The sequence below is a fragment of the Pantherophis guttatus genome, chromosome 3 (genome assembly GCF_059756535.1).
Source record: "Pantherophis guttatus breed Tessera chromosome 3, ASM5975653v1, whole genome shotgun sequence".
Classification (NCBI taxonomy): Eukaryota; Metazoa; Chordata; class Lepidosauria; order Squamata; family Colubridae; genus Pantherophis; species Pantherophis guttatus.
In genome coordinates this window covers 150,298,872-150,587,229 of record NC_142065.1, presented here as the reverse complement: position 1 = coordinate 150,587,229, position 288,358 = coordinate 150,298,872, and the positions used below count along the sequence as shown (strand labels likewise).

The 288,358-nt window shown below is 38.1% G+C and overlaps 6 protein-coding genes across 21 annotated transcripts; 4 read left to right on the top strand and 2 right to left on the bottom strand.

Annotated features, from left to right (window-relative positions):
• Nucleotides 1–65,366: 65,366 nt before the first annotated feature.
• Nucleotides 65,367–135,735, bottom strand: RNF144B (ring finger protein 144B). Of its 3 annotated transcripts, none has more exons than XM_087890351.1 (8): nucleotides 135,649–135,735; nucleotides 99,284–99,471; nucleotides 85,212–85,316; nucleotides 72,608–72,668; nucleotides 70,243–70,447; nucleotides 68,888–69,032; nucleotides 68,302–68,391; nucleotides 65,367–67,931 (listed from the first exon to the last, which is right to left on the bottom strand). In XM_087890351.1, exons 1-8 carry the CDS (start codon nucleotides 135,731–135,733, stop codon nucleotides 67,791–67,793), a joined length of 1,020 nt encoding a protein of 339 aa, XP_087746477.1. In that variant the 5' UTR covers nucleotides 135,734–135,735; the 3' UTR covers nucleotides 65,367–67,790. The 3 variants fall into 3 exon arrangements, with proteins under 3 accessions (XP_087746477.1, XP_034285133.2, XP_034285134.2); XM_034429242.3 differs by lacking the exon at nucleotides 135,649–135,735 and adding an exon at nucleotides 117,704–118,089; XM_034429243.3 differs by lacking the exon at nucleotides 135,649–135,735 and adding an exon at nucleotides 110,694–110,713.
• A 67-nt stretch (nucleotides 135,736–135,802) lies between these two features.
• Nucleotides 135,803–157,128, top strand: DEK (DEK proto-oncogene). Of its 2 annotated transcripts, XM_087890350.1 has the most exons (11): nucleotides 135,803–136,000; nucleotides 141,785–141,909; nucleotides 145,644–145,745; nucleotides 146,020–146,129; nucleotides 148,231–148,325; nucleotides 149,407–149,527; nucleotides 151,409–151,594; nucleotides 152,074–152,209; nucleotides 153,106–153,254; nucleotides 154,425–154,493; nucleotides 155,704–157,128. In XM_087890350.1, exons 2-11 carry the CDS (start codon nucleotides 141,798–141,800, stop codon nucleotides 155,713–155,715), a joined length of 1,092 nt encoding a protein of 363 aa, XP_087746476.1. In that variant the 5' UTR covers nucleotides 135,803–136,000; nucleotides 141,785–141,797; the 3' UTR covers nucleotides 155,716–157,128. The 2 variants fall into 2 exon arrangements, with proteins under 2 accessions (XP_087746476.1, XP_034285132.2); XM_034429241.3 differs by lacking the exon at nucleotides 155,704–157,128 and having other exon boundaries at nucleotides 135,867–136,000; nucleotides 154,425–154,505.
• A 1,644-nt stretch (nucleotides 157,129–158,772) lies between these two features.
• On the bottom strand, nucleotides 158,773–186,192 carry KDM1B (lysine demethylase 1B). Of its 4 annotated transcripts, none has more exons than XM_034429232.2 (22): nucleotides 186,031–186,192; nucleotides 185,110–185,154; nucleotides 182,842–182,935; nucleotides 180,909–181,033; nucleotides 178,246–178,335; nucleotides 176,855–176,966; nucleotides 176,123–176,239; nucleotides 174,868–174,906; nucleotides 172,532–172,736; nucleotides 172,081–172,259; nucleotides 170,145–170,321; nucleotides 169,731–169,805; nucleotides 168,874–169,011; nucleotides 167,666–167,837; nucleotides 166,644–166,771; nucleotides 165,650–165,781; nucleotides 164,030–164,104; nucleotides 162,158–162,274; nucleotides 161,388–161,513; nucleotides 160,923–161,045; nucleotides 160,130–160,282; nucleotides 158,773–159,887 (listed from the first exon to the last, which is right to left on the bottom strand). In XM_034429232.2, exons 3-22 carry the CDS (start codon nucleotides 182,929–182,931, stop codon nucleotides 159,804–159,806), a joined length of 2,457 nt encoding a protein of 818 aa, XP_034285123.1. In that variant the 5' UTR covers nucleotides 182,932–182,935; nucleotides 185,110–185,154; nucleotides 186,031–186,192; the 3' UTR covers nucleotides 158,773–159,803. The 4 variants fall into 4 exon arrangements, with proteins under 4 accessions (XP_034285123.1, XP_034285124.1, XP_034285126.1 ...); XM_034429233.3 differs by lacking the exon at nucleotides 186,031–186,192 and adding an exon at nucleotides 185,367–185,384; XM_034429235.2 differs by lacking the exon at nucleotides 168,874–169,011.
• TPMT (thiopurine S-methyltransferase) lies at nucleotides 186,061–199,742 on the top strand. Of its 2 annotated transcripts, none has more exons than XM_034429237.3 (9): nucleotides 186,061–186,288; nucleotides 188,459–188,620; nucleotides 189,090–189,182; nucleotides 191,173–191,305; nucleotides 192,011–192,063; nucleotides 193,903–193,977; nucleotides 195,932–196,017; nucleotides 196,855–196,899; nucleotides 199,052–199,742. In XM_034429237.3, exons 1-9 carry the CDS (start codon nucleotides 186,134–186,136, stop codon nucleotides 199,171–199,173), a joined length of 924 nt encoding a protein of 307 aa, XP_034285128.2. In that variant the 5' UTR covers nucleotides 186,061–186,133; the 3' UTR covers nucleotides 199,174–199,742. The 2 variants fall into 2 exon arrangements, with proteins under 2 accessions (XP_034285128.2, XP_034285129.2); XM_034429238.3 differs by having other exon boundaries at nucleotides 186,172–186,431.
• Nucleotides 199,743–202,948: 3,206 nt separating this feature from the next.
• NHLRC1 (NHL repeat containing E3 ubiquitin protein ligase 1) lies at nucleotides 202,949–204,697 on the top strand. Its single transcript, XM_034429236.3, has one exon. It carries the CDS (start codon nucleotides 203,084–203,086, stop codon nucleotides 204,284–204,286), a length of 1,203 nt encoding a protein of 400 aa, XP_034285127.1. The 5' UTR covers nucleotides 202,949–203,083; the 3' UTR covers nucleotides 204,287–204,697.
• A 9,012-nt stretch (nucleotides 204,698–213,709) lies between these two features.
• Nucleotides 213,710–286,792, top strand: KIF13A (kinesin family member 13A). 9 transcript variants are annotated; one of them, XM_060682089.2, is made up of 40 exons: nucleotides 213,710–214,417; nucleotides 215,012–215,105; nucleotides 225,369–225,381; nucleotides 226,899–226,959; nucleotides 228,443–228,535; nucleotides 229,475–229,655; nucleotides 230,494–230,581; nucleotides 231,622–231,756; nucleotides 233,487–233,599; nucleotides 242,158–242,269; nucleotides 242,661–242,873; nucleotides 243,310–243,420; nucleotides 244,010–244,144; nucleotides 245,000–245,130; nucleotides 247,722–247,808; nucleotides 249,015–249,178; nucleotides 249,689–249,899; nucleotides 251,114–251,276; nucleotides 252,312–252,452; nucleotides 253,671–253,820; nucleotides 254,831–254,995; nucleotides 256,725–256,898; nucleotides 258,793–258,944; nucleotides 259,035–259,167; nucleotides 259,264–259,410; nucleotides 261,708–261,746; nucleotides 263,487–263,586; nucleotides 264,394–264,520; nucleotides 266,711–266,766; nucleotides 267,498–267,622; nucleotides 268,713–268,889; nucleotides 269,371–269,463; nucleotides 269,605–269,757; nucleotides 271,859–271,936; nucleotides 273,248–273,292; nucleotides 274,102–274,210; nucleotides 276,574–276,710; nucleotides 277,173–277,280; nucleotides 283,284–284,319; nucleotides 285,161–286,792. In XM_060682089.2, the coding sequence occupies exons 1-40, from the start codon at nucleotides 214,363–214,365 to the stop codon at nucleotides 285,436–285,438; spliced, it is 5,883 nt and encodes a 1,960-aa protein (XP_060538072.2). In that variant the 5' UTR covers nucleotides 213,710–214,362; the 3' UTR covers nucleotides 285,439–286,792. The 9 variants fall into 9 exon arrangements, with proteins under 9 accessions (XP_060538072.2, XP_060538071.2, XP_087746472.1 ...); XM_060682088.2 differs by having other exon boundaries at nucleotides 283,281–284,319; XM_087890347.1 differs by having other exon boundaries at nucleotides 213,743–214,417; nucleotides 214,867–215,105; nucleotides 283,281–284,319.
• The last annotated feature ends 1,566 nt before the right edge of the window (nucleotides 286,793–288,358 follow it).

Here is a 288,358-nt window from a genome sequence, read left to right as displayed (position 1 = left end):
GAAGTCATGTGTTTGTGTTCACATGAATTTCATTTTTCCCCCCACAGTAACATAATCAGTGATTTATTAGAACTCCACTCCCTTATATCAGGCTTCCAAGAAAAAAAACGTCTGTTGAGGAAAGGGAACAACAGTAATGTAGTCATAGATAAATCTACCAGTTTAACTTTTTAAAAAAAATCATTTCTTTTACTATCTACCTACTTATGCTGTTAACTTTTAAAAAAAAATATTTTGCTAATGAACATGCTTTAGATATGCTTTTTATTGATAGTCCTCAACTTATGACCACTCATTCAGCAACCATTCAAAATTGCAATGACATTGAAGGAAAAGGACTTGCAACTGTTCTACAAAGTTGAGGCTGTAGTAGCCTCCCCACAGTCACGTGATCCCGAGCTCCGTTTTCACTGGCAGAGGGTTGCAGGAGGAGATTGGGAGCCCATTTTCGCTGGCAGAGCACTCGGGCCACCACAGGCGCCCCTGACATGAGTGACGTCAAGCTGGCAAGCCCACCCCGACCATGCCCACCCTGACCTGCCCCCCTGAGGTCAAAGACAATCCTGATGCAGCCCTCGATGAAATCGAGTTTGACACCCCCGCCCTAAAGCACCCATGTGGTCCTGAGATTAGCCCAACAATGGGGATGGCTGGCATTGCCATTGCTAAGCAATGTGGTCACATGACATCATGCTAAAGAATAGCACTGTCACACATGGATGGATGTAGTAAAGGTTACAATAATCAAGAGTAACAGGAGGATTGCCATGAATTACCTATCTCTGTGCCAAGCAAGGTTTGACATACCCTTCACCCCCAAAATTAGCATCCTTGCCATTCTTATCAGTCTATGATGCATATGTTCTGCCAAAAATAAAATGAAGTTGTAATTCTAGAGATCTTAGCTGTCACCCTGGCCACCAATGCATAACAGGGATTTTGCTTTTAATTAGTATTTGAAGATCCTGGGAGCCATTCCTCATTCTGCCTAGTAATAGTTCTGGTCATACTGGCTTAATTGATTCCTTCATGACTGAAAGGCATATATAGAACTGCATGGACATTCAAGTCTTACTCCCATTCCTATTTGAATATGACTTTGCATATAACTGGCTATAAAGACCAGAAACAATACACATTCGTTTCTGTTTGTGGTACAACATTCCAGAGCAGCTCATGAAGCCACCTGTAAATGACAACGTTCCACCAGCCTTTGTTACACACCTTCATCTGCCAGTACAAATTCTGCCCCGCCAGTACCATGGTTCTGCCTGAATCAGTCTTGCTTCTGTCTTTTCTTGCTTACGAAGACCTATTTCATCGTTGCATCTGTCAGCTTCTGTGCTTCTTAAAAGCCAAACTGCAGTGGATCCAATATTCTCAGAAGCCTCAGCCAGGCCCTCTCCATGCCTTCTGGTCTTCACTGCTTCTGTCGCAGTGATTATGAAGGCAGCAGTTGTACTGCAATTAGGATCCTCATGGGCTGCCCAGTCCGCATCAGCCCTTAATGCCAGCTGCTCCATCGCCAGAAACATCTTCTTGGCATACCTTCCTTGGAGGCACTTGTCCTTCCTGGAATCCATCTCCTTTTCCAGAACACTGCCTTTATTCCTCTAGGCCTCTGGCCAGCTATACCACCTTTCCCTATTGCAGACTTGATTCACTCAAGCAATTCTTTTTAAATGCCACCTGTGCTTAGGACCACAGCCTGTACTTCAGGCTCTGACAGCGGAAATTCATCCTCCAAGCATCCTCACTGTTAGTTTTTTCGTTCCCTCCTGCTCTCTTCAAGAAAACAGATGTTTGCAGGGAATGAACCATCTTTTATGCCCCATCTAAGGCGCTTCTTGTGTTAACCTTCATCTTCATACTCAGATGATATGTAGTCTTCAGATTTTCTGCCTATTGTTATATATAAAGTGTTTTTCTGTTGAGATACCTGGTCTACCCCAGCATGTGGGAGGGAGCGTACTGCATCCCTTTTGCCTTTCAGCTCCAATCCAGGAGCCCTCAAGCAGTTGCATTCACGACAAATCATTTTATACCAAATTTATATTTTGCTGATAAAGAAATAAAAAGAGACTAGTATAGATCTATTCTATCCAAGTAAGTTCGAATCCAAGTACTAGATCATGTTTGGAAAGAATCTTATACAAACATTTTGAATTTTAAAAAAATTTATTTGCTTCATTTGTGCTGAGGATGAAAATGTAAAAAATATACCCGAAGAAAATGGAAAATGTAAGATTTTCCATTTTAATTTTTAAAAGAACATCTAAAAGTGTGAAAAACTCATTAGGCCTGTTTAGACAATCTAATTTATGTTGATTGAATGCTTATCCAGGAAGATTTGCAGTCTTGTTTGGGGGTCCCCTACCTTATACATAACTTCTGAATAGATATGGTACAAATGCAAATAATACTTGCGTCTTATCTAGGCAATACAGAACTTTGAACATAGGAATGTAAGATTAGAAGTAGAGACCAAGATTGTAGGACCATCTAATCCTGCATTCTGCATTACCTAAGGCTGAAAGCATTTTTTTTTTCAAAAAAAAAAAAACACCTTCTGGGATTAGAAAGCAATAGCCCCCTTCCATTAGCATATCTCAGCCATCAGTATTTAAGGCCTGCTGCCTTTGATTCAGTACGTCGAAAAGAGTTGTCAATATTAGTAGCCACAGCTGACCTGATCTTCAGCGAGACTCTCAACTTTGTGACCAGACAAAAAGCACATCTAGAAATACCAGTGCTAGTACTAATTTTATGGTAATGTGACATTAACAGAATCTTGCAAGTCTAAAAGTACATCTCTATCCCACACTCAGCTTTACAGTGCAAGAAACTAAGGAGGGTCCCTTCTGAGACATTTGCCATTGAGGAGGAAGCTTCTCTCTCCAGGTTATGCATGATTTGATATACTCCTACTATGTTTGCAATAGTGGCAAATATCTGTAGCTCAGGTATAGGATGAGGGCAGGGGTGGGTTACACATACCTTTACTACCGGTTCGCAGCAGGAGCATGCACGATGACGTTGTGGTGGGTGGGCGGAGCCTCCTGCCAGTTTTACTACCAGTTCTATAGAACCGGACCGGACCAGGAGCAACCCACCACTGGATGAGGGTGAAGGTTCGTTCTCTGAGCTTGTAGATTGGTTTTGGAACATTTCGTTACCAGCAGAGGTGGTATTCAGCAGGTTCTGACCAGTTCTGGAGAACCAATAGTGGAAATTTTGAGTAGTTCAGAGAACCGGTAAATACCACCTCTGGCTGGCTCCACACCCATCTATTCTCTGCCTCCCGAGTCCCCCTGGAGGAAATGGGGTTTTTGAAGTAACCTTCCCCTGGAGTGGGGTGGGAATGGAGATTTTACAGTATCCTTCCCTGCCACACCCACCAAGCCATGCCCACAGAATCAGTAGTAAGAAAATTTGAATCCCACCACTGATTACCAGGTTAGGTAACATCTTCAGCGGAGTTTAGGGAATGTCAGTGTCAGTGTTTTTCTGTTCTGAAGCCTTTATAAGTAGGACACTGGCACTGACATCCCCTAAACTCCACTGAAGATGTTACCTAGCCTGGCAACAAAACGTTCAGAAACCAACACAAAAGCTCAGAGAACAAGCCTTCACCCTCACTTCTACTACATCTCTCCTTGCTGTCAGCCACAGCCAAATTCAGTTCTTTATTTCTCACACCCAATAGACAGAATCTTGCCAGACTAAACCAATACTACTCTCAGCCTAGAGCTATACCCTGGGATAGTCTAAGGATTGCTATCTTAGCTGTGGGCTGTATTGCTTCTTATCTTACCCTTCTTCTTACAATATACTCCCACCTTCCTGGGAATCTGCTGCTAACCGTAGTCTAATTATCCTTCTTCATTCCAAGTTCTTTTTTTATCCCCATAGGGCTAAACCTCAACAGCTTTAAAATGTGCAGACTCCCAGAATCCAGCATCCCACAGAAGAATGTTCTAGGTCTCTAATCATTCCCCATTTTTTATTGCACCTTGTCTAGCTTTGCAGTATCCTTTTTAAGAATCAGTAATCAATACTGTCTACATTCCTTTTGGTGTGGTCTTACCACAGATTTGCATAAGGGTGTGCTTCAAGTTTGGGGAGATACTTCTGGATCTTTACTACGTTGAAGGACTTGATATCACCAACAAACATCCCTTCGCTCTTCAGTCCAGCATCAGACCATTTATACAAATTTTAAAAACACCAGTCCCAAAGCCAATTCCTGCAGGCACCTCGTTTTACATATCTTACCATATGAGAATTGTCTATTTGTTTAACTGTGAAAAAGCCTGTAAATCCTATATACCTGTTCTCATAGAGCAGATTACTGACATGTACACTCTTTCAGGAGTTACGCATGAGGTGAATGGCAGCATGGATGTAGCAAGGTTCCTGTCTTGCTCTGTTTACTTTATTAGATAATTTACTTCCGAGCACAAGAATTAGATGGCTTCAATATATAATCCAAGCATAGCATTACTGCAGTGGTAGGCATGTTTGTTTATTGAGTTCTACATCACTTATATTCTGATAGGTATACTGAGATTTGCAGCCTTCTGTCTACCTGGATATGACTCCATTATAAGCTTCAGAGAAACATAAACAAGCTTGTATCATTTCTGTAGATTTTTAAAAAATCCTTCTACAATATGTCTTTAGTATCGTCCTCTGTAACCGAAGCACATACCATTAATTTTGGATTATAGATTTTTTATAAATTAAAACTTGCTCATTCTAGATAAATGTATATTAAGTGCATAAATGAATAATCATGACTTCATCAAAAGTAAGTTTTATTTCCCTGAAAATGAAGAAGTAGTAGAAATAGACAACAAATAAATAGGTTTTAGGAATAATCCAGCAAACATTCTGAAAAGTTTTTGATAAAATAACTTGTCAAAGTGCACTGAAAATTGGATAATCATAAGATAAGAGAGGCTTCCTCACGCCTTAGTAACTGAGTAAAAAGAAATATTAAATGGACAATCCTCAGAATGAAAGAACTACATTTGATAAGAAAGCTGAACTATTTAGAATAGTTAAAAACTAAAAAAGGAAATCTCTAGAAATGATCTGTATAAACAAGAACAGTGACATTAAAATGTAAGCAAGTGTCATGTAAAATAACATACTTAAGATTATAATAATAGCAATTTACCATTTAAATCAGTAAGCTGATGGTAACACACACACACACACACATATACATATACATACACATATACATATACATACATATACATATATATATGAATCACTAAATATCCTGTCTTCTATACTATCCATATTTTACAGCAATATTTCAGTTTGCTAACGATTGCAAAAAAAATATTATTTATATTTTACAATATAATGGAGACTTTCTAATCATCTTCCCTTTACGGTTAAAATGAATCAACTTAATGCTTTTATTCTTTGAACTGTACATTTCCTTGATATAAGTTTTTAAAATGCAAATCTTCCAAGAAATAAGCTCTTTTTTAATTGTAGTAACTGATATTTGCATGGTGTTAGCATACCAATGTATTTTTTTAATAGCTTATTGATCAGAGAAAAGCTATATTGCTGAAAGAATTCAGGACAGATGAAAAGAAGTATTTTTTTCCCCATGGCACATGTTTAAATTATGAAATTTGCATTTGAAGATAAAAGTTAAGAGAAGACCATCAAGCAGAAGAACAAGTAGAAGCTACTCTGGGAAACAGTATCAGGGCACTGATAAAATAAAATCAGATTTTATTAAATTCTCCTCATGTCTTTTCTCATTGTGAACATTGGTGTTTCAGATTATGGTATAGCAGATATTTGACAGTGCTTTATACAATGAGATATATTTTAGCCTCCTTAAGAATGCCATCATGTACAATCTGACATGACCATTTTGCCATGCTTGAAAAGGAGTTCAAAGATCGTCTTAGATGTTTCCAGATAAAACTCTTATTATCTCATCTCATTGATGAAATTCCATGGGTGGTGCAGAAAAATGAAGTCTTTCTTTTGTTTTCTTCAGTCTTAACTATTTTTTTCATTTAAGGAAGGAAAGTTAGAATAACTGTACCAATGACTTTTGATTGACAGTATAGGGAGCTGGAAGCATCTTTTCAGAGAGCTAAATGGAGGGTCCTTGAGTTTAAATTTCCCATCACATTCCAAATTAGAAGCAGGAATTTTCCTTCTATAATAAGGGTGCTGTTTAGCTACTAAATTCTAGTTTTTGCACAGCATTCAGACAAGACCAGAATAAAAAGTCTTCAGTGATTTTTTTGCTTTACATAGAAGGTGAGTATTTAATTCTATGTAGTTGCCCTCCCTCTAGTGACAGATGTGAACATTACAGTAAATGAAAGCATTTTATATTATATTTTTTATTCCAAGGTTGGGGCTAACAGTCAGAATGAAGTACTCAGAGGCCCAACGCATGTGAAAATATTCATCTGCTTGTGGATCCTATTTATAATGATTATATTGCTTCCAAGGAAAGGGAGCTCAATTCAGATGTGAACAAATCTTCCCATTGTATTATTTCTTTGGGATTGGATACACTAAGCAGGACAACAAATACTATTATCTGGCTGTCCTTCCTTGGACTTGAAGGCTAAGAAAGAGTCCTAATATTTAGGTTAGACTAGGAAGTTTTTAAAAGTTTTTACTCTTCTAGAGGAAGAGTAATCCATTTTTACATTGTTGTCACAAAATCTATGTGCATATGTCCATTAAATCATCAGGAATCAGTTTCGACTCAAAGGAGACTTAATGATAAGAAAGTTCAAATATGAAAATTATATTTAACTACAGCTCAATGGGGCATATATCCCCTTTTTTGCCAGAGACGATAGAACAATAACTGTATTTATTTATTTATTTATTTATTTATTTATTTATTTATTTATTTTTCATACTTTTATGCCACCCTTCTCCCAAAGGACTCGGGGCAGCTCACAGAAATTAAAAACAATAAAAACAATGAAATAGCTGCTAAAATAATCAATTAAAATCTCCCAATTAAAATCACCCATCAGATCAGCAAATTTGTTGGAAAAGCCATGTCTTCAGGTCACGGCAGAAAGAGGTGAGATCAGGGGCCGTCCGGAGCCCCGTGGGTAACCCATTCCAGAGGGTCGGTGCGCCCACAGAGAATGCCCTCATCCTGGGCACTACCAGCCGACATTGTCTGGTCGATGGCACCCAGAAGAGGGCAATCCTATGTGAGGGCACAGGACGGTGGGAGGCAGGCAGGAGGTGGTCCTGCAAGTACCTCGGGTCCATGCCATGTAGGGCTCTATAGGTAAGTACCAGCACCTTGAAGCGAATCCGAAGGACCACCGGTAACCAGTGCAGCTCACACAGGAGAGGTATAACACGGGAGTAATGAGAAGCTCCCGTAACAACCCGCACAGCCGCATTCTGGACCAGCTGGAGCCTCCAGGTACACCCCAAGGGCAGCCCCATGTAGAGGCCATTGCAGTAGTCCAAACGAGAGATAACGAGAGCTTGGGTGACTGTACGGAAGGCATCCCTGTCTAGGAAAGGGCGTAACTGGCGCACCAGGTGAACCTGTGCAAAAGCCCCTCTGGTCATGGCTGTCAGATGGTCCACTAAGGACAGCCACAAATCCAGGAGGACACCTAGATTACGAGCCCTTTCAGAGGGAGTAAGCAACTCCCCTCCCATCAAAAGTGATGGGACCACTAGACCATGAGATGCCGTCAACCACAGCCACTCGGTCTTGGAGAGGTTGAGTCTGAGCCTGTTCCTACCTATCCAAACCCACACTGCCTCCAGGCACTTAGACATCACAGAAAGGGCATCTATGGGTTGGTCCGGGGTGGAGATGTAAAGCTGGGTATCATCAGCATACTGATGATACCTCACCCCAAAGCTGCGAATGATCTCACCCAGCGGCTTCATATAGATGTTAAAGAGCAAGGGGGAGAGAACTGACCCCTGAGGTACCCCACAAGTGAGGGGCTTCGGGGAGGATCTCTGTCCCCCCACCCGGACAAACTGCGTACAACCCGAGAGGTAGGAGGAGAACCACTGCAAAACTGTGCCCCCCCACCCCCAACCCCCCAAGTCGTTGCAGTAGGATACCATGGTCGATGGTATCGAAAGCCGCTGAGATGTCAAGTAGGACCAGGATGGAGGAATAACCCCCATCCCGGGCCCGCCAGAGATCATTCATCATCATTTACCATTAGATTTGTCTGCTTGCTTCTGCATCCCAAGGTTAGCAAACTACTATTGCCCTTCTCTAGAATGCAGTGTGCCAATTCCATACACAAAACTAACCGTCTTGTTAGAAACATCAGTAGATTAAATAAATGGGTTAAATTTGGGTAGGCAGGATAAGCAGAAAATGGGAAAAAGAGCAAATCCAGAACACGCCAGTTCAAACAAAGACACAGGTAGTTCAGGACAAGTGAAGGGACTTGTTAGTTTTTATGTATGAAATTTGATATGGCTGCATATTCTTCCAGACCAGTAAAGTCTGGTTGGCTAACAACAGTTAACAAAACCAATGGAATACTAAAACCTCCATAAATCAAGCTAAAAACAGAATTAAAATAATCACAATACAATAGCCAAAAATAAAAGTAAAAGGTAAAGGTTTCCCCTTCCAGTCATGTCTGACTCTAGGGGCTGGTGCTCATCTCCGTTTCCTAGCTGAAAGAACCACTGTTGTCCAAAGACCTTTCCATGGTCAAGGCGCTGTATAAACAGACTCAATGAACAAAACAAACCATCTAGCATCCTGACTCTTCACAGCCTCTTAGCATAGAATAACAGAGTTGGAAGGGACCGTGGAGGTCTTACAGTCCAACCCCCTGCATGGCAGGAAGCCCTATAGCATTTCAGACAAATTGTTATCCAACCTCTTCTTCAAAACTTCCAGTGTTGGAGCATTTACAACTTCTGGAGGCAAGTTGTTCCACTGATGAATTGTTCTAATTGTAGGAAATTTCTCCTTAGTTCTAGGTTGCTTCCCTCCTTGATTAATTTCCACCCGTTGCTTCTTGTCCTGCCCTCTGCGCAAGACCCTCCAGATCTCAGAGGCGAGGTTATTCCACAGGGCAAGTGTCATGACTGAGAAGGCCTTGTTTAATAGAGGGGACCAGCACTGTAAGATCTGGTGAGATGGGCAGAGATCTTTAGAGGATCTTTAAAGAGCAAGTGCCCATTCAGATATTGTAACTTCTCAGGAAGAAGATACGCTTTGGAGTTTTTGCCTGGTGCTCAGATAGCTTGGCTGCTTTTCAATATTATACACTGAATTTGACAGGGGATGCCCTATTCTGTCCTGATTAAAGCAGCAAAATAATTCAGGCTAACCTTAATACTGCTGTTGCCACAGTTGTTGTTTGACAAAACCAATATTGCTGAATAGGCTTTTCTGAATAGGCTGATAAAAATGATTAAAAACTATTTATGTGCTCCATGCCCTTGGTTAAAATGCAAATGTAAACTTTTCTATCCCTCACCTGTGCAGGTAGCTACCAAGCTAATTCTCTGTATCAGGAACTTAATTAATTAAAAAAAGTATTTATAGAATCTATAAAAATGCAGCAATGGATGTTTCTTTAGAAAATGCTAGAGGTCCGATTGCTTTTGCCTGTGCTACTGTTTGCTGGAACAAACACCAGCTATTGCATTTTCTGTAATTTGATACAATTTCACACATGCAAAAAACCAAGATGTAACTTATACATTAGAGTCTAAAACACTTCCTACTGCTGTCAAACTCTGATGAAAGCTGTTTTTTATGCTGGACTAAGCTTGATTGTTTTTGGTTCCTATAGGCCAGGGGTCTCCAACCCCCGGCCCGTGGACCAGCCAGCATCTGGGCTGCGCAAACATGCAAAGCCCCATCCATAGGATGCAGGCAGCACACAAAACCATACCCCCTCCGGTCCGTGGAAAAACCTTTCTCCACAGAACCAGTCCCTGGTGCCCCAAATGTTTGGGGCCGCTGCTTTAGGTGGACAAATCACCATGTGTTATTTTTTTCCCTCCAATTTTAATCCAGGAAAATGACACAGTGAACATCTGATAAGAACTCACAAAATGAGATTGGCACTCATTTCATTCTCTTGTAATCCTAAATTCTTTTTAAAAATTTGTCTTTTCCATAATTCCAGGCTCATTTTATCTTTTATTTTGTCTGAATATTGATCTTACATATTTCACTTAGGTACCTGATCCCAGAAATATCCATGTTTGTAATGAAATAATTACTGTTTTGACATACAGCCAAGTTAGCTCCTAAAATACAAAAATAAAGGAATAGAATGCATTCAGCATGTTTGTTTGTTTGTTTATGTAGGCAAAACTCCAGCAATGAAGCAGGTTGGTGTCGCAGTCATTAAAAGGAAAAAGTGCAAGATGTCTGCCAAGATTTCAACAAGATCAAAATAAATAAATCAAGAAATTGATCTAGTATTGTTGTATCTTTTGCCAAAAAAAGCAGAAGGCATCACAAAAGGGATATAATGTAATAAAATCTGCATAGAATAATTAATATGTAGAAATGCTGATTTAGAACTAAGTTTGTGGTATCCTTGGTGCTTTCTGAGTTTGGTTGCTTTCTTGCAGATTTTTCATTACCAAACTAGGTAAGATCATCAGTGCTAGTGCGGAGTGAGATTTTCTCATATTTTATATACTAGCGGTTCCCTGTCAGTGGTCTTAGTGGTTCCACCAATACTCCTACCAACACTGACAGGGCAAGCCACTAGTATATAAAATGAGAGCAAAGCCCACTCCCTACTAACACTGATTATCTTACCTAGTTTGGTAATAAAATGTCTGCAAGAAAACAGCCAAGCTCAGAGAGCACCAAGAACCCCACAGTTCAGCCCTAAACTACATATATTTTTATTTATTTATTAAATTCCTATGCCACCAATCTCCCCTACCAGGTATCAGAACTAAGTTTAACTGTGATTTGTGACCTGTGTTTCTGCACCATCCTGTTCAGAGATGTAGAGTTAATATGAGATTCTCCCTTCTCAGCATTCTCTATGTTTCAAAAATCTCAAAGTAGATAGATCTTCAAAGGAAGTGTGTGCCTGAGTAAGTAGGGGGAAATGCCTTCTTTTTCTACTTATTTTTTTGTTTTCTACTGGCTCCTTCATTGGCCCTCTGAATCTTATGACTGTGGAGATTAATTTTTCTACTTCCTGTGAGAGAAATGTTGGAACAAAATTTGTTGTTCACAAATAAGGACCATTCACCAACTAATATCTACTTTGTTTTGGAACTCTTGCAGAGGTTCATTGAGTGACAGTATAGAATGGCACCATTTCTATGATGGTACTGGGAAAATGGGGTTGGGGGAATGCTTCTCAGCAAGAGTAGAAGAAAACCAGCACCAAATATGTTCACCCTACAATCTTCTTACAGAACTAAGGCAACTCTAATACGATATGTCTATCACCCCAGCAAGCATGGACTAAAACTGGCAGAATTGTGCCTCGTTTCATTTTTCGAGAACAATCTAGCTGTCATTTTAAGAATGCTTTTTAATATGCTTTTTTAAAAAAAAAAAAACAACAACCCCATATCTGGCAGGAGAATGCCTTCTTCATATCTGAAGTTTATAATGTTATTATTTCATCTTTAGGTTTATCAATCCGTGTTTGGTTTCTATGGAAGAATACAAGAATGTTTGGAGAATCTCATTTTGGTAATCAAAGGGATTCTAAGGAGGGATTTAGTGAGAAGATATTGCTCATTTTTCAGAATTGCTTTCTGAACTGAAAGAAAATATATGGAAAGGGGGGGGATGGGAAAGTAGAAAAAGAATTATCTGTTTGATGAAACTGTGGTGACCAGGCTGGATTAAGGCAGAAATTGATTCATCAATCTTTTTTAATTTAGCACCTCCCAGAAATATTGGAGAATAGCTTTCTAATTGTTAGCTCCCTTGTCCACTGGCCAGTCAAGGTGAAAATTGAGGGGTCCTGGTCTCCGAGCTTGGTTGTTTCCTTTGCAGATGTTTTATTACCGAAACTAGTAACATCACCAGTGCTAGTTAAGGAGTGGGGTTTGTTAAGGATATTGTTGTTGTGTTACCAACCAGCAGAGTGTAGAGCACAGAGAAACGTTGCTGAGAGCAATGAATAAGAGATGTGCAAACTGGTTTATCAAAAGTTTACTTTATAGTGAAAAAACAATCTCATAGTCTTTAAATCAATCCAAGTCTTTGCCAGTTAAATCAGTCCAGTGATACAAAATCTTCTTACCACACAAACAGTAGTTGGTTAGAATAACAAACTCACTCTGGTTCACAAACCACAATGGTATCACAATGATAGCAACTCCACACACTATGGTAGCATATCATCAACTGAATACGTTACAGTACCTTTCTTAAATACGTTCACAACTAATTACAGCATGAATCAGTATTACAATGAATCAGCAAGAAAACTTTAAAGTCACACAATACATATTTATATTAAAGTCACAGAACACATATATTGCCTGGACAACTTGTTAGGCTCAAACCATATCCTAACAGGGTTTGCTCTCAGTTTATGTTCTACTGGCTTGCCCTGTCAGTGTTGGTGGGGGTGGTCTTAGAAGTTCTTTGGTTGGGCTGTTTAGTGTTGACTTGCTTGGTAGTTCCTTCATTGGGGTATTGTTTACTTCTTGATTGTTGGTCTGATGTTAATATTGAAGTTAATCTTTACTCATCTGGGTGCTGATTGCTGGTGGGGAGGTGCTTTGGGTTTTTTGTTCCCCTTTTGGCCCATTGATTGTCTCTTTTGCATAGTATGTAGACATCATTTATGTCTATGTGTCTATTGATGGCTAATTTGTCAGAGTGTTAGGCTTCTAGAAATTTCCTAGCTTTTTGGACTTGGCCTGGTCTAGGATGGTGACAGTTTCCCAGTTGAAATTATGTCTGGAGTTATGGAGTTATTCTCATCTGGAAAACATTAGATCGAGAAATGATGACATCAACACTGATATGGGAATCATTCATATTGATCAGAGTGTAGATTATTTTTGAGTAGGCACTTTAAATTAATATTTGAAAGGAAAATTTGTCAAAAGATCAGTGCCACCATACATTTTAGTCTTTCTACAACGAACTAGCCAAAGATACCTATCCAATATCCAGTGGTGTGAACTGAACAAAGAGAGAATATTGCTGGTTATATATCTTTTTTTAATTTGAGAGATACTATAGCACTAGAGAAATAGGACATAAAGCCTTCATAAAATCTAAATAATAATAATAATTAATAATCCTGATCAACAGCACCTTCAACTCAGCAACTCAGGAAAAACCCAGCAAATAATGCAACTCCCATCATATTGATGTTATATGTCAATACTGATTTGTCTTGCTTAATATGTAAGCTATTGTGTGTACATCTGGGTGATCTTCCCAATGGAGAAATGTATAGTAGTCTCTTCATGAGGCAACAAAGGCAGTAGCAATTTTGCTGGGGCCTTCTATTCCAGGAAAGGTTGCACCTGACTAGCAGTCAAAGCTGGGGAATGGCCCTGCTGGCCATAGTTCCCACCTGCTTTGAAATGAGAATCCAGAAGCATCACTAGTTTGGGCAACAGCTCTTTCTCGCAGAGCAAAACCTCATCAACAACCAAAGTTGGTATCATCCCAGGATCATTTGGTTTCCAAACCTGCAGCCATTTCATTTTGGTAGGGTTGAATATCAACTTGTTTCTGCCCATCCAGACACTTAAAGAACCCTTCCAGGTACTAATGTGTTTGCTTTATTTATCTTGCCACCCAGATTCACATACCTTTTGCTTAGAAAGGACTGAGTCAGTGAATACATTAACAAAGCATTAAGTATGATGTGCCTGTAGCCAATACACAAAAATTTACCTAAACTACATTCAAAAGAGCCTTCAGGCTTCTTGTAGATATAAATTGATTTTGCATTCTGCTATGATTCAACATCCTTTTTTCTGCTTCCATTTCTTTAAAAAAATTAAACAGCATTAACCTCATAGCCAGAGATAGACAAAAACTGTGTATGTTTGCTCCAAAAATTCCTCCCAATTGATTAATGCAATTGGTTAATGTTAAACGCAACTGCATTTTACATAATGGTCCTTTAATTAATGTTATATTTACTATGTGTATTAGGATTCCCCACCCATTTGCTCCTTCTGCTGACCGCATCTCTGCGCTCACGTAATGCATGAGAGAGAAGTACAAAAAGTTAGTGACAGAATTAGAGGAGCCCTAAATAAGTTGTAGATGGTGACTCATCCCCAGATCACTGCCGTTGACATTTGAGCTTCAGTCAACTGTTCATCTGTACTGGCCATCTGGACAGAGTAGGAATGTTTTGTTCTTAACTGAGACCAGAAAAAGAAAATGCTTTCATGCATTTGTGGATTTATGTCATTGTGGTATGAATTTATCCATTTTTACTCCCAAAAAACTGTGCAGGGACATGTCATACACACAGTCAACCACTCTGCTTGTCCTATATGCACCTTTAGGTTGCCTGGTCAATCATAGAAAGGACCCTAATATGGGGGTCCCCAATCCCCCGGGCCACAGCCCACTACCGGGCCACAGCCCATTCAGAACCAGGCCACAGAAGCAGGCGTGCACAGTTCCATTTGTGGGAGCGCCAAACACAAGTGCCTGCTACTTGCCTAAGTGGAGCTGCTTTGAGTGCATGCGCCTGCCGCTCCCATGGAACCAACCCCTTTCCCCCCCTTCCGCCAGTCCACAAAGCCAGAAAGATTGGTGGCTGCTGCTCTAATTAGCTAAGCAATAATTATATTTAAAATAGATTCCACAGCAGAAGCCAGTTGTTTAATTCTACAAAGGATGTAAGACCAACTTCATGAAAATGTCTTCCTTCCTGAAGGAAACATGGTAAATTGTTGAAAGAAGCACTCATTTTTATAAGCCTGGAGTTTCCCCATTAATCAGAGAACAGCAGTTATCCTTACCTACACATTTTAAAATTCATTTTATCTATGAAGACAAAGCAAAAACCAATAAAATAAAAATAATTCTAAATGTGGAAAATTTGTAAAGGGCATGTATAAACAATTTATTCACTCTAAAAAATAAAAAGAGCAAATTCAAAAGCAAAAAGGTTTTAAACTGTTGATTGGAATATTTGCATGCAGAGTATTGTTTTCTTCTCCTTGTTCCCTGAATAGCAAAACAGAAAAATTATATGTAATTAAAATGGAAAAAAGTATCAATTAGCAGTGATTCTCAAGAGCTGGGAAAAGTGTTGACTAATGAGAAAAACAGAACTCATCTTTTAGCAGTCTCTTCACAGCAAGATTATCCTGGAGAAAACAGACATTTTCTCTCCAGTTAAAATTTAAATTAAAAAAGAAATAGGAAAATGTTGTTTATAATTTAGAAATGCTTCATACTTTTTAAAGACACTGACTTGCAAAAATTGCTGCATGTTGGCCAAACTAGGTGCCAATAATTTTTTTTTAAAAACAAACAAACTTTTTTTAGTACCGTATATTGAGACATCAGCGAGAAAGAACATACCTGAATGTGACCAAAAAAAATTGCATAAGAAAACAGGATTCCAAGTACGTGTTTGACATGGCAGGAATTTAATTATAACTGACTTAATTATCTTGCTTTGTCTGACTTTCCAATAAAATGTTAAATTGTTTACTTTGATTAAAGAATAGAACGATCCACTCTGGATTCACATATCACACTAAACCAGTATTTCTCAACCTTGGCAACTTTGAGATGAACTTCAATTCCCAGAATTCCCTAGCCAGAAAGTAAAAGAAGTGGCTACTCAGACTTTAGGTATGACATAATTAGAAACAAAATATGGAGTATATCCATCCAAGGCCCAAACTTCAGATAATAGCCTTGCAGCAGGTATTGACATAGCTGAAGAAATAACTTCAATATTTATCCTCTCTTAAATCTAATGAATTTGGAGTTGCTCACATGTAGGAGCTTTTAAGAAGAATCTCTACAAGAAATAAAGGCCTGTGGTTTGCAGCTGAGAGACAAGGCCATCATCAATCCATTTTGCTTCTCAACTTTGATGTTCTAAGTCACAGCAAAACATATGATCCGTTCCTATGGATAGAGTCTTAGGGACAGGGCCGCATGTGTTGCATCATGTCCATCCTCTTCCTCGCAGTTCTGGGAAATAAATGATGGATGTGGATAGTTCTGCAAAAAGCCAACGATTGTGGTGAAATGAAGAACAGCAAAGATCAGCTCTTGGATAATTCCTCTCCAGACAAGGAGAGGACTTGAGAATGCCCATAAGTGTTCAAGACAGCACATTAGAGCTCTGGTATATGAGGAAGTAGCCATCTTGCTCTAACTGCAGTTGGGGCTTTGAAAGGACAGGGGTATTGGGGAGCATTTTTTATTTAAAACAGAACAGAGAGTAAGGGAGAGAGAAAAAGAGAGAGAAGGGGGGCAGGAGTGGAAAGGAGAGAGGAGATAGGGGGAGAGGGGAGGGAGGAGAGGAGAGGGGGGAGAGGGGAAAGGGAAGGGAAGGGAAGGGAAGGGAAGGGAAGGAAAGGAAAGGAAAGGAAAGGAAAGGAAAGGAAAGGAAAGGAAAGGAAAGGAAAGGAAAGGATACACACATGTATCAGTGGTGGGTTTCAAAAATTTTTACTACCGATTCTGTGGCTTGGTGGTGTGGCATGGTGGGCATGGCAGGGGAAGGATACTGTAAAATCTCCATTCCCTCCCCAATTCAGGGGAAGGTTACTGCAAAATCCCCATTTCCTCCTGATCAGCTGGGACTTGGGAGACAGAGAATAGATTGGGGCAGGGCCAGTCAGAATTTTTATTAACGGTTCTCCGAACTACCCAAAATTTCCACTACCAGTTCTCCAGAACTGGTCAGAACCTGCTGAAACCCACCTCTGACATGTATGTGTGTGTGATACAGAGATGGAGATACATACATATATGAGCTGTTTCACTAAACTATCACCATATTTCACTCTACTGTAATTGACAATGTAGTCCATAATTCATTCTTATTATAGCATTATTCTCTCAATATTAAGTCACATTATTCACAACATAAAATTGTAATGATACAAAGTATTCCTCCTTTTTTGATGGGTAAATAAAAATAGAATGTTGAAGATAAGGCATTATTACTTATTAGCAGCACTCCTTGTTGACACCAGATTTATTTTTCTTCTCAATGTATAAATGAGTACAAGGATTGGTGGAGGAAAAATAAAGCAAGTATCCAGCTAAATAGAATATGCTATAATCATAACATTATTTGATAATGGTTGATGGTTTGAAGTGCATTCCAGAAGTGTCAAAAAAAAGTTCCCAGGGCCTATTTAAGGCAAATGTGTGTTGTCTAAACAAGGACAACAGAAATCTGCCAAGGCTTGAAAACTGACACTACACTTCATAATTTAATGAGGTCTCTTGAGCTCCCATTAAAGGCCCTCCTTTTAATGGTCCACACACTTTGAATAGAGCACGGCTTATGAAGCAAGCACAACCTTGGATTCAGAAAAATTATGATGGAGCTGCCAGATCTTGAAAACCAAACCTGTAGTACCACAGACCTGCAATGACATCCTTCTACAATGGATTAACTCATGAGGAAAAGCAACCATCTCTATTTCATAGCATAGCATAAAATCAGTCTACCATTTAAGAAACAAGCAGCCAATTGGGTGTAGAAATTGATGGGTTGGACTAGAAACTGGAAAACTGAATTCTAATCCTCTCTTAGGCATGGACATGGTCTGGGTGATTTTGACTCACTCACTCATTCAGCCAACCCACCTTAAGGAATTCTTGTTGTGAGGAAAATAGAAGTCAGGCATATTATATAAGATAGAAATATAATAATAATAACAGCAACAACTTGGCATGAAAGAACAATGCCAGCCTTCCCTAATCCCCAAAGTCTCCGTGATGCCATATTGGCCTGGGAACTTGGAGTCCGAAGCCAATGCACCTGGAAGACATTTACACTGGGGCAGTGGTGGGTTTCAAAAAATTTTACTACCGGTTCTGTAGGTGTGGCTTGGTGGGCGTGGCAGGGGAAGGATACTGTAAAATTTCCATTCCCACTCCAATCCAGGGGAAGGTTACTGCAAAATCCCCATTTCTTCCCGATCAGCTGGGACTTGGGAGGCAGAGAAGAGATGGGGGTGGGACCAGTCAGAATTTTTACTACAGGTTCTCCGAACTACCCAAAAGTTCCACTACCGGTTCTCCAGAACTAGTCAGAACCTGCTGAAACCCACCTCTACACTGGGGATGGTAAATTACACTGTATTTGGGGATAATATGACTACAGCATCTTCATTAATGGTACAAATGTGAAAGAGCCTTGTCCCTTTGAAAAAAACTGGGAATTGCAACTGGAGGGGACAGGTCTTAAAACATCATAGATTCATTGTGACAAGCTTTTGTGTCCACTCCCACCCACCAACTGCCTCCAGACAACATTTTAAATTGTAAGTGGTTATATAAACCAATGATCAATTCAAACGGTTGGAGTCACATAACTGCACTAATTCTAAATATGGATGTTTATCGTTGGCTAGATGTTTGGGGAACCCATCCTTTGTGAAGTAAGGTGATCTTAAAGTCTGATGCTAAGCTAGGCAGGAGCATCTCAAAGACCTGGGAAGAAATGTCCGTATCATTTCTGTCCTATAACATCAGACTTAGAAGGAACAAAATATGAATCTCAGATGCAAACACAGATACAACTGCAAGGACGTGCTGAGAGTTAAGGCTAAGTTTCAACTTCTTCATGCCTTCAAAACTGGCTTTGAGGGAGTTTCTTTTTAAAGAAGATGTTGCAGAAGCTTTAAAAATATGATAGAAGTTCAGCCAAACTGTAGGGAAAGGGCCCTTCCTTCCCGTTGACCTCTGATAACATCTGCCCAAGGTTTTCTTTAACCAGCACAGTTAGAAATGTGTAGGAAAACATGATCAGCAAACTTCCAAGGCTTCTGTGTTGTGCTATCCTGATATCCAGACATCTGATCTTCACCAGTTGCACAGTGCACCCTTTTAAATCTTTCTCTTTTTTTAGTCAATTTGGCATCCCCACAATAGACAGCAAATCGCTGTGGGATGGTTTTCTGATTTTATTTTAATATTTTTTTTTAGAAGGGAGAGGAAGATCTCTTACAGACAAGCTAAGCAATTGTTTCCTGCTTCTCGTGTTCAGATGTGCCCTGCGGTAACCTTTGTGCTCCGAAATGCTCATATTAGTTATTTCAAAGTTGGGTGCAGAGCTGTGCTTTCCCATGTCTGCCACTAATGACTTGCAGCTGTTGCTAATCTGTGCCTCTGATTTCCTTTGATTACTATGTGTATTGATGCCTCTGGTAAATAGGCATCTGCCAGGTGCCAACACAATTGGGGAGGGGAGATATAAAAAGTTCCCTGTTTCAAACTCAATGTGACATTGTGTGAGCTGAGCTAGAGAGAGGAAAAAGGGGCACATCTGTCTCTTTAACTATTGAAGGGCAAGCAGTTATGGGGATTCTTGTTCCATGCTTGGGCAGGGAAATTCCTCTATCCCAGGGGAATAAAATCCTACACACACATTTTTATTTTATTTTTTTTTAGGAAAGGATGATAATAAAGCAACAAATGCACAATCAGAAGAGCCGGGGCTTCCAAGGAGGCTTTGCACCAGCATGCAGCAACCATTAACAAAGCTTCCAGATAACCTTTAAGTGAAAGCTCATAAAAATGATATCCCATGGTTTAAAGAAATATATTGTGGAGCAGACAACTCCCATGGCTTGTGACTGCTAACTCTACTTTGCACTTTCAGCAAACAGACATAATTTTTGGACTGCAGTGTACAGCAGTAGTAGGTTGCCCCTGGTTCACACCGGTTCTATAGAACCGGTAGTAAAACCGGCGGGAGGCTTTGCCCACCGACCCCGACATCACTAAAATGCTTCTGCACATGTGCAGAAGAGCGTGCGCACAGCCCCGCTGTGAACTGGTAGTAAAGGTAAATAGAACCCACCCCTGGTGTACAGTGCTGTAAATCCTAGACTTACAACAATTCATTTACAACAATTCATTTGAAGTTACAATGGCACTCAAAAAAGAGACTTATGACCAGTTTTCACACTTAATGACCATTACATGATCAAAATTTGGGCACTTGGCACTTGTATTTATGAAAGTTGCACTGTCTTTTGGTCATGCAATCACCTTTTGTAACCTTCCCAGATGGCTTCTGACAAGCAGAATCAAAGGAGGAAGTCGAATTCGCTTAACAACTGCATGACTCACTTAACATCTGTAGTGATTCACTTAATATCTGTGGCGAAAAAGGTCATAAAATGGGTCAAAACTCAATTAACAACTGCTTTGCTTAACGGTAGTAATTTAGGTCTCAATTATGATTGTAAGACGAGGACCACCTGTAATGTGGTTTGTGCATATTGAACCCATATATTGGCTTCTGTTTTAAAATGTAAAATAAACCACACACACACACACACACTCCAGCCACTGCAATCCTAAAATTATGTTTTGAGTTTATCACTGCAAGGAAATAATCTGTGGCTTTCACTAAATCAGAAGCCCAGATGTGGGCCTGGGGCCATATAACACATTAAGATAAAATAAGTTTGATGACTTTGTGGTTTAGTAGGTCCCACCACTGAAGCCATCTTGTTTTTCCTGTTGTGATGAGGCAGCCCACCTGACAGTCCCTGGCTGTCCCCATCACTCCTGTTTCCAGAGCCAGCCAGGGACTTCCATCTGCTAATTATCCCAGATGGGAACACCTGTCCACTGACTTTGTCTTCCATTAAAGATGCCAACCTGTATTACAGCATTGAAAAGTTTAGAGACAAAGAAATGGGAGCCAATTAACTTACCCAACACCCAGGAGAGACATCTAACTGCCAAATCCTGAAAGAATTATCTGATTTTTAAAAATTGCTGCCTCTCTGATCTGACTGATTTTTTTTGCTACCAGAATATGTTTGAACTTTAACATTAAAATGGATCTTGGAAAAGTCTACCTCAAAACATAAAACTGATATTCAAGCTTGTTCAGAATACCCAGATTGGGGTCATAGAATAAGCTAAACTGCATAGAGTCGGATGAATAAACCGCCATATGCTGGCTTCCCACAATACACTGAGGCAACACCAGATAAACTGTATTTTATTTAAGCACAATATGTGAATTTAGCACTAATTGTCTTGGCATGAACTGCTTTATTGGGCTTGCTTCTGAGCAGAAGTATCCAGGATGTTGCGGGGATAATAGAAGGAAGGAGTACAAGGTATATTTGCTGCCTTGAATTAGTTATAAAAATAATAAAGGTGGGATCAAAAAAATCATACATATGTAAAGTGGTAAGCCAAAGTGGTACCAGTGGTGGTAGGAGTATTTGGGGCTGTGACTCCTGAGCTGGGAAAGTGACTCCAACTGCCCAGCATTGAGACCAGAGTACCAGGTGACGATGAACATTTGTCCTTGCTCCCATTCCTGCCCCTCTAGCAGTTGAAAAGTATGCAAATGCGAATAGATAAATAGGTTCCACTTTGGTGGTGGAAGTTAACGGTGTTCCGTGTGCCTCAGTAGATAGTCATGATGGTCACATGACCATGGAAATGTCCTTTCATGGTCAACCATTTTTATTCAATTTTCATTCCCAGTCCTATGCCTGCAAAATATAGAATTCAAGGCTGATTTCCCCCACTACCTTTCTTGTTTCTCTTGCAACACTTCCAAGCATTTATTATCGATGTGATTTGGAAAACTCCCCTGGTGAAACTTAACATCACTCCATCTGTAGTTAGAACTCCATCTGCTAAATGTCTGTTTATTGAGTTGTTGCAAAACACCTCTCTCTCCCCCCCCTCCTCCCTCCCTCCCTCTCTATTTTCAGACATGGAAATAGGAAATTAGGAATATTTTAATGCCTAACACAATTAAAGCCTACAAATGAATGACCACAAGGAAACAACAAGGCAGGGTTTTTTTTCCTAAATAATGCATGCTTATTTAACAAGTTCTGCTGCATTCAGAGAGTCCTTTTCTTCCATACATGCCCTGATAATTTCAGACTTTTTCGCTCTCGTTAAAGAAAATCAGGTATCACAATTTAATTCAGATTCCAGATTATTATATCCTGCGAATAAAATTCCTTTGCTCTAGTCTAGTGGAATTTAGTGGTTTAGTAGTAGTAGTTTCCTCAACAATGGCTAAATTACCAATTAATAAGGTTAATAATGTGGATAACTAAAATGGAAGGCTTAAAAAAAAACTTGTTCCTTTCACTGACAAGGAATGGATAAAGTACCTGGATGTGTTATCTTTCACTTCCGAGACTCCCAAAGGTTCTTTAAAGAGCCTGAAGTTGTTTAATACTACAAAAGGACAGAAAGAGAAAAAAAAATGGAATTCCCACTCAGGTTTATCTCTTGCTACTGGCAAGATTTGTGTCCACAAGCAAAGAGTAACCTGCCAGGGGGAAATGTTTCTCTTTTTAATAGCATGAAGGAGACAGGAAATTTATGTTATCTCCCCAATGGCATATCTTGTTACCAGAAACTTGCATGCTGTAACTTACTAAGCAGAACTCTGTGTCACAAAGCAGAGACTGAAGGGAGTACAAGGAAATGTTAGGTCAGAAATAAAAATGAGACAGTTGAGTGTTTGGGTCCCAGGAAGCATCTCATAATGCTTGCCTCTTCTATAATTGCTACATTCAAGAAAGAAAGCATAGAGAGCATATTAAAAAGATTTGTTTGAGTGATAGACTGTATAAATATTCCTTCAAAACCACATTGTCAAGAGGTTTGATTCAATGTATATCTTCTGAGATTTTGAACCTATTTTATGGACACTCCTTCTTTTAAGGAACTCCTACTCCTATTTTTTTATTATGGAAATAATGTAGTGAAGAAAGTTAGCACCCACCCCTCTTAGAAGAATGAGCTATTCTAGGAAATATTAAAAAGGCAGAATAATACATTTCCCTGGATGAGAAAAGGAGAAACATGTTTTTAAAGACAAAGCAGCTCCCTGCAGCTCCCTGCCCTCCACTTCAGCTCCAGGGTGATGGGATTAAGACCTTCACACCAGTGGTGAAATTAAAAAAAATTCCCTACCGGTTCTGTGGGGGTGGCTTGGTGGGCATGTGACTGGGAAAACCAACTATCACACTTTACACAAAAATAACACAAAAGCTGTTATGGAATGATGAGACCAAACAACATTCCTGGTCAGCCAGAGACAGTTTATTGCGCAGTTTCAGAATCAGATTTGTATCTGCAATTCTGAACCAAGAAGAGCTCTGATACAATTGCTTTTATACTTTAACATGACAAAGGATTTGATATGAGCACAGCAGCTTTCCATATATGGTTAACATATATTTGTTAGGTGATGATTGATACTTTCATCAGTTTTCTATAATACTAAATTCCTACATTAATTTCTAGTACATGAGATCATCTTAGCTAAACATCCTTTATTAATTTTGTGATTGCTGATGCGTAGGTTAATGGCTGCTTTGGTTAATAAGTGACTCTTGCTTCATATGGATTTCCTTGCAACCGTGACAGCTTGGTCTCTCAGACGTTATGTATTAACAAAAATGGAATTTAGTTGACTTGGTGAAATCTCCAAACAAGCATATTTCTTTCTTATGATCAGGAGATAAAGAGGGCCCTTCAATGTTCATGTAGCTGACCCTGTATTATCCCCACATTAAAGCTACACAACTGACTCACACAGAATGCAAAAGCAGCTGGAGTTCACACAAAATGGCCCCTGCAACAAGCAGGAACCTCACAGAGTCCCAGAGAGCTCAAAAACAAACTATCACACTTTACACAAAAATACCGGTTCGGGCAATAGGTAGTTAAAAAATGCTTTAAAAAGTAAAAAAAAAAAGTTCTGACAATTGCACGACATAGCTGATTGTCACAGTTAATTGTCGGAACCTTTTTAAAAACATTTTTTTAGCATTTTTTTACTACCTATTGCCCGAACCAGTAGTAAAAAAAATGCTAAAAAAAGTTTTTAAAAAGTTCCGAGTATCAGGTGTGCTGCGCGATCGTGGGAACTTTTGTTTTTACTTTTTAAAGCATTTTTTTATTATTATCGGTTTGGGCAAACCAGAGCATTTTCACTACAGGTTGGAGCGAACCACCCCGAACCGGTAGCATCTCTCTTCCATGTGTTCAGCTACTAAGGACTTCAAACCCATGTGGTCCTCTTCACCATTAAACCATCCTTCCAAGCAGTCTCCACGGGTCTTTCTTCCCACTTGGAACTGAACTGAATCCAGAGGGACATGGAGATTTCTTCCAAGAGTAGACAAATATTCATCTTAGAGTAATGGTTTCATGTATTTTTACTTATAACTGTAATAAAGAAAGTTAGAAGTCATTCTTTTTCTAGTTTTCTGCTTATCATTTAATTTTGTAATTTTTTTTTAAAATCCTAGATTTTCAAACCTTCTATGAGGATTCTCAGTCATACAGGTCATGGTTGTCCCAAATATGCTTTTCAAAAGGCAACTGGAGTTTCTTGGTTTTTTCTGTGAAGACGTTTCGCTTCTCATCCAAGAAGTTTCTTCAGTTCTGACTGAATGGTGTGGGGGAATGGAAGGATTTATATTCCTTGCAGTCATCTGGTCATCGCAGTCCTTTCAGCAGTTCCAAGAAGATTCCACACCTATTTGCATTCTGATTCAGGTGATCCTGAGAGACCAAGTGGCCTCAGTTATTCTCAGAGAGAGTACTAATGACCAGATGACTGCAAGGAATATAAATCCTTCCATTCCCCACCCCACCCATCATTCAGTCAGAACTGAAGAAGCTTCTTGGATGAGAAGCGAAACGTCTTCATGGAAAAAACGTTCAGTTACCTTTTGAAATTTATTTCAACTTTATTTTTCAGTAACCTTTGTCCTAATGAATATCTTTTATATCTTTTTTAAAAAAAACTTTTTATTAAAGAGTTTTACAAAACTGGAAGATAATACAAAATCAGAAGAAAAAAGAAAAATGAAAGCAAGTAGAAAAAAAAACTATTTAAAGCTACTCTCAATCTTCCTTGCAACAAGTACAGGAAAATTAATAGTTCCCTGCCACCTATGAAATTATTTGCATGATTCACTTCTTACTATAGACCCTAGCCCCCTCACACACACACACACTCATCCATTCACAAATCCAACAATCATTGTCATTTCTGTCCAGGAGTCAGCAAAAAGTCCTGTAAAGGGTTGTAGGAAGTTAGCACCCACCCCTTTCCTGGAAGAATGAAATATTTTAGGAAATATTAAAAAGGCAGAATATTATGTTTCCTTGCATAAGAAATGGAGAAGCATGTTTTAAAGACAAAGCAGCTCCCACCTTCCTGCTTCCCCCCTTTTGTCAATGGGCCAGAGGCAGAAACTCAATCTTTGTTAATAGGCCATAATCTGCAACACAATAGGACCCATCTAGGACAGAAACTCATCACATGGCACCTAAGAAGATTACATCAGCCAGCAAGGCTAGTTAAGACCCCCACCCCTTGGGAATCTGACAACCAATCAGGATACTCTTTTGGAGCCCCAGGAAGTTCAAAGCCAGAGAGAGCATAAAACCCGGGGACTCGCTGTATCTCACCCTTTTTCTGTTCAGGAACTCAAACCATGTGATCCTGTCCACCATTAAACCATCTTTCCAAGCAGTCTCCATGTTTCCAGTGTCTTTTTCCCCACTTGGAGCTGAACCCAGAAGGATATTTCTTCCAACAGGGTTTCCAGTATTTTATAAAAATATTTCTTATTTTAGCACCGATCAAACAAAACTGGCAGGAAAGTAGTGAGTGGTTAATGCATCAGCCTAGAAACCAGGAGACCTTCAATTCCAATCTCACTTTAGGAATGAAAGTCATTTGGATGACTTGGAGCAGTCACTCTCTCTTGTCCAACCCACCTCACAGGGTTGTCGTGAGGAAAATAGGAGGTGGAAAATATATAAAGTATGTTTGCCACCTTGAGTTGCTTATAAAAATAATAAAGGAGGGATTTAAAAACTCTTTTAAAAGGCAACTTTACCTTCCTTTCTTATGCTTCTGTCAGTCTGAATGTTTAATTCATCAAACTGCAGGAGTGAATCTCCATTCAGACTTTCTTTCATCTCAAACATTTCTTCAAGGTTTTAGAAACCATTTTTGGTCAATCCAAAACTGTCTTCGCCCAAGTTCTATTCCAGGGACACCCCACTCCCTCAAAAAAAAAAAAAAAAACCCTTAAGGGCGTTGATTACAGTTGATTACTGTATTTTATTTACTAGAAAACAAATTTGTGTCCATGACAGAGGTTAAAAAAGTCAAGATGGCAGCTGTGAGGCCTGCTGCTTTTTAACCAGGATACAAAAGAGAAAGAGAGAGAGAGAGAAAAGCACAATTACTTTTAACCTCTGTAAATCCTGCTAAAATGCTTTTATAAATGGTGTTGTTTTGTTGTATATAAAGAAGAGGGTGGCCCCTTTAAAAGCCTATGGACTACAACTCCCAGTATTCCTGAGCCAGCATGCAGCCTCCTTATTTAAAAAGGTCATAATTGTGATATACTGTTTTGAGGAGGGTTAGAGACAAATGTTGACAAGGGAACACAGATCAGATTTTGGACAAGGGATCGATTCTCGGTAGCATGAATGCCTCCATTCTATTCCCAAACTATTTTGTAATCTAGCAACTATACCTTCTAATGTAAATAAGCTACAAAATAGTTTGAAGAATTCACTGCAAGGTATACACTGCAATATTATCACAGAATAATCTGCAACATCAGTCCTTGGTTCTGACTCATAGCAAAGCAGAGGGGGAGGAGGGGGTCCCCATGACAAAGCTTGATAGTGCATTAATCATTTAATATGGCTTTTGAAAATAGCTGAAACAAATGATGATCAGCCATATTGCATCTCTTGGCTTTCCCTCCATGGCCCTTCATCCGTAAGTGATAATCCACAGAGTGAAGAGAACATATTTCACTCTAATTAGGGAGGAGCTAATTATCTCTCATCAATTAGATCCTACAACAGTTATCTGTAAACAGTTGTTGGAGATACACATAAACAGATTAGGGACTGAAAGCCTAATTAATAAGAAATAATGAGCTCCTTCCTGTACAAGGTAGAAAAGGCATATTCTTCCTCTGCCAAGGCCACTGCAGAAGCTGCACGGAGGGATGTTGAATGACATTTCACTAGTTATCACTACTTAAGCAAGATTTTTTTTCCCCCTTATACTCATCTCATTATTACTAGTACTATTTAGAATTTAAATTACCACCCCTGGCAATGGCATATTACAAAAACAGCAAAAGATAGGAAGAGAATAATATAGCCAGGTGCAGAGGAAATTGTTGCAGTTCCGTACAATATTGTATGGAAAATGTTAGTAGAAAAGGTTGTCGTTGAAAGGAAGCAACTGATACAGTCCATCAAGGTCCTTGTCCAGCCCTTGAATTTCATGTTGTCTGCACAGCTGGCCTGCAAGATATAAAATATCCATCATGACTTTCCAAAACCCCATGCCATCCAAACATCTTGCAAGGGGAAGGAAAGAAAATAATTCCTAGTCAGCTGGAGGAAAGGTTGTTTTTCCCAGTCAGCATTCGGAAAGATTGCTCTTATCAAATATTGGCCCTGGGATCAATAGCATCATTTTTTACAAAGGATGAACCACTCCAAATACTGATGTACTGATCTTCCTCAGGATGAACAGGTGAAGATTTTCAAGGGCATTAATATTGTTACAAGAAAGCAATGAGATACTCAATAGGTGTATTGTTAGATGGTAGGGATCACTGAAGAACAGATCCCCTGAATTTTAATATAGATTATTTATTTGTTAATTTATATCCCCAACTTTTCTTCAAAAGTTCAAGATAGCTATATAAAATTCCCTGCTCCAATAATCTATTGGTAGACTAGACCTGTGGTTCTCAACCTTGGCAAACTTAAAGATGGGTGGACTTCAACTCCCAGAATTCCCCAGGTAGTATGGACTGATTGTGGAATTCTGGGAGTTGAAGTCCACCCATTTTCAAGTTGCCAAGATTGAGAAACAGTGGACTAGACAAAGAAATCGTGTTTGGCCCTTAATAACCCAACACACTTTCTAGATTTCTCTGGGACTACTCTAATCCCTCAACCACCATAAATCATAACCCAATTTCACACATTGTGCACAGTGCCCATAAAGCAATAGACTTTGGGTACTCTTTTTTTGCTGAAAAGTAATCATACATAAATAGAATCTCATCTGGTATTCTGAACTAGAAAATAATTCCTCAGTGATATAACATTCTTAATACTGTCCACCTTTTGAGCTATACAAATTAATAAAGTGATTTAAGACCATATAATCACTGACAGCAACCCTGCAATTGATTTCATTCATGGATATGTCTCTGACTTTTAAGAATGTTTAATGTTAAATATGTTCTTTAAGGAATTCTATTTTATTCCATTCCAAAATAAATTATAACAGTCTGTCCTGGCTGGTATTTAAATCTCAGAACATTAGGCCTCTCATGATATATTTTTAATATATTAGCCTAATTAGCCTAATATATATTTTAGGCTTACCATGAGAGGGATAGCGGTTAAAGGCTAGAAACTGGGAGACAGTGAGTTCTAGTCCTGCCTTAGGCTCAAAGGCAACTGGGAGACCTTTAGCCAGTCACTCTCTCTTGGCCTTAGCAAGAAACCACTGGCAAAACTAAAATTTATTAAAACTGCAGGAATTTGTGCTTTCAAAAAACCAGATAAAAGAGATAGAATCATTGTCCTGTTATATGATCAAGTAAAGAACAAATTTGGAAATGGACAGTAAAGTCCACACTGAATACATTTATATTTGGTTTTTCCTGCAGAAAAAAAAATCATTTTTGTATGGAAAAGCAACCATAAATTAGTCTCTCTCACACAGAGAGATAAATCATAAAAACATAAAGCTCTGTTTGCATCAAGTACAACAGTTTAAAGAGTTTTTTAAAGATATAGCATGTCTTGTTATGTAAGTATGAATAATACAATCATGACAGATTTTATCACTGCTTTTTTTCTTTAGTGTCGTATGATATACAAGATATACATTTGTATTGTTGTAGAATTTAATCCTATACAAAGGGTGATCTTTCACAATTTTTTTAAAGTCACCTTTTTCAGACTTTTAACTCACACATTACTAGGGCTGAAAACATTTTACAGCTGCTAACAACTTTTGAACTTTGGAAATTACATTGCGGCATCTTACAAAAAATGAAACAAAACATTGGGGGCTTAAGGAATCACAATATTACTTCCATAGTTAACATGGCCAACCAATAACCATATTTACCAGTAAACAAACTGGTGAGATTACATCTTCCTTGAGGTTCCCAGGTGGCTGTCTGCCACACCAGTTTTTCTTTCCACACACACTCTTTCTTTAGGCACGTTTCCAACAAACCATAAGGCTGCAGTTTCCTGTCACTTTTTGTTATAAGACACCATGGGACTCCTTCTTGAAAGAGAGAGAGAGAATGCTAAAAACTAGTCCTTGCTTCAAGGACTTGCTTCATTGCTTAGCCTGCTCATCACTAGTAGTTGGAAGAAATTGTTGGCTTTGCGGGTCCTAGAAGGACTCTACAAAGTTACAGTCAGGGGTGGGATTCAGCCAGTTCAGACATTTTACATCTGATTTGCCGAGCCGGTAGTTGCAAGGACTGGCTGGCCCCTCCCGCCCCGCCCCTCCCAGAAGTCTCCATGCAGCCCGTTTTGGATGCCAAGTAAATGCAGGGCCTGCACGGAGGCTCTGATAGGCTGAAAAATCGGCCTCCCAGAAGTTCCGGAAGTCTGCAAATGGGCCCGTTTCCGGCCTCCAGAGGGCTTCCGGAGGCCAGGGAAGGCCATTTTCGCCCTCCTGGAGGTTCAAGGAAAGTCTCCAGAGCCTGGGGAGGGCAAAAATCCCCCCCCCGCCATGGTTCAGGAGGCCGAGTAAGCCACGCCTGCTATGGCCATGCCCACCCAGCAACCAGACAGAAAACCGATTGCTAAAATTTTTGAATCCCACCCCTGGTTACAGTATATCAAAAACAAGAATGAGAGATAGGGAATGGCAGACTAGGAACTGGTGATCTGCTCAAGAGATGGTTGGTATTTTCTAAGAAATCATGGCATCCTCTGGGCTTTGCTAATCCACACAGAGAACAAGTGCAGTATAGGTAGTCCTTGACTTACAACAGTTCATTTAATAACCGTTCAAAGTTACAATAGCACTGAAAAAAGTGACTTATGGCTATTTTTTACACTTACGAAAGTTGTAGCATTCCCACGGTCACATGATCAAAAGCTTGGAAACTGGCATGTATTTGTGACACTTGCAGTGTTCCAGGGTCATGTGATCCCCTTTTGCGACCTTTTGAAAAAACGAAGTCAATGGGGAAGCCAGATTCACTTAACAACTGTTACTAACTTAACAGTTCCAGGGATTCACTTAACAACAGTGGCAAAAAAGGTCGTAAAACGGGGCAAAATTCACTTAACAAATGTCTTGCTTAGCAACAGAATTTTGGGCTCAGTTGTGGTCATACATCGAGGGCTACCTGTAGTACTTTTTCAACATTGCCCAATGACTTCCCTGCAATTCCCTTATAGTCCACTCCCTGGCTTTACAGACTATTAAATGTTTGGGTTTTTTTATGATTGGGAACAAATGTTCTCAAAATACATACAATTTGCGGGCTGTAGGGCAATAACTGCATTTTAGATCGACATGCCTAAATCCAGCAGAGAGAGTAACTGCTATTGCACTCTCCTCCCAGCGTCCTTCCTCCTGGTACCCATCTCTCATCCCTCTCAGCCATCTCCGAATGGCAAAACTCAGATTCTGCTTGCTTAATTGGGCCCCTTTGGGGACACCATACGTACACGCTCAGTCAACTGTATTTGGCAAGGCACTTAATGTTCCAGGGTTGTCGGAATCAAGGAAGACAGCCTTCCATTAAAAATGCGTCTGTTTTCCCTTTGTGAGAAAGGGCTCTGAGAATATATGAGTCAACTAAGATGTCAGCACCATAACTCACCGATCATGAGGGTTTAGGCTCATCAGGCATAGTCATTCTGAGCTGAACCATCTCTTCATCCAAATAAGTCACCTTCATTACTGTGGAGCATATTAATGTTGTTACAGCTGTTAAGTCCTTGTTTTCGAAGTCATTAGGCTTTGTGCCAGAAAGAATTCCTGGGCATTCTTTCCTCATCAACATCTAACATGTTCCTAGGTTTTCAGAGCTGCTCGGCAGCCAAATCACGCTTATTTAATCCAGATGGATAGCTCATTAAATTATCTCAGGGATGCCCTTTCCTTTTCCAGGGTTTAATTTGAGGGTTAAAACATATTTTGCTCTTGTGGCGGATAGGGGCTGAAGAGGAGATGAGGGTCCATCATTCACAGGGCTTTGATTTACGCTTATTTTAACCATTTCATAATTGTCTGAATTAACAGTTGGAAGCGACGAACTAATTTACTTAAATGTGCTGTTTTATTCAGGGCAGAGGTTTGTCTGTGATAAGAAATCTGATCTAATAAGATTGGTTTTTATACAGCCATGCTTGGTAAAATTAGCATTCCTTTAAGGAGAGAGGGAGCTCGTATTTAGGTGACTGAGCAATGATGCAGCACGGGTAAATCTGTACCATATAAAGATTATGATTTTTATTTCCTTTCTGTCTCTTTATGTGGGGAGAAGGTGATTCCTTTACAGATAGTCCTTGACTTACAATAATTTATTCAGTGACCATTCAAAGTTACAACATCACTGAAAAAAGTGACTTACGACCATTTTTCACACATAGAACCGTTGCAGCATTCCCATGATCATGTGATAAAATTCAGACACCAGGCAATGTATTTCTTTATTTATTTATTTACTTAGCATATGGTATACAATGCCAAGGAAATCTACACATGCTAGATACAATGCAGTATTAACAGCCTAGATTGCTAGTCCATTCTGTTGCGTTGTCTATCCTTGGTACATCATGGGGGCAGTGGTGAAATCCAAATTTTTTAACTACCGGTTCTGTGGGCGTGGCTTGGTGGGCATGGTGCGACTTGTGGGCATGGCAGGGGAAGGATATTGCAAAATCTCCATTCCCACCCCACTCTGGGGCCAGCCAGAAGTGGTATTTGCCGGTTCTCCAAACTACTCAAAATTTCTGCTACCAGTTCTCCAGAACCTGTCAAAACCTGCTGGATTTCACCCTGCATTGGCAGTTGAACTAACCTTACACCAGTTAGCTAGAGGTGCTCATGTCCTGGCTCTTCCATCCTCCTTCGCTGGCCTCACCTTACCTCATGTCACAATGCCTTGCATACAGCCAGGTCCAGCCTCAGCTTTCCCCTCCAGGCACATGAACGCAGCTAGATTTTTTCCCACAGAAGTGGTATTCATTTATCTACTCACAATATTGCATGCTTTCAAACTATCGGGTGGGCAAGAGCTAGAGATCAAGTGGAATGAGCTCATTAATGATGCTTGAACTGCCAGAATGCAGACCAAATTTCTGGCCAGTAGTTCCAACGTCATTAAGCCACTGGGCCACCCCATCCCTACTTGGCAACTGGCATGTATTTATGATGGTTGCAATGTCCTGGGGTCATGTGATCACCTTTTGCAACCTTTTGACAAGCAAAGTCAATGGGGAAACCGAATTCATTTTATAACCGTGTTACTAATTTAATAGCTGCAATGATTCACTTAACAACTGCGGCAAGAAAAGTCGTAAAATGGAGCAAAATTAACTTAGCAACCAAAATTTTGGGCTCAATTGTGGTAATCCTAAGTCAAGGACTACCTGTACTTTTCACAGTATGTTAAGAATATTTTGTAGTACACATAATCGTTTGTCCTTATACAGCAGAAAATAGCACTGATTCTCAGCAAGAATAGTTGGCAGAATTTAAGTTGAACGGCTTTATGCAGCTGAGAGCCTTCTGGCTGCGCAGTTCTGCTTTAAAGAAAATACAAGATAGTCCTCAAATTACAACCACAATTGAGCCAAAACCTTTGTTGCTAAGTGAAACATTTCTTAAGTGAGTTTTGCCCCATTTTACAATCTTGCTTGCCACAGTTGTTAAGTGAATCACTGTAATTGTTAATTTAGCAACATGGCTGTTAAGTGAATCTGGCTTCCCCATTCACTTTGCTTGTCAGCTGTTCACAAAAAGTGATCACATGACCCTGGGACACTGCAATCGTCATAAATATGAACCAGTTGCCAAGCATCTGAGTTTTGGTCATGTGACCAAGGGGGTGCCCCAATGGTCATAAGTATGAAAAACGGTCATAAGTCACTTTTTTCAGTGCCTTTGTAACTTTGAATGGTCAATAAATGAAGTGTTGTAAGTTGAGGTCTACCTGTATAGAATTGATAGAATCTGTCTCCAAAACATTTTAGAATAGCTTTTTTTCAGCGTGGTTTCTCCAACTGTGTATTGTCATCTCCTGTAATTCCCAATAAGCACAACTTTGGATGCATTAAAAGACTGCAGATTCTCTGCCATATCGCTGCTGCTGCCCCATATAATTACTGATTTTAATGTTATTGACTACCTGAAAAGGAGGGAATGGTTATCATGTCCTGCTCCATTTCTCAGAAAGGTGGGCAAACCAGAGCAATGTAGGAATGCATTCTGAACATCCTTGTCTACTTGTATTTTGCTTTGACTGGATGGATATCATCCACAGGAGAGAACAAGGACACTTTGACTCTTCCTAACAAAAAGCAAATAGATCCAGAATGAAGAATAATATAAATGATAATAACCATGAGGGGGACATATTAGACGTTAGGGACAGCGCGCGTCAACTAACTCTGCTTTAACCACCTGGGGGAATATAAAAATTGTATAGAAAAGTTTGACTTTGAGAATGTATTAATGTGTTGCAAATTCCCAGGATCCAAATTCTTTTAGAAATCCCCCATGAAGAAGATGGATACACCTTTAGAGACCCTCAGAAATGTTTTTACTGTCTTGTTTTGAAGTTATTCACTCAAAGAACATCCCTGATTCATGACTCTCAAATCCACTGAAGTGTCTTATAAATTCCCTCAAGAAACAGGCATGTGTCTGGCATATGTGAAAAAATACCCCCTAGTGCCCAGTTCTCTAAAGGGACTAATGTTGATTTGGCAATAATCCTTTTAAAAAAAAAAAAAAACTAAAAAACCCTGCATATTGTTTTAAAGCAAATTCTTTGACCTTGTTTCAATATGATAACAAAGTGTATTGTGCTGCAATGCAGTTTCCTGTAATTGCTCCGATTAAATTAAAGAGGTAGGACTGGGATAGGAAGAAGCTGAAATGGGAGACATACACTTGTCTACATAGGTGGAGATCCAAACACAAGATTATTAGTGTCACTTAGAACAATTACTTTTGTGGAAGAGAAGATTGGATTAATAGAATCTAGCTGTTTATTTGGATAAGTAAGTAAATGAATTATACAGAGGAATGTACATTCCATAAAAAAAGCTATGAGATGAGTTTTGAGTAAAATGTTTGACTTGATATTCAACTCTTTGTTTTTAAGCTGATAGAAAGACTAGATTTTAGATGGCGGATTTTAAACTGTGGACTAGGGTCTGTAGAATTAGCTTCTCTCAAAAGAGCTCATAGGATCATCTCTATCATATAAGATCCTGAGGCCTGTTTATGGGATACATGGATAAGTTTCCAGACAGATTACATGCCTTTCTAAGCAAATTTAGATCCCAGTTCAGTAATAGGCCTCCTAACATATTATCTTGATACTTTTTGTTGATTGTATTAGAAGGGTTTTAATTGGAGATTAAAATAATAATAATTTTTTAAAAAGTCTCAAATGCATCTTGGACTCTTAGATATTTTATTGTCTGGACTAAGAAAAACTGTTGGCTTCATCTTTAAACTGGAGTGTAGCTACGTTGTTTTCTGAACTTCGGACATCACCTCTATTTACTACAGTAAAAACATAAATGAATACCTGCGGTAATCTTTGTAATTTAATATTCTCTTTTTTAATGGCAACAATAAAGAATATGGAGGGATGATGACAATCACATTTCAGACAAATAGACATATACACTTTATGTCTATTTGTTAATATTTGTTTTTAAGGGATGATTTTTTTTCTCTGCAGTTGTTTCAATGAATATGAAGTATAGTATATGATAAAAATGAGTCTTGGTAAATTCACTGCAAATTTCACAAAAATTAGAAGTTTGCATAAGGTCAATTTTTATAGTTCAGATTTCTTTTAAATGTTACCTTTCCCTCCTCAAATAGACAATTTCTTCAGAGGGAGGGAGGGAGGAATTTCAATACTGCTGCCTTTCCTAAAATCCTCAGAACATCAGTATTTCCAGAGTAACAAGAAACCCCAGATCACAATTGTGTCTTTGCTTGTTAAAGCCACAGGAGAGGAGATACCAGACATGGCAAAACCATCTCCAATCACCCCAGCCAAAACATCTGGCTAAAACTGGCTGCCTTGATAGCATGAATAATTTGTTGCTGTTTTAACCATCTTCTTGACTTTATAGGCAAGTGCTTTCCATGCTACCCTGTCAAGCACAGCTTCTTTCAATTGTTGGATGTTCAACTTTCTATCAGATTTGATGTTATCAAGCCAACATGTTCTTTGCTTGCCCCTTTTCTTCTTGTTCCACTAACCATTCCTAGCATCATTGCCTCATCCAATGAATTTGCAGACATGACATGGCCAAAGTAAATCCAACATAATCTGATGATTTTAGCTTCTAGTGATGTGTCTGGTTTTATACGATTTACCACCTCTCTGTTAGTAACTCTGGTTGTCTATGGTATATACAATACCAGGGGTGTCAAACTCAAGGTTTGGGTGCCAGATCTGGCCTACGGGGTACATAGACCTGGCCTGCAGGGCCGCCCTGGAAACAGCAAAGGACCAGCCTGCAGTGCCTCTGCCAACATAAACGGAGCTCGGAAGAGCTGCATGCAGAGGATTTTTGCTGGCAGAGGATTGCAGGAGGCTGTTGCAGCTGAAAAGGAGCTCGGGAGCCCGTTTTTTCTGGCAGAGCGCTCAAGTCACCACAGTGACATCGAGTTGGCCACACCCACCCTGGCCACATACACCTCAAGGTCAAACACAACCCTGATGCGGCCCTCAATGAAATTGAGTTTGACACTCCTGCACAATACCATGTCTTTGGTAAATTATGCCAGCACCACCGTTCAAAGGCATCATGTCTTCTTCAATCAGCCATTCTTAGTGTCCAACTCATGAGCAATTTACAGGGATTTAATAGCAAAGTGCTGCCCTGCTTTTTACTAAACTGACACAGTAAGGAGGAGGCGAGATCAGATTACGGAACTATGGTGAAGATTCACATATATGACTGAGGAATTCATTGGCCCTGAAACATTGACCTGGACATCTCCTGTATGATGCATTGCTGAGGCTGCATTTTCCGTCCACAATAACCAACACATGATAAACTCCTTCCCTTCACTTATTTGGTAATATAAATGTTTTGGGTTTTTAAAATAAATTTTATTAATCATATATAAATGTTTTGGATTACCCATGAAATCTGATAGTTGCATAATAATTAAATAAGGTTGTGTCATGGATACCCTTTGATTATTTATTTTTTACATCAAAGCTGAATTTCATCCCCCTTCCCTGGTTGGTAAACCAATCTCCATGTATTCTGGTGATGTGCTAATCTCATCCGTTTCTCAAGCAAGACTGCAATTCCTTCATGCTTTAACATCCCACTGTCAAGTGGTAATGCTAGAAATTAATTGCACAAAAATCAAGGTGGCCGTATTCATTAAGCAAAGCACTAATCGTGCCCCATATTTGGAACATGGATAACTACCAACCTGAGCAGGAGAAGGCTTTCAAATGCCTTGGCATCTATATCCAGTCATCGTCTTCCTGGAAGCTTTACTTTCCAAATCTTTCTTTGTGAGCCTCTAATGCAATCATTAGAGATTCAACCCATCAGGGTAAGAAATATATGCCTACAGCAATTAAAAGTTTTTAAAGCCCAAACGCTAAGTGTTCTAATGCATGGTGCTTAATGTTCCACTTACAAGAACACTCGTGCATTAGAAGCTGTACAATCTAAACTTCTGAGTCCTTCAGTTTTCCTGCTCTGCCACTAATGCACTTCTCCATCTAGAATTTGGCTTTATTTCAATCAAAGCTTAATTACAATTCTGCCAGGGGAAGTATTGGCTCAAAAAAGGTAAGTGGGGGGAAGGAAGAATGAAATTTTTAGCTGAACTAATTTTGACTCTTCTTGGAACTGATGGCTTGGCTAATGTGGGATCGCCTCCCACTCTATATCTTTGCTAGGCTTGGGTAAAACTGGGAATATGGAATAGAGAATTAGAATATTCATGAATGAAGGCAAATATATGTGTCCCAGGATAATGTTGCAGGAGCCAATCTGGGTGGGTCCCTGGGACCAGAGGTTTAGTCTTCCAAGCTTTCAGACTCATGCTGGAGCCCATCCTCAGGGAATTTCTCTATCACCAGAATACCAAGATCAGGGATATGGCAAAGCCCAGTTGAGAAAAGGAGGAAGGCTGGTGAACTTCTCTCTCACCACATTCTGGTGAGAGAGAAGTTCCCTGTGGAGCGGCTCCAGTACAAGTCCAAATTCCCGGAAGACTAAACCTCTGGTCCCGCTTATAAAAGTTATTAGAATATTCTATATTGCAAAGCCAATGGTTTCAGCTTTTAAGAAATGTTAAGTAAGTGTTGTTATATTTAAAACATAGGTAATCTAACCAAAGTAAAAATTGCATTTGTGTTAATTGGGCACCTAAAAGCATGTGACTGGCTCTTGTTTTGTAATCAGTTTGAAGGATCTTTAGTGACATGCTAGGAAAATGTCCCCTGGCAGTTCCTATCAGTTAAACATTGTTGTTGTTAGTCATGAAGTCATGTCCGACCCATCGCGACCCCATAGACAACGTTCCTCCAGGCCTTCCTGTCCTCTACCATCTCGCAGAGTCCATTTAAACTCACACCGACTGCTTCAGTGACTCCATCCAGCCACCTCATTCTCTGTCGTCCCCTTCTTCTTTTGCCTTCAATCGTTCCCAGTGAGTCCTTCCTTCTCTTTGGGGGCCAAAGTATTTGAGTTTCATCTTCAGGATCTGGCCTTCTAAAGAGCAGTCAGGGTTGATCTCCTCTAGGACTGACCAGTTTGATCACCTTGCAGTCCAAGGGACTCGCAGGAGTCTTCTCCAGCACCATAGTTCAAAGGCCTTAATTCTTTGGCGCTCAACCTTTCTTTTTTTTTTCCCAATAATTTTTTATTTTAAACAAAAATAAAACATAAAAACATCATCATTCCATAGAGTTACAGACAGTATATCAATCGGTTTGTATCCTTTTGTGCTCCCTCCTCTCTTCAAAATATCACTATACATCCCAAGGTTATTTTCATATAATAAAAAAAAAAGAAATTCACTTAATTTATCTCAGCATTCACATATTTCCATGTTTATCTCTATTTTTTATTGTCCATCCATTGATAAAATAAATCCCATATCAAATAATATTGTTTATCTTCCTGCTCTTATTTCAAATGTCAATTTACTCATTTCAGCACAGTCCATCATTTTCTTAATAATTTCTTCATCAGTAGGTGTCCTTTCTCCTTTCCAATTTTCTGCAAATACAATTCTAGCTGCTGTTAAAAGGTTCACAATTAAATATTGCAATTCTTTATTACAGTATATGTCTCTGGTAAGAGCCCTAACAAAAATATCTCTGGTTTAAAATCAATATGTCTCTTAGTCATTTTTTCCAACCACGTGTGTATCTTGGTCCAATATCTCTTTGCAGCTCCACATGTCCACCACATGTGGTAATAGGATCCTGGAGTCTGATGACACTTCCAACACTTCTCCAATTTATTCTGGAACATTCTGGCTATCCTCGTCAGGGGTAAATGCCACATCTTATACAAATTCTTCTTATAAGCTGTAGACATTGTCATTTTATAATTATGTGACCACAATTTTTGCCATTTCTCTAAATCAATATCATAACCAAAAATTTTCCCCCATGCTATCATTGTTTCTTTAACTTGTTCTTCTTCCAGTTTTACTTCTAACAAATATCCATACAACTTTTTAATTATATGATCATCAGAGCCCATTAAAATCTTATCTAAATTAGTCAAGACATTATAAAAACCTTCTTGTTTGAGATCTTCTCGATATCTAGAAAATATTTGCATATATGAAAACCAATCCATTTTATATCCCTGATCTTCTAATTCCTGCTTTAATTTAAGTTCACCCTTTTCATCCAACAATTCACTATACCTAATAATTTGTTCCCTTTTAAGTATTACTGGCTATGAAAAAGCTTCAGTTGTGGATATCCAGGTTGGAATCTTCAAATAATGATATTTTTTCACTCTCTCCCAATTCAACCATAAAGATTCACGTATCTGATGTCTTCTAAAATACCCTTGTATTTTTGTGCGTTTGTACCATAAAAAGGTGTGCCACCCCATCAAAAAATCATGTCCCTCCAAATTCAATAATCTAGAATTTCTTAAAGTTATCCATTCTTTAGTCCACATTAAACTTGCTGCTTGATAATACAATTCAAAATTAGGCAAACCAAAACCACCCCTGAGTTTAACATCTTGTAACAATTTTAATTTTATTCTCGTCTTTTTTCCTTGCCAAATATATTTCAGTATCATTTTGTTTAAATCTACAAAAAATTCCTTACCCAACTTGATTGGAATTGTCTGAAATAGGTACAAAATTCTAGGTAGAATATTCATCTTAATAGTTGAGATCCTACCAATCAAAAATAACTGCAAATTACCCCATTTCACCAAGTCTGTTGTTTCACCTATCTGTTGTTTAAGCTTATTATAGTTATTTTCTTTAAGTGCACTGCACCTTGGTGTTAAATATATCCCCAAATATTTTACTTTGTTTGTAACCTGCATTTTTGAAACCTCCATCAATTCTTCTTTTTGCTTTTTCAACATATTTCTAGTCATTATCTTCGTTTTATCTTTATTAATTTTCAAGCCAGCTACTTTGCCAAATTCTCCAACAGTTTCTATCAGTTTATTTATTTTGTTAATGGTTCTTCAATGATAAAGATCAGATCATCTGCAAAGGCTTGAAATTTATATTCTTCTTTTCGAATTTTCATGCCTTTTATCTCTTTTTCTTCTCTGATGCGTCTATTTAAAACTTCTAAAATCAATATAAACAACAATGGGGACAGCGGGCATCCTTGTCTAGTGCCTTTTTCTATTTCAATGGGATCAGTCAGTTCTCCATTTATCATTACTTTTGCCGTCTGTTTAAAATAAATAGCTTCAATTGCCTGTATAAATTTCCTACCAAAGCCCATCTTTTCCATTTGGAGTATCATAAATCGCCAATTAACGTTGTCAAAAGCTTTTTGTGCATCTAAAAATACCAAAGCCATCTGTTTTTCAGGATGTGCTTCATAATACTCTAAAGTATCCAAAATTATTCTTATATTATCTCTAATTTGTCTTTTTGGAGGAATCCATTTTGATCCGCATGTATAAAATTGTTCAAATATCTCTTAAGTCTCTCCGCCAATATTGAAGCAAAAAATTTTGTAGTCCGAATTTAGCAAGGATATAGGCCTGTAGTTTTTGATTTGTTGTGGGTCTGTGTCTTCTTTGTGAATCAATGTAATATACACCTCAGTCCATGATTTAGATATTTGCTTCTATGTCATCACTTCATTCATCACCTCCAATAGTGGAAGGGTCAAAGATTCTTGTAGTGTCCTGTAGTATTCAACTGGTAGACCGTCTGGCCCTGGCGCCTTCCCATTCTTTTGCTTCTTGATTGCTTCTGTTACTCCAGTACTGTTAGGATATGGTTTGAGCCTAACTAGTTGTCCAGGCAATATATGTGTACTCTAACTTTAAGCTGGATATGTATTATGTTACTTTAAAAGGTTTTCTTGCTGATTCATTGTACTGCTGAGTCATGCTGTAATTAGGTAATGACTGGTTATGAGAGTATTTAAGCAAGGTATTGTAACATGTTCAGTTGCTGCTATGATATGCTGCCATTGTGTATGAAGCTGATGTGATATGCTACCAGAGTATGATATGCTACCATAGTGAGGAGTTGCTATCTGTTACCATCATGGTTTGTGAACCAGAGTGAGTTTGTTAGTCTAACCAACTACTGTTTGTGTGGTAAGAAGATTTTTGTATCACTGGACTGATTTAACTGGCAAAGACTTGGAATTTGTTTAAAGACTATGAGATTGTTTTTTCACTATAAAGTAAACTTTTGATAAAACAGTTTGCATATCTCTTATTCATTGCTCTCAGCAACGTTTCCTTGTGCATTTACTCTGCTGGTTGGTAACACAACACCAATATCCTTAACAAGTACGCTCCCACAGAGAGGGGTCCTCCGGGTGCCGTCGGCCAAACAATGTCGATTGGCGGTGCCCAGCGGGAAAGCTTTCTCTGTGGGAGCACCTGCCCTCTGGAACGAGCTCCCCCCAGAGATTTGGACGATTTCGAATCTACGTACTTTCCGTTGGACCCTCAAAACTTTTTTATTTCATCAAGCCAGGCTGGCCTAACTCTCCAATGGTGTAATTTTAAATTTGAATTTTAAATGGGGGATTTTAACTGTTGGGCCAAATTGCTTAATATATTTTTAAATTGTTTTTAAATTTTGTATTCTATGTTTTTTATCTATGGCTGTTCACCGCCCTGAGTCCTTCGGGAGAAGGGCAGTATATAAATTTAAATATTAAATTAAATTAAATTAAACTCCATCATCATTATGTTTCTTTCCAACATCTCCTCCACATCTTTACAAATCCGAGGTAGTTTTGCTTCTTGTAGATACTTTAGCACTTTTTCCTCCTCTATTGTCTCTCTTTTACCGTATTTTCCGGCGTATAAGACGACTTTTTAACACATGAAAATCTTCTCAAAAGTCGGGGGTCGTCTTATACGCCGGGTGTAGCTCTCCTGTAACCAGGCAGACCAGCCCGAAAGGCTCTGACGAGCCTTAAATGGCTCTGGCGATCCCAGCTCTGGCGATCCCAGCTCTGACAATCCCAGCTGAGTTCCCTGCAACTCAGCTGGGATCGCCAGAAACCACGTAAAAGGGAAAAAGTTTTTTCCCTTTTACTCTGAGGATCCCAGCTCTGACGATCCCAGCTGAGTTCCCTGCAACTCAGCTGGGATGGCCAGAGCCATGTAAAAGGGAAAAAGTTTTCCCCCTCCAGCTTGCTTACCTCAGCTGCTAATCGCAACGCTTGCCTTGCTTTGCTTGCTTGAATCTATTCAGGCAAGCAAGCAACTCCCTGCCTGCAATCAAGCAAGGAGTTAGTTGTGGACTTCAACTCCCAGAATTCCTCAGCCAGCAAAGCAAAGCTGGCTGAGGAATTCTGGGAGTTGAAGTCTACAAGTCTTAAAGTTGCCAAGGTTGGAGACCCCTGTTCTATTGGGTAAGATTTTTCCCCTTTGGGAGCTTTAAAAAAAATAGTCAATTGGGGTTTTTTTAGTTGTTCTTTTTTAGACCTAGCCATTTAGGAAGCCCTTTAGGAAGTTTTAAATTTAGCTTTCATATAAAAATAAAAATAAAATAAAATAAAATAATATTGTGCAGCTTTCTGAGATTTAGTGTGTTTCTGTAGTGTTTCACTCCAACTACACAAACACACAAAATCTCACAAAGCTGTATGTGGAATTTTGTGTGTGTAAAGTGTGAAAGTTGGTTTTTTGGACTTTTTGTGGCTGTGTGAGGTTCCTGCTTGTTGCAGGGGCCATTTTGGGTCTAGCACAGCTGCTTTTACATTGTGGGTGAGCCAGTTGTGTTGTGTTGTGTGTGTTTAGAGTGTGAAAGTTTTTGGGGGGGGCTTTTTGTGGCTGTGTGAGGTTCCTGCTTGTTACAGGGGCCATTTTGGGTCTAGCACAGCTGCTTTTACATTGTAGGTGAGCCAGTTGATGTTTTTTTAATTTTTATTTGGTGTGCATTGGAAGAGGGGCAGTCTTATATGGCAAGTATAGCCCAAACCCTATATTTTAACAGGAAAAGTTGGGGGTCGTCTTATATGCCCAGTCGTCTTATACGCCGGAAAATACGGTATATAGATGTCTATAAAACTCTTGTATTATCTTCCCCATTTCTTTATTTCCAAATTTACTTTGCACTTGTGCATCAACTAAGTGTGTTATTTTCCTCAATTCTCTTTCCTTTTTCAATTTATAAGCTAACCATCTGCCTGGTTTATTCGCATTTTCAAAGTAGTTTTGTTTGGTGCTCAGCCTTTCTTATGGTCCAACTTTCACAGCCATACATTGCAACTAGGAAAACCATAGCCTTGACTATATGCACTTTTGTTGACAGGGTGATGTCTCTGCTTTTTAGTATGTTGTCTAGATTTTCCATAGCTTTTCTCCCCAGGAGCAAGCGTCTTTTAATTTCTTGGCTGTAGTTCCCATCTGCGATGATCTTGGAGCCCAGAAAAATAAAATCTGTCACTATCTCCATTTCTTCCCCTGCTATTTGCCAGGAATTGAGAGGGCCAGATGCCATGATCTTAGTTTTCTTAATGTTGAGTTTCAAGCCAACTTTTGCACTCTCCTCCTTCACCCGCATCAAGAGGCTCTTTAGTTCCTCTTCACTTTCTGCCATTAGAATGGTATCATCTATATATCTGAGGTTGTTGATATTTCACATGTGCTGCCCCATTGCAAACCAGTAGTAAAGGTAAGTAGAACACACACCTGGGAAGGATACTGTAAAATCTCCATTCCCTCCCCACTCCAGGGGAAGGTTACTGCAAAATCCCCATTTTCTCCCAATCAGCTGGGACTCAGGAGGCAGAGAAAAGATGGGGGCGGGGCCAATCAGAGGTAGTATTAACCGATTCTCCGAACTACTCAAAATTTTCACTACCGGTTCTCCAGAACTGGTCAGAACCTGCTGAAACCCACCTCTGATGTGAAATGAATGCAATGGTGCAGTAGTTTGAACATTCTTTGGCATTGCCCTTCTTTGGAATTGGAATGTAAACTGACCTTTTCCAATCCTGTGGCCACTACTATGGTAAACCAGGTTCTTAGAAATGGAAGTTTCAATGTATCATTAACTTGCACTCCAGAAACCTGAAATTGATCAATTTATAAGAACTTTAGATTTCTTATGCCTGCACTATTGAGAAGAGCATGACTGTGTATTCTTGAAAAGATATTTATGTATCCAGATTCTGAAAACTGGCACAGTGACAAACTTTAAATTTGCTTTGAATGGATAGGTAAAATTGATTATATCGCAGGTGGGCAGTTGGTTGTTTAAAAAACTGAATTGCAATAATTTGTTTAAATATGAAATTAAAATTTCAAAATACAAAATAGCAAATTTTTGAAATTTTATGTGATATTATTGGATTTTTCCTTTTTGATGTCATTTTCTTTTTGGTTTTTTAATATATTATTTTTTTTCTCTGACTTTTTTAGTTAGCTTTGTATAGTTTATTTTATGTGTATCGTTTTTCTTATAAAAGTTTTATAGCTTAATTATAAACTTATTACTAATTGCTACTAATTAATACACTTGTAAGAAAAAACATGTAATATAAGTTTCATATTATATATTATACATATATTAAAGATTTCTATTTATTTATATTTAATACATATTGTCATTTTAGCCATTGTCTATCAGCTGCAGGATGAAGGCCTCTTCCACATGTTTTATATATTAAAATGCAAAACACAAAACAAAATTACTTAGACTATGGCACCACTAGGTGGTGCACAAATACTGCACTACAGCCTGTTGTAGCTGTTCCACTTTTATAAATTGCAAAAATGATCACTATGTACAAATAAAATTTGCAAAAAATAATCCATAACTGGTTTGTTGTGAGTCGGAATATCCAGATTGTCTAGCTGAATATTGGTACTTCTGGCATATTTTAAAGTCAACAAAGATACTGCTCAATCCATTAGAAGATTGGCTTTGCTCATAATTAACAATACATTTCTACATGCATTAACTTACAAAGCATAATCGTTTGGTACAAAACTGCTAATATTTGTAAATTAAGATTATAATAATTTTACAGGAAGTGTATAGTATATGTTATCATCAAAACTGGGATGCAATACTGATGCATAAAGAATCAGCTCTGATCAGCATACTCCATTAGCGTTTTTATGCCCATTTCTCAAATCTAGATATTTTGCGCTGTGTGGTTTTTGTTCACTAAGCCAGAGAAGGGCAATTTTTATTTATTTATTTATTTGTTTGTTTGTTTGTTTGTTTGTTTGTTTCAATTTGTATACCGCCCTTCTCCAACAGGACTCAGGGCGGTGAACAGCCAGAATAAAAAACAAAACATACAAAATTTAAAAACAGTTTAAAATAATTAAATATTTTTGGCCGCAGTTTAAAACAAACCCAATTTAAAATCAATTAAATTTAACCCAAAACTGTGGGATCAAGCCAGCCTGGCTAGTTGAAATAAATAATTTTTCAGGGCCCGACAAAAAATCCGGAGGTCTGATATTGTACGTATCTCTGGGGGGAGGTTATTCCAGAGGGCAGGCGCCGCCACAGAGAAGGCTCTCCCCCTGGGGGTCGCCAGTTGACATTGTCTGGCGGACAGCACCCTGAGGAGGCCCACTCTGTGCGAGCGTACTGGCCGGTGGGAGGCTATTGGTGGCAGAAGGCGGTCTCGTAAATTTTAGGTCAAGAGGCATGATTTTTCAGCAAAAATGCATAGGCTATATATTTTTTTAAATGAACATACTTCTGCCCTTTGTCTCTATCTACATCATAGCTCATGGAAACTAAATTCTCTTCTTTCTCACCCATATAATTGCAGGGGCACATCAAATATCATACAAAGAACATTCCTATAATTCCATAATAATTCTCAACTGAGATAACCTACTTGTGCAGGCAGTTTGGCAAGGCACAAAATGGCCAGGTGAATTGAGAAGGATATAAAGTAGTCTTAAGCAAGATGGATAGGGGATGGATATGGGATGGCTATCCATTATACGTATGGAGTTCATCTCCCAGAATTCCAAATAATGAAATTTGTATACACATTTGCAAGGCAGCCAAATTTGGGGAAATAAATGTAAAACTCTGTAACTTGAAAAAACAAATCTAGTAACCATGGTGAAAATTTTGATGCAGATTCATTCCTCAGTCATTTCCACTTCCCAATCTACCTACCTAGTAGCTTCTAGATTCTTGTTGCAATATTTTCAGGATCAGACTCAATAATAATAATAAGAGTTAGAGGTTTAAATATATTTCTCTTTAATTATAATAGGCATTCTATATTCACTGAATATTCACAGATAGAAGCAAAGAAAATGGTGAAGGTGGCTCCTTATATATACAAAGGGTGGAGCCAAGAGTGGGAGTGGTGAATTGTGAATACATTAAGAGTCAAAGAATAAGTTAACCCCTGATATCCCATATATACATTATTTACACATTAGGGAATAAGGCATTTACATCTGACAAATCCCCCTCTAAATGCCGGTTCGCTATACAACACCAATTACATTCAGATTCAGGACAATATAAGACATACAATTTGGAAGTTAAGTATTTGTGCTGTTTAGAAGGTAAAGGCTTCATCAATATGTCAGCTAATTGTTCAGAGGTATCACAATGCACTGCTTTGATAAATCCATCTTGAGACAATTGTCTCACATGCTTAAATTTTATATCTATATGCCTGGATCTTTGTCCAATGGCATCGGATCTAGATATTTCAATGGCTGCTTTATTGTCTTCATGCATAACAAAAGGCAAAGCAGGTTTTTTCCAAACATCTGAAATTAAATCATTAAACCATACAAGGTTATTTGCAGCTTTGGATAAACAAACATATTCCGCTTCTGTGGTTGAAGTGGCTACCAGTTCTTGTTTACCAGTGTACCAGTAAACTGGACAGTCATTTAACAGAAAAATATAACCAGAAGTACTTTTTCTGCATGATATATCTCCAGCCCAATCCGCATCTGCGTAACATGTAAGTTTTGGTTCTTTATTATCACTAGGTTCTAATACTAGGCAAAAGTCTAATGTACTTTTCAGATATCTTAAAATTCTTTTGACAGCTTCCCAGTGATACACTGTTGGTTTGCTAACGTGCCTTGATAATAAATTGAGTGGTAATGCAATATCTGGCCTAGTCCAATTAGATATATAAAGAAGTGAACCTATGACTGATCTATAAAATGTATTATCCTTGAATTCAGGGGAAGATTCATCAGTATTTCTAAGGAAATCAGTTTGCATAGGAGTGTCACAGGGTTTGGCATTGTTTAAATTGCATTTGTTTAGAAGTTCAATAATCTTATCTTTCTGAGTAAGTTTGAATCCCCTTCTAGTTTTGTTAATTTGTACACCAAGATATTTGTTTACTTTACCTAGAGATTTCAACGAGAAATGTTCATTTAGCTTGTTTACAAAGATTTCTCTTCTCTCTTTGTGTTTTCCTATATATAAAATATCATCTACATAAATCAATACAAATTCAATGTAATCATCACTCTTTTTGACAAAGAAACAGTTATCAGCAGTGGTAGCGTTGAAATCCATGGTCTTAAGTACTTTTACCAAGCAATCGTACCATCTTTTGCCAGATTGCTTTAATCCGTATAAACTCTTGTTCAATAGCCAAATTTCATTTTTATTAGTGTACTGACTGCGAGGTGCTCTTACATATATTTCCTTATCTAGTTTTGCGTGTAGATACGCAGTCTGTATGTCATATTGAAATACATCAAGATTGAGTGCGGATGCTACTACTAGAGCTGTTTTAACACTCTCTGTTCTTACTGTGGGGGAGTACGTGTCAGTATAGTCCTCCGGATATTTTTGTGCATAACCTTGTGCAACCAATCTAGCTTTGTATAGGGTATTGCCTCCTTCTAGGTTCTTAATTTTATAAATCCACCTGGTACCAATAATTGTTTTATCTTTAGGTGCAATCGCAGGTGTGAATACATTTAATCCTTGCAAACTTTCCATCTCTTTTTTCATAGCTAGTTCCCATTTTTCCTTTTCTTCACGAGGGAGTTTTAATACTTCCTCATATGTATTAGGTGTTATTTGTTCACCATCCATATGCATTATGTAATCTCTGTATTTATTTGGTATTTGATTTCTGTTGTTCCTAATAGCTCTTTCAGGTTTGCTATGGTAGTCATGCAAATATCTTGCTTCCTTTTTTGTTAATGTGTCTGTCTTTATTTTGTGTTGACTATTTGTCCATGTTTTGGTTTTGTTTTTATTTTTGTTGATATTTTGATTTTCTATTGTCCCTTCCTCACGAGATTTTGTATCTTTGCATTTATTTGGAAATATTTCATTAAGATGTAATTTAGACCAGTTGGCCTGTTCATGGAACACAGCTGTTCTGGAAACTATAAATTTGTTATTATTATCAATGAATCTGTACCCTTTGGTGCCAGTTTCATATCCCATAAATCTTAGTCTTCTGGATACGTTTTCTCCCTTTCTTCTCAACTGTTTAGGTATGTGTACGTCTGCAGTGACCCCAAATATGTGCATGTGTGCTAATTTTGGTTTCCTATTATACATCACCTCATATGGTGTCTTATTCACAATACTGGACCAGGTTCTATTTTGAGTGTAATTTGAATAATGTAAGGCTTCTGACCAAAATTGTTTGCCTAAACCAGCATCCTCTAATGTGCATCTAATCATGGTTTGTAATGTGGAATTCTTTCTCTCTGCAATCCCGTTCTGGAACGCAGAAAATGGACTAGACGTGTAATGTAGCATTCCTCTATCCTTTAACCATTGGGAGAATTCTTTAGACATGAATTCACATCCCCTATCTGTCATAATTTGTTTTATTCTGATATTATGTTGTGTTTCTATGCGTTTGTAAAATTCCTTAAATTTTTGAAAGGTTTCATCCTTGTGTTTTAATGTGTAAACAAAACCATAGCGACTGTAGTCGTCTACTATTGTTAGGAAGTAACGTTTTCTATAAGTGATTGATGGAGTTAATGGGCCAACTAAGTCCATGTGTACTAAGTCAAAAATTTTGTTAGTTGATCTGGTGGATTTTTTTGGCCTGGGACTAGTTTTTAGTTTAGTAGATTTACATACTGAGCATTCCAAATAATTTTCACAATTTTTTATTTTGACACCTTCTGCGTGTTCAGTCATTTTTTGTACTACAGGAAAACTTGCATGTCCTAACTTCCTATGTAAGATATGAGCACACTCGTCATGAATTGGTTTACCTATTTTTGGTTTCTTCTCATTGTGTGTATCTGTGTGATCATGAGATATTTTACATTCATCATTGTCACTGTTACTAATATTTTCATCATCTGCCTCAATACAATCTTCCATATTTGAATCAATGTTATGTAACCATCTTTCTTTTGTTATCAGATAGGGTAGGCCTCCTTTAATCATCACAGTGCCTACATTTGTTTTATTCTTCTCTAAAGTTGCTTTTCCCTTTGAGAAAACTATATTGATGTCAGAATCTCTGCTTAGTTTTATGGCACTTAGTATATTATGAGGTATTTCTGGTATTAACAATACCCCCTCTATTTTTCCTAGACCAGGCAAGGTCACATTCCCTCTGCCTAATACTTGAACTTTTTCTTGATTAGCTACCTTTATTACAAACTTATCTTCTGTAAATGAAGACAATATATTTTTGTTATTAGTGGTGTGATTAGTTGCCCCAGAATCAATAAGCCAATTATTGTTCTCATTTTGTTGCGTTTTTGTGCTGTCTTGTTTATTTAGTCCATTCAGTGAACCAGATTTTCTCTCTTTTGAATTTTCTCTGCCCCCTCTACTTTCTCTGTAATTTGGTGGGCTTCTATATTTATGTCTATCTGTGGAAGACTGTCTATAATTGTATTTATTCCTATATTCTGACCTATGTCTTTCCTTTGAAATTTTGGGACAATCTCTTCTATTGTGTTCCCTGGACCCACAATTGTGGCATTTAAAGGTTTCATTATATTTTTCTTGGAAAGCTACCTTTCTAAAAGATTTGTGTTCTGTGTGATTGCTATAACGATTTTTTCTTGAATTGTCTTCTGCTATCAATTTGTTAGACAGACTTTCTATTGATAAATATCCTAGATTGATGGTGTCTAAGTGTGACATAAAACTATCCCATGATGAATCAAGTGAGTTGATAATAACACTTTTCATTGTTTGATCTGAAATCACTTCCCCCCTCAAATGCAGTTCAGCTCTTATTTTGTTTAAAGATATTAAATGCTCACTTATGGAAACCCCTGGTTTTACTCTGGAAGAAAAGAAGTCCTTAGACATTCTTGTGGTGGTAGCTACACTATCGCTGTGAAACAAATTAAACATGCATTGAATTATTTCTGAAACAGTTAGATTTGGTTTGATGCTATGATACATTGCAGGAGACACGCTAGATATTATTAAGAAAAATGCCTTATGGTGTAAACAATCTATTTTTAAAGTCCAAGGTCTTCTTGGGGGACTAGTGATAAAAAATAGTAAATTTTCTTTCATAAAGACAACCTGGAGTTGTTGATACCATTCTTGCAAATTAATGCCATCAACCCTAAGTTTTGGGAAGTCACTGGGTAAGTTTCCCACATTATTTTGTCCATTACTTACAACCTGAGGTAGTCCGTGGTCTCGCAAGTGTAGGAAATTGCAAAACGGCATGGGGATGCTCGCAACGAGTCTGCGCGGTTCTCTGGCCAGTTCAAGTCTTTCCGGACTGTCTACGTAGTTTCGCACATGCGCGTTGTTCATTTCTTCTTTGGCGTCGTCGTGGAAGGTTCTCTCCATTGTAGCTCGCTCGCTCCGCTCCTCTTCAGACGAGTCGGTCTCTGGCTCGGTCTTAGGAGTTCTGATGGCGGCGACTGTTCTTCTCTTTCTTTTGGGTGCGTTGGCACTTGCTTCGGTTTGCGGTGTAGGGCGGAATCGACATGGCTCTCTGGGCTCGGGCGTCGTCGCTCTCGAAGTCAGGATGGGAGCGTGCATGTCTTGAAGTATCGGCTTGTTCGCTTGCTTCTTCGTTGGCGCTTTGGAAATTTTTAATTTTGGCCCAAATGCAGCAAAAAGCGTCTTTATTGCTGACTTTACTTGGGATTTCGTTAAGTCGTCTTCATTTTCTGATTCTGGCTCTTCCGAAGAGTTTGAATCCTCCTTTTCACTTTCGTTGTCTGATAACGTTTTTCGCGCCAGAAATTTTGAACTGAGCATTTTGATTGGCTCTGCTTCGCTCACTTTGGAGGCTTGTTGAAACCAAGATGGCTGCCATTCAAAATTTCGCGCGGGATCACATTTTTTCTTTTTCATAACGACTTTCTCTGTAGTCATATCACTCACAGTTTTTTGTTCTTTGGGTTTCTCTTTAGCGATGTTTTTCTCTCTCGCTGCTCCGCTGTTCTTCAGCATTTCTTGGAGGTTCGCGATGAGGCTTTCATCATTCTTCTGGCTTTTTAATAACTTCAATATCTCTGACCTGAGTTCGTTATTTTCTATTTCGATTTCCTCCTGGCCATCATTTTCATTTATTAATTCTTCTTCTTCAGTGGTGTATTCTTCGGATTCTCTCGAAATCGCGTTTGTGGATTCGTTGATTATTTCTTGTTCAGTTTCTATTTCTTTGCTGTAGGCCCTGGTGTTGGGCCTATCTTTCTTAGACATTTTTAGGTATTTATTGAGTCAATTAACCATCCTCTGCTACCAGCTTTTTGCAATATTTTCAGGATCAGACTCAATAATAATAATAAGAGTTAGAGGTTTAAATATATTTCTCTTTAATTATAATAGGCATTCTATATTCACTGAATATTCACAGATAGAAGCAAAGAAAATGGTGAAGGTGGCTCCTTATATATACAAAGGGTGGAGCCAAGAGTGGGAGTGGTGAATTGTGAATACATTAAGAGTCAAAGAATAAGTTAACCCCTGATATCCCATATATACATTATTTACACATTAGGGAATAAGGCATTTACATCTGACAATTCTATTGCATTCTGTGGCTGGAGAGTCCAAATGGATTCCATAGTCATTTCCAAAAGGAAAAGGAATAGAATTACAGGGTTTGCTTGTTTGTTTTAAAGAAGGAAAGATTATACCATTGGTTGGAGGATTTAGCATACACCTTTTTTTCCCAATCTTTTTTTTTTCTTTTCATATTCAAGGCTGCAAATAGAAACAAGGAATGCTGTTTTGTTTTTTTTTTAAATGTGAACACATATTGGAAGAAATATCCATTTGGTTCTGTTCCAAGCTGGGAGAAAGATACTGGAGACATGGAGGCTGATTGGAAAGATGGTTTAATGATGAACAGAACCACCAGTGTTCATGGTTCTGGTGCAGCTGACAAAATGAAGTTGGGGGGGAGGGTTTATACCTTCTTTGGGCTTTGTATTTGAGCTTCCTGTTCCTGTGCAAGAACATGTCCTTTAATATTCTATTGGCTGTTGTCAGATTCCTATGGGGGGTCTTGTAGAGATTATGTAGTGGTCATAGCTAGCTCTATAGGCAAAAGAGAAAATGCAAATCCTAGATTTTTGTCTGGAGCTCAGGGCTGATCTGGTCAACCTCTGGCTTATTGTTTATCTGAGCTCCCAGGTTTTTGTGACTTTGAAGTTTGGACTAGAGTGAAGGGGCTTGTGTTCTGAAAGGATGTTGGGCAGGGGTGGGTTCTAAACTTTTTTATTACCGGTTCTGTGGGCATGGCTTATTTTGTGGGCGTGGCTTGGTGATCATGTGACAATTATTTAGGATTTAGCAGAGGTATTGGTCTACCAGACTTTTAACTGCTTGCAGAGCTGTACCAATCTACCCATTTATTTTTTGCAGGCACTGGTCTACCCATTTATTTTTGCAAACACTTATCTATTCATGTATTTTTGCAGGCACCGGTCTACTCATTTGTTTTCTTTTAACACTGATCAGCTGCAGGACAGCCCTTTGAAGTCCTGCCGCAAGAGTTTAAACAGTTTTTTTCCCTCTAGCCATCAGCTGGGACTCAGGCGGCAGCAATAGACTGGGGGTGGGGCCAAATAAAAGGTAAGAATAATGCGGGGGGGCACAGGGGGTGGGGGCGGGAGGGCAGGGGGGGCAGAACCAGGTCGGTGACATCATATCGTCACCGCTACTGGCTCGGGAGAACCGGGCCGAACCGGGAGGAACCCACCACTGACGTTGGGCTATTCCTATTGTGGCTAATTGGCTTTCGTCCTGTGTTGGATCTTGGGTGAGGGGATCCTTCTAATCCTACCATTATGCCTTTGTTCAGACTTTGCTGCAGGGAGTTTCAAAATATTCTGTCTTGAATGGATTTCTGCCTGCAGTATTTGCTTCACTTATGAATAGAGCTATTTAGATAGGTGGCTTCTTCTTTCAATAAGCTCTTTATCTCTTAAGTGCTGATATCTGCTGTGGGCTATTAAGAAAAAGTGGGGACTGCTTTCTTCCTCTAAAAAAACATGTTTCTCCATTTCTCCTTTTGGAGAATTATAATATTCTGCCTTTTTAATATTCCTCAAAATATTTCATTCTTCTAGGAGAGGGTGGGGCTTCTCAAACACACATGGTTAGTATGATTTTTTTCCTTACTAAGAAACAGTAGTTAGTTACTCAAGGCTTTCTCCTGGCAAAAGTCTTATACACTTAGAAGCATTTGTGGGAAGCTTATAATTGGGGGAGGGGTGATGATATGGGATCTATTCTGGGAGTACAGTTCCTAAAGGCAGGAAAGACTTACTCGGAAAAAGGTAAGAACCTTTGTTCGCATAAAGTAGATTTTCCAAACTATTCGACATTCTCAGGGAGAAAGAACTTGAGTCAGGGGTTAGTCAACAACATTATTTTGAAAAAGAAAATATAGCTTATACAGCTGTGTTGATATGACCACAATTTACAGCTAATGGCCATGTCAAATTATAGGGGAGTCTGTATGCCAACAATCAAAACAAATCAAAGCTTCAGTGACCTTAGTTTCAAACATTATTCTTTGATGGAGGAAATACTTTAAAAAGATCAGATGCATAATTAGCCCAATGTCATTTTGTCACATTGCTCTTGATCTGTATTTTGAATCTGTCACCTCTCTCAGGAGAGAACTATATTGCTTGTTTCACTTGAAATAAAAGTGCCAACCATTAATATTAGTGACAGGCTTGAATTCTCTTGAAATATAAATTCTGTTAAAAAATTCTGTTATCAAATTCTGTTTTTGAAGCAATTTGGATTTTGTACTGCATACACGAAGGGATAGAAAAACTGGGCCTGCGTTTCTCAATATGATATAGAGTGTTTGGGGTCTTTTTTTCTTTTCCATTTTGTATCCATATAGCAGCTAAATGTTGGCTGTGAATTGTAGTTCACCTCATCAGCAATACAAAGTTAGGGAAACCTGTATTGCCGTGATGGCAAACCTATGGCACGCATGCCAGACATGGCACACAGAACCCTCTCTGTGGGCATGCACGCCGTCACCCCAGCCCAGCTCCAATCGCATTTCTCTATCACGTTTCACTCAATCAATTCCAAAGTCTCGCAAAAGAAAAATATCTCGCAAAGTTGGAATTCATTGAGTGAACTTTTTCACTCGCATGCTTCACATCCTCCTCCTGAAGCCCATTATGACACGGAGTCACAATGCGACCCATTTGGTGCTTTCATCCCTCTGCTGCGGCTCCTTGTCACTCTGTCGCAGCAGGGGGATGAAAGAGCTGTCGCCCTGTCACGGCGGTGGCAATGGGTGGAGCCTTAGTGCAGGAGCAAAGTGCTCCTGCACTTGTCTTTGCACAGCAACAGCATTCCGCCTTCATCATGGTACATTTGCTGTTGCCGCCAGCAAAGAGAGCTATGAAAGAATGGCAGGGGTGGATCTTGTGGGGTGAGGGCCATCCCCCAAGTCTGGCCTTCCTCTTCCCTCATTGGCGGGGCCAAGAGAAAGAAGGGGACGGTGTGGGGAAGCATTCCCCTCCCCCAGCTGAGCGCTGAGCACAAAAGCCCAGCAGGAGGGGGGCAGCTAGTCCCACAGAAGCGCCCCCATTGGTGAATCAGACGGTGGAGAAGCCTGGCCCGGTTCTTGCAGCAGGACACTCTTTGGCACCTCCAGACATGAGCTGCTGCCTTTGAAATGTGCCATGCCTTTGAGGAAACTGGGCAGCGATGGCTGGGACCCTGGGGGGGGGACAGCAAAGGCATCAGGGCTACTCCCCCCCTCCTCAGCAAGCTGGGCCTGGAGGAGCACGGCTAGTTGCGGGCCGAGCGCCAGAGGGTCAGAAGCCGCGCTCCCACATTGTCCCAATACACATTTTCAGTGCACGCTCCTCTGTCCTGAAGTGGGATTGAGTGGCGGGAAAGGAACAGGGAGCAGGGGGAAGGGTAGGGGGGCTTCTAGGAGAAGCCTGGATGGCTTTCCTTTTGGCATGGGGCAGGGAAAGACCCAATAAAAATCTAATTTCCCCCAATAAATGAGGAAAATAAAGGCCCGGCAGTTCAGAGTCCAAAAAGGGAGGTGGGGTCTTTTTGTTGGAGGATCGGAGAGGAAATCAGTTGAAATCTGGGCAGGAGGCTATTCAGAGAGGGATCAGCCTGGGTCTCTTCTTCCCTCCCCATTAGATTCCCCCCTCCCAGCTTTCTTCCCTAGCCTTGTTTTAAGGGGAGGGGGAAACAAGGTGGGACAATAGTAGCTAAAAGACTGCAATGGGGGTTAGGGTTTATTAAGGACGGTGATGGGGGCCGACTTCCGGTTTCCCTGTCTTCGGCGACGGCGGTGCCTTTTGAAGCTCCGCCAGCCCCGCCGCCCGTAGAGCCGCTTCGAGACGAAGAAGCGGCTCGAAAACTTCCAAATCCGTAGGATTGAGGAAGAAGAGATCGCAGGGCACAGGTCGAGCCCCTGCAACCCCCCAGGGAAGTTTCTGGGGGAGAGAACAGGCGTGGCTCCCTCCCAACCTGCTGAAACTCCGGGCGACGTGGGACGATTCTGCTTTCGCAGAACAAGCCGGCTGCAGGAAACTCAAAGCGAAAAGAACCAGCTTTAATAAACAGCGAAATTACCTGAATCCTGAAACTTGGAAACGCAAGTATTAGCGCTTTGTTGACTTTTTAAACTGAGAAAAATGCAAATGCGTGAAAGTGTTTTGAAAAAACATGGCGCTCAGCTCTAGAGTTAACGAGCCAGCGAGTGTGGATTGGTGAAGTTATCTTGTTTTGTTACAAAGTTTCCAAGTTGCTACAAAGTTGCCTTGCTTGTAATAAGAGAAACAAGTGGAAAATTTCTCCCTTTTCAATACTTGACTTTGCTTTACTTCAACCTTTATTTGATCAAATCTGGGGGACTTTTTTAGAAGTCTTTGTGCAGGAGGGAAAGGAAAAGGAACTTCCCTCTTTAGAAAAACTAGATCACGTGGCAGGATGGCTTCAAAGAAGCAGGAAGGGAAGGCAACAGGGGGGGGATCACCCACACACAAACATGAAACGCAGCTTCCCCCTGCTCAACAGCTACAGACTCAGAAAAAAGAAATTGATGTGGGAGATTTAAAAGAATTTATTTCTAGAACTTTGGATGACAAATTTCAAAAATCTCAACAGGAGATAGATGATAAACTTCAAAAATCACATCAGGAGTTTATGCAGGAAATTAATGAAGTTAAAGATATGGTGAAACAGAATCAAAACAAGGTGACCAAAAAAATATCAGAAGTGGCATCTGGCCTGGCAGAATTTATTGGGAAAGTTGATTTTAAAGTTGAAGAATTTAAATCAGAAGTTAATGTTAAGATGAAAGACAATGATTATAAAATTGCTGATGTTGACAATAAAATGCAAAGAGTCGAAAATGAGATTGTTATGATACAATTCAGGGCAATGGAGTTTGCTATACGGCTTCGAGGAATTCGAGAGGAGGAAAGACAGGATTTGAGACAAGTTTGTTCTGAGGCCCTGGCTAAGATTTTACAAGTTAATCCAGATGTGGTTTTTCACAAAATAGACAAAATTTACAGAGTGAACTCTTGGGTGGCCAGACAAAAACAATTACCTAGAGATGTGGTCATATACTTTACAGATAGAGAAATAAGAAACGATATCCTGCAAAAATCCTTTTACACTTCTGTACAAGTGGGGGGCTCACGAATTGGAATTTATAAAGAATTGCCTCCTAAAATGCTGAAAGCTAGAAAAGAATTTGGCTTTCTTGTTAAGGAATTGCAAAATTTACAGATACCTTTCCGGTGGGATGCACCAGTTGGCATAATTTTCAGATACAAGGGAGAAAGATACCGTTTGAATACCGTGGAGAAGGCATAGCACTTCTATACTACTATTCTTAAGGAAAGAACACCATCTCCACGTACATCTACAGTTTTGGAGATTAAAGAGAGTGAAGAGAAGCAACCTCAACGAGAACTGCAAGAACAGTCTAAGCAGGAATTAGAAGAAGTGCAAGGTGCAGAAGGAGGTTTTCTGGATGAGCCCTTGCTGGAATCTTCTCCAATCTTGGACCCGGTTCGGATGATTGAAGTTAAGGATCAACGTATAACTCGAGCTCAAGCTAAGTTACTTAAACAAAAGCAACAACAACAACAGGAAAGACGAGACAAGGAGGCAGATAAGAGTACTGCACAAGAGACTGGAGCTATGGGAGGAGCGAGATCGAAGCTTTCGGATGATCTTCAATTATTTTGCTCTTTGCTCCAGAAAGAGGCTGATGATGTTTAAGTGTTTATCCTGGAATGTTAATGGGTTGAATTCAGCACAGAAAAGGAAGAAATTATTTACATATTTGAAACAATTTAATAATGATATAATTTGTTTACAAGAAACGCATATCACAACTCAAGATCAAAAATATTTGATAAACTCCAAACTAGGAACACATTTTATATCTTCAACTTCGCAAAAAAAGAATGGTGTGGTAATTTATGTAAATAAAAAGTTAACAGCTAAAGTTATAGAAACAGATGAAGATGGTAGGTTTGTAGCAATTGAATTGTCTACAGCAAATGGCCAAATTCTTCTGATTGGGATTTATGCTCCCAATCAACAACAGGACTATTTCTATAAGATGTTACATACTAAAATATTGCAATGGGATTACAGATCTATTTTAATTATGGGAGACTGGAATGGAGTAATCGACTCTAAATTAGATAAAAAGAGTTTGGCAAAGTCTAGAATCAGATTACCACAGACCTTTTTTGACATGAAAGAAGATATGGAACTAAAAGATGTTTGGAGAATACATAATCCAAAAGAATTGGACTACACTTTTTTTTCTGATAGACACAGATCCTTCTCTAGGATTGACTTTATTTTGTTGACAGATGATTTACTTGTTAAGACAAAAAGAACAAAGATTTTTCCAAGAACTTTGACTGACCATAGCCCAGTATGGATAGAAATTGAGATGGACAAGGTTGAGAGACGTTCTTGGAGATTAAATGAGAATTTGTTTAGATATGAAAAAAATACAACAGAACTTAAAAAGCATTTGAAAGAATTTTTTGAAATAAATTTGAATAAAGGTACCCCAATTGAAATTGTGTGGGATGCAAGTAAAGCTTATATGAGAGGGGTACTTATCTACATGAACTCTAAACATAGACTGTTCCGACAAAAGAAAAGATCTGAACTGGAAATAGAAATAAAGAATAAAGAACAGTTACTTATTAAAAATCCAACAGATGAAAGAATACGTAGTGCTATAAAACTTTTGAAAGACCAATTTCAAATGCTTATGGCGGAACAAGTTGCAACAAATTTACAATATGCGAAGCATAACACATTTTGTAACGCTAATAAACCGGGCAGATGGTTGGCTTACACATTGAGGAAAAAACAAAGTATACGGACTATTGATAGTATTGATATTGGAGGGAAAGAAATCTTTCAACAAAAATTAATTAAAGAAGCTTTTGTGGACTATTATACTAAATTATATGCTAAAGAGGAGGTGCAGAATGGACTTATAGAAAAATATTTAAACGATAAAAGAGTTACAAAAATTACTAATCAACAAAAGGAAAGAATGAATTATCCTATAACAGAGGAGGAGATAATAGTAGCAATTAAACAGTTAAAAACAGCCAAAGCTCCTGGCACGGATGGCTTGACTGCAGTGTATTATAAAACTTTGCAAGCTGAAATGGTGGAACAACTTAGAGATTTATTTTGCAATATTCAGCAAGGGGGTAAAATACCCCCATCATGGACAACAGCTTACATATCTTTGATACCAAAAGAACAAATCGGTCCTAAAAAACCAGAGAACTATAGACCAATATCTCTTTTGAATACAGATTATAAAATTTTTGCGAAAGTACTAGCCAACAGGTTGATGCCAGTAATTCAAAAGGTGATTCATGATGATCAAGCGGGATTTATCGAGGGCAGATATATGAAGGACAATGTAAGGCAAGTAATAGATTTATTGGAATATCTTGAGAAGAATAAACAGATCCCTGCAGTGCTGGTCTTTTTGGATGCAGAGAAGGCCTTTGATAGAGTGGATTGGAATTTTCTATTAAAGACTTTGAAAAAGATGGACTTTGGGGATCAATTTATACAGGCGATTTCGGCAATTTACCAAGAGCAAAAGGCACAGATCATTATTAATGGAAGTCTGACAACAGAGTTTAAAATTGAAAAAGGAACAAGACAGGGATGTCCGTTGTCCCCACTTTTATTTATTTTAACACTAGAAGTCTTGCTAAATACAATACGGGACTCTAATATCTTGAAAGGTATAAAGATTAGGCAAGAGGATTACAGAATAAAGGCATTTGCAGATGATCTGGTTGTTACCCTATCACAACCAATGGAATCAATAATCTTGATGAAGGACATTATACAAGACTATGGTAAAGTTTCAGGTTTTAGATTGAATCCAAAAAAGACTAAAATGATAGCTAAAAACATGACACAAGATCGTAAACATGAGCTTGAAAGGAGGGCAGGTTTTGAGACTGTACCTAAGGTAAAATATCTAGGAGTTCAGGTTGCAGAATCAAATATGAAATTGTTTCAAAATAACTATGAGGTGTTGTGGCGAGAGGTGCAGAAAGATATGGAGACTTGGAAAAAACTGCAGCTGTCTCTACTTGGAAGAATAGCAGCAGTTAAGATGAATATTTTGCCAAGATTTCTTTTTTTGTTTCAAATGATTCCGGTGCTTAAAAGTGATAAACAATTGAAAGTTTGGCAATCTGGAGTGAATAAATTCGTCTGGAACGAGAAGAAGCCGAGAGTGAAATTGAAAATTATGCAAGATGTTCCAGAAAGAGGAGGTCTTAAACTTCCAAACCTACAGCTATATTATGATGCAGCAGCTTTAACTTTAACAAGTGATTGGTTTGGAAGTAAAAAGGCTGGAATATTGAATGCAGAAAGTTTTGATCTTGAATTTGGATGGCATGCTTACTTATTTTATGATGACAAAGTTGATAAAGTATTTAAAAGTCATATACTTAGAGACTCTTTGATGAGAGTTTGGAAGAAGCATCGACTCAAATGGGATTATAAAATACCGCTATGGCTGGATCTTGGTCATACTTTGTGGAATACAAATATAATGTCACTCGGGGGGTTTTTATACAAAGAGGTTCTTTTTACAGATGTGGGCAGATGGCAGCTGAAGACATTGCAGACACTGTTGGACGAAGGGATTAATTTAACTTGGTTACAATATAATCAATTACAATTGAGATGGAAAGAGGACCAAAAAACTGGTATTATGTTGCATGAGGAAGAATTGGTTAGACATATAAGAGAGAAAGGTCCAATGCATATCAAAAGGCTTTATAATGTTTTGCTAGAAAGGGATTCAGAAACCGAATTAGTTAAAGATTGTATGATTAAGTGGGCACAAAATTTTGAAGAACCAGTGATGTTGGAAACATGGGAAAAAATTTGGGTTCAGAATGTTAAATTTACACAGTCGCAGAACCTGAGGGAAAATTTCTATAAAATGTTTTATAGATGGCATTTAGATCCCAAAAAGTTGTCATGTATGTACCCTAATGTTCAGCCAAAATGTTGGAGATGTGAATGTTTGGATGCTACGTATTATCATGTTTGGTGGACCTGTAGGAAAGTTAAGGCTTTTTGGATAAAAATTTGGTGGGTCATGCAGAATGTTTTGAAGAAAAAAATTCAATTTTCTCCACAACTGTTTTTATTGGGTATAGTTAAGGGTTTTACATTGGGTGAAACAAAATTGATATTGTATATGATAACAGCAGCAAGACTGTTGATAGGTAAATACTGGAAGAATGAAGCTTTGCCCACTATCGAGGAATGGACTTTGAAGATGGCCAGTTTTGCAGAGATGGCGAAGATTTCAGCATATTTAAAAGATTGTTCACAAGAGACTTATGAATGGGAATGGAAAAGGTGGATAGAATATGTTCAGAACAAATATCAAACTAGAAAGTATCAAATAGCTTTTATTTGAAAATAATGTATTGGAAATATTTTAATGTAATGAGGTAAAGAGAAAAATTATACAGGGGAGGGAGGGGTTCAAGTTTATATATAAGTGTTGTATTAAGGGTTTTTTATGAGTATGAGTATATTATAGGGAAGTCTGGGGGGAGGGGAGGGTTAGGGAGGGTTAGGGAGGTTGGGAAGTTTGGGGGGGAGGTGGGGGGGGAAAGGGGTGAAAATGTAATTGTAAAACTTTTGCAATAAAAAAAAAAAAAGGACGGTGATGGGGAAAAATGCCATTCCTTTCCCAAGGACCCAGGGAAAGTGGAATAAAAATAGGTGTGTATGTGTGTGTGTGTAAATAACAGCTCAGGATAGCTTCAGCCACAAACAGCTGCTGTTATCTTTGCTGAGAGCTTCTAAGCTACACAGCATTCTTTAATAAATACTAACAATAACGAACCATAATATACAGGATTAAAGGAAGGCAGGTGAAATCAGAGGAGGGGGGAAGGAAGGAAAGGAAGGAAGGAAGGAAGGAAGGAAGGAAGGAAGGAAGGAAGGAAGGAAGGAAGGAAGGAAGGAAGGAAGGAAGGAAAGGTTGTTTCTCTGCTTGATTAGTTTCCACCCATTGCTTCTTGTTCTGCCCTCAGGTGCTTTGGAGAATAGTTTGACTCCCTCTTCTTTGTGGCAACCCCTGAGATATCGGAACACTGCTATCATGTCACCCCGTCCTTCTTTTCATAAGACTAGACATATCCAGTTCCAGCAACCGTTCTTCATATGTTTTATCCTTGAGTCCCCTAATCATCTTTGTTGCTCTTCTCTGCACTCTTTCTAGAGTCTCAACATCTCTTTTACATCGTGGTGACCAAAATTGGATGCAGTATTCAAAGTGTGGCCTTACCAAGGCATGATAAAGTGGTATTAACACTTCACATGATCTTGATTCTATCCCACTGATAATGCAGCCTAGAACTGTGTTGGCTTTTTTGGCAGCTGCAGCACACTGCTGGCTCATATTTAAGTGATTGTCCACTAGAACTCCAAGATCCCTCTTACAGTCACCACTATTGAGCAAAGTACCACATATACTGTACCTGTGCATTTTGTTTTTCTTGCCTAAATGTAGAACCTTGCTTTTTTCACTGTTGAATTTCATTTTGTTAGATAGCGCCCAATGTTCAAGTCTGTTAAGATCTTTCTGTATCTTAAGCCTATCTTCTGGAGTGTTGGCTATTCCTGCTAGCTTGGTGTCGTCTGCAAATTTGATGAGTTCCCCATCTATCCCCTCATCCAAATCATTGATGAATATGTTGAAGAGTACTGGGCCTAAAACAGAGCCCTGGGCTACCCCACTACATACCTCCCTCCATATAGATGCAGTTCCATTGAGGACTACACATTGAGTGTGGTTGGTCGCTCAGTTATGAATCCATCTGGTAGTGATGCTGTCTAATGCACATTTTTCCATTTTATCAAGTAGTAAGTTATGGTCTACTTTGTTAAATGCCTTACTGAAGTCCAAGTAAATTATATCGACAGCATTCCTCTGGTCCACTAGTTTTGTTACTTTGTCAAAGAATGCAATAAGATTAGTCTGGCATGATCTGTTTTTGACAAACCCATATTGGCTTTTGGTTATTACTTGGTTTGCTTCTAGGTATTCACTGATTAGTTGCTTGATTACCTGTTCCAAAATCTTCTCTGGTATTGAGGTCAGGCTGATGGGTTTGTAGTTTCCTGGCTCTTTTATATATATATATAAAAGATAAAAGTTGATAAAAGGTAGCCCTCAACTTACAACCACAATGAAGACCAGAATTTCTGTTGCTACACAAAGTGGTTCTTAAGGGAGTCACACCCAAATGTACAACCATTTTTGCATCTGATGTTAAGTCAATCACTGCCGTTGTTAAGGCAATCATACAGTTAAGTGGATCTGGGTTCCATCATTGACATTGCTTGTGGGAAGCCAGTTGGGAAGGTTGCAAATGGCAATCATGTGACACTCCCCCCCCCCCAGGATGCTGCAACCATTATAAAAATATGCCAATTGCCAAGCACCCAAATTGTGATCACATGACCATAGCATGTTGCAAGAGTTGCAAGGACTGATCATAAGTAACTTTTTTCAATGCTGCTCTAAGCTTGAATGGTTGCTAACAAATGGTTTTAAGTCAAGGACTATCTGTACCTAAAGCATATCAATGAGCAATCTTCCATTCTACCAATTGACATGAATTACTCAGTCAAGAAATCATAAATAGGTTCCTCTTGCTGATTGTCTTGACTAGGGTTGGAATATGGAGTTGGGTCCCAATGCTTTTAAAGTATTGAGGTATAAAGCAGTAGTGAAATACAAATTTTTTTACTACTGGTTCTGTGGGCGTGGCTTGGTGGGCATGGCTTGGTGGGAGTGGCAGCAGAAGGATACTGCAAAATCTCCATTCCCACCCCATTCTGGGACCAGCCAGGGGTGGTATTTGCCGGTTCTCTGAACTACTCAAATTTTCCGCTACCGCTTCTCCGAACTGCTCAAAATTTCCGCTACCGGTTCTCCAGAACCTGTCAGAACCTGCTGGATTTCACCCCTGGTATAAAGCCACAAGACAAATGTTACTTTCCCTCTTTTCTGGATTCCTCTCTTGGTGATACCTATATGTGACCATACTGAAATGTCTTGGAATAACAAAGCTAAGTATTTACAGTCTCTTTTAAAAGCAGCTTGCTGAAGACAAGCTTTGCTGAATTTTTGATTTTGCCCATATTGCATGCTCTGACTTTAAAAGTAGGGGAAAGAAAGAAAATACACTCATGTATATTTCTATTTTTAAAATCTCCTAATGCTGAACCATTAAATAACTTAGAACATTGCACTTTCTTCCTGCACAGTTTCTAATGAATCTTTTTTTTAAATAAATTATAGCCTTGCACCTTCAGTTACACTAAGAGAGTAATAAAATTCTATCAGTTTAAACAAACATCAACAGACAATGATCTCCTTTTTTAAATACTTGATTAGCATGATAACGTCTGCGAATGTTTATAAGATGTCTATTTTTTTTTTCCAAACCTAAAATACATTTTCTATAATAATATCCATTTGCCATCCACCTGAGAGATTGCACAGTAGAAATGAAAGCCCACGCTTTGGGCCATTATTTCCTGTTCTTTTCCACTTAATGCTGAATGTATAGAAAAATTATTGAGATGTCTATTGAAAATAGTGATAGATTTTAAAAAGTGGTGGAATTCAATTTTTTTTACTACCCGTTCTGTGGGTGTAGCTTGGTGGGCGTGAAATCTCTATTACCACCCCATTCCAGGGGAAGGATACTGCAAAATCTCCATTCCCACCCCACTCCAGGGGAAGGTTACTGCAAAATCTCCATTCCCACCACACTCTGAGGCCAGCCAGAGGTGGTATTTGCTGGTTCTCCGAACTACTCAAAATTTCCGCTACCGGTTCTCCAGAACCTGTCAGAACCTGCTAAATAGCACCCCTGCTTTAAAACATTAAAAAACCCTTTCCTGTAGTGGATCAACAGCTTTTTGTCAAAATAAGTTTTATTTATTCATGTTAACAAGTTTTACACAAAGAAAAAATAATAAAAAAAATACACATCCTTAATCTGATCGGCTACTGTTTTCTGGTAAACATTTTGTCATAGTGATTTCCTACAAAGTTCATCAATTTTAATTTGAAAAAGAACTGGGGACCTGGAAAGATTTGGGGTTGGGTAGAGAAATTTACAGTAGGAGAACTGGTCCTTCTTTGTGGTTCCTCCTACGTCCTCCCCCTTTTCATTCAGACACTAAAGATTCAAGTTCTAATTATTATTTATTAAAATTTTACACCAGCCAAGGTTCCTAAGGCTTATACTATCAAACTAGATATCAGAAAATTAGACACATACAAGTAAGATAATTCTAGGTCAGTGGTTCTCAACTTCAGCAACCTTAAGATATGTGGATTTCAACTCCCAGAATTCCCCATCCATCATGCTAGATACTGTAGATAGAAGATTGCTGTTTCATAAGCAATATGAGGGATAATATAAACACAAAGGTATTCTGTTAACTAAAACATTCCTTAATGATATGGCAATTTATTTCTACAGTAATTGATCCAATAATTTAAGCTTATTAAAAGATTTTTTTTGTAAAAGTCCAGACAATTTTATGAGATTAGACAACATTTTGAGCATTATGAAACATATATGGCTTTCTTTGATGTATTCAACTACATACAATAGAATACATAAATTTAATTGTTCAAGAAACAATTGAATGCCTTATTTATGTAATGCCACCTTTTACTATAGAATGGGGTGGTATGGATGAATGCATGATCAGAATAGAGAATTCTTTTCTTGTAACCAAGATTGCAGAGCTGTATATTCTCCATCATCCTTTGTTCTTTTCCAATATTTTCAAGGCTCTTTTTTTTTTATTTCACACTAGCTGAGGATCTGAGGATTAACTATGCTTGCACATGTACCTTGTTTTGAGCTGTATGTTATCTTCACAGTTTTGTTGTACAGTCCACAACTTGCAAACATTTGTTCAGAGAACATTGTGTTATTTTCAGTCTCTCCCTAGCTCAACAAAATGGATATTATTTGTTGCAACAATGTGTATTAGGCCAGGGGTGAAATCTAAAATTTGTTACTACCAGTTCTGTGGGCGTGGCTTGGTGGTGGTGGGGGGGAGGTAATGTGACTGGGTAGGCGTGGCCAACTTTTTTTTTTTTTTACTTTTAAAAGCATTTTTTCTACAACCTCTTCGGGCAAAGAGGTTGCAGAAAAAAATGCTTTTAAAAGCCTCTGATGATCACACGGCTCAGCTGGGATTGTCAGAGGCTTTTAAAGGCATTTTTTTTTCTACAGCCTCTTCGGCCGAAGAGGTTGTAGAAAAAATGCTTTTAAAAGCCTCTGATGATCCCAGCTGAGCCGTGTGATCATCAGAGGCTTTTTTTTTTACTTTTAAAAGCATTTTTTCAGCTGAAGAGGTTGTAGAAAAAATGCTTTTAAAAGTAAAAAAAAAAGCCTCTGATGATCGCGCGGCTCAGCTGGGCATGGGGGGGGGAGGGATTTTCTCTGAACCACCCGCCACGATCGCTACCAGATCGGGCGATCTGGTCCGAACTGGGAGCATTTCACCCCTGTATTAGGAGCACGTTCTTGGTTTTTTAAGTATTTACTATTCTTTACTGAACAGTATGTCTACAAAGGCAAACCTTTTGGCAAGTTCAGTTGTTCCCACTGATGACCAAAGTCCTTATGTCTCAATATCATTTTCACTCCTCTGCTAAACTTCAACCATGAGGAATAAGACAGTAATAATGAAAATTAAAGAAAAATAAATAAAGGCCCAGTTATGTCATATTCAGGTCAGTTATGCTACACTTCCGACTTCTGGACCAAAGCTAGCTTCTCAACTAGCACTCAGGATTTATCTACTGCTTGGAAATAATTAATTTATAGGCCATATAAATGATACAAATAGGGTGATCTGCTCAGCATTTTATGCTTACAATGTAAGGCCAGACTCATATTATTGGTTTTGGTGCTGTAGCAAGGTAGAACTTATTTTAAATAAATTATTTGACCTGACTTGCCTTTGAAAAAAGTGTAAATTAGCAAGATGGTCTATCAATGATGTTCAACACTTGAGTGTTATAGTTTTCCCCCTTTTCAGCTGTAGATTTTTTTTTAAAAAAGTTGTACAATAACTTAAAGAGTTGGTTTTTTTTTAAATTGCCACTAAATCTGCACTAGAAATCTAAAATTTAAAGTAACCAATATTTTCTTTTAAAAGTGCTGAATTACCCATTTTATTTTCTTACTCAACTGTACGACGTCTTCAGGAGATACAGCATCAAGGTGCTCTGAAAATCAATAGTCATTCAGAATCTGGTGAACGGCTGCAGTTTCATCTGCCAATTTCAACAAAGCAGTCATTTTGAAGCACCTTAAAATACCTTACAAGTCCGGCTCCGTTAAAAAAAATGAAAAAAAAAAACAGAATTAACTCAGATCACAACAAATAGCCCCACCCTATCCCCGCCCCTGCTGAACTGCAGCTTGCAAATAAAGTGGCAACCTGTGAACCAGTAGGCACTTTTTACAGAAGTTGGCAAAACCAAGGAGAATCGGTTGGTAAAGCACAGTGTAAGACGTCAACCGTTAGTCTTCTCCCTGACAAACACGATAAGACATTCACATCCAAAATAGGCAGAACATTTTATGTTGGTGGTGGACCATGTTTCTTTTTCTTGCTTTGGCAGGATTTGCAGACACAACAAATGATGCACGGCGAAGCTAAGAGCAGTAATGGAGATGTGATCAAAGCAACGATTCCCAGGCCCACTAGGATGCCAACAACCTAAAAATTGAAAAGAAGAAATAAGAAGGACAACCCTGTATCTATGAAAACCCTACATCTATATCTACTCCATTGAAGCTTAGTTTTAGATTATTTTTATCCTGCCTTTTATTATTCTTCAATTTAATTATTTTAAATAACTCGAGGTAGTAAACATAACTATTACTCCTTCCTCCTCCTATTTTCCCCACAATCTTGTGAGGTGAGTTGAGCTAAGAGAGAGAGAGAATGACTGGCCCAAAGTCAACCACCCAGTTTTCGTGCCTAAGGTGGGACTAGAACTCATAGTCTCCCGATTTCCAGCCTGGTGCTTTGAAACCACGAGACCAAACTGACTTATAATAAACACAAATCCATGTTATTGGCATACCTGTGTTCTGTTCCACATAACTGAGGCTCGTGAATGGCCCAGTTTATTTCGACAGGGACCTTTGTCATAATGCCTTAAGAAGATGTCATTCTGAAAGGCAAAATAGTATGCCGTCAATCATGTATAAATTCAACCTTCTTGGATATCAAAGTGGCAACATGAGGCTTTAGGCTTCCTCCAGTTCTATTTTATATACTTGGAATTTCACAAAAAACACTGTCACCAACACTTTGACACCAATTAACCTTCTATGAAGCAATTACTTACTGCATGTTTTATAAAGTTAGGCTTTATAAAGCATGCAGCTTTATAAAGCAGGAAAAAGAATCACTGGTAAATGAGGAGCAAGTTCTTGTAAAGCTGAACAAAAAGGAAGATGTATCATTTACAAAACTCCATTTAACTACATCAAGTGTTATAGGTCTGAGATCTGCTGCCATAAGATTTGGATGCTGAACTTGAAAGAAAACAGAAGGAAAACCATGAGAAGCAATCATGGAAAGTTAATTGTGTTAAGCATCAGTCTTCCTAGCTCGAAGTGTTAAACAACTATAGAGGAAAAACCTTTTTGCCAGAGACTACTTACATCCAAATTTTGTAGGCAGTACCAGCAAAATGTGTGCTTGCAATTTTTGCACATCATTTGAGCGCAGCCTTCGTTCCGTTCAATATAGATCCGACAAACTGGACACTGTTTAATTGGAACTTCTGAGTTGTTTTTAATAAGCGTTCTAGGAAAGAAAGGGAGGAAAATAATCTGAAACAGTCTTAACGGTACCCAGGCTATTTCCCTAATCATTCAGACTGAACTGAAGCACAGTTGCCTAGAAGAATATCGACCCATGTAAATGTGCTTCATCTGGAGAAAAGCACTTACCTTATGCAACAATTATTCACTGCAACCTTTGCAAACACATGCAAAAATAACAGACGCCGTCCCCCCCCCCTCCTTTATTTTGTTGTTGTATTTAATGTTTGGACAATGTTGGCATCAAATATTTCCTCCACTGGGAAAATGAGCAGGTAAGTTCATCTTATTTCTGCTTTGGTATTTTGTTTTAACGATATGAAAGTACCATATTTTTCAGAGTATAAGACGCACCTACCTTTTTTGGTGAGGAAAAGAAGAAAAAGAAATCTCTCTCTGCCTCTGAGCAATTTTTGCCTCCTTGCAGCAAACAGCCTGCTTTACTTTCATTTTTGTTTTCAGCATAGCTTGATTAGCACAAGAGAAAAAAAATCTGCTCCAGCAATTTACCTCTTTGCAGCAAGCAGCAGAGCCCTGTGTAAAACAGCTGAGAGCAAATCAGCTGAGAGTCAGAAGGCCGATCCAATCAACTTGTGCTAATTAGGCTGTGCTGAAGCTGAAAGGAGCTGTTTTTTCTTCCTGTTTGCTTGCAAGGAGGTAACTGCTGCAAGGCAGAGGCCAAAGGGTGGGGGCCAGTGGGTGGCGGGGCTACATTTGGTGAATAAGACGCTCCTAAATTTTCACCCCCTTTTGGGGGGGGGGGGGGAAGGTGCATCTATTTCTCATCCATGCTTCCTCATAAAGTACAAAACAGCCCTTAACTAATTCCCTGTATTTACCCTGCTGAAGTTATACCCAGGCAACAGCTTCCATCGGACTTGCCCACCAAGAAATTGCCATATTACCTAGCTAAACCTGATCCCCAAATCTGCCATTTGGGCTGACAAAAAGCCAGCCTAGTTGATGGTACCCATGCGACTGACCTTCCAGAATCAAGAATGCTGAAGCATCAAATACTTGAGGTGCCTCAATGAAAGCCCAGAATGTCTTCCCTTCAGCTAGCAACAATTAATTAATTAATTACATTATTTAGTCAGTGTCAGAAATGTAATTTCTTGCTAAAGAAATATAGTATTTATAGCAATTTGAATGATATAAAGATTTCGCAAGAGCTAGACAGATTCTTCACTTACCCTTGCTCACTTGCAATCCCGATTGAATGGCTTTCCGAGCATGATCCCTCCACATGCCAAGGCTCTTTGCATGATGAACAGAATGTCAAGTAACACGTCTGACATTTTATAGGCACTGGTAATCCAGCGTTGCTTGGTTCAATTTGGCACACAGTCTGACAATTAGCAGAGGGACACCAGGTCCTCAGTGGATCCAAATGCACTTCTGAGACGTTACAAATCAAAACATAAGTTTTAAAAAAGGTGAAAGATTTATACAATCAGAAGAGAAACCAAAGTTGTAAACAGGGGGTATGATATGGTTTATATCTACGAGCGTGTTTTAGAAAAGAGGAAATTTCTTATCCATCTTGTCTATCTTGTCTTCATCTAAACCACGGGTGTCAAACTGGATCGCGTCACGTAATGTATCGTGACATATCATGGCATTTTTTGCCTTTGTGGAGCCTGGGTGGGTGTGGTCTGCGTGTGACGCATTGAGCCCATGGGCTGCCAGTTTGACAACTATGAATATACCCTCAGTGTAAGATGAAAAAAAAAATGACTGATTTCCCTAGCATGAGTTTCCTTACTGTACAATATTTTGGGAAATGTGAGGTTGCTTCTGAAAAATAATTCGTTCCTACAGGGAACGAATCAATAGGCAAAAGGAATCATTCTTTCATTACATCAGACGTTTTACCCAGCTGTGGTCTGAATCCTGCAAGCATTCTCAAAAAAAAATCATATAATTCATTTCACACGAGGAAGACTACTAGAGCATCATGGCAGGTATTCTAGCTTGGTAAAACCTGCAAAAGGAAATTCTATTTCTAGCCCAATTTGACTATGTTATGTAAGAAAGGAAGGAAGGAATGCAATTCTCTGCTTTTTAAACATTGACAGTAAAAAGTTATTATTATAAATACAACAACATGAAGTCACTGCTGCCAGTTCTTTAGCTGCTGTTGGCCTTCATCTTCCTGAGAACCTAGGATGTTTTAATGAACATGGATCATTAAAACATGGATGGTGTAGTACATGCATGGATCCGAGCAGCATGGCCTTTTGTGATTGACAGATGAAAAGTTTGTCAAGGTGCAGATTTTCTAAGTGTCACCCAAGTCCTTTTCGTATGGCACCCAATCTTTCAAATGGCTTATTATTACTAATTTGTTTAAATGTATTGCCCCCCAACTTCAATGGACACTGGGCAAGGAAAGAGCATGCAAAACCATGAAGAACGGACAGCAAGGGTTAAACTTTTCCTTGTGGGACCCTTATAAAACCCACACACGTGTAAGTAGAAAGTGTGTGTATGCATGCACATGGCATGAGCCGAGTGGTGGGATTGAAATAATTTAACAACCAGTTCTCTGCCCTAATGACCAGCTGGGTGGGAGTGGCCATGGTGGGCGTGGCCAGGGGTGTGACAGGCAGCACTCGGCCTCCTGAACCCCCCTGGGAACAAAAACGGGCCACGCCCCCACACCCCATTTTGGGCCTAGGAGGCCACCCTGAAGCCTCCTGGGAGCGAAAACGGGCCGGGGGGGCATGCCGTACCCCACCCCACCCTGTGCCCTATTTTGTGCCAAGGAGGCCTCCCTGAACCTACCTGGGAGCCAAAAAAGAGTGTGTGGGGACTCCTAGTACGGGTGGGCTGGGAAGGGGCGGAGCCAGCCAGCAATTTAACTACCGGTTTACCTGAACCAACCTGAAGCGGCTGAATCCCACCACTGCATGAGCTCCTCCTGTAGACTCTTCCTATGAAGAGTCTACACATCTCTTTGCATAACCCTGCTGTCATCAGCCCCTTTGCAACAGAGAAATCTTGCGATTTCTGATCAGGAGATAAGTGGCAACCTTCTTCCTTAATCTGACCTGCAGACTGTGTGCACTAAAAAGCTTTGCGCAGAATGAGTCCCATTGGATCATTAAGAATTGTAAATTTTTTATCATTGTAAATCTATAGCAGTAAAGCTATAGATTCTTTGGTTTTAGGACTGAGATCTAGACTATGTTAAATTCAGAGATTCTGAGTTCGAAGGAGCAACTGACTTTTCTCTCTTTTCTCCCTTTTCTCTGATTTTCTCTGCTAGCAATATATTATTAATTTATATTAATCTCTCTCTCTCTCTCTCTCTCTCTCTCTCTCTCTCTCTCTCTCTCTCTCTCTCTCTTCTCTCTAAATATATATATTAGTTTAGGCTACAATTCTATATATTTATCCAAGGTTAAGTGTCATTGAACTAAATGAGACTTATTTTTGAGTAGACATTAATAAGATTATACAACCAGTCAAGTAACTTTTCCTACATCTTCTTTGCTACTTTGTGAATTAAACAAGGCAATCTGAACCCCTACATATTAATGTAAAAAAAATTACCTCTTTCAAACTTCAACTGTTTGTACAACTGAAATTGGTCCGCAGACACCAAGCTGGCTATCTAGAATGAAGAACACAATAGCAAAATGTTAAAAAGAAAATGTGAATTACCATTCATTTATAAAAATAACTCAATCAAGGTTTCCCCCACCCCCCTCAGTCACAGAAAAATTGCAACAGTAGTGATTGAGGTAAATTTAAAAAGAAAAATGTCTGAATGCAATTAATAGTAAATACTCTCAAAATCTCAGTGAATAATTTTTAAAAAATTATTTCTCTTTATCAAAGTCACTCCGGAGGATCACATGGATTTATTCATATTATTTTCTTAGCAAAAATATGGAAACTTTTGAATTTTACATCTAGTTTCCTGCTATCTATACTAAGCCTGAAATGGTTAACACTAGGAATTTGATCTATGAGAGAGAGAGGGAGGGAGGGAGAGAGGGAGAGAGAGAGAGAGAGAGAAAAAACGTGTGCAGCTGAGTATGGGGAAACACGGGAAGATATCAACCTGTAATCAAAAAGCAGGAAAAAACATAATATCTGAAGGAATTATATATCTCAAAATGTATAGAGTCCCAAACAAATCTCTAGGTTATTCACATTTAAATAATATTAAGACGCCTACTTCAGGTCTAGCCATAGAGAATCTCTTCTGAAGGCCTTGAAAAGGTAGTGGGTTTCAATTTTGGACGCTACTGGTTCGGTCACATGTGTAGGCGCAGTCACACACACACGACAGGTGCATCCAGGTGGGTGGGAGGAGTCTCCCGCCGCCGCTGGTACCGGTTCGCCCGATCCGGGGCAAACCGGTAGCAACCCACCACTGCTTTGAAAGACGAGCCATATTTTTCATTATTCAGTATAACTTGCTTTGAATTTGTTTTTTTTTTTCCTGTTGACAATAACAACTCTAAGGTGATGATTGACTGTGTGCCAGTATGGAAGATTCAAATGATCAGAACTGTCACATGATAATGATCATAATAACTAAAATATCACTTGCTGAATATACTCAGATTATTCCCCTGTGCAAGATTCTAATCATTCCAGCACTCAGCTCCCTCCCTACGCAGAGCAAATGTATCCCTAGGCAAAACAGATTTATTATCAGACAGAAAGGGCCCTGTTAGCATCTCCCACTGATATTAATCATTTGGATTTTATTCCGCTTTCCATGGCAGCAGTTAATGACATCTGTGATTATCCTAAATTGAAACACTGTTCTAAGGCATACCCTTTGATCGGAGGATCAGGAATTGTATTTTTTTTTATGCATCAGATTTCTATACATGCAAAAAACCAACATACCTATACATATACAGACACACACATGCACCAAAAAAAAAGCTGCCACCAAAAAAGGAAATGGGACAAAGATTAAAAGAAACTGTTGCAGTAAAAACCCTGCTACTATCTGCCGCCATATACTTCAAAAGGGAACAGGATATGTTAACACTGCCTCAACCTCTACCCACATATATATGCCATTAACTTCTTCGACTCTAGCAGGAATAGCTAGTTTGTGAATTTTTTCTGTTTCACAAATTGTAGCTCTGCCACTAATAAAAGTGCCTCATCAAAATGCTTCTCTCCAGCAAATAATGATAGTTAGTAGTATTACTATCTTACTCTTTTACTGTTTTATTACCGAAACAACTTCAAAATAATTTCTCAGGGACATTCAGTTTCTCTTTAACGTGAATATGTAGTAGACAACACAACTGTCTACAGATAAATTACCTAGAGCAATCCTAATTTAAATCCCAGTAATTACTAATGGATGCAAGGTAATGAATGCTATTGACACTGTGATTTCAGAATCATGTTTCTACAAATCAGGATGACAGATTTAATGTGCTTTTTCTCTTACTCTTTCTTTCATCATTCCTATTTTTGGTTTCCAGTGGATTTCAGTTTATTGCTACCCCTACTCTAGCAAGAAAGTGCACATTACTCCTATCATAAAATATTCATTTCTGTTCATTAAATACCTCCCTCGCCATCTCAAACAAGACTTTGAGGATTTGTTAGAAGAAGCAGAAAGAAAAATGAAATAATTGGATATAGGAAAGCAAATATCTTTGGGCAGTGTTTCTCCTTTTTGCTATGGAATATAAAAATAAAACAAGCCCAAATCAAAACAATGGAATAGGGGAGAGCTATCACACAAGACAGCATTGTGTTGTTATTAATAATAAAGAGTTTGGTGAAGTACGTACCCAGAGATGAAGATTTGTCTTCCTCAGACAATGAGGTTATATAATGCAAAATTTTATAGCAGTCAATGGAAAGCAGATGTTTACTGTCAGATCATATTTATTGTGATAGGAAATAAATGCACAGCTCTCCCAAATAAAGCCATTTATCTCCCAAAGATCTCTCATTACAATACCATTAAGACTTGATCTCGCGGGGGGGGGGGGAGGGCAGCTAATGACAGGTCACGGAGAAGCTGAAGGCAACAAATAGGGACAAGGATTTAAGTACAACAAAACGGACTCTGTGGAAGTAAATATATAACTAAATTAAGATGGTATTTCCTTGTTACCCTATCCTATAAGCCCAGGACAAAGGCTTTTCAATGTCTCAAGCTTCCCTCTTGAATCTGCACTAAGAAAGGAGTTACTCAGGGCTCTGTCCCACAATCCTTGCTAATGTGCATTTCTCCAGTCCATGAATCAGCAAAAAAAAAAGAGGGGGGGGGGGGGGGACGGAATCCCAGCATAATCTGCACTGCTCCAACTGACAAGCACAAATCTTACTTGCTGACAAGGCTTGTGAATGGTTCTGTTTTCAACTTTTACTGCAGGACAATTTAAGGGAAATGATGGGTAAACTTCCCAAACTTCAATTGTTTTCTCACTCAACATCACAAGCAGACAGAGAAAAAAACCCATCAGCAATTGAAGTCAGGGGCAGGTCTGAGCAGAATGGTTAAATCAGTGTTTCTCAAGCAGAGCAACTTTAAGATTTGTGATATTGTTGGAAGAAATATCCTTCTGGGTTCAGTTCCAAGTGGGGAAAAAGACACTGGAAACATGGAGACTGCTTGGAAAGATGGTTTAATGGTGGACAGGAATCACATGGCTTGAGTTCCTGAGTAGAAAACAAAGATGCCCGAGATGCTGGGAGTGCTTTGGTTTTATGCCCTCTGTTGGGCCCCACCTCTGAGTTTCTTGTTCCTGTATAAGAAATGTATCCTGATTGGTTGTCAAACTCTCAGGTGGTCTAGGGGTCTTAGCTAACTTTGTAGGTTGTCTCTCAAGCTTGCTTGAGTCTTGCCATGTGGTGAGTTTCTGTTGCTAGATGGATCCTATTGTGTTGCAGATGATGGCCCATTGACAAAGGCGGGAGAAAATGAGTGAGCTTGGCTGAGGCCTTAATAGCCCATTGACAAAGGTGGAGGGAGGCAGGAAGCTGCTTTGTCTTTAAAACATGTTTCTCCATTTCTCATCCAGGGAAATATAATATTCTGCTTTTTTAAATATTTCCTAAAATATTTCATTCTTCTAGGAGAGGGGTGAGTGCTAACTTCCTACAATATCTTCAACTCCCAGAATTCTCCAGCCATCATGTTGAGAAACAGTGACTTAGGTGCCTGGGATGGAAACTACAGCCATGTTTCAAGTTGCCTGGGTAAGAAGATGTCACAGCAAAAGTGTTCCATGAAGTAATTAACACTTGAACTGTTTTGTAAACAAGGGGCTACTGGTCTTCTGGAAAACCAGTCAAACTATCACCAAAAATAATCCATCTGATAGGTTGGTGGCGCAAAGAACAATTGTAAAACTGGAGAAAATTCACCCAGCACATTGAGTAAGTTTCTCATGCTTCACCCTGGGTCTGTCTTCTTACCTCCTCCCCTTTCCTTTTATCAGATGAACTAATTTTGGACAGAATTTTACCAAACTTCCAGAGAAGTTACTTTACTTTCAGTAGTAGCCTGAATAATAGGTCACAGGCTGTGAGGGCATGGCTAACAGACCCTGGGAAAGTGGAAGAGGAAACAGGACTTTGCACAAGAACCCCCACTGCAAGGGGAGGGGAAAGCATGAGAAACAGAGAGAGTAAATTACGCTGGGTATAACCTAAGCAGGAGAATTGCTTTGACAGGCTTTCAAGATCCTGTTATATTACCTTACTAGCAATTCACATCTTTTCAGAAACCTAACTGCTTCTCATTTGTTTCCCCTTTAGAAAGGGAAACTGGCTAAATGCCTGTTAATTTAATATCCTCCAGCACTGATGGTGTTACCTAGTTTGGTAATGAAAACACCCAAGATCAGAGAGCACCAAGGACCCTTACAGTTAATCCCAACTTCCCAATATCCCAAAGGCACTAGGGGAAATGAGTAGTTGCAGAAAGCAGCATCTTGAAGTATTCTATGGAGAATGTAAAATGTATGCATGTAAGAATAGAATAGAATGGAATGGAATGGAATGGAACGGAACGGAGCGGAGCGGAGCGGAGCAGAGCGGAGCGGAGCAGAGCAGAGCAGAACAGAACAGAAGCTGGAAGGGACCTTGGAAGCCTTCTACCGTGTTTCCCCCAAAATAAGACCCTATCTTATATTTTTTTGAACCCTGAAATAAACGCTTGGCCTTATTGCCATGTGCTCAAAAGCCCAATTGGGCTTATTATAAGGGGTTGTCTTACTATGGGGGAAACAGGGTAGTCCAACCCCCTGCTCAGGCAGGAAATCCTATACCTGTGATGGCGAACCTATGGCACGCATGCCATAGGTGGCACGCAGAGCCATATCTGTGAGCACACAAGCGTTGCCCTAGCTCAGCTCCAGAATGCATGTGCGCACCGGCCAGCTGATTTTCGGGCCTTCCGGACCCACCAGAAGTCAGGAAATGGGCCGTTCCCGGCCTCCAGGGGGATGAGGCGATTTTCACCCTCCCCAGGCTCCAAAAAAGCCTCTGGAGCCTGGGGAGGGAGAAAACGGGCCTACCGGGCCCACCGGGAACCTTTTTGCCATCGCATGCCATAAGCAGGGGGCGCACGGGGGGGCATTGAATTATGGGTGTGGGCACGCACAGACGCAACCCCCCGTGATCCCCACTTTTGCCACGCCATGGCAAAAAGGTTAGCCATCACTGCCCTATACCATTTCAAACAAATGTTTGTCCAATCTCTTTTTAAAAACTTCCAGTGTTGGAGCATTCACAACTTCTGGAGGCAAATTATTCCACTGATTAATTGTTCTAACTATCAGGAAATTTCTTCTTAGTTCTACGTTGCTTCTCTCCTTGATTAGTTTCCATCCCTTGCTTCTTGTCCTGCTTTCAGTTGCTTTGGAGAATAGCTCTTCTTCTTGTGGAACCTCCTGAGATATTGGAACACTGCTATCATGTCACCCCCTAGTATGTAAAATGGAATGGTCAAATTTATTTATTTATCTATTTTAATCCTGCCTTTATTATTTTCACAAATAACTCAAGACAGCAAACATATACAATACACCTTCCTTTTGCTTTCCCCACAATAACAACACTGTGAGGTAAGTTTTGCTGAGACAGAGTGAGTGGCCCTCGGTCACCCCGCCAACTTTCATGGCTAAGACAGAACTAGAACTCAGAGTCCCCTGTTTTTTAGCCTGATGCCTTAACCAAATCGATGTTCTCCCCACCTGCAAACAATAAAAATAGTATAAAGTAGAGCTATACAAAAGCCCTTGTTGGCTTAAGTAACGGAAAACTTGTACAGGTAATTCTTGACTTATAATAGTTCGCTTAGTGACCATTCCAATTACCATTATTCACATTTATGACTGTTGCAGCATCCGCATGGTCACATTATTTACATTCAGATGCTTGACAGCAACTCACATTTATGAAGGTGGCAGTGTCCATGTATCCCCTTTTGTGACCTTCTGACAAGCAAAGACAATGGGGAAACCAAATTCACTTAACAACCATGTTACTAATTTAACAACTGCAGTGATTCACTTAACAAATGTGGCAAGAAAAGTTGTAAAATGGAACAAAACTCACTTAACAAATTTCTCACTTAACAACATAAATTTTGGGCTCAATTGTGGTCATAAGGTGAGGACTACCTGTACTGTAATATCCCAATTTGCGGCAAAACTCACAACACACATCTGACAAAACCAGGTTTTTTCCCAGTTTAAAATGACCTTATGTTCACAGAGCACCAAGCTCACTGAATAAGATTTCAAGGAAATACTATTTTAAGCTGGTTATATTCATTCTAATTAGGAGGTAGTTGTTTCATTGCCTTCAGTTTCCTCTTGTGATGGCAACAATTGTTACCTAATGAATTCAAGTCAAATACTTTGTTCTCACAAATATTATTTTATGTTTCCTTTGAACTACAGAACCCTTGAAAAGGAAACACATATTCAAAACAAGTTAGGCAATACCATAACATTTGGCTTAAGCACCGTGAACACATTTTTCCTGGTTGTCTCTTTTAGATATTCAAAACCTGACTTAGGAACTGAAATACTACTTGTTATACTTTAGGCAGCAAAATGTGCTGAATGATATCTACCTGGCAACCAACGGGAGAGAGTTTTCTGTAAGATTTTCATCTTTCAATTTCAGCATCTATCAGAGTTCCATTATAAATTATCATGATTTTTCCACAGAAGCATTAGTTTTGCAGTGTATCTACTATTTCTGCTTTTACTCAATACAACAGAGGAGTACAGAGCAACTGTAATTTGAAGATAGATTTCTTTTTAGAAACATTATGAAATATTGGCAAGGCTAGATTTGGTTTCTGGATGAAGGGTGGCTTTTTAAAAAAAGTGTTTACTATTTTACAATAAAGACAGGTGGCTAATGTTGCTATCTCTAGGTCAGGGGTCTGCAATCTTAAACACTGAAAGAGCCATTTGGACTCCTTTCCCACAGAAAAGAAAACACCAGGAGCTACAAAACCCTTCCCATGCCTGACTATTTCTTGAGCGGCCACAAAACTAGCATATGTAGTTGAATTAAATGTTCTCTTTTCTTCTGAAACTTTTCTTTTCTTGGATTTATCTATGGTTGGCCTACCAAGGGTTGAAAAGCTCAATAAATCGCGTGCCAGCGGGTGTCACACATTGGTGGTTGTGACATATACTTTGAGTGACAGGGAGCCGCAGCAGAGGGGTGAAAGAGCCACATGCGGCTCCAGAGCCGCAGGTTGATGACCCCTCCTCTAGGTCAACACTTTCATATGTGTCACTGAAATGATGACAAAAAAATATCCACTCCTGATTGTCATTCCACATCTTTGGTATAGTGCAAGTGAGTTCTATGCGGCAAAGGAAGGAAAAAGAAAGAAGTTCCTTACTGGATGTTTAAATGATTTGAATGCTTGCTAGAGAAACAACAGCAGCATCTTTGTGCTTGAAATACAAACAGCTGTGTGATAGCTTTGTAATTCTACATAAACTATAATGGACTACACTACCATTCTGGATTTATATCATGGAATTTAGATGTCCATTAAGCCTTATGCTATTGATTGGGCATATCTCTTCATTTTATGTATTAGTATTTAGTAATTGATTGTCCATAGTTGCCATCTGTTACACACTTCAATCAATATAATAATTGGATTCATATGTTGCTGTAAGGCTGGGTTCTCCAAAATGATATGTTACTATACTGATATTCTCCCTTGAGACTTGCTATGCTCCTTGCCCCACTTGGCTTTTTACATTTAAAAAGAAAAAGAAAAGAAAAAAGAACAACTTGCCTCCAGAAGTTGTAAATGCTTCAACACTGGAAGTTTTTAAGAAAAGATTAGATAAGCATTTGTCTGAAGTGGTGTAGGATTTCCTGCCTAAGCAGGGAGTTGGACTAGAAGACCTCCAAGGTCCCTTCCAACTCTGTTATTCTATTCTATTATTTCCAAACAGAGAGCTACAAAGTCCCTTCATCAGCTTTATTTCCAAAAATGCACCCCATATGTTTTTATGGAAAACAGAAATAATGTGCACCTGTGGCCCTGTTCTTCTCTTCCCCCCCCAAAAAAATATATATAGAGTTGCTCAGAAAAAAAGATAGAGATATGCAGTTGTCATTCCGTAAGAGATGATGCTAGAGGAAAAGGCAGGTGGCATCCTGATAAATCGGCACATTTTCATCTTAGCATATTTTGTGAACTCAGTTATTGTGGTTTATAAACTTTGGTTTTAGGGATTAGTACAATGTGTGAACCAAGCCAATCAAGGGTCTTCCACAAATCTTGATGAAGCCAATTATGGTTTACCACAATATGTAAACAAGATCATTTTTCATCCTGTTTTTTTCTTCTTCTGCAGGTTCCTTGGATTATTTGAATAGTTCAACCTTAACTTTTCTATTGCTTCACACTGATCCACCTATCTATCCTTTCAGTACAACTTGCCAAACAAAGTTGTATTCGGATGGGTTGAAGGCAACAAGATGTTAGTCATGTAAGAATGAGTCCCCCCGGTTCTAACAGCTGCCACCTCTTTGCCCACTGCTCAACCAAGGCAGCACCAAAGTAAATGCTCAAGAGAGCCATTACAAAGATACTTCATCCCTTCCTAGCACTGCCAACAAATCTTTTAAAAATGCACTCAAAATTAAAGGTAGAAAAAACAATCAGGCTTGTCTTTTAAATGTCACCCATCATTCACTTGCTATCTCATTTCCCCTCCATACAATTATCCTCCATCTACTTCTAATTCCTATTATTCCCCTCAAATTTAAAAGAAAATGAACAGGGCTCAGGAGAAGCCTTAATCACCCGGCTGTGTTCTATGAAAAGACAGGATAAGCAAACTAAATAGGAGTTATGTTACTATTTTTAGGCACTGAGTACTATTCAAATCTTGCTTCAGTTGCCATGGAAGTGTTCCAAAGGCTTATTATAGTTGTTTTTGAAAAGAATTTATTCCAAGAAAATCTATGTAACCAATTAATGCTATTTCAGGTAAACGGATATGGAGGGGAAAGTGTTTTTCTGCTCTAATGGGTAATGTAGGCCTTGGAAAGACACTCAAAACAATGTTATTCTTGTTGACTGACTTGCTCCAGGATACCAAATGGGACTTGCAGAGGTACTTCAAATGGACTACTTCCAATTCACTCCTCACAATACTTGGAGTGCATATATTAGAACTTCTTGTAGGTCTCTGCAGCCAACAAATTACTTCAGTCAAGAAGGAATTTTAAAAGCTTAGATTATCAAGTGGAAATCTGGGGTTTCAAGACCCACACCATAAAGTCGCACTACATACTTTTCCATAGAATTTGTATTTATTATTTGGGCACTGAATAGTGCCCATTTAATGGAATATGCAGACATGACTTTTCAAAAAAGTTATCATTAAAGGACCGTAAGGATAATAACCATACAACCAGATTAGAATCTACAACTACTTTGACTGCTTCCATCATTCCTAGTCATTTACTGTCTTGGACTATTTTTTCTGGAGTCACCTAGAAAGTAAGTTAAAATGGTTTATATTCTCTCAGTCATAGAGCTACCATTATAATGCATTTCCATATGCAAAAATAGGTCTTTTTCCACTAAACCTTTCATAGAGCTCTCATTCTTCTTAGTTCTAATGCAAGTCAGCAGACTGGGCTTCTTTCTGTTGATCTCTAGGCTGTTTTAATCTAAGTGTTTTAAAGTAAGAATGGGTTTTACCATCTACGCCAAGAAATACTACTGAATTTCAGTGCACTTATAAGCTTGCACCTTATTAGTCTAGTGACCAAATAACATAAACATGTAACTACATGTATCTGCACACAATGACAGCCATGCTTGGATAAGTTCCAGGTGACGAGCCCTTTAGTATTAAAAAGGAGAACAGTTTGAGGCAATCTTTCTCAAGACTTCTAGGCAATTGGAACTAAATTTGGGAAGAGATCCGGGTACCATGTATGTATCTACTCCAAATATTTTATATGACAGGTTTCCTTGGAGATCTTGGGGTTCTTAGCATGAAAACCTGAAATGGGGTATAACTGAGGACCCTGACAAGAAATTATCTTGAAAGTCCTGCTAAACCAGGAGCCTGGTTTAGCTCAACAGACAGAAGCCCTGTAATTTAACACCGGCTGTCTGCAATTAAAATAAGATCTCGCCAGGCTCAAGGTTGACTCAGCCTTCCATCCTTTCTAAGGTCGGTAAATTGAGGACCCAGTTTGTGGGGGCAATAAGCTGACTTTGTATAAAAATATACAAAAGTATGAAGGCTATTGCTTAACGCACTGTAAGCCGCCCTGAGTCTCCAGAGAAGGGCGGCATATAAATCAAATAAAAAAAAATTTAAAAAAATTATTCTAACAAGCCGTTTTCAGATCTTAACAATTTTATACCAAGAGTACCAGGACAAGAGTGGATATCCTTGCCTTTCTGTACCCTAGAATACCTCCTTCCCCAGCATGCTGCCCACACCATGTGTTATAATGTGTAACACATCTCTCTATCTCTAGCTAGCTAGCTAGCTAGCTATCTACCTAATACATTATCATGATGATATATGCATTCAGTTGTGTCGGACTCTTGGAAATTGTATGGGCCTGGTCTCTCCATGTCTTCTGATCTTGCATTATTTCTGTGAGTTGTTCTATGCTCTGGCTAGTGTCAGCTTTGATGGTGATGTAATATATAAACCTGTTTAACAAATAACATATAGTATTTCCGAGCAAGTATAATCAAAGGCCATCAAGGCCATCAATGCAACATGTTCAGTGGACAACAGATAAAGCTGGTCTTCAGAATAGATAAAATTTAGAAATATAATCAGAGCAGCATATGAAGTAATCTATAGTAGCAAGTAGTAACATACCCATACTGTTTATTCATTAAGAGAGGTAAAAGCTCTTTACTAAAGTTTTGGCCCAGCATAGATCATTTGCTGCTTTTAAGAGCATCTATTCTGATCGGAATGATTACTCGTCACTATAATATATCAATGAAGATCACAAATACATAAGGAACAAAACCCATAACAAACTTCAGCGCTTCCCATCATGCATGATCCATTAAATCTTCCTCATTGTTTATTCATTCAATATTTAGGGTTGCATACTAAAGAAAACATTAACGGCCCATTAGATATATACCCTCAAGTGCCCTCTTGCCTGGCTAACTGAAATGAAGCTTAGATTTCAGGAGTTTTATCAACAATAATCTTGGAACACTCTTCTATGATTTTCATGCATACTTTAGCACTGCATTTTCTCTACATTCAAAATGTTGAAAGCTTATTATTATTTCAGGTCTATGTGAATAATGGTAGAACTTTGATCTAAGAAGACAGATTTATCCCTTAACAGATTTGCTAACTCTACAATTCAAGGTGAATATGTGCAATGTACCCCTTGAAAAGTCAACTTGAAAATCATGCAAATTCTATGTAAATGTGGAGATCTTTTATTTGTATAATTTTGGGTTGGATTTAGTACTTTACAGCAATTTTTTTAAAACTCCATCTTGTATGTCAAGAAAACTGTTTGATCAGGCGGTTAAAAGTGGCCAATGAAAAGTTTTTATCTTCAGACTTGCAGGATGGATGTCAGCCTTCCTGGATAAACTAGATTAAAAATCATGACTAAGTGAGCTAAATCTACTTTTATTGTAAGGCTACATTAACAGAATCTTGTGAGTCTGAAGATATAAACTTCCTTCCAGCACTTTTAATCACCTGATCAATTAGGCTAAGTCTTTCCTAAATTTTTTCCTCTGACCAATAATCCATTGGGGGCTCCTCCCACTCTCATCTGATTGATTCCTAGGCATTTCTTCCCTTCGTCCCCCAAAGTTATCCACACATTTCATTGCAACGCCTTCCAAGGAAGGATATCTCATGTTCCATTATTTTATCAAACCTTTTAATGAAGTATATTAACATTTAATGTCTAGACTGCTCCTAACCTTTTAACCAATTGATAATCCTTGCACGTTTTTAATCCTATTATATATCATCTTAATTTAAAATTGGCAAATTTTGCCATCTGGTCAGTTATCCTGAGAAAACTCTCTTTGGAATGGCAACATACAAGTAATTCGCATAATGACAAGGGGGATGATCAGAAGCATGACATGAATGATCCATGAAGAGATTTAATAGAAATTGGCCATGTGATTTTTTTTCTATCCTGAGATTTTATTAAAAACAACTGCATAGTTGGGTATACATGACATTTCAGACATCTAATGAACTGCAATTAGAGTTCATAGATACCCTTCCAAGTATGTATATACAAGCACCATTTTCACCATCCCCCCAAAAAGGTATTATGCTTCTCAAGCGACATGTAACATTTCTATCACTTGTGTTTTACAATTCTGAATGCCATAGTACATCTTCCAGAATCTATTGCTAACAAAGAACTAGGGACATTCAAATTGAGAATGTTCTTGTTGCAAGCAAGTAATTCTGAGACTGTCTGGATGCCAAGTAAACATTTCCCCAGGAAAGGGAAAACAAGTGAAAAACCATCTGCTTGTTTCTAGTTTCTCCTGTGAAGTGGGCTTCCTGCCAAGTAGTCATTAGAGTAATTAAGGGGGAAAACAATCTAATATATTCATTATGTAAATGAATGACGAAGATTAAAAGGCAATGAGAGAGGAACTAAATATAAATACCTCTGTTTCTCGCAGCATCCCATGGTCTAAGCAGACCATGTCTGGACAAGTGATGGGAGAACCACACCCTTCACGGATGGCCAGCTGCATGTATTGTTTTAGACACTAAGGAAGAAGAAATATATAAGTTATAAATCATATGTAAATTATAATATGTAAGCATTATATTCCAATGGATGGAAACTAATCAAGGAGAGAAGCAACCTAGAACTGAGGAGAAATTTCCTAATGGTGAAAACAATCAACCTATGGAATGGCGTGCCTTCAGAAGTTGTGGATGCCCCACCACTGGAGGCTTTCAAGAAGAGACTGAACAGCCACCTGTCTGAAATGGTATAGACTCTCCTGCTCATGCACAGAATTGGACTAGATGACCTCCAAGGTCCCTTCCAACCAGTGGTGGTTTGCTCACAGTTCGGTCCGGTTCTTACGAACCGGTAGTAAAAGTGGTGGGAGGCTCCGCCCACCCACCCTGAAATCATCATCGGTGATCTGAGCATGCACAGAAGCTTCTGTGCATGCGCAGAAGTGCGCATGCGAACAAAGCGAGCGCCTGCGCATGCTCCCGTTGCAAACCGGTAGTAAAGGTAAGTAGAACCCACCCCTGCTTCCAACTCTGTTATTCTATGTCCTATGTTCTAAGTTATAAACCATTATACTAGCTATTCCACTAGCTATTGGAGCCAACTCACCTTTTTCAGCACCATTGTAATTTTGACTATTAATCAAATAGTCATAAGTCAAGGATTCTCTCTCTGTTACTATGGAAGGATTGGTAGACTTTTTGATTAATAGGGCAAAGAGTTAGACTTTAGAGAAGGACAAAATTACTTTATTTCTATTGGTTGCCAACTAATGGATATACAAGTTCATATAGTCAAACTATAGCTAATAGATAAGTACTGTATAGCTGACAAACTGAAATATCAGAAAGCAACTACTATATGTTGTTGAGATTGGGTGGGAGCTCTAGACTACCCTAATAACATTACATGAGGAGAGGAAATGAGACCCAGGACCTCTCTGGGAAGCATCCATGGATAAGGCAATTCTCACTACCCAAGAGCCAAATCATTTCAGTTATACTTTCAATTCAATTACATGTATTAATCTAGGCACAGATTAGTTATTTAGGGCTTTGCATAGTCTAGATCAGGGCTCTCAAATTTGGCAACTTTAAGAATTACGGAGTTCAATGCCCACAATTCCCCAGCCAGCTACTATAATTCACCTGTTGCTGGGCCTGCTCTGTGGAACATGACCCTGGAGATTCAGGTGGCCCAGGGCAAGAAATATTTTCCTTGTTTTCATTTCTGGTATTTTTCTTTTAATGGGGTGGATATAATTTGCATAAATTAATGCATGGATATACTTAGCAGTATAAAAACATTATTCAGTAATAACTCTGAAGCAAATGCATGAAATTAAAGATGAAGATCTACACAAGGGTTCCCAATCTTGGCAACTTTAAAACATGTGGACTTCACTCAGCATTAGAATAGAATTTAGAATAGAATTCTTTATTGGCCAAGTGGGATTGGACACACAAGGAATTTGTCTTAGGTGTATATGCTCTTAGTGTACATAAGGAGAATAAAATACATTCATCAAGAATAAAAAGATACAACACTTAGTGATAGTCAAGGTTACTAATAAGCTATCAAATCGTACTAGGAAACAAATAAACACAATATAATTGAAAGGTACAAACAAAATGGTTATAGTAATAAGTGGGAAGAGATAGATACTTGTAAAGAAGAGAGGAATAATAGTAATACAGTCTTAGTAAATTATTTGACAGTGTTGTGGGAATTAGTTGTTAAGCAGTGTGATGGCATTCGGGGAAAAACTGTCCTTGTGTCTAGTTGTTTTGGTGTGCAGTGCCCTATAGTGTCTTTTTGAGGGTAGAAGTTGAAACAATTTATGTCCAGGATGTGAGGGGTCTGTAGATATTTTCTTATTTTAATTAATCTTGGTTAAATTGCCAAGATTGGGAAGACGAGTCTATAACCTTGATAAGAAAAGCATTTCTCATGTTTTATTTATCCTTTCGATAATTTCATTTTAAAAAATCATTCACATATGTTAATACTAATTTGTTAATATATTCATGTCAAGGAAGTACCATGCTTGCAATTTTCAATTAAAGTTAGATAAGTTCACTGAATAAGGGTTCTGAATTCCCATAAGTAAATGAACTGAATTCTGATTTTTTTTAAAGCTTTTATGATGAGCATTTAAACACTCTCTTGCAATATAATTATGACTATCAGAGATATAAATGTAGGTTGAGATTTAAGATGAGCTGGGAAACATGAACTGGGAAATTGATATCCCACAAATCCATCTCTATTTTGTGGAAATTACACCTAATCCATAGTATTAAATACACATTCAATGTTAAGTATTTTGTATTACATAAAGTCCTATAATAGCTGGTGTTACAAAATGTTTACTTATTTTGTCATATTTAAGAACCGCCGATCTCCCTCACATAAGGTGTTCTGATCTTATAACCTCACTATAAACTACTTCATCAAGTATCACAAAAGCTACTATTTAAAAGACTTCTATATGCTCAGTGGCTAAGATGCTGAGCTTATCGATCGAAAGGAGACATCTTCAGAGAGCGCTGGCTCTTCGGCTTTAAAACAGAGATGAGCACTGCCCCCTAGAGTCGGGAATGACTAGCACATATGTGCAAGGGAAACCTTTACCTTTATACCTATACCTATATTCTCCCACAGAAGTGCTACCGTAAACTAGGATTTTATTCAGGGATTGCCCACATTTACAGAGTTTCACAGGAAATTTAAGCGGCATCTTTAGCGCAAAGTATGTTTTTCAGCTAAATACTAAATAATACCTCTTGGCAGCCCATCCTGATCAGAAATAGTCCAGGCGAGAGGCAGGTAACTGTTGTGTGCAAGAGTATGCGTTGAAAACAAGTCAGGGTTGCCAAGGGTTTGGTGGCTTGTTGCCTATTCACAAAATGGTTGTTACAGTAGAAGTGGCCCATCAGAAAACATCCATTAACTAGAAGGTAATCTGGTGAAGTTGCTCTTTGACACCCTCCCTATCTAAGTGAAGGACTGGGAGAGAAGGGGGAAGTCATGTTTAACTCAGCCTTGAGTTTAAGCAGTAACTCAGCCATGTTCCTTGTGTGTCCAATCACACCTGGCCAATAAAGAATTATATTCTGTTTTGTTCTATTCTATATAGGAAACTAAGCATTGCATTGGAGTCAAAGGTATAATGTATGAAGGAAGGTTTTGCTCTGTGCCTCATATAGGAGTTCTCTATCTTTCCCTCTGCCTAGTGTCCAGTGGTCATTCCACATTGTTTTGAGTTGACTTCACCCTTTCCATGTTGGTCTGTTCAACATTTATCTGTACCTTCCCCACCCCACATCAGTGGTGAGATTCAAATTTTTTTACTACCATTCTGTGGGCGTGGCTTGGTGGGCATGGCTTGGTGGGCGTGGCAGAGGAAGGTTACTGCAAAATCCCCATTTCTTCCCAATCAGCTGGGACTCGGGAAGCAGAGAAGAGATGGGGGCGGGGCCAGTCAGAGGTGGTATTTACCGGTTCTCCGAACTACTCAAAATTTTTGCTACAGGTTCTCCAGAACTGGTCAAAACCTGCTGAATACCACCTCTGGCCTTCACCCCCGGAGAGTTGTGAGTGCTTTGTCCATGTTTATAAAGAAACTGACATTGGTGGGACAAGTGAAGGAAGAAGCACAAATAACTTGCAGCTGATGACGATGAGGAAAGATTTAAGTGTACCACTTGCTGCCAAGCGTCTGCTCAAAATGTTCATTTTCAAAACCTTTAGGGATTTATTTGCACTGTAGCTCAACCCATCAGGCGAGGCGTTCAGATCTCATGGTGCTAACTAATGGCTTAAGAAGGCATTTTGTACTTCCTCTCACCTCAAATCCATCAAGGCCACTTTTAGATAATCTTCCTCGGCATTCAAAAACAAAGGGCTGGCTTGTTCAGGTCGCCATTTCAACTCATTACATTAACTATCCCTGTGATTCAACATTTTAAAAGGCTTCCAACTGATTTACTTCAACTCTTACACATTTTCAGAAAGCAAATGGAAAAAGGAAAAAAAAAATGCTGTAGCAATATGGCAAATGTTAGTATGGAAGATAAAGGAAGTTTATACAAAACATAGGACTATATACCTGTATAAACAAACATACTTAGTGTGCTGTTTCAGATAGTGAGTCATAGTGAATTAGTTGCCTTAAGGATTAAGAGCTGTTTCCTTAAGAGATTGCATTGTGGGAGATGTAGAGAGAGATTGCATTATGGGAAATGTAGTCCATGACATGTGACCATATCTGTGTGTCTGATTGGCCACTGAGGCTCTCTGCCTGGATGCAGAACAAAGACCCAGCCATTTTCAACTACCACAGAAGAGAGAAGCATGCTTTCTGAACAGGGGGACAGAACTACCATCATTTTACACTAGGAAATGGGATAGATTATGAAATACTTGGATGAACCTCACCTTGACTCACCATGATTATAAGTCTGTTTTGAGGATACCCAAAATAAATATAATCTGCATGAAAACCTGTTTGCTAGAGTTTATCTGCCTGTTCCCAGTGGAGCCAGATGCCTGGAGAACAGAACACTTAGTTTATTGGGGGTAAGAGGCTACCCATGTAATCAGATGAGGGTCATATTGATCGTCCTCAGCTTACAACCATTCATTTAGTGACCATTCGGAGTTACGGCAGCACTGAAAAAAGTGATTTATGACTATTTTTCAAAGTTACAACCACTGGTCATGTGATCAAAATTTAGTTGCTTGGCAACTGGTTCAGATTTATGACAGCTGCAGTGTCCCAGGATCATGTGATCACCTTCTGTGATCTTCTGACAAGCAAATCAATGGGGGGGGCAGATTCACTTAACAACCATGTTACTAACTTGACAAGTACAGTGATTTGCTTAACACCTGTGGCAAGAAGGGCCATAAAATTGGGCAAAATTCACTTAACAACAGTCTTGTTTAATTGTGGTCTTAAGTCAGTGACTTCCTGTACAACTTCTCCAGACTTCATTACAAAATAGTCCTTTTATTATTATTTTTACAGGGTGATTTTTACTGATTTTAACAGTACTATGACAATCTCCTAAATGTATACAAATCTTAAATTTCATTGCACAACAATTTGTTCACTTAGAACTGTTATTTCTTTTATAATGAAAGTACAGAGTTGTTAATGAAGCCAACTAACAAATAAGTGAGCTTCTGATTTGCTGGCTAGATCTTTGATATCATTTATGAAAAATATCACACCATTGGACGAAATAACAGTCTGACTCTACTAAGGAGAAGAAGATATTCCCTCAGATAGTGACATTTTACTCACAATTTTGGATTTTTAAAAAGATAACCAGGAGGTATTTTTTCTTTCTTGGACTGTTTTCTCTGCAATGAAACTCCTGGGAGGGGTGGACAAGGGCGGGCAGGGCCAGCCAGGAGAGGGATTTGAGGGCTCTCCGAACTGCACAGAATCTTAGCTAGAGGTTCTCCCAAACCGCTGCAAACCCCGAACCCCTGCAAACCCCCATCCCTGGTTCTGATGGAGCAACAGAACTGATGAAGCTTCTGAGATGAGAAACGAAATATTTTCTTCTTCTTCCTCAAGGAAAAGATAGTCCAGTTGGCTTTTGAAAAAGCACCTTTGAAACAACTATAACCTGGATGATTGAGAATCTCCACAGATATTTACCTATAAAGCCTTATGTGGCATCGGATCGTATTACTTCAGAGATCACCTGTCTCCCATAACATCTGCCCAGCTGGTTCAATCTGGCAAGGTTGGCACGCTCTGGGTTCCATTGACCAAACAATGCCATGTATCGTATCTCACATGTTCCCTGTGGCAGCATGCGTGCTCTTGGAATGAAGTTCCTCAAACACACATACACAAAGGTTTGCTTTCTCTGCCATCTTTGTTCCTTGATTTTGTGTTTCTTGTAATGTTACTTGCTTTTAAATGTTTTTTTTCTTCAAAGTTTTTATTTTATTCAAAAGTAAGTTAAAATACAAAACTCTAAAAAAATCTTCCAAAAAGAAACAAAAAAGAACACTAAACACAAAACATTTAAGACATTTAAAAGGTGCATTAAAAAAAACCCAACCCATGTACACGTTATCCCCTCTAACTGAATAGTGACTAACCCATCACTACAATATTAATTCCCACCCCTTGCAAAAGAGACCCATTTTTTTAAAGTACTACTGGTAGTAAATCTATTTGCAAATTATCGTTCTGTCTCAGTATATGCTATATTAATGATAAAATGGTTAACAAGAAGAAAGTTGCTTTTAAATGTTTTAACAAATTGTAAACGGCCCAGTCACAGAGGGTCTGGCACCATATACATTTTATTATTATTATTATTATTATTATTATTATTATTATTATTATTATTATTATTATTATTATTGCAGTTACTTTGTCAGTTCCACAGACTGACAAAGTTTTGGAACACAATACCCTGGATATCACGATTGTGGAGAAGAAAAAGGTGTGGATCATCGACATTGCCATATCTGGTGACAGCAGAATCGACGAGAAACAACTTGAAAAAGTAACCAGATATCAGGACTTGAGAATCGAACTGCAGAGACTCTGGCATAAACCAGTGCAGGTAGTTCCAGTGGTACTCGGCACACTGGGTGCTGTGCCTAAAGACTTAGGCAAGCACTTAAAAACAATTGGCGCTGACAAGATCACCATTGGTCAGCTGCAGAAGGCCACTTTACCGGGATCTGCTCGCATAATCCACCGATACATCACGCAGTCCTAAACGCTTGAGAAGTGTTCGACTAGTGATTTGGGATATCCAGCATGGTCATCTCGTTTACTGTGTATACTGTCGTCGTTGTTATTATTATTATTATTATTATTATTATTATTATTATTATTATTATTATTATTATTATCTATATTTTAGCAGCAACTGGAAATAGAGATTTTATTTCTCATGTAAACTTATTATCCGAGCAGGCTAAACCACAATGTAAGTTTTCTGGGCTTTGGCCTAGCATGCCTTATGATTACAGCCAATCATGGTACAGCATGATGCTGAACCCTGACTGTATCAAACAAAGTTTAGCTCCCTTATAAAAATATTTTCCCGGCCATTGACCCTTTACATAGTAATTTTCCTAACAAAAGGACTAGTCTGGTAGGATTATTGCCATGAGCTTTTTAATGATAACTGATTTCTCAGTCTGACTCCTTGCATGAAGGTCTCAGCTAAGACAAATAAATACTGCTATTTGCAATTGCTATTTGTAAAGTAAGCCTATACAACAGCTATATTTAGTTATTTGTGCTTTGGTAAATTATAGCAGCTTATAATATTCATTTACAGATTTTTGCTAGTAACTTACAAGTTTCAACAGAATCCGGTTATATACTCAGTTCAAGCACACTTCTATTTCATTTCCCCATATGATATATTAAACTTAAAACATTTTAATAAAAACACACATGTAAGTCAGACCTTCTGGCTGTGGTGCTTACTTCTAGATAAACTCATAGGAAAGCAGCCTTAATTTATCAACCTCTCAAAACTAGAAAAGTCCCATTTATTTAAATCTAGATGTATATATCCACTAATTCGACCTCACAGCTCCTTTGCTATATTTTCCACTGCAATTATTTTGCATCTTTCTCAAATCTGTCTTGGCATGTTGCCTTAGAGCTATCTTTGCAGAAAAACTGCATCCAAATAATCACAACCACCAACCCCATTTGGGTTTCAGCAGACATGCTATTTGCTCTTGATACAGCTATAGTGATAAAACACCAGGCTCTCTTATTCCAGTGTGAAACAGAAGTAACACATTTTAATGATCTGGCTAAATTTGAAAGATGCTTTGCTGTTTTATTTTTAAATAAAATACTATACATGTAGAGCAGGGGTGAAATGTAAAATTTGTTACTACAAATTTCTGTGGGCGTGGCTTGGTGGGGGGGTAATGTGACTGGGTGGGTGTGGCCAACTTTTTTTTTTTTAACTTTTCAAAGCATTTTTTCTACAACCTCTTCGGCCGAAGAGGTTGCAGAAAAAAATGCTTTTAAAAGCCTCTCTGTCGATCAGGCAACTCAGCTGGAATTGTCAGAGAGGCTTTTAAAGGCATTTATTTTCCTACAACTGCTTCGGCCAAAGAGATTGCAGAAAAAAATGCTTTGAAAAGCCTCTGAGCCGCGCGATCATCAGAGCCTTCTTTTTTTTAACTTTTAAAAGCATTTTTTCAGCGGAAGAGGTTGTAGAAAAAATGCTTTTGATGATCGTGCGGCTCATCTGGGTATGGTGGGGGAGGCGCAGGGATTTTTGCTACCGGTTCTCCGAACCACCCGCCGCCATTGCTACCGGATCGGGCAATCCGGTCTGAACCAGGAGCATTTCACCCCTGATGTAGAGATCTGGAGCCTAACCACTGCAACAGGTACACTTGCGATTGGCATTAGGATCCTGATCAGGGGTGAAATTCAAAATTATTCCCTACCCCTTCTGTGAGCGTAGCTTGGTGGGCTTGGCAGGGGAAGGATATTGCAAAATCTCCATTCCCACCCCACTCTGGGGCCAGCCAGAGGTGGTATTTGCCAGTTCTCTGAACTACTCAAAATTTCCGCTGCCGGTTCTCCAGAACCTGTTAGAATCTGCTGGATTTCACCCCTGCTCCTGATGTAATTCTATCAAGGGAGTTGCCAATATATAGCTTTAAAATGGTTGTCAGTGTGATTCCCATAATCAATTGCCTTTTAAAGCAGGCTCATGTACTGCATGTTAATTAGTGTGTGATACACACAATCCATTACACTTGGTCTGCTATTCTGCCAAGTAGCATGTTTCCTGGCTCTGTCAACAATTTTAGGGGAAAAAAACACAAAAAATTGACCTATCTTTCAAATCATCTCCATCTTCTTCTGATGTCATAGATACTACCAAGTCATTTTCTTAAGAACAATAGATGAATGTTTGCTATTGACATTTTCCGACATGCTTTTTTCAATTTCTAGCTAGCCTCCAGTCCTGGCAGTTCTGGGTGCTCTCCCATCCATGTGCTAACCAAGTCTGATCCTGCTTAGCTTTCTGAAATCAACTGTCGGTTATCCGACCATACAGAAATTGAAGTGCCATTTCAAAAAGCATTTGCTATTAGATGAGAAGTGAATACAAGCATTTTAAATGACAGAGCTTAGTTCAAAGGGATCAAATAGGAACAGAGCGAAATGTGTATCTAACCGGAATAGGTCTCTCATAATACCATTTCTAGAGGCACACAAGCAAATTCCACATAAATCCATTCATCCTTAGTTCACATTCTTCTTCTCTGCATAGGTCTCAAGAATAGGGCATTGAGAAACAGAATAAACAACTGAAACCACATGTTGCTGCATAGCTCTATTTCTGCAAAAGAATTTAACCTAAAACAAAGAAAGGAAGTAACAGATGAGTTTACCTGACAATTCCCAAGAGACATATTCAAAACAGAAACTGGATACCAATCCGCACTGTACTATAGAGTATACAAGATAAAGTAGGTTTATAATGTTAAGCTAACCTTTTGTGGAGGCCACATTCTCGCTAGTTAAATTCAGCTGATCACACAAGAGCAGGGAAGTGACAAAGATCACTTATTTTTAATAAAGACAAACTGGTATTTAAATTGTTTTAATTTAAAATATTATAATAGAACTAGTCTTAGTGTGGATGAACTTCTCATTCCAATGCAGAATTTATAGAATTTGCTATAAAGAGATACTCTTTATCTCTATAGAACACAGGTGTCAAACTCACAGCGTCACATTGCCGTCACGTGATGTATCGTGACGTTTTTCCCCTTCGTATGATGCATCCGGCCCGCCGGCTGCCAGTTTGACACCCCTGCAGAGAGATACTCTCTATAAATTGTTAGTATCTCTGATTTATAGCAAATAAAATGTACATTTGCGCTTATTTTCAAGCCATCCCAAAACATAGCACTGAAAATTCAAAGAACTAACTTTAACTTGCCAGACCAAAAGCCTATTTAATCAAGATGCACAGAAGCCAGCCAGATAACTATCCAAAGGCCATAAGTCAGATGTGAGGATAATAATTCTCTATATGCTGCCTGTAATTCAGAAGATAGTACCTTACTGCCTGTAATTCAGATGGTAGTGTCTGGTCATGTGATCAAAATTCAGATGCTTGGCAACTGATTCATATTTATGACGGTTGCAGTGTCCCGGGGTCATGTGATCATCTTTTGTATCCTTCTGGCAAGTAAAATCAATGGGAAAGCCGGATTCACTTAAGGACCATGTTACTAATTTAGCAATTGCAGTGATTCACTTAACAACTGTGGCAAGAAAGGACATAAAATGAGGCAAAACCTACTTAACAACTGTCTTGCTTAGCAACATAAATTTTGGGCTCAGTTGTGATCGTAACTCAAGGATTATCTGCAGTGCTGAAATTCAAATTTTTTTACTACTGGTTCTGTGGGCGTGGCTTGGCGGACGTGGCTTGCCTTGGCTTGATGGGCGTGGCAAGGGAAGGATACTGCAAAATCTCCATTTTTCACCCCACTCCAGGGGAAGGATATTGCAAAATCTCCATTCCCACCCCACTCTGGGGCCAGTCAGAGGTGGCATTTGCCACTTCTCCGAACTACTGAAAATTTCCGCTACCAGTTCTCCAGAACCTGTCAGAACCTGCTGGATTTCACCCCTGATTATCTGTATCTTAACATTTGCCTGGGTAGGTTAATATACATTGGACATGCTACACAGGTAAATTGCTTAATATTTGCAGCCTCAAGCAAATACAGGATCCAGATCTCTGTTATGTGGTATATTAGAAAAAGTAGGGCCGCAACTGGTTCAGACAGATTCTTTTTTTAAGAATACCAAGAAAGTCATACACCTATTATTACAAGTACTACTGTATCTTGTGTTTATCAATGTCTGATATACTATATCACTAGGTATAGAGAACCTATGGAATGACCTTAAAGGACAGGAAGATGAACCATTATTAAGGCAACAATCATATTAGGAGGGGCTTTAACTTGGATTAAAAAATTAGTTTCAATAAACATCTCAAACAGACCCCTCCCTAGTGCACAGAAATATAGAATGAGGGAGGGGAATGCATCTTCAGACTTCCAACATTCTGTTACTATAGCTGTTACAATAAAAGTGATCCTAACCTCTATATTCTATGATTGTAATGAAAATACTTCCCTTGAAATAAAACTTACAAAAAATACAATTAATGATCTATAGATATTATCAACTTAATTGTAAGATTAGATTTTGTAAGAAGAGCTATTAAGGCTGAAAGACACTGAGACAACACCCAAGGTCTTCTCTTGAAGTCTAATTTACATGAACAAAATGCTGAAATAATATTCAGGTTTCAAAATAAAGTATACATTATCAAACTCACCCCAAATGAACTTGTTAAGAGTTCACATAAATGTTGTAAGAGTGTAAGCCACAAACATTTTGTGAAATGTGAAGTCTATGTCACTGAACTTCAGTTGGTACAATCTACTATTCTTGGCAAATAAGATTACTAGAAGGCCATTATTAAGAAGAATTTGTAATAGTGCATTTCTTAATGTGCATATGTTTTTTTTAAAACAAGTAATACAATATTTAGCCCTTTTTTTTACTACTCTAGACAATTTTACACCAAAAAATATTATTGTAAAATTAATATTAATAAAATTAATAAAGAGCAACTAGATCCAAATTAATACCTTATGAAAAATTTTACAATTATACAAACTGGTTTTCAAGAATTCATTGTTATACATCAAAAGTATGAACACTGGTTTCTTCACTAGATCAGAGCTATTGGCAGCCTGCTTTTCTGGCTTAATTCCCAAACAGCCTCAGCACTCAAATTATTTATTATTTAAATATTCCACTCAAATGTATATGCTGTTCCAGTCACATGCATATATATAGGTAGCTTTTTGAGATATTTTACTGCATAAGAAATAGATAATACAGGCCTGGAGTGCAACAGGAATATACTTGTTACAAACGGGTGAAATGTAAAATTTGTTACTACCGCTTCTGTGAACATGGCTTGGTGGTGGTAATGCTTTGAAAAGCCTCTCTGCCGATCAGGCAACTCAGCTGGGATTGTCAGAGACTTTTCAAAGCATTTTTTTTACCACCTCTTCGGCCAAGAGGTTGCAGAAAAAAATGTTTTGAAAAGCCTCTGACGATCCCAGCTGAGCCGCGCGACCATCAGAGGCTTTTTTTTTTTTTACTTTTAAAAGCATTTTTTCGTCGGAAGAGGTTGTAGAAAAAATGCTTTTAAAAGTAAAAAAAGAAAAAGCCTCTGATGATCGTGCGGCTCATCTGGGCATGGTGGAGGAGGGCGCAGGGATTTTTGCTACCGGTTCTCTGAACCACCCACCACCATCGCTACCGGATCGGGCGATCTGGTCCGAACCAGGAGCATTTCACCCCTGGTTACAAATTGCTACAGATATTAAGATGCATACTTAAGAGGAACCCATTATATCTGTGTGAATATGGAAACTTAGTATTTAAATTATATATATACCTGCATGCATACCAGAGGTGGGTCCCATTGCGAACGGGTAGTAAAGGAAAGTAGAACCCACCCCTGATCTGAACACCATTCATTCCTTACCGCTACCACTACTGCAGAATTTTAATTAAAGAGCTAAATTCCAAATTAGTTAAGGAAAGCATGAAGAAGAGTTCTGGAGTTCTTTCTAATCTTTCTGTCAGCACCTGCCATAGGAACCATCTGTATTTTCTCATGTGGAACAAAGCAATGCATGGCACCTCATCTATGTCTATCTATTCCACTTGCATCTGTGTGCTGTTGTGCAAGTATGCACACTAAGAAGCACGAGTGGGAGGAGTTGGATATGCTCTGTGATCAGGAGGCAGGATAAGGGTTTACATCACTGCCCATCCTATAAGGATGTCTTTTTTCCTATAATTCTATACTTTTTTTCACTGCAGTCCAAACGTTGCCCATTTTCAAAGTCAAACTCTTTTTTTTCATCTATTTTGAGAAAGTTGTCCTATTGACAGATAGATTGACAAGAGTTTTGCACTCCTTTACATGATTTTTCTTATTTTGCTGGGTTAGTAGGAATAAAAAAAGGACCCGCAGCTTGGCAAACAAGGACACGATCTGTAGGGCTGGATTTTAGGTGTAATATCGTGCATTTATAAGATGTCAAGAGGATGCGGTGGCTCAGTGGCTAAGACACTGAGCTTGTCGATCGAAAGATCGGCAGTTCAGCAGTTCGAATCCCTAGTGCCACGTAACAGGGTGAGCTCCCGTTACATGTCCCAACTTCTGCCAACCTAGCAGTTCGAAAGCACATAAAAAATGCAAGTATAAAAACAGGGACCACCTTTGGTGGGAAGGTAACAGCATTCCGTGCACCTTTGGCATTTAGTCATGCTGGCCACATAACCACAGAGACGTCTTCGGGCAGCGCTGCCTCTTCAGCTCTAAAACGGAGATGAGCACCGCACTCTAGAGTCAGGAACAACCAGCACATATGTGCGAGGGGAACCTTTATCTTATAAAATGTCAGCAAAGGGTAGGGAATACTCTGTTGCAGAGGCACAGGAATGCTGCTACCCAATTAGAACAGACAACCCTGAGCCTACATGGTTTAATGTAATAAAGCATTATAAAAATCAGAAAAAATACCAGCTGTATATTTATTACTGATGGGAAAGGTTAGGGCTTTTGCAGATATCCCTCTTTTTTAAAAAAAAATGAATAAATTATCTGAAAAAAGAAGTATCTAATTTTTTTTAAAAAAAGATGAAGGGAATCTGTTTAGAACCTGGTGCACAAAGTCATTGGTAACCATGAACATCATGTTGTTTACCCTCCTCTAGAATATAATATTGAAAATGTCATTCTTAATTACTGCATTCTTAATCTGCTAGTTAATGTTACAAAGAAGTTTTTTAGCTCATTCATTTCTTTCAACAATAGATACACTGCTGTCTATACTTACTGAGGTACAAAAGATGCAATTGCAATCCTGAAGAGCGGTCATCTTATCCAGTGAATATTCAGATAAGCACAGTTTGCAAGTCACCAAAGACTCCAAGGGCAATTCCCCAACTTCTGCTACTCCGGTTGTCATGGTGCTGAAGCAGATTTCAGTAGCAGAGGACATCAATTTAAACACACACGACAATTCTACAAGATATAAATCAGAATGTGCCAATGAGAATTATTTTGCAAGCTAAAATTTAACATAGCGGAATTTTAAGCAACGTATAAGCTGTGGACGTCTTTCACAGCTCCGTCTTTTAACCTGTTCTTTTACTCATCAATATAGACTGTTAAATACACTGATAGGGCTAACCCACTTATATTTTGTACAAGATAACACAAGTATATTCCCTCCTAATTCTACAGCAGCCTTCATCAATTCAGGTGGAGAAAACACATTCAGATAAATCAACAACATAAGGTTATCAGAAATAAATATTTTCTATCAGAAATGTTTGTAACGTGCCACAAAAGCTATGGCATGGCCCACAACTAGACAAAATGAGCCACTTCCTCAGACTCTACAACAGGAGTGTCAAACTCAAGGCCCAGGGTCCAAATCCGGCCCGTGGGGTGCTTAGATATGGCTCACGGGGTGGCCCTGGAAACAGCAAAGGACTGTCCGGTGGTGCCTTTGCACGGCCCTCTCAAGCTCCGTTTTTTGTTACAACGGCCTCCTGCAGCTTCTGCTACTGAAAACAGAGCCCGGGTGGGCTGTGCACGCCCCCCAAAGCTTATTTTTGCTGGCAAAGGGCTGTAGAAGGCTGTCTTGGCCAAAAACAAAGCCTAGGTGGGCCTCGTGCAGCTCCCCCTGGCTTCACTGCAGGAAGCTGTCGCAGCTGAAAACGGAGCCCATTCGCTGGCAGAAGGCTGCAGGAGGCTGTCACGGCTGAAAATGGAGCCTCAACAAGTGACGTCGGGCTGGCTATGCCCACCCTGGCTACACCAGACTGGCTATGCCCACCCTGGCTACGCCAGACTGGCCACACCCACCCCAACCACACCCACCCCAGACAACCGAGGTCAAACACAACCCTGATGTGGTCCTCAATGAAATCGAGTTTGACACTCCTGCTCTACAAGCTCAAAATAATCCCTGATGATTCCATAAGACATTGCCCTGTTGATCACTATAGACCAGGCCTGCCAATATGTAGCTTTCCGAGCAGACTTGCACAGTCCACAGACATTTTTAAAAAGTTAATAGATTCACCATTGCTGCCCAAAAGATGTACTGTCAAGAACCTACAAAACTTCCAGGCCACAGTGCCACCACCAGCTCCAGCATTGCTGCCATTCCGTCAGCTGCCAAATATACCAGGTATTCCTTTGTGGCCTGCAACGATTTTTAATTTATCAATCTGACATTTTCCTGTGTACTAATTCTGCAGATCTGCTATGGACTCTGTCCAGTTGGCATCCATCCCAGACCATAAACCCCTAAGGAACCAACAACTTCAACCTGTATATTTATTGAAGCACTACCCAGAAAGATCCAGATTATCCAGTCTGATAGACAGTTCACCTTATGTTTGGGTGATCTATATAATATGGCCAGAACACTTGATAAAATAGCACAATTTCTCTCCAATCGCTAATCAAAAACAAATGTTTGGTTTACCGAGGATTTTGAGGGAAATGAAGTGCCTGAAGAGATGTTGTCATAAAACACAAAGCGGATACCACCAAGTAGTGTTAAGAGCTCAGGTCTCAGCCTACCCACTGGTGATAAGAGTGGCAAAGTGTCAATTCTTCTCCATGGCGATTGTAACTGCAAGCTTCTGAGTAGAAGCCCTGTTTCATGCGTGGACTATTGCAACATAGGTCTGTTCTTGAAGACCATTTGGAAGTAAGGCTGGTCAAAATGCAGGGGCACAAGCAGTTGTGTATGCATCTTGGTGCACTCATGTAACATCTCTGTTACACAAACCGTGTTTGTTACCAATGTGTTCTATACCAATAACTCCTGGGGATCAACTATATATCTCTTCATGGCAAAGACCTTGGCATTCTGAGGGTCAGTTTTTCTTCTGACATTTCTTCCAGCCCTGTAAAATCTGACAGAATGGGTGTTTTTATGTCCTGACAATTAAGTGGTAATTGAGGTAAACAGTTTATTCTATCATGGCTCCTGTCCCTTAAAATGGCTTCCCCACCCCACCCCCCTCCCGCAACGGTTCAGTCTGTATCAAACCTGCCAGTCTTCAGAAGATCTTTAAAAACCTCTTTTTCCACAAACATTGGAGCAGGTCACGATATGTCAATCTGTTACATATTATTTGTTTTGTGATATGTGCTTCCTGATATGTGAGTTTACTTTGGGTTCATTTTGTTTACTTTTTTAGTATAAAAACATCTCGAGTTTTTAATTTCCACTCCCCCTAATCAGTTTTGAGTCCAAATTATAAAGAAGCATAAATACATAAATACTGTAATACACAGAAAATATTTTGGCAATCCCAGCTGGGAGTTTTGGGTGAACTGCAAATCCAAATGGTTTGCCAAGTACCGGAATGAAAAAGTCTGGTTTACTGAAATGCTAGTATCTTGGCTTGAAATCTATTAATGCTGCTGCTTTATACTCTGTACATGTTGAGTTTCTAGAAGCATATATTTTATGAGAAGTGGCCTAAAGACCTCATAAACATTTGCAAACCTAATCAAATTAAATAATGCATAGGTCTGACTTGCCAGCAAACTTGTGTACTGCAATAGTAAACCAACCTTGAAGTTCATCAAGGGTTTTACAAGCCTGCCAGTTACAGACAAGAGTCTAAGAAAGTACCCAGACAGAAAAATGCTGCTATAAAGCAGAAACATGTAAATGATTTCTGCTATACAGACACTTTGATTAAATGTGTTTTATCCAATAGCTTAGCTGCTTTGTTTTCACCTATTATATTTGTCCTTCATGAATACCGGAAGCCAAAACATACATTGCTTTTAAACTTTCTGCAAAGTAAGAACTTGGCCTGCACATCGCATTTGTCTGAATATGTTATTGATACACAAAGGCTTTTTCATATTAACAAAATGCAATCTGTGCAACAGATCTCTCATTATTCATCAAAGCACCAAGGAACAATAATTGATGTTTGTGTTGTATCAATCAGCCACTTAAACTTTGTATATGCATGTACTTCCAGATATTTAATCTTTTTGTACAAAAAAACTAACAATTGTGCCCACTTTCAAATGAAATTTCACAATGAAGGCTCATTGGATTGCAGAATCTCTTTCTATAAAAGTAATTGTCTTCCTCTAACGGCATATAATAACAACTCTTTTACACAACAAACTGTCCCTTTCAAATATTACCAGAAATTTTGGCAATGTCTTTTAGCAAACTCACAATCGACAAGCTACTTTCTATAACTGCTGCAGCTATTCTTATCAGTGAAGCAACAACAGTACACTGACACATCAAAGGTTTTATTTCTTTGGGTTGACAAGTTATTTTCCATTTGATCCATCCATCCATATTCCTCTTGTCTTCTTCAGGGCTCTCTTCCTGGCCAGGCCTTCCTTATTCTATGCCTTGTAAAGTCAGGTACGTATTTGCCGGTTCTCCTAACTACTCAAAATTTCTGCTACTGGTTCTCTGAGCTGCTCAAAATTTCCGCTACCGGTTCTCCGAACTGCTCAAAATTTCCACTACCAGTTCTCCAGAACCTGTCAGAACCTGCTGGATTTCACCCCTGCCTAGGCTCCTGAGTAAGGGAGAACAGAATGATCTGGATGAAATTATTGAACCAGCAATCCCAATTCACTCTTCATTACATGAAGTTTGTTCTTCCTAACTTAAAATAAGCAGCAATTTAGAATCAGAACATTGTGAAATTCTATTTCCAGTATTATTGTAGTACAGGGACCATATGACATAAGACACAATTGTGTCCTGGAATTCTTAATCAGTATAAAGATACTTTCAAAGAGAACATGGCGTCAGCTTCCAGTGAAATAAGCAGGAGAGTTGCCATGGCTTCATTTTGTAGACTCTCAGCACTTATCTCCAGTAGCATCAGCATTTCTGTCCATTCTGCTTAGCAGAAAGCTATTACTTTATCCTGTCGATCTCTGGCGTCGTTGAACGTCCTAAGATATCTCATACGCATCGATGTATAAATGCGTCTTTGTTTTGCTGATAAACAGCAGAATGACACCACTTGCTGCAGTTGTAAAAAATATGCAACCAGGATTATTAACTAGTTGGATGTCACTAAGCTTTTTATTATTATCTAACCAAGGCATTTATGATTGAAAATAGTAGATTTTTCATCAGAAAATAGAACTAAATTACTGAAAGTCTTTATTTGTAACATTATTGTACATTATTTCTCCATGTGCACATAGGAATTTTCTTTTATGATTTTCTCCCAGGGATTGGCCAGGATCAAACCTGCTTAACTTTACAGCTAACGTGTATAAAAATATTCAGCATGCTGTCTGAGTGGGATTCTAAGTACTACAACTCTTAATGTTAAAATAGCAGCCTACTTTTTGAGAAAATCATCGTTTGACTAAGAACTTACACTTACTTTGAACTGTTAGTCTAAAAATCTAAGTCCTTAATGTATGATAAAGCAAACTTCTTTTTTTATTGGTTTCGGGAAGTTTTATCTTCAACACTGCAACACAGTGTTTTTCTTTCTAATCTTTCAAGAACATTATGTGTATAGATTATAACAAAGTCTATTTAAAAATTAATTTCCCCACAGAATATTGAGAAAGACTAGAAGAGATAAGCAAATGCTAATGCTTCGTCCATTTAAAAGCACCCAATGTGCAGAATATTTTATGTTGCTTGGAAGCAATAAAACACAACTAACAGGAAAGAGGGGGGAAAAAATGAGTGGTAGTATGATGCAGGTATTCAAAATATTTTTACCATCAAGATCTTTGTTATGCATAAAATGTGTTACTTTCCAAAGGCCAACATTTTATTAAAGCAGCTTTTCTCAATTTGGGGGGTCCCCCAGAAGTATTAGCTCACCGTCTCGAGAAATGACGCAGATTAAAATGCCAATCATTTTAAGGCATCATGTAAGAGAATGCTGTTGTTGCATTTATACATTGCATGACATTTCAAAGCTGAGCAATTAGAATATAAAACAATGCTAAGAGCCGATACAGTTCGTTAGTTATATATTCCCTGGCTTTTTCATTGGGCACTAGCTACATTCATGAATTTTTGTAGCTACAATGAAAGCCAAAAATACCCTATCAAAGATGTCAGCTTCCCTCACCAAGTAAGAATAAATAAGTAGAAAAGAGATTTTACAGCATCATAACAACTGTACCATAATGAATGCATAATGGAATCAAATGCATATCTAAGATATGATACAACAAAGTGAAGGGAGATGACTGACAAGATCAATCTTATTTGCGGGGTCTACTGCACCAATGATGAAAAAGGAATTAAAAGCCAACAAAATACATTATCCTGACATGGATTCAGTTTAATTGATTTTCTAATACTAAATGGAAACTTGAATAAGAGTTTGTCTAATTATGCAATAACAATCCAACCTTTGACAACACTAATTCGGAGCCCACATATGAACTGTTCATTTTGCTTTTCATTTGAACAGTGTTTCTCTTAAACCTTGGCAGCTTTAAGATTTGTGGACTTCAATTCCCAGAATTCCTCAGGCAGTACGTCTGGCTGAGGAATTCTGAGAGTTGAAGTCCACATATCTTCAAGTTGACCAGGTTAAGAAACATTACTTTAGAGGCTGGTAGAAAAGATGATCCTGTGACAGTCTAGTAGTTGAAGACTACACAACTTAAAGTTCCAAAGCTGAGAAAGATTGCATTAGATCAGGGGTGTTAAACTCAATTTCATTGAGGGCTGCATCCGAGTTGTGTTTGACCTTGGGGGGCCAGGATGGGAGTGACCAGGGTGGGCATGGCTACCTTGACGTCACTCATGTCGCGGGTACCTGTGGTGGCTCGAGAACTCTGCCAGCGAAAATGGGCCTCCTGCAATCCTCTGCCAGTGAAAATGGAGCTCAAGAAGGCCGGATGCAGCCCTCACAAGCTCTGTTTTTGGCTAGGATGGCCTCCTGCAATGCCCTGCCAATGAAAATGGAGCTTCTGTTTTCGCTGTCAGAGGCACTGTGGGCCAGTCCTTTACTATTTCCAGGGCAACCCCGGGATCCTTGAGTTTGACAATCACAGCTGCATTAGATAGAAGTCTTTGATTGAAATCACCCTACATACACTAGGAAGGAAGGAAGGAAGGAAGGAGGGAGGGAGGGAGGGAGGGAGGGAGGGAGAAAGAAAGAAAGAAAGAAAGAAAGAAAGAAAGAAAGAAAGAAAGAAAGAAAGAAAGAAAGAAAGAAAGAAAGAAAGAAAGAAACCCTCAAGTCAAGCACTGTCATTTCTTTCATTATTTCTTTATCATTTTTACCCCATTTTATTATTTATTTATTTATTATTTAATTCAACTTGGACACTGCCTGACTCCAATTGACCCAGGGTACCAACAGTAACATAACTAACACAAACTCAAAACAAATAACATCCTAAACTCAGGACAGTCCCAGAACTATGTACTGTGTTCAAAACAACATCCTTTTTTTCTTAAGTAAGGAGGCCAGTTTTGCACAAGCGACATTGAGATATTTAGAGATCTAAGAAAGTTTGGCAGAAGCAGGAGTGATACGCCACGCCCACGGCTACTGAAAATAAAGAAAATATGTCAGACGGTAAATAATGCACCAGAGCATTGCCAATGCTTAGATTTATATTCAAAAGCCCTACTGGGCCGAAATCTGCTGCCCATTTTCCCAAATCATCATTTTCCTGTGAAAAAGCTTCCATTTTCCCCCTTGCTGTCCATGTAGCTTTACTAAAGAAACAGTAATGTTCTTTGGCATATTTTATGGTTGCAAATAGCAGAAGATGTCAGTTTTGCTTCCTTTGCCCAGCTCTTCATTATTGTATGACTTCCGTGGCTGACCCTACTTTGCTGCCTGCAAAAGGTCCTTGGGAGATGTTCCAGGAGAAACTTTTACGCCGGGATTTATGTGAAGGGAGTGGAGCCTGCCTAGCAGTCAAAGACGATTGGGTGGTCAGAGTCAGGACACTCAACGTGCCTTGAACAATCTTGTAACCGCAGTAATGAAGGAGGACAGAATTTGGGAGAAAAATTAAAGCAAACTCTTCCCCATCATATTGGACAACAGGGCTACAGGGGGAAAAAAATCAGTACTATCTACAGGTAGTCTTCGACTTACAACCATTCATTTAGTGACTGTCTGAAGTTAGAATGGCACTGAAAAAAAGTGACACAGCTGTTTTTCATACTTATAATATTGCAGCATCCCCAGGGTCACGTGTTCAAAATTCGGACGCTTGGCAACTGGTATGTATTTATGACGGTTGCAGTGTCATATGATCACCTTTTGCGACCTTCGGACAAGCAAAGTCAATGGGGAAACCAGATTCACTTTATAACTGGGTTACTAACTTAATCACTGCAGTGATTTACTTAACAAATGGCCAGAAAGGTTGTAAAATGGGGCAAAACTCACTTAACATCTGTCTCGCTTAGTAACAGGCCTCACAATTTTGGCCTCACAATTTTGGTCATATGTTGAGGGCTAGCTGTATTCACAAAATCCATGCCATATAGAAAACGAAACTAAATAGAAGCGGCTTTGTTTTAATTTGCTACAATTTCAACCCCATTACAGGTCCTCGGCTTACAACCATAATTGAGCACAAAATTTCTGTTGCTAAGAGAAACATTTGCTAAGTGAATTTTGTCCTCACTTTACAATCTTTCTTGCCACAGTTGTTCAGTGAATTGCTGCAGTTGTTAAGTCAGTAACATGGTTGTTAATTGAATCTGGCTTTCCTGTTGACTTTACTTGTAAGAAGGTCGCAAAAGGGGATTGTATGATCCTGGGACACTGCAGCCATCATTAATATGAACCAGAGCCAGGCCTCTGAAGTTTGATCAAAATGGCCATGGGGATGCTGCAATGGTCATAAGTGTGCAAAACAGTCATAAGTCACTTTTTTCAGTGCCGTTCAGGGGTGGGTTCTAAATTTTTTTACTAATGGTTCTGTGGGTGTGGCTTATTTTGTGGGCATGGCTTGGTGGGGGGTAATGTGACTGGGTGGGTGTGGGCAACTTTTTTTTTTTTACTTTTCAAAGCATTTTTTCTACAACCTTAAGAGGTTGCAGAAAAAAATGCTTTGAAAAGCCTCTGCTGACCAGGCAACTCAGCTGGGATTGTCAGAGGCTTTTCAAAGCATTTTTTTTTTACCACGTCTTCAACTGAAGAGGTTGTAGAAAAAATGCTTTGAAAAGTAAAAAAAAAAAAAAATGCCTCTGATGAGGTGGGTGGGGTAAGTGAGCGGCGACCGGGCCGGGGACCAGTTCGAGGGCATGGCGATGTTATTACCGGTTCTCGGAACTTTTTTCTTGCGAACCGGGAGCAACCCACCACTGGTGCCGTTGTAACTTTGAACGGTCACTAAATGAACTACAGTAAGTCGAGGGGGACCTTCATTACTTATCCATTATTACTTTACCCATTTTCTTCCAAGTCGCAATTGATATCACCTCTCAAAGTCAGTCTCCCGCATGCATTGTAACAGTGATGGCGAACCTTTTCGTCACGGAGTGCCAAAAAGGGAGTGCGCGCGCAGCACCAAGTGCCAAAAAGGGAGCACTTCGCGCACACACGCTCATCAGAGCCACGACCAGGAAGAGGAGCTGCCCAGGGGGCATGTACGCACCGGATAAGGTACTTCCGGTTTCCAACGCACACATGCATGCTGGCAAGCAAATCTTCCGGTTACTGCCATGCATACTCACACGCCAATCAGTTGGCCAGCGTGCATGCTCATGCCAGAAAATGGAAGACTAGCTCTTCCAGTTTTTGGCACTGCCGCACGCACAAAGGCCAGCTGATCATCGTGTGTGAATGTGCCCTAGAAACCCGGAAGAGGAACGGGTGACACTGTGCGTGCCAGGCAACATGGCTCCGCGTGCCACTTTGGGCACACGTGCCATAAGTTCACCATCACAGCATTATAATGATATTTTACAGAATTCCCAGACTAGCTATATTAGGTGAAAATCCAAGGAATTACAGTTGCAACAGTTTGAAAAATTCTGGGATTGGAGAAAGCTGTTAGTCATCTTGGTAATCCAGACAAGAAGCAGACTCAGAACTATCTACTCTATTTTATGGTAAGATTATGTGAACAAAATCTTCCAAGTCTGAAGGTAGATTTGAAGGGCAGCTACAGCGAGCTTTAGCCGCAGAAACCCTATTTTGTCTATCCTAGCTTTCAGATGTCTCCCTTCAGGCCCCTTGCTTTGCCGTGCAAATTCCTGGAACGGTCATGTGGGTGTTGTTGTCAAAGAGCTCATACAATCCTGACTCAGAGCAGCGATAGATTCAAGGCTAACTCCCTTTTCTTGTTGTAGATATCAATCAGATCTTTATTAAGGTCACAGACCAGCATCAGGAGAGTGGAATATAAACAATAATTTTTAAAAGGCTAAAAATATTATATACCTACGCAAACACCCACACGCAGCATCATAAGGAGGATGGCGTTCGCAGGATTAAAAAAAAAGTATAGAAGATCGAAGTTTAATTTTAAAAAATAGCTAACAATATTTTTTAAAAAACTTTAAAAATGTTTAAAAACAGTCTAGAGGGAGAGGTAGGAACATGATATGGATTCAGGGGAACTTAAAATCTAGTATAGGGCAGACTAAATCTATCACAATGCAAGGAATTCTTAAACAACAAATTAAATGCTCGTTAAGATTAGTTTATGACACAGGTCCGCAATGATGCACTGCTGCCCAGAACCTGGCAACATTATAAATTGTAGCAGGATTAGGATCTGCAAGCAACAGGAAGATGTGGAATTGTCCTATGTGCTCTAGGTATTTATATTGTAATGGTGAAATGACATTAGTATGGATCTCTCTGTAATACAGGCACTGGAAAAGTACATGCTGTGTTGCTCCTGTGAGTCCCGAGTTACAAAAGCATTGTCTCTCTGGGTAAGGAATTTTCCTGTTATCAGCCTTCAAGGACAGCTGAGGGCATCACATTGTACCAGGGTAAAGGTCTCTGGTGGTTAGGTATTTTTAGTTAAGCATGTCACCAGGGAGACAGAGTACCTATTGGATTCATTGGCAATAAAGTTTGGGGACTTGGCTAGCTCCAATTACTGCTCTGTGTCTGTTACACACTGTTTAATGAGAGCTTTGGCCTGATTGTCATAAATGGAAAACTTGAAGAGAAGCCCAAGGATGAGATTTTAGTTGCCACTGGGGTTTTTTTTTCCCCCAAAGTGGACCGAAAGTCATCCCTCATAGTTAATGAGGCAAGACCAAGGCTGTACACCGCCCTGAGTCCCGCAGGAGAAGGGCGGTATAGAAATAAAATAATAATAATAATAATAAAAAAGAAAGATAGGACCCAATCTGGGTTGGTCATCCAGTGGTTTTATCTTCTGAGCTTTTGGACGTGAGCCCTATCTTCAGTGCACACACTCTGCTAGAGAGAAGTTTCCTGAAGATGGGCTCCAATATGAGGCTGAAAGCTTGGAAGACAAAACTGCTGGTCCCAGTGGATTCAGATTGGATACTGCAATATTATCCTGGGACACGTATATTCACCTTCATTCGTGAAAAAAAGCATAGTCTGAGCTAATAATTGAGTATGTCACCCACACTCTAGATTATACTTTCATGAGGCCTGTCTCCAGTCTCAGGATGAGATTACCCATTTCGGAACTTGCATGGCTGATCTTAGAAATTTAGATTGAACAAGTACTATTGATGCAGAATTGGGAAGGGGCGCAGGAGCACCATAAAGTAGTTGTGTTATTGGCTTAGCTTCAAATAGTTCGAGTGCAGCAGGTATACAGTAGCCACCTCTTGAGTAATTTGAGGATGACATTTTCAGCAGTGTATTCTCCATAGAGTTCCCTATGCTTGGCAGAATGAAGGACTATTCCCAGGTATTTGCAACGGAGATCTGCTCAACCTTGTGGCCATCTATCCTCCAGGAGTGGTTCTTGGGCTTTTTGGCAAATGTCATGCTTTTGGTTTTCTGATATTTGAGCACCAGTTGGCCTCCTTGCATTACTGGGTTAGTGTTCTCAAGGTTCTTCTAAGGTCAATAGATGCTTTTGAAAGTATTGCTACAGTGTCTGTATAGAGTAAAATGTATGTATGAGATGTATGTCTTCCAGCAACTTCTAAGTGTTGGTTTGGGTATGTGTGAAAGTTCATGTTGAGAAGATGGCCCACCATGAAGTTAATACAGAAACTGAATAACACTGGGGTCAGTATAAAGCCTTGCTTTATGCCTTACTCAGTTCCAATGGCACTGGTGAGATGGTCCCGGGAGTTACATCTTATTTTGAGTGAAGTCCCTTCATGTAGCACACCTATTAGTTTCTAGTTTTTCCCACAATTTAGGATATTGGGATATAGAATCAAAAGTTGCTTTGAAGTCTATGAAAGCAGCATATAGGGAAGCTGTGTTGAGGGAGAAACATTTTTCAGTGAGATTGTAGAATACAAGGCCAATTTACCATTGGATCAATGGTAGATTGGTCTTCCCGAAAGTCAGATTGCTTCTCTGTTCCAGCCAGTACTGGTGTTTCCATTGTAGTGTCTTGCATAAAGTTTGCTGATTATGTTGAGGAGGCTAATTAGTCTATAATTGTCAGGATCACCCTTTACATTGTAAATGAAGAAATCAGTTTCCCTAGAAATATTTCCATAATTTCCCAGTTTCCCAGAGGTGATGAAGATAGATGAAACAAGGCTTCCAGAATTTTTTTTTTTTATTTGATTTATATGCCGCCCTTCTCCAGAGGCCTGGGAAATTCTTCAGAGGCCTGGGAAAGTTTAAAGGGAAGTTAGCAGTCTTCGATACAATTTTATTGAAGCAATAATTCAGCACCAGAGGTCAGTTTCAGAATTTAGAACTGGGTTTAGAACCAAATCAGATCCAATAAGTTAACAGTTAGGATTCCTAGTCAAAAACAAACTTTCATAAATTCTTCCATTTGAATTTTCTCAACAGTTATCTGAGTTGGGAATAAAGAAAAAGTGGATATATATGTATCTTTATGCCCGCTGAAATTTTCTCTCCAGGAGTTTAGATACCTCCAAATCCTTTTCAAAGGCACTGTGTCATTGCAGTGAAAATCCATTTTAAAGACAAGTGTGTGGCATCTGAACAAAAATAAGGCAAGACTGATAATACAAAGATCATTCCTGTCCATAAAAAGACAAAGTTGATATACTAACATATGTTTGGGGGGGGGAGGGGGGAGTACCAGCCACCATTGCCATCTGGTTCAGTCTAGCCAAGAACAGAAGTATAATACAAGTAGTCCTTGACTTATAACAGTTCACTTAGTAACCGTTCAAAGTTACAATGGCACTGAAAAAAATGACTTATGACCATTTTTCACACTTATGACCGTTGCAGCATCCCCATGGTCACCTGATTTACATTTGGATGCTTGCAACTGACTCACATTTTATGACGGTTGCAGTGTCCCAGAGTCATGTGATCCCCTTTTGTGACCTTCTGACAAGCAAAGTCAACGGGGGAAACCGCATTCCCTTCACAAATTAGCACTAGTTACTAATTTAACAACTGCACTGATTCACTTAACAAATGTGGCAAGAAAACTCAAAATGGGGCAAAACCTCCGTACTTTCCGCCGGGCTCTGAAGACTTTCTTGTTTCAGCGAGCCAGGCTGGCTTAAAATTTTAATTGATTAATTTTATGGGTAAGGGGTTTTAAAATCGGAAAGCCAAATTGGATTTAATTATTTTTAAATTATTTTAATTTTTTATACTGCATGTATTTTAACCCTGGCTGTTCACCGCCCTGAGTCCTTCGGGAGAAGGGCGGTATAAAAATTTAAATAAAATAAAAAAACAAAAACAAATTTCACATATATAGCAATAGAAATTTTGGGCTCAATTGTGGACTACCTGTATGGTTCTTTATTACACTTATGGACCAGAATTATGTAGGTTAATAAAATAAATGAATTCGGTTTCAAATTAAATACAATATAAACATACAATTGTAACTACATCTTCAAGGCAATCAAATAATGGCAAGTTTTATAGATGGTCTTACATTGTTTTGCTCCATTCAAGGAAACTAAATTATATTAGCCTGACAGGAGCTGAGCAGCTATACATAAAGACCGTTAAATTAAATTCAAAAGAGCAGGCATAGGATACGAAAGCAGTCTCAAGTCACTGACTTCTACCTAAAGTGGGAATAATACATTGTCCATATACTCAAGCAACATTCTGCCGCCTCTTCCCAGGAAGAGCAATCTTCTTAATGGATGACTCATATTTGTGTATTTCTAAATGCCTCATTAACCCCATGACTACAGTAGAGGAAGAGAGACAAAACAATATATCATTCCTCACCTTTCCAATACTGAAATGTCAATATTTATAAGTGGGAGTAAGCTTGGGTACAAAAACCAAAAAGCTTATAACAGTAAGGCTACTATTCCATCATGCCTCTTTGTGATCATCGTCACCTCGAGACCCAATAAGTAACAATAACAGCTCCAAAACAGTACAGGTAATCTTGGACTTTGCAACCATTCATTTAGTGACTGTTCGAACTTACAATCATTTTTCACACTTCCAACCACTGCACCATCCCCATGGCCATGTGTTCAAATTTCACATGCTGGGCAATTGGTTCATATGTATGATGGTTGCAGTGTCCCAGGGGGATCACATGATCACCTCTTGTGACCTTCTGACAAGCAAAGTCAATGGGGAAGCTAGATTCCCTTAACAGCCATGGTATTAACCTAACAACTGCAGTGTCTCACTTAACAACTGTGGCAAGAAAGGTCATAAAATGGGACAAAACTTACTTAACGACTGTCTTGCTTAGAAATACAAATTTTGGGTTCGATTGCGGTCGTAAGTGGAGGACTACCTCTGCAGAGATCCTTGCACTAAATAAAAAGCTTAGTTCAATGAGCCACATAGTTTTTGTCAAGCATCAGTCATAAACAAGAGCAGAGATCCTGGACCTCCCAGAATCCACATTCAAGGCTGCTGCTACAGCTGAATTTTCTTCTCACAAAATTCCGTGGAAGCATTTCCACTAGCTTTAGTGTGGTCAGAAGTGGAGGAAAACGAAGGTAGATAACAAAAACATTGCATCCAGTCTGGACCAAAGCTTGACAATCTTTGTAAGGAAGCCAGGGCATTGTGGTATTGGAAAGGAATGTAGTATTATCTATGCCAAGTCTTGTGGATATCATAAATGCTAGTGTCTCCAGATAAAGGTCAACAGCACTGTTCAGGTTCACTAACCGATTTACAGAACCGAAACTCCTGGAACAAAAGAACAGCAATTTATCAAAGCAGAGACTGGAGGACTCCTTTGTGCCAAGAGGCACATTCAGTCTTGTACGGAATGTCAAGCAGTGGGCAGGGCCCAAAGAGAAAGAGGTATGGGCACAAATATCCCCCAGTGCTAATTTTCTAGCAGATTAATCGCTCGTTTATTCAAATGACACCAAAATTTTATACTGTCCTGTTCTACATCATGATAAAACCCTGATTCAATTCCCTAACAGTGAAACTGGGCTGGGTAAGTTACTATAAACCAACTAAAGACAAAGAAAAAGAAAAGAAAAATTATAGGATCAAAGCACTCTAATTCCATCCCTTTTCATTAGCATTAGAGTGCAATCGACTAAACAAAATGTGCAGAATAATTGGATGATGATGTAGCTTCTCGCTAAAAATCAGGGGCGGACTTTATTTTTTACCAATTTTCACAAGAAAATGAAGAGGGGGGTCCTGTACCTGTAGGAAAAGATATGTTTCGCCCCAAAGTTGCTAAAGCTTGACCTAGACCTTAAAACCATTTCTGGTCACATAGTATTTCTTACCCTACTCAGCTATAGGCTGCTTTCATAATATCAATGGAAATTTTACCCTATTGTTCATCATAAAAGAATTTGGAAGTATAACAGCTTAAGCCAGTTTAATGAAAACCACATACTGTACATTTTATGATTCGGCATTCAAATACATGAGTGTATCAAGACAGGAACTTCACCACTACACTTGGCCATATCATTTTCAAATTAAAATTTAGTTTTAGACTTTCTTGTTACTGTGCAGTAAAGATCAATTAAGTCCCTCCTGAAAGACTCTTTTATATAAAAAAACAAAGACAGCAAACTCTGAGCCCAGAGTTATTTGGCACAGACAACTAAGTCAACATTTGGAACTTTGCTCCTTTACCTACTACTGAACAATACTCAGAATTGTCTCTTAATGAGGTTGAAAGTACAGGGGATCCCAAAACTTTTGTGTTCAGAAATGTCAGCAGAGAATAAAATAAATATCATATTACTCCTGGATTTATTGTTTAAAAATATTTGCCTTTGCCTCACGGTTAGGTACTCTGTATCTTTTTTCGGTAAGCTAATGACTGTTGTTTCTACTCACCAAACCTTAAGGAGAACGAAGACAATGTCCAAAGTGAGCCATAGAATTATGTTTTTTAAGACCTGAAGTCCTAATTAATTTAGTGCCTCCCACTTGGAGGAGGAGTCAAGTGATAGTGATAAGGCAGGGTGCACTGGAATTCTTGCTTATAATCAATAAATTAGGAACATGAAGCATTCTAGCTTAGCACATTGAGAGAAGTCAGCTATGTTAATTTCTAATTCCCATGGCTGGGAAAAAAAATCCTCTTTGAGAAAATTCCAGGCTGCTTTTGGCTAATTCAGAGGCAAATGAGTTTTTGTAGTCAGTTATGGATGTGTTGAAGTGGAGACTAGACAATAATTTGCTGGGAATGCTTTAATTTGTATTCCTACACTCAGCAGTGTTGGATTTGTTAGCCCCTTTTAATGATTCTATTCTCATCCATAACAATTATGTCTCCCTTAGTTCATACAGGCTTTGGTCTTCTTCCAATTCAGGCTTTCTTCCCTTAGCTCTACCAAAATAAACACAGATCTGAATCACATACAAAAAGAAGAAGAAGAAGAAGAAGAAGAAGAAGAAGAAGAAGAAGAAGAAGAAGAAAGACCCCATCTGTTATTCAAAACATTTGGCAGAGCTGATCCAGTTTTCAATGTTGCACCTGAATAAAAATGAGCTCAGTCAAGTTTACTGATTGCAGGCTATTAGCCACAATTTAACAGAAAAAGTCTGGGCTCTTCGTATCTCAATATTCCAAAGTCCTTAGCGTGTCTGCAGACTGAATTAGGGACTTCACTTTGTCATTTTATCTTTGCTCATTACCATGCAATGTGGAACTTACTCATATTAGCATACCTCTACTGAAAGCAACGGATTAATAGGAAAGCTCAAAAACATCCAGCTCTCCAAGGAGTGAGGAAGATAGGAGAAGAGAGTTCCAAGTTCCAAGGTTAATAGTAATATTTACAAAGAGTTCTCAGATAGAACTTAAATATTCAGCTTGCCTTGGAAACCTGAAGAAATGCCAGGAACCACACTAAACTCTTCCAGCCATTTACCAGGGATTGTCATTCAGCTGCTTTCAACGCAGAAAGCAGAATAAAAGACAAGAAAAGGTTTTATTGGGAGAATATCATGAACCCTGACTGAACTGTCAACTAGAACTAGTCCGTCTATCAACCCATTTCACCTGTTTCCAGCGCCAGTGGTTGTAATACTATAGTTTTTACCTCTCCAGTCCTCTTATTTGCCAGATAATGAGACCTGTCCTGGTCCTACTATATTGTAAGGTTGCTTGTGGGGGAAAAGTGGATATAGACTAAGCTTTGAGAGCAATGCTGATTTTCAAGAGCAAATATGAAAGACTGGGGATGACATGATAGCAGTGTTCCAATATCTCAGGGGTTGCCACATAGAAGAGGGGGGTCAACCTATTCCCCAAAGCATCTGAAGGCAGAACAAGAAGCAACAGCGAGAAACTAATCAAGGAGAGAAGCAACCTAGAATTAAGCAGAAATTTCTTGATAGTTAGAACAATTAATCAGTGGAACAGCTTGACTTCAGAGGTTGTGGTGTTCCACACTGGAGATTTTTAAGAAGAGATTGGACAAACATTTGTCTGGCATCTCCTTCTTGAGCAGGGAGTGGGACTAGAAGACCTCCAGGATTCCTTTCAATTCTGTTATTCTGTACAATAGTGGGTGAGGTTGTTATAAGGGGTGAGGAGCTTGCCTGAAACCCTGCCTCTGCCCTTCAGTTTCTGCCAGTATTACAGTATCTAAGCAAACATTCATCCAAAGAAGGTAAACACTGCACACATATTGTATACTGTGCAGAAATGGTAGGTAGCAAGGGTTACAATTAGTGCCTGAAGATTGTGAAAATGCCAGCAGGTATGATACTAAATTTCTCTTACTTGTGCATAAATCCGGTTTGGGTCATCCCAACAAGGCTAAGATGAAAGTGAAAGAATCAAAATTCCACAAGCATAGGCTGTACGAAGTCTCTGAAACTGTGTTTCCAGAAGTAAAGCAATGTATGTTGCATTTACACAAGTATTTTTTAAAAAAAGAAGTTCAAAGCACTTAACTGAAATTCAAACTCTGAGGGTTTATTAGCTCCTTTGTGACACACAATAATATTTCAAAGGCAAAGCAGAAACAACTGCTTTGTACCAAGACCATCACACAAGGATTTGGTTTCCAAGAGATCTATAAATATGTAAACACACATTTCATTTTCTGCTTAGAAAATGGTAATTGTGTTAAAAGACAGACCTCCATATACTACTTATTCAATATTTGCCAGTCTACCTACCACTGTACTGTACTTTCTAAATTACTGAACAAATAAAATGTCCCTTACAAACTGGTGATTTTTTTCACAGACAAGTTACAGATAAACTGTATTGCCAATTTTATCCACAAGCCACAATAAATGAGTATGTTTTCAGACAGACCCTCTCATTCATCCCTTTTATATTATCTTTTTGCATAAATTCTTAAGTTTCCATTTCAAATGGATGAGCCTGTAACCTTAGCCATTTGAGTTTCATTTTCCCTACAGATAAAATTACTCTTTTTAAATGCTGCACTGATCAAATCGTCCTTTTGTCAGAGATACCCATGCACAAAACACATATATTTACAGGCACAAAACTGTGTTGCAGTTTGAACCCTGGCACTGAACGTCTAAAAATATTTTTTTGCCTCAGTTTTCTTAGTATTACACTACCCACGGTTTAAGTTTAAGCAAGCATGATTTCTGTTTTAAGATTCCCCCATCTGAAAATGGAAAAAAAAAAACCTACACAGCTCTGAATCAACAGTCCTTGCTCTTAAGAAATGCAGATCTTTCTGACATACCTTACAAACGGAGAGGAGGATTCCCTCTTCGGCGCTGGACTTTTCAACAGCTTCACTCACATTTCAATAGTTCCAAGACATGTCACAGCCAGCAAGAGCTCAGACTGAAAAAATAAAACAATTTCCCCCTTTCCGTCCTTCTTCCTTGCTGCATGGGAAAGCTTTACACGTTATAGACTTGAAAGTGCACTCATCTCCCTCCCTCTCGTCACTACAAGAAATAATCTCCTCCCTGCTATTAGAAGCATGTTACCATTATCTCTTAAAGCACATGTCACCACACATATGCAAAAGCTGTGTGAAAGCTATATTTATTTATACAGGAAGCACGAGCCACAGCACTTCCTAGTTCCCAAATCCCATTTCAACGGCAGGTGATTATTTTTAACCCTCCCAGAGGCTGGCTGATGCCTAACTTACCTTTTTATTTTTTTTATTTTAATTAAGAGCAAATTCTTCCTGAATTCTAACTGGGTAGTCCAGGAAAGCTATCAAAACATTTTGTTTGAGCTGTAATTAAAGAGTTGGATCACAATTGATTTGGAACGCGCGGACGCACACACGCACACACACATACACACAAAGACAAACACATCATAAGCTTTTGATTAGAGCTGCTGCTTTTTATTTCTTCCAGACTTCTTGGTCTTTAACTGTTGTGAGAGACACAGAAACACAACAAAGTGTATCATAAGGGCTGCATCCACTGAATTTCTTTACGTTATACACATCTATTAATGGTACAGCCAATGTGTTTAGAGATGGGTTATGCTGCTCAGAATTCATTTTTCTGTTGTCTTATACAGCACCCCAAAGTTTAGTCGTGGGAGAGGAACTACACTGAATGTAACACACAAAAGCAACATTAGATTGATGTAGTAGTGGTTAAGATGCTAACTAGAAACTGGGAGACTGAATTTGAGTTCTCCCTTAGACATGAAATCTGGCTGCGTGACTTTGGCAAGGAACCTTCTCTCGGCCCAACCCACCTCACACGACTATTATTGTGGGGAAAGTAGGGACTAGATGCATTATGTTATGTCTCCTTGACTGTATGCCTCCAAATTAAAGATCAGAAAGAAATAATAATAATAATAATAATAATAATAATAATAATAATAATAATTTTATTTCTATACCGCCCTTCTCCCGAAGGACTCAGGGCGGTGTACAGCCAGTTTAAAAACACAAGACACAACAATAATTAAAAATTAAAATAATTAAATAGATTTGGCTGATTTAAAACTCTAAAAATTAAAATACCCCAATTTAAAATTATTATATTGACAGCCCTGCCTGGCGGAACAACAAGGTCTTCAATGCGCAGCGGAACACCCGGAGGTCGGAGATCTTGCGTATTTCCGGGGGCAGTTCATTCCACAGGGCTGGGGCTCCCACAGAGAAGGCCCTCCTCCTGGGCGTCGCCGGCCGACATAACTTGGCTGATGGCACCCTGAGGAGACCCTCTCTGTGGGAACGGACTGGTCGGTGGGAGGCTATTGGTGGCAGAAGATGGTCTCGAAGGTACTAATGTAAGATTAGATTGATAGATAGATAGATAGATAGATAGATAGATAGATAGATAGATAGGGTTAGGGTTAGGGTTAGGGCTAGGGTTAGGGTTAGGGTTAGGGTTAGGGTCGGATGGGGACAGACAGACAGACATGTAAATGTTATCAGTGTAAAAATATATAATGGTGCCATATCCTGAAATATTAAACCTATGAGGCTTTCCTATTTCTGAACTGAAATGCTATCTTTCCTCCCCTCATTGAATCAGCATGAAATTTGCCTTGCCTGGGAAGTCTGAAGAAGTGTCAAAAGCTACCCTAAACTTTTCCAGCCATTTACCAGTGGTTGTTGTTCAATTGGTTTCGGGGGAGGGGGGGAAGCATAAGCTATAAGAGAAATAGGAGCACAGATGACTTTGCACTAAGATGGAGTGCATGTTCTAAGTCACTTATAACTGGATTTCTGCAATAAGCCATAAAAAAAAGGGGGGTATTCTTTTTCTGATTATGAGTCTGATGTTCCTTATTATGCAAACAATCCATTTGCCAAGACTGAATGCCTTTCAGAACTTCAGTGCAGTGTAAAATGACTACCTACAACTGCTGCACATCGGACGTCAGATAGTATCATTTCTGGCAAGCAAATTCCAAAGCATCTATATATATAAATACGGACCATGCAAATCTGCAAAATGTTATATAATCTATTATTGGTATATAAATAGCCCAGCCTTAATTTTATACAGTCTAATTCTATTATTGTTTCTTAATAATAGGCTACTGTGTTTATTGGACATTCTTCCTGAATACACATGTAGTAGTATTGTAGCGTAATTGTTATTTAATCACAGGTTACAACAAAGCAAAATGTTAAATGCTTCCCATGTTAACTAGGTTTGAGCTACTTCTACAGAATCTAGCAAAGTGTGTTAAGAACTGTTACACTGAATTTGTAGGTGAGTGATTTTTCTCCTTCCTTTTACAACTAACACTGTGTCTAAAAATTAGCAAAGAAGGTATTTCTATTTTTCTATCTGACAGGAAATCATGAAAAATCAGAATTTCCAAGTAGAGAGAGAACTTTAAACAGGTACAATGACAACACTGTAGCTTCTCTGTAGAGCCAGTTGAATGCATGGGAAGAAGGAAGCCGGATTGCTTATTCCCTTTCATAGTTCAAGCTGACCACAGAAATGGTGTATGCTATATAGAAACACAGAAGATTTCTGAGTATAAAGGGTTTAGATGACCCTCCTCATCCTTTCACCTGGAAAAGTGAGGGACTGGCAAAGTCAGGATCATGCAGCCACTGCTTCAAGGAACTATTACAAAGTTGAAATGTCCAAAAACTTAATTCTTCTCACAGTTCCTGCTGGGAAAGGTCAGGTAGAAGCAAAATCAATTGAGTCTCACTGCTCCAAGATACATAGTGTGTCTTAAAAATGACAAGCTCCCAGGAAGATGGATGCTATCCAGTCTTGGAATTGAGAGATTCTCCATTTTATGTCAATTAACTGGACAATATATGTAATTTTAGAACAATATTTTACACATTATTTCATTTCAGTTATCTGATGTACTGAAAATGGTATTGGAGAGATATTTTCTTAAGTAACATTTTAGAACAGTAGAGATTCTCAGTCATCCAGGTCATGGCTGTCCCAAAGGTGCTTTTTCAGGAGGCAACTGGACTTTCTTGGTTTTTTTTCTCTTTTGAAGACATTTCGCTTCTCATCCAAGAAGCTTCTTCGGCTCTTGGATGAGAAGCGAAACATCTTTAAAAAAAAAAAAAAAGTCCAGTTGCCTCCTGAAAAAGCACCTTTGGGACAACCATGACCTAGATAACTGAGAATTTCTACAGACTTTTAGCTATATAATTTGGGATGAACACCCTTTGAATGGTATGGGAGTAGGAATGGATTTCCAGAGGAAAAAAATGGCAGATTACAGGAACCAGGAGCACTACTCAGGTGACCCTGAGGACACAGATAAACCTCCAAGTGCTTCAAGGACCCTTTAAAAGGATGCAAATAACCAGCTGTTTGCAAGAATATAAATCCGTCCATTCCCCACTATCCTGTCAGAGCTGAAGAAGCTTCTTGGATGAGAAGCGAAACGTCTTCAAAGAGAAAAACAAGAAAGTCCAGTTGCCTCCTGAAAAAGCACCTTTGGGATTTTTAGAACAGGCTTTGTGTTCTACATGACACATGTCCTCTTATTCACAATTTCACCAGATTACGGATCTCACACTCAAAACCATCAGCCTCAAACATATTAGAAGACGACAAGTCATTTCGAAAAAGCATTGTTGAATTGACCCTTAAGTGAGATGGTTCCAACTGGGTTTTGTCTCTTCCTAAACAAGCCATTGTTGGATCCAACAGTGTTGAATAATTTCTAATCAAGTTTCCCTTTCTGGAAAAGGTTCTTGAGAAGGTAGTCAGGCTGCAGGTTAAGAGGGCCCTATAGAGGAAGATGGTTCATCAGATCCTGTCTAGCTGCGTTTCAATCCGAAGCACAGTGCTAAATCAGCATTGATAACACTTAGTGACAACATGGGGCAAGGCCAGGATGGGAGTTGTGCATCCATTCTGGTCCTCCTTAATTTCTCAACAGTTTGATCTACCATCAATCAGAAATTAAGCTTAAAAGGAAATTGAAGAAAATGAGGATCTTTAGCTTTGAGAAGAGAATAGAGTACATCTGGGATCCCCAACCCCTGGACTGGCACCGGGACATGACATCAGTGGTGGTATTCAGCCGGTTCTATCCAGTTCAGGAGAACTGGTAGGGGCGGCTGCGGGAGGCTCCACCCACCCATCCGGATGTCATCACGTCCCATTTTTGCTGCTCTGTGCATGGGCAGAAGGTCCTGTGCATGCGTGGAGGTGGCGCGTGCTCACATTTGCGAACCGGTAGTGAAGGTAAGTGAATAGCACCCCTGCATGGCATGCCAGGAACCGGGCTGCACAAACAAGCGAAGCCCCATCTGCAGTATACAGGCAGCATACAAAACCACACCCCCTCTAGTCCGTGGAAGAGCCTCTCTCCACAGAACCGGCCCCTGGTGTCCAAAAGGTTGGGGGCTGCTGAAGTACATTACTCATTATTCAAAGAGCTGAACAGAGTACAGGACATGGACTAATGAATTTCAATTATAAGATGGCAGATTCGTGTAAGACAATTATCCAGAATGGGATGGGTTTCCTTCTCTGGATATGCTTAAGCAGAGGCTGTATCTGTCGTGGCAGTTTTTAATTTGGATTCTTACCCCAAGCAATGGAACAGACCACTGGCTGAGGAATTCTGGGAGTTGAAGTCCACAAGTCTTAAAGTTGCCAAGTTTGGAGGCCCCTGGAATAGACTCAATGGACATTTCCACCTGTATGATTTGATAAACCCATAACATATACACACACATTTTAAAACATATTGAAAATTCAGTACACAGAGGGGTTTTTAAGACTCTTATTGTACAACTGGTTATTATGGTACCAAATGCACCCCTTTCTAATTCAGAGCTGGAACAAAGCCTAATAAAATTAATCCCTTTGGAATATGGAATTTCACACCCACTATCTGACTACTGCATTGTTATCCCAAAGATACAAAACTGGAACAGTGGGTAGAATTCTATTTTTACTAGCACTAAAATAATGTCAATCTTTCCTTTGGTCTGAGATACCATCACTTTATTTTGATTCAGGTTGCTTTCTTTGTCAATTTTCTGCTCACTTTTGAAACGGTTACAGCATTGGAGTAAATATCAATCATCATCTGGCCTAGACATCACCAATAGATTACAGCAAAAAAAAAATCCATTGCACTGTACTGAAAAAAGGAAATCATTGCTTAGAAAAACAGGGTGATGAATCTTCATTCCTAGACTCCTAAGCTTCCCATTTTCTACATCATTAGCAATATACCTGATAAAAGCACCTTCACCTGCTTATCTGATATATGACAGGGATCTTATTCTGAGTAGACCTGGAAAAAGAAAAATAGAAAAAGCAATATCCCTTCACTGTCATTATAATATAAAGTACTGTAATATTTGCACAAATTTAAAATATAAAGAATATATAGTGAAACAAAATTAGATCAATAGGTCCTCAACTGATGCTTTCTAGAGGACACCATGCCTTGATTTAAAGAGTCCTGTCCTCTTTTGCAGCTAAAATGAAGCTGTAAGGACAGAGCTGCCGTGGCGCAGTGGTTAGAGTGCAGTACTGCAGGCTACTTCTGCTGATCACCTGCTGCCAGCAGTTTGGCAGATCGAATCACACCAGGCTCAAGGTTGACTCAGCCTTCCATCCTTCCAAGGTCGGTAAAATGAGGACCCAGATTGCTGGGGGCAATGTGCTGACTCTGTAAACCGCTTAGAGAGGGTTGTAAAGCACTATGAAGTAGTATATAAGTCTATGTGCTATTGCTACAATGAAATTGTAGAAACAATTAGTAGACAGATATTTTTATGGTTCTAAGTGTAGCTTTTGGACAGAATAGGACAAGTTGCCCGGCCAACTCGCTCTGGCTGACATCGCAGCCAACTCACCATAGGACAACTCGCCACCCATTCAATGTAGGATTATTCAAGACAGAGACAAGTAGAATTACAGCTCACCCTAGCTTTAAGAACTCCTAACTTGAGAAGGTTTCAAACCTAAAGCAAGGCAAGGTGTCTGCAATTCATTTGTCCTTCTCTTGAATTATCCTGCATTGAATTGACCCATGGAGAGTTGGCTGGAGCAAGTTGTCCTAAACCCACTTTTGGATGGTTTGACTTTAATGTAATATGTGAATGCTTTGTAAGCACTGATTTATGGCACAGAGTGATACTTGAAGTCATCCAGTTATGCCTTAGCCAACAAGCCAAAGTAAATTATGGCTTATCACGACGGGAACAGAGGCAACAATCTTAACAGCTCATCATCTATGAGGACACAGTCCATCCGCAGAATGCATGTTGATTATCATGTTCTGAAGGATTTGTACCAGGCTATTTCTTACAAGGAAGTAGGCTGTGCAATTGCAGAATGTACCCATTCCTAATGATGGAATGTTACAGTCCACAGTTCTTACAACCTGAACTTCATGGTCTATGTGAGAGAAAGACAGTAAGCAAAACTTTTAATCCTTTCAACCCACACAGCTCTTATTTATTCATGTACTTATTAAATTTACTCATCTCCCATTTCACTGTTGCAAAACTCTGGGCAACTTACAATCCAATAAAACTATAGTATAAACATTAAAAAGTGAAAAGTGAAAAGTTCCCATTTCCAGTTGTGTCAACTTTAGAGGGCAGTGCTCATCTCCATTTCCTAGCTGAGGGAGCCAGCATTGTCCAAAGACATTTCTCTGGTCATCCGGCCAACATGATTATATGCTGAAGTGCAAGGAATGCATCTGCCCACCGAAGTGGTACCTATTAATCTACTCGCATTTGTATGCTTTCAAACTGGTAGGTGGGCCAGAGCTGAGGCAAATAACGGAACTCACCCCGTTGCGCAATACTCAGATCTCAAACTCGGTCTGTCAGCTTTTCAGCGGAGAAGTTCAGCATCTTTAACCTCTGAGCCATTGCACCTTCTCTTATACAAACTAACACAGTAAAGCAATAAAAATATCAAAATTAACAAGAAATAGCTGGGAGGAGGATAATAAAGTGGAGGCGAGATCTTCTAGTTAATCCAGTAACCAGGATGACACTCCCCTACCTGGGCCACAAGCCAACTGGCAGACTCAGGTTTTAAGACCTTTACTATGGAAGGCCAAGAAGATGGGAGCAGATCTCACCCGAAGGATATGATGTTCCAGAGGACAGGTGCTGTGGCAGGAAAGGCTTTTCTTGGACACTGCCAGCTGAAATTGCTTGGCCGATGGGGTCCACAGCATGCCCCTTCTGCCTGTGCACATGGGACAGGCCAATCCCATTAGGGTGAGACGGTTCCTCAGGTAACTTGGACCCATGCCATAAAATAATAACTAACACCTTGAATTGGAGATTGTATTTATTTATAGAAATCTATTTGTAGAATTTACACGTTTGTATTTGGTCACATAAAAAGCAAAAGAAGCATATTTTCCTGCTTTTTGAATTTATTATTTTCACTGAATAAATATATGTTAGGAACAGTTTATACAAGTGTCTGTAATTAAACAGGCTACTTTGCTGGGCAAAAAAAGTGAAGGGGTTGCAGATATTATTCTCTTAGGAAAGTCTGTGTAAATATTTTTGAAACCAAAACATGAAGAAATCCAGTAATCAGTGGGGGTTACTAGATTGCTCTACCAAGCACGAGTCACAAGGAGCATAAAATGAGAAAGTTTGCAGTTACCTAGGAAATAACATACAAAAACTGTGGTCAACAACTAATGGTACATGCACCAAGCAATTGCTTTGTGCGTTTTTGGTAACTGTCACCAAAACACAGCTACGGGAATTAGTAAATTGTGATTCATGGCTTAAGTGCAGGACAGGCAATTTTGGATTGTGCAAGTGTCACACCATATTTTTGTGGTATGTTACAGACTATACCCCAACAGCAGCTGTAGTAGAATCTATATATATAAAAGCGAAAACCACTCATGCCGTAATCATGAAATCTCCAGAACCGTAGAGCCTACAAACTTGAAATTTGGCACGTATGTTCCTCTTGGCTTCTAGGTACTCACTAAGAAAGGATTTTTCGAAATGACCATCAGAGCATTAGTATTTCCTATATTATTATAACACACTCTGATGCTAATTAGTTAGACTTTCTACTCCCCCTCCCAACTTGAAAATAACTCTGGAGAGAACGGGATAGTATAGGACAGGCTTCTGTGGGGCAAGCCTGAGGGAGAGAAGGGGCTAGAAAGCCTGAGGGAGAGAAGGGGCTAGAAAGCCTGAGGGAGAGAAGGTGATAGGATAAGGGAGGCTTCTGTGGGGCAAGGCTGAGGGAGAGAAGGGGAGAGGAGAGGCCAATCGTAACTACTCATTAATTTTCAAGCTGTAAGTGTAGATTTATCAAGCCTCATCATATAGTTTTGTAGCGAAGCACGGGTACCCAACTAGTTGAACATGAAGCAGGGCAATTTTTCTCATTTTTGTGCTTACAATTTATTTCTGCTGCTGTTTTAGGTGCAATAATAGTGAATTTCTTTTAAAATGCCACTTTTCTATCATCAGAAGGTGCTGTGATTTTGCTTGTTATAATCCTCAGTTCTTGAAAGTTACATATAATGTTTACATTTCTGGTGAAGAACCAACAGATGCATAGCCCACCTTTCTTTCAAGAACTGAGGATACCTCACAATGCACTTCCTCATTTTTCCCACCACAACAATCTTGTGTAGCAGGCTGAATGTGCCTAGCCCAAAGTCACCCTGTGAGCTTCATGACTTGAAACTGGATTTCCCCAGTGCCAACTGTAAACTGCTACTTGCTACCGTGTTATTTGTAAAGCTGGATGTAATTGAATAAGTTTAGTTGAAGGAAAGGTGGGGGGAAACTACTCAGACAGGTTTTACAAAGTAGCCTGCCAGAAAAGAACAAGATTAAACACATTCCTACCTATGCTGAAACAAATATTTGAAAATGAGCACAGGTGAAATTGCCTTTGAAGTAGCTCCTTCCTTTTTCCTATCTCAAGAACAAATGTGATATTCCACAAAAAAGGGGAAAGGGTTGTGGTTGTTTTTTTTTGTTTGTTTGTTTGTTTTTTGAAGCAGGCAAGTAGAAAAGACTGTAATCCAAATCACACATTTTGACGTATGTAAAATTTTGGTTTAAACTTGTATTCATTCTCTCTGGACTACTTCATATAGTGTTGTTTTCTTTCGTTTTGATTCAGTTGAATGTTCCCACATTGCATTGGCACAATAGATTAATCCGGCCAAACTTCCTCATACTAGAATCAGCAGAATCTCCAATTTATTGGGGGGGGGAAAGGATCATAAAAATAAAATAAAGTATCACAGAAATAAGGAAAAAAATCATTCTGATCTGCTGATACCCTAAGTGAGGTATCTCTGCAAAACTGGCCTGCTAATCAGATGTTTCTTTTCTGGTAATTTTATTAAAGATTATAATTTACAGCAGTAAAAACTAATGCAAACTGAAAAAAAGATAGAATAAAAAGGAAGAGCTAAAGGTACAGAAAAGAAAGAAAACAAGTGACAAATAGTAAAATAGAAAAGAAAATAAGAATACTGTAAAGAGAACTAAAACAAATATATAAAGGACTTTCCATCTTCATTTCAAGTATAATTTTAATAACTTCTCTTTAAATCTAGCAAATGACTTCTTCCGTATTTCATCTCTAATCTATAAACAAATCCATAAAACATTATTTCAGTCCTGATGCCAGCAAAAGTCTATTAAGGGTTACCAGAAATAACAACATATCTATTTTAACTTTGATCAAATAAACCAACTTTGTATTTCTTTCTTTTACTACTAACAATCTTAATCTTTTTTATTTGTATTACTTCTAAAATACTAACAGAAAAATAATTATAATGCAGATACATGCATTCTCAAAAAAAAGAGAACAATATATAAAACCTGATTTAAAAAGAGAAGAAAGAAAAAATACAACAGAAAAAATAAATGTGTTGTAACATTTACAATGTTATACAAGATTCTTTGAAACATTAGTAAGCCTCTTTTGTAAATCCAATATAGGAAAATTATCCAGATGACTCTCTTGGTTTATTGTTTGCATGTCTCTTTTAATTTAATAATTAAGTATGTCGGTTTCTTTTGTACGTCCAGTGTAACACTTTTCCCATGTCATATCCATAGCCTTTCATTTGTAAATCTTTCAACCCAGTCTTAATCTTTCAGGTAGAACATGTTCCTCTTTCAAAACAACTTTTAGACACAGCGTCTCCACCATCCAGAGCACAAGTAGGCGATCTCCTGTACTCTCCCTATCCAAAGAAGTTCCAAATGCTACTTTCTGTGAAACATACAGTACCAAAACAATCAGACCAAACTATTCTTTGGGAAAGAAAGAGCTTTCAGGAATAATTATTCTAGGCTGAGTACAACCAACACATTTGGGAAGTACTAGTTTAGAGAAGTCTGTGTTAACCATTGCACAGATGTAATGTTTCTAAAGCTTTCCTCAAACCTTTACAGATAGTCTTTGTTTAGCAATCACAATTGGGACTGGCAACTCAGTTGTTAAGCCAAGCTATATGAAAACGTGACTGTACTTATGATCATTTCAGCTTTCCTTTACAGATCTATGGGGATAGTATATGTGAAGGTTGATCATAGTTACTTTTTCACCACTTTCGTAACTGCAAGTAGTCTCTAAAAGAGCCCTGTACTTTAGTGGATATCAATATTTATTGCTGTTGACCCATTAGTAAACGTTCAGTTTGATGAAAAATATAAAGATATAAATACTACTGTCTTTTCCATTTTTACCAGACATTGGATAATATCTTCTATAGATATTGGCAAACAGTAAGAATAATTTCCTTTTCAGCATTGTTCTGCTGTTAGGCCCACAATGATGTTGACATTCTTCGACTTCTCTATTAAAGTACCAATGTGTTGGAAAAAAAGGATGTCAGGTCCACTATCTTCGGCTTGGCACCTTGCTGGCAACCTGCCATCAAAGCACTGGGGAAGGGAGGGGTAACACATGGGCAATAAATATGTGCCTATGGTGGGATTAGGGAGGAGGGAACGAGAGCAGAATATTTTGGAATCCGGTCCATGCCACGCATCAAGGCCGTTTGCCTGAGAGTGGAATTTCACCAGCCTCAATACCTCAGTGTTTCCCAAAACATCTCGGCAATGTCGGATTGGCTAAAGATGGACTGATCATGTGGGGGAGGAATAGGGAACCAAGGAGCATAGCCTGGCTTTATTGCAATGAGCATCTCTTAGTAAAAGTACTTTTCACTTCAACCAAATGGAGTTGAGAGTTTTCCTTTTCTAAGGGAACAGAGTGGGGTAGGTCTGACACAGGGCCTCTTGAAGACATTGGGATGCCTCCAGTGCAAGTGAACTGGTATTTACCTAATTTTATAATTGGACTGATGACTAACCCTTTTTTCACAGTTGGGATAGGACAACACCTGTCACTGAACTTGAAGAAAACAAGATAGCTGAATGTGCAAGACAGATGCTGCCCTCAGCTTTCTCTTTCCACAGTTGCTGCCATCTCCCAGCATCTGAGCCTGAGGCAATTGCCTCAAACTGCCAAATGACAGAGTCATCCCGTCTGAGGATGAAAATGCATCAAACAAATATTTGGGAATCAAGCTGAACACTTAAAATTAAACGGAAGCTATAAATAATATATGTCTTCTTCATTCTCTTTCTCAAGTTTCTGTCTATGAGATTATAAGATTAATTAATGCATTCTATTCCTTTGCATTCATTGACTAGGTTATAACATAAATAGAAAAAAAACTGTTAGATATAAAAATAATAGATCACAATGCATTTGTGGGATCAGTTTATCTCTGCTTATTTTCTTATGAGCTCTCATAAAGAGGGAGGAAATGACCATAAGGTATTCACAAAGGAAAACAAAAAGTAATGTACGATAAATTTGTTCAGAGAATTCATAATTTAGCATGGAATCACAGCAAAATATAACTATCAGGTCCTAAACACATACAAATTATCATCATTGTCCACCCATTAGGTACATTAGATCTCTGTCTATAGCAGAGTTACTACATGGAAGACAAATCTGACCCAGTAGAAAATGCCAGTTGTGCCACTAAACACAATGACCCACTGACTGTTCTTGTCCCCAAAATCATCGTTTGTTGATGGCCCAAATGAAACAAACAAAATGTTAAAAAGTGATGATATTTATGTAGTTACTTACCAAGCACATCTAAATTATATTAAAGTAACCAAAATATCTTTACAATCACCAAGGCACGTCACAACTTTTGAGCACCCCTAATATTTGGAAATTGAAAGTTGAAAATTTTGACACACCCTAAAATTGGCCCAATAGGAAGAGAAAAAAAAGTGCTCTCAAGTTCCAACCCTTCAGATGGCCTAGAAAGACGCCATGGTCAGGATTGTTCCCCGAAAGTCTTCTGTTAACAAAAAAGAGATTATTGCTTCTTCAGATCCAGGACCAATGGAAAGACTGAGGAATCACAGGAACTGTTAAGGAAGAACTGCAGGGGACTGCTTCATGAAAAGCAGAAACAATTGGCAGCAATTCTTTCTGGTCCTAGAAAATGGCACTTTCTCAGGCTGCAAATGGTGTGTGGCAGAGACTGTCCCATCTGATTAACCAAGTAGCATCTGCGAAAAGATGCCCAGCCTGGTTGATTTAAGCAAGATCACTCTCACACATTCTCACTATTGCTTGGACATGAAATCCTTTCTTATCATGGCTGTACACATCCCACATCAAGGAGTCATCGATCACCTCTCTTAACCATGAGTCCAATGGTTAATTTAAAACTGTCCAATGGACAATTTAATTAGCCCGCAGGAGCAAGCATATGAGTATTTTAAAGGAAATATTTATTTTAGATTAAACTTCTTAAAAGGTGATGATGAGGAAACTGAGCAAAATTGCAGATTAACAAACAAACATAAATATAGCACAAAAATACTGGATTAACCAATTCAAGAGTTCTATATTTTCCCCACATTTGTTTAAAAACAGATTACAGATATTCCTCAAGTTACAATGATTCGTTTAGCAATCATTTGAAGTTCCAATGGCACCAAACGAAAGCACTTACATTTGGTCCTTTAAGTTCCAACTGTTGCAGTTTTCCTGCAATCACATGAACAATATTTGGGATCTTGGCAACCAACTTTCACTTATGATCAGTTGCAGTATCCTGCAGTCATGAATTGTTATTTGCAGCCTTCCCTGCTGGCTTCCCACAAGCAAAGTCAATAGGAAGTTGGCTCAGATAAGTCTCCCACATCCCATTTTGGCCTTTTTTCTCCCTTCACTTGCATGTATACACTATACCCTCCTTTTCCCCTTTGTTTGCACACCCACTCACCAATGCCTACTTCCCCTGGGTATCTCTGTACTTGCACCCACCAGTGCCTTCCTTCCCTGGGCCCCTCTGTGCTTGCACATACACATGTAACCGATGCTCTCTTTCTTAGGCCTCCTTGTATTCACACACTCTCTCCTTTCTAGGCCTTCCTATGCTCACCGACACACACACCCTCCTTCCCTGGCCTCCTTCCATTCCTATCGGTTGCGCCACACTGCAGCAACCCTCTCCCTCAATTCACATGTGGCCCGCGCTGGCCCTCTTAGGGTCTCCCCCACACCCTGAGACACTGCCACAGCTCCTTACCTGGGCCACCCATGCTTCCCACTTAATGACCCACACATCTCAGGTGACAATGGCACTAGGGACTGCCTGGATTACCACCACTAACTAATGTGGTCACATGACATCATGCTTTATGACCACTGTTTAGCAGTGGTTCCCATTGCCATCATAACTCAAGGACTACCTGTATTGCATTTTTGAGTTTTTTAAAGTCTATTATTGTAACAGAGAGGAAAAATAAGGGAATTGAAACAACGGGTTTTATCTTGTATGAAGCTTTTATTATAGCTAAATGTTTTGCAAGTTTAGCTCAAATCTTATAAAAACTTTTCCTAACATTGCTTACATATGCAGAGAAGTGGATCCTGAAAATTTGTTTTAACTAAACCTGAGGATTATAAAAATCATTGTTGCACTTTGATGCAAAGCTCCCTCTAGCGTTCACATGAAAAAATTCCGTTTAGACTATTCATAAACACAAAACCAATGTCAAAATTCATCCAATGCCTCTTTCTGTCATTATAAGTGATCCTCGTTTAACGACCACTCATTTAATGACTATTCAAACTTGCAATAGCACTGAACAACTGGACCTTATACTTACAAATGGCACAGCATCCCTTGGTCACAAGATCACAAACCAGATGCTCATCACACAGATCGTGATCATGATGTTAAAACATCCCAAATTGCAATTTGTGACTTTCTCTGCCAGCTTCCCACAAGCAAAGTCAGTGGGGAAGTTGATAGGTTGGAAGTCATAGTCAGGTAAGATCCTTGCTAAACAACCTTCATGGTCCTTGCTTAATGACAGCAACTGGGTGTCAGCCCTGGCGCACCTGGCAGCTCGGGGCTGCCATTCCGGCGGCAACGGGTGACACTGGGGTCGGGGTCAGTTCAACCTCAGTTAAAGAGTGGGGGAAGGATAGCTCTCTTCAAACACAAGAGGGGTCACATAGAGGAAGATCAAAACCTTGAAACAGAGGATAAACTGTTTAAAAAGTCCATGATAAAATTGACTGCATGATAAATAAACTTCAAATTTTGCTTATAAATATAGATTGCCCTCATGGGCCCCATTTTTGGCCGTGACAGCCTCCTGCAGCCCTCTGCCAGCAAAAATAGAGCTTGGGGGGGCATGCGCAGCCCCCCTGGGCCCCGTTTTGGGCCACAACAGCCTCCTGCAGCACTCTGCCAGCAAAAATGAGACCCACCTACCCTGGCCGCACCCATCCCGGGCGAGGTCAAACACAACCCTGATGCGGTCCTCAATGAAATCGAGTTTGTCACCTCTGGATTAGATTATAAAACTGGAAGAATTTGTAAAAATGGCAAAGGTCAGTTAGTTTAAGGAAAACCAATAACGACTTTTTGTTGAAAGAAGAAAAGACTGAATTATTTGGGGACCAGCTACATAATTCTATGGACTAAATCGGCAACAATAAATTGATACAGATTTGGGTAAAATTAAAAATTTAGACATTAAGTGAGGAAGGGTCTATGACTCCTGCAAAAATATATGGTCTCTTTCTGTGTGTATGTGTGTATACACATGTGTGTATGCCTACCAGTGTTGACTTCTAGAGGCTGCTTGGATATATCCCTGCAGTTTTCATGGCAAATTTCTTGGCCATTTCAGAAGAGGTTTGCCACTGCCTATTTCCTAGGCTGAGAAAAAGTGATTGGCCCCAAGTCACTCAGTTGGCTTCATGCTTAAAGCAGAACTAGAACTCACATTTTGTAGCCTGGTACCTTAACCACTATATCAAACTGGCTCTCATATGCGTATTAGTCACTGCCATTTCCACTTGCAGTAATGAGTAGCCAAATATTTTGGACAACATTGACAAACTGCAATCAATTACCTCAATCATAGGTTTGTGCAAAACCTATCACCTATTTGACTTTGTCTGTCCCAATTTAGTTATTCTGAATGTGATCTAGCATTTTTCTGGAAATTAATTTCCATTTCTGATTCAGAAAATTAAATACTGAAATGTATTATAGTAGTAGGGGCTTATTCTGATTGAGGAATATTCATTACAACTGCCAATGGATATTAAGAGATGTCATAAAATATACAAATGAAGATATGTCCTATGTATTGCATCTTAACTGCAAATGACAGTTCAAATCTGGCTATAATTTTGTGTCCAGACCAGAATGTACCATATTTTTCAGAATATAAGACGCACCGGTATATAAGACGCACCAAGATTTTGAAGAGGTAAGTAAGAAAAAAAGGTTTTTGCCCTCCCCAGCCCCCAGGAGCACTCTGCAGGCCTCCCAAACTCTCTGTGCATCCTGTTTTTGAAAAAAAAAAGTGTCCATTTTTTGCAAAAATGGGACAAGTGGTGCGGGGCTTCGGGAGGCCAAAAATGGCTGTATTTGGTGTATAAGATGCACCAACATTTCCACCCTCTTTTGGGGGGGGGGAAGTATGTCTTATACTCAGAAAAATATGGTATATGTTTGGGTGTAATAATATTGTCATAAATTAACAGCACTGGAAAATCCCGTCCAGAGATTTCTTTGGTTTGAGATTGACCATTTTAATGAAACCACAACATTCATTCTGGAATTCCTGACACTCCTTGAGTCTAACATTCTATTGGAATTAAGCAAATACATTATTTTTTTGGCATGCAAGTTAGTGAGGGTATAAAAATAGAAGAAGTGTCAAGAATTCTAAGAGGAAAGTACGTTGCAGTTTCATGAAGATGGTCCACTTTGGTATGATATCTGAATGTGCTATGCCCATATTTAGATCTGGATAAAAGGTACAGTAGATACTATATCTTTAAAACAAGCTCCCCTTTAAGGCGTAGGTGGCTAGACTTTTGGCCAGGATTATTACCTGTTCTGTTAGTGCTTGTTACATCCAGCCTAGGGGATAAGCCTTGTTGTGGCTTATTTTAGTTCAATATGCCACCCAGAATAATAAATTTTGAATTGGGCAGCTTTCTAAATGTTTTAAATAAACAAAATACCTCTAAGCCAAAGCGTGTCTCATTTGTTTGGTGCCTAATGTAAATTCAGGCACTTACAGATCGTCCTCAATTTACAATAGCTCATTTAGTCACTGTTCAGTTACATCATCACTGAAAAAGTGACTTAAGACTATTTTTCATGCTTATGACCATCCCCATGATCATGTGATCAACATTCGGATGCTTGGCAACTTGTTCATATTTATGATGGTTGCAGTGTTCTGAGATCCCGTGATCACCTCTTGCAACCCTCTGACAAGCAAATTCAATCGGGAAGCCAGATTCATTTAACAACCGTGTTACTAACTTAGCAACTGCATTGATTCGCTTACTAACTGTGGCAAGAAAGGTCATAAAATGGGGCAAAATTCACTTAACAAATTCTCATTTAGCCACAGATTTTTTGGGCTCAATTGTGGTCGTAAGTCAAGGACTACCTGGTACACTTTATTCAATAAACTGTGATCCAAAAACCAGGGCACATATTCAATAAAGATTCCTTTACAGAATAAAAGTTGGAAGGGACCTTGGAGGTCTTCTAGTCCAACCCCCTAGGAGACCCTACACCATTTCCAACCAAAATGGTTGTCCAATCGCTTCTTAAAAATCTACAGTGTTGAAGCACCCACAACTTCTGGAGGCAAGCTGTTCCACTGATTAATTGTTCCGTCAGGAAATTTCTTAATTCTAGGTTGCTTCTCTCCTTGGTTAGTTTCCATCTGTTGCTTATCCTCCTTTCAGGTGCTTTAGAGAATAGATTGGCTCCCTCTTCTTTGTGGCAGCTCCCAAATACTGGAACACCGCTATTATGTCACCCCTAATCCTTCTTTTCACTAACCAGACATATCCTATTAATCTTTGCTTTGTGCAACTCATTTAAGCACAGACCAAACCAAGAATTCACCTATCCACCTCTTTGGGATAAGGGTCGTTTCCCAAGTTATACCTGCTCTACTTGTTCCACTTATTTCGGGTAAATAAATCATATACTTCCCTCACGGAGTTTTAAAGGGGGAGGAGAAAAAAAGCTAAGCTTTAAGAAAGAAACCCTGCCTTCCTCCATTCTCTGGATTTGGAAGGGAATGCAACGTCCACCTCACAATTAAGAAGAAAAAAACGCGCGAGGAACTGCAGGTGGCCTCGCGGAGCTTCTCACCCACTCCGGACAGCGTTCCGACTCTGCGCATGCTCCGTCTACTTTCCTCGAAAAATTCATGTCTTTGACTTGCTCTCCTGCCCATCACTTTCTAACCCCGCCTCCTCGGGTCTACGCCTTGAGCATCTATTGGCCGGCACTTTCCCGCTTCCTTCTTCTCCTTTGACAACCCGCCATTTTGAAACGTTGTTGATTTTCTGTGAGGAAAGCCAGTAACGTCAATATCACCCCCTACCCCGCTTCTGTTAAACGCGGGTCGTGCCCTCCTGAAGCGTTTTGTTTTGTCGCCATCCGGGGGCCGCCTCCGTCGCTGCTGGGCCCGTTTTCTTAGAAGCGCCCCGAAGTATCCGAGGTGGGTGTTTCGGTGTTGTTGGGATAACGGTCGAAAAAATGCTTGTGACAGGCCCGACCGGAGGGACGGTGTGCTAGTGTCCGAAACTCGGCCGGGGAAGCGGGGAGGGCCTAGCACGGCGCCCCATAGAACCGGGAAAGGGGAAAGAGTCCCTCAGCGCCTCTCTTCCCTTCTCCCCTCAGAGTGGACTTCAATTGCGGCCAGCGCGAGGCCTGACGTTTTCCGCGGCTCTAACTGTTTTTCCCGCCGGAATTCTGCTGCCTGTCACAGTCCTCGCCGGCTACCCGAGGCTGTGTTCTCTGCCCTCTGGGGCTACAGGAGCCTATGGTCTTTAAGCAAGCAGCGGTAGTAAAATGGGATAAATCACGGTAGAAGAGGAAGGCGCCTAACTGATCAGTTCACCTCTTGGGGACGCCTCGTAATTCCTCGGCCGCGATATTTTATTATTATTATTCTCTTCCTCCTTGGTGTAATTTCTTAGCCTCGGTGCTCTTCCTCTGCTTCACGTCCGTGTAATTCCTTGCCTGAAATCTCCTCCTTTAAAACTCAGGCGAGCAGACTTAATACTCCTACCTCCGATTTTCTCCACAACAAACAACCCCGAGAGGTAGGTTGGACTGAGAAAAAGGGTCTGGCCCAAAGTCACCCAACTGACTTTCTTTCACAAGTTACTGGGATTTGCAATTCTTAAGGGGAAGATGGGGGTGTTTTGATTTCCTACTCGTAGCGCCTTGATGATGATGATGATGATGATGATGATGATGATTATATTCATTAAACATGAAACTCAGTCAACTGAACATTTAAAAATATATCACAAATATTGACTGGCACTAATGGTTGAAGCGGGTTGCTGACAGCATTATTATTATTATTATTATTATTATTATTATTATTTATTATTATTACTACTACTACTACTACTACTACTACATTATTTATTGGCAGCCTATCTCATCAATGTGCTACTACCTGCAGGTATTAGCTACTGGAGAATTTGTTTCAAAATAGCTGCTAAAAATTAAAACATTGAAGCTGAAAAGTTCTGTGCAACTCAGAAACATTCCTTTTTGGTGTTATTCGAAAAATATATTTTGTTTCTATGAGCTGACAATCTGCAAACATCAATACTGCATCAGAAAATGACCAGCTGTATTTTAGCCTAAAATGCTGTGAGAAATGTACCAGTATGGTTAGTTTATGGTATGGTGTATTACGCAAGACCAGATGATTGGTTATTTCCATTACATGATCCAGTTGATAAGCATGTTGTACAGATTCATCTGTTGCACGCTCTCTCCACCAACTGCATGAAGTGGCCTCTTAAAATAGTCTGTTTATGTCTGCAGAGATAGCAAGAATTGCCTACTTCAGTGAAGAAAATATATAAGTGTGAAAATCAGACACAGAATGTCATATTGGGGTTTATTATTTAGCATTATACGGAATGTTCTGGTGTCCTTATTCAAGCAGCTTGGTTTTCAGAGCTAGTAGTTTGAGTTGTACTGCCTTATCCAAAGTAACCATTGAATTCCATGGCTGAGTGAAGTTTTTGAATTTATATTTCACTTCTCAAAAGTTCTGAATTGTAAATAAACTACATTATTTAATGCAAAGCTTCATTAAGTTAGACAATTTTAAAAGGGGATAAATGCATTCAAGGAACATAAGGCTCTCATCACTGAAAAACAATATTCCTCTTGACTATTAATTTTTGGGAAATGCACTTGGAAGATAACCCGCTCCCTGCTCCATCCGGGAGCGCAGGAGGATCCCTTGGAAGGCAGGGCGGAGGATTTCAGACAATACCTGTATGACAAAATCGCTCAGATCCGGGGGGATTTGGACTCTGACTGGGTAGATCAGGGCAGGGTGGCGAGGAATAGTCTTGAGAATGTTACCTGGGAGGAGTTTGATGCTGTGACTCCCGATGATGTGGACAGGATTTTGGGGAGACTTAGTGCGGCCACATGTTTACTGGACCCGTGCCCCTCCTGGTTGGTACTGGCCTCCCGGGAGGTTACACGAGGCTGGCTCCAGGGTGTTATCAACGCTTCGTTGAGTGAGGGTCACTTCCCCGCCGCCTTGAAAGAGGCGGTGGTGAGGCCTGTCCTCAAGAAGCCATCCCTGGATCCAGCAATATTGTCCAACTATCGTCCTGTCTCCAACCTTCGCTTCCTGGCGAAGGTTGTTGAGAGTGTGGTCGCGCGACAGTTTCCGCAATTCTTGGAGGAAACATCCTATCTAGATCCGTTCCAGTCGGGTTTCAGGCCTGGGCACAGCACGGAAACGGCATTGGTCGCGTTGGTTGATGATCTCTGGAGGGCTCGGGACAGGGGTTGCTCCTCTGTTCTGGTCCTGTTAGACCTCTCAGCGGCTTTCGATACCATCGACCATGGTATCATGCTGCACCGGTTGGAAGAGTTGGGGATGGGGGGCACCGTATTACGGTGGTTCTCCTCCTTTCTCTCCGACCGGTCGCAGTTCGTGTTGGCAGGGGGGCAGAGGTCGACCTCAAGGCCTCTTATATGTGGAGTGCCTCAGGGGTCGGTCCTCTCGCCCCTCCTGTTCAACATTTATGTGAAGCCGCTGGGTGAGATCATCCGTGGCTTTGGGGTGAGATACCACCAGTACGCTGATGACACCCAGCTGTACATCTCTACCCCTGGCCACCCCAACGATGCCCTTGAAGTGATGTCCCAGTGCCTGGAGGCTGTGCGGATCTGGATGGGGAGGAACAGGCTCAGGCTCAACCCTTCCAAGACTGAGTGGCTGTGGCTCCCGGCATCCCGATATAGTCAGTTGACTCCATCACTGACTATTGGGGGCGAGTCGTTGGCCCCCACTGAGAGGGCTCGCAATCTGGGAGTCCTCCTGGATACGCAGCTGTCCTTGGAGGAACATCTGACGGCTGTAACCAGGGGGACCTTTTGTCAGGTTCGCCTGATTCGCCAGTTGCGGCCCTTTCTTGATCGGGATTCCCTGTGCACAGTCACACATGCCCTCGTCACCTCTCGCCTTGACTACTGCAACGCTCTCTACATGGGGCTCCCCTTGAAGAGCACCCGGAGGCTCCAACTGGTCCAGAACGCAGCAGCGCGGGTAGTGACGGGAGCAGCATGGCGCTCCCATGTAACACCGCTCCTGCGCGAGCTGCACTGGCTCCCAGTGGTCTTCCGGGTGTGCTTCAAGGTGTTGGTTATCACCTTTAAAGCGCTCCATGGCATAGGGCCTAGCTATCTTCAAGACTGCCTGCTGCCACCGACGACCTCCCATCGACCCGTGCGCTCCCACAGAGAGGGCCTCCTCGGGGTGCCATCAGCCAAACAGTGCAGGCTGGTGACCCCCAGGGGGAGGGCCTTCTCTGTGGGGGTACCTACCCTCTGGAATCAATTGCCTCCAGAGATAAGGAGAATCCAAGACCTCAGTGCCTTCCGCCATGCCCTTAAAACCTTCCTTTTCCAGCAAGCCGGGCTGGCCTAATTTTTTAAATGTTTTTAAGTGTTTTATTTATTGTTTTTTTATTTAATCGGGCCAAATTTATATATATATATATATATATTTAACTGTATTTTAATATTTGTACTTGATGTTTTTACTTGGCTGTTCACCGCCCTGAGTCCTCAGGGAGAAGGGCGGTATACAAATTCAAAATAAAAAAATAAAAATAAAAGATTCTGCTCTAGTTTTCTTGCGTGCTGTCCATATGTATTCAAGTAATCATGGTCTAAATTGATCTTTATTATGTTCTTATGTATAATAGTGACTTGGTCAAAATGAACGAGGATTTTTAAGTCTATCTTGGTTGCTATATCTATACATCTGAATTTTTTTGGGATTGATTCTATACATATTAGTATAGTAACAAAGCCAAGAATGGACTAATTTCAATATAAATATTTATTTGGAATTCTGTCTGTCCCTGTATGAAATTTACCAAGCAGATATATACCAAATACCTATTTAAAATATGTATTGAATAATCTAATGTATTGAGTGATCCATTGCCATTTTTTATAGGTGAGACCAAAGTCTATCTCTAGTTCAGAAGTATTCTCAAAGCAGCACTACAAAACAGTTTTGACTTGAGTTATAAAGCAAAAATGTTCTAACTTAATTTTATAATTAATAAGTATAATATATATACTATAAATATAATAAGTAAATAAATAATTGGTTTAGTAATAGATTTCTAAGTCAATTTTGATTAATTTCCTTTCATATGTGGGAGTCATATTGTCCAATTCTATTTAAGTAACTGGAAATCTCGAATCAGGATATAACAATTTGAAATTGTATCATAAAAATTATGGAAAGCATTATTTTGAATGCATCTTTCTGTTTTTTAGTGTGTTTAATGCGGAATTTATTTTACTTAATTTGCAGAACAGCTTACTCTAGAGCAAAATTTAAGTCATTTGATTCCATGGCAAATTTGGGTGCTTCCAACTTCCTATATGAGAGGATATATGCATGCAGTGCCCTAGCCATTGAAGATATTGCTCATATTTTGTTCGTTTGTCAACTGCATGCCCCTTAGGCTTAGGTGTTTTAAATCCATATATGAAAAGATTGCCCATTGGGGCCTGAATCACACATGGTCCTATTTCCTCTTAGGCTCTAACATATACATTGTTAGCAGAACTGCTAAGTTTACAGAGAAGGCAGTTCAGCTAAGAATTATATTAAATAACTCGGTATCATGTAGAGCCAATGTATTTCAATTCAATTCAATTTTCTTTATTGGCCAAGTGATTGGACACACAAGGAATTTGTTTCCAGTTTTTTCCATTACCAATAATAGAAGGTAATAATTGATTATTTTTAGCATACTTGTGAGATGGGGAACAAATAAATTTAATATATAATAATGTATTATATTTTCTTTTACCTAGTTTATCTTGGAAATACACCTTGTATTTTACCTTTGATGTGGTCATAAAACTATTCAATAGATTATCCATCTGTTTTATTTACTAGTAGTTTGTCTTTATCTGCATGTTTATTAGCATATGATTTACCTACCAGATAATGTTGAATTTATAGCAAAATATTCACATGAGATTTGGGGCTGTATTTAATAGGTTATTTAACAAATACATATCTACTCCTAAACACTGCTTCTTGTGTAAGAAAATTTGAAAGGCAGTAACTGAGCTTATATAATGGTAAAGCAGGACTTTTAAATCCTTGTTTATGGAACAAATATGAGTCACCTAATAAGTATATAACATTAAATGGTAATGAGTAGGCTCACAAGAAGGGACGCGGTGACTCAGTGGCTAAGACGTGAGCTTGTCGATCGAAAGGTCAGCAGTTCAGTGGTTCGAATCCCTAGTGCCACGTAACGAGGTGAGCTTCCGTTACTTGTCCCAGCTTCTGCCAACCTAGCAGTTCGAAAGCACGTAAAAAATGCAAGTAGAAAAATAGGGACCACCTTTGGTAGGAAGGTAACAATGCTCCGTGCTCCTTTGATGTTTAGTCATGCCAGCCACATGACCACGGAGACGTCTTCAGACAGCGCTGGCTCTTTAGCTTTGAAACGGAGATGAGCACTGCCCCCTAGAGTCGGGAACGATTAGCACATATGTGCAAGGGGAACCTTTACCTTTACCTTAAGGCTCACATATCCTTCTAAGCCAAAAATAAACCAATTATGACTATGCACATTGAACCTTTGTGCTAGAAGGTGCAACACTGCTACTGTGTGTTGAAATTCACAGTACTAGTAGTAATAAAATGCTTTATACTAAGTTGATATTTTCCCCTATATTGTCTGTGCAGAAAGAAAGCAGATATGTCTTCTGTTTCTGAAAAAGATGATTTACTTTCTACTGAACAAAAGGAAAAAAGAGAACCACGAACTGAAAATAGCGAGGACGAGGAAGAGGAAGAGGAAGAGGAAAAAGGTGAGTGGAATTTATTCTGAACAGAGATTCAAACGACTGTATAGACAGCAAGCTATTTTCAGATCCCATCCTCCTCTGGCTCCTTGTCACTTTCAAGTAGAAACTCCCCAGAATGGAATTGATTGTAGATTGTAGAGAACAGTGAATATATTTTTTTTACATTTATTTTCTGTTCATTATACAAACGATGGAGAACTTCAAATTGTGAGATGTGACCCTCAATAGTCACATTTAAAAGGTGGAGATCATGTTCATTCTTTGAAGAAATTGACTGTCACTTTGTCCTGGCTGAGTGGAAGTATGGTTTGGCATTGATAAAGCTGTTCATTTACAAGCCAAGCTTGTACAAAGAGAATTGCTACTTTCAGACAAGGGATAGAAAAGAGAAACAGTAACAATAAGTCTCAGTGAATCTTACCAGATTTGTCTGAAAGGAAATGCACTTCCCAATGTGAAAGAGAACAGAATATCATTTCTGCTTACATAAGTGAAGCAAAGATACACTCCTGGTACAAACTCCAGCAGTCTCATTTCACTGTTGGTGCCTATAGATCTGCCATAGAACAAAGAAAAAAAAGCTACGGTGTTTTCCACAGGCCTTTCCTGTTGCTAAGTTACTATCCTACTGCAACAGGTACTGGCATGCCCGGTGCTTATACAGCCCAGGAGTAGAGACAAGCTATCTGGGAAGAAATGTGCTGAGGAGAGTTCTATACTGTCAATGCCAATCCATCTGTGCAAGATTCACCAAGTCGTCTATCTCCGGTCAGGCACGAGGCCTGGCTCTGATTGCTGCCTTAAGATTGCTTGCCTGTGTGGGATTGACTTCTAAACTAGTGGAGGAGGTTGTCCTGCTGACTTAGATTCCTCCAAAGGGGCTTCTGGGATTAGGCACCAAAAAGATTCCTCCAGAAATAGGCAAAAGAAGCAGCCAGTATTGGCTGCACCATACTACAGGTAGTCCTTAACTTTCAATCACAGTTGAGCCCAGTTTTTCCGTTAAGTGAGTCATGCCCTATTTTATTACCTTTTTTTGTCACGGTTGTTACATGAATCATATAGTCGCAACAAATCTGGCTTAGGAAGGTCACGTGATCACATGACCCCAGGACAGTTCAACCATCAGAAATCTATGCCAGTTGCAAAGTGTCTTAATTTTTATCGTAACCACGGGAATGCTGCAATGGTCGTGAGAACTGGTCATAAGTCACTTTTTTTTTACTGGCTTTTGAACAGTCACTAAATGAATGGTTGTAAGTCAACTACCTTTAATGAATGTATACATCTCCACTCTCCCTGAATAAAGCTATCAGACTACCCTTTGACAGGGCTTCTATTGTCTGGGCTTGTCCAGGCATATGAACCATGTCACTTCGTTATGATAGTTCTGTTTATGGAAAGGACTTGTCACACAAATGCATTTAATTTAGCAGGTCATGGCACCAAAACGTTTGAGCTTTGCATTAAGTCTCTAATAAGTTTAGTTCTTTTATTTGAACTATTTATGTAAATGCTTAGTTGAATGCCAAGCAATGCTTGATGACATATTGGGAGGTAATATTTTCATTTCCAGTGATTTAATTCAAAATATTATTAATTATATTCACTCATCATGCTTAAGAGAAATGAAGCATGACTGTATATACAATGTATTGAGAAATATTTTGTTGCTATTTGTTCATTGTCGTCCGCTAATTAAAAAAGCTTTTGAATGTATAGTAATTCATATTTGTGTTCAGTATTCAATAAATAACTGCTAGTCAATTTGTGATTAAAGATTCATCTGTTGAGATTGCATCTATCTACAAAATCCTTTGGTCCTCAAAAACCAAACAATGCACTTCCTAATTTGCAGGCAACAATGAAGAAAGTATACATATACGTGAGGTATAAAAAAATATAGAAGTATCAAGACAAAGTAGAGAGTTTTACCCCTATAGAATTGTTCAAAATCAAATTTATTCACTTCTAATGTCTGGAAATTTTGTATATTGTTAGTTATGAAAATATAATAAAATTATTTTTAAAAGCCTATCAATATTTTTTCTAGCATTCCCAGTTTAACTTTTTAAGGTTTCCTACTTTAAGTTATACTTTTAGTTCCAAACTTTGTAATAGAGACAGTATTTTTAACTTATGCTTTGACGTTTTAAAGTATCAGAACATAGAAATCAGTATTTGATGTTATACTACAATAATTATTTTCTATACGTATAATGCCAATGTTGAGTCATGCAGAGAAATATATTGATTTTCATTTATTTATTGCATGATTCTCTGGTTGACAGGAGATTCATCATACTCACTGGATTCATTCCATGGTGTAGGATGCAAACAGACAACCAGAGGACCTGTTACTTGGTTAACATAACATCATAAATTATGCTATATTTTCATGATCCTTAAATTTCAAATTGTATTGGAAGTGCTTGATAGGAGATAATGCATAAAATCCCACTGAATCATCAACTGAATGTGTTCTACTATAGGTCTGAGAGGAGATCACTGTCATCTACCGCTACCTTCCCCACCTCATATATACCAACAGTAGCCAAATTTCCTACACCTATCTCCATCCCTCTGGGCTCCCTACCTCTGGTGATCTTAGCAAAAGATTTGTGAAGTCCATTTCATAGACAAAAGATCAGAAAAGCACCTGCCTCAAATAGTAACTCCTTGTTTGAAAGCTTGTGCTGCATAACTGGCCCCCATCTTCATGCCGATCTTTAATAAATCACTGGAGATGTGTTATGTCCTTTTTTGCTTCAAACTCTCTACCATTATCCCATTTCCTAAGAAATCCTACATCAGGGAGCTGAATGATTTTAGGCTAGTTGTTCTGACATCTGTAGTTATGAAGACCTTTGAGAGATTAGTTCTGGCCCACCTGAAAGTCATCACGGATCCACTGTTAGATCCCCTGCAGTTTGCCTATAGCAAATAGGATGACAGATGATGCTGTCAAAATGGCATTGCACTACATCTTGCAACACCTTGAATCTCTGGAGACCTGTGCACAGGCCCTTTTTGTAGACTTCAGCTTGGTATTCAATAACATCATTCCAGAAAATTTTTATTCTAAACTGATTCATCTCACTGTGCTTGTCCATACTTGTAAATGAATTATTAGCTTTTTGATAACTAGGAAGCAACAGGGGAAGGTAGGGAAAATTACATCTAGTACTTGGGCAATTAACACAGGGCTCCCTCAGGGCTGTGTGCTCTCTCCATTGCTCTTCTCTTTCTATATCAATGACTGCATCTCTAGGGATCCCTCTGTTAAAGTACTGAAGTTTGCAGATGACACAAGTGTCATTGGCCTCATTTGAGACTGGTGAATCTGCATATAGATGGGGGTTAAACAACTGTCCATGTGGTGCAGCTAGAACAGTCTGGAGCTGAACACACTTAAAACTAGATATTTTAGGTGATGATTCTGTTGCTTTGCATGTACACTTAGAGCTTCTGAACCAGAGACAGATCCCTTGTGTGTCTAATCATAGTTTATCAAATAAATCTATTATATTCTATTCCATTCCATTTGTGGATAAATTGTTAAATTATTTGAGTATCTGATTACATCTGACTTTAATTTGCTAGTATTTTAGGTCAGAATGCTTTTTCAAGTGGCACATACACTTTTATTAAGCCTACATATTACTTTATTTTTGTTTATTCTGTGCAATAATTTCAACCACTTTCCTAACTGCATGAAACTATCAATTGTCTTTCAGAAAAGAGCCTCATTGTTGAAGGAAAGCGAGAGAAGAAGAAAGTAGAAAGATTGACAATGCAGGTGTCATCATTACAGAAGGAACCTTTTACAATTACACCAGGCAAGCTATTTATTTTGCATATTACACTTTTCTTTGTTTGAAATCAAACAAGTATTAATTGAAGAGAAAACCTTTGTGTATATAATATGAAAGATCACATTTGTAATTTTCTAAACTATCATATGTTTAGGTATTTGGGACATTTAATGTTTATTTTGAAGCAGTATTGCAATAAATATGGGGATGGGCTTTGATTAAAGCAAATAACAGATTGGCTAAAAAAGTGATTAAGTAACTTTGTTTGATTATTATAACATAATATTTGCTTTTTCAGGAAAGGGTCAAAAACTTTGTGAAATTGAAAGAATACAGTACTTTTTAAGTAAGAAGAAAACTGATGAACTTCGAAATTTACACAAACTTCTTTACAACAGGCCAGGCACAGTAAGAAATCTCATAACATGCTTTTCATTCATGTTGATATATAATGATTCTATGAAATCACACCATTTCCTAAATTAAGCACATTTATATGCTGCATATTACCATCAATGGAAGCCTACAGCAATTTACAATATAATCCAGTAAATTCCAATTACATCCAAAGTTGAAAATATAATACATAATGTAAACAAAATAACAAAACCATAAATAGTTAAAATTATCAGAAATTGGCTCAAAAACATCATTCTTAAAAGCATTTCCCCTGTAGACTTGAAAACATGTCTACAGGGGAAATGCTTAAGCTATAAAAGCAAAAGCAAAAGCTACAAAAGTAAATTCTTCAGACACAACAGTGAAGGCAGTTAAGTGAAAGTGATTCCAGAAGTATTGGAGGCATTGCCATAAAGGCCCTAATCCTGGTAAATACTAGATGAGCCTCTTTCTGGTGAGGCACATATTTTATTTATGCCTCTTAGAATTACATGATTTATCTTTTGGTTACCAGTAGTCCTTAACTTTCAATGGGTCACTCAACAACCATTCAAAGTTATGATGGATTTCAGAAAAGCTACTTAAGACCCATTCTCAATGTTACAACTGCTGCACCTACAACCCCATGTTTGCATGATTACATACTGGGTGCTTGGCAACTGGCTCACATACATAATTGGTTGCAGAGTTGCCCAGCTGTGTGACTGTGATTTGCAATATTTTCCAGCAGAAAATGGCAAAAAAAAAAAAAAATTCCATTGGATGTACTGGATTCTCTTAATGACCACGCAATTCATTTAATGACTGCAGTTACAAGCTTTACAACCATTGTAAAAATGGTCATGACGACAGTTATATGTGCTTCAACCTACAACTGTAACAACTTATGACCGAAATTGTGGGCTCCCATTGTGGGCTCCTATTTGATCCCAGTTTCATTTCCAAAACAAAAAGTAATTGCTGTTCAAGAGAAGTAAGTGTTCATATCTATTAGCAATGCAAAACTGGCTACAGGTTTCCTTGAATCCTTGTTTCTAGGCTTTCAAATAAATATTTTTCTGTTATTAAGTGTCATTTTGATAAATATGGGATCTGCTGGTGCTGGGTCAAAGTACAGTTCAATTTTTGTTACAGATCCCAAATGTTTTTTATTATTATGGTTCGTCACACAGCCAGATGTTTAGACTGGATTTGGCATTTTTGTCCACCTATCGAGTCCTTCCCAAGGATAGGCAGGTGTTTGATGATATTAAAGGTAAAAGGTATTGTGGCAAGATACAAGCTGTTCTGAGGAAGGCTGCCTTTTGCAATTGGCTGATGGTGATTTTGTCAATGCTGATCCTGTTCTGTTGAAATGGTGTTCCAGATTTTTTGGTACTGCCGCTAAAGTACTGCTGCTAAAGTTACTACTCTAACTATATTTGCTTTCTTTTGACACAGTCATGTTATTTCTATTTGCATATGCATTCTGTTATTTTCTCCAGTTCATTCTCTTCTATTTTGCTGTCTCCAGGCACTGCCATGTGCACTATCCAGAAATTTTTGTCTTTCTTATCGACAATGGTTATGTAGCAGATGTTTGTCTGCCAGAGCACTTTAACTTCTTTTAACTTTTTCATTTTCTATTACATTGTTTCTTTTATGGTCCTAACAATTCCTGCTTGCAGGCAAATGGTATTTCTTGGAGATCTTCCAATGCATCATTGTTGCTACTTGGTCATGTCATTTGTGGTCAGTCTGTACCATCTTTTTGCAACAGCTAACTAGGTGGCCCACTGTTTCTTCAGCTTCTTTGCAGAGGCAGCATTTGCTGTCTGTGGCTCTCTTTTCAGTTCTGTTGCTTTGTGTGCATTTGTTCTTAAGGCTTGGTCTTGTGAAGCCAGAATTAGCCCCTCTTGTCTTGTTGTGGATGGGCAGCCTCCATTATGATTGTATATCAAGAACTACTCTGTAGTTTGATTGTTATGTATTTAGAATTTAGTCAAAGTTGACACGACAGTTTGCTATCTGATTTTAAGGCTACACATTTGTACTTTGATATTTTGACAATTAGATAAAATAAAGAATATTGCAACATGGTTTTATACTGACCAATTGTATTCTTTTTTAGGTTACTTCACTGAAAAAGAATGTAGGACAGTTCAGTGGCTTTCCATTTGAAAAAGGAAGTGATCAATACAAGAAAAAGGAAGAAATGCTGAAAAAGTGAGACTTTAACATGTTTAATCAATATAATTAATGTTCAAAATATTTGGAGCCTAATGTGCATTCCCAGGACAAAATTCAATTAGTAACTTCACTGTACAAGTATTTCAAATCATATCTGTGAATATAATTTAATATAATTTGATATTATACTCTAACATAGCGTGTTTAAAAAATTAAACAACTGAAATTTAAATATTACCTTAAATTATACTAAAACATTACATTGTTGCTGATATGTTTATAGCAGTGTAGCTTTGAGTATAATTTATTGAATAAAATACTGTCGATTTTCACATCTGTACATTTAAAATGCAATCCAGTCAAAAGAGAACATATTAGTTCCCTTTGAAGAAATATTAAAGGTCCTCTACTGTCAAATTTTAATGTTTTCTCTATTTGCATTAACTGTAATGTCTTCCATAGTTTTCAAGTTGCTATTGGTATTTATGATTAAGAGAACTTTTTGTGCAATTTTATTTCATGTATAGGAAATGTAACAATCAGAACAATTGTTAATATCTGAATTTTCACTAATTTTAAGAATACTTGATTAATGTGAGTGATTTGGATATGTTGTGTGGAGGCTAAAAAAGAAGCATAAAACATATTAATGTAGTTGTCTATCTGCAAAATGATAGTTGGTAACATTGATAAGGAGTGTTGATTAAAGTTTGAAAGGGCTTGGAGGCCTCTGGATTTTAAATACATTGGTCTACCAAGGTGTGAGTATGTGTATATATACACACCAGTAGTGGTATTCACTTACCTTCACTACCGGTTTGCAAATGGAAGCGCGTGCACAAGCGAAGCAAGCGAGCGACACCTCTACGCATGCGCAGAGCATCAAAAACGGGATGTGATGACATCTGGGTTGGTGGGTGAAGCCTTCCGCAGCCACCGCTACTGGTTCGCCTGAACCAGCTAAATACCACCACTGATACATACACACACAAACAAACATGTATGTATGTATATAAATCCCACACTTTTATATTACCTATATTTAATATATTGTCTATTTGTATTACATATTTAGTAAATACTTATAAAACATTTTAAGAAGTGTGTTTCTCTACAGATACAGAAATGCAATGCTAAAAAGCATATGTGAAGTTCTTGATTTGGAAAGATCAGGAGTTAACAGTGAACTGGTAGCAAGAATCTTAAATTTCTTAATGCATCCAAAACCTTCAGGCAAGGTGAGAGCTATGCTTAGATCATTCTTTTAATCTAAACTAAAATGGGGTTTAGGACATAAATTGGACATATTAACATTGTTCCCTATAACAAAAAAGACAGGATGTTGTGCCTGGTTTTTTACAACTGTTCCTTCTGAGGCTAGCTGTTAGCACAAAATTACACTAATGCTTTACTTATTTCATGCAAAACCATGTGCCATGGCTTAGGACACAGTTTATACAGGTGAGAAATTTGAGATATTATTGAGATTAAAGTTTACGTAAAGTAACTCTTAACACCAAATCAAATGCCCTTTTAACCTCAGTAAGGTTATTAAAGATTGTTATTTTCAAGAGTTGCCCTGCATCTACAAATGCTTATCTGAATGGGTTGATTATGTCTTCATGATTCCATTAACAATACAAGTATATGATTTGAAACCTAATAGCTGCACTTGCCTTCAATATTTATATGACTTCCCACTCACCACAACTACTGTAGCTTATCAGTTTGTTTATCAGGTTGATAAGCAAGCTTATCAGCATTTGCTTTCAGAAAACATGACCTTACAAATATATCTAAAATAAACAGTAATTTGTTGTACTAACATGCTTGAAAATTAAAACATTTTAGTGGGGCTTATTTTCAAACTATTAGGTTGTTTCCTTATTTTTCCCTTTTTAAAAAACAAAAAATACCATATTTTTTGCACTATAAGACGCTCTGGACCATAAGTAGCACCTAGCTTTTGGGAAGGAAAACGAGAAAAAAAAATCTACCTCTGCCTCCCAGCATCCATTGGTATTCATCTGGCTAGTGTCCCTGCAGCAAACAGCCTGGTCAGCTTCAGCACATTATCTCAGCCTCACCCTATTATCAGTAGCTGATTGGCAGTGGGATCGGACTCCAGGAATACCGCTGATCAGCTGTTCCAGACAGCGGGGATCACTGCCAATTGCCACCGCCGATTGCATTAGGCGGCAGCCGCAGCCGCTTTTAATGAGCTAAAAACAGGATGCGCAGAGGCCAAAAACGGCCAAAGGGTGGAGGCCAGCGGATGGGCAGGGCTTCAGCAACATTAGCTCTATAAGATGCACAGACATTTCCACCCACTTTTTTTGGGGGGGGGGAATGCGTCTTACAGTGAGAAAATTACGGTAGATGCAAATTGAAGTAGAACAAAACTACAGTTCATTAAGAGTTGTTAAGATTTGTTCTGTAATAGCATTTAAATTTTATAGACCCATATTCTCCTTACCTCTTCAATCTTCCCTAATCTCTATAAATAATACAAAGTATCTCAGATCACCAGAATCCATGAGACTGAGGACTAAATGCAAATTATAAAGAAACAATCCTCTTCAGTCAGGGAATAGAAATCCTTAAACTCTGCTTTCAATAATTTTCTGCTGAATTCTGTGGAACCGACTTTCTGGGAGTTACTGCCCACTTACAGAGCACCTTTGAAAAATGTATCAAAAAGGTCACATATATGTAACATTCAATATTTAATCTGAATGGGGATTAAATTCTTACTCAGTTCTATTTCTTTTTTAAAAATGCATGTGTTTACTCATCTAATGCGTATCATGACTTCCCATAGAAAAAGAATTAGGAGTCTAATACACAAAAGTAAAAATAAGTTGAGAAGTTAAAAAAATGAAAACATAAAATACATAATATATATTGAAAGCTAAAATTAGCCCAAAACAATTTATAAAAGTCAAAAAATGTTGATTCACTTAAAATAAACCTATAATCCTATGAAACTATTTTCCCAACAAATTTTCAAAATAGGAACAATCATCAAAGTTAGTTAAATTACAGTATTTCCTATGATACATATAGATTATAAAACTATTTGTTTTTAAATAAATTACTTCATTTTCAATATTTAATAGCCATTGCCAAAATCCAAGAAAACTCCCAACAAAGGTGGTAAAAAAGAGCGTAGTAGCTCTGGAACAGCACGGAAAGCCAAACGCACCAAATGTCCTGAAATCCTAACAGATGAATCTAGCAGTGAGGACGATGAAAAGAAAGGGAAAGATGTATCATCTGAGGAAGATAAAGAAAGTGAAGAAGAGGTAAGAACTTCAGTATAAATAATATGTGCTAAAGAATTATACTGTTGCCAATAATTTAAGTTAAACGGCAAACGCATGGGAACAGATTGTTAGATAGTCCCAAAATTCCTTGAATTTATCGCTTTTAAGATATATTAATGTTATAAATGATTCTTAAAAGAATTTGCTGGATAATGGCAGTTATAAACTACAATTTATAATGTTATAACATAGTTATTTTAAGATCAAAATCATCTACGTATCAGATTTCTAGGCACAATTCTACATGTTCTATAATGTATCTTTTTGCATACTGAAAAAAAAAAATAGAACACCTGTTCTAACAAGCCACAGATATTTGGGACAGGTAAAGTGTACATAACAGTGTTTAAATGGGTTATACTTTTATTTTATTTCTTCAGCATTAAATTTGCATTAGTTCAGTATGTTTAAAACTGATATTGAAATAGATTTTACTGTGCTTTCTACCTACCGCACAGCGACCTAAAAAATCAACAAAGAAAGAAAAACCCAAACAAAAAGTAGCTTCAAAAAGCAAAAAGGGTTCAAGAAATGCTTATGTCAAGAAAGCAGATAGCAGTACAACCAAGAAGAGTCAGAACTCTGCCAAAAAAGGTAAATTCACCATTCATCAAATCTCAGATATTATAAGCTGACAAAAAAACTAATTTCAACTGGTGGTTTTGGGTGGGTGGGTGTTTTTTAAGGAACCAGGCATTCTTAATGTCTCAAAATATTTTGTACTATTTCATGGCTTTTTTAAAAAAAAATTGATTTATATCAAAATAATTAATTAAGCATTAATATTAATGCTCACCTTGACTGTTGGGACCAAAAAGCAAATGTCTTGGCAGGCCAGTTGGAAATACTGAACTCAGTTTCTGTTAAACAACTTCAGTCACATGATTTGGAGCTATTGCATGGAAACTAGGGCACTTTTGAATTTCATATTTTATACAAAAAGAATTTGTTCCTTTGTTCTGTCAGGTTAAGAGGAATTGTTTTTTTTAATGAAACCAACCATATTAGAAATCAAACATTATCTTATCCTTTCTCATTTATACTGGATGAAAAGAACCCAGAGATGACTGGGATAAGAAATAATAAAGTTAGAGGATATGAAAACAGGAGAAAAGAATAGAAGAATAGAAGTCCCCAACCGCTGGGCCGCAGCCCATTACTGGGCCTTGAGTGGCAGGCAAGGGTGCACGACATTTGCATGAGCATTGGGCAAGCGCAGATGCTCCAAATGGAGCTGCTTGTGTGCATGCACTTGCCCGCCACTTGCATGGGACCATCCCCTTCCCCCCGGCCAGTCCGCAAAGCCAGAAAGGTTGAGGTACTCTAATCTAAAAGATACCTTTTTACTATCTGAATCTTTCTCTTTGAAAAATCCCAGTATGTAAAGCTTTCTTTAATATAAACTAATTTGCAATTTTATTCAAAGTTAAATTTGACTGGTGGAAGAAAAAACCAGTTATCTGCGTTTTAACAAAATATTTTTCATTTAGAAAGTGAATCTGAGAATAGTTCAGATGATGAGCCTTTAATTAAAAAATTGAAAAAGCCACCTACAGATGAAGAATTGAAAGAAACCGTGAAAAAATTACTTGCTGATGCAAATTTGGAGGAAGTTACCATGAAACAAATTTGTAAAGAGGTATATATTAGCCATTTATTTTGTGTACTATTTACTGTGTACATTTAGTTTTCAAGGCTATGAATAAAGATCCAGTATTTCTGTAGTTTTTGCCTATTTTTGCCTTTGCAGCAAGGAAGTCTATTCCTTCCTAAACCCCCCCCCCCTTTTAATGGTTGCAATCAGTCCAGTGAAGAGCTGAAATTTAATTAGTCAACCAAACTTGATTACAGATTACAGACCATCCTGCATAAAAGAAAATACAGTACAAAATAGAATGCAGCATGCATGATAAAAAGGCCTGTACTTTTGTTTTGTCTGCTTTGCCATCAACAACACATGAATTCTTTAGAAATTAGTATGGTTTTGAGCTGAGGTATACCGACAAGTCCATGGTCATTAATGAGGATCATAATGGAATAGAATTCTGAATATGAGCCTTCCCGTCCTAATCTGACATTTTCAATATTGATTTGTATATTTCCTCTTTCATAGCTCTCCTGTAATACATATTTTTTTTTTAATATAGCATTCAAAATAAATAAATATTTTTAATGAGATCTGAAGCAGTATACACACAAATCTTCCTTTATTCTGTTCCTGCAGCAATTAGCTTCTGTGGTAGATTAGACAGAGGAAGTAATTGGCCCAATTTCTGGCAACAATTTTGTGTATTAACATCCCCCCTCCTTTTTGTCTTCCTTTATTTGATAGACACCTTTGGTTTGTACTTTCTCAGAGTCAGCTATACGAGAGAAGTCTAAAGAGTCCATCAGTAGAACATTTAAAAGAAAAATATCTAGGTCATATGAGCCCTGCCTTTCAAGTTATAGGGAACATTAATCCATTCTTAAATGCTTTTGTCAAATCAAAAAAATAGTAAACTTTCAGGGTAAGCATTTAGCTCAGTTTTCTCTTTTCCGTATATGAAGATGAGAACTGGAAAGGATTCACTGTGAAATAGAGTGCAAGTCAGTACTAATTTTCCTCAGTTTTGTTGTAATGGTTGGGGACATGAGTACTTTTTATTTTTATTGCATAATTTCCTTCGTGCAAATAGTTGAGGGAACAATTTTAATAATGAAAATACTGAAGGAAATAGTTCTTAAAACAGAATCCTTCCTTTTTCCCATCATAAATGGGTTCATTCCATTTCACCTGATTAAACTTGTTTTAAATTGATCATTACAGGTATATAAAAGCTATCCCAGTTATGACTTATCTGACAGAAAAGAATTCATCAAAAAGACAGTGAAAGAGGTAAATACTTGATCAATGAGATCATATATTAAATTTCAACTATAATATATGTCTTGCTTCGCTGAGATGGGTTTGGTAAATAAATATATTTAAATTTTAGAAAACTTAAAAACTGAGTAGTAAACTTAACTGTGAAACTCAGTTCCTCAGGCCCAAATTTTATTCAACTCTGTTTAATATGCATCTTGGTAATTTTGCTTTAATGTTTGTTTAATCACTTCTTGATCCTATGCTATAGATGTATAATAACAGCAAAAACACCAAAATATACAACTTCCTTTTAAGATATAAAATGGAGGAAGAGACAGTAAAGGAGACAATGATAAGTTGGGCCAGGAATTTTGGCTATAATATTGAGCTACAACATTGGGACAAATTGTGGGAAAGAAATTATAAGGTTATGATGGCAGTAGCCTATAAGAAGAATCTATATAAAATATTCTACCAATGGCACTTACCCCCAGCGAGATTCGCCAAAATGTTCCCAAACTTATCCCCCGAGTGTTGGAGATGTAGACATAAATCTGAAACATTCTACCATATGTGGTGGACATGTCCCAACGCTAAGAAATATTGGCTTAAAATTAAGGAATGGCTGGAAGGAATCATGGAACATAAGATAGAATTGAAACCAGAATTATGTTTATTAGGCATACTAGATCCAAAAATGGATAAGAATTATCAATACATAATATTACACATACTAACCACTATTAGTATCGCTTTTGCACAAAACTGAAAACAAATAAATACCCCCTCAGATGAAATGGTAATTAGGAAGATACTTGAATGTGCTGAAATGGACAGGATGACCATGGAGTTAAAAGAAATAGAAGAGTCGGACTATTATAAAACTTGGAGTAGACTGTATAAGTGGGTATTGAATAGTGAATTACAAAAGCAAAATATACATGCTGATACGGAAAGCTGTAAAATTATATCACGTTGTTGTGTTGCTTGTGTTTTTTTATTTGTATTTTTCCCCCTTTTTTTCTTTTTTACTTGTGGTTTTTAAAGTTGAAAAATGTTTAATAAAAACTATTTTTTAGAAAAAAAGGAACATCAATAACCTTAATATTAATTGAAAATCCTGTTGATTTTTTTGGAACTTTCTCTAAAGTAAGATGTTAAAATTGTAGCCTGTGCAAAATGTTCATGGAAAGGTGATATATATAGAAGATGAAATGTTTTTTTTTTCTTTTCTTTTTAGCTCATTTCATGATCTAATGGGAAGAAAATGAAGGCTACAGACTTGTTCTCCTCGATTTAAATATTTTACAAAAACCAGCAAATTATAAAATTTATTATTTTTGTTTTACTCTTTTGGTATAACATAATATTAGTCGGAGATTACTATTGGCTTAATGTTCTGAGTGTTTATGGGAATTGCCAACTTTTTAAAAATTGAGTTTAATATAATTCCTAAATTTTGCATGGTAATACATGTCCCCTACTTTTACTTTGTACATTATATTTCTTTGTAAAAATAGTCATATAGCTATTGTAGGTTTTAGTGCTTGTAATGTAGAGATTTTTTAAAAAGAACAATATGAAAGCTGTTGTATTAGTACATACACATGCAGAGACTTAAATACTGCAGTATTGGGCATTAAATTTATTTTGAATACATACCCATTTTCTATCAGGAGCTAGTCACATGCCCTGACTAGGACTGCTGTTATGTTTTACTATCTTGCATGTGTATTCAACTGAAAGTTGTAAAGCATGATCAATCACAAATAGATATTATTTTTGTACTTTTAAAAGCTTTTGTATATATGTTTATTTCAGATTTCTTTGCTTAAAACCAGGTTAAGAAAGAAAAATGTGTTTTAGATTTATGACCAGTATCAGTGTTTATGAATCATGTTGTGATTAAGTAGGAAGTAAGTATAATCACCATACAAAAGATAGCACATTTCTTTTTTGTAAGGAATTTAATTGCACTCATTTTTCAGTCTTTAACTGAGTGCAGAGGTTTATAGCTCTAAAGGCTTAATGTGATATCTTATATTGTTAATTCATAAAAAAAATAAATATGATTTTGATTTCTAAAATGCTTTTTCCAAGGTGGGTAGTATTGACCATTTATCTGGTGTCGCTTGAACAATGTAGTATTCTTGCAAAACTGTATCCTTGTTTTGGATTCTCAGAATCTATACCTTGGGAGAATACATACTTAAATGCATTAATCTTAGGCGACTCCTGCATAGTATGATACTAAATTAAAATCTCAATTCTGCAAATAATTGTTCATGAAATTTTTATTCAATTCCAGAATGAAGTACCTGTTCACAAAAATTCTTTAAGGGATCAGATCATCATGTGTTAAAATTTCCAGCAAATGCCAAATAAATGTGTCATAAAGTGAAGTCAAGTATAACTAATTTCTCCATGACTGTATTGATCAAAATGATTGCAGGTTTTAAACAATGTATTAATATGTAGTTATGGAATCATAGATCTATATTCCAAAATATTGTTAATTGATCAACTTATATCATTTTTATCACTTTCTTTGCACGCAATCATTTTTACTAAGCTGAGTGTAAGTTTTTTATTCAATAAATGTCTTTTAAGGAAAATGTACACTGATATTTTAATACATGTACAGTAAATTTGATACAGAATCAAAGGTGCTTGTCTGTGTCATCTAGACAAAATATTCCTTGTTTATGCTAAATGAAGCAAAATTTTAAGATAACCTTATTTTTATGTAGACAATGAGTATACATTTCCCTAAGCAACAATTATTCTAAAGAATGAGTACTAATGATTAATTCTCCAAATATTTCTAAGGAACTATAAGCTGTCATAGACTCCTATCCTATTTCTCAGTTATATCCTTTACTTGTTTGTAGGTTTTGCCTGTATATAATATTAACAGTTCTAATGTATAATAGTTTAAGCAAGCTATAGGATTAATTAAAATCAGGACTTCAAGTTGATTTATAATCTTGGCTTTTAAGTATGTCATTTTAAGAGAAACAGAAATATTTCATTTGTTTGTCTATTTGATAAATGTTCAGTTTGGAGCTACAAGCAAATTATACTTAAAAAAGCAGAAATGAAAGCTACCTTACATGGTTACACCACTATGCCCAAGTACCACTATATCCAACTCTTTTCTAGTCTCTTTCTAGTATTTAGTCTTCTATTTTTATGAATTAATGCTAGCAGGTTTTCTTTAAATATCTAAGAAACTGATTGACTTCTTAACACTATTTCTATTTTCCAAATAGCCTAAGCAGAGAACAGATACAGTCACATGTTATATACAGACACTGTACAGGTAGTCCTTAACTTATAACCATTTGTTTGGTGACCGTTCAGTTACAACAGGACTGAAAAAAGTAACTCTTTTTTTCACACAACCGCTGCAGCATCCCCACGATCACGTGATGAAAATTCAGATGCGTGGCAACTGGCATGTATTTATGACGGTTGCAGTGTCCTGGGGTCATGTGATCACCTTTTGCAACCTAACAAGCAGAGTCAACGGGGAAGCCAGATTCACTTAACAATCACATTATTAACTGCAGCAATTCATTTAACTGTGACAAGAAAGGTCATAAAATGGGGCAAAACTCACTTAATAAATGTCTTGCTTAGCAACAAAAATTTTAGGTTCAATTGTAATTTTATACTACACCTGTGTTAACACAGATGAATATTTTATCAGTTACTATATTGCTATTAAGTCACTTTATTTATGATCACTAGTGAACATTTCAAAATATTTTACAAGACATAAGTTACCATATGTAAATAAATGAGCAAGTTTCAAAAAATCTTTGGGATTTTTTTCTTGAATATTTTAGCTCACTTAAATAAATGTGAAAAATATTCATATCCGATCTTTCCTTGTAAAAACAATTTATACAGTGATTCAATATTTAAGGCAGGAGTTCCACATTAATGACAATAAAATACCTACAGATGTCTGTAAATGCTCCACATTACTGCGTTTCCCCCAAAATAAGACCCTGTCTTATATTTTTTTTAACCTTGAAATAAGCGCTTGGCCTTATTGCCATGCACTCAAAAGCCCAATTGGGCTTATTATCAGGGGATGTCTTATTTTGGGGAAAACAGGATATATCATTTGGGTTTAAGATGTGTTTCCTTTATTTGGTAATACCATTTGTTATTTGTTAAAAACTTCGCATAAAAAGGTTAATAAGTACCAAAGAAAATAAGTTTAGGTAAAAAAAAAAAACCCAGCTAAACTGCTTTAGATGAAGAGTCACATAATTTGAACATTTTAGATCAGAGAAAATTTCCAGAAATCATGTTTATTTTGTTTTTCTTTATATACATGTTTTCATTATTATAGTCCATTTAATTTAGTAAAATTTACAATGTCAAAACTTGTCTATTTTAAAACAGTAATTCTTTTCCAGTATATCCTCTACTGTGTAAATCAGGTTACTCTTCAAGTCTTCATAGAATCACAAGGCTGGAAGGGACCCTGGAGGTCTTCTAGTCAACCCTCCTGCCCAAGGCAGGAGTCATAATACCATCTCAGACAAATGGTTGTGCAATGTTTCTTGAAAATCTCCAGCAATGGAGCTTCCATTATATATTTAGAAAATATTGCATATTGCATGTTTGCAGCAAAAGGTTTTTAAATACATCTAAGCAATGTTTTTGAAAAATAAAGAAAAGGTGTTGATGCTGGCATACTGAAATTGTCACTGTACATGTTATTACATCATCTTAAATTTGCTTCTGGATGATGTCACATCATTTAACTTTTCAAAAACAAACGTATCCCAATTTTAAGCCCCCCCCCAAAAAAATTTCAGAGTTGCCTACTTCCATTATATTTCTTTAATTAAAGTTCTAATTATTAAAACTAAGTGCACAGAAAGGAAATGTCCACATATTTTTATTAGGCCATTTACATGATGAGCAAATACTAGTTTCATACAGAAGTTCTTTTTATATTATTTTCTGCAGGTCAGTAATGAATGTTATGGTTGTTTATGCGTACTATATAATTGAATGGTACCAAAGGCTGTTTGCATGTCTAACCATTTCTTAGACTTTTTTTTTCACCCTATACATGATTGGAGAAACCTACTATCCTTTTGAAGAAACATTCATTATGAGCTATTTGACAGTCCATCTACCACTATTTAAGGCTCATTACAATTCCACCTTTCATAATACAGACTTCCTAGTGAAAAAATAAGGGATGAAGTGTGTGAAGTGCATCTTCAAGGCATAAACAATGAAATCATTTTTGTCTTCACAAATTTGAGCACCACGTGGATTTAGGATTTGTTTTAAAATGTAAACTAGTATTCAAAACGCTGATATTTTGCTTGCTTCTCGAACACCACTCAAGTAGGCTCCTGTAACTGTCTGCGGAAAGTGCCGATTTGTGGCCTGTTTAAAATAAAAAAAGTTTCAGAGTATATATTTTGAGAGAAATACAAAAGGTTCTTCTAGACCACTTTTATGACTGCATTGCTTAGCAACTAATTCCAGTCCCAATTGTTCAAGGATAATAATTTCAGAAATCCTTTTACAGCCTATTCAAAGGGCGAATATGTTTTTAGTCTTTTCAAACTTGGTTTTGATTTGAACAAAGCTGTATTTTTTAAAAAAAATGTAATTTGAGATTTCACCTCTCCAGCAAAGAAGATTTTTCCCTGTATGTCTTCAGCAAGTATATCATATGCTTCACCGCTGCCCCCTGTCTTTACAAAACTATACGCCATTTGGATCCAAGGGTCTTTGCTCCACCTTGTAATGAAATATTTGACTGGATCTGGCACTTCCTGAATTGCAAAGATAAGCAAAATTAATAGCAATAAAATGACAACATGTGTCCAAAACTAGACACTTGTTTAAAATGTATATTGAATGTTTTAACATCTTGTTAAAACATAAAAATGCATAATTGTCCCGTGAATAATTAAGCAAAGCAGACTTCATTAATTATGTGTTCTGAGGTGATTCTTCATTCAATACAAAATACAGGAAACAACTAGAGTATTCTTGTTATAGTTATGATGCATGAATTCACAGATTTTGGCTTTGTGAAACGCACAATATATAACCTAGCAAATTCAATCAATCAGTCACTCCTTCAGTCATTTCCTGCAAATTTCGGTTTCTTAGGCATCCATGATAGTGCTACACACAACATCTCAAATTAGGTTGGACTTGTAGTTTGTGTCTGTATGTGTGTGTGTATATACATACGTACTAGGTAAAATGCTCTTTTCCCTAATGTGCTAAAAATATGCACAATTTTAAATTCAAGTCATGTAGACAGATCAAATAAATTTAATAAACATTTAGAAAATGACATCATATAATAAATTCACCATCCCTGATTTTTTTAAAAAGTCCTGGGAAGTCTCTGCTTTCCATCTGTCTGGAATGAATGTTGTTCTCTCTGAGAAAGAAACTGACCTGTTCCTTAAACAATTCCCGAAGCACGGCCATGCACTGTTGCAGCACTTCCTTGTCATCTAAGTTCCTTATTGCTCGCACAGCATCTCCAGTTATTACAGACATTAGAACACTGCATTTACGCTGAAAACATAAAGGAAGGATCAGCTATTGTTTCCTTTACTGGTGGCTCCCTTTAACAATCTCTGAATGCTGGCCAGCCCATAAAACTGAACTACTTAGAACATGTGCCAGTGCAAAATAATTGTAGTACTGAGTTTTTTTTATGCTTGTCTTAACAACAAAACACATTCAGATGACAAAAGTCAAAATTGCCAAATATTCTTAGCATAAAATGTATTGTAAAGGAGTGAGATATTATATATATATTGGAAAAATGCCAATTTACATTAAATTCCAAGAGGAAAGGTATTCCGAAGGTAATCATTTTTTTCCAAATCAGAAGAATAGGAAGATACTGGATACCTGTGGGTCCATGTCGTAGAAAACACTGAAGAGTCCACGTTTACTTGAATTAGGTGGAATATGGCCAAAGTAATCAGCTCCTTGAATTTTGCTCTCCCAGAATCTGTAAGGAAACTGTAGTGCAATCTAAACAAAAAAGCAGTATTTACCCTCTTTGCTCACATGGGTTGTCATCCTGCATAAGTTTAGTATTTAGCAGTAGAAAGTAAAATCCATCTCTTTCCATAAACATAGTTCCCGTTATAGGGGGCATAACATCAAGCCACTACTTTCAAAGATTTTTCTCTCATCCAAACTAACCCAACTAATGATGTCAAGAAGTCTCAAAAGACTGGTTTTGACAAATAAAGGGGTATCCTCCTACTATGGGTTATTTTTTATGAATATATACATATGACATCCATTTTTACTGGAATAACCTTGTCTAAACCAGATTATGTAAAGAACATAATTTCTAAAAATGTTATGAAGGAGTCAATAGGGCAGAGGTCTTCAAACTTGGCAGCTTTAAGACTTGAGGACTTCAACTCCCAGAATTCTCCAGCATGCTGGCTGGACCCCTGCCATAGGGACTCAAGATTAGTTTTAGGACCCTTTGCCAGAAATATTAATACAAGTATATGAACCTGTATCAGTATTCAAATAATAAATTCTCTACAGCACAGACTTGGAAGGCCTTCACTGGCCTCTACACATTTCTATTGGAAAACATTCCCTGCAAATATTTGCTCTTTGTATTCTACTTTTTATGACAAAAAACAAACTCTTACCTTCTCAATTACTCCAGTTCCTAAACTGTTGATAGCTTTCATTTTTCTATCTGATAAAGCTGGATTGAACTGAATTGCTGGTTTTTGAAGAATAGTTAAAGGTACAGCAACTAGAACCTTTGGAGAGAAAAATATTATAATAGAATGCTAAAGGACCCCATATTTCCAAATGTTCTAATTTACACTTTGCTGGGTTAATGTGCAAATAAGAATGTAATAAACCGTATCTTGCAATATTATTTTTTTCCACATTTAAATTAATAATTTAATTGGCTACCAATGGATCTTTCTCATGGTAAAAAGGTAAAGGTAAAGGCTCCCCTCGCACATATGTGCTAGTCGTTCCCGACTCTATATACCATTCTATATACCATTCTCATGGTAGTTATACATTATTCTATCTCAAAATTTTCAATATCGATAAAAATTAAAAAGTATAGTTTAAGCAACATTTGATAAAAAATCTAGAAAGATAAAGTTTTATACAGTTGAAATTTGTTAGAAATATTCTTTGAAATAGCTTCCTTGATTTTTATTTTTAATTTGCAGGATTGGGGAAATGGCACAGAAGGGATTTATAAGGAAATAAATACATGTGAAACTAACACTGACCAGACGTAAACTGATTAATCTATCGCTACATTATATTAAAATAATTTAACCCAGTATATTCAATAGATTTGTTTCTATATTTAAAAAGGGAAATAAAACACAGGAAAAAATGATTGAGCCAACTTTAAAGAAGTACTTTAAAGAAAAAATTTCAGCAGCTTTTTTCCAGCAATAAATCTGATCAAATCCAGAAAGAAACAATGTCATGATAATAATGCAGAAAAACATGTTAAGTAGGAAACCACCTATCTAAGACAATAAATATTCTCTTCCTCTTTTAAAACAATTCAAAGACACAGTCCATCAAGGAAACTTTTCTTGCTCTTCGTTCTTTCAACTCCTTGTAATTCAAGGATACAAGCAAGCATTTCAACTGCCTTTCCCTCCCAAAAACCAAATAATATTCAACCTTCCCTCTATTGATAGAGCAGAACCCGAAACAGATCCAAAGAGGACGTCTAATTGATATTATTTACTTCTGAATTATTTTCTGTGTAATTTTCATGCAATGTCTCCTATTGCCCTGTGATCTTCTCTAACCTTTGCATCCATAGATTTTCTGTACTGAAATTTCAACAGCTTGCTCACTGGAAATTGAGGTCCACACATCTTGAAGACATCACACTGGGGAAAGCTGTCCTATAATCTTAATGCTGAAGTTTTTTAATTTGGAAGTAACCGGACAGAACTGCTTTGAAAGAGACTCAGTTAATGGACGACCAAGGCAGAACACTTAACAGAGAGCTTTTCAATGCCACTGAGCCCATATGTGTATCTGAAACTGCACAATCTCAAATGCCCTAGCACTACTTCACCAATCCCAAGAGGTGTTTCTAAATACCACCCAAAGATTAGAAAGAGGATGCAGAATTGGACTAAGAAATTAAGAGTCATGAAAATAAAAGGGAAGCCACAGAATGGGTTGGCCTACCAGTCTGAGTTTTCCCACTTCTGAACTATGGTTTACATTTGTGAGGGCAGGTTGCAGGATTTTGAAACACAATAGATATTAAAAGCTGTAGTGCATATTTTCTGCTTCTTGCGAAAACATTTCTCAAAAGCCCAGGTCATAAATCAGAGGCACACTGTTGGCTCCCCACCCAGTATGAAAATCTCATGACATCAAACATGCCATCTTCAGCTGTCAAAGGCAAAAGTACAGTAATAACAAAATAAGTGTTCTCCAATGCTGAAAAAGGTTGCACACTCCAACATGGGCCAGCCTGTTCTAGACTTCAACCCCCCAAAATAAGAGATCACCTTTTGTGCTGTCCACAAAGTTCCATCCTTTGTGGTCACTTTCACCTCTTCTCCTGAGTAATCAATGCGACAGACCTTTTAAGAATGAAAAGGAAATTGTAAAATACTTATTTGTACCGCATTAAGACATTAATTAACACAAGTAGACCAGAGTTCCTTATATATTTCAGTTGACATTAAAGAAGCTGAAACATTGTCCATCAAGAAGCAGGAATATTTTCAGCAAAAAGCACAAGAACAATACAGGGAAGACCTGATTTAGCAGAAGTACAAGAAAAGGATCTGGATCTAGTATAACGTATGTTGAACATACGTGATTCAGATGCTGCAAAAACAAATGCTATTTCTGATGAATCAGCAGAATTTTAAATGATGGAGCGGCACTGAGAAAAGTCAGAGTTGGAATTTGGAACAAGGTGGAAGAAGAGAGCTAACAAGCTAGTTTGGTTTGAGGTTGTAAAGGCAAGCAGCATCTATAAGTTGACTATAGGAATGAATACAGAGTGAATGCAGCTTGGCATGTCAAAAATTCAGAAAATGCCAAATTTGACTCTGTTGGCATGTCACACATATGCACATATATGAACAAAGGAAACTATTCTCTGTCTCCTCCCCTCTCCCCCATCTAGGCCACCCTGAACAGCGGCACTCAATGGCAACATCGAGGCTGGACCTGAAGTAGAGGAAAGGAAAAGGAAGAGTCCTTGTGGATTTTACTCTGCTAATCGTTGCTGACTATAGGGGGCAGCACTCACATTCATTTCAAGGCCATTGAGCCAGCACTGTCCAAAGACATTTCCGCAGTCATGTGGTCAGCATGACATCGCGGAGCACTGTTTCCTCTCCATGGAAGTGGTAGCTATTCATCTACTCGCATTTGCATACTTTCAAACTGCTATGTGGGCAGGAGCCAGGCGAAGACGGGCACTCACCCTGTTGTGCGACAGGGCCTGGGTCTCAAAGTAGAGGTCTTGTAGTAGAGGCCTGGCCCTCAATTTCAGCTCTAGTGCCACAGCTGTCATCAAAAGGCCACCTCATACTGTTTCTGCAGTTCCCAGGATCTGCCATGTGCCACTTATTTTTGGGTAACCTATCTGAGGCTGCTCTGGGTCGCACAAGGCCTTTGTCCCTAAAGTAGCTTCTGAGAATGCTCTTCTGCAACCTCTGCAAACCTAACAAAACATGCCCCATTCTCACACGATTTTTGGAGACTCCTGTGCAACTTCTGGAGTGTCCAGAGGCTGCATGAATTCTCACTCATTCTCATGCAGCCTCAACAATTCCAAAGAATGGACTGTGCTTTTGAGAATAGTTATCAAGTGTTGATGAATGCTGACTTCCCATCCAAAACATCATGGTGATGTCACCTTTGATACACACTTTAATACGTTCATCATCACTGCTGTAGACTATTAAAAGGTCTAGTATACATTTAAAATAGGCTATATGAAGCCCTATTTATATTTCTTTCAAAATGTATTTTAAGTTGGGCATCCATACAAGCAGTTTGGAAAATTTGTGTATATATTATAATTCAGACAGAACTAAACGGAACATCAGCGAGATGAAATACTCAATGACAAAGCAAGGAAAACTATTCCTCCATGTTTCGATACTTACTGGAACATTTAACCGAATATCCAGGCCTTCGGCTAATTTTTCCATTAGGGCTGAGTATCCTGAACTCAATAAGGTGTGGTCACCAGAAAACTGCGCAAAAAATTCATTATGATCCCAAGACCGTGCAGAAACCTATGTGGCAAAAGAATTCTTCATTCAGTTGCAATTCAAGTTAACTCTTTTTAGCATATTTTCTTTTCCCATGTACATAAAGAAATCTCCTCATTCTCCTGACTGTCCTATATGTGAAAGGCTAATTGTGTTAGGTTGCAGCTATACCATCCCTTCTTGCAAGCTAGCACTTAGCACATTTAACACTGCAAGCCAGTTACCTTTTTCCAGCTTTATTTGAGCATGAAATTTAAAAAAAAAACCTTCCAACAAGCAGTACTGTTTTTTGAAGCATTTTTATCCTTTTCACCCACAGAGGCTCCCAGAGTAATTTGTATGTAGCCAACGAAGGGCAATTTGCAAATTAAGACAGAGAGAGAAAGAGGCCCTGCCACCAAGCAAGGCTGACAATGAAAGGAAAAACATGCAGAAAGAAGGAAAACACCCCCATACTCAGCCACCAATAGTCATTCCTCTACAAGGAACAGTTGACGTTCAAGGAGAAGAAGATAGTTTGATGTGGGTTTTCAGCAGGGCAGATACAATGACCTGGCCTATCATCTCATCTCCCTTTTTTGCAAGGGATGAAATTTGCACTTGCCATAATTTTGCAGTCACGTAAAATGAATTCTACTGTCTACTAAACTCTGGGAGGCTAGTTCATTAACTTTCCCCATCCAATCATCTTATAATTTTCTTTCAGGATGTAGAATTAGAATCAGTTGGTTAGCAGTCCCACATTAATTAAAGCTCTGAAACATTTATAATGTGAAACATGTCTGCTTAATAAGAAAATATGGATCTGGATACATTGTTATGACAATAGACAAAACATATTTTAACCATATTGTTCAGTCATTATAAGAAAAGTATTTCCACTCACTTCATGGAGGTTACTGCCACAGGCATATTCTAAATTGCTAACATGGAACTGGAGCACTTTTTCCTCTAGTTCATTGAACTGGATACCAGATTCCTGAATAAAAACTTTATAGATTTCCTGAATTTTATCTGCAAATGTTTTAAAACAATTCAACAGTTAGTAAAAATATTCATTTATCTCAGTGTCCCGTCATTTCAGCAACAATCTAGCACATGTATTTAAATAAAATCCATACACACAGACATACTTTTCTTTCTACAGTCAAAATGTAACAAATTTGAACACTTAAATTGCAGACATTTCAAAAAGAGTTAAACTCACTAACCTGATATTTATAACAGAATTTAAAAACTCTCAGGTCTTATCTAGTGACCACTTTATGGTAGCATTTTACATGCAGATCTACAGGTCACCAACAGAGACAACTACCTCCACCAATACGCATTCATGTGTTAATATAGTGAACATAAGGCTATAGCAAACGTAATAAATACAAAACTTTGCTTATTTTCAGGTTCAAGTTACTTGTTACAATTCACCCAGATCCCGCACAAAGGTGCACTTACAAATTCTGCACTTACAAATGTTGTATATCTTCCTAGCAATGCAATAATTCAATGAAACCTCTTAACAACTGGACTGGTTGAGTTTCAGCTGTTCATACATGCAAATGATGAATAAAAAAAGTTTGAAGAAGAGACCATTTTTATGTTCTCCTCAATGAGCAACACATGACCAAGCTTGTATTCTGGACATTAAAAATATTTTGGTTTTTTTTCCCATTGGTACATTGTATAAACCTGACAAACTATCCTCATTCAATAAACCATGTACATCTAGCTAGGCTTCAAACTGGCCCAATTCATGAGTTCCAAGTGATTATGCAAACGTATAAATTAGACAAGCTAATACACAACAAATACATATTTCTATGGATGCTGCCATAGAAGTATTCTATGCTGCCATAGAAGCATTCAGCTGCCATTGTTGCACTATTTTCGTCTTTCATGATTCTTTCTTACCTCCAAGAGGAATATCTTGATGTTGACTTTTATCTTTTCTCCAATTTGCCACAACATCAAGGATAGAATTGAAATGAAAATCCATGCGCTTATCTATTGCAGGATCAGTTATCCTTCCACCTTCTTGGATCAAGTCACACTTCTCTCCAATTTTGTGCATTTTAATGCCCAACTTTAGAAAAAGAAATTTTAAAGATGGAAGCATGTGAGTAATTCAAACTTCATTTTCATTGGTAGCAATACACAATAATCCCAACCAACAGCTATTGTAACAAAATATTTATCGGTATTTTAAAGACAAGTAATCAGAATGGTACCAAAACAGGCAGCAAACAAAAACTAAGGAAACTTTTGAAATCTTGAGAGTTTTCTATTTCTGAAACAATTATTTAATTTATCATAAAGTATTTGTAAGCCTTTCATGTGTCATGAAGGATAACCATTCTAAATGACAAGGATTATTCATTGAAAAAGAATTGTCTGTTGTTTACTGCAAGAGTGACATAATCCATTATAAAGTTAAATACATGATGCAGGAAGAAACTTTGGATACAGAGGAGCCACGGTAGCACAGTAGCCAGAATGCAGTTCCCCTTCCCCCAGGTATGGCAGACTCCCACCGGGGTTTGACAGCAGTATTGCAGGCTAATTCTGCCGATTGCCAGGAGTTCGATCCTGACCGGCTCAAGGTTGACTCAGCCTTCCATCCTCCCAACATCAGTTAAAATGAGGACCCTGATTGTTGGGGGTAGTATAAGTCTAAGTGCTATTGTTAACTGTAGCTTAATAGCAAATCCTAAATTTTTAAAATATGATTTGCTCTTAAGAATTGTATTTACCTCCTCATCTCCTATTCCTTTAAACAAACCTTTAGACCAGTTAAATGTCAAACTGGCGGCCCACGGGCCGGATGTGTCACACATAGACCACACACTCCAGCTCTGCAAAAATTGTCGCGATTTACAGGACACGATCAAGTTTGACACCTGTGCTTTAGACAAATCCTTGCTCTTTTCCAAGTGATAAAACTAAATAAACATTTCCAAGCTTCCCAATAAACCTACAATTAGAACACCTTCAGACCAAATTCTCAAGTGGAACACAAAAATCCTTGTAAAATGTATCCAAAATAGAGATGTACATTTACAGGGATCAATATATACTAAGCTTGTTATCTGCAATGTGTCATCTTCAAAAGTGCAACCCACTTGCTCACACATTAGTGCTATAGGATTGTTGATACAGCCATTCACAATCTGAGCTCCTTTTCCCACAATGATCCCCTTGAAAGTCTTATCGTCCCAGACTCGCCCGCCAATTCTATTCTTTGCTTCCAGCACAAGGACCTGTAATATACAAACAAGGTAATGGAGGTGGTAAGAAGCACTTTACTCTCAATGGGTTTTTTTAAGCAGTTAGTATAACTTCCCAGAGTCATCAAGAGGATAGAAGAGTATTATCTAATTATGTGGATTGTTAAGCAAGCTTTTGATATAATTACAAAAAGTGAGATGAGACCTAAAGCCGTGGTGGCGCAGTGGTTAGAATGCAGTATTGCAGACTAATTCTGCTGACTGCCATGAGTTCGATTCTGACAGGCTCAAGGTTTGACTCAACCTTCCATCCTTCCCGAGGTGGATAAACTGAGGACCCAGATTGTTGGGGACAATATGCTGACTCTGTAAACCGCTTAGAGAGGATTGTAAAGCTTTATGAAGCAGTATATAAGTCTAAGTGATATTGATATTGCTGAATATAGGCTCTTGAAGTGTTAAGCAGAGACATACTCATATGAATTTTTTCTTAAAGAAGGAAAGTGTAAGAAGTCAACTGTCTGGCTAAACTCTATGTTACATAATGAAATCACACTATAATAACTTTAAAGTCATCTTAATCTTTAGTCTCTCCAACTAGATACTAACTCTGCTTCTAACTGTGCAATGGAATAATTCACTAGAATACTTTCTGGATTGCAAAGGTTCATGTTCAAGTTATTGGAATGTAATAAAATGATGCCATAAGACAACAGTATTACAGTATCTTGATTTATATGATCAGGTCTTACTTTAATTCCAAAGTTTTGAAGTTGTCGTGCAGCTGCTAATCCTGCTGGGCCAGCTCCAACCACAATGACAGATTTCTGCATTAAAGGAAAAAAGGATCTATTACAAATACTATTTCTCTAAAGCTAGTCAAATAGACCTTATAAGACTTCATACAAGTTGGATAAAATATAAAGATAATATTCCCACTGAAGCGAACTATTGCCAACTAGAGAATTAATACAGATAGTCCTCAACTTAAAACAGTTCATTTATGTTGGGCTCAATTGTGGTCATTAAGTCAAGGATTTCCTAAACTAAGAACATACCAGAAACATATTTTTTACTTTGAAAATCTTTGTGGGGATGTTTCTGTACTTTCAGAATATTCTGAAACATAACCAACTTAATGATATACTAAATTTTAAAAGACTTACATTGTGGTAGTCTTTGGGAAGCAGGGCTTGGGCTCGATTAACTGACAAAACTCCTGTATTAATCAGACCTTTCCTGGTCATAAAATGAAGAATTCGTTCTGTCTCCCGAACACAGCGAATGCGTACAAGTCCTCGAACAATTATGTGATGAGTACATTTCTGAGGGGTTAGAGGTTCCTGTAGATTGAGGGAAGAAAACCAAACCCAAAATGAGAAAAAGAGTCATGAAGCAGATTCAACTCAAACCATGCACTAAATTGTCTTGCAACCGAGGAATACTGGCTTATAATTATCTATACTTCTGAAAAATAATGACAAAGAATCCTATAACACACTCAACAGTTTTACTGCATAATAATGACATTACCAACTAGATGGAACCAATGTTTCCTGATTTTTGGAGCAAGGGAAATTAGCCCGATTCTGGATGTTTTCAAGAAATGGAATCAATTCCTTAAGATTGTGCATGACTTAAAGCACCTTTTTTTCTCTCTTACAATCCCCATTTCCCTTCCCTGGGAAACAAAATTTTGGTTCAACCTATCCTGGAGATACACAGAAAACTTTCTTGCGGTTTGTAAGCCATGGGTTGCATATCTATGCAATAGACCAACTGTAGACGTGATGTCTTCCAAAGTAGTTGAAGTATAAAGCATTACTTGAAGTTGTAGCAGGGGTAAAATGCTCCCCGTTCGGACTGGATCACCCGATCCGGTAGCAATGGCGGTGGGTGGTTCGGAGAACCAGTAGCAAAAATCCCTGCACCCCGCCCCCCACCCCCATGCCCAGCTGAGCTGCACGATCATCAGAGGCTTTTTTTTTCTTTTAAAAGCATTTTTTCTACAACCTCTTCCGACGAAAAAATGCTTTTAAAAGTAAAAAAAAAGCCTCTGATGATCGTGCAGCTCAGCTGGGATCGTCAGAGGCTTTTCAAATGATTTTTTTCTGCAACCTCTTGGCCGAAGAGGTGGTAAAAAAAATGCTTTGAAAAGTCTCTGACGATCCCAGCTGAGTTGCCTGATTGGCAGAGAGGTATTTTTTAAAAAGCCTCTCTGACGATCCCAGCTGAGTTGCCTGATCGGCAGAGGCTTTTCAAAGCATTAGAAAAAATGCTTTGAAAAGTTTTTTTTAAAAAAAAGTTGGCCACGCCTACCCAGTCACATTACCACCCCCCCCCACCTAGCCACTCCCACAGAACCAGTAGTAACAAATTTTACATTTCACCCCTGAGTTGTAGGAATCATAACTTCCACACATGTGGAGGATATCAGATTGAGGAACGTTGTGATGTAGCTTTCATGTGAAGAAATTATCCGAGTATATAAAGTGAGATTATCAGAATGAGTGGAAAACACATGCTTCAGAAAATAGTACTTTGCAATCCTGTATTTCCTTTTCTAAAAGAAATATGTGCACCATATAAACTTCATGAATAAATCAATAAAGTAACAAGTGAAAAACTTTTAGATAAAAACCTTTGGGTCTAGTGAACGAAGCACAAAGGAAGGAGAATTAGCTTGATCTTCCTCACAAGAAGTTTCAGAGCCAGGAACAATCACTAAGAAGGTGATGGCATGGACAAAAAAGTTTCACAGTCCCACAAAGTTATCCAGGGAGCCTGGATAGCTCTGCAGACAAGGCACTGTAATTTAACACCAGCTGTCTGCAATTAAAGTAAGTTCGAATCTTGTCAGGCTCAAGGTTGACTCAGCCTTCCATCCTTTCTAAGGTAGGTAAATTGAGGACCCAGTTTGTGGGGGCAATAAGCTGACTTTGTATAAAATATACAAAAGTATGAAGGCTATTGCTTAACGCACTGTACGCCGCCCTGAGTCTCTGGAGAAGGGCGGCATATAAATCAAATTAAAAAAAAAAAGTTATCAAAATATTAAACTGGTGTTACTTGATCAAGCTTTTGAGAATGCGTAAAACGTACTTTGCAGTTTGTGTACCACAAGGCCAGAATGAGATTTCGCAGCGCTAGGTACATGGTGGGATCCCGGGAATATTCTGGAAACTCATAGAGTTCATCTAATTCCATGACGTCTGGCCTTACACACAAGGCTTTACCGCATTCATTGGGCTGATAGAAAGGCTGGAAGTATTTGTTCATCCCTAAAACACAAGAAAGAATCAATCGCCCATAGAATAGAAGTAAGTTTTCATTCAGTAAAGATAGTATAATATTTCTGCAATGCCAGAAATGTTCACAACTATAGCCACAAAAAAACAAGATCAAATGGAATGGAAAACACACAATGGCAGTGTTGACTGATCACTGGGAGAATAAATCTGCTTGAACCTACAGCTGCCTAATGCCTATCAGTCATAATTCAATTCTAAATACAGAGTATTTAAGGGAGGACAGAGAAGAAATCCTGGCTTACCAGCTATGGAAGGTGGAGTCTTTAAGTTCTCCATTTTCATCGGACTGGATTCACTAACCGATCGTTGAGTACTAGTACAAGAGGGACTCATGCCCACACAGTCTGGGTAGTATGCAGACAGTAGTGGAGCAGCTACGCTGTCCTTCAATAGGGGAGGAAGGATAAGCATGGAATACCACCAATGATCTGAAACTTCAGCAACTCTCTAAAAAGAAGCATTAGAGCAAAAGTCAAGAAGAAAAATCTTGACAACAGATCAAGTTTCTTCCCCATCCCCAGTATTATTTCTCAATCCTGATTGAATTTCACATCAGAAAATAAACTGGACGTATGTATGTTTGAGTATATAATTATATATGTAGGTATGTAATCATCAGTGTGTGAAATTAGGCATTTTATAGAATGCCTAGGAAATCTAAAGAATGCCAAAAGTGGGATGTCAAAGTATGATTGTTGTTGTTGTTGTTGTTAGTTGCGAAGTCATATCCGACCCTTCGCGATCCCATGGACAATGTTCCTCCAGGCCTTCCTGTCCTCTACCATCCTTTCAGTGACTCCATCCAGCCACCTCGTTCTCTGTCGTCCCCTTCTTCTTTTGCCCTCAATCATTCCCAGCATTAGGCTCTTCTCCAGTGAGTCCTTCCTTCCCATTAGGTGGCCAAAGTATTTGAGTTTCATCTTCAGGCCTTCTAAAGAGCAGTCAGGGTTGATCTCCTCTAAGACTTCTCCTGGGATTTTATGCAATGTCAAAAGGCGAAGTGACAAAATACAAAATACTCCCACTAAAATCCCATTCTAGCCTTCCTTATTGCAACATAGGTCAATACTGGTAGTTTTTTCTTGTGTTTTTTTTTTCAGTAAGAAAGTCCTGTACTTTACTTTGCATTTCTTCTTTCATTTTAATATACATCTTTTCAATATAGGGTTAGAGTTAGGAGTAACTCCAACCCTAACCCTTTTCATGATTCTCTTTTCAACCTTTGCCTAAATAGTTCTTGCATTCTGCATAACGCCTAAGTATTATAAACAATGCCTAGGGAAAGTAAATAGCATATTAAAATAATGCAGACATTTCATATTTGCCTAAAACTGTCATATATTCTATAGATTTCTTAGGCATTCTATATGCCAGCTTTTTACACATAGCCAGTAACATACATATATACATACATCTGCCAATTCTATCAGTGCAAGGAAAGCTCTCTAAACAGAGGTGGGTTTCAGCAGGTTCTGACCGGTTCTGGAGAACCGGTAGCGGAAATTTTGAGTAGTTCGGAGAACCAGTAAATATCACATCTAACTGGCCCTGCCCCCATCTATTCTCTGCCTCCCAAGTCCCAGCTGATTGGGAGAGAATGGGGATTTTGCAATATCCTTCCCCTAGAGTGGGATGGGAATGGGGATTTTGCAGTAACCTTCCCCTGGAGTGGGGAGGGAATGGAGATTTTACAGTATCCTTCCCCTGGAGTGGGGTGGGAATGGAGATTTTGCAGTAACCTTCCCCTGGAGTTGGGTGGGAATGGAGATTTTATAGTATCCTTTCCCTGCCATGCCCACCAGCCATGCCATGCCCACCAAGCCACACCCACACAACTGGTAGTAAAAAATTTTGAATCCCACCACTGTCTCTAAATATGTCTTAAGGTGTATAGATTACTCATTCGAGACGGTTAGAACTAGTTGAGCTAATTAGCAAATAACATATAATCATCTGTATGAAAGGTCCAAGAGCTAAGACTTTGTTGGGAAGGTAAAAGTGCTCCACTCTGACCTTTCTAGAACAGAAATAACATGCAGATATAGAACAAGAATACTAACCACATCTCTTTAATTCAATAGCTCTGCATTCTCAAAAAGTGATCAGTTCTAAGTCCTCGACTTATAACAGTTTATTTAGTGACTGTTCGAAGCTACAACTGCACTGAAAAATGTGACTTATGACTGTTTTTCACACTTACGACCTTTGGTCATGTGATCAAAATTCAGATGCTTGGCAATTGATTCATATTTATGAAGGTTGCAATGTCCCGCGGTCATGTGATTCCCCCTTTTGCCACCTTCTGACAAGCAAAGTCAATGGGGAAGCCTGAGTCCCTTAATCACCGTGTTACTAACTTATCAACTCCAGTGATTCACTTAACAACTGTTGCAAGAAAAGTCGTAAAATGGGGCAGAACTCACTCAACGCATGTCTCATTTAACAACAGAATTTTTAGGTTCAATGGTGGTTGTAAGTCGAGGACTACCTGTAGAATTGTTTGACCACGTCATGTATTCATGGCTAAGGCTGCAGCCTCTATTAATCGATCCATTTTAATAACACAGGCATTGCTTACCAGATCCTCAGGCATGGCGCACTGGTCTGAGCCTTCCACCTGGAATAAATATAAGAAGCCTGAATCTTTCCAGCTAGAATAAAATGCCATTCTGACCAGCACTGTAAATGAAGCAGCTTTTTTAAAAGTTGGATAATATTCTGTGACTGAAGCAAAGGTATTGCTGATGTCCAATATCACACAACATTGCACCTGACACTCAAAGTTAAGGGTGTGGATGTCAGGGCATTTATTAATCCCATGTTTGGCTCTGGGACTAATTACCCTGGTTTAGAGTAGATGAATCGAGGCTTATCCTTGTTGCAATAATCTGAAAAGAAACGCGAGAAAGGTTTCTAATAAAACTCATTTATTTGTTATAAAGAAAATAAAACACCTCACTAACTAAAAAAGTTAATTGTTACATTTTTGAAAGTAATTCTTGCCGGCTATGTCAGCCGGACCTTGCTGGAAAGAGAACAAAGGAAAGAGTGAGTGTGAGAGCAAGTGAAGGAATGTGGGTGGATACGGAAACACGTAGCTTACTGATAAGAAGTTGGCAAAGCTACGGAGAGTCTGACAGTCCAGAAATAATGAGCTCAGCTGGTAAATAAAATAACGCAGTGACAGTGGAGGGTTTTGTTTTCCTAAGACATGGGAAGCGTTTTCTTTAGAAGGACAGCATTTTTAAACAGAAACACTTGCCTTTGACAAGCAAAAAACAAATCAATAATTACACTCAAAAACAACTGCTGTGCCACAGATGGTCCTCCCTGGAACAAGTGCCAACATAATTTCTTACAGCGGCCTTAATAGTGGGTGATCGTTAAAATCTCACAAGACTTTGGCACCCCAACATTTACAAGATTTCCAAAAGGAACACTAAAATCTCTCGGTTTTTCCTTTTGTAAAATTAAATTAATTTCTGATTTAATCTGTGAACCTCCCCTAAAATACACATTAAGTCATGTGCCTGTTAGTAACGTAGATCTCCCAGAGACCCTCAAGAGATATCTGATGCTACAACAACAACAAAAAAAGAATTGGCAATTACTACTTTAGTGCAAACTACAGGAGCTGCACCTGTGAAGTCATTGGTATGAATGGTTAGCGAGTATGAAGAGATGCAACAACACAACTGTTTATGGAGCCACTGAGCATCAGATCCATATATAGTCCATTGCCATCTACGTACACAAAAGAACTGTATAGCTGGGGTAGAAGTAGAAACAACCAAGCCACCAGCCTATTCCAATGCAAATGGATGTTGAAGTACCTTAGCAGAATTGTTCAGTTTCATGCCACAGCGATATGCTTTGGCTATTTGTGAGGTAAGTTGAATTTCCTTTGTCAACTGACGCCACTTCCCACACTCCGCCTTTGTGCACTGAACCTATGGGGTTAATAAATGACATTTTAAGAATTACAAATGTAGGCAATGAAATTGGTTCAGAAAGTTCAAATGAACTTTAATTACATTTAGCCACTTTGTTTCAGAAATATTGCTGGAAACTACTTGAAGCTTCAAGAGAGAACAATATAAAGCAGGCACAAAATATCCAGCAGACCTCATGCTTTCCATGAAGACGTCTTGGAGTCAAGCCCTGAGTAAGGGCTGAGTAAATTCCCTGCCCTTTCTTCTGAGAGCTCAAGGCAATATGGGGATCTTAAACAAATTAATTTTTTCAGAATGTTATTTTATCCAATGGCAAAATTCTAAGGCACTGTAGGATTATGGTGACACCAAATATATGTATGCAGACAGTGTCTATCCAACCCCTTTTACATGTTCTAATTCATTGAATGAGTTACCTATTCTGATTTTTCACTATAAGAACTCAAAATCTACAGCACAGCACTTGTATCAGAAAGGGCTACTGAGAATCGATTAGGTGTCATCAAGTTTTTCTTTACACCTTGCAATCAAGGTGTAATTTAAAAAATGAAAAATGTGCTTGGTTATTTATTATTTATAAAGATGCATCATTATAAACAAAAAAGCTGTTACCCAGTAAGGAAGCTGTTGATCGGCCATAAAAGCTTTTGGACTGGGTTCACTTTTTCCATTACTGGTCCAGATCCTTTTCCACGCGGTGTATTTTTCATAACCATCTTTATGACTAACAAAAATAGAAAAAGTAAATGATGAGTATAAAGAATAAGCAGACTAAGATTTCTGTAGTTTATCTAAATGGGCAATATTAATGAAAAAAGGCAGTCATTAAAATAATAGGACTATAGTCAGCAGGGTTTTCCCATAAGTCATCATCATCTTCTTTTAACAACTGCATAATCCCTTGCAGGGTGGAGTCTGGGCAACTGAATGGAGCTAGCAGTGTTTAATGGCCGGATGCCCTTCCTGTCGCCAATGCGAAGCTTTTTGTTCAGTAGATATATTTTCATTGTGCCCAGAGAGAAATAGCTGCCTCTACCTAAGATCAAACTCACAGCCTCCTGATTGTGAGAGCTCCACCTCTAGGCCACCATACCACTCAGGGTTTTCCCATAAGTAAACAGGAAAAAATTAAAGTCTCCACATCAAGACAGATTTCTAGTGACTTTACAGAAAGATCTATTTAATTTTCTTAATAGTAACACAAAATAACTTTGCTATTGCTGTCTTCTGGCATTTTATTTTCATTTTGACTCTGTTCAAGACTGTAACTGGGGATCTCCCAGCCAAACCAGACCTGACCCTACTTAGCTTGTGAGTCCAAACAAGGCCACTCAGGTATTTCCACTTGCTGAGGCAAAACTAAGCAAAGATTCTAACAAATATTTCATTGCAATGCTATGTTGGTTAATCCAGGGGTTGCTTTGAATTACATCCCCTGCAATAATGGATATCTAAATCTACACAATGATTCCTCTATTAGATTTTTTTCTTCCAACTAAATCTTGGGTTGTGTCCAACTTCAACCATCAGCCAGCAAAACTGGACTTCCTAGTACTGTGATGACAAACCTATGGCACGCATGCCACAGGTGGCACGCAGAGCCCTCTCTGCAGGCATGCCAGCTGTCACCTCAACCCAGCTCCACCACGCATATGCGCGTGCCTCCTAGCTGGTCTTTGGGTCTCTGCTGTGTATGTGCAGGGCCAGGGCGCATGCGGGGGACGTGCACGCATGCACGGGGGAGTGGGGCGCATATTTAATCTCTTTAATCTCTTTATTAAAAATCAAATCCAAATGGGCAAAGCACAGAACTATGGATAATAGACAATCCCAAAATTTGCTCACCTGGGAATAGATCCCACTAAACTCAGTGTGGTTCACTTCCAAGGAGTGAAGTCTTGTAAGTCTTATTTATTTTCTTGTTTTAAACTGCTAATGACTACAGGATATGTGCTACTGGAATGAAGTCATTTCAGAGTATAAACTCTTATAAATAAGATTACCTTCTGTAGTAATGATCAAAACATTCATTACAGAAATGTTCCCCGCAGGACAGATGATACCACCTTGACGTATAGCCATTTTTAGCACACCTAAAACAGAAAATATTTAAAAACTCTGTTTACTAAGATGATATGCTTTGCTCTAGAGCAGGGGTGTCAAACTGGCGGCCCATGGGCCAGGATCCAACAAATGCAGGACACACCCATCCCAGCTCCGCAAAGGCAAAAAACACTGCAATATGTCACATGACATCATGCGACACATCATTTAACACCTGCACTCTAGAGTTTCAGATTGCTTTTTACATTAACCATCAATGAAGCACTTCAATTTATTCATACTTGAAATAAAAGTCATGAACAGGAGCTGTATAACACACATGTATGGCAGATTCAAAACCATTTCCTGTATGGGTAGTCCTTGACTTATGGCCTGGAAGGATACCCATTTATCATCAATTACAAAATGATTTGAAGAACTCATCTACATTTTGACATAGAAGCAGAGCTGTGTTTTTCAAGTCATTGTGTAATGAATGACAAATGAAAGATTGCTTTGAAATTTGGACTGTGTGTTATTTGCTTGATTTCCCCTTTTTCCTATAGTTAAACAAAAACGAATTAACTATTAATAATTTAATTATATAACTTGACATGAATGCATAAACAAGATTAATTTTATTGAAATGATTTCTGGGCAATAGCAATATAATAACTGTACTTTACAGTCTAGTTTTAGAATAGAGGGCAGGTGAACTTTGTTTTTTCCCCCTTTTTTTTTTTCTTTCCTTGGCATATAATAATAAAATGAACAGAAAAATAAAATGAAAATTCCTGAATTAAAAATGATGAAATTTTATTATTATTGTTGTTGTTGTTGTTATTTAAATTTATATCCTGCCAAACTCCCAGAGACTTTACAATTGTTAAACCATTTAGAAGCAAAGAACAACTCCTAACTAAGATCATTAAAATCTTATGAACAATTTTTTAATATATATCTTGGCAAAATACCACAAGATTTCAACAGTGGGATTTACATATAAAATGGCAGTTTTGGCCCTACTAGATAGACGAGACAGGAGGCACAACCAGATAAGCCAATTCTATCTTAATATAAAGCTATATTAACAGAAACTTCCAAATCTGAAAGTACAATTCTCTTGCCATCTCATTTACAACTTTAGAAACTAGGGAGGGTTCCTTCTGAGCCTCTTGCCCTTCCCACTCTCCAGTTATAGGCTATGATGTCTCTTATCTGCCTGTTTCCCTAAGTAGCATCTCTTTGCCCTGTCTACCAACCTCTTTCCTACATTCCATTACAGGCAGCCACCAAACTAAAAATGTTGCAAATCCCTGTGTTGAGAATATAGAAAACTATTCCAACCTTCTAAAACCCAAGGAAAACAAGTTAGGTCAATCTTACATTGGCTTTACTTAATTGAGAATAAACAAAGCAAAGTCAAACTAATGAGCAAAGCACATTGAAGAGCTGTTGCTGAGGACCTGAGAAGACTGGGGGGTGGGGGGGGAGGTGTTGGAGTGGAAGAAGAAAGAGACTCACCCATGGGTTCAGGCTACTTGAGAGACCGTGTTCTGATCTAGGCTTCCTTAGAAATTAAACAGTACAAACTTAGTCTCGGCAAACCTCTTTAATTCATATGGCTGTAAATTACTTTCATATACAGTCCACAAGGCTTGATAAACTGTCTTTCAGAGGAAGGTTATCAACACCCACCTATCTCACGTGGAACGCTGCCAAAGAGCCAATTTCCAGATGCAGGGCAAGGCCAAACTTGGCACAGAGTCACAAACAGAAATTTCAAATCTTGAATCGGCCAGATGAACTAATTGCTTCTTGCAAAAGTTCACGTCCCGTTCACTTCTCTTTTATGTCTTATGGGAGGGGCCAATCATCTCCAAGCATTTCTCCCAAGTCAATCCTGTTTCCTTAATTGTTCCTGTCTCCTGGCAGCTCTGCACATGTGCACACTGAGAACAGGCTCATGCTGTTCTTCTGCCTTGCTGATGTCAGACTCCGGAGACTCCAGAGGCAGCAAGAACTACCAGATGGCCTTGGCCCCCTCTCTGTCTCTGACTCACAAGCCATTGTCCGATCCTTCCCCAGACTCCAGGACTGGCCCACGCTCCTCCCCAACCTCCTCACTGTCTGAATATGCTGTCAGCTTTGTTGGCCACTGGCTGGCCACAACAGACCGTTTCATCCCACTGGGATTGACCTGTCCCACCTATGCTGGCAGAGGAGCCATGCTGTGGGCCCCATTGGCCAGGGTATTCTGGCTGGCATGATCCAGGACAAGGGCCTTCTCTACCACTGCACCTGCCCTCTGGAACATTTGCTCCCTGGAGTGAGGTTAGCTCCAAGCCTCCTGATCTGCCACGAGATCTTAAAAACCTAGCTCTGGGAGTTGGTTTGGAGCTCCAATGGAGAGTCTTCACATTGCCCCCTTCTCATCCTACTCCCTCCCTCCCCGTCTTTGCAGTTAGGGCTCAGTAATTTGGAACTTTATAGTATTTCATTTATATCATCTAGTTTTGTACATCTTTTTAATAAAGTAAGCCGCCCAAGGTTACTCCACGGTAAAATGAATGGCCAATAAATTTTACAAATAAAAATGAATACTAAATAAATAAACCCAAACCTTTCGGCAGCACTAGCAAAGCAGACTGGGCAAGTTGCAGTACACCCGGCTTTTTCACATTTCCGGTATTTCTTCTCTGATATTTCTTCATCCTCCTCAGCTGCCTCTGCTGCCTTCCTCCTCACCTAATGTGACACAGAGAACTTTGTGACTAAAGAAACGTGTGTGGTTGCCCTGTCTGTTTACCTCCACATATGATGACAACCTTGATTTCTCCTGCATCCCTGTTTGCAACTGCCTGTATTGGTATGGAAATGCTGCATGAGTAGCTGGGCACAGAAGAAATATATATATATATATATATAAAAACCTGTCAAGACTTGGTAATGTTGTGTATACAGTGTGACTTACTTTGAGTAAAGCAATAATAAATAGCAGCCTAATAATCCAAAAATCGTAACTAGTTCTCAGAAGGAAAAAGGAGCCAAGCCCCCCCTCAAGAAAGCAATATTCCAGATGTCACAAAGGTCAAAAGGCAACCGGATTTCCATGGTTTTTTCCTTTAAAATGTTTCACTTCTTATTTCATCTATCCCTTGTCTGCAACAGAATTCCTCAATCTTTCCGGGTTGGCAGCCCAGAGTGGGGTGAGGCGGGAAAATAGGCGATGGTTTTGTGGGAGGGGCAGGCGCATGCACACGAGTGGGACTGCAAGTGCCAGTGATACTCGTGCGAGTGGAGTTTTGCACCAGCACACACATGCCCACCGGCCCTCATGTGACCCAGTGACAAATGGGCAGCAGCCCAGTAATAGGCTGTAGCCCAGAGATTGGGGATACCTGGTCTACAGCACAGTCCTTTCAGTAGAAGGTTCCACACCTGTTTGCACTCTGATTTAGGTGACCCTGAGGGTATAGATAAATCCCCAAGTGGCCCCAATGATTCTCAGAGACTTAACGAGTCTAACGACCAGATGACTACAAACAATATAAATCTTTCTATTCTTTACCATTCAGTCAGAACTGAAGAAGCTTCTTGGATGAGAAGCAAAATGTTTTCAAAAGAAAAAAAAGAAAGTAAGTCCAGTTGCCTTTTGAAAAGCATCTTTGGGACAACCATGACATGGGTGATTGAGAATCTCCATAGACAGTATTCCAGATAGGAAACAGCCTAGTCTGCAACTATGATGTTATTTATTTTAATGGTGGGGGCTAGATATCTTTTAATGCTATAAACTGCTTCAATATTCCAACTGAAAAGAAGCTTAATTTTTAAATAGCATCACACAATAGGGGCAACTAAGATTCAAATGCTTAAGATTCTAATGCAGAGATATACATTGAAGAAATAACCTTAATAGGAGTCTCAGCTACTTAAAACTCTGTTCAAACATTAGAGCCGCCAGAGAATCCAATATTTTCTCTTTCTGCTACGTATTCAAAATGGTCAGTGATTAATGTGTGTGTGTGGGGGGGGTATATATAGTATGTATGCATATAACATGTATATATGTGTGTTATGTATATGTATGAGTAGATATATACTTTCTTTTGGAGATCAGGCAACAGAATTTCATTTTTGTTTCTCAGTATGCTCACAGTAAAAAATGACAATAAAGGTTACTTTATCTATCTTATTGTATCTAATGCAAGGGTGGAGATGAAATAATTTCTCTTGCCCCTTCCATCCATAATTGTTGCCTGGCCTTCTGCCCTCTATTTATTTGGGAGATAATGGTAGCAGCAGAGGGTTGCTTTGCATACACATTGCTATCCATGCAACATACAACTATATGAATTCAGCATTCTGAATCTACTACAAGTCCTCACTTTTCCAACAGCTGGATAGCAGTAGAGCAGTAGGCAACAGATACACAGACAAATACGGGGAATGAGGGGAAATGCATCAGAAATGCAAATGTATGCTAAATATAAAGAAGATTTAAGTGATTACCATTTCCATTTCATTTATATATTTAGAAAGACATACAGTACCTGTCTCCCAGAACTTCTCAATGGAAGATTATCAGGTGCTTGATCTAAAGTGGTGATCTTTTTCTTCGTTCGGACTCTGCCAGCTGACATGGTACTGAAGGGTTTAAAGAGAGAGAGAGAGGACATTAACCAGTCTTCTTAATGGAGAGTTTGAAGTGCCCTGCTATGCTCCCTAGGTAAGAGAAAAGGCCATATTTGGTCTTACTTATAGGTACCATTCCATAAACAGATCCATCTGTCAACTGAACTGGGAAGAAGGAAACTAAAGAATTTCTATTTAGGAGCACAGCATAAAGAACAAGGAGTAATGATAACAAAGCTCCTCATTCCCATCCCTCAAAAGAATGTAACATCCATGGATTGCCTAGACCCTGAAGAAAATCTCTGTTGGTCTTGGCAAGAAAAGGGAAGAATGGTTCTTGAAGAAAATGAAAGAAGCTCCTTTATGATCAACATAAGGTTGCATCCAGTAAAACCTATCTAAAAATTGTTGGAAAAATATGTACATTTAAAAAGTTCCTCTGCTGAATTTGTTTTCATCAGCCCAACCTGCAATTCCCAGGAGATCCTACTAGTAGCTCCCTATTTTTGTAAACCAAAGGGGAACAGAAGCCCACAGACACTGCTTCTCTGCTTCTGGGATGGTGTTTTGAATCCCTTTCCCACAAAAATTCAACTAGCTCTTGCTTAATTAGTTTGGAATGTATTAAAGGCAAAATTATTTAAGATGGCATTTAAGAATTATGAATGTTGGCTATCTGTTTATATATCTGTTTCTATTTTTTGACTGCTTCTTTGGCTTTTTATTGTATTGTGTTGTGCTGTGGTTTTAATATTACTTTGTGATTGTTTATTTTAGATCTAGATTTAGTAGAGATTTACTGAAATGTGATTATTGTAACTTGCCAGATGTTTGTCAACTGCAGTAGACAGAAATCAATCGAGAAAATACCTCAGCCCAAGCAATAACAAGAAGAGAACCTGGCATGACAACTTTTCATCCAGATCTTCCCATCAGGATATTCTTAGATACGTCTAGACTGATAAAATAATCCTCAGGAAGTTTGTGTAACTTTACAGAGACTCCAAGCACAGCCTAGGTTTGCTAAAAACAGATCATGCCAGACACACCGTATTGCCTTCTTTGACAAAGTGACTAAATTACTGAATCAAGGAAATGCTGTGGATAAAAGTATACTGGAGCTTCAGTAAGGCATTTGACAAAGTAGATCACAGCCTACTTCTTGGTAAAATAGAACAATGTGAGAATAACTATCACTTAAGTATGAACCAGCAGTGTGCTGCAGCTGCCAATGCAGTTCTAGATTGTATCAACAGAAGAGTAGCATCAAGATCACTAGAAGTGATAATACCACTCTATATTGCACTAGTGAGGCCACACTTGGAATATTGCATCCAGTTCTGATCACCAATATACAAAAAATATGTTGAGACTGTAGAAAGAGTGCAGTAAAGAAGAATAAAAAATAAAGGATCTGGATCATAAACTGTATGATAAACAGTTAAGGAAACTAAGTATGTCTAGCTTAATGAAGAAAAGGATTAGGTACTTGTGGGGCTTTCACAGAGAAGAGGGGGGTTAACTTATTCACCAAAGCACTTGAGAGCAGGACAAGAAGCTATGAGCAAAAGCTCATTAAAGAGCGATCCAACCTTGGAACTAAGAAGAAATTTCCTGACAAGTGAGAACAATTAATCAGTTGGACAGCTTGCTTCCTGGACTTGTGGGTGCTCTGGATCAGGGGTCTCCAACCTTGGCAACTTTAAGACTTGTGGACTTCAACTCCCAGAATTCCTCAGCCAGCCTTTGCAAAGCTGGCTGAGGAATTCTGGGAGTTGAAGTCCACAAGTCTTAAAGTTGCCAAGGTTGGAGACCCCTGCTCTGGAGGTTTTTAAGAAAAGACTTTGTCTTTTGTCCAGGATGAAACTGACATTCAGCTGTAGATTTTTTGTTTTTATTTTTAAATGAGAACTGAGAAATCAATACATCATAGAAGATTGTCAGAAACATTTACAGCTCATCAACTCCACAATTCCTTATGGACTATACAAGTAGTCCTCCACTTATGGCCATAATTGAGTCTGCAATGGCCATAAGCATGAAAAGCATGTCAGTTTTTTCTATGTAACATCAAACAGTCACTAAACGAACTGATGTAAATAAGAAGATGGGTTGCAATTGCACGAGAAAGAAGAAAATTATGGTTCCCGCAAGTTTCATAATACAAAGGGCAGTTTTCTGTTTACCTAGGAATCCAAGAACCCAATTTTCAGATGTTCAGTCAAGTCAATCTGTAATAATACAAAAAAGAAAGAAATCATTGTAAAGACAAAGGAAAGTGGCATAAACAGCACTGAATCCTCTTTCTTTATGGACCGTCTCACTCCTCCCAACTTCCTCTTTTCTGCAAGAAGTAGATATAGTACATCCATTTCAGATAATAATAATAATAATAATAATAATAACAACAACGAAAGCTTTATTTATACCCATTTATACCCACCTGCCTTGATAAATTCTAGGGAAGCACTTCTTAGAATCCCCCCAATTCAGCACTTCACTGTCTCCAAGGAGACAAAAAACCCTGCCTGGAAATCTTACCCTCCTCTGGTCTTCTCCTAATCCTGACCAGTTTCTCGTAGAGTTTTATTTTATTTTATTATTATTTTTTATTCCACCCTATCCCTTGTAATGAAAAGGCACTCTACCCATGGCTCAGAGACAAAAGGCAGTGTGTGTGTGTGTGTGTGTGTGTGTGTGTGTGTGTGTGTGTGTGTGTCTGTCTGTCTGTCTGTCTGTCTGTCTCGGGGGGTGGGGGGAGTTGTTAAACAAGAAAGCCCGGCACTGAAATTGAGCTCCAGGGCGAAGTCCCCGGCTGGCGTCCCTTTCCAAATTCAGCATCTGCAAGGCAAGGAGCAACCTCCTTTCTTGCGCAGATGTCCCAGATCCGCGCAGGCACACATTTTTTTGCAACAGAGGATTCCCCTGCGGAGGACATGCAGCTTGGGGAGGAGGTGGGGGGGTGGGGGAGAGACCGCGAGTCAAAGAAAGGCAAAAGACCCTCAGGGCCACTTTAACGTTCCCCCCCACCTCACCAAGAGGGAACGGGCGCCTCGGTGCCTCCTGCCGTAGGATCCCACCTCCCCCCACGGGCCCCGCGCTCTTACCCCTCCGGGCCAGCCCTTCCCCCTGCTCGACCCAGCACCCAGCTCTACCGCAGCTGCTTCCGCTGGTCTCAGCGCGGGGCGTGCCGGGCGAGGGGAGGAGACAATGTTGCCAGCCTCTCGCTTCCTCTCTTCTCCGCCCGCGCGCCCTCGCTCGCCCAGCCTGAAGGAGCGGCGGCGCGCAGTGCAGCGGAGGAGCCAGGAGCTGAGCCGCGCTTCCCCTTGTTGCCGCCTCGTCCCCGCCGTTTACTCTTCGCTCAGGTTGCTTTTTTTGTTTCCCGCCACTTGGTTCCGGTTGCGGTTGTTTTTGTCGAGTTGCAGGTCCGAGGGAGGAAGAGGAGGGTGTCCTTGGTGCTCTTTTGAGCCTTGGTGGTTTTCTTGAAGACGTTGCATGATCAAACTAGGTAGCATTATCAGCGTTCGCCCAAAGGTGCTTTTTTTCCAGAGGCAACTGGACTTTCTGGTTTTTCTTTGAAGACGTTTCGCTTCTCAGCCAAAAAGCTTCTGAAGAGATGATGAAACTTCTTGGCTGGGAAGCGAAATGTCTTCAAAGAAAAACCAGAAAGTCCAGTTGCCTCTGGAAAAAAAGCACCTTTGGGATAACCATGACTGAGAATCTTCATAGACATTTATCAGCGTTAGCGAGGGAAGGAGGTTAAAGGGCAGGCCATCAAATCAAACTCGTTTATTTCTATTTACTATTTAGGTAGGTTTCTAACCCCGGTTTCTTTCCGTTTGTAGGAACACCAGGATAGTGTTCAGGATAATCTATGGAGATTCTCAATCATCCATGTCAGGGTTGTCCAAAGTTGCTTTTCCAAGAGGCAGCTGGACTTCCTTGGTTTTTTTTCCTTGAAAATGTTTCGCTTCTCATCCAAGTTCTGAACTGAAGAAGCTTCTTGGATGAGAAGCAAAATGTTTTTAAGGAAAAGAAGATAAAAGTCCAGTTGCCTTTTGGAAAAGTACCTTTGGGACCCAGGATAATTGATATAAAATGTACAGTAATAGTAAAATTGGTGCAGTGAACAATCAAAATTAAAAACATGTATCATCATCTTAATGTGTGGCTGCATCTGGTGGTTCTTGGCTGAAGTCCAACAGTTGGCAAGGTCAGTATTTGAATGGGCAACCATCAAAAGATTTTAGGGAAGTAGGACAACAAAAGAAAGGAAAGCAAACAACTTCCCTAATTTGTCAGCTATACTGAAGTTTCAGTGGAGTCTTCAGAAATTCAGATTCACTCAAGGAAATTTATGATTTAAATTCAGTGACTGCAAGTTTACTCATGTTTGCTAGACAATGCAATGAAAGTTTTACTTTTGAGTGGAAAGAGATACAACTGCATGAATGTTATACCCTAAATGCAGCTTTCAGTTTTGAAACTTTAGAAGTAGTTAATGGATCAATAAAACATCTAACAGCAGGAAAACAACAATCTGAAGATCAGAGGGTACAACCAGTATATTTTAATGTGCTGAACAAAGCAGCATTTTAAAAGAAATTTAACATCCTCTCCGAAACTAAAGAAAAAAAGACCCCTGGGAATGTTTTAAATAATGGACAGAATCACATAGGCAGAGATGATTTTTCAGGTATTTTGTTCAAAAAAAAAAAACATTGAAGGCCTCCCACGGTTTTGAAACAAGCCCAGTGAACTTTCACCACATTGTTCTATCTGAACTTTCTGGATATACTAAAAGAGCAATTCTGCATCGACTGGGACCTTAAATTAGAAAAGCACCCAGGAAAGTAGTGGCTGACCTCTATCTCTTTAATGATGGTAGGGAAAATACATCTTTAATCTATTGGAAGTAGGAAGCCACCCCAGGAAAATAGTTGAAAAGTGGATATGTGCTTTCAAAAAAAATCAGAAAATTGGGAAGGAGTTAATGAATTATTTGAAGCATGTCTTCACTATTAAAATGAGCAAGGAGAATTGATCACAGTTTGAATCAATTTAGGATGCTATGAAATTTGTTGTAGGTCTGGTAGCAGTTTGGTAGCATTTTTTGTAACACGCTTGGGATTAGAAATCATGCTGGAGTCTTCTAAACATGATTGCAACCCAAAGAACATCATTTTGCCCTTTGTCCTTTCCCTGTCCTGCAGATATTCATTAACATAACCATAAAGCATGCTCTCTTTTTTTTTCTTCTTCCTTTTCTTTCCTCCCTCTCTCAATACACACACTACTTTCACTTGTTCAGGAAATCAGCAATCCTGAACATTATTGGATGTATGCTGTGAGGTGAACTAGGAGGAAAGCCAAACATAATTCTTTAAATAGCTATTTCCTGCATATGTTGCACTGTTATTTTAAAAATAACTTTTAGCCTGAGGATGTAAAACCCATTACCTTATGAACATAGACAAAGGTTTTAAAAGGAATGTTAATCATTTACATAATTTGGTAATTTTTGAATATGTCAAGCTGTACAAAGGTTGTCTGGACCATGGAAAATTCCTCGAGCTCCTCTAGAAATGAAGATTGCGATGATCCAGAGTTACAGTGGGATCGAGTGATGACCGAAAAAGACTGGCTAAATTGCTGGGAAACAAACAATATTGGATTTCATAAAAAGGAAGAACATCAGTAAGTATTCTGCAAGCCAAGGAATCCTCATGACTTTCAGCCTGATGTCACTTTAAAAAAAACATTGCCACTTTGCAAAATGTGTGAAAGAGGCCTGGCCAATTCAAAGCGTAACTCTTGGTCTTAACCAACTCCATGTGGGTTTCTAAATCATTTTTTCCTTCTATATCCTTCAAGTATTGACCATACATTTGCTCGTTCTTCCAATGAACAAATCGCTTTGCAATTGTTTCTTTTCTATATTCAGCTTTCACCTTTGTTGTTTTCAAGAACTTTCCTTGGTTAACTGCTTTCAATAAAGGTCCTTAGCTTTTTTAAATATAATTCATCAGGTCGTGCTGAAGAAAGCTCAGTATTTGAATTGGCATTTTACAAATTATTAAGGTTCTATAAGAATATGAGTATGAAGATCAGTTACTATATGTTCTTTTTAAAAAATAACAATTTCTTTTCTCTTTTTTTGTTCCAGATTCCTGAAGAAATACTTGGATATCTTTGTCAATGGCAGGAAGGAATTAAGAATATTTTTTCCACTTTGTGGGAAAGCTGTTGAAATGAAATGGTAAATGAATTGTCAGATCATTTCAGTTTTATGTAGATTTTGTTATACCACTTCATGTATATAAACAAATAACAACTAATAAAACATGAGGAAAAAGATTGGGTAACTTTGCTGAGTCCCTCATGTATTTTCAGCCATGTGATATTCTCCTTCACTAGGCAAATTTAAATTCTGTATAACTGTACCTTGAAACTCATCAAATTTGGTACACAATGCATTTTAACACAATAATTTTGTCCCTGTATTCATTGTTTGTTTGGTACTCGATGCATAAGTTAGATCTTGATGTCAGCTGTGACTCACTACATTATTCCTTAGGATAAAAATTTGTTTGATGCTCACCATATTTGGTTCTCATTATGCCTTCTGGAACCAATTGACGATGAGTACTGAGATACCACTGTATTTCAAAATCTTCACTTTGCTAAGTCATTCTTCTCAAGCTGAGAAATGAGCCAACTTTCTTCAACCTACCATCCTTCAGAGTTTTGGACTTTAGCATCCATCATCCATAAACATTAATAGAACAGCTGGGACATGTGGAGCTGGAATCCAAAACATCTGAAGGCTGTCTGGTTGTGAATGTGGATTAGGATTTAAACAATTTAATCTTAAATCCAATTTAAAATGTCTTCCTTTGTAGCTTGATCAATTTATTGAGACAAGCCATTGTCTGTTAAAATAAGCAGAAGCTGTGCAGAGACTCTAATAAACAGTTAGACCCCTTACAGATAGCCAGAGATGTTAGCTGAGAGTGATAGAGAGTCAATAGAGAGTTGTGATTAGAATAGTCTTAAGGCTGAAAAACATGTGACTGTCCAGATATTGCTTAATTATACAGAAAGTCCTCAATTTACAACCATTTGTTTAGTGATGTTCTAAGTTACAATGGCACTGAAAAAAGTGACCTATGACTGTCTTTCACACTTGTGACCATTGCAACATCCCCATGATCATGTGATCAAAAGTCAGCTGCTTGGCAAGTGGCATGTATTTTTTTCAGTTTGAAGTGTCCCAGGGTCATGTGATCACCTTTTGCAACCACCTGAGAGGCAAAGTCAATGGGGAAGCCAGATTCACTTAACAATCATGTTACTCACTTAACAACTGCAGTGATTCAGTTAACTATGTCAAGAAAGGTCGTAAAATGGGTCAAAATTTACTTAACAACTGTCCTACTTATCAATGGAAATTTTGGACTCAGTTGTGGTTGTATGTCGAGGACAACGTTCCTAAGCTCCTAAGCCTAATATCCCAACAACATCTGGAGGGGTAATTGCTCCCTGCTCCTAGAATAATCAATAAAATATGAAAGTTTTATGTTTGAATAATAACACAACCCATTTGGATGCACATACTTTTCAATGTATTATAGAAATAAAGTCTTTATGTTACTCACAACACCGCTAATATCAAAATGGATTTTTCTATGTTTGTTTGATTGATAATCACCATGTTTCGTCAAATGTTCCCAGTTTATCAAGGATCCACCATCTGAGTGAATTTAATCAATGTGGAAATAAACTTTTAAAATGTAAGTTAATAATCTTGGACCAGTTTTACATTCAAAGCAGTTGTTGTAGTCCTCCACGCATCTACATCTTCATATTCCAATTTTATTACATCACTGTTGGAAAAAAAATGGGGAGGAAGGCACCCTATGCTTTTAACTTAATGGGGAAAAAATCCCATGATATTTAGCAGGTTAAAAAGTCTTACAAAAAAGTAGAGAAGCAAAATAGAACAAAACATTCAGTGCTGCTTCTTACCATTCTATTGCATTGTGCTTCAGTTTCTTCAGTCCAAAGTTTTATTTGCTTTAAAAATAATAGAACTTTCCACAGACAATATCCTGATTTTTATAATATGCAGTTGCCCACTAACACAAAGAGGACTTTGATCTCTCTTCTTTTATTGTAAAAAAAAAAAAAAAAAACACCTCCAACAGTAATACTTGAGTAAACATGGCATGTTTTATTGTTCTGTATAGGTTAGCTGACATGGGACACCATGTGGTTGGTGTGGAAATTAGTGAAAATGCATTGAAGGACTTTTTCACGGAACAAAATCTTTCATTTTCTGAAGAAATAGTTCCAGAAATCCCTGGAGCTAAATTATTGAAGGTATGTATTGAACCCTCTGTTTTCTTTGTAGAAATGTAATTATGTTTATTTGTGTAGCTTAGCCTAAATTTTTTATCAGTGGCCCAAAGTAGATACGTCTCTGTTTATTGATTTAAAATATGAATTCTTGCAAACTGTGAATTAAAATAACAACAATGAGGATTGGGCATCATTAAAATACATGTAATGAAGTAATGATATTAATTATCCCAAAAGAAGTATAGCAGGAAATTCATAGCAGTAGGGTATTAATAATGAAAGTGGAATTAAAATCTATAATTGTTATTGAAAGAATAGAATGTCTTGATGATAGAAGGGAACTCCTTGATGAAAACTGTAAAATTCATTCCTTTTGGACCTCTTCTGAAGTTCCTTTATTTAAACTGAAATGTAAATAAACACCTTGCATGTTTAAGACTAGATAGTTCACTATCCTTAAGCATTATATACAATATATACATATACACATTTATATCTATTAAAGCTCATCTTAAATGAAAATTAAAATATGTTATTGCTTTTATTATGTGCTGAATTATTTTAATGCTTAATTTTGCTTTATGCCTACAGAAACAGTATAGCATTGGCACTAAGAAAATACAACTAATAATAAAATAAGATAGAATGTTTAGATGTTAAAAATGTTAAGTTACATTTTTGTTGCTTTATCTTTTTTAAAAAAAAATCATTTATTTTTCATTGTAGTGCACATCTCTGAATATTTGTCTCTATTGTTGCAATCTATATGATTTAACCAGGTAAGAAGAAATTAATACTGAGTCTTTCCACACATTCAACATATTTGATGGCTTTCAACTTTACCTGCTATGTATCTATGGGAAATCTTACTCTGGCTCAGGTGTGTATATGATAGGTAATAAGTTTTTCATGCCATGAAAATAGACATTGGCTGAGCTCACACATCATGTTAATATTTGATAAATGGGCTAGATTATATATAAAACAATGCCAGGGATCTATCATCTTAAGCACTGAGCACTATGACATAATACAGGTAGCTCTCGACTTATGACCACAATTGAGCCCAAAATTTATGTTGCTAAGTGAAACATTTGTTAAGTGAATTTTGCCCCATTTTACAACTTTTCTTGCTACAGTTGTTAAATGAATCACTGCAGTTTATTCAGTTAGTAACATGGTAGTGAAGTGACTCTGGCTTCCCCATTGACTTTGCTTGTAAAACAGTTGTAAAAAGTGATCACATGACCCGGGGACAGTGAAGTTGTCATAAATATGAGTCAGTTGCCAAGAGTCTGAATTTTGATCATGTGACCATGGGAAGGCTACAATGGTTGTAAGTGTGAAAAATTGTCATAAGTCACTTTTTTCAGTGCCATTGTAACTTTGAGCAGTCACTAAAGGAACTGTTGTAAGTGGAAAACTGCTTGTATTGTGTAACGGTGCATGTCTCTGAATTGATTTCAAAATATTTTAAAATGGCCCAAAACTCACCTGTTCATCAAATCTCCTTATACATTGTTACTTGTATCATAAGGTCTCATGCAAGAATATTGACATTTTATAAGATCTAGGGATCTTAGCAGAGTTTGGGGATTTGTGACAAAACTTAGTGAGGACTTCCTGGATGCCAGTTAGGGGTTTTGTAAGTGCTATGGCATATGTCATAATGTGTTTTGGTTCACAAATGATCCTAAGTCAGAATGAATGCATCGTATTATACTGTGTTTCTCAGAAAATAAGACCAAGTCTTATTTTCTTTTAGACTTGAAAATAAGCACTTGGTCTTATTTTCAAAGCATTCTTACTTTTTTTTGAAGTGCAGCAGGCCAGACTCGGTGAGCTGGACGCCCCATGGACGCACTGCTGCCTCATTCCGAACTTTCAGCGTTCAGAATGGAGGTTTTTTGGCAAACGGGAGGAAAATGGGGAGGGGCGATTTTCCTGCCTGCCATCCTTCCTCAGTCTGTGCTGAGCTTGACGAATGGATGACAGGCAGGAAAATCTCCCCTCCCCATTTTCTTCCCATTCACCAAAAAGCCTCCCGCGAGCCTCCCAAAAAGAGGGGAAAAGCAAAGCAGCTGGCCACAGAGCTGCCGGCTTCGGGGAAGCGGCCCAACAAACAGAAGCACGCTGCCCAGAAAGAGAAGGGCAAAAGGGGTATTTGCACTGCCCCAAGGGGCCAGAGGGCTGCAGCCAGTGTCCCACCCACCCCCATGCCCACACCACCACTTGTGCTGGCCACACCCATCCCCCCGGGCTTATTTTCGGGGTAGGGGTAATATTAGGCCCACCCCCCAAAAAATAGGGTTGGGCTTATTATTGGGGTTGGTCGTGTTTTAGGAGAAACACGGTAGCATAGCATTATGTGCAAATGAAGCAATTATATCAATTCATTTTCTGATTCTTGGATCATATCAGGCATATTGCAGTAAAATACATTCTCCCTAGTTCTGTAAAACTTTCAGCATCCATATCAAAGCTGTATCTTTAGGCTCATGTGGATTTTAAAACCTTTTGTCTTCTGTATTTGTTTTTTTAATGCAACATTGCTTTTCTGGATTGACCAAAAATAGTACTTAAGATGTTTGATGTGACTTTTTCTCTCCACCCTGTAGCTCTATTGCTGGTCATTTTGATGGGATTTGGGACAGAGGTTCTCTAGTAGCTGTCAACCCTTCTGAGAGAGAACGGTCAGTAACTGGGAACTGCATTTTATGTTCATATCAGGAACCACGGCGTTGCTTGTTGAGGGTGCCAAGGAAATAGCTCTTTCTTCCTGAGTGATTAACTTGTTCCAATCATTCTGTACTGGGGATGCCTTTACTAAATAACTTTTGCAATATTAGATGAAATAATTATTGGGATACTTGACTTAACAAAGTCATGACATTTAAGTCACAAGTGTGCCATCACAGGTAACATGTAAGGTGTGGTGAGGCTTGAATGACAGCAGTACTCAAATACTTTATTTCTCTTCTACTGACAGCATTGCCCTAATAGGAAATGCAGTGCAGCATGTTAGTGCAATGGACCGAATATTCTGAGAGACCCATCAAGACTTTGCTGATGTATATAACTGTTTGCTTCAGGGTTGGTTTCATCAGAACAGCTTGGTATCCAAAATAGCTTCTCTACAATTCCTTGACACTTTTCTCCACAATTGTTTCATTATCCTCTTAGCCTCTGTATTGGGTATTGCTCACATCTGGACTTTCAGAGCGTTTTGCTTTTTTAATTTAATTCTTAACCACCTTGGATGATGTTGCTTGCTTCTGGAGATATTGGTTGATATCTCTAAACTGTGATCTGTGCCTTCTCTGGACAGTGCTACTTGTCTTTCATTGCACAGGCTGAGTATAGGTAGTCCTCGACTTATGACTATAATTGAGCCCAAAATTTCTGCTGCTAAATAAGACATTAGTTAACTGAGTTTTTCCCCATTGATTTTTCTTGTCAGAAGGTCGCAAAAGGTGACCCTAGGACCAGTGTTGAAATGCAATTTTTTTTGCTACTGGTTCTGTGGGTGTGGCTTGGTGGGCAGGTTATGTGACTGGGTGGGTGTGGCCAACATTTTTTTTTTTACTTTTTAAAGCATTTTTTACTACCTATTCGCCCAAACTGGTAGTAAAAAATGCTTTAAAAAAGAAAAAAAAAGGTTCCAACGATCACAGCTCTGCCGCGTGATTGTTGGAATCTTTTCTTTACTTTTTAAAGCATTTTTTTACTACCGGTTCGCCCGAACCGGTAGTTTTTATCACTACTGATTCACCCAAACCGGACTGAACAGGTAGCATTTCACCCCTGCCTAGGACACTGTAACCATCATAAACATGAGTCAGTTGCCAAATGTCTGGAGTTTGATCACATGACCATAGAGTTACTGCAATGGTTGTAAGTGTGAAAAACGGTCATAAGTTGCTTTTTTTCAGGTCCGTTGTAACTTCAAACAGTCACTAAATGAACTATTTTTAAGCTAATCTGTAGTCCTCATCTTTCCAAACTTGAACTTAGTTAAGGCCAACTAAGTAGGCTCTTCTGTTAGTAGAGCATGGATCTACTATGACATAAGCAGGGGTTTAAACATATATATCGTATCACTATTGTGTGTGTGTAAAATCAAACCAAATATGCTGTTATAACACACAAACTCAGCCAATATAAAGCCTGAATCTGAATATTTAAGTAACATACTGCTTCTCCCCCCCCCCCACATATATGAGTGAGATCCAGTGTGCTGTTGTGCTTAATGTGCCTCAAATGTGCCACAATGTGTATTAATGTGCCACAACATACGTCGCAGGATTGTTGTGGAGATAAAATGGACACTCAGTATATGTCTCCTTCAACTCTCTGGAAAAGGAAAAGGAAGCAGCAGCAGCTGTGTTCTTTCACACTCCATGCTAAGATACAGCATAGTTTTGGGTTGGCATAATTATAGGAAACAAACCTTTTCAGCAAGTCAGTTGTGCTTTAGTGTGGTTAGCAAGACAATTGTCTGCATCAATTGTCACTTTAAAAGGGTTAAGAATCATAGCTCATCATGCTGTGTGAATCCAACTTTTCTTATGTTCTGCATTTTCAATTCCTTCTTTGTAATAAAATATCAGCTTTCCCCAGTATGTGTTTCTTGCCCTTTTTTTTTAGCTATGCCCAGTTGATACTATCACTAATGAACAGAATGTGTCGCTGCCTTCTAGTTACTTTGTTATATGATGCAAGGAAACACAAAGGTAAGACATTGGGACTAAAGTCTCAGCTAGATATTGGGAGAATCTTACATCCTTTGTAATTGGAAGTAAGGTCTTAAGATTAGTATGGGATTGGTCTGGCACAGTGTTTCTCAACTTTAGTGGCTTTAAAATGGATGGACTTCAACAACCAGCAAGGGGAATTCTGGGAGTTGAAGTCCACCCATCTTAAAGTACTCCAGATTGAGAAATACTGGTCTAGCATGATTAGAGGACAGGCTTAGCAAGTCTAAACAGATAGAATTCCTCAGTGAATGTGAGTCTGAAATCCTTTCTAATCCTTTTCAATACTTTTACTGTATTTATTCAGTGATTTGCATCTTTTTCATGGCTTTAGCTTTTAAACTAGGCAACCATGATAATTTTTTTTTAAATTATTTAAAGACATGATTTAGTGCAAAAAATGATTAAAACAAACCAGATCACTAATGTATAAGAATATACTATAATGAACAATCAAAATATTAATGACTCTCCAGGGTATGGCAATGGAAATTCAGTTTTTTTTAAAATCTGCTATTCCGTATTCTAGGAATCTGCCATAATTTTATAACATTCAGTTCAGAACTAAAACTGGGAGTGCAGTTTCGGATATCAAGAGCAAGCCATTGTATAAAGTTTCTCAAGTGACTGTCCTTTTTTTCCTCACATTTCTACTGCCATCCATCTATTTTTCAAAATAGAAATGGACTGTTACAAACTGAATTGACATTAAACTAAATAAATCCCTGAATTCTCATTTCTTAAAAGTGAACATTTAGGGCTTTAGCTGTGTTTTCTTTAATTTCTGAATTTCTAACTTCATCTTTTCTGTTATAGGTCCACCATTCTATGTTGCTGATTCAGACGTGAAAAGTTTATTTGGTGAGTCAATGAAAAAGAAACTTTAACCTATGTCTAAAAGTGCTTTACAGTGGCACCTGTCCTCTTTCAGGAATGAAAATGCTTATTTTCATAGACTAGGAGGAAACAGAGCCATGTCAAATACCCCCCAAACCAGTACCTTAATATGGTATTTGGGAAAGAGGCTGCTGTTTACATCCAAATGTCTGATAAATCTAACTGAGTGTCATTTCTGTCAACTTACATTATTTGCATAATCAATGTAAATGGCATCATTTGCACACACAAATCTAGATTTAATAGACAAAACGTTCAGTGTAATGAAACATTTCTCCCTCGCATGCAAAGTCCACTAAACAGGTCTTTGAAATAGAAAGACCTCAAATAATGCATTCTGCTGATCTGGGTATACATTTGCTTGTATGAAGAATCTTTTTCTCTCTCTGTTCAAATGATTGTTCTGTTTGGAGGTCAGCTACTCAGGCTTATTTTTCTGACCTATTGTCTTACATACTCTTAGTAATGCCTGGAGCTAACGTTTAGAAACAAATGCAGCATTTTCTATATTAAAAATATGCAGGAATATTATGTAGGAACGTTTTATTTCCTAAATTGAATCTAGGGACATATGCAATCCAAAACAAAAGCTCAGGATAAATATCAATGACCTCAATCTATTCCTGCCAATTTTTTGTGCTAGGAAAAAAAGAAACTTGAATCTGCACATCTAGCAAACAGATACTGTATCCTTCCAGTTCAAGGTTACTTTCCATGCTGAATTCTAGTAATTCAGTCTAGATTCTTGGATTTATTCTAACTCTTTTTTGATCCCAGAGTCGTACTATAAATCTAACACCCCTTTGTGTTCACCTTTCCTAACTACTTTGGACAAAATCTGCTTTGCAGATCTACAACAGAGACTGTTTGTTTTTGCCTCAATCCATACCCAGTCCTGTTATCTGGACTGTGCCACATGGAAATGACTCATTTCTCTGCACTGCTTCAAGCTAGTTGGATCTAGAGTGATGCCGGTGGAAAACATTCTTGTTGCCATGGCCTTATGCTTGCAGAAAGCTGTACAAAGGACAGTAAAGAATGCCTCATATTTGTGGTTGCCTTGTGTTAATATGCCTCATGACATATTGAGCAAAGCTCTGTGAGAACAGCGCTTGAGAAGTTGGACAGTGGCAGCAAACGTGGTCCATAAGGGATCAGAACAGAACAGAATAACAGAGTTGGAAACTAGTCCAGCCTCCCGCTCAAGCAGGAAGCCCTATACCATTTCAGATAAATTTATGACCAGTCTCTAAAAAGTCCACTGCACTAAAAAGCTGCAGTGATGGAGCACCCACAACTTCTGATGGCAAGCTGTTCCATTGGTTAAGTGCAACTGTATCTTAAAATACTGGGCAAGTCCTTTGTGTGACATGAATTTTGAGAGACTGCCCAAGGTTTTTGGCATGCATAGTGCTAAGAAAAGCAGTGTTGTTTTAAAATATCATTCCTCATGCAAGACTCTTGTTTTAGTTGGAAAATGCCCTCCATTTATGGAAGGGCTGTCCCCTGTTGGTAGGCTACCTCTGGGTCCAACTTTTAACAAGAATAACATCTCTCAATATAAGTGCACATACTTGTTTTCTCACACTTGCCACTATTTGCTATGGCTGCCTGGCTGCATTCATAGTCTTTCATTCGGGGTTTTGTTTTTTTTTTAGCTCAAAAGCATGCAGAGGAAATAGCTTCACCATCACACATCAATATTGCAAAACCTATTAACAGCCTCCCTATTAATTAAAGCATTAGGTGAGAGTACATTAGAGTGATTAAAAGAGATTTTATCATAGCAGCGTATACACTTAGGAATCTTATTTTGATAAAAGTTATTTAAAAAAATAAGTACTTTTTTTTCCATGTGAGGCATTTATAATGTGTAACAGAAGGGGAAAGAAACCCAAAGGATAATGAATAGCAATAGCACTTAACACTTAGACTTATATACCGCTTCACAGTGCTTTACAGCCCTCTCCTAAGCAGTTTACAGAGTCAGCATATTGCCCCCAACAATCTGAATCATCATTTTACCCATCTCGGAAGGATGGAAGGCCGAGACAACCTTGAATGTTGAATGTTGTCAAAACCATTGAAAGTAATTTTTTTCCCTCTTTCCTCCTAGGAAAAGACTGCGATATTCAATGTCTTGAAAAAGTCTATAGTTTGGAAGAGCGACATAAGAAGTGGGGTTTAGATTATTTATGGGAGGTTTTATACTTGATTATATTGAAAGAACCGAGATGACTCCTAGACCTACTCCTCGAGGATGAGAAAAACCACTTGGTTGCCATACACCATAATGTTTCTGGTCTGAGGATCAATCATTCTTCAGATAGTTTCTTCTATTATCAACATCTCTGAGAATGTTTCTGATCTGAGGATCAATCATTCTTCAGATACTTTCTTCTATTATCAATATCTCTGAGAATAATTTTCTTGAAATTTGCCTTTGCAAATAAACCTACATTGTTAAAATGGAATCTCAAGAGTTACATCAGAATTTGTGCTTTCTCCCCATTTTCCCATCTATTGGGTTCATCCTAATAATCAGCATTATGCCAAGCTAAATAAATCCGTAACATTACACAATATTGACTTTGCTGGAAAGGTTTCTTGGCTGTAGGATGCTCAGTAAAACCTCTATTAGAGGCCTCCTGTTGTATATGTATTTGTTGCCTTTTGTAGTATTTCTGCCTGGTCCACCACCTGATGTATGGCACACAGCTTTTCTCTTGTATAAGGTAAAGACTTCTGTATAAGCCTATATAAGGTAAAGACTTCACTCAAATCAAGCTTAAAATTGGATGACTCTATGGATGTTTATGTGTAGTTTTTGTGTCAAGGATATGGAAGAGATTCCCCACAGTTGTTTTCCAAGATTTTGTTTTCAAATACTATTGCGAGATCTCTGGTGATCTCTTATCCAAGGATCAGCAAAGATCAGCTTTGCGCTGGCATCTGCTTTGAGCAACAAGTTCAGCCAGGCAATCTGAGACAGGAAGAGAATGTGCCAACATGAAATTCCAGAAGTCAGAATCATTGAATTATCAACCAGTTTGTGCAGTTTGTTTTTTTTCCCCCTGCATTGCAGTACTATTGCTGATATATTTTCAAGCAGTGGTAGGCATGCCAGAAGTTTGCCCTTGCTTAGGAGAATGAGTCATTTCCCGTGGTAAGAAATCACCAACTGAGTGAGGGAGAGATAAATAAGAAATTATTGGCAAGGCTCAGGAGACCGTCAACTCCAGTAACTTCTGTTGATACCATCCTGCTTGGCTGCTGTCGCCTATCACTTACACCAAGCTGTTTGGAAAAAAGAGAGCACAATATATCAAAAGCTGGTTCATACTTTATGGGCAATTCTATTTGTGACAGGTACACAAATAGCTAACACGAAGGCCTGGTTTTGTTTGGTTACCAGTTTTTATTTCAAAAGTATTAAGAGAGTAGTTTATGAAAGATTTCCAGCAAATGAGATTTCCTCACCTGTTTATAATTTGAAATACAGAATATAAAAATATAAAAGAAATAGGAAGAAGAAAATAAATGTGAGCATTGGTTTTTTTAAATACTTATTATATTTAAAATAAGTAATATATTATTATACGAGTGTATTGTAATATAAAATGCAAATGGAAATAATGATCAGAGGGGAAAGAAATGTGGGATGAAAAGAAGGTAGCTCCTTACTTAGCTGCAGCTATGGCCTATGCCATCTTCTCTATCCACCCCCACAAGTGAAATTAGAAATGGAGACTCGGTTCTGTTTAAATATGTCATTCACCCAGAGAAGAAAGAAAGGTTTTGCTTATATATCACCTTATCATTACTGCATCTTTGATGATGGCACTGGGTCATCAGTTACATTTCAGGAGTAATTGGTAATTATAGTACTCTGATTTCCCCCAATGTGGTCCCCATAAGAGATCTTGGAAGGTGAGATTTAGAGATCTATTTCAGCATAAGGGTGAATATTGCCAAGTAACAGGAGACGCCTATAATGGTAGCTTCTGTTATAGTGGTAAGTCCACTGTCTGCCCACAACAATCTGTCATATTGAATGGATAGTAAAACTGAGCTGCACATGGCCAAGTCTTTCTTGTCTTCTAGAATTAGCCACTGAGAGTACCAGAATGGGAAAGCCAGTATCATGTCATTAAAAATAAAAAATAGTTGCCTGTTTTAATCTAAAAAGTGAGTGAATGCAGTGAGTGATTTTTACTTCCTAGCCTGTTTTTCTCTCTCTCCCTAAAAGGTTCAATGAGTGCATATAAACATTTGTGATTACAAAAGAAACACTATTGGACCAATTATCCTTTATATCAGAATATTGATATCATTCATTCACTGAATTGTCTTTCTACCTGATCTGTTGCATAAAGGAATCCAGAGCAGCAGTTCCATTGATCTCTTATCTTTGCATATTTTTTTTTCCTAGAAGTCTTCACTACATGAGACAAAATGGCATTTAATCTTATGCCAGGATAATGATTCAGAACTGACTACCCAGCAGACAGAAATAGCCAGAAGGGTAGAAAATTGGTTGAAAAGTTGACATTGCTGACTGATATAGGAGAATTTGAGCCCACTTACTCTCAGGTCAAGGTAGTTCTGCAGATCCCAGATCCTTGAACCAAACTGCCTTCCTATGTAATGATAGTGGTGAAAACCTTGGGAGATGGGGCGAAGATATGCTGCCTAGGTAGACAGTCAGGTTAAGAGGGAGCATAGCCTCCAGCTGCATAGTGGGCAGAATAAGAGGGTCAGGAAGGACCCTCCCTGATGCCCCACCTGATCTACCTAGTAAGGTTGATATCCTATTCTTATCCTATTGGCCAATTTAGCAAGACTGAGAGGTTAAAGGTTGTGTGCCTGCTTTTACTCTTTAATGTATACTGCTGCTTAACACAATGAACACTAGGAAGAGAGCCATCTTTAGGAAGAGCTTCAGCTAATTCTATACCTTCTTCATGCCAAAATTTCCTTTATGTTTGCTGTAATTGGTTTGGTAGCTAATTTGTCCCGGTGACTTTCTATAATTCTATTTTTGATACTGATCTGTTCAATGGCCAACCAAGTTCTTTTAAAAACTACTTCCCTTCTTATAAGTTATGTAACATAAGGCATCTTGGTAAGTGGAACTTTGTTTTCCTCACTATAGGTACAAGACAACTACAATGAACATTAAGCTGTTGAAAGCATGTGGACTTACTTTACCATTGTTTTCTTCTAATATCTCTTTTTTATTTTTTTATTTCCTAGTCCAAGTTTGGATTTCCTGGTTATCTTGTGTTACTAATATTCTTTTGGGATCAGCCAAGATCAGCATTTCCACCTAGTCATTCCTAGCTTTTTAGATTTTTATTTATTACTTTTTTTAATAGCTACCAAAGTACTTTATAGGTAATACATTTAAGGGAAGAATCTTTAACAAAACTATGAATACAAGTAGTCCTTGTTTAGTGACTGCCTCATTTAGTGTCAAATTGCAGCTACAGTACAATGATGATGAAAAAGCAGTTTTGCAACCATTGCCCACATTTACAATCTTTGCAGGTCTGTAAAGCAAATAAAAGTTGAAATAAGATCATAATCATAGTCGTACTTTCACTTAGCCACCGCTTTGCTTAACAACTTAATTGCAGGTCCCAATAGGAATCACTAAAAAAGGATTACTTATATTGTTAGTTCTAATCAACCAAGACTGCCAAATCAACTTTCACCCTTCCCTGCTCTGTCTATTTTACTGGACTTTAATCTCATGTGAGTTGTTTGCAAATCAAATCAGACTTGCTAGCTTCCCAAACTCACTGGAACAAATATCTTTACGTGAAGGATATTACAATTGTTGGGATTCATCTTTCAGTGATTCTGGTGCATAGCTCTATCTTCTTTTTCTCACATTACAACCAATTAAGAAAAACATAATGCATTGATTATTTGCATCCACATGTTCCTCACGCAAGAACTTTTGTGAGTGTCCTCAAGAGGGCAGCAAACATCAATGCAAGCTTGCATTGTGGATTGCAGCCATCCGTAAAGGCCTCTGAGGTAAGAGGGTCTTGTGACCGCACCAATGTGACCAGATGGCACAGCACTCCCCCTTCTCCCACTCCTCAGCAGCGCAACAATCAATCCTCTTAGATGTCTCCTAATGACTGCCAAAGCCGCTGATCAAACAGAAATCATGACAGAGCTGCTGGATCAGTCTGAGAACAATCTGCTCGAATGCAAAGTGTGCTTTGAAAATTTTAACCCTGAGAAAAAACATCGGCCGAAGAACTTGCCATGCGGACATGTGATGTGCCTGGAGTGTGTCATGTCTCTGGCCCACCCTCGGAATTTCAGGCTGGAGTGCCCTTTCTGCCGCAGAGCTTGCAAAGCTTCAGAGACCAGTGACTGCTTGCCGTTGTTGCACCTGATGGAAATCTTGAGTCCTTCAGCCAATCGGACTCCGGTTGCTGGAAGGACAGTAGGGAGACGGGCGGCTGTGGCTGCCCCTGGATCTCAGGTCTTTACCTTTCATCTTTCTTTTGGAGGCTGGGGAACGCTGATCAACCCCACTGGGCTGGCTGTGTGCCAGAGCTCCAGCTGTTTAGCAGTAGCCCACGATGGCAAGAAACGAATCAAGCTGTTTAGCTTCAGTGGCAGCTGCATACAGCAGTTTGGAGAAAGAGGGCAATCGGGAAATGACCTCAGGTATCCCACTGATGTTGCGGTCACGCTGGATGGCCATATTGTGGTCACAGATAGCGGGGATCGTTCGGTCAAAGTGTTTGATTGTGATGGCAGAGGCAAGATGGTTATCGCAGAGTCCTTTTCCTTGCCCTGGGGCCTTGACACCCTGCCACAAAACGACATCCTCATGACCGATTCGGAGGCAGGTGCTCTGTACTGCTTGTCGGCTGACTTTAAAAAGGGAGAATTAAAGGGAGTGAAAAAGTTGTACTCTAACCTGTGTTACCCAAGGAAAGTGGCTGTTTCGCCCGTCTCTGGAGCCATCGCTGTCATCGAACATTTGATGGCCAGAGGGCCCTGCTACGGCAATACCAGGCTGAAAATCTTCAACAGGGACTTGCAGCTAATCAGTCAGGTGGACAGTTTTGGCCTGCATCTTGTCTTCCCTTCCAAAGTCCATGCCAGTGCTGTGACCTTTAGCAGGGAAGGGCAAGTAATAGTAACTGATGCCTATAACCAAGCCGTTTTCTCTCTTGGAAAACCTGAAGAATTCCCTATGTGTACACCGTTGATAACTCAGGGTCTTTCCTATCCTTTGGCGTTAGCTTTCACATCAGATAATTCTCTAGTCATTTTGGATGGAGGCGATCATTCTTTAAAAATATATACTCTCAGCTAAACAGTGGTCTCTGGGTAGGATTCAAGTAGCTTACAATTTCAAGGAAGAATATACAAAATGCTTAATTCTCCGGCTGGTGGGTTTGAGTCTTCTCTAGCTTAGCTGTAATAGATTTCGGTTCAAACAAGTTGAGACAAACTTAGCTCTGCAGCTTTGTATCTCCCTCCCCGAATGGAAGGCATGTTAATTTATTTCTGAGTGGAACTGCACCGCAAAATGATCACCCTTACTAGAATTAACGTAGTAAAATATATGTAGCCATGTGCAACCTACTTTGAAACTGTATATATTCGGTTCTGGATAGGATGAGTTTCTCTTTGGGTTATTGATGATACAAAGCCAGTCTGTTTGATCCTTATACCAGAAAGTTAGGGTTTCTTAATACAAAATAAAAGATTATTTTATTTTCTACATTAGAAAACAATTCTGATTTCTGTTCGCTTTCCTAACCTGATGCCCTCCAGTTATGTTGAACTTGCCAATCACGTTATTTCTAACCAATGTGACTGAGGATTCTGGAAGCTGATATTTCATTTAAATTTGTAAATTTAGAAATATATGGAGCCACATGTGACCTACTAAATTTGTAAATTTAGAAAGGCTGGTATATAATCAAGACTGACCCAAGAAACATCAGGGAAAATGATACTTGTTAGTTATTCTGGGAAAAGTTGCCTTCAGTAAATACTTTGCAGTGTCATCATGTAAATAATTTTAAAATGGAACAAAGCAGGGCATTGGAGTGACATGTTCACAGCTAGTCGAGGCATGAGGATGACTCACTTCCATATCATTATATTAATTTCTTTTTAAAATCTTACAGCTAGTTAAACCAGTGCAAACCTGCATGTGGAGAACATTAAGCATTAACCAAAGTGTTAAGATAATTCAGTACTTCAGAAATTCACTACAGAATTTCAAAGAAGAGATATAGTTTAGATCAACCATTTCATCAATGCAAGGGATAAACTACTGTACATATACAGAATTATATTTTACATCAAATATTCCTATAATGGGTGTGAATTAAATATATAACACGTAATAATGATATTTTGATGCATGCGAAGGCAGGTAACATATATCTAAATGTATTAACTACATTTTTGTGTGAGAAAGAGGGGGAGGGAGGGAGAAATACAGTCTTCAGAACTATAAATTCTATTTAAATTTAAACCCCCCTACCCCAAAAAAACCCCAAGGAAATTCTGGCAATTTTTCTTGGAGCTATTTTTCTGCTCACTATTATTCCCCATGGTTGCTTTCATCCAATAAGCAACCAGAAATTACCTTCAAATAATAAAATATAGTTGGAGACCCATTGGGGCAGGGGGAAGGAGGGAGGATAGCTAAATTCCATAAATAATGGAATTTAAGCATTTTCACCCCACCGTTTCCTTTAAAGGGTAAAATCTCAAAAACCATGCTCTTTTTTAAAAAACAACAATCCCAAAATAAGCATGGTTGCTGCTAACATATATTTGACTCAGATTTAACAAAAAGCAGACTTAAACTTCCTTCAAAATCAACTGGAGTTAACTTCATGAACGCATCCATGGAAAATGGAGGAATAGTTTGCCATTGTTTTCTTTCCAATTTTTTTCCCCCCAGTTTTCCAGTCTAGTCTGCAACTAGGTTATTCTCTGTGATCTCCCATCCAATTACCAACTTGACCCAATCCTACTTAGGTTTTAAAGTTACATGTGGTTAAGCAGGTGCTGCTTCCTGCTTTTTCAGTCTTGGCATTGTTAGGATTCTAGAATTCACAACATGAGAAATGCAGGTATATTCCTCACAACACAAGACATACTGCTGTTGCTGTTTTCTTAACAAGAACATACAAGTGGGATGAACTTAAAGAATCTGTGTTAGCAAATAATTTTCCAACTCCTGGGGTGTTAAAAAAAATGCAGCACATTTTTCATTGGTTAATCTGGTGGAATTTTACTCTTTACTTAGCATCCTTATGTAAATTAAAATTGTTACATATGAAAAACTCATGAGAGGCTATAAAAACATCATATTCTTGGAAACCCACATGGAAAAAAATACTGAGTCAAATGATTGAATTGCGTCCAGAGTTCTTCTGAGTGGAAGAATAAGAAAGGCAATATTTGTCATTTCCCCCATCTCCTTTATGCTCTTGAAGGCTGGGACATTCCCTTGAATAGAGAAGCACTAAATTAGGACTCACTGTAATTTATGCCCCATCCCCTACTCTCAGAGCAAACTGCTGTTAAATCTTGAATCCTTCTGCCAATAGAAGAAAACGTTTTGATTCTCCGGAAGCTAATTCTGGATCCTTCCCATGATTTGTACAAAATTTACCATCTGGTATGTTGTAGTTAGAAAAGGAATGGAATTAGGATAAAAATAATGTTTTCTTTTCTCCCCCTTGGTTTTTGGAGAAGTTGTTGGCAGTCAAGTATCCCAGAGTTACTTCTGGTAAAAAAAAAAAAGTTTCACATCAGCACAGACAAGATACCGTCAGAAAAGTATCTCCATGTTCATTTACAGAAGTAAAGCTACACAGCATCTACCAAAACTGACAGGATTAAGAAGTATTTTCAATACTAGTCATGTTATTGGCTCCATGTACTGAAAAGTAAAATAAAGATCAACAAATTGACTACACGAGGCAGGAGAATAGTTTGTACTGTACACAGTTTGGATTAGTATATATACATATTGCCCACATCCACAGAACATGTATTCTGGTTATTTTTAAAATAACCTATAAATAACCACAGTAGCATTTGATTCATTTAATAGCTCTGGACCAAAAGAGATGTAGTGCCATAAATCGAGTTGGATCTCTTGAAAGTTGTTTTAAGTCACGAGGTTTAATTTTCATACTTCTGCCTAGGAAGTCTTTCATTCCAAAAATCTATTCTATAAGCAGGGATAATAAAGTGCAGCCTTTAATTACTTTCAACTTGCCAGCATTCCTATAGTCTTGGCTTTCAGAGTCCCCCAGAGTAGAGGGATACCAAAAATATTACCTCTTTTTAAAAATTTACAGGCAGATAAGAAAAAAAATTCTTAAAACATAGAGAAAACTGAAGATACCCATTGCATGCCACAATGTCCCTTGCCTACTTCCCCATATTGGACAAAAGAAAGTTACATTTTTGGGAATGAGATTCTTAACACAAACATTACACCAAGGGTTTCTTTTTTCATCTGCTTGCTATAAGGATAGAAAGGATGGGGAGAGTTTTCCTGTCCAGGACCCATGGATTGTAAGTAAAAATGAGCACCAAAATTGGCAAGGTCACCCTTTACTTATTTTATTTCTCTTTCTCCTTCCTTCCTCCCTTTCTTTCTTTCTTCCTTCCTTCCTTCCTTCCTTCCTTCCTTCCTTCCTCCCCTCCCTCCCTCTCTCTTTTCCCTTTCCTTTGCCTCCCTTCCCACATTAATAGTAACACCAACAATCACACCAACACCACTGCCCCCTTTAGTTTTCTTGTTTTGTATTTTTGCTACAAAAGAAGAACATAGCTAGAAAATTAATGGGAAGTTAATGTTATTTTCTCAAAGGAATTCCTGGTCGTCCTCACTTAACAACCACAATTGGGACTAGTAATTCCATTGCTAAGTGATGTGGTCATTAAGCAAGACATCACACAATCACCATGGATTTACAACCCTACTTCTACTTCAATTGTTATTTGTTTATTTATTGGTTCGATTTATATGCTGCCCTTCTCCGGAGACTCAGGGCGGCTTACAATGCGTTAAGCAGTAGCCTTCATACCTTTGTATATACCTGCTTAGTAGGGCTTTTGCCCCCCCCCAAGCGGTGTTCTTTTTTATACAATGTCAGCTTATTGCCCCCACAATCCGGGTCCTCATTTTACCTACCTCGAAAGGATGGAAGGCTGAGTCAACCTTGAGCCTGGTGAGATTTGAACTTGCAGTAATTGCAGGCAGCTGGTGCTACTTAATAGCACTTTAGTCTGTTGCGCCACCAAGGCTCTTCACTTGTTAAGTGAATCACTTGTGGTTGTTAAGCGAAAAACCACGAGTGCAACTTGCAATTTTAACTGCCAGATTCTCCATTGACTCTGCTTGTCAGAAGCCAGCTGTGAAGTTCACAAATGGCAATCACGTGACTGTGGGATGCTGCAACAGTCATAAACACCCATCAGTTGCAATGTGCTTGAAACCGTCATGGCTGTAAATGCAAGTATTGGTCATAAAGTTACTTTTTTAACACCATCATAACTTCAAATAGTTGCTAAACAAAGCAATCCTTAAGTGAGGACACCTATACAATAAATTCTACTTGGTATAGTATGACATATATTGAATGTATTTGTCACATTCTTTACCAAATTACATTTAATTAAAAATAATTTTCATCTTTGATGCAGTTCAGATGTTTCAGGGTAACACGACCTAAGTCCATCAGCAAACATTGCAGACCTATTTTGTGTTAGAGTGAAACTATTTGCAGTTTTGTAAATGAAAGGAAAGCCAGCCAATGAAAAGAGAAGAACTTCCTTTCTACCCTGTCTCCCATCAGTACCCCAGGTTGGACTTGCTCAGCTGATTGAGCTAACGGGTCTGTTATTATTTATTTTATTTATTTATTTTTGTCAAGAATGTATTTGGTAATAAGTATAAGCATGGTTTGGATACATAAAATAGATACAAATAGAAGAAACATTAGACAGGGAAGGTAGGCACGCTGGTGCTCTTATGCACGCCCCTTACAGACCTCTTAGGAATGGGGTGAGGTCAACAGTAGACAGTCTTAGGTTAAAATTTTTGGGGTTTTGAGATGAAACCACAGTGTCAGGTAGTGTATTCCAGGCATTGATTACTCTGTTGGTGAAGTCATATTTTCTGCAATCGAGTTTGGTGCGGTTTACCTTAAGTTTGTATCTATTGTATGCTCGTGTATTGTTGTGATTTTATTGTAGATTTGATTTTGAAATGAGAGTGAAAATCAAGCATGTCTAGGATGCAACAGGCAATGGAAACAACCCTTTCAGAATTTAAACTCAAAATAGGGGCGAAGAAGGGTGTCTCCTGTACACATTTCCCTATCTCTCCATTATCCTTTACATATTAGAAAAACACACAGAGAGGTTTTAAGGACTTGCAAACTGCATATGGGACAAACGTTATCTATTTCTTACCTTCAAAGAAAATAATAAAACCCGATAAACATTCTAAAGAAGAATGGTACAATATTCAGGCACCACCATTTCCAAAATTTAGGAAACGTAGAAACGACGTATTGGATGATTTCCTATAACATTCTACACCCGGTTAAAGTGGAACTTGATTGCTGTTTTGACTACCGCAAGAACTTAAAATCTTTCTTTTAGCATGTTCTTGTATGAGAAAGGCCAGCATTTTAAGCTATAATTTTGTTTAGTGAATGTATGAGACCCAGGTTTTAGTTTTAGTATGTTGTGTGAAGTCCTCTGTTTAAAAACAGCCTTGCAGCTATTGCTCAGAAACTGTCATCCTTTATGGATGTCCTCTTTTTCCAGTTCAGGGACATCGCAATCACATGGTACACAATGTAGCAACATGGTCTGCTTTGTTCCAAAGGTTTACACAGAGCAAAATTAAAGTCAGAACAAATTGCAAACAACATCCTGCCTGAAACATGATTGCATAGTGTGTAACATTGCTGTTGTAATATTTTTACCTTAATCTGTCTCCCTTCAAGAAACGAAGATCATCGGATTTTTGGAATCAACAGATTGTTCACTGATGGTGAACAAGGAGATATCAATTCCAGCACTTCTTACAAAATAAAGCAACCAATGTCTGTGCCATTCTACATGCTGTATTTGTACTAATCTGGGACAAATGTTGTACCCTCTGTGTACTGTGTAACATGCAAGTTCTTTGGCAGTTCTCCAACTCTGTTGTGATATAGGAAAACAAAGTAAAGAGAGTTTTGCAGCGTTAATGTTGAAGTTGTAAGACTTCCATTGGGGAACTCCTTATCTTATCTCCAAGATTTCCTCTCCTCCTTGTTGAAGTCAAAGAACCATAGTGCTTTATCACTCTTTCCCTATTCCTTTTTTTTTTCTTCATTGGAAAATAACATTGAGACAGAATGTTAACTGGACCCTTGATTTTATATATTTATAGTGCCTTAATCAATGCATCAGATTTGCTCCATTCAGGTCATCAGAATTATGATAGCAAATCATACCCCTGGCAATATGTTGCAACGAAGAGGTGCTTCTATCTTAACAAAACTTTCCACCAGTCAGCTTCATGGAAAAAACATGATCCTATTATTTACACCAAGATATTTTTAAATTCGCTTTTATCTTTTTCTAAAAGTTGGTTCACCAATTTTCATTACAGCAATTGCTTCTTTCTGCATTTCTTTCTCTCTCTATAGAATCCTTTGCAATATATATTCTAGTCTGAACTGCACACATTCTAATTATTGCGTTCCAACTGTGGCCAGTCTAGAGATTGTATAAAGGCATTGTAATACAAGGGCTTATTAATTTTTTGCATAGCTTTATGGAATTGGGTGCCTATTATGTAAGAATTCATTATTTTTATATAAATCTACAATGATATACTAATGGGCTTTCTGCTAACAGAAAGGCATTTTAGTTTTAAATAAGACTTAAACATGTAGATTATCTTGAAATACAAAGTACTATGATTTGTACTGTATATATGATTTCAGAAAGTATCTTTGAAAACTACTATATATATTTAAGGAATCTGTCCTAAATTCTTAAGCTTTTTAGATCTTGGCCTCTTTTGTCAGGAACCTCTGGTTTCAATTCAGAATCCATGTTCATAACGGAGTGATGGGGATGTGTTTCTTGCATACCAGACATTCTTTGTCATAATGATGAAGAGTGGATGATTTAGGGAAGGGCAAATAATGGGAGTCTTGTTTTCTCTATAGTTCACGCTAATTTGTGTTGAATATGTCAGAAACTGAAAACGGGTTGGTAAATGTTTTGTAGACCAAGCAGTTTATCTTTCAGTTCCAGAATAGAAATGAGAATTAAAAGTGAACAGAGTTAGAACAATGACCACCGAATTAAGCCTTAATCATTATGCTTTGCAATAGAAGGAAATAGCATGGTGTCAGTCTCAGTATGCTAATTTCTCACCCACACTTCTTTGACTGCCTATCATAAAGCATACCACCATAGGGACATGTAGGGAATTGATATAGTATTGCTTAAATAATGTAACTTTTCCTTTTGTTTGAGAGAATCATGTATGCATTTGTTTTAATAAACCACAAAGCCTAAACCGAGTTTCTTCCTCACCAAAATGCATGGCTTCAAGGGACAAATAGCACCCATGTGTTTTAATGACTGTGTCAATTTAAAAAAACCCAAAAAACTACAATGTACTGAAAAAGCTCTTGTGGTTTTTTTCCATCAAGAAGTAAGCTATAATTGGGGCAGTCAGTTTGGTATGTTAAGGCACCAGGCTAGAAATCAGGAGGCTGCAAGTTCTAATCCTGCTTTAGGCATAAAGCACGCTGGGTGATCTTGCAGCAGTCACTCTCAGACCTAGGAAAGAGGCAAAACTACTTCTGAAACCTTCCTAAGAAACTTGGAGGACTCATCCAGGCATTTGCCAAGGAGTCAAAGTGACACGGAGATTCACACACACTCATAAGCTATAGTCAGATAATACATAGCCACCAACAAATCAAAACACAGTGTACAGTGGGCAGACCTAGTCATTGGCTTAGTTCCCATACTGTGCTATGACATGTCACATTGATGGCGAGGATCAAAACAGAGAATTTGAGGCACTCTGGAGTTTTATTAATCATGGATCAAAAAAGAAAAAGATTTTTCCTAAAATGTTTAGGGAAAAACCCGGCATAATTATTACTGTAAAGGTTAGGGTTCAGAAGGGGTGGAATTTACACTTTATAACACAGCAACCTTTCAGCTGCATGCATGCATTTAGGAAGGGAACAAATCCACATTCTTCTCTCAGTATGTCAGAATTGAGGGCTAAATCGGAGGTGTAGTCCTTGATTGATGACAATCAAGCTCAAAATTTCTGTTGCTAAGTGAGATAGTTAAGCCAATTTTGCCCCATTTCATGACCTTTCTTGCCATAGTTGTTAAGTGAATCACTGCAGTTGTTAAGCGAGTAACACGGTTGTGAAGTGAACCTGCTTCCCCATTGACTCTGCTTGTCAGAAGGTCGCAAAAGGCGATCTTCATGACACTTCAACTGTCATGAGTCAGTTGCCAAGCATCTGAATTTTGATCATGTGACCATGGGGATGCCACAATGGTCTTAAGTGTGAAAAATGGTCATAAGTCATTTTTTTCAGTACCGTTGTAACTTCGAACAGTCGGCAAATGACAGGAGTTCCTGTAGGTATTCATTCGTCCTGCTATTAAAGGTCAATAGAAAGCCCATCCTGTCCCTCAGGACCTCATTCTCCCCTCCTTTAAGCAACTTTACCAGCAAGGAGAAAAGGCTTGACAGCAGTTAAGACGGAAACATTCCTTGTAGGATGAATAAATAAAAACAAAATAAATCCACCCCTTTGGGGCCGGATGGGGGAAGTTGATCACAAGAAGCAGCAGAGCCAGAAGGAGGAGGGAGGCTGACAAGTGAAGGAGGAGGTGAGAGAAGAAAGCAGAAAAGGGGACAAATTATTATGGCCCTTTTGTTGCAAACAGGGCTACAGGTGGTTCCGTGATCTTCAAAATTCGGACTACTGCTGCACCCCGATTTCTTAAGTGAATTATTCAATCCCGACGAGTCGTAGCTGAAAAGAAACAAAGAGCGCAGCCTGGAGCAGATGGGACCTGTGTCCCTTTTGAATGACAGGTAGTCCTCAGCTTACAACAGTTCATTTAGTGACCGTTCCAAGTTACAACGGCACTGAAAAAAGTGACTTAAGACCATTTTTCACACTTATGACCGCTGTAGCATCCCCATGGTCACATGATCAAAATTCAGATGCTCGGCAACTGACTCACATTTATGACGATTGTAGTGTCCTGGGGTCACGTCATCTCCTTTTGCAACCTTCTGACCAGCAAAGTCAATGGGGAAACCAGATTCACTTAACAACCACGTGACTAATTTAACAACTGCAGTGATTCAGTTAACAAATGTTAACTTTTAACATTTAAAAGTCGTAAAATGGGGCAAAAGTGACTTAACAAATTTCTCACTTAACATAGGCTTTGGGCTCAATGGTGGTCGTAAGTTGAGGACTACCTGTTTTTCACTTTCCACGCTTTTCCTCCCGCGCTATTTCATGCCCGTCCACGTCGTCTTTTACAGTCCTCCAAGGACAACCCGCAGCGTTAAACTTGCTGCTCCGTCGGGCGGCTCAAGCTGTACCGTCGCCGCCCGTCCCTCTTTTCACTCTTAACCCATCCAGGAGAGAGGAACTAGCACGACACCTCGCCTTCCCAGCCCCTTACCCCCGATTTAGAGACGCACTCAACTGCGCTTGCGCCAGCCGCCCTCCCGGCTGGCGGCCTGGGAAAGTTCGCGCATGACTTTTAGCCGCCCTTTCGGGCAGTTGGCTGGCTGGCTGTGCCGCGGAGTTTTTCCCCCCCTCCCCACCCGTCGCTTCGCTTCTGAGGGGCGAAGTCGCTCGGGTATTTCCGACAGCGGCCCTCGCTGCCCCTCCCCCTCCTCCGGAATCTCCACAGGGGAGAAGGGACTGAGGCAGGAGCTGCCGCCGCCGCCGCCGCCGCGGAAGCTGGAAGATGGCGGTGGCGGGGGAGAGGAGGAGGAGGCGGCGGCAGCAGCGGAGCTTGTCGCGCGGGCGAGGCTGAAGCGAGGCGGCCTCCTCGGCGTCTCTGAGAAACTCTTTTCTCCCGCGGCGGCTGCTGCTGCTGCTGCTGCTCCTCGAGCTTCGCGCGGTTCCCCCTTCCCCACCCGTGACTTTCCCTCCCGGGCCGGGATGAGCCTCGTCGGCGCCGCGCTCGTCGCGCTGCCCGGGCGGCTGCGGGAGAGTCTTTGCGAGCGGCTGCCTCGGCTCTGAAGGGTCCCGCGGCGAAAGGAAGGAGGCTCCCAAGACCTGCGTTTGCTTCTGCGGGGAGATTCACCCTCGCTTGCCGGGAAAGATGTCGGATACCAAGGTGAAAGTGGCCGTCAGAGTCCGGCCCATGAACAGGCGAGGTAATAAATCCGATGGAAGAATAAAGATCGTGCTCATTTCTTCCTGAAATGATCCCTTCTCTTCCTCCTCCTCCTCCTCCTCCTCCTCTTCTCTGGCCAGGCTTTTTGCAGAATGCACTTGTTTGCAAAGGGGGGGGGAAGCAAAAAGGAGAGTTCAGAGTTGCAGCTTTTCGGGAAAGGGGGTGTTTGTGGTTCCCACCCTTTCAGCAAACTCTTTGCAACGGCGGAAGGTCGTGGGAAACGGGGTGCGAACCTGTGGAAAAAAACGGGGACTCTCGGATTGTGCGGTGGTGGGCGAGCCCGGAGCGTTTTATAGCAGAAATTCTCGAGTGTCTTGCTGGGCTTCACCGCGCCGCGCTCCTTTTCAGTATTTTGGAGAACAACGCCCATCTCGTTTCCTATGCTTGTCTAGTCGTAAATGGGAATGGCTTTTTTTTTTTTTTTGCTAGGCATGGGAAAGAATCGGGGAAAGTCTCCCGCTGGCTAGCGGTGAAGTGTGTATCAATCAATCAATCAATCAATCAGAAGAGAGCTGGAAGGGAAGTATGCCTTGGGGGAGACAAAAGTTCTGAAGTGCCCTGTGTTACATTCTAGAGTTGGAGTTGAATACCAAGTGTATTGTGGAAATGGAAGGGAATCAGACTGTCTTGCATCCTCCGCCTTCAAACAACAAACAAGGAGAAAGCAGGTAAAGAACAAATCCAAACTTGTGTTCTGGAGCCCAGCATCTTTTGTTATCTGCACATCAGCTGCTTCCATAATTTGCCTCTGTTAAAAAAAAAAAAAAACAGTTTTGGCCATGATCCTCTTCTGGCTCAGGCAGGTGCCAAATAGAAGTAAGGTTACTTAACCTGAGGAGTATTGAGCTGCGTGAACAAAAAGTTAACTGCTGTCTTCTAAATGATTTGCATTTAGTATATTTATACATATATAAAAATATATAGTATATTTAGTATATTTGCATGTAGTTTGGTGTTTGAGGTTGATCTGAAAGATAGTTAGAATTTCAGGCAAAAATGGATGCTCTTGGCGCTTAAATGCAAGGTTTCATAAATATGTGCAGATGCCTCCTGCACATATTAATTATTTATTAATTGTGGTTTATTTCAGTTGTGAGAATATATCTGGCATTTATTTATAAATCCCTGAAAAGAGCAATTGGAAATCATCCAAAATACCAAAATAACTAAAAATAGATCGGATTTTCCCCCCATTCATTTGATATTCATAAGGAGGATTTATGCAGCAGAAGTGCAGAAGGAAAATTTACATTTTCTACTTTTTGAGAGTGATCTTCTGACTATAATATGAATCTGTGTCTCTGTGTGTTTTTATTCTGTGGACCTGAGTTACAGCTTTCTTATAAAAAAGGGAACTTATATTATTTGAGCCTACCTTTCAATGAAAGTTATGTGTCTTAATTATGGAGATAAGTGACTATTGGATATGTAAGGGATACTTCTGTATAATTTTAGAACTTCTTGTGTTACTCATATATTCCAGTATTTTATACTATATCAAGACACAGTTCCAGGGAATTAAAGGAAATATTAGGGCTATGAGAAATTTGGATTCAGAGATTTGATTTGAAGGCTATTAATTTGACTCTCCTAGTTGAATTAGCTTTCCAAATCAAATCAGAAGACCAAATGGATGGTTTTACATTTATCTAAATTATTTCAAAGCCTCAGCATATGCCCAGAAATATTTTTTTAATTCAAATGGAAATTCAAAGCAAGTTGACCCAGTTAAGCTCAAATAACTGAATTGGATTGATTTTCTGAATCTCTGGTTCATCAAGTCAAATGTGTTTTCTAAATCAGGTTCATTTGAATTGAATCAAGTTGATTATCTTTTTGAGCAATTGAGACTCTGTCCTGTATATCAATGCAATACCAATTGTATAGTTCGTATGGCTTGCTATGACTGATTTACAACATTATACTAGGAGTGTAAGTCACTATAATGTAGAGTGTGACATTGACATCTGAATGTATTAAACAATAGGGCTCCATATGGATAGTTTGCTTCAATGAAAGATAAAAGAAAGCTCACTCTGGAATCTGTTTCATGAAGAAATGTGGCTTCTTCACTTTTCAGAATAAACTGAAGTGGCCATATTGCTTTGCTCTCTTTTGAAGCATCCTGCAATTCTTCTGGCACTCATAATTGGAAGAAGTCTTCCAAGTCAGCTAGTAAAAGAATTAGAAGAAGTTTCTGCACAAGTACAGTATCTTATGGAAACTGTACTAACTTTTGCAAGTGATGGAGGAAATTGCAAAGGGATGTGTAATGCTTGTTTGTACAAATGTTAGTTGCTACATGTCACTAATTACAGTATGTCTGCAAATAACTCACCAGGTAGCTTATACTGTGCTGAAAACATATACAGGTAGTCCTTGGCTTATGACTGTTAATTTAACAAAGGTTCAAAGTTATGACAGCCTTGGAAAAAGTGACTTATTGTCAGGTGCAAGAAACCAGAATCACTAGTGAATATACCCAGGTAGATATTTTTGTTGATCACTTAAAGGAATCTTGTCAGATTGACTGCATTCCTTTGGGAATGGTCAGAGAAGGCTTCAGGATTCTGAGATAGGTCAAGTCTGTGGAGATTTCCGCAGTGCAAGGATTCTAAGCTTGGCCCCCTCTTAACACATCCCTCCACTGTAGCTGGAGTTTCCCCCCACACTAATGTTTTGATCTCAGACATTTTCTCTCCCAAACTGATTCCATGCTGGAATGTCTCTCTATTCCCCCTAAAGGGACTCTCTCTCCTTTAGTCAGTGATTCCACCATACTTATAATCTGTACTCCACTTACATCCATTGTATCATCTCTACAGTCATGTGGTCATAATTCAGGCAGTTGCAGTGTCCTATGGTCATATAATCATTGTTTGCAGCTTTTTTTGCCCATTTCTGATAAAAAATGCCTTTTGGGGAAGCTGGATTGACTGAATAACTCTGTGATTTGCTTAACAACCACAAAACCTGTGGTAAAATTGGGCCTGACTCAACCTATGACCACAACAACTTAAAATGAAAATTCTGGTCCCAATTCTGGTCTCAAGGTGAGGACTATCTATACAGTATAGTGCAGTCTAATAATTGAAATAAAGATCCACAATGAAACTATTGTGAAACAATGCAACAGGCGAATTAAATACTTGCTTTACAGCTTTTTCAGAAGATAGAGCAAGATAGGACTCTTGCAGGAGGTAATTGCAGAATCTGCTGTCCACTGATGAGAAATATCTACCCCCTCCTACCCATTGATAGAACTTCAAATCAAAGTAAGCTATGAACCAGACTTTTCCAATATATCACAACAACATTAGGTCTGGCTGCATTTTGTATCAGCCACAGGTTCCAAATATTTCTGAAAGCAGACCTGTATTTGGCAATAATATACCTGCTTTAGTAACAGCTCCAAGTATAGTATTACCAAAAGCTGAGTGGCAGTTTTTTGAGCCATAGTGGCTATCCACCCAGGAGCAATGATGGTTCTAGAAGTGCTCTCAAGATTCTCATCTATCCACTGACTTAGTTGTAGTTCTTAATTTGTTATCAATAGCCTAATGAAGCTATAGCCCAGTCCCATCTAAAATTAGATATTTCCAAAGATAGCAAAAGTAAGAAGCTTCAATATGTCCAATTCTATCAAGATACTAGTACTTATTCTTCATTTTGCTTAGTTGCATGGTCCATTTCTTTTGTATTTCACATGTTCTTCCAATAAAGTTAATAATGTACAATGTGAAAAGATGGGTTGTTTATCAGCTAGCTGACATTGATTTGGCTTCTATGTCTAAGAGAAGACTAAACTTGGGTCTTTCCACTCTGAGTTCACTATTAATCATTACACCATGCTGGCACTTACATAGAATCAAGTTGATAACAACCAAGAAAGTCCTATTGTAACACAATTTATGTCTTTAAGAATTAATAATAATGTATGTGTGCTTAAGTCCTAATTGTTTTCTATAGTCTCCCATGCAGACTGAAATGATTACTATATTTCATGTAGGAATGTGCAAAATATTTTGAGTTGAAACACCCAGTATCAAGTTCAAAGTGGGTTATTCAGACCAATCTAAAAGTGTTTCAAGCTCAGAAAAGTTATTTCCAAGTTCAAAATAATTGCTTTAAGCTTGAAACAGGGCTTCTAAACATTTCTACAGTAATTGATGCAACGTATTTTGGACATGAAATATTTTTTTAATTTTAACATGATGTGCATATCTCTAATTATAATGAGTTAAATAATTTGTATTTTTTCATAGATTATATGTTATGCAGATATTTTTAAATTTAGATAACATTTTTATTTATAATTTTCTAACCACTTTTTCATTAGAAGCAATATTTGCCATTTATAGTGGCTGATGTGGTTATTTATCATAGCTTCAAGCTTTAGACCAAGTTAATAGGTAAAAGTTATAGCTGTGGTGAGTTAGTAGGTCATTGAAAACCCTCAGTTTCATCTTATCTAAGTGGAGTGTCTGGTGAAATGAGACAGATACCAACTGTTTCCTTATCCAACATATTATCAGCCAGATAGAAGCTGCTATGCAGGCCCTCTTAATATCACCTGCCAGCAGCAGTGGATGGAATAACAGCTGACTGCATCCTTTGCCTTTATTTATAGAAAACTAAACAAAAGTTATTCTGATTTCTCTTAAATTGCTGATCCTGTTCATTTCTTCAGTTTATAAAATATTAAAATATTGTTAAATATAAACATTTCTCTGTTAACCATGTTGCATTTGTCTAAGATGTTGGGTGAGATACGAATTACCAGAGTGTTATTCTAAAATTATGAATATTAAAACCCAGGTCCTATAATGGCATATCTGTGGCAATACTATTAAGATATTAAAATAGGATATTTTTTTAGAAAAGCTTCCTTTTCTGGTCGTAACCCTTATTTAGAAATATCACAGTAGATTTTTTTTCAGCATCTGCGGCGGTAAATCTCAGTTTAAATAAATTACACCTTCTGATATTATCTTTTGGGTTTAATAGATCATTTTCTCCAGAAATTACATTTTTGGCTATATTATGGAAATTTGATTCATTGAAAAAAAAGTACGTTTTACAAATGTTGGAAATATGGTTTAGTTATAAAAGAGCAAGCATCTCACTTTTAATAGTGTTTTTCAATATTTATTTGCAGTTAAAGATGTGTTTAGTTAAGATACAGTGCGATATAAAAGCAAAAATGATACATCAGTCAGGACAAAAATATCTTACATAGTATAAGGATGATTCTTTTAAGGATATCCAACCTACAGTGATGCAGGGTATTTGGCAATAGCAAAACACAAAACAAAACCTTACAGTAGTCCTTGACCTACAACCACAATTGAGCTCAAAATTTCTGTTGCTAAGTGAGACAGTTGTTAAGTCAGTTTTGTTCCATTTTATGACCTTTCTTGAGATTCAGAGATTAAGTGAATCTCTGCAGTTGTTAAGTTAGTAACACAGTTGTTAAGTGAATCTGGCTTCCCCAATGACTTTGCTTGTCAGAAGGTTGCAAAAGGTGATCACACATCCCTGGGATACTGCAACTGTCATAAACATGAACCAGTTTTGAACACGTGACCATGGGGATGGTGCAACGGTCATAAGTGTAAAAAATGGTCATAAGTCACTTTTTTCAGTGCTGTTGTAACTTTGAACGGTCACTAAATGAATGGTTGTAAGTCGAGGACTACCTGTAATTTGTAAACATTCAAAACAAAAAAAATGAAGTGTTGCTCTTCCATTATCTCTTGACTCTGCCTTGAATTGAAGGGAAACAAGTCCTAAATTTTTCTATTGAAAATACAAACACATATGAATAACTGCATCTGTTACTTCAGACTTAAAGGTTCTAAATATAACGCTAGTCTCAGATAGAGATTTTGGGGATCTCCAAGAGAGGTTTCAGAAAAGTATTCAATCAATCCAAACTAAAAACTTTTGTTGGATTCTTGGACATCTTGCTGTATATAGACATCTTGCTGTAGTATAACCCTCTTTTTGATCAGAAATTTTAAATTAAGATTTCATATATGTCTTTTCTTTTTTCTTTAAAACTACTCTGGCACTCTCTATCTCTAAAGAAATTAAAAATTGGATTGAAAAACCAGTGATAGAAATCCACCATAGAGAATGAAGCATATATTTTTGAAACACAGACATTAATTTACCAGCACATTTTCCTTGTGCCATATTTTATGACAAAATTAGTTATGTAAGGACTGGCATGTGACTGCAACTTTCGATTCCCTGCTGGCTTCCCCATTGACTTTGCTTGATAAAAGCCAGCTGTGAAGTTGCAAATGGAGATCATGTGTCTACACGAAACTGTAGCTGCCACCCGCTGGCTGCCTACTACCTGAATTGTGGTCACATGACTTAAGGGATTTTGCAATAGCCATGTCTTCGAATACTGGTCACAGATTTCCATTTTCAGTGCTATATTAACGGTTGCTGAATGAGTGTCAGTAAGTGAGAACTATCTTTATGTAGACTTATAAATTTGACACTCTGTGTATTTTTAAAGGAAATTTGACTTTCTATTACAAAACAGATATAAATTGGCATAATCTCACCATAAGTACCAGTATTTTTAACATGGGGTTTTCTTTTTTCTTCAAAATTCCATGATTTGTATCAGCCACGCTAGAAGCTTTTTACTTAGAAAATTTTAACCTCTATAAAATATTATTTCATTAATTCTTCTGAAAGATTATGCCCATTGTTGTAAAATTATGTGTAAGTCAGTTAGCTATTGCATTGCAAGTTCCAGTCCCAATTGTGGTCATAAGTAGGGGATTACCTGTATTCAACTTTTCCTTGAAAAGATCCAATGAAGAAAAGTCTACTTCTCTGGATAATTATACTACATTAGAAAGTGTTTTCTCCATCTCCTTATCCAAATTATTTATGAACTGTTAAAGGGTTCAGAATCTGACTAAGCTTTGTGGCACCCTATATTATCCATTCTTCCAGATATAATCAATTACTATTCTTTGAATAATAAATTTAAGTCTGCTATGTATTATGTGTCTGAAATTGCAGAATTTCATGCAAATTAATATAAAATTGATTTAAAATTGGTGCAAATCTAATTTAGAAAAACTTCTCATTCAGCAGCAAATAATACCAACAATATATAGTCACCTTTTGGATAGTGACGTTTTCACTTTCCGCATCATAATCTTTTACATGCAGTTGAATATAGAAATATTAAGATATTTTAAGTCAGCCATTCCCTAAATTCTTAAAATAATCTAACTTACTAAAAAGCAAAATGGCAACAGTGAATGGCCTATTTAACAAAAAGAGACTTAGGTGCATGCTTAAAATATCTTCCAGTATTATAACCTTGTTTCAGTATCCTCTTGTTTCAAGTGTACAGCAACTAAATGTAGCCCATAAACTTTGGACCTGCTGAACCTTGAACTTCCAAAAAAAACATTATGTTCTCAACGAACATAAGATTGTGGCCCAGATGGACACATGCAGTAAACAATCATTCCTGTACTGACATGATCAGTTAAAACCATGGGGTAGTAATGTTCATTACACAATAAGCAAAAGATAATGTTAGTGGAATTAGAACTGAACAACAAAATTAGAGTTGAAGGAAAATTAATGCTTCCAATGTTATTACCCATAGATGGCAGTACTGATATGCTAGAAGCTCTGATGTGTTCTTTCACTTTAGTTGGCAAGAAGTTAGTGAGGGAAAGTTGCTATTATTTGTGAAATCAAAAACTGTAGTGAGTACTTGTCAGTTTCTTCAGGGATATGCTTGAATTTTTTACTGCCAGAAGAGGCTCTCTTAATGATATCCATTGTTGAATGCAGGTTATTTATGGTGATGAGTACTCTGTTGACTTGAGTACTGTGCACTACTGGGCCAAAAAATAAAGATGTGAACTAGAAAGAACTGATTTTTGTGATTAAGAATCAAGTGGAAGACCTATGATGACAGCTTCATATGAAAAAAGGTTGATATGATTCCAGTCAGCAAAACAGTCAAAAGAAAATTTGTGTCAATCTTGGTATTTCACAGAAAAGTAATGGTTCATTGTTTATGTTCTTCAATATTGGAAAGTCTGTGCAACATAGGCTCTTCACATGCCCATGGTAGAGATGAAAGTTTCACAAGTTGAAATTTGCTCACAATTGTTGTCATATTATCAGAATAAAAATGAGGAATTTCTTAGTATCATGACGGCTCCCCCCCCCCCCGCAGGCTAATTGTTATGACCCAGAAATGAAACAGAAATGAAATGAATTGTTGATAGAGAAAGAGCGAGAAATAGACCTCAGGTCTAATTACATATGGGGAGGTACATTGGATATTATTCACATTGATTTCCTTCAATCTGGCACCATTGTCAACTCAATGCTACATTGTAACACTCAAAACTTTGAAACAATAGTTTAGTAACATTCAGAAGCACAAAAAGGAAATTTTGCTGCAGCATGAAAACACTGTGCCTCACAAGTCACCCAAGAGGCAGTTGTGATGTTAATTTTCACTGCTAGCCTATGCAGTCTGGGTGCCTTACAAATTCTGCCTTTTTGTAAAATAGAGAAAATACCATTGTGGATATCTGTTTGACTCAAATGAAAGATTAGAAGGTTTGTCAAGATCTGGTTGAAAGGGCAAAGTGTGGAGTTCTTTCATGATGGCTGTAAGAAGTCTGTCCCTTGTTGGCAGAAGTATAGAGCAAATGGTTGTGATCATGTGGAAAAGTAAAATACAGGTACCAAAAGAGCTTATTTCAAGAATTATTTTCCTGTTTCATTTATTAACATACCCCAGATTAAAAGTAAAGATATGGAGGTGGAGCAGTACTTTTCATTCAACCCATCATATAGTATTTTCTTCTTCCTTTAAATCATGCCTGATTCTTGTTCAGATTGCCTGGACAACTCCCTGCAGTTTTCTTGACAGCATTTTTCAGAAGTGGTTTGCCATTGTCTCCTTCCTAGGTCTGAAAGAAGGTTGATTGGCCCATGATTACCCAGCTGCTTTGTGCCCAAAGCAGCACTAGAACTCATGGTCTCCTGGTTTCTAGCCTGATGCCTTAACCCTTATACCAAATTGGCTCTCAGTAGTACTATAGTTACAAGCAAAAGTTTAAGCATCTCTGGATTTCAAAAGGGCACAATCATCATGGAAAGCAACAATGTACATTCAGATTTACTGAATCACAGTTTGCTGCTTTAGTAGGTTTCACAATTGCAGCTAATAATTGAAGGTACATAATGTGGATCCACATAGTTTTCCCCAAGCAATTCTCTAAATTAGCCATAGTTGCCAAAAGTTCTTGCTGCTCTTTTCATTTCAGAAAGCTATCCCAAAGTATAGAAGACAGCAAGAAAAAAAGCTGGCAAAATAGAATGCTTGATATACACACATGTACACAGCTTACTCTTTTCCACTTTATAATATTGGACTGTAAATATTGGACTTGTAAATATTGGACTGTAACCAACTGGTTTTTATCAGTCTTGGAATAATGTTACAATTTAAAATGCAATTTTAGGAGGGGTCTGGCTCTTTTTAAGCAGTTCTGTATCATGAAAGTTCATGTCCTAATACTTGGCACTTTAATCCATTAGTCATACCTTGACCAATTTCTGGTTTGTGAATATCATTGTTTCTGTCCACCCTAAAGGTTAAAAGATTATTTTCTGGACAAGGCTGCAAAGAGGTTTCATTCCTCTGAAACATAAATTCTCTCTGGTTCAGCTAGCAATGTCCAAAGTACCCTTCCAGCTAGAAGAAATTGATGCAACTTCTACATAGCTCTGCAAATCTGAATGTATACTTATTATTTATGTATAAGTTGTTTACAGATCTTAAATAAGAAAATAATGAATATGAAATTGCAAATGTTTCAATGCACTTTCAGACAGTATAACACCTCTCTTGGCAGAAATAAATGTTTCTACTCAGCTGAGTCTTTCAGGTCTTTTTGTTGGATCCTCCCCCCCCCCCCATTTTAGTTGCAGAAATATTCTTGTCTTCTTGGGTATACCACATGTTGAGATCACAGTTTTTCAATAATAATAATAATAAAAATTCAAATCTTTACTTTTCTTTCATGTAAATACTTCATGTAGATGAGTAGGCACCTTTTACCTAATTGACTTCTGAAATATCCAATATCTTTTCAGTTTCAGTTTGTTCTCTGAGTGTGGGACATCAGCTTCTAGAATAGGTTGATATACATATTTAAGACTCTCTTATTTATCTGTGAAAGAATTTGGCCAAGAATTTTCTGCCAGTTTTCAGTTGAATTTACTATGTTTCTTCAGACTAATTATTTAACCGTAACTACCTATTATCATAGCATTTTTCATAATACACTGTTTCCTTCCATGGAAAAGCTGTCTATCACATTAAATGCCACATGACAAATCCTTCTTATGTTCCATGTGACTCATCTCTCCACACAAAGTACATACAATATGTACAACTCATCACTAATCTTTCTTCAGAAGGAACAATGAGGAAAAAATGGTTGATCAAACATTTTCTCCATCTGTTAAGCAATCATTAAAATATAAACTACAGCAGAAGTCATTTTATTGTTCGAAACCTGAGGCTGAGCTCTCCCCCCCCCCGCCTTCCCCCTTCCCCCCCTCATGTTCTATTAGTGACCATTTTATTTCTTATTTAAGAAAGGAATTGTAGTCACCAAATGAGGAGAGGATGTAATGTTAGGGTGCTAAGCAGTTATTTTTTATCTAAATCTTTTGGTGTTACTTTTTTCTACTATCAAAACCACATTTTCCCCCTATCAATAAATATTAAATTCAACTATGTTTCACACTAGAAAAAAGTATATTAAGGTGATTTAATAGTTACAAACACTAATCAGATTTCAATTCTTTTTAATGCTTACTCATCTTCCACTTGAATTTCCACACTACAGAAAATTACCAAAGGTAAGCAATTTATTTCTATTCCCTTTGATTTTGTAATTCCAAATCAAGATCATTTGCTTATAGTGATGCATAATACAGGTCTTAGTTTTAAGCACTAATAATGCCACTTTGCTCTCAGATCAATACTTTTGTAATCTAATGTGGTTTAGTACAACTTCCTGTATTTTGTTAATTTGTTAAATAGGTACAGAGAAAGGGCTTCAAGATATATACAAGAGTCTGTGCTTGCCAATGAACAAAATTTCAAATAATAGTAGATATTATGATAAATTTGAGGTGAATGTTCAACCATGTCTCCTTTTGTCCAATGTATGTACTAGATTATATATTACTGAAGGTCAGTTCAGATGGAATAGCCTCTAGATGTATGTCTATATTTGCTGCAGTGTTCTATGGTATATTTAAATGATTGTATGAATAATCTTGATATGATTTCTTTTCACTTTTGTTTAAGAGATGAAAAAATGGGAAAATACTGTAAACATTTATACATGTGAATTGTGTTCTCTAATAAGCAGAAACATATATATCCTCTACTTGGATTTAGTTTTCATCTATAAAATAGAAGTGAGAGGCACTTAAATTGGAAGAGCAGACTAGGGAACAGGAATATTAATTTTCAGTTCAAATAAGGCCAAACCCCTGAAACTAATACTGAAAAACATTTTAAATACATATACAGTGGTATGAAAGAGTTTAGGCACCTCTAGTCAAAATTCCATGTTTTAGCTAATTTTAAAATGAACAAAATCTGAGATAATGTCATATACAAATTTTAATATTTTATATGTCTGTAAACCTTAATAATAGTTTTGGAATGCATCTCAGAGGCCACAGACATGAATATTTTGGAGATTTATAGGGAGATCCCAGGCACACAGTATATACCAGGAGTACTAAGAATCTTTTAAGCTAGAAGATTTCTGCAAGTAAGAGTGGGAAAAATTGTAAAATCAGGCATAGAAAGATTTTTAGGAAAAGTTTGGAAGCTGTTATTTCTACAAAAAGAGATGTGGTGTAAGATACAAATTTAAAGGAGCCTAAATTTTGCTTGTCATATCCAATTTTCTTTCCTTGAATCTGCACACAATTGCACATGAAAAGTAAGTATATATTCCAAATTGCAGAAAGGTGTTCTGTTTAACTTTATGTCATGAAGATCTTACATTCTGTTCACTTATGAATTCATTGAAATACATAGTTTTGATTAGGAGTTGGGTGCCTAAACTTTCATGTATAACTGTATTCATATTAACCTCTAAGTATGAAGAACCTTATCACTACTACCCTATACTATAACTATTTAGTGACGAGTATAGGACTAATGTGGAATCTTCACTAGTAATAAAGGATAAGCATATTAGATTGGATTTTTAGTGTCTTATTTTTTATAAGAAATTAGTTGAAATAAACAAAGGGAAATTAAGAACTAAGTATGTAAGCTTAATTAACTTTTTAAAACATGATTTGAGGTTCATATAAGTGTAAGTAGTGACCTGAAGTATATTTATCCACAGGTATTTGCCTTTGATTACTGTTTCTGGTCTATGGATGAATCAAACACTGCCAAATATGCAGGTATGATTTTTCATTACTACTATCTTTAGCTGATTCAAAAATTTCTTCTCCATTCCTGTTTAACATAAAACATTAGTTTCTTGCTTTCTCAATTGTTATGGTATTTGGGCTAATATATTTGGGCTGTACAGGTAATCCTCATTTAATGACCACTTGTTCAGCAGCTGTTCAAAATTGTAGTGGCAGTGAATGAGTGATAAACTCTTTCTTGAAGTTTCATTCATTACAATGCTGCCACAATCATGTAAGTGTGATTTGGGAGCTTGGCAACCAGCTTACACTTACAATGGTTGCAGCATCCTGTGATTGCCATTTGTGACCTTTCCTGCTGGCAAAGCAAAGTCATTAGGGAAGGTTGCAAGATGATCTGTTAAGTCCTATCAGCCTTCCAATCATTGGTCACACACCCTCAGCCAAGGATCAATCCTAACAAACTACCATTTAAAGCCTCAATTGCAACAAGTCATGTGCTAGCTTTCAATTAACTAAATTTTGGATTCCATTAAAGGAACTGGTATCAATTTACAATTCACACTAAATTGTATACTGCATTATTTGTACTTGTCCTAATCATGACCTATTTGTATTTGTTTCTTACATACACTGCTCAAATAAATAAAGGGAACAAAGCAGAAGACATCCGAGATCTGAATCAATGAAATAGCCTTATTAAATACTTTGTTCGTTACATACAGTAGTTTTGTGTTCCCTTTAGTTGTTTGAGCAGTGTATAAACTACTGTATGTAACGAACAAAGTATTTAATAAAGCTATTTCATTCATTCAGATCTCAGATGTCTTCTGCTTGTGTTCCCTTTATTTTTTTGAGCAGTATATATTGCTAGGCTAGCCCAAGCTTTCTACCAAATTTCCCTCTGCCATCTTTAGCTTTCTTTATTAAGCAGGGACAGTGTGGGTTCTATCCTTTTCTTTCCACCAGGCAATGGGAACATATCAACTTCAACCAATAGAACAGCAAGAGACTATGGTTGATTTTCTGACTTGTACACATCAGTAAAAACTAAAAGTAAACTAAATTATGGCTCAGAAAATCTAAGTCACTTAGGTGAAATAGGCAGCATAGAAATACAGAGAATTCTTGACTGTTTTTGACAGGTTAGTCCTCGACATACGACCACAAGTGAGCCCAATATTGCTAAATGAGACAGATTTGTCCCATTTTAGCAACTGCTTGCTACAGTTGTTTAGTGAATCACTGCAGTTGGTAACACGGTTGTTAAGTGAATCTGGCTTCCCCATTGACTTTGCTTGTCATAAGGTTGCAAAATGTGATCACATTACCTGGAACACTGCAACTGTCGTAAATATGAACCAATGTGTTCCAAAAGTTAGAATTGCTGTTGGTGAAAAGCAACAGTGGTAGTTCCATGAACGATCTGATTGATACAGAGGGGGCAAAGTGCATCACAGTATAGATTATTCCATTTCAGTTATTTCCTTTTTTTTTCTTTTTTCTTTTGTAGATCAACAAGTTGTGTTTAAGTGCCTTGGAGAAGGAATTCTTGAGAAAGCCTTTCAGGGATATAATGCTTGCATTTTTGCATATGGACAAACAGGTAAGAGTTGTATTTATAAGTTCTAAATGGAAATGATATATTTTGCGGAGATTGTCACCATCTTCTGGGAAAGAGGAACCACTCACCAGTGTATTCTTCACTGTGTGAACCTCTCCTTAAGGTCAAGGACTTGATTTAGGTCCAATAATTTCATTCTCCCTCCCTCCCCACCATTCTGCCTCATTCGGGCTTTTTTATATATACACAGAAAGGGCCTGTTCTCTCTTGAATTCTCCTTGGTCCAGTTTTTTTTTCTGGATTTCTCAACCTTCTTTTCTAATGTTATCTTGCTTTAACCCTGGTGGTTCTCTAGAACCACCCCAACCCCTGGTCTGTGGACCAGCACCGGGACGCAACATGCCAGAAACCAGGCTGCACAAACAAGTGTCCATGGGATGTAGGCAGCATGGGAAACTACTCTTCCTCTGGTCTGCTGAAAAACCTCTCCACAGAACCGATCCCCAGTGCCCAAAAGGTTGGGTGGGGACTGCTGTTCTAGAACTCTTGGAGGCTTTCAATACAATCAGGCATAGTATTTTTCTGAGTGAGTGGTCAGGGCTGAGTCTTGGGAGCATAGTTTTGCATTGTTCCTGATCTTCCCTGTTGGGTGGTAAGGAAAAACTATTTGACAGGGTTATGTGGAGATCTGGAACTGAAAGGTAAAATGTGATTGTGAGTATGTGTGGACATGTGTAGCATCTTTTGTGAACACCTTAAAAGCAGCCATTTTTTTCCTGAGCTTATGGAATCTTTCCTCTGTAGCTAACATGCATTCTTGGGAAATGATACTTTGTTGTATGCTACCTCCTTAACTCAAATACACGTTTTTCCTGAGATGGTGCAATTTGTACTGTTTATTATTTGTTATCGTTTTTGAAAGAGACAGCAATTGATAACTTTTCCATTTTTAAATATAAAATTTTTATATCTCTCTTTTAGGCTCAGGAAAATCCTTCTCAATGATGGGAAATGCGGAGCAGTTGGGTCTGATCCCACGCCTCTGCTGTGCTTTATTTCAGAGAATCACTTTAGAACAAAATGATTCGCACACTTTTAAAGTAGAGGTGTCCTATATGGAAATCTATAATGAAAAGGTCAGAGATCTACTTGACCCTAAAGGGTGAGTGAACCCCCAACCCTTTTTAATTCTAGATGTAAGTATAATTGAGGGAACTTTGGTACATATTTAGTTTTGCTTTATAGTTTGTATTTTTCATTGTTTTCCTAATAGCATATAAGAATAACAATGATAATATTTGTTTACCCTGCTAGTTGCTGTGGTGGGTTCAAAAAAGAATTTCTTTTTTAATTTGAGAGTCAATTACACATCATGGTTGTGTTAGTCCATCCTTAAACTTATCTATTCTTAATGGGGAAAATATATATGGACAAGAATGGAAACTATTTTCTTAACTGATAGCATTTCCATTTGTTGCCCTCTACCAGCACTTTATCTAAATTGGAGAAACCAGTTTGAAGTCACATCTCTGCTCCTGGGATGTGTAATGTAAGCCTGACACTGTTTATTACAGAGAGTTATAGTTATTCAAGCAGAATTGTCAAGAGTCTCTAGTGAGTAGTGTTTATTAAGGCTGCTAGTTGTAAGATTTTGTCTTAAAAAGAATATACAAATGCTAATTTTAATGGAACAGTGGGATCTTTTTTTAAAAAAACATTTACGGAGATGTTAGAAAGGTTACTTAGTACCTTTACAAAATTTGTAAAGGAACCAGATTTTTTTCAAGGAGGATGTTAATTTCATTATTTCATTTTCTGTTTCATGTTTTTTTACCATGCAGATATGAAAATATTTTTAATAAAAATAAATCTTTATATTTCTGATAAATGAGTTTTACTTTTGAGAACAAGTTTATATGTTCATTGGCCTATAATAAGTTAATTTTACTTATTCATTTTCCTAACAAAATTTAAATTATAGCAATATTTTTGTCTCAAAGGAGTCGGCAATCCCTCAAAGTTCGGGAGCATAAAGTTTTGGGTCCATATGTAGATGGTTTGTCTCAACTAGCTGTTACTTGCTTTGAAGTAAGTAAAGTGTAAGAATTTGGTCAATATAAAGGTATTCCTGGGTTGAAGAATGAATTTGCATTTCTATGCTTTTACTACAGGGTGAGAAAGGAAGCATGGGGACTAATTTATATAAGGACAGTATGTGTAAGAAAGTTATTTGTGGTAAGACAGATTCACTTGCATAAAAATTATGCATGTGTTAAACATTGTTAAAAAACAGACAAGGAAAATGTGCATTAGAGGAGAAAATATAAGTTATTTACAGTAATGAGTATTTAAAACACATTAGCCACTAATACTAATAATAATAGATGTACTGATAACTAAACAAGTTTTGTTTAAAAAATTAATTTATATTGATTTATTCATTTTCAGTTGACTAAGCTATTTTGGAGGTACGTTTTGAATTAGGTATATCAAACATTAAACAATTTTGCAAATCATATATGTATAACTGAGTTTTTATTTTATTTTATTTTATACTTGTGGAAATGTATAATGTAAAATGTATAATGTAAAATGTCTACAGCTGCAATAACTTTGAGCCAATTAAATTAAGTTAATATTAATGTAAGTGGGATGACACATTGTTTTCATCTGAAATGATGAAATGGGTTTGTGTTGGCCTCTTTGATCTATTTTGGAATATGCACTTGGAGATGATTTATCGGTTCAATTATAGGCAAAAGTGAGTTTAAATTTATTTATAAATCACATTGTAAGGGCCTAGGGCAAATAACACAACTCTCTCTTTCCAGTCAGCAAAACAGCATAAAATTATATTTACAAACAGGGAAATATCTCCATCTTTCTAGGGTTATTTTGAACAGCAACCTCAGAAAATGGATCTTAACCATGCTTTTGAAAGTACTGTAGATGAAACTTTAGTAAGTGTAGAGTAGGAAAGGTGTTCCATAAGACTGAAAAAATACACATATAATATGCATATAATGTTTTAAGTTGTATTTGTTTATTTACATCTAGAATGATAAATTGCAAATGCTGCAATTGGAAAAAGGAAATTGTTGTGTTCAATGTTTTATGTTATTCATCAGGATATAGAGTCACTAATGTCAGAGGGAAATAAGTCCCGGACGGTTGCAGCAACCAACATGAATGAAGAAAGCAGCCGCTCTCATGCTGTATTTAATATTATCATCACTCAAACACTTTATGATCTGCAGTCTGGAGTAAGTGAATTGAATATAAAGACATGTTATTATTTGAGTAATATGTTGAAAAATTTAAATCTTATCCAGTTGATTTCAGTGGTATTTGCCTAAAATTGTATAAATGACAATGTAAAATATGAACGTGTGTCCACTGAAATTTCTACTGTTGTAGTTGTAAGGATTATTTTTAAAATCTGAAATAAAGAGCTAGAGTTAGGAGATAAAACAGTTTTAAAATTAAAATGCTTTGAGGGTTAAATTCAGCCAAAGAAGGCATTGAGTCTCTAATATGATAAGATTTCCAATGCATACTACAGTTTATTTTGCATTAAATACCAAAATAAATATTGAATGATAAAGATCCAATATGACCCTTAACCACATTTATTTGATACAGCTTTTCAATGTGTGCCTGTTGAAAGAAACAAAAATGGGTGCAATTCAGCAATCTGGAACTTTACATAAGTAATTTATGAAAGAGTGTTGGTCAGTAATCATATCTTAGATCTGTGATGGCAAACCTTTTGGACTCTGCATGTCAGAAATTCAGAAAATGCTTACCTTGACTGCTGGCATGTCACGTCACCACCTGTATCTTGGCCAAAAGAGGCCTCTAAGGACTTCCTCTCCGGACTCTCCTCTCCATTCTCCAAATTCTCAAAGGTCACATGAGGGAGCCCTGCAAGGGTTCTGCAACCTCAGAAAATCGTGTGAGAATCCTTGCATGATTTTCAGATACCTCAGAGGCTGTGGAAGAGAAAGGCCCTCTCAGATGAGCTTCAGAGGGTCATGGCATGTCACCAGACATGGTGTGGCATGTCACCTGTGACACACATTTCATAAATTTGCTACCACTGCCTTAGGTATTTGGTGGTAAGAGAGTGACAGACTGAGATCAGTAAAGGAAAACTCAGCTTTGTTGCATACTGTCTAGATTGAGGGACAACTTAATCTTATCTCTTGTAATTAAAGTATGATGAAAATTTTATGAACAAATAAAAGAAATTTGTTCATCTGCTTAGAATCCTGATGCTAAAACAATGGTTGTAAGTGTCAAAGTGTAAGTGTGATAAGTCACTTTTTTCAGTATCATTGTAACTTTGAATGATCAATAAACAAATGGTTGTAAGTTGAAGACTATATGTAGCGGTATATCTCCATTAAGCTTGTCTTCAAATGTCATATGGGCATAATTAATTTGTAGCTTGTAACTTATAGTATAGTAATGCTCTGTGCTAAAATGTAATTTGAATGTGAAAAAAAATAAAAATATGTAAACTTTTGTTGTGCTATAATGATAAATTCAGTAACAACATTTATACTATGTAAGAAGTGAGTATTTTCCCAACAGTTGGCCTTTCAAGATGATAGTGAACTTTGGGAGTTATGAAAATTGATGCCAGCAGAAGGGGCAGACCAAATCTTTTCATCCAGTTTTTTTTTTTAAAGGCACAGAGGAAATAAGCTGAAATGACACAGGCCAAATGTCTGAATAGTATCCCGTTTTGTTAGAAAAGTTAAGAATAATAATGGTGGTTTATCTCTAAAGATTTCCTTATTTTCAAAAAAACTATTCAGCCATTTGGCCATCAAATTTCAGCAGTGAAATCTCTCGATGCTGGATGTGATCAGTGAGGTACTGTGGACGTACATGGTACTGTGTGCACATGTGTTGTGAGTTTTTACTTCTTCTGTAAATCATAATGTCCATTAATAAAGCTTCAGCTTTTTTTCCCCCCTCTGCTTAGAACTCTGGAGAGAAAGTGAGCAAAGTTAGCCTGGTTGATCTGGCTGGTAGTGAGAGAGTATCTAAAACAGGAGCTGCAGGAGAACGTTTGAAGGAAGGCAGCAACATAAATAAGTAAGGCACTGATGAAACTATATTATCCAAGTACCAGTAAATTGATTCTAGCTGCATTTATAGGAAGGCCTTCAAATCAAGTTTCTGGTCATTTTACTACATGCTAATTGTATTTTTTATGTCTTGGATGTCTTAATTTTTTTTCTGCATTTATTTTCTATTGATGAGCTAGAAATGTAATTTAGACAGGATCTTCTGCCTTGTAGAAAATTCACTGAAATCAACCCAAGCAGTTTTTGATATGAGAAATTAGGTTCATGAATACAGATTTTTTCAAACTATTTTGAAATCTATGGGGTTTTAAAATACAATTATAAAATATAAGAATAATTAACAGAGTACAGGAACATATTTTCAAAATGTATAGCTATTAAATAAATGGGAAGAATCATAACTGAAGGGCTCCTTCACTCAATTAATGTACTTTTCAGAAATAAGTAAATGAAAGAAACAAGTTTTAACTAAATAACTTTTTTTTTCAAAAGAAAAGATTCTGATTCAGAAACTGCCTTATTTGCCTTAAAACTGTCTTATTTGCTTCCACTAAAGCTATTTGTACCATGGTCTTTTTTAATGAAATGGATGGCTGATGAAATAATTATTTCTTATATGCTTTTTAGCAGACCTATTTTATTATATATTTGAACGTACGTGCCTATTTCCTCTTAATTCATTTTTTTTTCTGAGCAGTATTACCATACATTTAGAATTGTTGCAAAATTTGAAAATAGCCACAGATCATGTTTTCTGTTTCTTGAGCCCTGTCTTGTATGAAAGCCCCTCTCCTCTTTCTTGTCTGGGTTCGTTGTGATGGCGCATTTTATCTGGATCGGCACTGTCCAATATTTTGATCAGTATTAGGTTTTTAATCAGGCTTGCAGCTTCTGCCATTATTAGAGGCATTTTCCAGTAATTTGATCAAGCATATGTATTCACAGTATAATTCTGTGTATAATTACTTAAAAATAAGTCCCAGTGAGCCCATGCGGGTTTTTTTTTCAGGTAAGCAATTTTATACTACATAGGATTGGAGTGTTGCATTGTGAAGTGTAGCATTTGCCAAAAGGCCAGAACTGCTTGAACTCTTTGAGTTTCTAAATTGCTTATGTATATCTTGATTTGAATTTTGATTTTATGATAATTCTTTTTTTTTTTTGCAAGATGAGACAGTAAGTCATTTAAAGGCCTTTTCCCATAATTATCCTTTAACCTGAAAGTACTTCAAGTCAGCCAAAGTAATTAAACTTGAATTATCGAATGTTTATAGCAGGTCTTAGTATTCATTTAGTTCTAAGGATATAATAATAACCGTTCATGGGTTAGCCTAAGGCTATTTTTAGCTACCATAGTACTTTGCTTCTTTGGGAGGCTCATAAGCAATAAGTGAATGTATGCTCTTCTCTTGCCTTCACTGTAGCTGATATTTGAGGGCTACAACTACCCTTCAGTGTTGAGGTTTCAGAAACGATAACCCTCAGTATACTTGCATATTTTTCCAATCTCCTTTTTAAAAATGATATTATGACTATATTACCAGGTCTTCTTTAATACCACAGGCTGATTATATGTTGTATGACAGGCAAAAAGTTTTTTCCTGTTTTAAATTGCTTCCAAATCAATTAGGGTTTTCTTAATCTGGTACAGATCACTGGCACAAAGACTAAATTTGGGGTTCCAACCCCCCCAAGCTGCTTTATAGAAAATTAAAGTATTATATCTTACTTCTACTCTTAATGCTTGTTTCTATTTTCCTATCTATCTTAATCTAGCAACTTCCTGTCACTATTACAACTATTTTTTTTTTTACCTCTGCATACTGTCTCTATGTTCATAGCAATACATTTTTCTGCCTTAACTATTTCCTACCTGTTGAAATATTTCCCTTTTCCCCAGCTCTTGTCACAGAGTCATTTGAAGATCCTTTCTGCTTCATTATAGACTTACAAATAGTTTTTTCTCCAGGATCCAATCTGGGTCAGTCACCGGGACCAGAGGCTTTGTCTTCCAAGCCTCTAGACTGGTTCTGGAGACCATCTTCAGGGAATAGCAGAAGATGCTATTCTGCTGTGTGCTGTTTTTTTCTCCACATCCCCACACCCCCAATTCCCCAGCCCTCAGAGTCCTTACTTTCTGGAGCTGATTTGTGGAGCTCCTTGCCAGGTCGCTGCACCTAATGGGCTTCCTTTGAGCTATTTCTTTTGCAGAATCTGGTTGCTTTTCCTTCTCCTTTCTTTCCCCTCTGTCTCTTGGCAGGTCTTGGGGCATCAGGACTTACAGTTTTTTTTCTCTATCTGGGGGCTGCCGCAGAGTTGCTTGCCTCAGTGCTTTTTCCCCATTTCTCTGCTGTCTTCCTGGCTTGACTCCTTTTTTCCCACACCCACACACATGCCTGATTCATCTGATCCATTTTATATACAAAGTCTCCCAATTAAGGAGGGGTTGGGACTGTTTTAATCTTCCTTCCTAGGCAGCCCCAAAGCACTGGATCCCAGGAGGAAAGGAGTAATGCCTGCTCACTCTGGGTGGTGAGTTCATTCTCCCTCCTCAGACAATTTTATTAGTTGATTTCTGAACCTAATACTTTGAGAAAGAGAGAAATTTTCCATATGGTTTTATATGATCATTGATTTGTGATATGGCCTCCCGTCTCAAATATAATACAAATGAAGATGAGTATATGTGTCCCAGAATAATGTTGCAGGATCCAATCTGGGTCGGTCACCATGGCCAGAGTTTTTGTCTTCCGAGCTTTCGGACCCATGCTGGAGCCCATCTTCAGGAAACTTCTCTCTAGCAGAGTGTGCTAGAGAGACTCTGCTACAGAGAAGTTCCCTGAAGATGGGCTCCAACAGAAGTCCAAAAGTTTGAAAGACAAAATCTCTGGTCCTGGTGACTGACCCAGATTGGATCAAATATAATAATTTAACAGCAATAGCAGCAAAGATAAATAACTTTAATTGATGCATTTCAATGGCATTGAGATCTGAATCAGCCCCTCTTCCTCAGATGTACATCATAAAACCAGGTTTAATTAACATCCTGGCCCAAGGCATGGGGAGACAACTAGGTCTTAAGACTTTGCAAAAGACCCACAGAGAGAGGGCCATCCAGATCACAGGGGAAATGGTGTCTATAGGGCAGGCAATGTGATGGAGGAGGCACACTTCCAGGATCCCACACTTTCATGGTCACTTTCTTTGGGTCATTCTAAACAGAGCCTCTAGGTAGCTCTGTATGGACATAGTAAGAGGGGGAAATATTTATTTTTTTGCCACCCATATGGTCACAAAGTAACCCTTAAGAAAGGTTGTTATCAATGCTTGGTCAGATTCACTCTTCATCTGTTCTTCATCTTCTAAAACCATGTTTCTCAACCTTAGCAACTTTAAGATGTTTGGACTTGAACATCCAGTAATACTGTTCTAAGCATTTTGATATAATCTAGGGACTTGGGCAGATCACTGCTTACCCCATTTCTTAATTCTCTCCATTAAGGACTCTCAGGTGGATGACATTTCAGACCCAAGGATTTGTTAACTGTGTAGTGTCTCTCATGCTATCCTAAGATACCTTGTTATTTTAATTCTCTGTCATTGTTCCAATTCCCTCCCTGAAAAAGTCAGAACTAGTTCAAGAATCACAAATACTAATGCTTTCCATATGTATTTGAAAGGATATGCATTCCAGTGTATGATGTGTCCTTTCCTCTGTTCTATGACACGCTTATGTGTACAGGAATGTATTAGTGTTGTTTAGCTTTACAGTACATATAAAGTTTTACTTGGGCAAAAAAGAAGAACAAAATGTGAAGTCTTAAAAAGGCATTTTTTTTAATGTGACTGGTGTTATTATACTACAAAGGATTTTTTTTCTTATTGTTTGCATGCTATATAAAACCATTTTAAATTACCGTATTTTCCGGCGTATAAGACGACTTTTTAACCCAGGAAAATCATCTCAAAAGTCGGGGGTCGTCTTATACGCCGGGTACCCGAATCTGAGTTGCTGGCGCTGACCGATGACACTTTGGGAGCGCCGGCAACATTGAGGGGAAGCTGTACTCTGAATTAGTTCCAACCTACAAGAGGTGCCAGGCAGTGCGCGGCCCACGAGAAAGGAACGCGTCCCCACTCTACCCCGGAATTCGGGTCACCTTCCTTCCTTTCCCAGCAGTCCACGGTGAAAGCGGCGGCGCGGTCGACCTGGGCCAGCGCCTTGCACACCTGGCTCTGAGTCTCCATTATGAGAAGCTCCATGCGACTTCGCATGTCTCCGCCCCAGTCGCGCAGCTCTCGCAATCCGCTCACCGGAGGAGCCATGAAGTGCTCGCACCGCCTTGCCAGATCTTCCTCATCCTCCTTTCCCCACGGCTTTTCCCGTTGTGATTGCTGCTGCTGCTGCCGCCGAGGCTGCTCCTTCATCTCCGCCCACCGCACCAGACCCAGCCCGGCCAGCACCGCCGTGGCTCCCGCAGTCCAAGAAGATCGGCACCTGGGCTCGCAGGCGAAGGGTGGGAGTGCGCAGCGATCGACGCTGATCGCTGCCACCCACCATCGCCCCAACGGGAAGAACCGCCCGGCAGCGATTCCAAGGAGCCCGAAGCGAACATCCTGGAGCAGCACGGGCTGGCCCAGAGGCTTAAACCCCGGGAGCCCAGGTGCCGAACCCCGCACAGCAGAAAAGACATGACAGCCGGTGCCCAGTTCCTTCTGCAGCCATCCGGATCAGCGTCCGGGCTCGCAGGCAAAGGGTGGGAGTGCGCAGCGCATTTTCCTGGCTTGGCGCCGATCCGGACGGCTGCAGAACGAACTGGGCACCGGCTGTCATGTCTTTTCTGCTGTGCGGGGTTCGGCACCTATGCTCCCGGGGTTTAAGCCTCCGGGCCAGCCCGTGCTGCTCCAGGATGTTAGCTTCAGGCTCCTTGGAATCGCTGCCGGGTGGTTCTTCCCGTTGGGGCGATGGTGGGTGGCTGCGAGCCTGGAAGAGGTGGTGAAATGCAGAGCAATACCTCGTGGGGAAGGAGTCCGCCGTGGCTCCCGCAGTCCAAGCGACGCCGATCGCTGCCATCCACCATCGCCCCAACGGGAAGAACCGCCCGGCAGCGATTCCAAGGAGCCCGAAGTGAACATCCTGGAGCAGCACGGGCTGGCCCAGAGGCTTAAACCCCGGGAGCCCAGGTGCTGAACCCCGCACAGCAGAAAAGACATGACAGCCGGTGCCCAGTTCGTTCTGCAGCCGTCCGGATCAGCGTCCGGGCTCGCAGGCAAAGGGTGGGAGTGCGCAGCGCATTTTCCTGGCTTGCTTACCTTAGCTCAGTGGTTGGGGGGTCAAACAACCCTTTCACAGGGGTTCTGATGGTGGTGCAATACAGAAAAACGAGCGCAGCCCTCGCCATCCGGAATGAATGGTGCTGTTGTGGCGGTGGGGGAGGGGGCGGCAGAAGCGGGAAGAAGCGGCGTTTGCGATGGCTGGAAGCTGTGGGAGTGAAGCACAACTTTCATTTGTACGGCAGCAGCATTCCGCCTTGGTATATTTGTGTCAGGAGTGGCGCAAGGCAGCCTTTGTTTCCTGCTGCCTGGGACTCAGAGTGGTAAATGGCGTCTGATCCGGAGAGCTGCTGGATTTTGCTCTCTAATCCGGATGCCAAATCGGCCCCCTGCAAACTCTCGTCTCTCAAGGAGCGCTCCCTGAAGCGGGGCTGGAAACTTTGGTTGGACTGCTTGAGAGAGGAGAGCTTACAGGGGGGCGATCTGATGTCTGCAATGGAGAGCGGCATCCGGCTTTTTCTCTCCGCTGTAAGAGCGCTGTAAGAGTGGCAGCCCTCATCTCCTAATGCTTGGGACTGCAAAATCCAGCTGCTCCCTGGACCAGTCACCATTTACCGCTCCGAGTCCCAAACATTAGGAGATGAGGGCTGCCGTTCTTACAGCGCTCTTACAGCGGAGAGAAAAAGCCGGATGCCGCTCTCCATTGCAGACACCAGATCGCCCCCCTGCAAGCTCTCCTCTCAAGCAGTCCAACCAAAGTTTCCAGCCCCGCTTCAGGGAGCGCTCCTCGAGAGACGAGAGTTTGCAGGGGGCCGATTTGGCATCCGGATTAGAGAGCAAAATCCAGCAGCTCTCCGGATCAGACGCTATTTACCGCTCTGAGTCCCAAGCAGCAGGAAACAAAGGCTGCCTTGCGCCGCAAATATAGCAAGGCAGAATCCTGATGCTGCACTTTCAGCAGACAGATGAGGGCTGCCTTGGCCATCGGCTGGCGCAAATATACCAAGGCGAATGCTCATGCCGCACAAGTTCAAGTAGTGCTTCGCTCCCACACTTCTTCCGGCCCTCAGTCTCTCAGGGAGATGCTTGACTTCCTCTCAGCCCCAAGACACTGGCTGGCCCATGAGATGAGAGAGAGAGAGAATGAGAGAGAAAGAGAGAATCAGAATAAGACAGAGAGAGAAAGAGACAAAGAATGAAAGAGAGAGAAAGACAGAATGAAAGAGAATGAGAGAAAGAGACAGAGAGAATCAGAGAGAGAGAGTGAGAGAGAGAGAATGAGAGACAGAGAAAGAGACAGAATCAAAGAGAACCAAAGAATCAGAGAGAGAATGAGAGAGAGGGAGAGAAAATGAAAGAGAATCAGAGTGAGAGAATCAGAATGAGAGGGAGAGAGTGGGGAGAGAGAGAAAGAGGGGGAGAGAGAAAGAGAATGAGAGAGAAAGAGTGGGAGAGAGAGAAAGAGAAAGAGCGGGAGGGAGAAAGAAAGGGGGGGAGAGAAAGGGGGACAGAGAGAAAGAGAGAATGAGAGAGAGTGGGGGGGAGAGAAAGAGAGTGGGAGAAAGAGAGAGAGAAAGGGGGGAGAAAGAGAATGAGAGAGAAAGAGTGGGAGAGAGAGAGAAAGAATGAGAAAGAGGGGAGAGAAAGGGAAAGAGTGGGGGAAAGAAAGAATGAGAAAGAGAGGGGGAGAGAGAAAGAGAATGAGAGAGGGGGAGAGAGAAAGAGAGAATGAGAAAGAGTGGGAGAGAAAGAAAGAGAGGGAGAGAGAGAGAAAGCGAAAATGAGAGAGAGAGAAAGAGAGAATGAGAGAGAAAGAGTGGGAGACAGAGAGAGAGAGAGACAGAGAGGATGGAGAGTGCCTGAAGGACCCCATCCCGTACTGGGAGTCCAGGTGCTTCAGCAAGCGGGGCACTGGATTCGTATTAGTGGTCTGCGAAATTTAAAATTATGAAGTTGGTGGTCCCTGAGGTCCAAAAGGTTGGGGACCCCTGGCCTAAGACCATCGGAAAACACATATTTTTGATGGTTTTAGGAATAACTTTATCGTTGGGGGTCACCACAACATGAGGAACTGTATTAAAGGGTCGCGGCATTAGGAAGGTTGAGAACCACTGCCTTAGCTGCTTGCCTTGCTTCGCTTGCCTGAATCCATTCCATCAGCAAGCAACTCCCTGCCTACAACCAAGCAGGCAGGGAGTTGTGGACTTCAACTCCCAGAATTCCTCAGCCAGCAAAACAAAGCTGGCTAAGGAATTGTGGGAGTTGAAGTCTACAAGTCTTAAAGTTGCCAAGGTTGGAGACCCCTGTTCTATTGGGTACGTAAGTTTTTTTCCCCTTTGGGAGCTTTAAAAAAATAGTTAATTGGGTTTTTTTTAAGTTCTTTTTTAGACCTAGCCATTTAAAGTTTAGGAAGTTTTAAATTTAGCTTTCATATAAAAATAAAATAAAATAAAATAAAATAAAATAAAATAATATTTGTGCAGCTTTCTGAGATTTAGTGTGTTTCTGTAGTGTTTCACTCTAACTACACAAACACACAAAATCTCACAAAGCTGTATGTGGAATTTTGTGTGTGTAAAGTGTGAAAGTTGGGTTTTTGGGCTTTTTGTGGCTGTGTGAAGTTCCTGCTTGTTGCAGGGGCCATTTTGGGTCTAGCACAGCTACTTTTACATTGTGGATGAGCCAGTTGTGTTGTGTTGTGTTGTGTTGTGTGTGTGTAAAGCGTGAAAGTTGTTTTTTGGGGCTTTTTGGGGCTGTGTGAGGTTCCTGCTTGTTTCAGGGGCCATTTTGGGTCTAGCACAGCTGCTTTTACATTGTGGGTGAGCCAGTTGATGTTTTTTTAATTTTTATTTGGTGTGCGTTGGAAGAGGGATAGTCTTATACGGCGAGTATAGCCCAAACCCTATATTTTAACAGGAAAAGTAGGGGGTCGTCTTATACGCCCAGTCGTCTTATACGCCGGAAAATACGGTACAAATAAACAGTATTGGACATCACACTATACCAAAACTAATTATGTTTGTCAATAATTCATAACATTACTACACTTAAAGTCTTTAAATAATTGATCCTAAAATAGATTCATTTGGATAATTTTTTTGTTATAAAGAAGTCTTAAACTTGCATGTATGTATAAGGTCAGCTTATGCTTCTACAGATTCCTGTTCCTCTTCAAAAAGTTTATTACATATTGTACAGCCTGCTCTTTTAGAATAAGGCATTGTTAATTGTATACATTTTTCTGAATCGTAGGTCACATGCTCAAACTGATCACATTTGCTATTTTCTTAGGTCCCTTTCAACACTAGGTTTGGTTATTTCATCACTTGCAGACCAAGCAGCAGGAAAGGGGAAAAATAAATTTGTGCCTTACCGAGATTCTGTACTCACTTGGCTTCTCAAGGTAAAATACAGGCATAGAATTGCCACATTCTATTCCTATTTAAAAACAGAGACATCATTTATTGCCCTCAAATAACCTTGCAGATAGGTATACTTAGTAAAAATGGCCGGTATTTAGTAAAATGAGCATATTTAGTAAAAATGAGCAATCCTACAATAAGATCTCTTCTGGGGTTTGTGTTTTTCCTTTATGACCTTTGCGACAAAACTTGTCATTCTAATTTTTACGTAGTCATTTCTAATGCTGAATGTTAAAAATGTCTAAGGGTGAGCAGATCAATTACAATTGAAATAGATTTTAAAATGGTATCTGTCAAGAAGAAATAATATATTCCAGGCATAAGAATAATTTTGTTTTACACATTTTATCTATTCCCTAATAAACCTTTTAGGACAATTTGGGAGGAAATAGCCAAACAGCTATGATAGCTACAATCAGTCCAGCAGCTGATAATTATGAAGAAACATTGTCTACATTGAGATACGCAGATAGAGCTAAAAGGATAGTAAATCATGCTATAGTGAATGAGGATCCCAATGCTAGGGTTATCCGAGAACTCCGGGAAGAAGTAGAGAAGCTGAAAGAGCAACTTTCTCAGGCAGAGGTAAAGCAGATAAAATTTAGTTTTGTTCAGTAATATTTATAAAATGAGTAAAATGGAAATAAGAGAAAGGAGCAAATGCATTTGCATTCTGAAATTCTTTTAGATAAGATTAATTATTTGGAGTTTTCTGTAAACTTTGTATCAGAAAAGGGTTTTGTTGAAGGTTGCTGTTTTGAGGTTCTAATGGAAAGAAAAGAGAGAAAAATAACTCTGTATTCATTCTATGATTCTATGAAGGAGAATGAAGAGTAATGTCTGCACTTAACAAATATACCCCAAGAGAGTGATTTGATTTGTGATCTCTGTTTTCCAATTTATTTAATTATAATTTTGAAATGAAAATATTTTGTATATAAAATATTTTGAAATGAAAATATTTTGTAAACCACTCTGGAATTTTGAGAAAGTTGTAATAGGTGTATTTTCAATATTAAAGTCTATGAAAGCACCAGAATTAAAGGAAAAATTGGAGGAATCTGAAAAATTAATAAAAGAACTCACCATTACCTGGGAAGAGAAATTAAGAAAAACTGAAGAAATTGCACAGGTATTTATGCATTTAGTACTTCATTGAGATGGACTAAATTTATATTCCTAAACATGCTCAGGTGCAACATATTTTTAATTTTTGTAATAATGTTATAGAGCCAATACACACTGCTGGGGTTGAAGAGGTTTTGAGTCTTATATATGCTGTAGGTAGTCACAGCATTTTGAAGGCAAGTATTTCTCATTATAACAGAAAAATGCAACTCTTCATTCTACATTGTATTAAAATTAGTATCTGTGGGTCTGAGTTCTTCAAGGAAAGCTGAGCATTTTCAGTTTGCTTTTCTTCTCTATCTGTTATTGACTTTGAAGAACAGTGATTTTGCTCATAGCAAAATTGTGTGTGTGTGTGTGTGTGATAATTGAACACTATACCAAAAATTGTTCTGCTCAAATGGCAAATTAATACAGCATCTTACTCAATACCCAACACTATTACATAAACTGTGACATAAGTATTTATAGAGAAGTATTAGCAAGCATATTTCTTCCACTTGCGATTTTTTGGACGCAGTTTATAATACTTAAGTTTATTGTTGTGAAGATAATTAACAGCTATTACTTCAAACCTTCTATGAATTTTACAGGAAAGACAAAAGCAATTAGAGAGCATGGGCATTTCTCTTGAATCTTCGGGCATCAAGATGGGAGAAGACAAATGTTATCTGGTGAATTTAAATGCAGATCCTGCCCTCAATGAATTGTTGCTTTATTATTTAAAGGTAAAAAGCAATAATAATCCACACAAGTTCTTTAAAGCTTCCTTTTATTGAAGTTTGTCGAACAGGGTTTGGGGGGAAAAAAGGGAGGATTACTATGTCTACTGCACCCAGTAAATCTTTTACAGGTATTCCTCAACTTAAGACCACAATTGAGTTCAAAAATTATGTTGCTAAGCAAGACATTTTTAAAGTGAGTTTTACTCTATTTTATGATCCTTCTTGCCACAGTTGTTAAGTGAATCACTGCAATTTTTAAGTTAGTAAACGGTTGTTAAGTGAACCTGACTTCCCCATTGACTTTGCTTGTCAGAAGGTTACAAAAAGTGATCGTATGACCCTGGGTGAGGTACTACAACCAGCATAAATATGAACCGGTTGCCAAGCGTCTAAATTTTGCTCACATGACCATGGGGATACTGCAGAGATTTTAAATGTGGAAAACAGTCATAAATCACTTTTTCAGTGCCATTGTAACTTGGAATAGTCACTAAACAAATTGTTATAAATAAGAGGACTACCTGTATTTTGAAGTTATGAGTCATCTATCCATATACTAGTTAGTGTTTAATGAATCCCTTATGATATGAAGCTTTCGCATGTGATTGTCAAAGATTTCAAAATAGCTGTTTCTGACATACTTCCTCTCGATATACATGAGGCACGGAGGAACTAAATAGAGAAGATTAAAGGAGTTTAAAGCAGTGCTCTGTAGAAAGATGCAATATCACTCATTTCACATTTTACAGTAAATATAAACGTTTTGAGTTTGGATTGCGCATACATTGTAATTTATAAATCATTACTTAGGATGATAGAAACAGCAGATTTTATTTTCGCTCTATTTGTCTTAATCAGGACCACACTAGGGTTGGTGCGGATACCTCACAGGACATACAGCTATTTGGGATAGGAATTCAACCAGAACATTGTGAGATAGACATTGCACTAGATGGAGAAGTTTCTCTCTCACCAAAAGAAAATGCAAGGTAAGGGCATCTGTAAAATTGGGAGCCTTTGTAATTTAAACAAAAGGACCTTGCATTAACAAAGAGAGGAAGACTGTAAACTTGCCTAAACTTTGAAAGCTACAGTTTATTCTAGCTAGTACTAATTTCTGTTCCTGACTTCTTCCCTCAGAAAAACTTGACAGCGTGCATACATTTCACAAAGTTTGTGCCTAATGGTTCCAAGTAGTTTTGAGGTTAAGAGCCCTCCTTATTTCACATTATGCAGATATTAGTATCAGTAATTTTGGGATTAAATGCTGATTTGTGTTCCCCTACACATTTATCATTAGTTACACTTTTGACACTTTTTAAAGCCAAAAATAAAGCAGGCAAGTGTTTTTCAGTAAGATTTTAGTATAATTGCTTTAGAGAGATTTTACACAAATATTCTTACTCTTTAATTGGGAAAGGCCAGATGTTTGAAAACATGTAAATATATAGAAAAATAGCTTCACTGTGGTTTTGTGTAAGATCTGAGTGTGTTACCATGAAAGTTCAAGGCTTAACAACAAAAATATTCCAAACAGATGGAATAAAGAGGCATGTCATTGGAAAAAATGTATAAATAAATAAACTTTTTAAATTTGTGTTTCATCCAAGATTTCTAAATAAGCACAAACTACATTACAGAATTACAATGACAATCAATTAAGTCAGTTCATTGTTGATTCTTGTGGAAAAAGCAATTAAGTTCTTTATGATTGGAAAATGAATTTAAAACGAGGATTTTTTTTACAGTTGAAGTACTGAGGATTATTTATATTGTCAGCCACAAAACAAAGACATTGTGCCTAAATATCATCTGCTTGAGAATATTGAGATGGAAAATTAATTATTTTCCTGGTTTATGTGCCTCTGTTTATGAGCAGAGTGGAATGTTATACAAAAGCTACTTTTTAAAAATTATATTCCAAACTGAGAATAAAAGGTATATTTTGCTTCTTTTGGCTTATATAGGGAATAAACTTTACTTCCACAGAATAACTGCATATTAGAAGAATTCATATTACAAAGTGATTTAAGTAAATGTCTCATTAAGGAGATTTAAACTAGGTTTCTGCAGATGGCATACAGTAAACAGCCTGTGACCCAGTTACTTAAACACATGCACTGCATTGGCTATTTCCCCATTTTTTTTTTACAGCAGGGATGTACTGCAGCAAATATGTTTTTGTCAGGAAGAATTGAAGTCTTAATTAAATCCTTGATGATTTAACACTAAATACAAAGTTTACAAAATTTATTTCATTCATGTTTGTATTAAGTTAAGAAAATGGGTAACCTACTAATATACTCCCAAAACTGGAATATACAAGGTATAAAAAATTCTGTCTCATTAGTTTGCAAAATGTTGTAAAATACAGAAAGATACGAGTAGTAAAAGTTAGTAAGGGATAAAATGGTAGCCTTTGATGGGGGCTGCTCATTATCAAGTAATTCTAGTTGTAATTATAAGACCTCAGTAGAATTTCATACAATCAGCCATCAGCCATCAGATTCAGATGGAGCATCTGCAGTGCAAGTTTCTCATGACTTTATAGGTCTCATTTCAATGGGGAGTTGGGTGGTCTAATGGAGAAGTCTAGTATGATTCTACTATGGGGTGTGTAAGGCCATAATTTATATCTTCCATCCGGTCATGTGTATGTGCAAGAGTCAATCATTTTTTTCTTCAGGACTGCCATTGTTTATTTATACATCAACACACCAATTCTGCCCCACAAGCATATGCACAAATCCCTATCTCCAGTCCATTGCAACCTTCACTTTGGGGTGGCTTATAAAAAACCATCTATACACTTTCCAGAAGAGCAGAGTTATTGAGGTTCAGAGGTGTCCTGGTTAAGATATTTTCTAGAAAGTTTACACAAGTTCTCCTTGCCCACTCATTTCCACCCCGTTTGTGGCTCACCAGATGAGCTAAGCAGTTTTCTGATTTTCAGCTTTTTATTTTTCTCTTTGCTTCCTGCCATACATGCTACAGCTTGCTGGGTTGAGTGTAGCTATTCAAATGCCATTTAAATTATGCTATATTTCTCTAGCCTAGCATCAAATCAAATCACTTGGATGAAGTCTTGGGGCAGGCAGCCTACAAAGGCACTAGAGCAATGAGAGATTTATCACTTCTGTATTCCATTACACTTAATGGCCACATAATTGTATTTAGCCTATCAAGCAGTGAGCTGCATCAATTTAGTTTAATATCATAGTGACCCAGCAGCGATTTGAAACGGCTGGTCAATCCAGCACTTACTAAATATAGCCTGTCTAAGGGGACATTTGGAACTCTTCCCAGATTGTTGGGGAATGAGGGCAAATTCACAGCCAAAAAGGCAGTGATTATCTACTCTTTCACTAAAGGACAAAAGAGGGAAGAGACATGACCAGGCTTTCTGTTTCTCTCATAGAAAGAGGTAGCAAATGTCTAGTGCTTACTCATCCTGTTCGATCTTACAGACTAGAATAATTCCCTGGTAGACTGGACTTTGCTGAAGTATTATCCACACTAGCGTGTGGGAACTTGAATATGAAGAGTGATTTTAGTCTTATAAACGTGTTTTATTTTTCAGATCATGCGTAAATGGCACACTGGTATGTTCTGTGACTCAGCTGTGGCATGGAGATAGAATCTTATGGGGAAACAACCACTTTTTTAGGTATTTGTTTTTTTTAAAAAAATAATAATAATTAATCTTCCATAGTAGTTCAGTTGTAATACTAGACAACTGACAACCTAGCCAACCTTTTTCTGATGTCATAAAGTTAAACATGAGAGGAACTGGATTGTACTTTGCACTGATGAGAGACCACTAGGAATACCAAAAGTCAGACTTTGAAGTCAAAAAAGCATCCCTGAAGAAGATAGCAGCAAAGCACATATTTTTCCTGTAAAAAAAAAAATAACATGGACTTGTCCATGAAACCACCAAGAGTCAATATCAAGATTTTACTTAGTTTACCTTATTTATATATACAAGTGAATGATTTTGCTTGCAAAGGATAATTCCAAATAGCATTAATTAAAAATTTACTATGTTTGAAAATTCAGAATTAGTTTTTATCAATTTGAGATAGTGATATACAGGCGCCAGCAACTATTTCTAGGATTTTATTCAGTCCACTTGATATTTTTTTAAGCTATTTCATACTATGACAACTATATGGAAGAGAATTTGAAATTAATTTAATCTAAATTCAGTTAGATTGGTTATCACATGCATCAGCTTTTAATATTCAGCAATATCCATCACAAACCATCTTGATAGTAAAAGGCAACAAATACCATTTTTCATAATATAAAATTGTTTTATTCTTTAAAAAAAGAAAAATCACATTTTATCACATTTACCATTGGTACTAGGAAGACTGACACTTCAACACAGTGCTTTTTAGAATGTTTGACCCAATTACCCCCTTTCAGAGATTAAATAATGACATTATCCCCACAAAAAAACCTAGGCACTGTTGCTTTATACAAGTATCTCCGTGGTAGCAGTTCCAAACTTGACTCACAAGAAACTATAAATTGTTCCGTTATCCCCAGGCTACTCCCAGAGTACATTCTTGGGAAATAATTATCCATGATCTAAGAATCTCTACCATAATACATCCTGGCTTTCTGCTACTAGTGCAAGGCTGTCTTCCATAATGATCCTCCATAGCAACACTTTAGTGATGTTTCAAGGGCTTGATGGGCAGCTAGCAGTACACTTTTGTATTCACATTTCGTAGGATGAGCAAGGACTATAATCGCATGTTTTGCTTCCAGAGTTTTGGAGCAAGTATGTCTGTTCCTGCTGTCCCCAGTTCCTTCATACAAGTTCATTTAAAAACCATTTTGGTACCTTTTATTTTTCATATAGAATTAATCTTCCTAAGAGAAAGCGTCAAGATTGTTTTAAAGACTCTGAAAAAGAACATGAAGCAGAACATGATTTAGATGCAGCCAGTGAAGCTTCTTCAGAACCAGACTATAACTATGAATTTGCACAAATGGAGGTTATAATGAAAATGCTAAACAGCAATGGTGAGAAAATGGTGTTCAGGGATGCTGAAACCAGACAGGTTTCTGGGTTGTCTTGATATATAACAAAAAAGAGACAGTTTTTCTGTATCAATACAATCTGTGATTGTAGTGATTTTCTGTAAGTAGATGTTCTAACAGAAAACTTGAAGTACTTTTTCCCAAGGTTATTTTTTTTTCTGATAGATGGAACCTAAATGTATTTCCTGAAAATTTATGGGGTTTAATCGTTGAAATTGAGTCTGTCTTGTGCATTTTCTAGAATATATACTTCTTTTGGGGGTGGGTGGGTGGGTCAGGTCCTTTATTCCATTTTAAAACATTGTAGGTGTGAAAATGTTCCATGTTAAGTAACAGAGCCAAACTATGCAAAATGCATATTGGGATAGCATTTTAATCAGATCAGTGCGTAAGGTTCTGAAGCCTAGGAGGATTTTCAGAAAGTGATACTGTTATATTAAGCATTCCCACTGGAAATCATTTCTAAAATGGCATGGACTCCTTTCTGTCTAGATCCATTGCAAAATGTGGTCCAGGTGTTGGAGAAACAGTATTTGGAAGAAAAACGGAGTGCTTTGGAAGAACAGCGGATAATGTATGAGCGGGAGCTGGAACAGCTCAGGCAACAGCTTTCTCCAGAAAGGCATTATCAGCAGTGTGGTGGCAGCCTTTCAGATGCTGCCCAGACTGCTCAGCAGAAAATAAACTTCTGGTCAGAAGAGAGGTAAGAATATTGGTATTTAAGTAACCGAGAGATTGCGCTGGAGGACAAAAAAATCTTGAAATAATTTTGAATCAATAGTGATATAAAAGGGTTATCTACTCAGCGACATGGTCATAAAATGTGATGTCACCTGACCGCATTGATTTACCACAGCAGTTGCACAAGTTCCCTTTGCTGTCATTAGGTAAATCCCATAGGATTTCAACATCCTGCAGTCATGTAGTCACCATTTGCGACCTGCCAGCTTCCCCATTGACTTCGCTTATTGAAAGCTGGCAGTGAAGGTCACGAATGGCAATGATCACAGGATCTTGCAATCATCTTAATTGCGAGCTGGCTGCCAAGTGCCTGAATCACAATCATGTGACTCAAAATGCTGTGATGGCTGCAACTGTGACGAACAAGTCCTCTTGTTGAGAGTCATCATACCTTTGAATGGTAGCTGAACAAGTGGTGCTGAGTTAGGCCCATTGTACATCTATGGAGGTTCTCAGTCATTCAGGTCATGGTTGTCCCAAAAGTGCTTTAAAAAAGGCAACTGAACTTTCTTGATGTTTCTTGAAACTGAAGAAGCTTCTTGGATGAGAAGAAAAAGTCCAGTTGCCTTTTTAAAGCACTTTTGGGATAGGCCTACTGAACCATGTGGCTACTACATACTAACATATAAAATATTTTATCCTGGTTTGTGGGATAATCTGGAGAGACTTTTCTTGTTTGAAATCATTGAATAAAAACAGATTAAATATTTGTTTAAAAATAGAACATGCTCTTGATTTTATCAGAAAGCTCTAGTTTTCTTTGAACCTTTGTTCATGTGTTATTTGTAAAATAATAAAATATAGAATCTGTAGGCAATATTGCATAGTTTGAGTTTGGTCCCATAAATCAAATAAACTAGATTCCAGTTTCCAAGAAAACCTAGTTATAAATAATGTATCTTAAAACTTCTGTAAAGATGGATTAATTTATGCAATTTGTTTGAATTTTTAATTATAAATTCTACATATATTAATGTTAGTGCTATTATGCTTTTCAGATGCATGATTATTCTAATTTTCATTAGAACTCTACATCTGGTGACTAAATTCATGCTTTTTCATGGAGAATTTATTGAAAATAATGTAATAGTCTCCTCAATAGTATTTTAAATAGTATTTAGAAATTGGGTTTCTAAATTACATTTTTGATCTATTTATATCTTTTTTCCTTTGTAGAGATGAATTATTTCGACAAAACTTGGCAAAACTAAGAGAACAAATAGTTAAAGCCAATGCATTAGTAAGGGAAGCGAACTTTTTAGCTGAAGAAATGAGCAAATTAACAGATTATCAAGTCACACTTCAGATCCCTGCTGCTAATTTGAATGCCAATAGAAAGGTAAGAAAATTTACTATTTTATATAAAGTAGTTTTATATAAAATGTCAAAAAGTCCACAATAATGTTACATTCAAGATAAAATTTGCTGATTTTTGTGCATGAAGTAGATCAAATGAGAATAGTTATACAGCCAGAATAAGCAGCTTCTTTCATTTTTGTTTCTGTAACCTGTACATATCAATATAAATAGAGATTCACACATGTACTAAAGCATCTACAAGTAATCACGGGTGCACAGAATTAAACTAAGAACTTGTTGATGATCATTATTAGTTCACATTTGATAAGACGGAAGTCTTGTATATACAGTGGGAGCACAGATCACTTCCATTAATGAATATGTCTGGAATACTCAGAACATAGATTGTTAACCTAAAATGAGATAAAAGCTTTCATTTAGCATGCCACTTTTCACACACAGGCATATTCTGGTATGGTCACACAAGCTGTTAGAAAACTGCTGTATTTTGCCCGCATGCTCAGCTCCCTTAACAAATAGCTGACTGTGATGTATTCAGTGAAGTGGATGTAACCATGAAAGATTATGCCAAAATAAAGGATTCTTTGTTGATTGCAATACAGTCAGTAAGGGAGATTTGTATTCATGCATAAAATCTTAAAACTACGTTTAGCTATAGTAATTCCATGTGATAAACTTTTAAAACAGATTTTCAATTATATTCCTTCAAATATAACAAGAGAAAGAAATGCATAGTGAGCATCTGAGAAACATATAGATATACATATTTTTAAAATGCATTTTACCACTAATTTTCATGTTTTAATAAATTAATTTTAAGTATTAATATTATTGTTACATTATTGTTAAATGTTTTGCTATTATAGTAATGTTACATTATTAAATATAAACAATTTGATCAACATTAATTACAATAATAATGTATTATTTTCTTATTGAAGATGTTTTCAATGTTGATTCATGGTTTTACATCATTGGAATACCTTGGCAGATTTTTGGCAGTACGCACATTGAATAAATACTGTGAATAAAATGTTTTTGTTTTGTTATGCAGAGAGGAGCAATTGTCAGTGAACCAGCTATTCAGGTAAAAAGAAAAGGAAAAAGTACTCAGGTGTGGACCATTGAAAAGCTAGAAAACAAATTAATTGATATGAGAGAATTATATCAAGAATGGAAAGAGAGATTTCAGGAGGTATTTAACCATTTTTCCAATATCAGATTTATAAAAGTATGCTTGCATAAAGCCCCCTGTAGACTCCATTGCCTCATTCATTTTTATGTTAGCTTATTCTAAACCAATGATGGCGCATCAAAGGTGACATGCACCACAACATTTTGAGTGATGTGGTACCCGACAACAACTAATTTCAAAAGCACACAACATTCTCATGATTTCTGGAAGCTATAGTGGTTATATGAGAGTGAAATGTGGTCTTGTATAACTCTGGAAGTTGCACAAGAATGGGGCATCCTTTCAGATGATTTTCAGAGGTTGCCGAGGCTGCAGAAGAGCATCCTCTGAAGTTTCTTCAAGAACAAAGGCCATCTGCAACCTGGGCATCCTCAGATAGGCCCAGGTGTCTGCACCATAAAGAGAACATTTCCTGCAAAGTGAGCAGATCCTGGGACGACATGCAGCTGATCCTGGGGAGCAATCATACCGTTTCCCAAAACTCATAATTGCATGAGGTGCCTTTTTGAGTGAGAGTAGTGGCACTAGAGGTGAAGTCAAAACCCAGGCCTTTGACTTCAGGCCCAGCTTCTGTGCTGCTGCTCGGTGCCCCTGTTCAGAAGGGTCTATATAGTGCATGAGGAGAGAGAATTGTTTCTCCTTTTGGGGAGGGAGGGGTGACATGCCAACAGACTCACTTTAGACATTTTCCAAGTTTTTGACACACCATGGCTAAAAGGTTCGCCATCACTGGTCTGGTTCATTATGCTACTCATATTACATGGCTAGTACTCTGAAATATAGTTCCTCTCACTGATTTTTGTCAGGCATTATAAGATATTGCCTGCCTAACAAAAAGAAATAAGCATGTTTTATTATTACATTTACTATGTTTCTATCCTGACAGTTAAAATGATCCTAATTACTACATTGTGTCCTATATTTGGGAGAGAATAGAGATTATTTGAAGTCTTTATTACTTCTGTTTTAAAAATAAACAAACTGTTGGTCGTTAAAATGTTTTTTTTTAACTGATATAACTTTTTGGGGAAAATAATATGTATATTTCTGCTCTGATACGTAATATAATTATTACAATAAATAATAATACAAATGAAAATAATAGTGTAATTATTTACAATAAATGATATATATTCCAAAATATAGTTTTTCATTTCCATATTGAATCATTCTGCTTTCATGCCTTTGTAATTCATATCTTCTTTAAAAAAAAAATAGATGAAGAGACTCACTGGAAAAAGAGGTGACCCTTTCTATGAAGCCCAAGAAAACCACAATTTAATTGGCGTAGCAAATGTCTTTTTGGAGTGCCTTTTCTGTGATATTAAGCTTCAGTATGCAGTACCAATAATTAGCCAACAAGGAGAGGTGAGGCTTAATCCATAATAAATATTGCACTTTGTTTGCAAAAGGAGTATCTTTATTATACATGTACATTCTTGCCCTTTCAGTTTTCTGGGGGACCTTGAAGACTTGGCTCTTCCCCTAAGCATTGAGCAAGGATGGGGATTTTGCTGGGAGGCTTGTTTGGTCTGGTGTCTAAGGAAAAGGGTACTTCTGGTTTGTGTCTTTGTTTTATTGATTGTTGCGAGCCACCTGGAATCGTTATATGAGATAGGGAGCCATATACATCCTGTGAATGACTGCCTTGATTGAATGAATGAATTGCAAATAATGACTCATGTTATGTATAGCACAGTTGGAATTGCCATCTGCTGTGTTCCTGTTTTTCTCTTTGTTTATTTGGTGCTGCTGCTGTTTGCAGTCTCTATTAGCAAAGGGTTGGAAAAGGCAAAGGATGTGGCTTAAAGGAAAAAAATGCCAGACATACTACGTTGTTGATCTGTGGAGTGAAAGTCTGAAGAAAAGAAAAACCATCCACTGATATCCACAAATAAACAGGACATCTGTGGGACATATGGAGAACAACTAAATTACATATGCTGCCAAATAGTTTCTCCACACAGAGTTCTAGTGTGTTTAATTTAAAGGTCATATCAATGAAAGAATGGTATCTATACAAAAGGATTTTCAAAATTATTTCTTTTAGAATATGTAAATTAATAATAGGTTTAAGTACGCTGAAATTAGGTGCACAGTTATATACTGTGAGGGTATATGGGACTTCCTCCCATCTTCCAAGATCATTTCCATACATATACATCTTTGTAGTATAAGTTTATTATAAATGTTGTTTAAGAAGACTAGTATGTCAAACTTGAAAACATTATATATGTATTTTTTCTTTATTTAGTTGCTGAAGATACAGTAGTATGATATATAAATTATATATATGTATGTATGTATCTCGTCTGCATTATTGATATTAGATGCTAGGGACCTCTTTAACATCTTAAGATACTGTTTTTGTAATACAGGTGGTAGGCCGCCTGCATGTTGAAGTGATGCGTGTCACTGGTGCTGTCCCAGAACGTATTATGGAAGGAGACGATTCTTCTGAAAACTCTAGTGAAAGTGGAAGCTTAGAAATCATGGATAATAATGGAGAAATTATCCACAGACCAAAAAAATTCACATGCAGGGTAAGGGCTGCATCATCTATGTCCAGATATTTTTTAGGGGTAGATATTTTTTAAAAATACAATTTGGTAATTACACAGTTTAGAATACTGCAATAGGAAATTGTTTCTGTTGTCAATATTTAGAGCTTCAGTTGACTGACAATATTCAAACATTTGTGATACAGGAAGCCACTGGAAAGGAAGTTCAGAGCTGTATATCATTTAAATGCTGATGTTACCAGGTGTATATCTTCACCTAGGCTTAGCAGCTGATAGTGTCAAAAGTCTTCACGTAGTAGCTAGGTGTGTGGGACTAGGTAGGAAGAAACAAATAGTTGAATTCCAACAAGATCAAGTGGCCATTGATCCTGGTCTGATACCAAGATAGGCCAATCTTGAAGAAGCAACTTCAATTTAAGATGTTGGTGATTACTTATAATGTACAGTAACACAGAAATGATTCCAACCCTACAGGAAATAGGTGGAGCAGAACCTTGGAAGCTAGCCTTGTGTGCTTTCCTTTCTCTTGGAACGCTTGCTTCCCAAAGACAGGGTGGCTCCTTCCGTAATTATGCTCTAGAAAGTACTGGTCTTCCACAGTTACATTTTCTAGGGTTAAATCTATATTCTAGCTAAGTTCAGCTAACTGCCACCTATTTGCAAATTGTTAATAAGAGGTTTTCAGATTATATTCTGTGCTGATCAGTTGTATTCTGTGCTGAAGACCAGAGACAAAATGAAGCTTTGGGTGGGGGAGAGATTCATGTCCAAGATGTATCATTCCTTAGGCCTTGCCCCACCCCTGATCATAGCACTGAAATAGAAGGAACATTTTGACTGCTTTGTAATCAAATGGGTGGAATGGAGACAAAATTCTATTCTCTCTGTCACCATTTAGAAAGGGTTGAAAAATAAGTCAGTTTCTTTGGCCCTGAACTGAAAAAGGAAATCCATCGCAGAACTGGGCAGAGAAAAATTTCCCTCAGCTGCTTTGTCTGAGTGAATAGAGAAAGTAAGGCTGGAAAGCTGTGTTTGTAAGTGAACATGCATGTGTTAACAGGGAGAATATTCATGGTTGCCTTACCTTCTGCTGGTATGCAGCTCTAGTGACCTCCTCTCGGGTGAAGTTAAGTTCAGCTCCTTGATTGGAAATAATTCCCAATCCTATTCTTACAAGATGTTTGATTTCTTTCTCTTGGAGATGAATTCATATTTCAGCCAACACTTTCACGGTCAGTTTTAGAAAAAGCTGCCGTTCTCTGAGTAAAAAAAAAAAAAAAAAAAACCAATTTGAGAAATGTAAGGAGTCCATTTGCTTTAGGGATTATTTTTAATTGATATGTAGTCAGTTGGCCCTTTCATATACATCCCCTGCCTTCTCTGTCTTTCTCTATATCTCAGGTTCATGCAACAATTTGAATTCAAAAAATGTTTTCGAGCACAAACATAGCAATTTTCTGCAGCTCCTTCAAAGCAGCTGCAGATGGCAGCTTGGAAGGGCAGCTGGATGGTTCCAGGAAAATAAATAAATGTTTTAATCATTTGCAGAGAAGTGCCATGTCTGAATCCCAATGTGCCATAAGTATGTTTAGAAGTATCAGAAGAACCTTTGGAATCAAAACTGTAGCACTGTGCTAATTAAGATACAAGTTTTCCCATCGGAGACATATTTCTGCATTTTTGTAACTAAATACTTGTTTAGAAACGTAAATATTTTGGTTTACTGAATTTATGTTTCATAATTGTTCAGGTAAAAATCAAAGAAGCAACGGGACTACCACTGAATCTTTCAAACTTTGTCTTTTGTCAATATACCTTCTGGGATCAGTGTGAACCAACCGTTGCAGCGCCAGTTGTAGATCCAGATGTGCCTTCACCTCTGGGCAAAGATGTCCAATTTACAGTGACTTTCTCTCATTGTAGGGTAATTATTTGTTTCTCTTTAGACCATCATGGTTATGTTTTTGACTCTTATATTGCATATACACTGTAGGGTAAAGGGATTTGAGTTAGTCCATTTTTGTAAATACAAAAACCTCAATATTTATTCATTTGAAAAACAAGAATGCAAATTATTTAGTATCTATTTGGAAGCCCAGTTCATTTAATTGTCTACATCAGGGGTGGGCAACTGTGGCCCTTTTACAACCTGTGGACTTTAACTCCCAGAATTCCTGAGACAGCCAAGCTGTTGCCCACCCCTGGTCTATATCAGAAATTATATCAGAGAGTAGCTCATTTTTCTGCCTATTTGAAGTTAGTAATACACTTTTGGGGCTGCCTGCAGGATAATTGATTCTATGTGTTTCCTTAGGCAGGCATTTAGAAATGTAATCAATTGTTGATTTTATTAAACCACCATAAACTATAAGCTATTACATATATCAAAGAGAGACATTGTGTATCCTGCTTCTGGTAGGAATTCCTATAGATAGTTCTTGACTTACAACAGTGTTTTTGACTGGAATTTCCATCATTAAGCAATGAGGTTGTAAAGTATGACCATGTTGCTTAGCAACCGCAATCTCTGCAGTCCTGGTTGACATCATTAACTGAATCCCATAGTTATTAGGTGAGGCAAGGGTGGCGCAGGTAAGGGAGGGTGCACAGGGGTGAATGAGTGCAGCACAAGCACAGAGAGGTGGGGAAGGATGCCCAGGTGGGGAAGATTTATCCCAGAGATTTCTGACCTTCCCTGATGGCCTTCCAATTGATTTTCTGAGGAACCAACAGGGAAGATTGCAAGTGATGATTGTGGGGTGCTGTGAGTTATTGTCAGTGGAAACAGGTTGCCAAGCACCCAGATCGCTATCTCATGACCACAAGGGTGCTAGAATAGCTGTAACTCTGAGTGCCATCATAATTTAGAATGGTTGCTGAACTAACGGTTATAGGTCAAGGACTAACTGTAGGATCATTTAAACTTCCGAGAAAACCAATTGAAAAAGGAAATTTTAAGAGAAGTAAGAAGCCATTTTCTTTTGGTATCAGAGGATAAACATGAATCCAATTTATTGATTCGACTTACATCTACTGTTCAAAAAATCTTTTCTCAATTTTCAGTTAGTTTTAAACATATGCAATTATTATAAAATAATTAGTGAAGGGAACTAATTTGGTATAGAGGTTAAAGACAGCCTGCTATAAAACAGGAGGACTTTCTCTTCCTGCCTCAGTATGAAACCAGCTTAGGGTCCTTGGACCGCACACTCCCTCTCAATCCTAGGAAGAAGGCAGTGGCAAACCACTTCCAAATTTTTTGAAAAGATAAATGCAGGGATTAATTAGTACAGTGTGGGCAGAGTCAACACTGAGTCAAAGGCACAAACACACGCACAAACACTTTTAGCTAGAACCAATGAAAAACATATACACATTAAAAGCAGAAAGAAGTTATACATTATTATGTAATTAATCTTATAATATAATTTAAAAGATAATGTAAATAATCTGGTAATTTATAAATTAAAGTTTATGAGGGAAGGGTAATAGCAATCATTTCAAGTTCAGCTTTGTCATTCTGAGATACAGGTTTGAATACAAAATATATTGTATTCACCACTTATAAAAACTGGTTTTTGATTATTTCTGAAAGCATTCTATTGTTATAAAATAGAAATCTATTAAGTATATCCTGGAATCTGCATGGTACAGCATGTTGGAGCAGATGAATTGATTCATGGAATTATCCATACAACTTTAGCTGTATTTTTCTCTTCATTTGCAATCCAGTTTGAGTCTGGGAATTTGATTTATTTCTTCTTTATCATACAGAGTATACATTATGTTTTCTGTGGTAAATGTTCCCATCTTTTTAGGATTATGTGGTGAATGTAACAGAGGAATTTCTGGAGTTCATTGCAGATGGAGCTCTTGCTATTGAGGTCTGGGGTCACAGATGTGCTGGAAATGGGACCTCCATATGGGAGGTAGATTCTCTTCGTGCAAAATCTAGGACCTTGAGAGACAGGTATTACATTATCCTTGAACCTTCATTGGGAATTAGTTATTTTGAGGCTTCTGAAAAGTATATTTATTGATTTCCTTTACATGTTTTTAGGTGGAATGAAGTAACACGTCGAATAGAAATGTGGGTTTCAATTCAAGAACTAAATGAAATTGGTGATTATGCAGCTGTGGAGCTTCACCAGGCAAAAGATGTAAACACAGGAGGAATTTTCCAACTTAGACAGGTATAGTGGATGGGATTTTCTCCTCTAAAAAATAATGTTAGTGTGTTAGTATATTTTTTTATATTACTTCCCCTCTCCCTTTTTTTAATTGTGCAGGGTCATTCTCGTAGAGTTCAGGTGGCAGTTAAGCCAGTGCAACACTCAGGAACATTGCCACTCATGGTTGAAGCTATTCTGTCTGTGTCCATTGGCTGTGTGACTGCAAGATCAACCAAATTGCAACGGGGATTAGACAGTTACCAGGTAGGCCTTCTAAATATTGAAATATTAAAGCATGGTGCAAATTTAGTCTTTCAGTGGTGGTACGTAACACAGCTATCAACATGTGCATTTGACATGCTTTCCCAAAGTTTATACATCGTAACCCATAAACGGAACATTGCAATAATATTAGAAAGAGTACTGTGTACGCCACTTCCTTCTGACTCACTTGTGACCTTCAGATCATTATAAGATCAGCAGTTCTTTATTGGGAAATATGGAATGATAAATAGACAAGCTCTGGGCAGTATGGAAGAAATATATGTGCCAGCCAAGCTAAAGTCATGGGCTCTTTTTTTTTTTTTAAATTTGATTTATATGCCGCCCTTCTCCAGAGACTCAGGGTGGCTTACAATGCATTAAGCAATAGCCTTCATACTTTTGTATATTTTTAGAAAGTCAGCTTATTGCCCCCACAAACTGTGGGTCCTCAATTTACCTACCTTAGAAAGGATGGAAGGCTGAGTCAACCTTGAGCCTGGCAAGATTCGAACTTACTAATTGCAGACAGCTGGAGTTAAATTACAGTGCATTAGTCTGCTGAGCTATCCAGGCTCTTAATAATTCTTAATAATTAATAATTCTTATTTCTCTCCCTCCCTTTCTCTTTTTCACATATCTCAAAACTCAGTGATGGTATTTGTGTGATTCCTATCCCCCATTTAAATAACTTAGTGATTTGTAGCTATTTTGAACTAAAACTCTCAGAATTTCTGACCATAGGACAGACTGGCTGGGGCTTTTGAAAGTTTAACTCCAAACACTTGCAAAAGAACCAGATTATCCTGATGCAAGCTATAATTTAGAAGTTCTTAAACAAATTACATTAACACTATGAGTACATGTATCTCTCCTTACAGAATAACCATAGGCACATATATTTGCTTCTTTTTCAGATGTGAATGGAAAATTTAAAACATTTTCATTTTTACTTTAGAATGAACGATATCTGTCTATTATGTGCAAACTGTGAAATATGGTTGGTACTAAACTAGGTAAAACTATCATTTGGCATTGGCCTGTTTCATAAAAAAACAACCCCAAAATGGAACCATTTTCTCTTCAACTTTTATGTTTAGAAAAAGATAGATAGTGGACAAGCCTGAAGATCAGTATAGGTTGTTTACTTTTTGAACTTTGGGTTAGCCACTGATAATGGCTTACATGAATAAGAAAATACTTAGTGTAATAGTGCCATTCTACATATAGAAATTTGAAATGTATTTCCAGGAAAAGAAAAATGGCTACTGTAACTAGCAGCCATTTATCTTCCATCATTCTTCCCCATAAGATGTAGTGCTTTCAAGTGTAAAGAGGTAATAAGCTTTTAACCCTAATCAATGGGAATAATTGATTCTATGTTTGAGTTAGGAGACTCAGTTTTGGATAGCATGAATAAAAGTTTTAACTAATCCTACAGATTAGTAATGAAGAGAAAATGGATAAAGTAATATTTGTGCCATTGAAAGCTCCTTAGAAGAAAAACAAACTATAGATGATATCTTTCCAATAAGTAAATTTACAATTTTTTAACCCATGTTTCTTTGATGAATTTCTCAGTGCAGTAATGCTAGTTCCCTCAGATTGCATATGCTAACTCATAATACACCAAATAAAAAGAAGAGTAAATCCTCAGGTAAATAGGCTAAATACAGTACGTAACACATATCTAAATTTTGCTTTTTAAAATGCCCATTTTTGTAAACTAAAATCTATAAACTGAGAACAATTTTTGGGTAATCAAAGAACAGATGTGCTCTTCTCCCTTCAAGCATGACTTCAAAATTGTTGAACTGGGGTTTCCAGTTCATGTTTGATTGCAAGAAACTTTCCTTTGTAGACTTTATTTCCTTTGAGAAAGTGTTAACTGACAAATCGCATCTCAGCAGCATAGAACAGGAGTTCCAGTCTTTTGGGAATTCCTGACTCTTACATACACAATAAAATTATGGGAGCTCAGGCTTCTTTAAAATGTGTGGACTTCAACTCCCAGAATTCCCCAGCCAGCATAGCTGGGAAATTTTGAGAGTTGAAGTCCATACATTTTAAAGTTGCCAAGATTGGGAACCTGTAGCATAGAAACCTGAACTCCCATAACTTTATTGTGTATGTAAGAGAGACACTCGATTGCTTCCTTGAGCAGTGTTACTCGACTACTGAGGCTAATTTGGGGGGGGGGGTGTTTTCAAAATCTGTGTTGCACGTATCTTGCATTTGTTAAGGTGTGTTACCAATAATGCATGTTCTATGTGTTTATAAAGCTTATTTTTTTCCATCAGAAAGGAGATGATGATGATGGTGATATGGATAGTTATCAGGTATTGCTGCTGTTGCTATTAAATCACACAGCATGGGGCACAGCTAATGCTAATTGTCATCAAAGCATTTCTAGAATATTAGCACAAACAGTACTAGCTTTTGAAGTACTCTCTGGCTTTAAAGACCTTTTCAATTATTTAGATTAAATTTGACCATAAACTATATTGTTGCACTTGACATCTATAACTATCAATATACCATACACTGTATTTGTTCATGGAAAATGCACTTAGCTAAACTTTGGGTTAAAAATTCTCTTAATGACTTGCAAAACAATTAGAACAACAATAAAACAGCATATAAAATAAATGCAATAGATTGAAAGATAATAGGTGCTTCTTTTAATAAATAAAAACCATGAGAAGTTTTTGTACATTGATGGAGTTCAGGCAAGCAGCACTGGCTTCCTTAAGAAGGCTGCCTGTATAACCTACCCACAACTCAACAATATTTTCAACAATCTCCAACACAATTCAGATTTAGTAAATTTCTTAATAGAATAATCCTTGCACAAAGTTGAAAGCTTTTTTAATGTATGAATATCTACATTTTAATCTTATACAAAATCCTATTAGATTTTCAAATACAGTAATCATCTAGAATTTATTTTAAGCTTTATTCTGATTTAATGTTGTGCAAATTTAATTTTTAGTCCCATGTTAATTTTTTAAAATACCTATGAATGCTTCTTTCCTAATAATAGCGTATAAGAGATTTTAGAATTAAATAATACATTTTAACGCAAAACTAATAAGAGGTTTTTAAATTTTAAGAAGCAGCAAAATTAACCCAGCTATTAGTTTCAACATATCCCAGAATAGTTTAATAGATTGTACAGTTACTTATTATGGAAACTTAGTTTGAACTACTTATAAATCTTTATGCTGAGGCTCAGATTTAACTATCGTGTACAAAGAGGGCCATCTGGAACCAATTTAAGGGGTTTATAAGTAATGAGAACGGAACCCCGTTCCCTTTCTCCAGTGCAAATATTGATAATTTTCTGCAGGCCTTTCCCTAGACAATCCTCTGTGATTAGATGCATTCCTGATTCTAAACTGGATTGAAGGGAAGGTGGCTTCAGGGTCAGACTATGGGAAGGTAAATTAAAGCAGGCAAAAGTTTATATACTCCCCTTACTCCTGTTTGATTTGCATAGATCCAAGATTAAATACACAACCAAGCTGCTCTCACAAGTAGTTTGAGCCCAAATTAGCTACTAATGTGCTTTAAGCTGCTTATAGTGCTTCTTGATAATGTATGCTAAGGAACAGACAAAACATACTAGTAATGTCAAAAAGCATGAATGACTGCATGGTTTTTAGTTTTGCATGGGGATGGTTTAGTTGCATTGGTAAGAGCAAAATATGAAAGAATTGATGCAGTTTTAAGGGTTGTTATATTGATTTAATCAACACTTCCTATGCTATTATTTGTTGATTGCTGCATTACTTTCCTGCTTAGGTTGAAATCATAGATTTACAAAAGTAAATTTGAAATAGAGAAATATTTCTATGAAAAATCTGGTGCATTTTCCAGCTTTTCTTTCTCTCTGCTGTTTGCAATTTGGGTGAGCTTGCCTTTTGGGGGCAATTTATTGTGACTCTGTTGTAACTGAAGTATTTATTCTTCCCTGTATCAACAAGAAAAATGATTAAATAATTTTTCCAATCAAACATGAAGCTGCAGAGAACTAAATATATATATTTTCATTTCAAATATATACTTTTTTCTACTAGGAGGAAGATTTGAACTGCGTGAGGGAGAAATGGTCAGAAGCACTAATAAAACGCAAAGAGTACTTAGATGAGCAAATTAAAAAAATCAACAATAAACAAGGTTTGTGAGGCTTGTGACTTAGCTTCCTTTATAACCCTTTATAATTGTTTGCAGATAGTGCATATTGCTGTCATGGCCTCCTACAAATATTTATTTTAATATTTGAAAGTCATATAGTTCAAAAAGAACTTTTAATATTTCAACCATGATGCTGTTTAGTTCATTAGAAAGTGAAACAGGACAGCTACTTCAGTGACAGTATTTATCATCATCTTCTTCATCAGAGTTGGAAGGGACCTTGGAGATCTTCTAGTCCAACCCCCTGCTCAAGCAGGAAACCCTATACCAGTTCAGACAAATGTATGTCCAGTCTTTTCTTAAAAGCCTTCAGTGATAGACCAGCCACAACCCCTGAAGGCAAGCCATTCCACTGGTGGATTGTTCTCACTGTCAGGAAATTTCTCCTTAGTTCTAGGTTGCTTCTCTCCTTGGTTAATTTCCACCCATTGTTTCTTGTTTTGCATTTTGGTGCTTTGGAATATAGCATGACTCCCTCTTCTTTGTGGCAGCTTCTCAAATATTGGAACACTACTATCATGTCACCCCAATCCTTCTTTTCACTATATTATTCTAGTGTAACCAACAATTCCTGCAACTGTTCTTCATATGTCTTAGCCTCCAGTCCCCTAATCATCTTTTTTGCTATTCTCTGCACCTTTTCATGAGTTCTGTTAGAGCTGAGTTTTATCCATGGTTAATTTAAAAATAATCTGCCATGGCTTCCTCCACAATATTGAACATACTGTTATCTTAAAAATTTTGCCTCTAATATGCTGTCTCTTGCCTCCTCGTTTCTTTGCATTATAGAGAAAACAGATGATGACATAGAAAGAGAAGCCAGGCTTGTAGAACAATGGGTGGGACTTACAGAGGAGAGAAATGCTGTGCTGGTCCCAGCACCAAACAGTGGTATTCCAGGTGCTCCTGCAAACTGGTAGGTGGAGAAAGTCACTGCATCACATTGCACATTCAATATAAAATAAGTTCACATGAGTATCGAAATGCAGGGAAAGGAGGTTGCTGTGTTACAATGCGTGTGGGATTATTTTTAATGTTAAATTTTATATCACATCAAGCTGATGCTCTGAGAAAAGTTAGCAACATAAAGTAATACAATCACAAGCAGAAACAACCCAATTACAATAGGGTAATATGTCATCATATAATAAAGAATAATTCATTTGATCTTTTTTTTCTCCCCTCTGTTTTCTAGTAGTGCACTTAGGTGTGGTGAAGTTTTTTAGTGCTTATCTTTGGAGTAGTTTTTTCAAGTCTGAAAAATAGAAATTTGGGGAAAATAAGATATTTAATTAATTAATTTAATATATTTAATTAATTACTCCTTCACCAGTTTAGTACAGTAGTTATAAATTTAGATTTATTATACTTTGTCATTTTTTAATTATAAGATGTTGGACTAGGATTTGGGAATTTCAGTCCTGAATGTCTTTGGCTAATCACACACTCTCAGTCCAAGCGATTTTACAGTCTTGTTATGTGATAAAATAGAAGGAGCCAGCAACTATTGGGTGAGACCTTAATTTATTTCGAGACAAGCAGTAATAGGCTCATCCAGATGATTTGATTTCTGCCCTGTCTTTCATCCAGTAATTCAAGATGACAGCAGTTTCTGCATATAACGTTGATGAATGCAGAAATGTACTCTTTGTTAATTGTTAAAGGAAGTGTTATTGCATTTTCTAAATACTCCTAAAAGATCAACGGATCACGATTTTCAAAACGATTAGAATTTAAGGTTGTTGCGATGAATTTAGAGGAAGAAGTGGGAGAAAAAAGAATCAAATGGAATGGTCAGTTTTGAGGCATTAATGGCTTAAGTCAATGGTCAATGGTGGGGCATCTGTATAATTTCTAACAGAACGTCACTGACATCTGATGAGCTGATCAAATCTCATTTGAAATTCCAGAGTTATTGTGAAATCTTACATCTGGCTGCACATTAGCTGGCACTAGTCACTAAAAACATTAACTCAGTGCTGCATGCCCTGAATTGGTAGCCCCAATGTTTCTAAGTGACTTTCAAAGTTTTGGCTTTAACCCACACCTTTTATGTAGCCTGGCATCAAGATAGCGTCAGGATTTAAACTATTCAGTACATTTATTCCAATAGAAAGTTTTAGTGAGTACCTCCCTTCATGAAGTTAGAGATGCTTTACTGTTCTAAGGTCAGGAGGTAGTGTGTCTTTATTATAGGCCCAGTCCGTCCTATCCCCAACTTATGGAGTCAGCTTAGAAGGATGCTTTGGTCAACAGTATCAAAAGCAGCCAAGAGATCAAGAAGCACAAGGATGGATGCACCACCACCATTCAGGCTCTGCCACAGATCATCCACAAGCGTGACTAAAACTGTCTCAGTACTACTGTACATCCTGGCCTGTAACCTGTCTGAAACAGGTCTAGATAATCTATTTGCTCTAGGGTTTTCCACAGCTGATGTCAGCCTTACCAGATAGATCAGACAGGAAACACAAGCAAATAAGTGAATGCTACTTTATCGTAAAGCTACATGAGCAGAACTTTACATATCTGAAATTGTATTTCTCCCACCATCACATTTACAACCCGAGAACCTAGGAGGGTTCCTTCTGTGCTTCTTGTTCCAGATCACTATGCAACAACAGGTTATGATCTCCCTTATCTGCTGCTTCCCTAGGCAGCATCTCTTCTCCCATCTCCCAAGATCATTCCCATATACTATTACATCTGCAGACTGACAATCTTGTCCAAGTAGGGAAGATTGGAGATTGGACGTTAGTTACCAAAAAACATTGGGTCCAAGAATGCCCCCTGGAGGCGGGTGTGAACCAGTGGTGGGTTGCCCCCGGTTCAGACGGGTTCACAAGAACCGGTTGTATAACCGGCAGGAGGCTCCGCCCACTGACCTAGATGTCATCATAGATGATTTGCGCATGCGCAGAAGTTTCTGCGCATGCACAGAAGAGTGCGGGCGGGCGCAATGCAAACTGGTAGTAAAGGTAAGTAAAACCAACCGCTGATGTGAACCATTGCCGCTTTCACAACCCAGGAGACCTTTAATTTACCATTAAAATATCAATGCAAATTATGATTCAATCTATTGATTGATACATTTCTTTGTTATTAGGGTCCCACCTCCTGGAATGGAAACACATGTCCCTGTACTTTTTCTTGATTTAAATGGTAAGTTCCATCTTGGTATTCATGATACTGAGCTGAATTCATGATACAGTTTAGTTCTGCATGGATAATATTAAGTTTTCAACTGGACCTTGGACTTGAAGTGATTTTTGGCAAGTACAGCATTTGTTGAATGTATTGAGAATAGTCTAGTCTTGGGCAATGAAATCCCTTTAAAATATGGGAAGATATACTTAAGGATCTTAATAAAAATATAAGTCATCTAGATGTCTTTCTCTTGAGGCAGTGCAGTGAAATAAACTATGGTAAATCTCCATAAATAAAAAAGTGGCTCATGGAACATAATAATTTAAAAAATCCAAAATCTATTCAAAAATTGCATGTAGGTTTTCAGTTTCTTCATAATGGTGAGTGATAAATTAAGCAAGAAACTGATTATTGTTGAAGACATATTCTGCTATATTTAGTTGCTGCTTGGAGATGATACATGGAAGGATATTGTAGACATTTGAATAAAGTTTTATCAGGTATTGTGATAAATTTAGATTGCACTTAGAATAACTTGAATACCCCCCCATTAGCAATTGTCCTCATTTAAGAATCCAGCTGTTGACATTGATTGCTAATCAAACAGAAGTCTATTTCTCAGCAGTGTAATTTGTATTTAGGATTTATTTTATGTTTTTTGTTTGTTATAATTCTACCCACATGGTCCAGGGTAGAATTTAAAATTAGTTCTACCTTAATTGTAACTTCATTTTCTTTGTTGGTAGCTGATGATCTTAGTGCCAACGAACAGCTAATAGGTCCACATGCATCAGGGGTGAATTCAATACTACCAAAGGAGCATGGAAGTCAGTTTTTTTATTTGCCGATCATAAAGCACAATAAGGATGAGGTAAATAGATTTATGGTTATTCTGGTTCTATTACTAGTGGTCAGTTATAGGAATAATATTATTTCACTCAAATCTCTTAATACTTATTTCTTGCATTTTATTTGTTGAACAATTGTGCCAAAAATTTGTTTTTGTTTAGACTTATTCCTTAAGAATAAAATTTAACATATACGGTAGATGTTTAAAGAGTATCCTAAAAAAACACACTCTAGTTTTTTAACTCTTATTATTGTAGCCCTTTTATTGAAGAAAGGAATGAATGAATGAATAAATAAATAAATATTAAATTATTAGTTATAATGCCTTCATTTTCAGTTCTTGAACATCTGATTGATTGCTATGGAAAATAAGATGTAGACTAAACTTCATTAATTTTCTGTTAGCTAGATATGTTCAGACTAACTCTTCAAATTTACAGATATTATGGCCAATAGTTAGGAATTCTGGGAGTGGTAGTTCTAATAAGAGGACACCAGATTTAGGAAAGCTGCATTAGTTAGAGCCTCACTGTAATCCAAATGGGGTTTGTATTACATTATATTAAATAAGAGATGCGATAGCATATTTTCTTAACATAAAAATACGTAAAACATCTTTTTCTTTATAGTGGAGAAGAATATCCTAAAACTAAGTTGCTCCTCCTACTTGGCCTAGTCTTTTCAGTGAGGATATTGATAAACGTGAAAGCATTTAGGTCAACAAAAGAAGAAAATATTTGTAGTTTAGGGTTGAACAGTGGGGTCCTTGATGCTCTCTTGAACTTTGTTGTTTTCTTGCAGAGTTTTCATTACTAACATAAGTTTTAGAAGGGAGTGGGATTAGCTCTCATTTTATATACAAGTAGTTTGCCCTGTCAGTTGTTGGAGGGAATGGTCTTAGAATGGCAGTTGTTAGAAGCATTATTATGAACATTAGCACCAGCCCCGTCTCAACTTTAAAATATAACAGGGTATTGCTATAGTCTTGTTAGATGTAGACTTCAATATCTAGGATAAATAATTTTCTTCAAGAAAAGGTATCTTTACATTTCAGATCCACATAGATGTGAGTTGAGTTTTCTATTTAACCTTCAACCAAACTATCCCTTTAGATTTCAGCCACTGCAGCCTGGGATTCTTCTGTACATGATTCAGTTCACCTAAACAGAGTAACACCTCAAAATGAGAGAATATATTTGATTCTCAAGATTACAGTCCAACTCAGTCATCCTGCTGCAATGGAATTAGTGTTACGTAAAAGGATTGCTGCTAATATTTATAATAAGCAGGTAAGTGATGTCTTATATACCCTATGCCCAGTGGTGGGTTGCTACCGGTTCGCCCCAGATTGGGCAAACCAGTAGCGGCGGGAGGCTCCGCCCACCCGCCCGGACGCTTCTGCGCATGCGCGCCCGCACACCCACGAGCAAACCAGTAGTGACGGATTTTGAAACCCGCCCCTGCCTGTGCCATTTCCCATTATGCATTTTAACATTATAGTTAAATCTCATTCATCCTTGAAAAGTTCATGCTTAACCATTTTATATTCTATCACTTACTAGATACATTCCCATTTAGTTTTGCAATTTGAAAGCATTTCACATGGACTTAAATGATAGATATATGTTGAACGATATGAAAAAAAAAACATACTCTTTCTAAAAGTTCATATATGTACTGTGCCTGAAGTAGATTTGAGAAGAAATATTCAATATATATTTGATATACTAGTTTAGAGAATTTGATCACTTGCGGGTTTTTTTCCCCTAGAGTTTTACACAAAGTCTCAAACGAAGAATATCTCTTAAAAATATATGGTATGCTTGTGGTGTGACCTATGAAATAGTATCCAACATACCAAAGGTAAGTACAATTGTGCTCCTATCAAGAAAATGGAATACCTAATTGGTTTTTTTCATACTAAGTCATTCTGACATGAACCTTGTTGCAGATTGAACTACGTAAAGTTGGAATCACGCATTAAACCTAACATTTAATTTTTAGGCCACAGAAGAAATTGAGGACCGAGAGACTCTAGCTCTGATGGCAGCCAGAAATGAAAATGAGGGTACCTCTGATGGCGAAACATACATTGAAAAATATATCCGTGGGGTATTACAAGTGGAGAATATTTTGAGTCTTGAACGTCTGAGACAGGTGAATAGAAAAAAAGCTTTGGGCTTATTGCATTTGGTTGTTAGGTATGAGGCGTATTTGAATCTGAATCAAAAAAGTTCAAGGGTTCAAGGTAAAGAAGCACTCATATTTGAGACAAGCCTGGGCATGCTGTTAGTGCCTCCTTACTCAATAATGTATTTTCAAGGGGTTGAATGGCTATCATGTGAACCAGGATAGGATACGGTTTCCTTGAAGGAAGTGTTGACAGGTGCGGCATGCCTACCCATGAGCCCTGCAAAGCATTGTTTCTGCATCTGATCTGAAGCACCTTGCATCCTGAATGTTTCCATAATGTCGTTGCTCTGGTATTACAGGTAGTCCTCGACTTACGACCACAATTGAGCCCAAAATTTCTGTTGCTAAGTGAGACATTTGTTAAGTGAGTTTTGCCCCATCTTATGACTTTTCTCACCAGGCTCAAGGTTGACGTAGTCTTCCATCCTTCCAAGATCGGTAAAATGAGGACCCAGATTGTTGGGACAATATGCTGACTATGAACTGCTTAGGGAGGGCTGTAAAGCACTGTGAAGCAGTATATAAGTCTATTGCTATTGCTATTTCTTAAGTGAATCCTTGCAGTTGTTAAATTGGTAACAAGTTTTGAAGTGAATCCAGCTTCCCCATTGACCTTGCTTGTCAGAAGGTTGCAAATGTTGATCACATGACCTTGGGACACTGCAACCATCATAAATATGAAACAGTTGTCAAAACATCTGAATTTTGGTCATGTGATCATGGGGATACTGCAACAGTCATAAATGGGAAAGATTGTATAAGTCACTTTTTTCAGTGCCATTGTAACTTTGAACGGTCACTAAATGAACAGTTGTAAGTCGAGGACTACCTATAGACGGCAGATCACCTTAAAAACTTACTTTTTGAAATATATTTTAAAGTGATGACCAGTCATTGCTACATCTTGAGGTAATAAAAATGGTTATCACTGGATATGCAACAACAAAGAAAGAACATGCTATAAATAAATGACAGCAGATGACACCAAGCTGGCAGAAATAGCCAACACTCCAGAAGATAGGCTCAAGATACAGAAGGATCTTGACAGACTTGAACATTGGGCACTAGCTAACAAAATGAAATTCAACAGTGAAAAAAGTAAGGTTCTACACTTAGGCAAAAAAAACAAAATGCACAGGTACAATATATGTGGTACCTTGCTCAATAGTAGTAACTGTGAGAGGGATCTTGGAGTCCTAGTGGACAACCATTTAGATACGAGCCAGCAGTGTGGAGCAGCTGCCAAAAAAGCCAACACAGTTCTGGGCTGCATAAACAGAGGGATAGAATCAAGATTACGTGAAGTGTTAATACCACTTTATAATGCCTTGGTAAGGCCATACTTGGAATACTGCATTCAGTTTTGGTCGCCATGATGTAAAAAAGATGTTGAGACTCTAGAAAGAGTGCAGAGAAGAGCAACAAAGATTATTAGGGGATTGGAGGCTAAAACATGAAGAATGGTTGCAGGAACTGGGTATGTCTAGTTTAATGAAAAGAAAAACTAGGGGAGACATGATAGCAGTGTTCCGATATCTCAGGGGTTGCCACAAAGAAGAGGGAGTCAAACTATTCTCCAAAGCACCTGAGAGTAGAACAAGAAGCAATGGGTGGAAACTAATCAAGGAGAGAAGCAACTTAGAACTAAGGAGAAATTTCCTGACAGAACAATTAATCAGTGGAACAATTTGCCTGCAAGAAGTTGTGAATGCTCCAACACTGGAAATTTTTAAGAAGATATTGGATAACCATTTGTCTAAAGTGGTGTAGGGTTTCCTGCTTAGGCAGGAGGTTGGACTAGAAGACCTCCAAGGTCCCTTCCAACTCTGTTATTCTATTCTATTCTATTCTATTCTATTCTATTCTATTCTATTCTATTCTATTCTATTCTATTCTATTTGAAGTTCCTATTTATCCTGAAATATGATTTTTGTTGCAATCTTCATATATACTGAGAATGGAGCCTTGTTTTTAAGTAGATTTATAAACATACAATATTGCTTGTTAATTTCCTACCTCTATTAAAGTAAGTAGAGTTCAGTGTGTTCCTTCTATTTTAACACAGGCAGTCACAGTTAAAGAAGCTCTTTCTGCTAAGACTCGACACCTACAAAGGAGTATTAGCACACCAAATGTTCACAATGTAAGATAATTTTCTAAGATGTTGCACTCCTGTATTACTGTAAATGTTAAGGTCATAGTCATATGTGTACAAATTTCAGATTGTGTAATAAGTAGGAATTTCCTGCAATACAAAATTAGCAATTTCTGCTAGTTTATTTGGCACATTTTATTTATTTATTTACTCACTTTCTAAATCTGCCCAATCCACAGAGCAACTCAAGGTGGCTTACAGAGAATTTAAAACACATTGTAATCACAAGGAAGAATAAAAAAGATAAAGCATCTATGCACAAGAAAGAGAAACTTCAGTTATATCCAGTGGTGGGATTCAGCCAGTTCGCACCACTTCGGGAGAACAGGTTGTTAAGTTTTGTTAACTGCCAAAAGCAGTTTGGCAAACTGGTTGTTGGAAGAAATCATTAGGGCACAGAACCTGTTGTTAAATTACTTGAATCCCACCACTGGTTATATCTCATCCAGCTGGTCCACAAATCTGCCCCTACTCAATATCTGCCATCTTTTTGAAGCCATTCTGAATTACAACAGGGTTGGGATAGATCTTGGGGGAAAATGTTGATTTAGAGGACAAGCATACCTCCTGGGCCCATAACATGTTGTTTAATTGATGGACCTTTATGTGCAAACTTTTCCTGCTCTTATAGGAAGGGCATTGAGCAGAAAAGTGGTCCGGCTAATATCCAGATTAAGTTATGGAATGGAAAAATAATTTAAGATTAGTAGTTATAAAAAGAGCTGTGGTGGCACAGTGGTTAGAATGCAGTATTGCAGGCTACTTCTGCTGTCTTCAGCTGCCTGCAATTTGGCAGTTCGAATCTCACCAGGCTCAAGGTTGACTCAGCCTTCCATCCTTCCAAGGTGGGTAAAATGAGGACCCAGATTGCTGGGGGCAATATGCTGACTCTGTAAACTGCTTAGAGAGGGCTGTAAAGCACTGTGAAGCGATATGTAAGTGCTATTGCTATTGCTAGTAGGAAATTTCCCTCTAAAATAAATTGCTTTATAAGCCACCTATAATCTTTCTGTCAGTGGTTGTCCATGTCAGTTGAGTAAATGTTTTAAAAAGACATTTGGAAATCTCAGTTGTATTTTTTGAAAATTCAAGAACTATTTGGTATATGCTCAAAATTGCATTTAGAGAAATCAATGCTAAATATATGATAAATTGTAGATTAAGCTTTGTTTGCTATGAATGTAATATCATGTAGAAATATGTCAAAACTTAGTAATAGATAGCCTCGGAGTGTACTGTAATTTCTTAGCAGGTTGATAGCATTCATTATATTAAAATTTGTTATGGTTGTTATTTTAGATATCTTCTAGTCGATTAGATCTTTCTGGATGTGATGAAGATAAGGTATTGGAATTATTGGCAATATATTTAGTATTTTAAAGTATTTTGAAAATATGATTGCAAATCCTTTTTTTCTTCATTTTTAATACAAGTTTATATAGGTATCATTTAAAATCATATATATCAACAATTAGGAAAATGATTGCTGATTGTTTAGAATAAGTATGGTATTAGTAGAAAAAAAATTGGTGAATACTTGTTAAATTCAAAAGAATGTTTTCTCTTGATTGATGGGGAAAATTATAAAAATAGCTACAATGCAATTGTACCTAGTACAAAGATACCTAGAAGTTTTTTTTTTAATTTCTTACTTACACACCAATAGTTATAGGATGTTTTTGCACAATATGCCACTGTAAAGCATTGGATAGTTGGAACCATGTTTATTCATTCAGTGCTGAACGATGTCTTTTAACTTGCTATAGGAACACAGTTAAAACAATATAAATACTTGAAATTGTTCATTGTTTCATGAGTGTTAAAATATATAATCAACCACAGATTAGTCCTTGTTTAATCACCATTTGTTCAGTGACTGACCACTCAAAATTATGATGGCACTAAAGAAATAGTAGTTATGGCTGGTCCTTGAAGTTATTACCTTTGCAACAATCCTGTGGTACTTGGAAACCTGCCCACCTTTATGACCACAGCGTACACTTCAACTCCCCCTACCCATCTCTTTTGGCCTTGTGAAGGAACAGTGGTTGCCTTGGCTGGGCACACCTCATCAGCAATGGAATTTTTGTTGCATAAAATGATGCTGTTTTACTTGAAAATTAATGTATTTTTTCCTTTGTTTACATCACAAGAGTTGGCTGGAAGGTCATCTAGATGTCATAGACTGTTCTAGTTATCAAGATATATCATGTTATGGTACTTTACCAAGGGATTCACCTCATAAAAATAAAGATAACAGTGGTAAGGTTTTCTTTTGTTTCGTTGTTACATTAATAGTGTGAAATATAAACCCTGTTGCAGTTGTTTCATTTGCAACTTATACAGGCCAGACAAGTTTTATACTGTTGTAATCTAAGCAAATAATATTTTTGCACAGCTGCAGAATTAGGACACTCTGAATTCCCAGATTAATCTGTCTTTCTAGGATTCTCTTAGCAACCTTAATAGAAGAACCCTTTTCAAGAAATAATGTTGCTAAACATAGAAAGTCATTTTTTGTTCACTGTTTTTTTTTATCAAAGCCATACCATACAGGATTTTAGATTCAAAGTTGAAAAGATCTTTTAAAACATGCAGATGTTTCCCCTAGCATGAGACTACAACTCCTGAAATGAGCTATATCTCTTTGAGATTGTGTAACTGCCCTCCATGGCTGCAACACAATTACAGGAAAATATACATTTGGGGCAAGGAGTTGCAAATAGATATTGCATGGGTACTCCAAAGTGCCTTTTGTCTTTGAATCCTAAGTGGTACACAGCCCTATTTCTTACCTTAACTTGATATATTGCTATTCCTTCAGATTTCTCAGGTTCTATATTTGATTTTTCCATATCCCATCTCTGGCTTAGATCCAGTTTTCTAGCTACTATAGTCTGATCTTAAAGGTGTGGTTTTTATATTTACAGACCTGAATCTGTAGGACTCCAGAGGACTAATGCTTAAACTATGTCTTTAACTAAGGGAGGTTTTTCATTCATATGCTCATCCAGCTAAGCAAAGCATCCTTCAGGCATTATGTGTTGACAGTATTATCTCATAAAGTTAATGAGGTAATAAAAAGGATGCATTGCTGTTATCCTGGTCTTTTGTTAAAGCATTTGAGATGGTAAACAGCAATCTATTGGGGATCACTTAAATAGATACAGAAGGTGATCATTTTAATTAATACAGAAAAATCCTTTTTATTATCTTATTATCTGTATGAGTATTTTACTGTTTCATAGTAGGCAATGCACTTTTGTTATGATTGTGTTTTGATTGCCCACCAATAATGTTATTTTAATATAGGAATTTACTTATTTTGTAATTAATAACATGTAATATTTGTTGCATTTTCCAGTGCATATGAATGCTTCCCACTGATTAGCACATTTTACATAAAGCAGTCTCCATATTCATTTGAATTTGAGAACCTGGTTTACAACTTTTTTCATTGTTTAATAAATTATTAGTAAATTATTCTGTGTTCTGCCATTAGTGCATGTTGCATTTGGCATAATAACATTACTACAAAGAGAGTAATTTCTCTGGGAATTCTATAGGAGGAAATTCTATAGAAGGGAAGCATAGGAAGAATGTGCATGTTTATGCAGTATGGTTTCTTAAAAAGCTATTTTTTAAAAAATCTAAAGCAGCATTGACAAAGATAAATGTTATTGCAGTGTGTTTTTAATTACCTATGTACATGAGTATCAAGCTCCCCAGAGGTGACAAGATAAAGGAAAGAAAACCACAAAAATATATTTAATGATGGTTTTGGTCAAAATAAATAAATAAATAAAAAGAATATTGAGAGAGCATATTTCCAGTCAGGACCATACTGAGTTAATTAGGATGAAATCTTTCTGAAAAGCTTGTTCCTACAGCTTTGTGGTCTCTTCTCACCTTTAAATATGACTCCTCCTTTCCTCCTTCCCAAAGTGCTGCACACCACAAATGTTATTTTAATATGCTCTGCCTACCTAGAAACAGTACATGTTACTGTTTTTTTTTCTTTTATTGAAACCATAATAGAATTGATATAATGCTGTGAACTGAAACTACAAAAGTATTGCCCTCTAGACTCTAAAATGTTGTATTTAAATCTCTTTGCAATATATTCTATACACAGATAAGATGATGGAAGAGCTTTCTCAATGGAAATGTTTAGTAAATTGAATGCAAAATTAGAGGAGGTTTTGGTGAGAAAGAATCTTATGGTTCAAAAAGTATTTGCTGTATAGAAATTTCCCTGCTGTGGGGTTCCATTCATGGAACATTTACCATCTGTTTAAGTTATAATAAAAAACAAACTGGCCTTTGAAATGGCGCTTATCAGTTTGTGAGGCTGCTCATTCTCGGAGAATGATTGGATGAATAATAGGATTAGTAAATTTGAGGAATCAGATGAAATGTAAATGATTCTACTTCATTCAATATTCCTCTGTGAGTTTTCTGAATAAACAATGCGATGAGTTCAAGAACAAAACCACTAAAGACATTAATAAACTCATGACCAAATATTTTGTGAAGCTTTGTTTGCCTTTCACAGCATTTGCTGATTTATTTTTCAGTTGATGTTCAAATAATGAATGTTTGTGGTGTTTCTATTTTGCAATCAGAGAATCTACACACATCAAGTATCAGTTCATTTAAAGCTTTCTCTCCACAACCACCCAAATTTTTCAAACCATTAATGCCAGTAAAAGAAGAGAACAAAAAGTCTTCTCTTGAGACGCAGCCTCTACTTAGCAAAGAGGTAAGTAGTAGGAAGAAATGTAGGTGTTAGTAACATTATATTAGTAACAATATTAGACTTTATATGTGGATAGTAATTATTTTTACCTAGGAAGAAGTTCACAGCTTGTATGTATGATACAAAAGCATTTGGAATTGGGTGTTAAACTTGGTCTGTTTATTTAAATGGGGTACTATTTCAGTGTCACCTCCCTTTGGTAAACATTCTTGCATGTATTATATTTTTGCTTAAACATGTTTGCATGCATAAATGTCTAACCTGAGCTGTCATATCTGTAGCATTGTGTTTGAAGCAATGTTTTTAAAGTCAAAGCTCATTTTGCATGGATTTCTACAATTAATTTAACTGCCATGCCTAGATTATTTTAATAAGAGAACAAGAACCTTTTGTGTTGTACTAACATGCATGGTTGAACGTCAGTATTTTCTTTGTGTGATGTTTTGTGTATCTTAACCTTTGCAGAGCATGCCATCATCTCAGGTATATAATGCTGATTGTGTTGTGTTGTCGTCAGGAAATAATGGCAATAGCATGCCGTTAGAACTCAATAGCATACAAGAGGCAAAGACTGTAAGTGTTGCATTTGTTTCTGACTTAAAGCCTGATGGCTATTCTAAATAAGCATTTATGCTCCAGCTATAAAGGGAAAATGCATGTATACAGTATTCTTTATTGCATCGGTGGTGCTTATGAAAGTGATAAAATCCACACATTGATATTTTAGACCGATCATTTATTTGTAACATTTCACTTTTTAAACAAAGGATAGGATTTAAATATATCTTTTTTTACCACCACCCCAAACTAGGATTGGAAACTGAAAAATTGGCACTGATTTCAACTTTTACCAGTGTTCTAAAACTTTTCATTTTTAATTTATACCGGTAGAGTACTTCACTGAAAGTGATAACTTACCTTAGACTCAGCACAGTTAATATTAAAAGCATGTAACAGCAAGTTTGCCATTCACTTGTGCATGTATGTATACACATTTATGCATGCATGGACCAACTCAATAAAATATAGAAGGCAAAATCCAGATTTAACACACATAACAGGGCGATAAAATAGATTTTCCTGCTCTTCTCACAACAGGCCTTTTAATTCCTTGACAATAGTATATAGAAAGTCAAGGGACTGTATTGAATAAAGGATGATATGGGGCATGGGGCAGACGGAGAAGTGAAAAATCCTTCAAGAAGCAGGGTTCTTTCTTCCTCCTTTTCACCTTTGCTATAGAGAACCAGAAACTTTTTGTAAAGTGTTTTTGGAATTTGAGAAGTTTCCTATTCTGGTTTTTGGTGAAAACCAACAGAAAATACATGGCAAATCTGTTTTAAGGCTTATCAACTCTAAACGTCCTTCCAGAATGCTTAAAAGAACAACTAGAACATGCTTATACTCTTCCATGTTTAGAAATCTTAGCCCTATCTTTCCAGTTGCATTCCATTATCTTAAACAATTATACCAATGATCCCCAACATTTCCAACTCCACAGACTGGCAGTGGTGAGGGTGGTAGGTGGTAGGCCAGCCTTGTGCACGCACACACCGCTTGCAAATATGGAGCTTCACGTACTCGCCCGCCACTTGCTCAGCCCAGTCCATGGACCAAGGTTTGAAGACAATAGTATAAATATGACTATAGATAGTCTTTGACTTACAACAGTTCATTTAGTGACCGTTTGAAGTTACAACAGCACTGAAAAAAATGACTTATGACCATTTTTTACACTTATGACAGTTGCAGCATCGCTATGGTCATATGATTTACATTTGGATGTTTGACAACTGATTCATATTTATGACGGTTGTAGTGTCCCAAGGTCACGTGATCCCACTTTGCAACCTTCTGTCAAGCAAAATCAATGGGGAGGCCAGATTCATTTAACAACCGTGTTACTAACTTAACAATTGCAGTAGTTCACTTAACAAATGTGGCAAAAAATGATGTAAACTGGGGCAAATCTCACTTAAATTTCTCACTTGGCAACAGAAATTTTGGGCACAATTGTGGTCGTAAGTTGAGGACTACCTGTACTACATTTCCATTACATTTATAAGCCAATTTCTAGCTGAAGTGATCTAGCCATGCTTACTCAGTGTCTTTTTCTGCATAGTAATTCAGAGTATACCCCTTAATGTGAAAGTAAAAGCTGACTATAAAATGCCCAATAGATGTTGCAATACATTAAAAATATACTTCTACAAGAAAGGAACATTATCCATTTTGTTATATAACCATGTTTTTGCAATTTAAGATTGACAAGGAAGATATTTCCTTTAATGTTTTTTATTTTTAGTGTAAGTCATCCAGAATCCTTTGGGAGCTGGATGGCCTCTAAATTTCATAAATAAATATGTTGAATATTCCACATGAACATTTCAGTTCAGTAGTATGAATATTAATGAACCTTTTATTCTTAAACTTATATAAAAATCTAATGTGTGCACTAGCAAACTATTATGAATAGTATCCCTATGACATACATACAAAGGTAATAATAAATTCATGTTAGAATCTAGATATATTATATAAACGTGTAGTGTAACTCATCTGGAGTAGCCACTGTCCTAAATTGTCATATTAAATTTATAGACAGCTTAATATTATAGGCTATACCACAAATTGTCTAGTTCCCTTTTTATTTAAAAGCATTTATCAAATAACATCTTGGTCAAGATTCAGTACTTTTATCAAGTAAAACCACTTTCTTCATGCACAAAAAATGAGGGGTTTTATTGTCTTGTTGATACAATGCTGCCAAAAACTAAATTTCCCCTGGCTTTTATTTCTTCTCTGGAAGGATTCTTCAGAGTAGAAGAGGGTTGCCAGGAATTTTCCCCTTGTTCCAGGACATTTATTGGATATGTTGTATTGTTGATAACTTAGCTAATGAAGGATAAGACAAGAAGATTCTGAAATGATTAGACCATTTTGGACTAGTTTAAAAAAGTCTATTGAATGGTGAGCCCATTTTATAGATTACTGGATCTTAGACATTGAAATAAATTTTAATAACAGTATGACTGAAGTTTGGCCGGTATCTTTCAAACCACTTTTAGTACTGATACACTTTCCAAAATGGAGTCTAATATTATATTCAGATTACATGGTGGTGTTTTGACATGCTCAGATAGTTAAAATAGATAGCTATAATGTGTAACTTTGGATATATCAAAAAATAGCAATGTCTGTTATACTAATAAGTGAGTAGTATTGTCCAAAAATCACTTGATGGTGAGATTGTTTGCCAGAGAATGTTGCTTTAATTTTCTGAAGCTGCCTGAGAAAACAGCACAAGATCTATGAGACTTAAGCCTTAAGATAATCATCATGTACTTTTTAAAAATACAAGAATCCCCTCCCAGTGATAATAGAGGACTGAGATCTGGAGATTTTTTTTCTTTATTAGAGAACCCCAAGTAGTGACAGAATGATATTGAATACTGAATGTACAGAAGTAGTTTCAGATCTGACAAAAGTTTTATTGTATCTATTGATCTATTGAACAAATTAACTGAGCATTGTTGGATATACAGCCAATTCTATTCATTTAGCTATTGTTACTTGGCCATTAATTCAAGTTATGATTTTAATTAAAAACAGCAATTTACAATTAATTTACATCATTTGCATTACTCTGCAGAAAGAAAAAAAACTTATAGAAATAAATTTTGGAAATTTTAAAAAGGACATGTTTTTAGAATTTTAAACTTAACAATATGTGGGCTGAATAAATCGATGTCTCACTTCTTTTTTATTAAGTCCACTTGAAAATTGTTCCTACCCTTTAGGTCAACATCTGAGGGGAGCATGGCCATTACTATTTCAATTTCTGCCTCAGCCTGCAACTTATAGGACACTCAGGATAGCTAATAGTCAAGAGGTAAACAAAATATAAAATAGTTAAAACCCAGTAAAGAACTTAACTTCATTACTGATCCTGTTCAAAAGGCCAGATTGAAAGAGAAAATTTGAACTCTTTTCCTAACGCTGAAACAGCAGATAAGTGCAATTTCTAGTTTGGATTGTCTCCGCCATGGCCATCCAGCAGTAGATAACCTGAACTAATGAAGGAAAGTCTCTTTAACAATAGTGCCTTCATATTGAGGCAGGCAAATTTATTTGGCGCTTTAGAGATTATAGTTAACAGCATAAATTCTATGAGAAGCATCTGTTGATGGCTGCTGCTGATTTATCAAAAATACACAATGATATTGTAGAAACAAAGAATCACTCTGCAATGGAAATTCTGGATCTAAACCATAGATTACTGGGTGTAATTTGCTTTGGTGGCCAAAGATATAATTTATGTCTTCTGTCATTATAGAAGCTTTTATGTAAATTTTTATTTCCTTCCAATAATGATGGCTGTAAAGCCATATAAAAATACACATTATTGTGAGAGCTGGGACGATTCCTTTTATCTTGATTGCCTGTGGTTGATAATTGCTAGCTACTGTTCATATAAGGTTTAATTTTTTTAGCAACTGATCTTTTGCATAGTGCCATAGTAAGTAATATTTCATTTTAGGCCAGTTTAGATGGTAGTACCTAGCCAAGTAAGCAAAGCTGGTTCTGGTTAGTATTAGCAATAGCACTTAGACTTGCCCTGACTTATATACTGCTCCACAGTGCTTTATAGCACGCTCTAGGAGTTTACAAGATCAGCATATTTCTCCTAACAACTGGGTCCTCATTTAACTGACCTCAGAAGGATGGAAGTCAACCTGAGTCAACCCTGAGTCCATCAGGATCGAACTCCAGGCTGGGGGCAGAGTTAGCCAACAATACTGCATTCTAACCACTGTGCCACCAGGGTTCTCACGGTTAGTCCTTAGATAGGACAGAACTAGGAGGCCCCAGACCAGTGTTTTTCAACCTTGGCAAATTTAATGCATGTGGCATGCATGCTGAATGTGGAATTCTGAGAATTGAAGCCCATACATCTTAAACTAGATTAGGAAGTTGAAAGAACCAAACTGGAAGAAGGTAATGGCAGACTATTCATATTGTCCAGAAAACTGCTAGCTCTTATTTCTGTATTCGCCAGGAACTTTTTTTCCTTAAGCACTAAAAAATATTTTTGGGAGTGTGTATTGCTTTTGAAACTATAAACTGCAGAACAAAATTCCACTGGAAAAAGGAAAATTTTCTAGTATCTGAATATCCATTAAATACTATAGTTTTATGAATGCCTGATTCGTTGCATTCCTTTTATAATTCAGATTTTAAAAACTGTGATCTTCTGTACAAATATGTTAGAGCATAAAGTCATAAAATGGGTATGTTGTAAAAGGTGTAGACATTTATATTAGATTTTTGCCCCTGGATTTTCCATATTTTATTATAATTGTCATCCTGATACATATGTGCTAATGGTTATATATGATAGTTAATTGCATGCTTTCATTTAATTCCAGCACAATTCTGATTGCGTTGTTAGCTTAATAAATAAGTTATAGGTACAGATCTGTACAGTTAACAGATTATTTGTATTTTTAGAGACTGATATTAACATCTATATTGCGATAATAGTTTAATCAGAATGAAATAATAGATGTTAAATTAGAATTTGATATTATTCAAACTCTTAGATGCTGGAATCTGAACTTAGTTTTACACCACATAGCTTCGTGTTCATTTTTCTTAAATCATACTGTACACCATGTAATCCATCCTGGCAAACTGTTAAAACAGAATGGATATTTTTTAAAAACAAGAATATAAAACATCCTGATGGATGAACGCCATTTTCTGAACAAGCTTTATACAGCATTGTGGATCCCAGCTCTAAAGCTTCTTAGAGAGACCTGGCAAATAGCAACCTTCATTAATACAAAAAACACATGTTGAGTATAATATGAATAGCAGATGCTCTTTAAAAGTAAGACTAATAAGTTCCACTAAAGTAAAATAAAATGAAATTCATGCCAGGAAGATTTTAGTATTTGGAAAAATAGCATTATTTTCCTAGTTCATTGTAACAAGGCTAACATGTGATAAAACAATTATTCTTTATTAAAAGCAAATTTAATGGGAGGTACCCATTACTGTTATTTATAAAAAGAGTTTCAAACATATTTTAAACCTTTTTGAAAGTTCCAACCTGAATATTTAATAGTTTCATTTTGTTCTGTTTCATGTAATAGTCATAATTTTATAAAATGTAGGAATTTCTTCTCTCTTGATTCTACATGTTGGAAACTGCCATAACCCAAAACTTTAAATGCATTTAATGATAACACAATTAACAAAAGTAACCTTTTCATTAAATCAGTTGTAATACTTGCCTTTATAATTTGAGATAATTACAATTCAATATAATTATAATGAATGAAGTAAATAGTTATTATTCATGTTGTCATCTTATGTAATAAATTACTAGTTTTGAAATGATAAGACTATAAGAATGTTAAAACATTATACTGAGTTCTCACTACATGGTGACTAAACTATCACAGTAACTTCTTTACTTAGGCATTAATCTTACCCCTTGTTCATTGATGACTTATTTTTCCTTTCTTTAAAATGTAGGAATATTGATATCACATTCTTATCCTTTAGCAGGACTCTGAGGAAGATGATGATTTGGAGATTAATAACAAGAAACCTTATGTGCCCGTGGAATTTGCTGACTTCAGTGTGTACAATGCTAGTCTGGAAAATAAGGAATGGTTATCCACTAAAGGAGATTGTACAAACTCTTGTGTTACTGAAAAAGAAGTATCTCGTAGCCCCACCACAAGCAGTATTACAAGTGGCTACTTTTCTCATAGTGCCTCCAATGCAACTTTATCGGATATGCTTATTCCATGTAGTGAAAGTATGGACCAATTAGCCAGTCAGACAAGGGATTTGGATTCAAATGACCACTCTGTAGCACACCTAACCCATGTTTTAAAATCATCAAACCAAGGCATCTCAGAGGCAGAAAGGGACTTTGCTAAATGTAAAAAAACGGTATTGCCAATCATAGGAACTTGTGCCTTAGCAACAGAAGTTCAAGTGTCTGAAAGCACAAGTGTAAATGCTCCAAGGTTACAGTGTTCCTCTTTGGATTCCTCTACTAACAAACATGAGATTGAATTTCCATCTCGAGAAGCAACAGTTGAGCACATTTCAAATGTTTTTGAGGATCATGCATTTACAGAATTCATGGGTGTTGATGACGCAAAAGAATTTGAATGTTCCACAAATATAACTTCTAACAGAAAAAAAAAGTTCTTAGTAGCTGGAATGAACTCTGTCATACCTTTCTCAAAAAGTGTTCATGACCAAGATAGTGCTTTGAGCTGTCTGGAATCCGGATCGGTGGGATACGACCTGGCAAGTAGTGTTGAAAATCCTTCGTTGAACGCCAGAGAAAAAGAGTCTTCCAATTGCCAACAGTGTGCAGATTCTCTCCCAGCAGGTGATTTCATTGGAAAAAATCATTTAGATGTCCCAAGTTCTGAAGATACTATTTCTGAAGGACATTCTAATTGGTTGGCAGTAGGAGAGCAAGTATATGTTGATGATAATAAGACTGGCACAGTAAGATACATTGGGCCTGTGGATTTTTCAACTGGTACTTGGGTTGGCATTGAATTGCATGTTCAAATGGGTAAGATTTCATTATTTTTATAAAATATTTAGAATCTTATACCAGTAAATTATTTAGTAGTACATGTAGTCCTCGACTTACAACTGTTCATTTAGTGACTGTTCAAAGTTACAATGGCACTGACAAAAGTGATTTATATAGTCTTTCCCATTTATGACTGTTGCTGCATTCCCATGATCACATGATCAAAATTCAGATGCTTTGACAACTGGTTCATATTTATGACGGTTGCAATGTCCTGGGGTCATGTGATCAACTTTTGCAACCTTCTGACAAGCAAGGTCAATGAGGAAGCCGGATTCACTTAACAACTGTGTTACTAACTTAACACCTGCAGTGATTCACTTAACAGTGGCAAGAAAAGACTTCTGATGATTACATGAGCATACACATGCAGTTCTCTTGGCAACGTTTTCAGAACTGGTTTGCTGATAACTTTCTTCCTAGGATTGAGAGAGCAAGTGATTGGCCAAAATCAACTAGCTGGATATGTGCCCAAGAGAAGACTAGAAATCAGGTTCCCTTACTTGTGGTCAACACTTCTTATCTGCTATGGCAAACTGGCTCTCTCATGTTTGCTTTGTAGAGTGGAATTATAAACTTGTTAAGAGACATCTTCAGCAATAAATTCACTATCTACCAAAAAAGTTCTTCACAAAAGAGTTCTTTCTTTAGCTGGGGAATCTCAGTCCAGAGAAGATAATATTTTAAGGAATATTTGCATAGTTCTAGAAATTAATTCCTCTGATGATTATAAATCTTCAGATTTTCAATCTAATTCTTACTAAAATTGCAGCATAACAAGGTTATGTATAACAATGTAACTTTTATTTGCTTTCAGGAAAACATGATGGAACTGTAAAAGGCAGAGAATACTTCCATTGCAAACCACAACATGGGATATTTGTTCGTCCCGAATGCCTTGCTAAATCACCAGCTCAAGTAAAGTTACGCAGTAGAACTTCACAATCTCAGGTATTGTCCAATGTGGAGAAGTTGAAGAGTTCAACATTTCAAGAATCATCCCCTCTCAAAGCAGAAGCCTTCTGTCAATCAGGAGATGCGGCAGCGTCTGCTTTTTCTAGAAAACAGGAGATTAGGAAATCTTGGATTAACTGAAGTTGGTTTTGGTTTTGCACTTGCTGCACATATCACTGGGGGTGGGGGGGATGGGAAAACAGTTTTTTTCAAAACAATTGTAGTTTTAAGATGTAATTGAATGTGTGAATCACAGATATAATTCTATGGTTCTTTTTTAAAAAAGTAGACTATGTTGACTGTGTATCATTTGTCTACCCGAAAGGCAAACATGGTTGCACACTAGAGTACAATCCTATCATAAGCTGGATATGTATCCCGTTGAGCTCAGTTGGATTCCTGAGAATGGATGTATATCAATGCACTGTTTGTAGATAAAACTGTGAGTTTTACTGAATGTTACTGAACAAATTGGGTTACATTTTATACAGAATATTTTATTGAGTGGAAAGGTCACGGGATGTAAATATGCATCTGAGGGAAAACCTACAATATGTTAATTACCAAAGAATTTGTATTAGATTAATACACATGCTGTTTATACCATGGTTTAATGGTATGGATACGTTTTAACTGACAGCTTGGTGCCATATTTCTAGAGATTAATACCAGGCATCATGCTACCGTATATCTTTTGTTTAATATGAACACTGAAGATACTGTTTTCACTTTGATTTTATGTTTTGTCTTCCTATGGGCCTGCCACTGTGTCAACTTGACATTTATTGGAAATATTTAAAATGCCTAAATATTGTATATATGGCATTTGTGTATGTGTACATGCCAACCAGGCATTCTAGATGCAGGAACAGTATTACTGCTTTTTAAAAACATGGGCACAAGAAAGAAAATAGCAGTACAGCATCACAAGTACAAAAAATGCACTGTTTGTTGCTGGCTGTGTGACAAGACTTGGGTAAAATGTTCTGAGGTGATTTAATCTGTAAATATATTTTTATATGAACTTGTATTATGATCTGAGGGTTTTAGGGAATTGTTCCGTGTATAGATACTACGTTGGATATATGTAAAGTAGCAAATGGTTCAAGAAAAAGGAAATATGAATGGCCTACTGTAGTTTTCACTTTTTAGAAAGTAATTGAGATAATGGGACCTTATGGACAAACTGCTGCTACTGCTGTTTGATTTGTATGTATAGTAAGCTAACTCCTAGTATTTTGCAATTATTGTAAAGAATGTAATTTATATTCTATTTCTGCTATACTGTATTTAATTGGTACAGAAGAATTGTGTTAGAATACAGAGTGTTTACTTCAGATTTTTATAAATGTTTTTGCTTATTTGATTTTATATTCTGTAACACAGCATTTTATTAACTAAACTGTTCAGTAATTCAAAGTTTAGCATATTCTATACATATGTCTGGATACACTTTTTGAAGATGATAAAGTATTAAAGTTGTAAAGTATGTTCATTGATGAATTTGTCAATCCCCTCTGCAAAACCATCATTCCTCACGTTGACTATGATGCATATGGTCTTCTGTACCATTAGGTAGCTTCCAGTTTATACATGAAAGCTTCTTCATCACACATAATTACTGAATTGAGTCTGAAATTATGGATTTCTGCTGGTGATGAGAGAAGGAAAGTAATTTTGCCAGTTTTTCCTATTCCTTTTACCCTTTGAAGAGCACAAGAAGGATCCTCATCAGCACCAAGGAGTATGGGAGGAACTGGTGATAATCATTTGGGATTGTGGGCTGCTTTAGAAGTGATTCTACAGGGGTGCTTCAGAGCACAAACAATAGCACTTTTCTGCAACTTCCAAATCTTTTCCCAGGATTACATTCAGCAATGGAAGATAAGCACATAATTTCAGAAAAAGAGGCAGCTGGATTAAAGGGCTCAGACAGCTGCTGCAATGAGCTTATTAAGGTCCTGATGCAGGCGAGCCTCCTGGGGAGCTACCCTTGATTGCAGTTGGCAGAGCCAAAGGAGGGAAGTGCAGTTAAAGAAAGATGCCGCCATAGAGGTTTTAATTGCCCAGGCCGCAGCGTGGTGGGTTTTCCTTAAGGTCAATTCGGATTTTTTGTCCTCTGCCTTCAGGGACAAATTTGGTGCCATGTCATAGAACCATTTGTCCTTCCCACTGGGGATGGGGAGCGACGCCGGGCTTGCCCATTGTCTAGAAACAGTTTGGGAACTGGAATGAACTGCTGTTCCACTATGGGCTCAGAAAATAGGCCCTGGCTATGATCCTGAGGAGGCACCACTGGCTCTGCTGCTGGTGAATCCTCTGACAAGTGGGCTGTGGCCTTTGTCTTATGCAATAATGATTTGAACAGCCCTGGAGGAAAAAGCCCTGTGAAGGTGGGGATGTCAGGGGATATGAAGCAGAACACTGCTGATACATCCCAGCTGCAATGCCTCTAGTTATTGCCTGAGAAATCAATTGTTTCAAGTTATCAGGCAAGTCTGACAGGTGGGCTTCATTTGAACGCAAACCAACCACTGGGGGCATGTAAGAAGCCCCTTGGGCATAAAACCTGTCATGAGTAGGTTGAGGCCATGCTCCTGCTATTTGGCAAGCAAAGGGATCATTCTCCACATCTTTTTCTCTGCTATCAAGCAACGCTGGAGTTGGGGATAGCACCAGCTCCCTCTGGTGACCAAGCCTGAGGAACCTGAGAGGAATGAGCTAACTGCTCTTTCAGAAAAGGGCGGGAAACTGATGGCTCGTTAGAGTTTGACAGTTTCTCCAACTCTGCCTGTTATTGCTCAGCTCTGGAGACCTGCTTCTCCAGAGCTCTTTGTCTCCTTTCCATGTCCTTTAACTCTGCCTTAGAGACCTGCTTGCCCTTTCTTCCTTTAACAGATTTGCAGCTCGCTTTCCTGCTCACTGAGGCTTCAGCGCTTGGTTTTGAGGCAGTTTGATGTTGCTCCTCCCTCACCAATGGACGATCCTCCATTTTAACAGTGGTAATGGTTAAATGCAGGAGCTTGGAATCTATTGATGTTACTGCCCTGCTTACTATGAA

Bases quoted from the DNA above. Each gene is read 5' to 3' on its own strand.
- RNF144B (XM_087890351.1), bottom strand. From the start codon at position 135,733: ATGGGCAGGAGAGCAAGTCAAAGACATGAATTTTTCGAGGAAAGTAGA. The intron at 72,669-85,211 runs GTATTTATATTT...TCTTCATTCTAG, and splicing joins GGATGCTGCGAGAAACAGAG to ATAGCCAGCTTGGTGTCTGC. The intron at 67,932-68,301 runs GTATGCCAATAA...TTCAATTTTTAG, and splicing joins TTATGTGGAACAGAACACAG to GTTGTTGGCATCCTAGTGGG.
- TPMT (XM_034429237.3), top strand. From the start codon at position 186,134: ATGTTGCCAGCCTCTCGCTTCCTCTCTTCTCCGCCCGCGCGCCCTCGC. The intron at 186,289-188,458 runs GTTGCTTTTTTT...GAATATGTCAAG, and splicing joins GCCGTTTACTCTTCGCTCAG to CTGTACAAAGGTTGTCTGGA. The intron at 196,018-196,854 runs GTAAGACATTGG...TTTCTGTTATAG, and splicing joins TGATGCAAGGAAACACAAAG to GTCCACCATTCTATGTTGCT.
- KDM1B (XM_034429232.2), bottom strand. From the start codon at position 182,931: ATGTCAGCTGGCAGAGTCCGAACGAAGAAAAAGATCACCACTTTAGAT. The intron at 162,275-164,029 runs GTGATCTCTTAT...TTCTCTCCAAAG, and splicing joins CTTTGTGGACAGCACAAAAG to GTTCTAGTTGCTGTACCTTT. The intron at 161,514-162,157 runs GTAAGAGTTTGT...TTTTTTGTTTAG, and splicing joins GAACTGGAGTAATTGAGAAG to ATTGCACTACAGTTTCCTTA.
- DEK (XM_087890350.1), top strand. From the start codon at position 141,798: ATGTCTTCTGTTTCTGAAAAAGATGATTTACTTTCTACTGAACAAAAG. The intron at 141,910-145,643 runs GTGAGTGGAATT...ATTGTCTTTCAG, and splicing joins GGAAGAGGAAGAGGAAAAAG to AAAAGAGCCTCATTGTTGAA. The intron at 152,210-153,105 runs GTAAATTCACCA...TTTTTCATTTAG, and splicing joins TCAGAACTCTGCCAAAAAAG to AAAGTGAATCTGAGAATAGT.
- NHLRC1 (XM_034429236.3), top strand. From the start codon at position 203,084: ATGACTGCCAAAGCCGCTGATCAAACAGAAATCATGACAGAGCTGCTG.
- KIF13A (XM_060682088.2), top strand. From the start codon at position 214,363: ATGTCGGATACCAAGGTGAAAGTGGCCGTCAGAGTCCGGCCCATGAAC. The intron at 242,874-243,309 runs GTAAAGCAGATA...TCAATATTAAAG, and splicing joins AGCAACTTTCTCAGGCAGAG to TCTATGAAAGCACCAGAATT. The intron at 266,767-267,497 runs GTAAGTTCCATC...CTTTGTTGGTAG, and splicing joins ACTTTTTCTTGATTTAAATG to CTGATGATCTTAGTGCCAAC.